Source organism: Leptidea sinapis, chromosome 21 (genome assembly GCF_905404315.1).
Source record: "Leptidea sinapis chromosome 21, ilLepSina1.1, whole genome shotgun sequence".
Lineage (NCBI taxonomy): Eukaryota > Metazoa > Arthropoda > Insecta > Lepidoptera > Pieridae > Leptidea > Leptidea sinapis.
The window spans coordinates 7,822,639-8,085,014 of NC_066285.1; the positions used below are offsets into that span (position 1 = coordinate 7,822,639).

Consider the following 262,376-nt stretch of genomic DNA (forward strand, 5'->3'; position numbering starts at 1 on the left):
CTCCTCTAAACTGGTATAAGTTCACGGGATTATAAGGGCATGTAAACATAGGCACAAGAAACGAGTTGTCATAAACCCTGTTTTATGTAAGAAAAGTAGATCCAATACGTATGTATATGTAGTGTATGTTGTAAGTGATCTACATTTTCCAATTGAGAAAGGTAAGTAATACAGAAAACACTTCTAAATTCTTTCAATTCTGGGACAATGGCGTGCATAGTGGGATCTCCAGACGATTCTGATGTATGAAATACATGTATGGATACTGACAACCAGACTTTTGTAAAGGAATATTTGTACGTCAGTTCCTAAAAACTTAATCAATTAAAATATTAAGTATTTTTATTATTAATATAGATTTTATTAATATTTCAGAGTATTTAATAACTTTATTGAACTACCCAAATCCTACGATAATAATATCATAGCGGCCCTGAAATATTTTTAATAACTTGGAGGGATCCAACTCCATGTGAGACGGATAATCAATTCCCGAGAATCCCGTTGTATTCTGGAGGTGCTCGTTTATTTATTTAACATACAGTATATATTTCTTAACGTAGACATTTACTTCAGATTGAAATAGTGCAACCATTTTTTACCACCATATTTCAGATGGGCTAGACTAGTCTTCATTTCTTTTTGACATAGTATGTATGTAAATCGCAACTTGTATGTGTCATACATAATTTTATACCTCATGTGATCATTAGGATCACAATTCAGTTCGAAGACAGAATAATAGTCGAGCAATATTTTTTTTCCTATATCTAACTAAATTAAATACACAAAATTAAGATTCTAAGTATTGATAGTGTACAAGAGCCTAAAACAATTAACTCACGATGCTCTGACACACGTCTGTCATATTGTGTATATTTTGCGGCGGGTTGTGATACATGCAGTAATCTGTGACCTGAGCGAATAGATTCCAGAGAAATAGATTCTGACTTTTGAGTAGGACTAGGTTTTAGTACCTAAATTATGTACAAAATGGGCTGCTTAATTTGATAAATCATAAAATGTGAATTTTAGGAACAAAAAATAATTTAAATGTCGATGTAGATATTTTATTTAAAATTTATGTGCGAACTACAAGCGAAGACCTACTTATTTGTGCATTTACAGTTATCCGTGGAACACGTATTTTGTGCATAGAGTTCAAGTATTGAATTAGGCCACATAGCGATCTCTCCCTAAAATACCGCTGGTTGTCTGAGTGTCGACGTAGGTAAGAAGTTTAACGTGAGTGTTAGTTTATTTCGAATGTTTATTTGGAAGATATTTCAATATTATAACAATTAATAGTGCGATTGGGAATTAGAATAGGATACGATAGCTACTTAAAGTTTCAAAATAGTTGAACGCAAGTTTAGCTGACGGTGATAAATAGGTCATCTCGCCATCTATATATTAAGAGTTTCCTGTGGTTTTCATGTTTTAAAATGATTATTTTACCTTAATTTTGTACTGTTTCAATCACTAGCTAAATGTGTTTTAGTTGATTGAGGCGGGAGAGTGATGATTACAATTCGGAAAGGCCGTGAACTACTGTGATGTCATCAAAAGGGGAAACAGAGGCTGATTCTGGCACCGTGTCGCCAAACCTGTCGACTGTTAAAAATGAAGTGGTTAGTATAGTTCTAAATTAAAAGTAGACTTAGTTATATTTCTAAATAAACATCCTGTTAAAGTAGGGCACTATTGAATTACTGTGTTAGGTATTATTGTTTTTTGCTTATAAAACATACAGTTATCTGGTTTCAACTACAAATCCTCCTGGTCATTCAAAAGTTACATATTTTAGAAAGTAATACATGTGTAAATAAAATTATTTTGGGTGTGAGATCTAAACATATTGTTTTAACATGTATTTTTTTATAATAGTTCTTAGAGAAACTTATGAAAAAGTTGTTATATAGCTTGTTCTTACAGTTTATAATTGTTATGTATGTTACACCACACATTTTAGGAATAATCTTTACTTAAACTTTTGTTTTAAATTTAAGAAAAAAATATTTGTATGTAGTACTAACTAAATTATGTTGCTGTACATTAATAATATGGTCAATTAGCCTTAGTAAGATTATCATTAAATGATTACCTATTTAATAAATAGTTAAGTGCAAATTAAGCTCAATACATACATTATTAACTAATGCCATTTGTGAAAAATTAAGTAGGAAATTTTTACCTTACATAAAAAAATTACACTGCAATAAAATGTTGAACATATTAAGTTCATACTGTAGCACCTTTTTAACCTTTCAGTGCGGGATACTGATCCCGCGGTATGCCTCAGATCAGTGTGATTTTGGGGCTCACACAGCATGCAGTCAATACATATTATTTTACATGTATTAATTGATCACTTATATGGATAGGATGATTTGAGTGAATGTATCCGAAAGCTATTGAAACAAGCTATAGGACCATGCAAAATAAACCATCTTTTAAACAAAATAAGAGTTAAAACTTGCTGAGGGAATAGTGTGCCGGGCACTCTCGGTTTTTGTGTATCTGAAAAACCTTGTGCCCTGGGGCAATGCCAATTTCTGAAGGTATTTAAGTCAAACCTCTTCAAATTTATAACCTCCCAAAACTCAGTAAATATTGTGTTCCTAAGACTCAAGGCCAAAAACAACTTAATTATTTGAAACAAATTACTTCTATAACATCGCAAGGTTAAGAATATGCTGACAGTGTATCATTGTTACTTAGAAATCAATGTAAAGTAAGGTTTACAATAAACCAATTCTATGAAATGATTAAGGAATTTATGAGTGATATTAGGTGTTAACCTCTACAACTAGAACACTTTCAGACAAAGTCGAAGTCCTCCAAAGTCACAAAGTCTACAAATGGAAGTTTTTGGTGTCTCTTTTCTAGTTTGACCTGCAGCAATTTTATATGTATGATACACATACCTGCTGTCAAAGAACATTGCCTGAAAACCAAAATTTGTAAATAAATTTAACTATTAGAATTTTAACCTTCTTTAAAATAGAAATCAATGGCTTAGTAAAAGTTTTTCATTCAAAAATTTCATGTTGGAATCTTAAATCGTGTTTGTTTATTATTTTCAGGCACCAGCACCAGTTAAAGAAACTCCAAAGCGGGGAAGTGGTACATTACTTAAATGTACTACATGCAACAGTTTTAGCACATTAAGTAGTCGAGCTTTAAATACACATATGGCGCAGTGTTCACCAGATAATAACAATGTAGCAGCAGCACAGAACAATGATGCTCGACCACACCGTAAACTATTTGAGTGTGATGTCTGTAATATGAAATTTTCTAATGGTGCTAATATGCGTAGACATAAAATGCGACACACAGGTGTCAAGCCATATGAATGTCGCGTTTGCCAGAAAAGATTCTTTAGGAAGGATCACCTTGCAGAACACTTTACAACTCACACCAAAAGCTTGCCATATCATTGCCCAATATGCAACAGAGGTTTCCAGCGTCAGATTGCCATGCGTGCACACTTCCAAAATGAACATGTTGGCCAGCATGACCTTGTCAAAACTTGCCCTCTGTGTAGTTACCGTGCACCGACTATGAAGAGTCTCAGGGTTCACTTTTTTAACAGGTAAATATTGTTTTATTTGTTCAATAAACTAGGTACATGAAGAATATTCTTTACTTTTTAAACTAAATTTTAAAATGTAATTTCACTTATTTCAGACATGGAATTGATCTTGACAACCCTGGTCCTGGCAACAGCCCTGTTTCCCTTCTTGCTGCTGGAATTGCAAATGCTGCTTATACTGATGGTACAATGGATGCAACAACTTTAAATGCACTTGGTGCTCTTGGTTCTGGCTTATCAGTTTCTGTTGCAACTACCTATTCAGACAGTGGTGATAGCAATGGAGAGAGATCGTTAGACAATGCAACACCCCCTATGCACTACTTGACACCCCATGTAGAAATATCTATGGCAGATAACAATGAGACCTTTTCACCAGGACAAACCAACCACACTGGCAATGCAGGTACCATTATATTTATTATTATTTGTCTCTTTTTGTACTATAGCAATGAATATATAGTATTACAAGTACAGAAGGCTCACTCCTCAAAATCAATTAATGAAATAGGGACTCTTGCGGTCATACAATAAGGTGCAATTCAGATTGCACAGATCTATGACCTATATTTTTATTCACATAGAAGTTGACTCTTTTTCTATCGCATGACTCTGTTTTATTCTGACCATATTAGGGTTGTCTTCTGTACCTTAAGTAGGTATCTAATAAAACAGCTCAGTTTTTAAAAGTTCAGTTTGTTAAACCTACTAGTATATTTTGCAGATAGTAATATTGTATGTATGTAGTAATAATGTGTGCATGTGGTGTTGCACCAGAATAGCACCACCCCATCTCCTCCCGTGGGTGTCGTAAGAGGCGACTAAGGGATACAAACAACGGAGGATGGGCAGCAGCATCTTTCGTAAGGAACACACTACTTACTGTGATCGCCAACCCGCCTCCCAAGCGTGGCGATTATGGCAAAAAAAAACCCCCCAAAATATGATTGTCGTGGAAATCTTTGGGAGAGGCCTTTGTCCAGCAGTGGACGTCTTCTGGCTGATGATGATGATGAATAATGTATTCGTTGGAAGACCAAGATATAGTCAACATAGTTCATTTTTCCTTCAAAAATTAGGAACTGTTTAAATAGGTAGCTAGCTAGCGAGCTAGACTAACACAATCCAAAAGTCCTCTGATGATGATGGTAACAATAACGAACAACTTTTTTGTTAACAATAAAAAACGGAACGCAACCATTGAACCTACTTAGTTTAAGTTATAAATAGGTATCAATCATGTATGGTAATATTTCAGCATTTATAGGAAGCTTAAAAATTTAAATTTGGATAGCAATTACCTGTTATAAACTTTGCTTTTTCTTAAGTTTCTCCATTTTAAAAAGATCGGTCGGGTCGGTGAAGTAGGTGACTAACAAAACTCGTACCTGCGTGATTATTCGCTCGTGAGTCCCTACTGTATAGCCACGCTGACGTGGCCGCCTTACGATCCCTACATGGGGAGTGAGACAGGCCTGACTATAGTGCTTTTATCTTGTTATTGTAAATGATTCATGATTTTATTTGTTTCAATTTATAGCTTAAAACTCGAGAGCCGTTAGCCCAATTTAAATGAAAGTTTGCACACATCAAGGACAATTTGACCACTCCGACAAACATAGTTATGTTGGAGTTATGTTGGTTGTATGGAGAGGTATCGCTGGTAGCAGTGATTTTTATCTTTTGAAATATAAGTCAAATTGATATGAAATTTTATATATATATATATACGTGGCAGTACGTGGCAGCACTGGAGCAGTAATATAGTTTCATTGGTAAATGCAGAGGAACTCGTGGGTAGCTAGTAATATTATATGTTCATAACTTTTGATTATTTAAATTTTATAGTTTTCCTTCATCTGGTTTTCCTTTTTGGTTATTTATTGGATAGGTATTTTGTATTACTAGAATGGGTGAGAGGAAATGCATTAATAGAAACCAATTATCCTGGGTTCAATGTAATGCAAAATTTAATATACATTTAGCTATCAAATGTCTAGCTATCAAGGATTAACAGATATATATATTTTTATACTAGCTGACCCAGCAAATGTTGTATTGCAATCATAGTATCATCATCAACTGTAGTTAATCTATCAACTATAGGTAGTTTAACTCCTGAGAAAGTTAGACAGATACAAAGATTCTAATTAGTTATTCATTTTAAACTATTATTTCAATTTGATTTCTGAACGATGCGGTACACATCAAAGGAAAAACAAAATTGTGTTTTTTTTTTTAATTCCGAACATTTTCATATTTATTCACCTTTTAAACCTTCTCTGGACTTCCACAAATAATTCAAGACCAAAATTTGCCAAATCGGTCCAGCCGTTCTCGAGTTTTAGCGAGACTAACGAACAGCAATTCATTTTTATATATATAGATAGATAGTAGATAGGTCATAGTGCAACATTGCTCTTTAATTATTATTTCTAAGTTTAATATATTTTTGTTTTGAATAATATTTAAAAAAGTTTAGCAAATCCATGCCTTAAGTGGTCATGTTATACATTTTTTTTTAAATTTTTAAATACAGTAAATTTTTCCACTAATTTATAACCTAATTACTTTAGATTATATTAATACTAAATTTCTGATAATTTGGCATCACACGTCAACAAAACAAGAAGAAAAAAGTTTTGAAAATTCTAAACCGCACAACTCAGAAGATCGTGAGAGAACTAAAAAAAAACTCTCAGAAATTTTTATTACTATTATTAAATCTTTATTTCTCACATTATTACTATTATTAATGTGAGAAATAAAGAAATTATTTTTAACTTCTGACTAAGAAATATGATTGATTATACCAATGAGTTTAAAAAAAATTACAATTTCATTTAAACCTTCTTTCAATTTTATCTTTTGCGATTCAAATAAATTATCGAGAGAAACAATTATAGAGGGCTGTATAGCCAGGGGTCACCAGACACAATTTAGTATAGCATCAGGTGGCTGTAAAAGCTTTATTTAAAAAAAACATAACATATGAAAGGTTCCTCAAACACTGAACATTTCGGCATGTCCCAGCCGAATTAAGATAACAAATGATTATACAAAATGTTATTTTTGGTTAAATATTCAACTGCATTAAGACCTTTTACACTTGAACAAGAAAGCAGGGTATATATTCGCCCAGGGTATGCAGCCATCTTTATTCGATTTATTTGATTGATGTATGCGGAACTTTTGATAATTTATATTAAAATAAAAAAGACTATAACGATTTTGTCTTAAAATTTTATTCTTATTAAGAGTGACCAGGCGGATAGGTTGTGGAAATCAAATTAAAATGAAATTTTGTTTGTCAACCAATTTTCATAATGTGGGCTCCATATAAAATCATTTTTTTTTTATGGAAAACCTGGTGATAATTGATCACCCCCAGCCCACATTCTCTTGCAACACCAGAGGAATCACAGGAGCGTTGCCAGCCTTTAAGGAAGGTGTACGCGCTTTTTTTTGAAGGTACCCATGTCGTATCGTCCCGAAAACACCGCACAATGTCAAGTTCCAACAGATTAAAAGGTTTCCTAGTTAAGTTGGAACATGTTTCCTAACAGTGTACATTATATTTTATTTCAGATTGCTCATAGATACATATCATCTTAACTTTTCAATAACTATTTTGAGTTATTGTACTGAAAGATTTTCTGATATTGCTGAAATAATAAAATAAAATGATGAGTTTTGTAAATTATTATGGAAAAAGCTTATTAAAACCACAGACTAGTAAAAAAGAAGGACACCGCGCCGTGATATTAGCAAGTGAAGCACCTTTATGCTAGTGTGTGTGCGGTTACGGGGTATACCAGTTACACAATTTTTTCTCCCTTAAATAATCAAATATCCACAAATACTTTTATTTTATTGTTTTTACACTTCATCACAAGGCATGACGGCATTTTTATAATATTTTATTGCGACGCAAACTGATCTGTCACAGACGATGGCAAATCTCATAATGGCGGCCGATCGGCTTGTGTTAGTGTAAGTGCGTGCGTGGGGCTATGTATTTACACGTTTACCGGCTTGTTTTGGTGCCTCACTGTTATGTAAGGTGATACGGAGTCCTTATTTTTTTTTACTCGTCCGTGAATCCTGAGTAGGCACTACATTGTAATGGGCAGGGCGTATCAATTTCCATCAGCTGAACGTCATGCTCGTCTCGTCCCTTCTTTCATAAAAAAAATACACGCGGGTAGTCTGAATATTTCTGCCACTGCTTTACTGCTAACCTGTAAGAAATCAAAATTTCTTTATTTGTACACAGTCGTTCAGAATCACATATGAAACTCCCCCGGGTAAATTTAGATAATCTGTGTTTGGGGAGAATCGCTCATTGCTAGTTATGTAAAAAATAATGAAGTTATTGTCATTAGTGACTTGGATTATAAACAAAACCAGTTATCTAGCCGGCCATGTGACTCATTGATTTCAATGTGGATCAAGTTTTTTTTTTATGGAATAGGAGGACAAACGAGCGTACGGGTCACCTGGTGTTAAGTGATCACCGCCGCCCACATTCTCTTGCAACACCAGAGGAATCACAAGAGCGTTGCCGGCCTTTAAGGAAGGTGTACGCGCTTTTTTTTGAAGGTACCCATGTCGTATCGTCCCGAAAATACCGCACAAGGAAGCTCATTCCACAGCAGGAAGAAAGCTCCTTGAAAACCGCACTGTGGAGGACCGCCACACATCCAGATGGTGGGGATGATATCCTAACTTGTGGCGTGTCGTGCGAAGGTGGAAGTTACATAAGCATCATGCTAATGTTGTGAAATAAAAACTCATACTTAACATAACACACATTAAATAACACTTAGGTAATTTAAACGGCTTTAGGCAAGGCATGACAACAGGCCAGGCTTATTATTTTAGTGTGCATGACAGATCTCCTACACTCGCGATACGTCATTCACTTTGTTTTAGTGTGAGTGCGTTTGCTGAATATAGAGGTTAGCAGTTCGCCGCTATTTTTTCGACGTGTTCACAGCTGTCAAATTCTATCTAGACGTATAAATTATAGATATAAGATTATATAAGAAAGTAAACATCTATTTCAAAGCTATTGGAGCACTAGTTATAGGAATTTTGATGCAGAGTTCTTCCTGTCGGTTCTGTGTTTTAATTTGGGTGTTAGTCTGAAAAATATATTTATTGATTTTAAATTTAAAAAAATGCGGGACTCGAACCCGCGACCTCTCGGGCTCGAATCCCGCATCGTTCATAAATTTTGATTACAAATTTAATTTGTTTAAGAGTTAACTTAGTAACTATCGGAGCTTTTAATCTTTGAGCGCCATCTGTTGCTACAGAAGTGGTATTTGTATTAGTGAAAGTATTTTAAGATACAATTTGAATTAAACTGTCATTGAAGAGTTATCGTTTTTCAGAATCACGAATGAATGGCGAAGGACCGAGTTCACCACAGTCTGGTGACAGTGCAATTGCAAGCAGTTCCCTCTCTGCAGGTCTTCCAACGAACCTTACACCATCCATTACTCTGATACCAATCAAACAGGTGACTAATCTATTTGTATTTAGTAATATGCATGTTTCTATGGAATAAATATATATAGTGTGGCGTTACAATTGCGACATTCAATGAACAACATAAAAATTATTTTCATAAAAAAAATGAACACATGGGTAGAGTTAAACTTAAAAAAAAATAAAAATACATAATTCACCTAAACATACCTTTTTTTGTGTTTAATAAAATATGGTCTACATGAATCTATCTGCTGATTTTTTTTTTAATTCTGTTACATAAAATTTCATATCTGTGACGCGTTTTAGTTGGGAAAGACCATAAGTGAAAGAAGACATTTTGCATTTATTTCTGTAGATATGGCTTCCATGTCAAGTGCAAGTCTAAATCAATCTAAGTCAGCTATTCTCAATTTCAAATTTTTCTGTTGTCAATTTCTAATATAATGTTTGGTTTATTATTTAATGTTATTATATGATTAGTTTTAGATTGATTTGTTAGTTGTTTGCATATATTATTCTTGAAAAAAAAAAATTGAAGTAGGCGTTACTTTGCGGAAATCCATAATTATACAAATGATTTAAGTTTTCTTTAGTATTAATTCCGCCAATATTTGTTTTTAAACATTTCGACACGTGTTTCGCCTCTACACGAGGCATGCTCAGGACGTGTTGTCTCGCCAAAATCTGGCACGAGACTGAATCAAATGAGCCGGAAGCCTAAAGGTGTTGATAGATTAGAACATTCACGAGGATTCTAGTGTGCGTTATGGCGAGCATTCCAGTAAATGGCAGTAATTTTGATTCGAGCTTTTTGCCGATGCGAGCAATTTTGTTTTAGATCCTATGATCTCGCCACCTTCTTCTGTCTTTTTTATATATAAGTTTACTAGCTGATGCCCGCGATTTCGTCCGCGAAGATAAAGTATTTTTAAAAATAATAAGCAAGTTTGGAATTGAAGATCATCTCATGTCTTATTCCAGTTCCGGTTCCCAACTTATGATACGAATCTTAACTCGAGGAAGATTACTATGGCAAACTAAACCTTACTATTGGTATAGTTATAGCTCATCAAAGTGAATGTATGTTTTTCGCAAATCCCGCGGGAACTATGGATTTTTCCGGGATAAATGTAGCCTATGGCTTTTTCCAAGCTCTAGTCTATCATTAAAATCGGTTCAGTAGCTCCGGCACGGAAGCGTAACAAACAAACTTACGTTAACATGTATAATATTATATTAGGAATACTTAATTGCTTTACTTGCATTTATTTGCAACTCGCGCGACTGTTGAGCGAGACATCTTCATGAAGAAAGCTATATTTATTAAAGTTAGCTAGAGTTGTCATAACAATGTTTGTAGTAATGTTTTGCTCTGTTCATTGTTCAGTTTGACAATATTAAAATCGGCGAATGCTCGACGTTCTGTTCCAAGTAAATGGTCAATTCTACGCGCACCTTAACAATTATAATAAAAATCTATTATTATCTAGAGTTTGAAATAGTACTAATTATAGTATTTGGCGATGAAATATAATCCGTCTCAGTTTGAAAGTAAACAGTTGCATAAAACGAAGTGGATTTCCCCTATCTACAAGTTTTTGAAAAGATTATAGCCGTCATCTATCAATGACTTCACGTTTGAAACAATCGAGTTAACGGCTTGTTTCTTTTTTCTTTCTTTCTTTTACTTCTTCCACGCCCTGCCGTAGCTCACAGAACTCTAGGTAAATATCACCCACGTAAGGGTGATTAAAATTTTGTTTTCTAAATGTATTGTCTTTTTCTTTTGAAAATTTCATTTTTTTTGGTTTGATTTTTAGAAATATTTTTTTATGATTACGGCTAAGTAGCTCTACCCGTGTGTTTATTTAATGTTGCAATTGTAGCGCGACCTTGTATATGCCACAGGGACTGTAGGTCAAACATATTTGTTCTGCAAAATTTTTCTTCACTTGTATTGTTGTGGTCTATTTTAACATTGTGGACTCAAGTGTAAATACAGGTACGAATGACGTCACTTCTTTATATTTGGGTGACGGGTCCAGTTACGGTCATATGGTATTTTATGATGTGTTACAATTATTCAGATAATATAATCGCTGTAATGGGCCAATTAAATCAAGTGGTTGTACTATGTTAAGTCAATTACTGTCATAAAAAAGTAAGCATCAATAAATCTTTATTTAACCTTAACGTACATGTAAAATTTCACAAAGGCGGATATCTATCAAAGTTAAATGGATATCTTAAATATTATTATAGGTTTCTGAGTAATAAGTATACATTATATATACATTAATGAAGAGAATGTAGTGTCACAGGTACTCCTTACATACAAACAAATGATTTTACCTTTTTATTAGTAACTATAAGAATAGTCTATAAGATTCACACTGAGATGAGACACATCCATGAGGTGTGGCATTGATCAAAAATATATCCCCAACTTCTTTGTGCATTCCGTCTGGATCATATGCGACAGGTCATGTATTTGTATTCTTTTACACAGCTTGTCTTTCAACCAATTGGCCAAACAGGCTTTCTAATAATGATCACTTCGAATAACACCTTGGGCAAAAATGTTTCAATGTAAAGATTTAAATTCTTTTAGATTTTTATTGCAATCGAAAATCTTCTGTTACTTAGGGGCAACTAATATGTTCATTGTCTAGGAACCTAATGCCCAAGAGGAGTCCAACTCAATGGATCGCGAAGGAGAGACAAATGGTGGTGAGAAACGCGACGTGACCTCAAGCCTCAGTTCCATGATAAAGGTGTCGCCACTGAAGAGCTTGTTGCGAGAGGATATTCGGCGAAGAATCTCTGCTAGAGGGCGCACCAGGGCTTCTAATGTGAGTACATCATTGTATTAAGTAATAGTTGTAGACTGGCCATAAAAGAGGTAAAATTTGTTTGTATGTGAGGGGACAATAGTGTGTTTGATCTTGGGAAACAGTTGGTATTTATTATTTTGGGTTAGTTTGATATCACTATAGAATCTTGTATCTTTATTTCTCTCACAACATAGGGCACTATACTTATAAAATCTCATAAGTAGTCGTTATGTTAAGAATTGCTATTACATTTTTCAGGCTTCTCGAGCATCACCGTCAGAAGGTGGTGTTATAACATCAACTCATGGAGATACAGCCCTACTGCCATCGCAATTGGTATGCACATTCTGTTCTATAACATTCCCGGATTCCACGCTATACTTCCTTCACAAGGGCTGTCACTGCGACTCTAACCCGTGGAAGTGCAACATCTGCGGGGAACAATGCTGCAATGTCTACGAGTTCAATTCCCACCTCCTCAGTAAGAGCCATCAATGACTGTTTGCAGGGGGGATGTTACAACACATGCGGTAGGTGTCTACAGTCTGTTTAATTATACAGCGAAGTCTATTGCTGTCTTTATCATTTTTTAAATTTTAAATTCAGACAGCAATATTCTTAATGTATAATAATAAACAAGTATTGTACAAGCCAGCGTGTGTCTATGCTTCATGATGCACTCAAATTAAGCACTTCGAAGGTACTTCACACCACTTCATGCTATTCTATTGTCTGCTAAGACATATATTGTTTTAATGCTGTAATTAGGTTGTTACAAATTGTGTTTGATTACAAATACAAAACTCAATGTTTCTTCTCTTTTCATAATCGATTTCTTCACTATACTTAATACCTAATTATGAAGTTCTTCGAACATGCTACTTATGAACATCCCCCCGAAGCGGTTTAAAGTGCGAGATGAAGATTTAAATTAATGGTCTCCATAGGTGATTGATGATTGATAAGATAGATATTTTAGTACTTAATTATTTGTGGTATCTATAAGGAAATTACGAATAATTTGTGACCTGATTTGGTTAGAAGTGATGTATAAAGTCGAAGGTAACCTTTAGCATTCCAAATTGTAACAATGCATTCCATGAAATGAGATTGACTAACGAAGCCTCAGGTGGGGAATGGTTTTATACTTATATTGTTATCTTGAAAAGATTTTATTTATTACTTAATTAATTTCAAGTACTTAATTGTACAGAGAGAGAGTTATACAAATCAATATTTATAGAATATGTTGGTGCGATAGTAAATTTTACAAATGTTTTAAGAGATGGATATAGATTGTACAAATTAAAATATTTTATACATTACGTTGTTGAAGAGATGTTTATTTAAAAGGCAAAGCCTATTCGCTCTATATTACCGAATAGTGATCTTAACACAGGCAGGAATTAAAAATTCTACATTCCGTTATAAAATTATTTTAATCGCATCTAATGCAAGTCCACGACTAATACTAACTAGATTTTTGTTTTGTTGTTATGTTAATTTATTTATTTTATTTCTAAAATATATTGTGATGTTGTCCACATCATGTACTTAAGCGGAATATTTACATTAATAATTATTATTATAGTGTGATGGTATACTATGTGTACTGCTCAATATATCGATGGCTCAACTTAATGACGCGTTAAACCAGCAATCATATAGTCGCACAAAATAATTCTCTAACATTCCTAACTCTAAATATGACTCATTCTTAAACATACTAAAAACGCGGACTGTGCTCAACCACAAAAATATATTGCATTGCTTATTTTACCGAGGTTTTAAGTGTAAAAATCAATATTTTGACAGCCATCACGATATTTGTTGTACATTAACTTAATTATTTATCAAAAGCGAAGGCGAGGTTATATTAGAATGCAATATTAATTTATTTTGTATAACTAGATAATTGGTGCGGTTATTCATTCCAGTAGACGGTAAGTACTTAATATCGGTTGTGGTCTTGCCTGGTAGGTTAACAAAATCATATTAGACGGAGATTGTTCACCAACGATAATATTATGGTGTTATGGTGCGTATAGACTGGTGAAACGTAACATCAAATGTACCATGCAATGAAAGAATTCGCCGTACAAATCGCTGCGATGTACTAGGATGCCGCAGAACAAAATTAATCAAACAACATTTGGTTAATCGGCTAAATTTTTAAATAAATATAAATAGCGCGTGCTGATTTAGAATAATTTGTAAATCATGTTTATTTTTAATTGTAATCATTGAATCAAGTCGAAATTCAAAATTCTGTCTCGACAATAACTTAGAAAATTTCGAAAGCTTTCTGAGTTCAAAAAATTTTTAAATCGGTCAAAAAATGGCCGAGAAACAAATTAACACGGAAATCAATTGGAGTCACCCGGTGGGACCTCCGCTCAGCTTCGCTCAATCATGAAAGGTAACACTATCTCATAGTTTGGACGTCTTGTGTGCGCAAAACGAGCATTTCATGCGCACAGGCCACGCGGAGCGATCTGTGATATGTCAGTGAGTAAACACAAAGGGGTGCGTTTACGGCTGAACGAATTCGTAGTGAATGTGCGGTATGCGTTCACGGTTGCAGCGAACATGCGATGAAACGTAGAATGACACATTTCATGTTACGTTGCACCAGTCTGTACGCACCTTTAATTGTTATGTTTACAATGTAGAGTCGGAAAGCGCGGTGGTAGTCCGTCCAACCGATGACCTTAGAGAGTTACCTGACGGATCAATAATATATATTTATATAGATTCTATATTGTTTTCATTGTTGAATATATTGTATAGATTTGAAGCCTAGGTGTGTATTGTAATGTGGTCCCTACCGTCGCGCCGCTATTAAGCTCGTAAGTAGGTAATAATGTAATTCGGTAACCCCGTTTGGGCGCCTTCACTTAATCCGTCCATATCTTACGATAGATATTGCCTTTAACTATTTAATAGATATAGTATATTTTATAGCCGTTAGTTAAATTAAGCTGATTTTAATTAGTGAGAATCGGAAAGGTGAAGAGCATAGTTGAGAAATTATAAACTATGTTATGATTTGTATGTCATTTTTATGTATAATAATGCTAAGACAGATAATAATTGCATTGGGATTAACTCGGTACTTTTTTATTTTTTCATCACATTGGAAGCATGGGATATTTGTTTAATTTTAGGGTAAGTGCTAATTTATATCGTGGCGGTAAAAGTGCCCGTTAAAGTTATTGAGAATCTTCAGGTATGTATATCATGGGACTATACACTACTTAATGTCAATTTGATGGTGAACAGAGCAGTATTTAAAGACATACTACGTTATTTTTGTAAAATAAGTATAAGAGATGAGGTCTTTATGTATATAAGATAGAATAGGTATAGATATCACGACATGCTTGACACGGCCCTTTATTTTATGACATTTGGTTCTTGTTTATGGCAACTCTATTACGTTTCTTTATGGATTCCGGATTTTCGTTACAAAATCAAAACTATTTTATTTTTTAAACAGCAAACATTTAAACGGTAAAGCTTTATAACTCGATCTGAAACCTACATATTGTCTTAAATATTGAAAAGGTTAAATGGATTGATTTTTTCTTAAAAACTAAATCGGGTGACAGTACAGCACAGTGGTGCCAACTTAATTTTAGATGTGGCTTAATCTCCATAGCAAATGCGTAGAGTTGCCATCATAAAATAAACATATCCTTACTTCTAATTAATTATCAGTAGTTTTAGCAGTCCTCACCTTAATACCAAAACACATCTTACCAACATTTTAATTATTGTTATAAGTTGTTACTTGTATAACAGTATAGTTTAGGATTAATTAATTGTAAACATAAGGATGGTCGTTCATGTTTTACTGTTTAATCTATTGTTTTATTATTAATGACACTAACATTTTTAAGATCCAGTTGTGGACTAAAACGTGATAAGGAAATATCATTTATATTATATTTATCTAGTATAGCAGATTGTGCCTTAGAATGGTAATAAAGTAAATGTTTTCGAAATTTACACTGATATTTAGAAACGAGTGTTAATATTATTTATCTCACGTTAAAAGATATATTTAGACAAATCAAAAATACTTAAATGTTATTTATTTATAGTAAATATATTGCAATATGGCTGTTTTGCTTGTTATAACGGTAAAGTTTATTTGCAGTTGATATATACATCATCCTGTCATGGTGATCTAGAATTTAAAAAAAAGGTACTTATTACCGAGATAATATATTGTAATATTATTTATTTACTTATAGTGAAATTGGTAAAGGGTCTATTAAAATATTAATAAACTATGAGATAAAAAGTTGTTGTTTCAATGCAATTAATTTACACAGTGATGAAGGTGTCTATATAGTGGATGATTTTTTTATATTATAGGGGGCATACAGGTCTACCTAATGGAAAATAAATAAAACCAACTGCCCATACAATCCTATGTAGTAAACCTTTTATATGTACTCTTGTGTTTCTTCTCCTTAAATCAAATGACACGCCAGCACACATCATCAGCAATACCAGCAGTCAAAAAATGCAATGCTAGTCCTTCAAAGCAAAAAAACACCTTTTCCTGTCATGATCAATCTATGCCTTATATATTATATTCCTTTATCAACCGAATACAATGTATACTTTTAAAATACCTACCCAGATGAAAACCTTAAATAACTATCAAAGAAAATACACGTTTTCTAACAGTCAGATCTACTACAAAAAAATGAAGTTAGTGAACTATTTAACCTATACTTATACACTAGCGGACTCAATAGACGTTGTGCTGTACACGTCTTAAATTCGAAAAATCTTACTTTATCATATGACTTACATACATCCAGATGGGCAGGAGATTTATATATGGACTAAATTGAGAATCTAGACCTTTCTCAAATTCACTGGAACACCCAAAAAATCATCAAAATAAAAATAATAAAACAAAATAAAAAAAGCTGTTTTGGAGGGAGTTCAATTGTGAATCTAAATCATCCTTGAATCCACTTGAACACACACAAATAAATTCATTCAAATCGGTCGAGCCGTTTAGGAGGAGTTCGCTGTCAACACACGTACAGAAGAATAATATATATAAACAAGCAGAGTTCTTAAGTGAAAGTATACCCTTTTCTAGGTGTAAAAATCTTAATTGTGATAAAAGCAGTAGAAGACGGACAATGAAGCAACAAAATACACGAAGGAAACTGTTAAAGGAGTTCTGGAACCCGACGATTCCAGCAGTCTGTAACTTTTTAACCATCACGAAAGAAAGTACAAATAGACATGAAAAAATAACCTCATCCTTAGCATCTAAACGTACCCCTTTGTATCCGATAACTTAGGTGCGTTTAAACAGGCACCCACTACATTTTATATGGTCATGTCTAATGTTGTCTCTTTAATGCGTTGTTTATTTAAACTAATGGTCTTTACACAGGATTCCGGCTAATTGGCTATTTAAAAACGGCGCCTTTAGTTTGCATAATGTATAGCATAGAAGCCGTAGCTAGTAAAATTATTGGCCGAATCAGACTCCGAAATAATCTTTAATAATCATAATGTTAATATCTGGAAAAAACAAAATGGTTATGTAAGACTTCTCGGCTAAGTCGAATAAGTAAGTTGTAAGTCTTTTGTTGGGCGATGAAAGTTAGTACTTAAATGCTTTTATAACATGATCTCAGATAATGTTACTATAAAACAAATCATACAATTTCCCTAAATCGGAATGTAACTGGAATTGGAACCTGAACCGTTAACTTGTGTTACGAATACGAAATTTATTGATTTATTTTTGACCTATGGTCGCCTCGATCTCATTTTGGTACGAGAAAAGGATTACAGGGCGTATATGAACGTATGTAAGTACCCTCAGCTAAACGTTTCAATGTTCTCGTCTATTTCCTTATAAAGTTATGAAGACAATGACAACAATAAGCGTTTTCATGGATTACAAATTGGTACAAAAGTCAAAAATGTGTTTCAATGTTACTGTTTTAATGTCATTTGAAGTACCAAATGACATCAGTGACAGAAATATGCTGACAGTTCACGATAGTTTTGGTTTGGATTTTGGAATTTTGATTTCTAGTACAAAATCAGGAATAAGTTATAGACAAAAGTACCTAAAAATTTTTAAGTTTTTGATAATATTAACCTAGTCTTAAGTGTTGATAAAAGTTAATTAACATCTCGTAAGTGTAATGGGCAAAACAAACGTCGATGGGGACAATAATCCAACATCACCGGAATCCGACCCCGCAAAGTTGTTGGAAGCAGCTTTGCAACAGATGGATGGAATCATAGCAGGTCAGTTTCGTAAAAATATAGACTGCCTTCTGGGTAAAGTAACGAGATATTAATGTTCGGGTTTTGCTACTGATAATACCTTGTTAAACGTTTGTTTATGTTTGTTCTTACCTTGTTTATTTTGCATCAAAATTCAAACCTATTTTAAATCATAGTAGGAGTGACTTAAATTATCAATTTTTAATACTTAAGAGCTAGGTTCTCTTAATTATCTTGCAATAAAAGAATTTAGATTTCTGAACTAAAAACTTTTTTGTCTTATAGTTCTCAGTGATGAGGTATGTATAACTCAGGGTAAGTAAGCTTAATGTAGAGTTTTTAATAGATAGATTGATTGATAGAATCACACACCAATAGCTGTTGTATTGTAATGTATGTTTGTAAGAATACTTGAATTTCAGTTACAAGATTTAAGGAATATTATTGTTCTTACTACACGGACTAGTAAAAAAAGAAGACCGCACCTTGATATTAGCAAGTGCTAGTGTGTGTGCTGTTACGGGGTATACCAGTTACACAATTTTTTCTCCCTTAAGTAATTATATATCCACAAATAGTTTTATAGTATTGTTTTTACACTTCTCCACAATGTACAACGGCATTTTTTAAATATTTTATTGCAACACAATCTGATCTGTCACAGACAATGGCAAATCTCATAATGGCGGTCGAATGGCTTGTATTAGTGTAAGTGTATGTATGGGGCTGCATATTTACATGTTTACCGGCTTGTTTTGGTGCCTCACTGTTATGTAAGGTGGCACAGAGTCCTTATTTTTTTACTCATCCATGCCTTACTCATATAGATAATTTTTTATTCAAATTCTGGTTTTATATTCACCAAAATTTTTAGAAAACCACACTTGCTAAAAGTTGCTTAATTCATTTATAAACATAAATTTTTCAGATTTTGTTACTTTTAATCTTTACTGTAACATATCAACTGCTCTCTTAGTAATGTGAAACATGGTAGATATTATATCATCTACATAGACTTTTGTGCTAAATAGCCTAAGTAAACACACACATGTCATATAGAGATATAAAGCACTTATGAAGCATAAGCCTTACCACTTCTTTTTTACCATTGGAGTTCACTTAGTCTCCATTAGATAAGTGTGGTGATATGCCCATTACTGTTAAGACAGTGTCATAATTTTTTTCTCTATGTACATCTAGTATTCATACTAGCTTAAGGCAGATTTTTATAAGACTGAAACATTCTGTCATGCTATTTTTTCTAAACTTTACTAATAATGCATTGCATGCACTATGCCAATGACATTCTATACATATGCACAAATGACACAAATATAACCTTCGACTGCTATGTCTATACATTTCTGCGTTTACTCCAGTTGTTTAAAATAGTATTGGTCAATAGGCAGCAACATAAACACTTATTCAGTTTCAGCAGCATATTTTGAATTTAGAACCCGATTTGGACAGTGCCATCAGTGGAGTAGCAGTAAGGTATTTTCTTAAGCTCAGACGAAAAAGAGGGTTACTATAATTTTTATGTTCGTGAGTCTGTCCCTATTTTCCAATCAAGATCTGTTCAGTCGGAGGTTTTTAATGTTTTTAATCAAAAATCACTTTCATATCATAAAGGGGAAAGTTTGTAACTTTATTTATTGGCTTGTGTTTATATATGTTACTTCTTTACATTCTAAAGGGATTTGGATTTAATAAGTTCAGGTAACCTTCAATAAGAGAAACTAATACTCAAATATAATATTATTACTCACTTAAAATAATTAGTTAAACTGGTTATTTAAATGTTAGGTTCCTTGAATTAAATAACATTTGTCTTTTAGACTTAGATATATTTTCCAGGGTATTTTTTTGCTATATGTAGCGTAAGCAGACATCAACATATATTTATATGACAGGTTTTGTCAAATTTTAAATGTGGTTAAATCCAAAAAACTTAAATGCCTTATAGTGGTCAAATATAAATATGCTTATGTTTTGTAAATTTCTTCACAACTCTCTCTTGCTACCAACTGGCGCCAATTCTCTATCATTATCTCGTGTACGGGAAAGCTGAAAAATATATGCTACTAGTTGACCTGACAGACATTGTTCTGTTTATAATAAAAAAAATCTTGCGGGTGGAATTTTTTAAAATCCGTTCTTAGCTGACCTCTACTCGGCGAAAGGAATATTCCTATCAAATTTCAAGTCTCTACGCCTTATGTTTCCAGAGATATCGTGATGAGTGACTATATACGTGGAAATCTCTTATATAATATGATTATGATTTATCAATGTACATATAGTTGGTTGTCAATTGTCAAATATTATGTTTGCGTTCAGAAATTTAATTTATGACAAAACTTAAGATTTATCAATCTCCATAAAAATAATCTGATAAATAGTTAAGAACTGTAGTTAATTTACCAACTATAGTTAGCTAAAATTAAGTTTCTTTTTTACCTCCTGAGAAAGTAAGAAAGACAAAAAAAATCTAATTAGTTATTCATTTTAAAATATTCAATTCAATTTCAATTTGATTTCTGAACGACAGGGACACTTCAAAGGAAAAACAAAATTGTTGTTTTTATTTAATTCCGAGCATTTTTTGATTCAAGACCAAAATAAGCCAAATCGGACCAGCCGTTCGCGAGTTTTAGCGAGACTAACGAACAGCAATTCATTTTTATATATATAGATAGATTACATATTTGCGATGTACAATATACAATATTGCTAATCATTGTTCACCAGGCCTTTAAAAAAAATTTAACAAAAAAACAACCGACTTCAAAAACACTTCCAAAACAACAGACATATACATATGCACTAAAAAATATAAAAATAATTGTGTATTTTTTATACAATCTAATTCTAGGAACGATTATTGTTATTTTTGAATTGGTGTTCTCCCGCCGCGGCACCGCTCTCGCCTCACGTCTCCTGTGCGACTCAAGCACATCTCACCTATAACTATGTATGTAGCTACAAACCTACCTTGGCTGACACCGACTCTAAAAATAACAATAATCGTTACTAGAATCATATTAATTAATTAGATTGTATAAAATACGCAATTTCTTTCATACTTGTTAGAGCATATTATTATTATACCTATTGTTTTGGAATGGTGTTTTTGAAATCAGTTTTTTTCTTGTTTTATTTTTTTTTAGATTTTTAGTAAATTTGTCCTACACTAACTAATAATTTGTCTTAATTTGTGTAGATCTACTAAATTTTGCAATGCAGCAATAAACCTAAGCGCATTGTAATATTATTACAGACTGTTAGAAATTCTGCCACAGATTACTGTAAGTCGTTAAGGAAGTTCGATTGACATATTTTACTACGACAATTACTTAACCATAACGACGTTACGGTGGTTCGGTTTGGTTACGGAGGTGACTCAAATATCCGGATAGCATAAAAATGATTCGGCCTAGTATCCTTGATCCTAAGAACTGAAGAGTTCCGTTACTTTTGTCATGGATCCCATTAGCAGAATCTAAAAAACCTTTACTTTTGAAGTATATTCTTTAAACAAAAGAATTATCAAAATCGGTTGGCGCGATATTGAATTATTCGTAAATTTGTTGCGCACATACTTATAGCAAATTTAAGACTTTCACGGTTTTCTCATGGTTGCCATTGTCAGATCTGGACCAAATTGCAACCACACGGAAAGCCCTATCAAAGAATTATCAAAATCGATTCACCCAGTCGAAAATTCTGAGGTAAGAAACATAAAAAAAAACATACCAACGAATTGAGAACCTCCTCCTTTTTGAAGTCAGTTAAAAAGAGCGACTCTATAGTTTTCATTTCTGACTGTGTCCTTTCATCTGTCCCATTCTGACAAGCGAGTCTTGTCTGGGGGCTTGTCAATAATTGTACCATATTTAATTAAAAATATTAGTTTTTATTAAATAACATACGCTTTTTGCATATCAATCTTATATAAATAAAATAAACTTACCGATGATAAGTCACACCATTTTTTTTGAGTCGTTAATGTATTATTTAAGCACTTTTTATAACATACTTAGGCTTGTTGATTGACACACAGTTGACACACGACTAAGGAGAAAAGTGTGCTTACATTGTCTTTAAGCACACTTTTACCGCTCCGTTATCAGACTGCGAATGATATGTCCATATGTATAGAACGTCATTGCACTATGCAGTTAATGTCAAAGAGGATGTAAATACTTTCCCCCTTATTCATAATGGTCCGCTAACTTTAAACAGCCGCTAAGGAGTGTTTTTTCTCATTCGGACTTCAAGGTCAATAGAAGAAGACAGAGTGCGAATTAGCAATGCTTTAAGTTAGCAGACTATTATGAATAAGGGGGTTTGTAATGAGAGGCGGGCCTTTCTAAGTAAAAATTGAAATTTACTTTAGTATGTTTCATGCAGTTATTAAAACATAATTTGTCATAAGTTTGAAATAGTTATAATTACAGTATGTTGATTGACACCAAATTATAATCTGGTTAAGTTTGAAAGCAAAAAGTTGTATAAAACGGTAATGTGGTTCCCAGGACATAGTTAGGTGAGTATACAAAATTCTAAATTTAATTTTTAAACTGGTTGAGTTATTAAAAGGAGAAGACATAATTCATTTGAAATGACATTGAAAATTTTGAGAAACTCATAAATACACAAATTAATAAGCTTTGCTTGGGGCAGAAAGTTAGAAAAACATGTTTTTTCAGAGATGACACTAGCCTAGATCTGTGTTTCGCCTTAAAAACCACTCTTTAGTGAATTTAATGCGAACAGTTAATATTTTTTTATTCAATGTTCGATTGATATAAAAACGTATTAAGATTTTATGTTTTTAATTTACGCTTGTAATCTGATGTTCGCGTGATGCTATGGTGTTCTATGGTTATGAAAAAAATTCTGAATTCTGATTTAATAATAAATTATAAAACAATACTGAACTAATACATGTTGGTATGTGGATAGTTTTTATTTGCATGAACTGATGATATAATATTGCAACTACCACATGTTTTTATTGGAGTCTGAGTAATATGGTTCTGTTTTTAACCTATGGGAACCCTAAAAACAGATCCTTTTAATTTTGAAACTTAAAGTGATAACTCCAAGTTAAGCCAGAAAGTATCCACAGTCACTCCAGGTCTTTCTGATGACTTTAACTTTGTCCGCCGTCAGTTTATACTTTGGACAGGCAGGAATTTGTCTTTCCTTGGTGTTGCCAGTCTAGCTTGCTTTGGTATCCAGCTCCATTGAAGCATTTCATCTGGTCAATTGTGATTAATGGCAGTGTTCAAACATGATTAGATTTGTCAGGGCAGGGGAATGTGCTATATGTGACCTTCCATGTTTCACAACCTTACATTATAATGGTCTTCAAGTTGGTTCCGAATATTTTATATATCACATCCCATGTCAGTTTCCATGATCATCATACAAGTTTAAGCTGGACGAAAATTGTGCTTTGGCGTAGGTTCTGCTGGTCCAAGCTAAATCATTAATTCAATCCTCTCGTAAATCGCACAATTTAAATTGCGTGTGTGGCTTAAGAGGCCAGCGCCGGGTTTAAACTTAATGCCGCCCCTGGGCACCGGAAAAAAATCCGCCCCAATACTGGAATTTTACATAAACTTGTAGCTTATATATTTTATTTTTCAAAACTAAAATAACTAATATATTGCAGAACCTTTATTGTATGTAATATATTCTAAAAACATGAGTAAATAATTGTTTTTTCTAACAATTAAAAATTTGGCACTAGGGCTGATTCATAATTATATTACATCAATTTTTTCACAGGCAAACACGTCTGACTTTTTGAATTGCGAATTGGTCGATTAAACAAAATTAATTAATTATAATGAGCAATCTTGATAAGACAAAAAAAATATTTTCACTTTCAAAATTTTGCCGCCCTGGGCACTTGCCCAGACTGCCCCTAGTGTAAATCCACCGCTGTAAGAGGCACACATCGTCCGCATAATCCAAACACACTGTTATTGTGTGTTGCTTATGTCACACTTTATATGTAAAATTATCAGTAGGTGTTTTAGTAAGGTCCATTCTATTTGTAGTCAGATATGACTATGATATGTCAGTCTTATGAGAAAGCTCATGGTTGCTCAGAGGGCAATGGAGAGGGTTATGCTCGGAGTTTCTCTGCGAGATCGAATCAGAAATGAGGAGATCCGTAGGAGAACCAAAGTTACCAACATAGTCAAAATTATTGCGAAAGTGAAATGCCAGTGGACAGGGCACATAGTTTGAGGGACAGATGCCCGTTGGGGCAGTAAACTCCTCGAATGGCGACCACGTACCGGACGACGCAGTGTTGGTAGGCCCCCCAGGTAACAAGATGGACCGACGATCTGGTCAAGGTCGCCGGAATACGTTGGATGAGGGCAGCGCAGGACGGATCCTCGTGGAAATCTTTGGTGGAGGCCTTTGTCCAACAGTGGAAGTCTTCCGGCTGATGATGATGATGGTTGCGTCATCACTTGATCCATAATAATAAAGGCTGACGAAACACAATAAACCATGATATAATTCTTTTGTACTAACTTTTTGGCCCCGGTTTAAGATTGGCCATTTAGCAAGGGTTCCTTGCTTGTTTGATAAGAATAACATAGAAATACATACATATATATATATAAAATAGAAATAACATTGTATTTTCTTTGATTAACGCGAGTGTTACTCATTCAAATAAAACACTTTTCAGCGGATTAAAATGTGTGCAATTTTAAAAGAGACATTTTTGTTATTATTTTATTTAACCCGACGTTTCGTGAAAAGTATCGTTCTCCTCAGAGAATTTTTATCACTGCGAGGTGTCTTTGCACAGGATATCGGCTAGATTATGGGTACGACAACGGTTTTTCTGCCGTGAAGTAAGTAGTAATGTGTAAGCATTATTGTGTTTCGGTCTGAAGGGCGCCGTAGCTAGTGAAATTACTGGGCAAAGAGGTCTCATTTAATGTTATTAAGTCTAACATACTATGTCTCAAGGTGACGCAATTGTAGTGCGGGTACGAATTCTTAGGTTTTTCAAGAGTCCTGAGCGGCAGTGCATTGTAATGTTCAGGGCGTATCGAGTACTATCAGCTGAACTAGCAGGAGCGAGCAGGAGCTCGTCTCGCCCCTTATTGTTACAAATAGGGGACTGCAGTGTACAGGAGTCGAGATAGTATTTTTGTTTCGTTGTCATTACAAATGAAAACGTGCTCTGAAAAGGTAACGAAACGGCGGGTAAAATAAATTAATAATAAATATGCTACTTTTACGCAAAAACTAATGTAAAAACACTCTTACAATTACACGCGTTTCAATCCGTTGAAGTGTTTATTTGAATGGGAGTATAACATTGCACAGGCACCTATATATTATGCCATGCCTAGTTTAGGGCTAGAGAATCAAATTATTGTGTATTTGTATTAGGTAGTGTAATTTGAACTAAAAAGGGTGGTTCAAGCCTTAAAATGTGAGAAGGGTGAAATCTGAAAATCTGTTGAACAGGCAACAGGGGGTGGCGTGGCGCCAGTCGGCCGCGACGCGTCACCAGGGAACGACTACTTGTGTGATTGTGAATTTTGAAAAAAACGTGCCTTATTTGAGCAACCATTTTTTTTTTACTTAGAACTCCCCTATTTTATTTGTTAAATTTAATAAGAATTTAAATGCGTGGTACTTACTCTTCATAGTGCTACGATTTACCATGTTTGTGGGGTTTACTGTTTATACCTTTTTCATTTTTACGTACATAAAATTCAGATTTAAATAGATATTTGGAAAAGGCTTTTTAGTATAAATATTACTGAAACAAGATTAAATTTTCAAAGGTGTAATATTAACGGTTCGTTGTGTAATTACTATATTATTATAAATTACTTATGTTTGTAATTATCCACTCAGTTCTAAACTCGTTAATATCTCAATATTATTTGTAGCCCTAAAGGGCTATATTAAAAGCATATTGCGTTTCATGCATGTAATAAGCCTGCAAAAATTTTGCACATTCGCATTTGCAACAAGTCCACGTTTTGTCTGCTCTGAACAGCACACCCCATTAGCTCCCTCCCCCCTCCATTGTGAGACTTAGCCAGTAATACCATATAAGCTTCCTTAATCCGCTCGTTTGATGTTTGTCGAGCGACACTCAAACCGGCTGCCGTTACTATAATCTTTGTTTTTTTTTATCTATCTTAAAGATTTAAATTAGAGATATGTGGTTGTGGTGCCTTGGTTGAACAGCTTGTGTCTGTGGTTGTCACCGTGGTTGCGATGCCTGGGTGCTGGCAATGGCCGGACCACGTCACCAAGTGCTGGATTTTCGATGTTTGCGGGACTCAGCTCTTTGCTGAGGATCTCAGCACCGAGTCCCAGATACCAACACGTACGTTGCCTTTTGATTTTATATATATACTAGCTGACCCAGCAAACGTTGTATTGCCGATATTAAAATCGCGATACAAAAGTAACTGTTGATCGTAGATGGGTGAAAATTTGAAGTCGTATGTATTTTTTAATGCTGACTCATAATCAAACAAATTAAAAAAAAAATTGTCAAAAAAACAAAAAAAATAAAAATGGCGTGGACCACCCTTTACATTTAGGGGGATGATAAATAGATGTTGTCCGATTCTCAGACCTACCCAATACGCACACAAAATTCCATGAGAATCGGTTCACCGCGACACGAGAATTTTATATATTTGATGTAGACGATGATATAAAACATTAATTTTGATGTGATGATTTTTGATGCATCCATAGTTTCGAATTCTTCATAATATTTAAAAAATGATTTTTTAAGTATCGCGCTAGAATTTGGCGAGTCAACATCTCCTTATATTCCTCGTGTTAAGCGAAACTCGTGTCGAATTAATTTAAGACAAAATATATTTTCGGAATTTACACTCAAGATAACTTAAAAAAATTTGATGAATTTTTAATGCTTGTTTTTTTGTTTTTATTAAGCATTACCTTTTACTCTCGACTTCGTCTGCGTGGAATAGTTACTTTGGGCAGCATTTTCATTTTTTAGGATACTTTGCAAATAATACACATAAAAACTGCTCTTTCCGCTGCTGGTGGCGCACTTCTATGATACAGCGGATAACCCTTGTCATTTTCGACAGTCTCTTTAATAGTATTTTCCTACGAACTTTAGTATCCTATTTCATCCCCAATGTAATGCTAGAACAATTTTTTATAGATGACTACCTACTTATCAATTGCCTAAATACAAAGTTTATGGTTTTATCTCCGAAAATGACGGATTCCGATACAAACATCCCCATCCATCCCCTATTTGAACCCCTCCATTTATTATTTCTATGTTATTTTCCAAGCTCTAGCCTATCTCTGTATAAAATTTCATCAAAATCCGTTCAGTGGCAAAAACTTACATTGACACATAAATTCAAATTCAAATATTTTTATTCAAAATAGGATGTGAAATCACTTATTGAAAGTCAAAAAACTACCACCCATTCCAAAATGAATGCCTCAGGCCTGAGAAGAATGGGCGCAACTAACTCAGCGGGCTTTTTTTTCCATCAAAAATATGTTTTACAATTAAAGTAACATTAACAAAGTAACATTGTACAATTAAACTTATTATTTAATAGCCAGCGGTCGCTCCATTCCCAATCTGTGGTATCATTAAGAAAGTCATTTATGTTATAGTAACCTTTACCACACAAAAGTTTTTTAAAAATTCTTTTGAATAACGTAATACTTTTGTTTTGAACATTTTCTGGGATCCTGTTATAAAAGCATATACATCGCCCCACAAAAGACTTGTTAACTCGACTTAAACAAACTTACATTGAATAATATAAAGTGGGGATAACATTATTTTAGTCTATGCAACGGCGTCAAAACATTTTATTACAGTGAAAAGCTTCTATTTCGTCTTATATCGTATCTGTGTCGTATTTTATTATCTTTGAGAATCTGGAGAACCAGGCTATCTTAAGATACGAGTTACAGCAATAATATTATTGTCTCGTAATCGGTTCTGGATTCGTGTGCATGTAAGTATCAAGTAAATCGGACTTGAAATGGGTGAATTTCACATTAATAGGTTCCATTACATCCAAATATAGGGTGACGATAGGATATTATCTATATTTTATTATAATGAAATCATATTTTTTAATAAAAATAAGGGACGAGACGAGCAGGACGTTCAGCTGATGGTAATTGATACAAAATTTATTGAATTAGGCGTTACTTTGCGGAAAACCATAATTATACAAATGATTAAAGTTTTCTTTAGTGTTAATTCCGCCAATATTTGTTTTCAAAAAACAATTCGACACGTGTATTCGACTGAAGGCCAGTCTCGTGCCAGATTTTGGCGAGACAACACGCCCTGAGGATGCCTCGTGTAGAGGCGAAACACGTGTCGAATTGTTTTTTAAAAACAAATATTGGCGGAATTAACACCAAAGAAAACTTAAATCATTTGGTAATTGATACGCCCTGCCTATTCCAATGCTGGGCCCTTCAAAATTATTGAAAAACCAAAAAATTCTGAGCGGCACTACAACTGCGCTCGGCAACTTGAGATATAAGATGTCAAGGCTCATTTGCCCAGTAATTTCACTAATCTGAGCAAATCAAACAAATAAACAATACCGAATCAAAAATGTATTTTATAAAAATTTCATCTGTTATTCCCTTTGTATGTATGTTAGGACAATATTTAAAATTTTGCACGAGAAGTAGGGACAGAATATAGGCTACAATATAATGTCATATTAGATACCAATGATATTTAAAAGTTTTAATATTATAATATCATTGCTAGATACAGGCATAGTATTTTTTATTCTTTTTAACGTCCATACTAACGACGTGGCGGCTAGCAACTAGGATATGATGTAGCTGTAAAATAAAGCGTAAATTTCGTAGGTAACATTTATACAATAACTAACGGGTGTGAATACTTCGCACGTTGCATCTTCTTCTGTTCGACTGAACAGTGCAATTGGATTGTTAATTTATTATTTTGGTAAATGTATTCCTACCGTGAAGCAGTAACGTGTAAGCATTATTGTGTTTCGGTCTAACGTAGCTAGGGAAATTACAGGACAAATGAGACTAAACATATTATGTCTCAAGGTGACGAGCGCAACTGTAGTAGCACTGCATTGCAAAGGGCAGGGCGTATTAATTACCATCAGCTGAACGTCCTGCTCGTCTCGTCACTTATTTTTATAAAAAAAAACATGTCTCTTTTTCGTCTATAGCGGTAAACGTTACCTCTAAAATGATGTTTGAGTCATTAAATTTGATGAAGAGTTAATGAATTTTCGGCTTCAATAACCCTGCGAGAAATTATATATATAAATGTGAAAACCGAGAAGAATTTTTATTAAAAAGGAAAGATGGCATTGCAGATGTCTTTTCTTTCGCCTCAAGCTAACTTTTATTGTTTGCGTCGAGGTTGCGATTCGCTTGACTACGTTCGTAGAGTTGCGCGACTTGAATCATTTCAAGACTTATTATAACACTAGAAATAAGGGATTGCTTGTAACTTATTCTAGTAGGCTTCATAACATACATAATAGCTTTAAGGGTAAATGTATACACTTCTATAATAAAGTCCAAGCCACTGTTCAGGCATTATCTATAAATAAATTTAAATGTTTTATAAAAAAATGTCTCTGTCGTAAATCCTATTACTCCACTGCTGAATATCTAAATGATCGGACAGCCTGGGACTAGATTGTGATTATTTTATAGCGATAGAAATGACTGTACAATATTGTATATTTTTATTGAAAAGCGCAAAAAAATAATGCTGGGAGAGTTTCTTGCGCCTTTTCTTCTCTCTCAGAGCGCCATTTGTTTCCGAAGCGGTAGTAGTATAAGAAATGACATCAAAAGGAATTCTAAAGGAATCAATTTTGAGAAAAAAAAATGCCTTTCCATGTTTTATGGAATTATAATTGTATATTACTTGCTGACCCGACAGAAGTTGTTCTGTAGATGATTTAAAAAAAAAAAAATTGTTTTATAGAAATTTTTTCAATAATATTTCTATACATCAAGAATTATTTCGTAAGTAATGCTTCCTGTTGTTATAATGAAATTGTTTCACAGCAGAACTTTCAAACCGTGCGTCAATAAATTCTCTCACAGAAAATATGTCCATACAAAACAAATATTGGAAATAAAAATAATTATGGGCCCCAAATCGAAATAACAAGTATCCTATCTCTCAAGTTGGACCAAACTGCACTTCATGAAGTAATCCCCATTTAAATCTGTTCATTAGTTTAGGAGTCCATCGCGGACAAACAATGTGTCACGTAATTTATGTATATTAGCCCCCTTATTCATAATGGTCCGCTAACTTTAAACAGCCGCTAAGGAGTGTTTTTTCTCATTCTGACTTAGGTCAATAGAAGACAGTTTGAGAATTAGCAATGCTTTAAGTTAGCAGACTATTATGAATAAGGGGGTAGATAGATAATAATTAATGTTGTTATTGTCTTGTGTATCAATATAATCGGAATGGGAACTTCTGCAAGGTGAACTAGGAATAAGTGAAATAGTTATTTATAACTGAGTTTTCGAATAAGATTCTAGAAGAGGAGAATTTCTAATTACAAAATTTCGACTGATAAATTTTGGATAATCGTGGTTTTTCGGCTCGTAAAGAAGGGGATTACAACTTTTTTTGAGTCGTGGGTGTTACTGATTTATCAAGTTCGCCCTTTATAAGTTCTACTTTTTATTAGGGTGGTATGTTCACTCTGTGATCAAAACCTCTATAAATAAATAAAGATTTAAAAAAGAAATACATAGGTATAGACTAAATACATAGACATAGACTCATTACTCAATTCGACCTAATCAGTCGTTGAATTTAATATTGGTATGTACATAATATGGAAAGTTTATATAATTAGTGCGTCAATTAATGTTAATATTATTTTTTAAGTAAGTATTTATATATTACCATCCAACAAGCAATATCTAAACTCGATAGTTCTAATTAACAATGGGCTTGGCACGATAATATAACGCCTGCTCAATTGTCCATGGCAAAATGTATAATACATTCAGCAAAGATTTTGCTAAATGTTTTGATAAGGCGTTTTTCAACTTTTTTAACTATTTTGCCAGTTTCTTGGTTTTGTGGTATCGGCAATACCCACGGCAAAGTGCTTAACACAAATTCTTGCTAAATGTTTTAATAATAATAATATTAACACATTATTTACACAAATTATCTTGCCCCAAGTTAAACATATATAGCCAGTGTTATGGGTTACAAGACAATGATATATTTAATACAATATACTTACTTAAACATACGTAAATTCATATAAACATACATAAATACATTTTTAAACATACATGACTCGGAAACAAACATCCATATTCATCATATAAATGCTTGCACCTACCGGGATTCGAACCCGGGACCTCTAGCTTAGTAGGTAGGATCGCTAACCACTCGGCTATACAGGTCGTCGTTTTGGTAAGGTGTTTTTTTTTTTTTTTTTCTTATGGAATAGGAGGACAAACGAGCGTACGGGTCACCTGGTGTTAAGTGATCACCGCCGCCCACACTCTCCTGCAACACCAGAGGAATCACAAGAGCGTTGCCGGCCTTTAAGGAAGGTGTACGCGCTTTTCTTGAAGGTACCCATGTCGTATCGTCCCGGAAACACCGCACAAGGAAGCTCATTCCACAGCTTCGTGGTACGAGGAAGAAAGCTCCTTGAAAACCGCACTGTGGAGGACCGCCACACATCCAGATGGTGGGGATGATATCGTAACTTGTGGCGTGTCGTGCGAAGGTGAAATTCGGCGGCAGGAATCAGGTTGAACAGCTCTTCGGAACACTCCCCGTGATAAATGCGGTAGAAGACACACAATGAAGCGACGTCTCTACGCAACGCCAAGTGATCCAGCCGTTCACAGAGTACTGGGTCAAATGGATCGAGCTGATACTGGGGTGGGCCAGACCAGAGATGACAGCAATACTCCATGTGAGGCCGGACCTGCGCTTTGTAGAGCGCTAGAATGTGGGCCGGCTTGAAGTATTGCCGTGCTCTATTTATGACGCCCAGTTTCTTTGAAGCCAGTTTGGCTTTGCCCTCCAGATGGCCACGGAATTGGCAATTGCTCGAGATTTCGAGACCCAGTATTCCGATACTAGGCGAGGCTTTAAGGGAAGTGTTCTCGAAGAGCGGTGATACGGCAAATGGGGTTTTTTTAGTGGTAAACGCGCAAACTTGAGTCTTCTGGGGGTTAAATTGGACAAGGTTCAACTTAGCCCATTCCGCGACCTTCTCGAAAGAGGACTCGATAGAAGACACAAGTTTCTCCCGGCACTGGTCGACGTTTTCCCGAGAGAGACCTGCATGGCCCGTGTATACGGCATCACCAGTGTTGTCGTCTGCATAGCAATGCATGTTGGCGGTGTCCAACATATCATTGATATGCAGAAGAAACAGCGTGGGAGATAGCACACAGCCTTGGGGCACTCCAGCGTTCACGGGCTTGGGATTTGAGCAATAACCGTCGATAACGATCTGTATGCTGCGCCGTGTGAGGAAGCTGGAGGTCCACTTGCATAAGCTCTCGGGAAGCCCAAATGATGGAAGTTTTGCGAGGAGCGCCTTGTGCCATACACGATCAAAGGCCTTCGCTATATCCAGACCAACTGCCAGGCCTTCCCCCTTGCTTTCAATAGCCGCCGCCCATCTATGTGTTAGGTATACCAGAAGATCGCCAGTCGACCGACCATGGCGAAAGCCGTACTGCCGGTCTTTGAAGAATTTTACATATTAACTGTAACTATTTTGCCTGGTACATGGTGGTATCGACATAAAAGTGAGCTAATGTGTTATGAGCAGTTATTTTATTTGCCCGCTTCCACAAAACTGACTAAAGCTAGATTTTCATACAAAAATAACCAGTTTTTCAGAAACAAGATTAATATTTAAAGCCGCAAAAACCGTCCGTTTGTCAATCATGCTGAGTAGTGTAGCTTTTTCACTATAATTTTATCAATAAAATTTTTGAATAATGGCAATAAAGAGTATAATATTATTTTCCTATGCCATATCCATGCCATCTATATATTTAATATTTCCATCATTATTTTTATGGAGTAGGAGTACAAAACGAGCGGACGTTGTTAAGTGATCACCGCCGCCCACAATCTCTTGCAACACCAGAGGAATCACAGGAGCGTTATCAATTGCTGTTATAATTTTGATTCCACTGCCTTGGCACTTCGTTTCGAATTGATTATTTCGCAATTAAGTATATAAGTGAACGCTAAAGTAAGTTATCCGTACCATTTTCATTCATTAACGCGAGTGTTAGACATATAAATAAAACACTTTTTAAGGATAAAAACGCTTTTAATTGTAACTGTGTTTTTACATTAGATTTTTGCGTAAAAGTTACATTTTTATTTTATTATTTAAGTTTACACGTAAGTGTTTAGGGTAAAATCACAGTTACAATTACACGCGTTTTAATCTTTCAAAAGTGTTTTATTTTAAAGTTATCCGTATCTGAGGGCAAGGTAGTGCAATTCGTATCTTTCTGGAATCGTTTTGGGGGATATTAATTGTACCTGTATAGAGTCGGTGTGCAAAATGCTAGAAAGTCCAATTCTCAAGATAAAATGATGTAGAGTTTTTGATAAAGTGCCATGTTTCAAATGTACTATATATTATTTATTAATTTATATTATCTCAAAATCGATTCCTTAAGAATTCTTTCTGATGACAGTTCAAACACTACCACCGCTTCGGAAACAAATGGCGCTCTGAGAGGAAAGCAGCGGCGCAGGATATGCCAGCACTTTTTTGCTCTCTTTTTTAAAAAAAACATAAATTATTGTACTGTCCTGACCGCGTGCAACGCAGAGCAGCTCGAATTGTCGGGGAGTGCTCTGCGAACGGCTGGATCACTTGGCGTTGCGTAGAGACGTCGCTTCATTGTGTGTCTTCTACCGCATTTATCACGGGGAGTGTTCCGAAGAGCTGTTTAACCTGATTCCTGCGGCCGAATTCCACCTTCGCACGACACGCCCCAAGTTAGGATATCATCCCCACCATCTGGCTGTGTGGCGGTCCTCCACAGTGCGGTTTGCAAGGAGCTTTCTTCCTCGTACTACGCTGTGGAAGAGAATATGGGCGGCGGTGATCACTTAACACCAGGTGACCCGTACGCTCGTTTGTCCTCCTATTCCATAAAAATAAAAACTGTAATTTTTATGCCTACATGTCGTTCGTTACTTAAGGAGGTACGGGCTCAAAATTAACGCCAAGTTACTTAATAATTTTCTGTTAATAGCCCATAGGTGATAGGAATGTCTAAGTTACTCTTAAACGGCGAACCGTATCTGATAACTTTTGAACATTGTAAGCAATACATAGCGTCGATTTCCTCATACTATGCAGTTATTGGGGTCAAGGATCAACTGTAGATTGTATAGATGGAGCCAAGATTTAATAGGAGGCCATTCCCCTCCGTCCTTCCCCCCCCCCCCCCCCCCAACAAAATTTGAGAGCGGTCCTAAAAAAGAAATTACCCCAGGAGGGTACCGGCTCTTGTAGAGCCGGAGAATCCCTCCCCGAGCATTCGCGCTCGGGCTGCCCCTCGTATTCTGCGGAGGGCACAGTACCGCGTATGTCACAGGACAAACAGGGCAGCAGCACCACGGCACCCCGCTCCACGCTTAATGTGGACTTTTGTAACATCCGGGGAATTCACTCCAACTTAAACGCCGTCCACCACCACCTTGAGACGGCGCAGCCGGCCTTGTGTTTTCTTACGGAGACACAGATATCTCGACCTAGCGATACGTCATATTTAACGTACCCCGGGTACAAAATTGAGCATAATTTCATGCCTCATGCCGGGGTATGTGTGTACGTTAGGGAGGATATCTACTGTCGCCGTCTCGGCAATTTTGAGGGTAGGGGCCTGTCTACTCTCTGGCTCCGCGTAGATTTAGAGGACCGCGTCCGCATCTATGCGTGTGTCTACAGGTCCGATAGTGGTAACGCAGAAACGGATCACCTCATGGGCTGCGTTCAAGCGGCATTTGATGACGTGCTTGCTCAGATCCCCTCCGCTGAAATCGTAGTCTTGGGTGATTTCAACGGGCACAATGCTGAATGGCTTGGATCACGTACCACAGACTACGCAGGGCGATCTGTGCATAATTTTGCATTGGCGTATGGTCTGTCCCAATTGGTTGAGTCGCCGACGCGGTTCCCGGATGTGGATAGCCACATGCCGTCCTTATTAGATCTTCTGCTGACTACACATCCCGATGGTTACCAGGTCTCTGTCGACGCCCCTCTCGGAACGTCCGACCATTGCCTGGTCAGGAGTGTAGTGCCTATCCGACGCCAACGTCGCAGACCACCAGCGACCCGCCGCGTTTGGCACTACAAGTCAGCAGATTGGGATAGGATGCGTTCCTTTTTTGCATCCTACCCTTGGGGCAGGGTTTGTTTCCCTTCGGATGATCCTAGTGCCTGCGCCGTTGCAGTAGCCGATGTGATACTGCAGGGCATGGATATTTTTATACCAAGCTCTGTATTACCGATCGGTGGCAGATCACAGCCCTGGTTCGATGCGTCAGTTAAAGCAGCATCTGACTGCAAAAAACAGGCGTATCGAACTTGGGTCGCGGCGCTGGGCTCAAAGGATCCGAACTGCAAAATTCTGAAGAGGAAATATAACCGTGCCTCCAGATTTTTTAAGCGGCAAATCGCCCGTGCGAAATCGAAGCACGTCGTCAAAATTGGCAAGCAGCTTTCCAGTTACCCGACCGGAACACGCAAGTTCTGGTCGTTGTCGAAAGCTGCTCTTGGTAACTTCAACCAGCCGTCCATGCCGCCGTTGCACATGAGGAATGACACCCTGGCCCATACGGCAAAAGAGAAAGCCGATCTCCTGTGCACTCTTTTTGCTTCCAACTCGACTCTTGACGATAACGGAAAAACACCGCCGACCATCCCGCGGTGTCAGAGCTCTATGCCTGAAGTACAGTTCCGACAGAAAACTGTTAGGCGAGCTCTGTTTTTGTTGGACGTCAGGAAGTCGAGCGGGCCGGATGGCATTTCTCCAATAGTGCTTAGAACGTGTGCCCCTGAGTTGACGCCGGTGCTAACGCGTTTATTCTGGCACTCTTATTCAAAAGGCGTAGTCCCTGATTCATGGAAGTCAGCCCTTGTCCATCCGATCCCAAAAAAAGGAGACAGTTTGGATCCGGCAAACTACAGGCCTATTGCTATTACCTCCCTACTCTCCAAAATCATGGAGAGCATAATTAACCGCCAGCTCTTGGTATACCTTGAGGGTCACCAGTTGATCAACGACCGGCAGTACGGCTTTCGCCATAGTCGGTCGACTGGCGATCTTCTGGTATACCTAACACATAGATGGGCGGCGGCTATTGAAAGCAAGGGGGAAGGCCTGGCAGTTTGTCTGGATATAGCGAAGGCCTTTGATCGTGTATGGCACAAGGCGCTCCTCGCAAAACTTCCATCATTTGGGCTTCCCGAGAGCTTATGCAAGTGGACCTCCAGCTTTCTCACTGGGCGCAGCATACAGGTCGTTATCGACGGTTATTGATCGAATCCCAAGCCCGTGAACGCTGGAGTGCCCCAAGGCTGTGTGCTATCTCCCACGCTGTTTCTTCTGCATATCAATGATATGTTGGACACCGCCAACATGCATTGCTATGCAGACGACAGCACTGGTGATGCCGTATACACGGGCCATGCAGGTCTCTCTCGGGAAAACATCGACCAGTGCCGGGAGAAACCTGTGTCTTCTATCGAGTCCTCTCTCGAGAAGGTCGCGGAATGGGGTAAGTTGAACCTTGTCCAATTTAACCCCCAGAAGACTCAAGTTTGCGCGTTTACCACTAAAAAAACCCCATTTGCCGTATCACCGCTCTTCGAGAACACTTCCCTTAAAGCCTCGCCTAGTATCGGAATACTGGGTCTCGAAATCTCGAGCAATTGCCAATTCCGTGGCCATCTGGAGGGCAAAGCCAAACTGGCTTCAAAGAAACTGGGCGTCATAAATAGAGCACGGCAATACTTCAAGCCGGCCCACATTCTAGCGCTCTACAAAGCGCCGGTCCGGCCTCACATAGAGTATTGCTGTCATCTCTGGTCTGGCGCACCCCAGTATCAGCTCGATCCATTTGACGCAGAGCAGCTCGAATTGTCGGGGACCCAGTACTCTGTGAACGGCTGGATCACTTGGCGTTGCGTAGAGACGTCGCTTCATTGTGTGTCTTCTACCGCATTTATCACGAGAAGTGTTCCGAAGAGCTGTTCAACCTGATTCCTGCCGCCGAATTTCATCTTCGCACGACACGCCACAAGTTACGATATCATCCCCACCATCTGGATGTGTGGCGGTCCTCCACAGTGCGGTTTTCAAGGAGCTTTCTTCCTCGTATCACGAAGCTGTGGAATGAGCTTCCTTGTGCGGTGTTTCCGGGACGATACGACATGGGTACCTTCAAGAAAAGCGCGTACACCCTCCTTAAAGGCCGGCAACGCTCTTGTGATTCCTCTGGTGTTGCAGGAGAGTGTGGGCGGCGGTGATCACTTAACACCAGGTGACCCGTACGCTCGTTTGTCCTCCTATTCCAATAATATAATAAAAAAAAAAATAATAACGATACGTCATAGGCAGGATTTCTTCTTAAAATATTTAATATTAATATTCTAAATATGAAAGAAAGAAAGAAAAAATGTTTATTGACGTCATTATACATTCTGATAATAGTTCTTAAAGTTATACTAATCTAATTATGATCTAATGACGCCAATGGGCCCCCAACTCAGCATAGTTGTGGTTTCGAAAGAATCCACAACGCTGGTCTTCCGTGGAAACCAAGAGAGCGCTACTAACGCACAGTCCTGTCACACGAAGGTGTACAAACTATTAATTCTTTATGAGCACAAAGCACAAAAAATAGTGAAACTCGGATCTAAAATTAAAACTAACGACAAATAAAAACAATTAAACTTGATTTAAACATTCCATTGCCACACAAAACAAACTAATTTTTTAAATATTTTAAATTGATTTTTGGACATTAATAAGATATTCCTTGTATTTTAATTAATAGAAAATAGCCGTAAACTAACGCAGTCCCGTATGGGAGGCGGAATATTATTCCAACACTTCGTGGAAGCATACCGAAAGCTGCTACGAAATGCAGTTGTTTTGGGCAAACCAAACGTGTAGCCATACGCACCTGGCGTCGTGAGAACTCCAATCTGTGGAACAAATAAGGTGGTGTACGAGTACGGAATATCTTGTGAGATTTAAGCTTATACCTATATCGTATATGTGTCGTAGTTAAGGCTAAAGGTAACTACAGGTTGGGTTTTAATTAAAAATACTTGATCAATATTCATCAGTCGCTGGCCGGTCGTATGTTGGAATTCGAGTGCTTTGCAGGGTTCAAGCCGCTTCCTCGACATCGGTGAGTGAATTTTAAAGATAATCACATGCCTGTCTTATAAATAGTCTTCGTAATATCTAGAAAGATAACCAAAAAATGTGTTCTAGACAATTTTATACAATGGGGAAAAACTGGCATGAAACAATTAAAATTCAAATAATTTTATTGAAAATAGGATTTAAACTCACTTATTGAACGTCATAAAACTACCGCCCATTCGAAGTAGTGTGCCTCAGACATGAGAAGAACGGGCGCAAGCAACTCAGCGGGCATAATTTTTTCTTAGTTACAATATCTGTAGTATACCGTACACTAAAATTTATAATAAATAGCCTGAGGGCTTCGCTATATTCTCAGTCTGTGGTCTCATTAAGAAAATAATTTATGTTATAGTAACCTTTACCACACAAACGTTTTTTAACAATTCTTATGAATTTCTTTTATCTATATTTCTGGAATCTTGTTATAAAACATCGCCCAATAAAAGACTTCCTAACTCGACTTAACTGAGTAGTAGGCATAACAAGTTTGTTTGTTCCACGTGTTAACATTATGACTGTCGCAGTTTGTATCAAATTTGTGCTTATTATATTATATATCAAATATATATACAATTAAATTGAAGATTTCTATATCTGTCTGTTTTTTAGTTCCGGCATATCTTCGAAACGGTTAGACGATGAGTGTTGTAGAGATAATATCATAATCTATATATTTTATAGTGTTATCTTCTCTCTAATTCGTTATGACTTTTGAATATTACCTGCTACTGTTTATTGAATTGTAATTAATTAATTTAGTTGACTTAGTTAATTATGGAATCGCTTCATTGTGTTTCTTCTACCGCATTTATCACGGGGAGTGTTCCGAAAAGCTGTTTCACTTGATTCCTGCCGAATTCCACCTTCGCATGACACGCCACAAGTTCACCATCTGGATATGTGCCCTCCACAGTGCGGTTTTCAAGGAGCTTTCTTCCACGTACTACAAAGCTGTGGAATGAACTACCTTGTGCAGTGTTTTCGGGACGATACGACATGGGTACCCTCAAAAAAAGCGCGTACACCTTCCTTAAATTCCGGCAACGCTCCTGTGATTCCTCTGGTGTTGCAAGAGAATGTCGGCGGTGGTGATCACTTAACACCAGGTGACCCGTACGCTCGTTTGTCCTCCTTTTCCATAAAAAAAAGAATACATATTATAAGGAGTAGGTAAATTTACCCTAACATATTATATTATCAATAAATAAGAGTGAAAATAATCTGAAACATCAATTTCATAGTAAATGTAGAACACAATTTTGTCATTGACAACTTTGGTTAAATTACTTGTGACAGTTCTGATTGAAACTTCATTAGCAGCAAGTTTCGTCGCTGTGAGTGAATTAACAATTTATTTACTGAACATTATGTTGTACTAACATTTTCCTGTATTCAAATGTAAAGACGTGTAGTACGTACTGCAACAACCTACATGTCCTGTCACAAATAGAGAGTTAGAAATCACAAAATTTCTTCTAAATTGTAACAATGTCTACAACTGCATTATGTTACATTTATTTATTAACTGGTTGTCTGCAACTAAGTGTGATTTAAGTGTAAATTTAAATAGTAAGTGTACTTAATGAAATGTTTAAGGAGACATCCTTGTGTCCATATTTCTATTTTTACTTTATCTGCTTTCCCCGTTATTCATAATAGTTCGCTAACTTAAAGCATTGCTAGTTCTCACTCTGTCTTCTTCTATTGACCTAATAAATAAATAAATAATAAATGTTGAGCCATGTTTACTTATAAGAAACAAATATATAACAAAAGGACTATACAATAAAACTAGCAAGTTCTAAATATTATAATCTTACAAATTACATAACGAGAAACAGCTACGTGGTAAACTCATATGCAGTGCAGTATTAAGCAAGCGTGGGGCCCGTAACAAATTATTTCAAACAGCCCTTGATCATGGGTGTCGTTATCTCAAACTGATAGTGCTGTCAAAATGTAAATCCAAGATGGCGGCTCCAAAAAGTTATCAACGTTTTCGTCATGGGTGTCGTTTTCATGGTTTTCGAGGTTGCTCAAACTTATAGTGCTGTCAAATGTAAATTCAAGATGGCAGCTGCAAGAGATCATAAATTTTTTCGTCATGGGTATCGTCGTCATGGGTATCGTCGTCATGGTTTTCGAGATTGCTCAAACTGATAGTGCTGTCAAAATGTAAATCCAAGATGGCGGCTCCAAAAAATTATCAACGTTTTCGTCATAGGTGTCGTTTTCATGGTTTTCGAGGTTGCTCAAACTGATAGTGTTGTTATATTTGACAAAAATCCAAGATGCCGGCTGTAAGAGGTCATAAACTTTTTCGTCATGGGTCGTTATCATGGTTTTCGTGGGTGCTGAAGCCGATAGTGCTGTATGGGTGTCGTTTGATGTCTCATAGAGTTAATAAAAGCACCGTCTCAAAAATATATCGTTTGTGAAGAACATTTTAATGCTATGGATATTCTAACGGAAACCCAACGCAAAAAGCTTCAAACTTTTTCATAACCATCTCTTCATCTACCTGATTTACAAAAAAAATATGTACAAACCTTGTGGTCTCGTGGGACACCAGAGACGAACGAAGTTCCTTTTATATAAAAATATTAATATCTAGTTCTATTAATCTATACAATCTAAATGAATTCACTCCCGAAAATGATACATATATTGTTTTGATTGAAAAAGTCTCATCCGCCATCTTGGATCGCAAAATATATGTCTTATTCGCATTCGACACTCCCGAAAACCCCGAAAATGATACCCATATTGATTTTATTGAAAAAGTCACATCCTCCATCTTGGATCTCAAAATAGATGTCATATTCTTAATTAACACGCACTTAAACCTCGAAAATGATATCCATATTTGCTTTCATTGAAAATGTCACATTCGCCATCTTGGATCTCGAAAAGATCCTTTCGAGAGAGTCAAAGAGAAATATAAAAAAATTTGTCCAAAAGAATATTTCCAAGAAAAACATTCAACAAAATGTTGTACTTAAAAAATATTAAAAACAAAGTATTTCCAAAAAACATCCAATAAATGTTATTTCACAATATATTTTATATATATATTACGATTTTTATTACGTTTCGGACGATTTTTGCCGGCAAGGAAATTCGTTCCAAAAATACAGTCGAATTGCCTCTTCCTTTTTTGAAGTCAGTTAAAAATTTTCATGACAAGGGTTGTCATGAAAAATTGCTTCATTGGAGTGTAGGTAAGTATTTTATCAACTAGGCTTAGTTTCCATACTGTTCCTTAAAACACGGTCACATAATTTCGTTGCTTGGCTTACATATACTCATCCGATAGCTACATATAGTCCCATCGACATAATTGATTCATGAGCCTTTCTGCTCTTAATTATTTAAAACAGTTAGGTTTATATTTGCGCGAAAAGATTGTATAACAATTGGTGGACTGTCAGTGTTTAGTAAAATGGTAATAATTCTTTTGGAAATGTATGTTCAAGCTAATTTCGACCTACTTGTTTATTATGGTTGTAGGAAAAGGACATTAAGGTGGGTTAATTTTGTCGATAGTCAGTTGTGCTTGCAGATGCTCTTTAAACAGCGACTTGATAAAAATAGTTTCCATCACAATAACTGGTTATTGCAGACTTGATATAAATTCTGTCAGCTATAGACATCACATCCTGAACAGATGCAGAGCGCCCTACACTAATAGGAGCCATTGTGGGAGAACATGAATTACCATCGAAGTTAAATAATCCTTTAGAAATCCTTAGCCAAATAGAATCGCCGTGTTGACGTATTTTATTTGATGTTTTAAAAAACATTTAAATGCCTAAAAAGCTTCAAGAACCCGTTGGCTTTGAGTTCTGACTGGGTGCAAAACAACGATATATTTAATTAAACATACTTAAATACATATAAACATCCATGACTCGGAAACAATCATTCATATTCATCATATAAGTTATTGCACCTACCGGGATTCGAACCCGGGACCTCTAGCTCAGTAGGCAGGGTCACTAACCACTGGGCTATAGGGATCGTCAATTCTGAATGTATAATATGCCTTTATTTGTATGTGTAGAGGCTGGCGGCACAGTACCTGGACGTGCTGCTCGAGCCCGGGCATTGGAGTTAGCCCAGCAACTGGCGCTGTCCCTCCAGCATGCGGTGCCGCCGCCACCACGACCTGACTTCACCACAGCCAGCGCGATCCTGCGGTGGTTGCAGCAGAACAACAACTCTGTCACACTCGTGAGTACACGCCATTATTGCCTGACACTATATACTGAGCTGACTTCTTTTTCGTTCTTCTCTTGACAGAGCGGTCGTGGTCATTACGAAGTGAAATCTTTTGGGGCAGAGCAAGAGTTCCTATTTCTTTAATTGATTTTGCCGAGTGAGACTTCTGTACGTGTACTATTATATATTCTTTGCCGCTACTATAAAATATATACAGCTCTATAGAGAGTTACTCACCTGTGGGCCTACCATGAACTCTTATTGCGATTCATTTGACGAACTAACATGAACTGCTTTGCTATATCATACCACGACATCATTTAAGCGATCGAATTTAGGTTGACGTCAAATCAAGTAGGAAACTGAATCGCAAATCGATTTAGTTAGTTCATTCATTCGTACCATGGTACCAGGCAATATTTCAACCTAAACTGGATAGCTTATGTGTCAAAGTGAGCGATTCAAAAAAAGTTGCTACTTCCTTAGCGGAAAGTGAATCGTGTAGTTAATAACTTAAAAAAGAGTGAAAACATACAGACAAGGAAAATTTAATTGATGAAAGATGAGACGTAATACTTTATTGGAATTTTTTGTAAAACAAATACCGAAAATGAAAATACTAAAGACTACTACTTACTGCCTCGTAAGGGGCTATAGCCTCTTCGCAAGAACGAATTAAAAAAATGTACTCTGTACTCCTGTCAAATGGAGGTGCGTTCATAACTCGTTATTTTACGAAAACACCGAAGCAATTGTAAATAAATAAAAAAAAAAAACTATTCATGAAATAAATTTTAAAACCGGAACATAGAGTATAAACACAACAATATGCCAGAAATAGATTTGAGGGCAGCTGGATTATTACTGCTGCATAGTAATAATCCAACCTTGATGTGGGCACAGCAATTATAGAAGTGCCGTCATAGTACATTTAAAATCAACAATCAAGACCCTGTCACTGTTCTCAAGCGCAGGAGTTGTACTACTTTTACTATTACATATTCTGTGGTTGTACTACGAGAACTCAATTTCACCGGCGTTATCGCTATAGCACGTGCCATTAAAATGTGCGCCGTTTATTTGAATTGAACACTTATGAGCCATAGCAATGCATCATATCATAATATAGACAGAGCGTGACAGAAGAACATCTCTAAAGGAGATACAGGAAGATAGAAAAGGTAAGCGTATTGTTATTGCTAACGATTTTGATTGACAGGTCGTAAACAATCATCCACGCGTTAGTAATTTTAAATATTAAACCACTAACTAACGCACATAACGATAATAGTATCAGTATGAGTGTTTTAATACTTAATTATCAACAGTTGTATACATGACTTTATCTACACCCATTAAATGAATCCTCTATAAAAGATTCTGAAACAGTAGCTTCCTGCCAACATTAAAAAAGCCATTCCTAGTAACCATAATATCATCCAAAGGAGTGTTATTATGAAAACGGATGATATAATGGTGTACTGAATTTCATTACAATATTTGTTTGGGTGATGTAATAGTTATTACGACATTGGGTGTTTTAATGTTGGCAATAACTTGGTCAAATCAAAATTGGTATCGTACGATCAGGTGATCTAATATATTCTATTCTATCTAAGTCTAGACTCTAGAGTCTAGACTGTGGCCTGGCTTTGTGTTGAGTCAACGCCTTGCGGCGTCATCCTGCACTTCACACTGAAGCCTCGTACACACGAAGGGGAAGATTTACTCTTTATTAGCATTTACACATACTTAAGTATATGCCATGACTGTACCTGAAGTGTAAATTCACACCACACGATATATATAAATATAGCCGATACCCAGCGACGTCGTCCGCGTACGTATTTTTACACCTTGGGTTACATTACTGGACTTTTAGTAGGGATCCCTAATTTTTTGAAAATGTAATATAGCCTATAACACTCGGGGACAATGTAGCTTCCCAACTCGGTTCGGTAGTTGCGGAGCCTATTCAATGCAAACAAACAAACAATCAAATCTTTCCTCTTTATAATATTAGTATAGTCATACTATATTATATAAATAATACATTACATAGGCTGCACTAAAAGTATCGGGAATGGAATATTTCCACTGTACCTGTCATATTAAAATCTATTTAATTGAAAACTCCTTGGTTTTAAAAATCGAATACCATTTATTTATTTAAAAAAAGATTCTCGGTCTTTTCAAACTTGTTTAGTCGTTGAGAAAATGGAATTGACTCGAGAAAATTCTAGAGCGATGATTTATTATGACTTTCGAAGTGGTTTAACACAAAAACAGTGTGTTGACCGGATGATATCTGCATTTGGTGATGAAGCCCCATCCAAAACCACAATTTATCGCTGGTTTGCTGAATTTCGACGTGGACGTGTGAAGCTCAGTGATGATTCCCGTCAAGGTCGTCCAAAAACTGCAGTCAACAAAACGTTGATGCTGTGCGTAAGCTGATTGAGGAAGATCGACATGTGACATACCGCGAAATTCAGGCAACTTTAGACATTGGCATGAGTCAAATACAAATAATCTTGCATGAACAATTAGGTGTAAAAAGTTGTTTTCCTGATGGATACCGCATTTGCTCTGTGAAGAGCAAAAAGCGGCTCGCGTTACTTGGTGCGTCAGAACTCTCGAAAGATTCCACGCAGGATCCTCAAATGCTGTATACAACATCGTATCAGGTGACGAATCCTGGATATACGCGTACGAACCCGATTTTCATCACCTGAAGAAGCTGTGGACGCCTACAAAACGGCCATTTTGGAGACCCCAACTTTCGAATGGAATGGTTGCTTCAATGATTGGTTCCATCGTATGGAAAAATGTGTCATATTTCGCGGAGAATACTTCGAAAAGCAATAAATACATTTTTAAATAGTAATTTTGTGTCACTTCCTTCTGTGATTCCCGAAATTTTCAGTGCCGCCCTCGTACACCTATGTTAATTTAGTTATTTCATCGCCTTTTTGATCAAAAAACCATACACTTTTATAATAAAGTACCAGCCACTGTGCAGACATTATCTATAAATAAATATGAATGTTTTATTAAAAAATGGCTCTGTCGTAAGTCCTACTACTCCACAGCTGAATATCCAAGTGATCCGACTGCCTGGGACTAGATTATGATTATTTTATAGCAATAGCATTGACAGTACGATTTTGTTTATTTGATTAAAAAGAGCGCAAGAAAAATGCTGAGTTTCTTGAGCCGCCTCTTCTCTCTCAGAGCGCTATTTGTTTTCGAAGCGGTAATAGTGTCTAATATATTAGAAATGACATCAAAAATAATTCTAAAGGAATAAATTTTGAGAAAATAAATGCCTTTTATGCCTTTTTAGCGATTTTTATCATAGAATGCTAGAGACTACATACAATATTCGTGTGTTATATTAAAATTTGAACAATGCATACACAAAGCTAAAAGCCTTTGAATTCCGTGTACGGAAGTGTACTAATTGCACTCACTCGTTCTCTCTGCTTGCTCGGTTCTCTGCTGCATAATATTGAAACTATTGCTATTTATTTGCTATTGGATTAGTATTTCCAGCGTTCAATTTTAGTATCATGTTGGTAACTGGGTTAGTATACAAATACAATTTGAAAAACATAATTTTATGAACGATTCGGGTCTCGAACCCGGCACGGAACGCCAAAGGTCGTCTCCGGCGTTCCGTGCCGGTCCTCTAACCACCTGAGCTAACCGTTCGAGTGACGTATCGTCATAAAATCTTGTATGCTTTGTTCAACTCTCAGGTTGCTTGGTTCTACTTTACAGTTGATAACCTGCTCAACCCCAATATATATCTTATAAATATAATAGATAGATAGAACTCTTATAGATTCGTCATTTCTGTACAGACGGACGGACAGACAGCTGTCCGTCCGTTTGTCACAGCCACTTTTTTCCGTAACTATAAGAACTATACTGTTGAAACTTAGTAAGTAGATGTATTCAGTGAACCCCATCCTTACAACTGAAACTCAATTTTTTTTGCATCAAACCCATACGTGTGGGGTATCTATGGAGAAAAAACGTCCGCAACGTAACTCTCTTCATGTACGTCGAAGCGTTGCTACGCGACAATATCTTGCTGATTATTATTTATCTATACTATATATAATATTATAAAGCTGCAGTGTTTGTTTGTTTGTTTGAACGCGCTAATCTCTGGTACTACTGGTCCGATTTGAATGAATCTTTCAGTGTTGGGTAGTCCATTTATCGAGGAAGGCTATAGGCTATGTTTTTTTTTTCAAAATTAGGGATCCGTAATAAAATTGCTATTTTGTAACACTAGGTGTAAAATCGAAAACCTATTTTTGCGCGCGCTGCAAAAACAATTGACAATAGAACAAAATGATGTACAGGCTATAATATATTAGGCAATATTTTATTACTTATAAAACTATCGCGTGAATTATACTTTATATGGCAAAACAACGTTTGCCGGGTCAGCTAGTATATAATATAATTGACAAGTAACAATTATTGACATTTGACACATTTCTGACAAATTACATTGATTGTTTATTTTATTTATTTAGAGCATTTATAACAAGGCCAAATCAAACCAAAATACAATAAACGAATATTTAAATCATATTTAAATAGTTCTATAACTGCAAAATTACATTCACATAAATGCAAAACATAACGACACGTTTACAGTACCTTTTTGATGTTATTGAAGATAAACTTTTTTGACTATTATGTTGCCCGCGCACAACGACATCTACAAAAAAAAACTACGTTTAAAAAAACTGACTTCAAAAACTGAAAAGTGTCAAATAACTAAAAATTTAATTTAATACACCTCTTATGCAAACCTGTACCTTTAATATTAATAAAATACTATTATTTGTATGTGCTACCTATTGATAGGTTTTAAGTCAGCGCCACGCCCTAATCAAAATAAAACTTAATATTATAAACAGCTTACTTACTGTAATTATTTAGGTTGTCTGGCCACGCGGGTCTGTCCGATTGGGTTGTTTTGTTTTAGACTAACCTATCCCGCTCAAAGTCACGCGTGGCGAGTGTAGGTCCCTTTATTACATTTGGCTTGGCACCGACTTCAAAGCTATCAATATGTAGCACATACAAATAATAGTATTTTATTAATATTAAAGGTAAAGGTTTTCATAAGAGGTGTATTAAATACTTTTTTTAGTTATTTCATACTTTTCAGTTTTTGAAGTCGGTTTTTTTAAACGTAGTTTTTTTTTATTTTTTACGTTTTAGTGTCAGTTAATAATAATATATAATCAACCTGAATGAAAATTCCAAAAAAGCCGTACACAGAAAACAATTATGTCATCCAGGTAGACGAAAATTTTCATATTATAAATGTTCATAAAATGAAAACTACTGGGCCAAACTATATAAAAATTTTATGGGACCAAATGGCATGTATTTCACATCAAACAAGAATAATTACGTAAATCGGATCATAAATCTCAGAGTAATCGATGTACATACATAAAAAAAATACCGATCGAATTAATAACCTCCTCCTTTTTGAAGTCGGATAAAAATGAAAAATTTTTCAGAAATTTTGTGACATTTGCGACATTAATTAATTTTTTTGGTTTCTTCGTGCATTGTTAGGACAGGCAAAAGATTCAAGCCAATACAGCCGTATTCGTTAATATTCAATAATTTATTTCACGATTTTTACAATATAGTTCTTTCTTCAAACGTAGAATAGCACGACGAATAAATAATTTTAAGCATTTGTTTTGTTACGCCGAAGTATACACATATACACTTTTTTTTATTTTAAACAGTGGAATTCAGTGGAAACAGCCCATTTTTTTTAGTATATCAGTAAAATTAATATTTTTATAATAAGGAACTTCGTTCCTATCCGGTGTCCCACGACACCACACGGTTTTTGTTTTTCTAAACTGACTAGTTTGCGCGAGAGACAATTTCAAAGTGGTAAAAAGTGGTTATAATTATTGCAGATATTTTTTTTTTCTATTTCATCATGTTGCGAATGGCGACAGACTTTTGAATTACTATTTCCAGAACATGCAAAGGCATTTGTTGAATACATACTGTTACTGTTGGTTTGCTCGATAATTACCTTAAATGTAGATATGGAGAGGGAACGCAGGGCGCTAGGGGTTAAAGCGAATATGACATGCAGATTCGTGCGTTGCTCGACAGCAGTGAAAATAACTATTTTTAAAGCGTACCTACTGCACCTCGCTCTACTCGAGTATAAATCGTACAGCACCTGCGGGTCCAGTATAACAACGCCTTCAGAGCACTGTTGGAGATGCGGAGATTTTGTAGTGGGTCAGCTATGTTTGCCCACTCGGAGGTTAGCTTTAGTACCTACCTATGTAAAAAAGCGGCTTCTCTACTCCGCCGAATAGTAGGCAGCAGTAACTATTATATGAGTGGGGACTCCTTTCGTTGGCCATTTAATAAAAATAAATATGTCTCTTCGAAGTTATAATTACTTTCAAATTCAAATATTTTTATTCAAAATAGGATGTGACATCACTTATTGAAAGTCAAAGACTACCATCCATTCCAAAATGAATGCCTCAGACTTAATTTTTTTCATCGAAAAAATATGTTTACAAAGTAATATTGTACAATTAAAATTATTATTTAATAGCCTGAGGGCCGTCATTCCATTCCCAATCTGTGTTATCATTAAGAAAGTCATTTATGTTATAGTAACCCTTACCACACAAACGTTTTTTAACAATTATTTTGAATAACGTAATACTTTTTAACCGCCTTCAAAAAGGAGGAGGTTATTAATTCTATCGGTATTTTTTTTGTTTTGAACATTTTCTAGGATCTTGTTGTAAAAGCATATACATCGTCCCACAAAAAACTTACTAACTCGACTTAGTCGAGTAGTAGGCATTATTAGATAACTAACACAATTAGATTATAAGTTTACTAACAATTGGCTACAGTTTTCCGAAAATGAACGTTTTTATTTTTTAAATCTAAATCTAAATTCTCATTTTATAACAAACAGGTTTGTTACTTTTATAGATGCGGTGTATTGCTTGCCATCTGTTTATCGATCCATCTATCTTGAGCTTTAACGGTTTTAAACGTGGTAGGTAGGTACTAGGTATCGTTTGATCACAGAATATCCTTTATGCAGCCATGTCTATTGTCATCGCGTACAGTAATACCCGCGAACAATCCGCGGCCTCGTGTTATTGATCCGTCTGTTCGCGGCAGCACTCAGCCGTCGTGCTCGTTGCGAGATGAAACCTATCTCACTTGTTGATTGGCTCATGCCGGTTCACAATAGTAACGAAGGAAATTAATTTTTGCACAGGCTTCTTTTGTTATATCAGATTTTCCTTGCTGATATTATATATATTCATGCCATCACTGGTTTTTTATAAGAGAAGGCAAACGAGCAATAAACTCACATGAATGTGGTGGTGAGGCAACGGCCCAAGGACATTCGCAAAACTTGACGTGTCTCTAAGGTGGAAAAATGCTCTATGCTTCAAGATCCCTGAGTCGTATCGATACAGCGTAACTGCAGCCGGTACTTGATTCCACAAAGTGACTGTGGGAGACAATAAGTTCCTCAGAAAACGTGTAGTTGTGGAATTCCAGAATTCAACACCACGACAGCAAAGACATAATCGCCTGACTATCTGTGTGGTATACTATACTTGCCGACGTAGCCTTTATTCAGGATGAAATTTAAATTTGAATTGACCTTAGGTTACGTCCCCGTTTGGCTTAGAGTGGCGCTGGATAGGAGGGTATGAAGTACATTTAAACTTGTTTCTAGTCGTACTAAAAGTTTTCGTCCGTGGATACAGGGACTTATATCAGCTACAATTCAGTTTAGGTGGAAATAATAGTATCTCTCTTTCATTTTAGTCAACACAATATGAATCATTGAAATCGCCGTTTATAGAACTTATATTAATAGTAAGTCGTAGCACGGCTGTTAAATTATTGATGGAGCTGCATTTCGCAGCCGTCCGGGAAAGTTTAACGGTTTAGCCTCCAAGGCGTCGTTATAAAGTTTGGGGTGCTCATACTATTTCCGACTTTGGGGGTCGTTCCTTTGAGTAATCTCTGAAGATAACTTTTTTTATGTTTGCATACAAAGTTATACTATAATTTTATTTCAAAAGTGTTGTATGTTATACCTATTATTTTTACGCGAATTACTTTTAGGGCTATATTTCACCGAAACACCACGGTGGCCCAACCAGTCCCCGCTACCAACAAAATATATTCAGCGATATATATAACCTGGTGTCCCGACAAGCTTGGGTGCTTCATGGCTCTGGTGTCTGTATGATATATCCCTGATCTTTAGATGTGCTCTTGCTGTGTTTCATTTCTAAAAAACTATATATGTGTGGATTTTTTTTTGAAGTATCAAATCACCAGAATCAAAGATCAATATTTTTGGATGACATAAAGTTCTATTTGTTCAATTGCTAGCCCCCACGTAAGCTTGAGTAATGTGTTATGTCGGACGGATGTCTTTAATTTTTCCCCTAATTCCTAGATGCACTGCTAATGCATCTAAAGCTACCGTTGATAAAAGTGCAACTAATAACAGCGATATTCAAATTCAAATATATTTCTCGGAGATTTATTTAGATTTAAAATCGAGCGTCACGGTGTTGGTATCCACCATGTTGTTTTAAGTCGATCAATCCGCACAACCGGCGCGGGCGCTAGCTTGAAGACGACTGCGACTTCTCAATGAGCGCTCTACTGATGGACAATAATAACTAACTGCAATCACGTCACCGACAGTGACGTACACAGTGACAACTCAAACACACTTTGAAAGATGGCGTTCGCATTATTCAAAAGAGGATTTAAAATCACTTATTATTATTATATTATTTCTTTAAGTTTTTCTCTTAATGATTCTTTGGGACCAAGGTTATAAATAGCACGAATTATAGCCCTCTTCTGCAGCACAAAGATGATATTAATATCAGCCGCACTGCCCCATAACAATATACCATAGGACATAAAACTATGAAAATAACTAAAGTATACTAGTCGCTTCGTACCTATGTCAGTTAACTGTCTAATTTTTTTAACCGCATATGCTGCAGAACTAAGCCTATTCGCCAATCCTTCAATATGGGGGTCTTATTGCAATTAGGAATCAAGAGTAATGCCAAGAACTATAGCAGATTCCACTTGTTTCACCATCTCTCCGTTTAGTAAAATATTCGCATTTACATTTTTGACATTTGGCGCGGTAAATTTAATTTAACCCTACACCAGTCATGTAAAATAATGTTGTAGCATAGCTGCTAGGAAATTATAAATTCTCGTCACTAGGACAGGTCACAGGACCAAGTGACATATTTTAGTTGAATGGCGCTATTTACTCGCAAGGACGGGCGCTCGTGGATTGAATGCAGATCGTTATTATTTATGCATCTATTTTCAGACGATGCCAGCTGAGGTTAGTAACCTTTCCTACGAACGAGTTACCCAGCTGGATTAGGGGTCTTAGTTGGTATAGCATGCTCTTTGCGGCTTGTTGTTAATCTTAGATTGCTATTCTACGTTTCATATGAGATTTCCCCCAGTCTGACTGCTTAAAAGTAAAACCCGACTCAAACATAATTCGGAGTTTTTTTTAATGATAATAAGGGACGAGACGAGCAGGACGTTCAGCTGATGGTAAGTTATGCGCCATGCCCATTACAATGCAGTGCCGCTCAAAAATTATGAGCGGCACTACAACTGCGCTCGTCACCTTGTGACATAGGATGTTAAGTCTCATTTGCCCAGTAATTTCACTAGATTCGGCGCCCTTCAGACCGAAACACAGTAATTCTTACATATTACTGCTTCACGGCAGAAATAGGCGGCGTTGCGGTACCCATAATCTAGCCGGCATCCTGTGCAAAGGAGCCTCCCACTGGTAAAATTATTAACAGTATTGTTATAGGACATAACGTCATGCCACGTCCACTTCCAGCAGACTCAATTGACAGCCAGAATTTTTGTATATCTACTATACCTTGCTATCCATACAATTGTAGTCAATTTTGTGGACTTCATAAAAAAAGCGAAGAAGTGTGAGAAATTATATAAAATTACTAGCTGTCCCAGCAAACGTTGTATTGCCGATAATGAAATCGCGATACAAAAGTAACTGTTGATCGTAGATGGGTGAAATTTTGAAATTGTATGTATTTTCTAATGCTGACTCAAAATCAAACAAATTTAAAAAAAAATGTCAAAAAAATAAAAATTCGTGTGTTGTCCGATTCTCAGACCTACCCAATATGCACTCATAATTTCATGAGAATCGGTCAAGCCGTTTCGGAGGAGTACAATGTTTAACACCATGACACGAGAATTTTATATATTAGATTAAAATGGAAAAGGCGAAAAATCGTTTCTCAAAATCATACAGTGCAAATGAGCTCTCATCATTTATACGTATTAAATAAAACTACTTACTAGATCTCGTTCAAACTAATTTTAAGTTTGCATGATAATGTGCATCATATATTTTTTTAGACACATTTTACCACTTTCGAAATGTCCCTCGCGCAAACTATTCAGCTTAGAAAAAAATTACATTAAAAATCTCAATATCATTTTTGAAGGACTGTCCATAGATATGACTATATACGCGTATATTTACACACACACACTTTTTACACAAATTATCTTGCCCCAAGTTAAGCATATATAGCCTGTGTTATGGGTTACAAGACAATGATATATTTAATACAATATACTTACTTAAACATACATAAATTTATATAAACATACATAAATACATTTAAACATCCATGACTCGGAAACAAACATCCATATTCATCATATAAATGCTTGCGTATGGGTCTGATGAAAACAAAATTTTTGAGTTTCAGTTCTCAGTATGCGAAACGCCCAAAATTTATAGTTTTTTTTCTATGTTTGCGTAAAAATGTTAATGCGTTTCACAGAATACATCTACTTACCAAGTTTAAACAGTAGTTCTTATAGTTTTGGAAAAAAGTGGCTGTGTATGTCGCCTTTCGAGAGACAGACAGACATGACGAATCTATAAGGGTTTTACGGAACTCTAAATATGTTGCAGTAATTTTGCTTAAAATACAAGTCGCAAATTCGCCAGTTTTTGTTATTGAGGTCAGAGGCTGTACTTAGCGTTGAGTATCCATGGTCCTGTTTGATTTTCTAGTGCTAAGTTGTAAAATTAATTAGGGTAGACCGCGCCGTGCCGCCGCAGACCAGGTAGGTGTCAGGTGGTTCAGCTACTCGCACATTCCATTAACGCTAATTAGAACCGCACATTAATGCCTCCCTTTATATTATACTAGCTAATACCCGCGACTTTGTCTGCGTGGAATTGTAACAATTACTATTCAATTGGGCAGCAACTTTTATTTTTTTAAATCACTTTGCAAATAATACAAATATAAACTGCTGTGGCTAATTATAAATTGCTTATTCTAATAGTTACATTTTTATTAACTACTAGCTGACCCGGCAAACTTTGTATTGCCATATAAAGCCTATGATAAGCCCTGCCCATTACAATGCAGTGCCGCTCAGGATTCTTGAAAACCCCCAAAAATTCTGAGCGGCACTACAACTGAGACATAAGATGTTAAGTCCCATTGCCCAGAAATTTCACTAGCTACGGCGCCCTTCAGACCGAAACACAGTAATGCTTACACATTACTTTATACAAGTCATAGTTTGTTTTATATTTTAATTCTACTCACATATTAATAATGCAAAATATAGCGTATTTCTACAGTGAAATGATTTATTATATTATGTTAATAAAGAGTTACAATAATGCCACCATATTGCCAAGTAGGGCAGGCTGTAGAATCGTTCGCCAAACAATAGTTATTAAAGTTTATACGCAGGGAAAATTAGTTCAGTTATATAATCATTCAGAAAAGTTATATGGCAATAGCTATGTGGGTCGTGCAGACGATTTTAGCTCCTTTCGACAATAGTCGTAATACTTGGATGTTTTTAAAATTTAATCATCGCAACCAAAATATCTGCGATAGCTGAACATTTGCTTTAAGCCGGTACCACTGGATCGAGTTCATAACCCACAGGTGATTTCTGCTGAACGCCAATACATCCCACGGCTTGTAAGAATGGCTATCGAAATTAGAAAACATCGTAAGAATTTTATAGGGAGGATGGTTTTAGACTATCGCAAAAATGGTATCCCGTGGTCTCACTCTGCAGTACAAATGCAACAAAAAGATTCGAAAGTATAGATGTCGCTAGTAGTGTGTGTCGTGAATTAGGGAATCAGACCGAAACTAAATACACGCCAAGTGGACAGATTGATGTACTATTAGTGTCAAGTGTCAATGTGTCAAGAGTTTCTTGCCGCCACCGCAGTTCCGCCGCGACCACGGTTCATGCAATTGGATCGGAATATTGGCTACAAATTAATAAAATATATATCTTACATTCATAGTACCCAAAATAATTACTTCGAAAATTAAAGCCAGGGAGGTTATATCATCAATGTGGTTATAATATATTATAATCAATGTTAAATTATTTTTAAAAATCACTGACACTTTATTTACCCACGGACTTGAAAAAAATAGGGACTCCGTATCACCTAACATAACAGTGTACCATCAAAACAAGCCGACTAACGTGTAAATATATAGCCCCACGCACACACTTACACTACTACAGGCCGATAGGCGGCCATTATGAGAATTGTCATCGTCGGTGACAGATCAGTTTGCGTCTCAATAAAATAGTTTAAAATGGCGTAGTGCGTTGTGAAAAAGTGCAAAAACAATAAATTTGTGGATATATGATTATTTAAGGGAGAAAAAATTGTGTAACTGGTATACCCCGTAATCGCACACACACTAGCATAAAGGTGCGTGCGTCACTTGCCAATATCACGCGGAGTCCTTCTTTTTTTACTAGTCCGTGTATTTACCTAACCTCAATGCAGTCTTACTACTTTTACTACATGAAGTATGAACTCCTGAATGAATCGTATTTTAGGCATAAATCACGGTGTACGGTAAAAACTCATATCTGATGAATTATTCTGTATCTTTTGTATTCAAATTACGAAGCAATCAGCAAGTTAGATTTATCTCTTTTTCGCTTTCGATAATTGCATTTACTATCCTTCTTTGATGTGTAATATCTACTATATAAAATTATATTATAAAATCGTAATGTAGTGTGCTATTGTAATGTTAAATAATTCATGTGTGTGTTAGTGTATCATTTACAAACACCGAATGTTGTCTAGGTAACCTATCTATACTTTTAAATATCATCGTGTGTAATTGGGAAAGAAACAAAACAAAAAAACTCCACTCATTCCGAATATTGTATAGGTACGTAGATGATAATGTGTACGTATTAATGAAGTAATATGGATCGTTTGTCAGGCTCGTGTCTCCTTGTTTACAGGCTGCCTCAGCAAATTTACCCACGCGGAGTGAGATTTAAAATTCTGAACGACAACGTCGGGCCTCTCGTTATTGCTATCAGCTGTCCCGGCGTTCATTCACCGATAATGGCTCGTGTCGGAACTCGGAACATCTAGTCGGGCCTTAATGATCTTTCGTTTTTATAAGTTCTAATAAATATAAAATCTTGTTGATAATGACAATCTAAATAGTTCCTCAAGTCAGAGTCAAATAAACTATCACATTATTCAATTAGGATTAAACTAAGGGCCTTTGAATATCCCTATGCTTGTGATGCAAACAGGAAGAAGATACAAAGTTGCTGAACTTTGTATTTTTGTATTATGAACGCGTATAAAATATTATAACAAAGTCTTACATATTATATTAATTAGGGTAAGAGGCTTGTAACGCATGGCGTGTATAGAAAAGTTGTAAATGTTCATCCTTTCGCATACGCGAATGGGAGAAATAATTATTCTATGTAGCGGAAATGCGATCCTCCGTTTCATTCAGGTTTCAATTTTAATTAATATGGAGTCTGGCTGGCTGGTGTGTCCAGACTGGTCTAAACATAGATCCAGCCAATCTAAGGCCATTATTCTATAACGACTCCATATGATCTGTTCAGGAATTGGTAAGATTATTTGATAGTTTGGTAAAAATCTTTGTAAATTGATTTACTTGAGTTGAGATTGTTTAACACTGATTTCACAATACACCCTGGCGTCAATTTATAAACGTGATATTATCCTGTGACATTCAGTAAAAGATTTTGCATTCCTATTTGTTATTGTAAAAACGCGTTTCACATTCGGAAAAATGTGGCTGTGACATACGGACGGACAGACAGACAGACATGACGTATCTATCTATAAGGGTTCCGTTTTCGCCATTTGACTACGGAACCCTAATGACAGGTAAATGAACTATATTCTAGTATAGTATCTAGTATATTAGAAATGACATCAAAAAGAAATTCCAAAGGAATCAATTTTGAGAAAATAAATGCCTGTTATGCGAACAGTCGTAAAAGAAATGCTAGGAAAGAATAAAGTCGATATTCTGATATCAAACGTAACGGCAAAGAGTATGTTCCGATATGTACTGCGACCACTGTTCAAGCCGTTCCTTTATAGCCAGTTATACTGGTTACTATTTAAAACGGAACGCAATCCCGTATACTGTCAGCCGCATTTTTTGACGCAGCATTCAAATGAGTGTATTAAAGTTTTCTAGTTCATTAAAAAAACTGTTGTTGGAGTACTGTCAAATCAAAAATATTTGGGATTAAACTGTAGGTACTGTTTATAAAACGTTAGGCACTCGAGTGGTTTTGACTGATCACGTGATCAAAGTACTGCGAGTACCTTACCTCGAAAACGCCAGTGCTCACAGTAGAATATGGCGGCGATTTATGACGGCATATATTTCCCTAGGGTACTGCGGCAGTATACTGGCAGTCCATTACGGAACGAATTTTTCTACAGTGATAGCACTGTGCAGTGCTCGCAGTGCATTTTTTTTATGGAATAGGATCACAAACGAGCGTACGGGTCACCTGGTGTTAAGTGATCACCGCCGCCCACATTCTCTTACAACACCAGAGGAATCACAAGAGCGTTGCCGGCCTTTAAGGAAGGCGTACGCGCTTTTTTTGAAGGTACCCATGTCGTATCGTCCCGGAAACACCGCACAAGGAAGCTCATTCCACAGCGTTGTAGTACGAGGAAGACAGCTCCTTGAAAACCGCACTGTGGAGGACCGCCACACATCCAGATGTGTCATATATCATATATGTATATATATATATATATATATATATATATATATATATATATCGGACATATCGGAACATACCCAAAGTGTGCTTAAAATGTTGAAAACACGTGCAGTGTCCATACCGTGCTAGTTTTTAGATTCTATTTAAAGATGCCGAATGTATGTGAGATTGATAAATCCCATATAAACTACACGGGATGTTTGTTATGTTAAACGGAATCTATGCCATTACACAATCGGTGTTGCAAGGAGGAAAATAGTTTCACATGCTAAACGAGTTGTAAATTTTGTAGTTGTTGTACGGAATTATTTCAGCTGGCAATAATTACATGGGCCAGACTTATTATTGACGTTAGCACATTATATTTTAGATAGAGTTTCTTTTAAGCTTGCCTGTTGTCGTGGGGATTGGCAACCCCTAGCGGATAATATCCATTATTATAAAGTATACATTAAGCGTTGGGTTGATTTTTTTTTAATTTTATTGAAAATAAGGGACGAGGCAAGCAGGACGTTCAGCTGATTATAATTGATACACCCTACCCATAATAATGCAGTGCCGCTCAGGATTCTTGAAAAACCCAAAAATTCGGAGCGGCACTACAATTGCGGTCGTCACCTTGAGACATAAGATGTTAAGTTTCATTTGCCCAGTAATTTCACCAGCTACGGCGCCCTGCAGTCCGAATCACAGTAATGTAATCTAGCCGGCTTCCTGTGTTTAAAAATTTAAACATAATGTAAATCCTCCACAAAGGCATTCTGTCATCCTGTGATTCCTCTGATATTGCAAGAAAGTGTGGGGCAGGTGTCCAAAACCCATAAAAAAAAGAAAAAAAAAAAACATATTCATAACAGCTTTTCTCTTAAATCATCGCTTTTGCTGTTATTCTAATTAGTATGCTCGAATTATCTCTGCTTAAGAATACATTGCTTTTGATCAAAAATTCTTATATTGGACACTACCTACCGTTTAAGCTTTCCTTTCATCTGTATAATTTATATATACACTTGAAAATACGACTTTTCCAAACTGTATCTCTTGATCTCCCTTTGCTAAAGAATACTTTTTCATTTAATGAGTAAAATCTTTTTCGAAACTACCATTTTTTTCTTATCTGTATCTTTTTCGTTTCTACATAGTATGATGATTCAAAATCAATAACCAGTACTTCGTGAATTCCAAATTGCAATAATAATATAATTATAACTTCTGTGCATAGATTAAAGAGCGTATCTTAAGATATAATAAATAGAAATGCATTATAATAGGTTATATACTCTCTTGTTTATTTATGTTTTAAACAATACATCGCTTCATTGTATAACTGAACGGTCCTCGCATAGATTAAAAATCTCCATTGTTTGTTGGGAAATATACAAATCCGAATGAGAGATGTTTGTTGTGTCACCTTTGTGGTTCCCCTTTAAAAATATTGTGAATAAGTATTATATACACTGGATGATATTTACGGAATTCTTGGTATTTTCATAATTTCACTGCCGGCGAATGCAACCTCTCTAAATTCTTCATACCATTCGCTCTTATAGTATTCATATTAAAGAGGATTTTGGAGTATATAATATATTATGTATGAGTGTTTAACTAGTCTGGCCATAAATACTGTTACATAAAAACTTTTATTTTTTTCAACTTTTTCTTTATTTTGAAATTGAAACACGTATATTATTTTAAAAACTTATTTCGATTTTGCGCCATTTCACATATTTTTTCTTGTTCATTATCAAAAATAGGATTGCAGTGATCGCCGTGAACTTCAAAAAGACACACTTCAAAAGCTTGGTATCAGCCGCATGTTCGTATATCGTACTATCAACAGATACAGCAACACTTCGTCTGTCGAACTCTAGAAAAGATCTAGACGGCCGCGTGTTGTTAGAAATACTGTTAAAGCCAGAATTCGTCGAAACCCCATTAGGAAACAAAAAATCTTATCGCTAGAACTGAAGATTCCCGCTAGGACTCTGTCGCGTCTTATAAAACAAGACCTGAAGCTCGGTGCTTATCGCAAATATACAGGACATGCCCTGAATCAATTTTTACAATTAAACAGAGTGGATCGATCAAAATGCCTTCTGTCGCGATACGCAGGTGAAAGGCACAGAAATATCCTCTTTACCGATGAAGAAATTTTCACGATTGAAGAACACTACAATAAGCAAAATAATAAAGTGTACGCTCACAGTTCTAAAGAAGCTGCTCTAGTTGTCAGAAAGGTGGTCATCATCCTGCGTCAGTGATGGTTTGGTGGGGCGTGTCTTATCAAGGAGTCACAAAACTACATTTTTGGAAAAAGGAGTGAAGACTTTGGCCAAAGTGTATCAAAATAAAGTCTTAGATCATGTGGACTTTCCAGCAGGACTCTGCACCACCTGGCCACAAGGCACGAACTGCTCAAGCCTGACTTGAAACTAATGTTCCGGACTCTATAAGTTGAAGACTGGCCCTCAACTAGCCCAGACCTCAACCCTTTAGACTTCAAATTATGGTCAGTTTTAGAGGACATGGCCTGCTCTTAACGACATTGAGTCTCTTAAAAAATCTTTGGAGCAAGCAGTGGCGAAATTTCCCTTGGAAACAGTGCGTAAATCCATAGATTCGTGGCCAAACAGATTGAAGGCCTGTATAAATGCTTAAGCTGGCCATTTCGAATAGAATATTTTTATATTTTTTTGCTGAGACGTTAATAAATATTACGTTAATAATATTTTTTTTTTCAAACCCATACACGTGTTTTTGGATAGTTCTTCAAAAATGATATAATGATAATAGTTTGCGCGAGAGACGAGAGACCCTGCCAAAGGGGCAGAATGACCCCTGTTACTTCCAAAGAAGAAAAGGATAACTAAAGATATACTAAAAAGATATATGATTTACGGTGGAAGTTTGCATAGTAATATGCAAACTTCCACCGCAAATTGGTTTGAACGAGATCTAGTAAGTAGATTTTACGTCATACATCGTAAACCGCAATTTACCATTCATTCAATCAACTCAAGTATTATTATTATTAAAGAACTTTTTTACTATGTTACTTGCTGCTACGGGTTCCTTCATGGGCGAGTCCGACTCGCACTTGGCTGCTTTTTACTATAGAAAGTTGGCATTTGGAGCCGATTGTCATCGTTGCAAGTGAAGCATTTTTTAAGATTCTCCAAGGTTTGAAATTGTAATTGTAATATTTGTTCAACTTGGGCGTGTTTTGTGATATGGAAGAAACAGGCGGAACTGGAGATATAAATGTATAGAAACTGCATCTGGCTGTTAGCTAAACGTTGTTAAAGCAAGGCAGTCATTCGCTGTCAAGTTCAGGTTAAACTTCCTTGAGCTCTTTGTATAGAAAAATATGTCGGTTTCTCTGCTCACGTAAAGTTTGTAAGCCGTCTCGGCCGTCTGGCTCGTAAGCTGTTTCTTTAGTTCAATCCCGCTATAAGTATTTGTATAAACTACAATATTCTTTGTCGTAGAGCTTTTCTGGTCAGTGCAACTGATTTATTAGCCTTCAAGTAACCAAGTTTTATAATTAATGCCTCCTTAAAAGTGTACTTACATTTCAGGAACTTCCAAGAGCGAACATAAATTTCAAGGGGTTTAGTATTTAATTTGTTCGAGCGAAGTAAATTTCAATTTGTGTTGCTTCGAGCTCAAATTAAATTTGCCAATATATTGATAAAGTACTCGCACTCAAGCAGGCAGCGATCGTCAAAGAAAATTGCTTTATTATTAGATTCGATTTTAGATTGATTACTTTGAATGCACCATTCTAAATTTAGTAATAGAATGTTGTATTATGTATTAACACTTTGATAGATGTGTATGACTTCAAAGTCTTCGTCTTCTTCTTCAAGTGCCTGACCAATCATAAGGGTTGTACTACAGCTTTTTAAATCTTTCGTGTTACCGGGGAGACGAAGCAGTTTTTGCATTGAGTTAATCCCGATTTACTCCCGTTTGTTCCGTAGCCACTAACCAGGGTTTTGTCTTTGCCCAGCGCGTATCTTTCCCTCCGCCTTGTACATCGTAATTAGCTGCTTATGCATATGCAGTACGTTACGCATATGACACTATGGAAGAAAAAAAGCTCAAACTACTACTGGATGTGAAGACAGTAATGTATTTTTTTTTTATGATTTTATCGTTAAGTAGATATATATCAAGTACGAGTTCTAGTCTATTTAAAAACAAATATTTATTTTATAGATCTACCTTTGCCTTTACCTAATTTATATTAACACTAGCTGCCCCGACAGACGTTGTTCTGTGGATAGTAAAAAAACAACTGTTTTATATTTCAAAACATCAAAAATTATTTCGTAAATATGCTCCCTGTTGTTAGAATGAAATTGTTTCACAGCGGAACTGTCAAACCGTGCGTCACTAAATTCTCTCATAGAAAATATGTCCATACAAAACAAATATTGAAAATAAAAATATTTATGGGTCCCAAATCGAAATAAAAACTACCCTATCTCTCAAGTTGGACCAAACTGCACTCCATGAAGTAATCACCATTAAAATCCGTTCATTAGTTTAGGAGTCCATTGAGGACAAACATTGTGACACGAGATTTATATATATTAAGATATCGTTAAGTAGATATATATCAAGTACGAGTTCTAGTCTATTTAAAAACAAATATTTATTTTATAGATCTACCTTTGCCTTTACCTAATTTATATTAACACTAGCTACCCCGACAGACGTTGTTCTGTAGCAGGTAAAAAAACAACTGTTTTATATTTCAAAACATCAAAAATTATTTCGTAAATATGCTCCCTGTTGTTAGAATGAAATTGTTTCACAGCGGAACTGTCAAACCGTGCGTCACTAAATTCTCTCATAGAAAATATGTCCATACAAAACAAATATTGAAAATAAAAATATTAATGGGTCCCAAATCGAAATAAAAACTACCCTATCTCTCAAGTTGGACCAAACTGCACTCCATGAAGTAATCACCATTAAAATCCGTTCATTAGTTTAGGGGTCCATTGAGAACAAACATTGTGACACGAGATTTATATATATTAAGATATACCTACAGAATACATTTGAAAGTAAACAAGTGCTTTTTGCCACGGCTGTTACGAAGTAGACAGCTGTCGTCTATTTCCGACCGAGGGGAGGTTCCGCCCGAAACATTCATGAGACATCCGGAGATATTTACGCGATACGACACTTCGTTAACGATGTGATAATAACACCAAAATACCAACAAGCTATTTCAGTGTTACTTTTTTTTTATTTCACCAAAATTTTATAGTTAATTTGTTGAAATTATCGATTTTACTCAACAGAATTTCCTTGCTGATGATACAAAAATTGTGTTAATGTTGGGTCGATTTTTTTTCACGCACTGTCTATCAATTTGTAAAAAATGCGAAAATGAATTCTTTCATATAATTCAATGCAACCGCCGTAAAATCCCCAGTTTTATTATGAGAGTGTTTAGAGTAATGCTAGTTTTACTTCTTATGGAGGATTGGGGCGAGCGTACCATACATCCGGTGAAGACAATGATGAAATCATGGACTGGGGGCGGAGCTCTGTATACGAAGGCGTTAACTGCTAGACGGTGAGTGCGCAAGTATTGCGACTAGTGTGCATCGAGCTACGCGCAACACGCACTAACGCATTGCTCCGTGTTACCCTTGTGTTTGTTTTATCGTTAATTGGTGTAGTTTACACGTGTATCGTAAACAGTGCACTATTGGTGTAATTGCTATAATAACAAGCTTGTATGTAACTAAAATCGGTCTAATAATCACTAACGGTGTGTTAGTGAGTGCATCAAAACACGTGGCCCGGTCTATTTTGGATCACGGACGCTTACAGTGCGCCACTCATTCCGAAGTAAAACATGCGTGAACTCGGCCGTGGCGGGTCAGTCGTAGCGGCCACCATAGCCGCGCTACATAGTCGCTCCAGCGACGCGAAGCCTACTCTGGTCAATCAACGGTTGCCCACTGTTGACGAGAGTAACGTTTTGCGAACGGACAGGAATAATCACGAGGATAAATCGAGACGAGACTCAGCAGTCAGTGAGCGCCCTTTATCGACGGCTTCAGAGGCGTCGGAACGTGATTCAACCTCCATTCAGTCCAGCGAGGAACCACCCCTGCACGAGAGTACGTAACACGTTTTATACACGACTCATTGACGTAGTATAGTTCTGGAACGAGGCCAAACGCAAAAATAGAGGCAAGTCTGAGACTAGTACCGAGTGCTTGTCGCGCAGTGTCGTTTACGTGTGGCCTAATGTCTGACAGAGAATTTCTTACGGAGCCCTTCGAGGACGATGAAGACGAAGAACGGGCCGCAGTGGGCTTTGTCCATCCTGCGGTCCGTTCTTACATGTACGCCCCGATGGGTTGGTGAAAATTTCTCAATTGTCTGGCATCGTTAAGTATATTCCGGTGATATTTATTGAGCTTATTATAACAGGCGGTGACAGCGACAGCCCCGATGAAACAACAGTGAAGTGTTCCGAATGGACAGAGCGCAGCAATGTACAGGTACAACAGGCTATTTCGTCTGATTCGGATACCAGTACAAGTGACGACGATTCCGAAGGTCAAGATTATGATATACGAAATGCGGATTATCGTACTCTAACTCCGAATAAACGAGCCGATAGCGCGACAAGATGTGATGCTGATTTTAAATGGATGCCAAGCGGTGAAATAATGGAAGATTCGGGGGAGATGCATTCAGTTGGTTCGCGGTGTGATAACTATAACTCTGCTAGTTTGGAAAGAAGGCGACGCACACCAAGCGATCGCTTTGACCGTGATCGCAAGACACGATCCTCACTGACTGCAAAACCACCACAATGTCCTTCGAACCATAGAGTGTCACCAAGACCCCGACGCTCGCGTAATGAGGAAATACCTGAATTGGAGCGACGATGGAACTCTTACGAGCATTTCCGTTGGCCTGAAGGTGGATGGTGGCCACCAATGTGCTGGTGCCATGGTCCTCCACCACCGCCGCCGTGCTACATGCACGATCGTTCTTGGCCATCGCATCCGTCCCTTGCAGCAATGTCTTCTAAATCACTCAAGGTAGTATAGCTATCGTATATCAACATATGGCTAGTGCTCTCGGTGTTTTAACGCAATCTATATAAGATAAATCTTTATCTAACATATTATTACATCGCCTGTTTGCTGTTGTATATATCAATTAAGATTTTAAAGCTATTGTACTTAATACCTTTATTCAAAGATGTTATTGTATATTCTTCTTTAAATACGAACAAGTTTAAAGACATTTACTAATAATAAATTGCAATGTATGTGAACATCATTATCAACAGTCGTATTGTCTTAACTGTATTGGTTATTTTCGTTAGCGTGTGTGCATGTTCCTTGCACGATTCCCTTTATTTATGGATTAACATTCTACAATATATTAGCTGACAACTATTTATTTTCCTTTATTGTATCAATTGGTCCAGTCTCCTATCCTGCAACATCCGTTCAGGCAACGGGTTCCGAGTTTGATCCTTGTTGTATTTTTTCTTCATCAGGGAGTATATAATGGATACGCATACTTTGTTTAGGAATGTTCGTGTAGGGGTCGATTAATCATAGCACATAACATGAAATGATATCAAGTTCGATTTGCACGTTTCGGCATTACCCATTTATAAATTTTCCAAGAACTCGAAGTTAAAATAAAAACTCAATCAGCGACGCATTATTAATGAGCGGGGGTAAAAAAACAAACATAATTCCTGATATCTATACTAATTTAATATTGACTGAAAGAGTGAAAATCTGGTGAATTTGAGTATTTTATAGAGTATATTCTATTGTAATTTTTTAAGGAATATTACTTCTGATGGGTATATAAATTTATTTACATTATTATACACTAGAGGAATATTAAAGGAAATATATGACAAAAGGTCTTGTGACTTCACCCATTTTCTATATATTGCCGCAGTTCTCAACTTTGTTACTAATTATTGATAAAATGAAATTCAAGGTCTTTTGTCTTCATTTATATGGTATTTGTTTTTCAAATGGAGTACTTTTTCAGAATGACGCAGAGGATCGCGTGCGAAGGCTCGAGGTGGATAAGGAGAATCTCCAGTTGCAAGTCCAGGTGCTATCGGAACAGATCGCGGCGCAGAACGAGAAGATGACAGACCTGGAGCGATCGCTGCACGACGCTCGACAACGGCTTGACGACACCGAACAGAGGCTGCAAAAGGTAATCATTACTTACTCATATTTTAGTTGACCCAGTGCTCTGTGAACGGCTGGATCACTTGGCGTTGCGTAGAGACGTCGCTTCATTGTGTGTCTTCTACTGCATTTATTACGGGGAGTGTTCCAAAAAGCCTGATTCCTGCCGACGAATTCCACCTTCGCACGACACGCCACAAATTAGGATATCATCATCCCCACCATCTGGATGTGTGGCAGTCCTCCACAGTGTGGTTTTCAAGGAGCTTTCTTCCACGTACTGCAAAGCTGTGGAATGAGCTTCCTTGTGCGGTCTTTCCGGGACGATACAACATCCTTAAAGGCCGGCAACTCTCCTGTGATTCCTCTGGTGTTGCAAGAGAATGTGGGCGGCGGTGATCACTTAGCACCAGGTGACCCGTACGCTGTTTGTCCTCCTTTTCTATAAAAAAAAAGGTTGACTCTGTTCTCTCTTGGGGCTAAATCTCTTTCGGTACCTTTGTCATATTTTGGATGAGGGTGGGTGAGCACGGTGTTATAGTTTGTTGCGTGGGGTGTGATAGTCGTAATCAGCGAAAGGGATCAGGTAAAGAATTTTCGGAACTCTTCTAGTGAAAATCTGGTAGAAGATACTCAATGAAGCAATATCTCTACGCAACACCAAGTGATCGAGCTGTTCACACATTACTGTGTCCCTGAAAGTAATTTCTGCCGTAGAATAGCTCACTTGATACGTTGTATTCTGTTTTGAATTATGTGGGCTCTGCTGTAATTAAATTGTTACGATCAGATGATGATAGCCCATAATATGGGTCCGCAATCTGTTCATATGAAAACTTATTTCAAATCACCCATTATTTGCACCTAATACCTATAAAGTGTGAATCGTTTAAATCACTCGAGTCGTCTTTGACTAAATGGTAATAATATGAAAAAACTTAGTATGAGATATAGAGAGCGTACTTAGACTTTGCTCAGACTTCACTTACGTATCATGTATTGATTCATATATTGGATGCAGTACCTTACAAACTTATCTGTTTTGTATATTACAGACATTGTAAAATACTCTATAAATTGAATAAAGCCGGTGAGTTTCTTGTATGTTCTTCTCACGAGCTCTACTTTTTCCAAACATATGGTAGATTCAGCAATTGCGTATAGTGTACGATTCAAAAGTGCTTGGTTTAAGGCTAATGGAATAAACTTTATTTGACTTTGAACGAGGGCGATCAACAACAAGTAAGCCACATCAATACGTACATAAAACCCGGAAAGTTATCCAGAAAATTACATAAGACATGTCTCCATTCAACAATGAAATGAATTATTCAATCTAGTGTGAATTTGATCAGAATTTTAAGTGATCTGTTTGTACCATTGACTATCTGTACAAGCGGAGATGGCACTAACCTTATGCAAGGGCTTGCAATGGTCTTCTAGTAAGGTAGGCACTGTGGATCTAACTAGTGGAAGTTGAGCTTTGGAATATGAAAAAATTGCTTATCGTAGGTATTTTGCATCTAGCGTAAGGAGAAATTTTATGAGTGGGTGTTCAATAGAAGTTTCGTTATAAAATAACGGAACCAAATCAAACTAAATTAACTTTGACATTAGTGCAATATTTATTTAGGTTCATAACGAGGTTAGGCACTGACTAATTGTCAAGATGATATGCACGCCCCTGACCTTATGTATCGAGAGCACGGCTTATGCCAGCTATAATAATTTATTATTTTACAAACGCATTAATTTCTGCAAGTTGCACTTTGAGCTCATTTAAATTCAGTTAATTTAATAGATTTTCACGGAATATCATTTATTTCCTCTCTTACATACTACCCGTCATAACCGCAGTATACAGTTGAAATTTTGACAGAGTGTGCAGAGAAAAATATTTATAGATCGAGGTGACGAACGACGGAACCTTTCGTATCGAGTCCAACTTATTATTTATGTATTTCTTTACTAAGAATATAATATACATTTTAATAAATATATATTGTCCTCCAAAGCCGTCCTGAACTTGCAACGGATTCTTGTTTTGAGCTATATGCGCGTGGAGTCTCCTTTTGTTACACACTCCAAGCCTAGTACTGTTAGAACTTAATTTGAATAAACATGATTGTCGTGGGTTTCGTAATTGTAGTGAAACGTGTTGATTTTAAGTACTTAAAATTTGGGGACGTGACTGAAATTTCTGTATATTACGGTCTGGTACATCTAAAGGTCTATTTAGGAATAATATATAGAAGCCACTCCCATAAACGAACTACATTATTGGCAAGTACCTCATCTTTATAATTATTCCTGAAGGTATGAATATGAAGCTTGATTTACCGCCTTAAAATTGCCAACTGTAAACTTTGAAGTATTAAAAAATATTAACATAGAATCTAATGGCAAGTGTTCGGGACGTCCGAATTCCGAATGTAATGCAAAGGACAGTGATTGAAGCCATTCCTGTCTACTGATCAATATTCCGTCCAATAAGGCTGTTGATTTCACTGGGCTTCAGTGGCGACGAGCTGTGAATGTAGGTCGACAAGATTTTTACGGGTTCATTAATTGAAGAGTGTCCGTAAAGGTTGAACTTTTGCCAGGTTTTTAGTAAACGCATTCTACTAATTACTATATTATGATAATTATGGAATTTGTGTGTGCTGATTTACTGTAGAAAAATCTATGTATCTCTGATCTGTGATCAAGGTGTTAGTTTGTAAGGGGATCGATGTATGTAAAGGGTTTGATGGTGCTTAAAAAGGGGTTAATCAAAAACTTTGCACGAGATTAATCTCAATTGAGAGCGATATACCACGTAGTTACGTGAACAAAAAAAAATTCTTTCTTTGATAGACGGCGGGCGTGAAAACCGGATAGAATTAGTTATCCCGAAAAGCCTTAGAGCCATTTCCAAATTACGTGAAAAATAATATTCACAAGAGTTGCTCGTTGAATAGTATGTGTAGGATTATCTCATTGCTGCTTTTTTATATTCGCATTATATAAAAATCCACTAAACTGAGAAAACCTGGTTATTTGCGCGAATACTTAAACAAAATACAAATTACTAGAATCGTAAAACTTTAACAATTACGAACTTTGAATACATAAATTTGTTTTTTTACCTACTGTGCTCAGCTGTGAACGATATTCCGCGTAAAGTATGGTTTACGGGCATTTAGGCCTTGCATTACGTTACGCTGCGACTTAGGTCAGGTTGTTTTGTGATACGCTAAAATCAGTTTCCTTGGTTGATCACGCATCGTAAGCGCACGTAGATATGTATGTACTGAAGTGTAGTGAATTACCAAGAGAACTCAAATTACAATTATCACAGAGTTTTCAAATGTCAAAATACTCACTGTGTGGAATGGGTTGCGAGTTTCATCCTTGAAGCTGATTCTGGGCCAGAGACCGTGGCAAGCCACTCATTTCAATGTGCAGCTAACGACTAGCTACTCGAATTCGCTTAGATCTTTCTGGACTTCGTTAGCCTACTAGTATATTCGATATATGGATTGTACCATTAATATCCTATCTTATCCTGATGGCCAAGCGAAGGTAGTAGCACCGCTTTATATTTGCTTATATTGTTGGAATCTCTAAAATTCGTTTGTTACCTACTCGCTTCTTAAAGTTCTTCATTTCTGTTTCATCTCCAGTTTAGTTCCCTATTTGCCCACAAATTAACTGTTCTTCCTTTGTTTTTGCGGTTATCTAAACATTTTACCTAAGATAGACCAACTTGCCCGCAAAAATGATATCCACAATAATCAAAGTTCTAAAAGTTCAAAGTTCGAACGCGAACATTTGATGCCCCACTTTAATATTCCGATTGCTGGGATAAAAATACAAGATCTATGTTTATAGGTGGGTACATAGTCAGGAGCTCGCGTAAGTAACAGTAACCAAAAGTAATGGTGAGTCAGACAAGTGTAATAGAAGCGTCGGTTTTTTAATTATTGTTGGTATCGATCAGCCCGTCAAACATGGCAACAGGCAACAGCTATGAATATATTTACAGTTTGTAAATAGTTTAAAGGCGGGTTTTCATTGAGACAAAATTCTGAGTATAGAGTATAATATATTATGTAGTTTAATAATAGAGATTATATCATATGGGTGGCCGAGAAGTTGACGTCCAAAGCTAAAATTTGAATTTGGCTCATTTTATTGGTCAATGTTCTGGGAAGTTTTTAAAAATAGTTAGAAGCCATAGGCTCCCCATTTTATTTTATTTTTGATACCTTGAACATTTTCATGAATTTAGCTGGAGCAGTTATCTTGAACTTACGACTCAATTCTAAACTAGTACCGCATTGTCTAAACTATTCATAGTTTCTTATGTGGTGTTAATAATTATCAACAGTAAAATTCACATCATTCCTAAACTACGCAAAATCGTAGAACATACAAAGGGGTGACTCAGATACTCATCACCATGAGGCTTTCAAATTTTAGCGTTGGACGTCAAGTTCTCGGCCAGCCTGTATATAGACTCCTTGTGGTAGACAGGTATTATGTGTCTCCAATTGCCGTAGTCCTGGCTACTGCAATTTTTTTACTTGCATCTTTTCATTCTTTCTTATAATAACTGATGCTGTTGCCCCAATTCCTATTCGACACATTATCGATCTGAGGAGGGACCACTCGACCACTTGATTCTCCCATAAACAGTAGTTCTATAATTTTGTTTAACTTATACAACTTGGTAATTAATCCTAGCATGCTCTTTTGTAAGTGTTCATGTTTTAATTTAAATATCCGGACAACCGAGCCTTGCTCGGATTTTTAAGAATGTACAAACTTGAATTAAAAAAAAAAAACTAATAGGACATCTGGATTCGAACCGGGTCTTCTGCTTTCCGGATCACCCGATGTCCGATCTGAGCTATTATAGTCTTGTATATAGTGGCGAAATTTACCTTTGTATTCTAATGTTATTGTATATATACAAGAATTGCTCGTTTAAAGATATACGATTAAGTTTAATTTTGATTCATTTGTTAAATAAAATACGCTAATTAAACAATGATATTATTTGTTACCTGATACGCAATAATCATTGAATTAAAGTATTTACTTCAAGTATATCATTATACCGATTCGTTAGTTAATTAAGATAGACGTGCTAGACCCCTTCCCTATTTGAAAGTAGTGTATATCATTATTTGAGTCAATCCATATATAGATACAGGGAAATATTTGCAGACAGATATTAACAAGGTAGCTTATATGCCTAATTTAATTCAATCTAATATACCTAAATCAAAAACTGAGCTGAGAGGAAAATTGGAGCTAACCCAATCACTGGCTGTCAAGAAGCTGCACGGTGTCGATATGTTATTTACGGACTCAATATTTACAAAATCACGCACTCGGTTGCGATGTTTGTAAAACACCCTGGTGACGCCACAATAGGATCAGTGTTCATGCACTCAATTCCAAAGCCGTGCTTATAATGACTTAAAAATAGATCTGAAACCCATAACAATAAATTGGAGATTGGAGAAAATTTTTTTAGTGGAAAGAAGCAATCATATTACTAAAAATCATAAAACAAAAGAATCTCGATAAGTGGAAAACCTTTACAACTCATCAGTATGTCGCGTCTGCTCTTTTAGCCTCAGAACCTCTATACTCTACCAGTGGGAAGCTCCTGTGCACAGTATGCCGGCTAGATTATGGATACCACAACGTCTCCTATTTCTGCCGTGAAGCAGTAATGTGTAAGCATTACTGTGTTTCGGTTTGAAGGGCGCCGTAGCTAGTGAAATTACTGGGCAAATGAGACTTAACATCTTATGTCTCAAGGTGTCGAGCGCAATTGTGGTACCGCTCAGAATTTTTGGGTTTTTCAAGAATCCTGAGCGGCCCTGCATTGTAATGGGCAGGGCGTATCAGTTGCCATCAGCTGAATGTCCTACTCGTCTCGTTCCTTATTTTATAAAAAAAAACTCGACATATAAATCTTTCATTAGTAATAAGGCATTCCAAAAAATTTTCCACAACTTAATTTTTTTTATAATACTTCTCTAGTTCTCAGTTTAGTAAAATGAATAGTATCTCACCTTACAAAACCTTTCAAATATAACGGTGACTTAGGCTGTTAGTTCCAACGAAAATGTATTCTGAAGAGTTCTAACGAATTCGTCCGAATAAACAAACACCTGTTTTCCAATGTTTACTGTGGCAGGAGCGAACTCAGCGTCGTCAGATCGTTAAAACGAGTTTTATTTTTTGGTGCGACTTGTCTCTATTTTGTGTTACATTCTCTCCAGTAGGTATTCAAATCTTGCTGGTAACATCCATAAATACGCGAAACTCTTGGTCAATTGGTCCCACAATTCTTGAAATTGCATTTGCTGACAAACTGTCCGTTGTCGTTACTTCTAAAAATAAATGGTTGACTTCCGCGCCTCCACCATTTAACAACAATGACTTCATTAATGGACTTACAAGAAGATAATATTTAGAGAGCTTTTAAATCTTTGCTGTATACAGCTATAGCAGAGACGTACTGACTGAAAGGAATCTTTATCTTACAATTTACCATTAGGTTTACATCATAATTATATGATCATAATTATATGATGTAAACCTAATAAAGGTTTTTATTTTTAATTTTCTCTTACTTATTCTCTAGGTCTTAAGTTATAAATACGTCAAAAATAGCTCTTGTCTGTAGCACCGAATCATATCAATAATTTGCGATAAGACATCATTTTTTTAGGACGTTCTGCTGATGGTAATTTATACGCCCTACCTATTATAATGCAGTGCCGCTCAGGATTCTTGAAAAACCCAAAAATTCTGAGCGGCACTACAACTGCGCTCGTCAGAGACAGTTGCCCGGTAATTTCAGCCTACGGTGCCCTTCAGACCGAAACACAGTGATGCTTACACATTACATCTTCACGGCAGAAATAGGCGCCGTTGTGGTACCCATAATCTAGCCGGCAGTGCAAAGGAGCCTCCCATTGGTCGTCATACCTGAGATGATTTACCTGTCAGTATAACCTTAGCACCTTATACGCTGGGAACGCGTTCGTATGATTCCTTAATGTTGCAAGAGAGTCCATCCTCAGTTTTGACTTCTACTTCTTAAAAAAATACTCAGATGCCAAATTATAATTGGCTACTATTTCAATTATTCTGTAGTCAGTCGTTCTTTTTCTACGAATGTTGCTATAGAACAAATATGTGTTTGAATCATAGTCTCGCATCTCTGCGTCGCTACTTACGCCTACAGGCGTGGTTTTATTAAACGAGATAAAACTAAATGCAGCCATAAACCGTCTGATTGATAAAGTTCCTTCCCGTGGCTGCCTGTTTATGTTCCACTGAATGCTTTGTGTATCGAAATATCCATTAGCTTTATTGCGCCTTCCAGATGGGAGTTTGAATGAGAAATTGAAAACAATTCGCAGTTTTCCTTATCATGTTTTATTAACGAATATATTCTTAAAATAGTAGAAATCTGCCGCCGCTTGTAATTCGTGTGTCACAGAACAATAATAAAATGAATATTTTGACAAATGGAACCTGTGATATTTACAAAGTAAGGCTGGATTTTGCTCAGACTTTACTTACGCATAACTTTGCTGAGTGTGATAGAAATCGTACTTGACTTTTGAATTGGGATGTCTTAGCTCAATATAATTTCGGCTGTCATTTGACTGTCTTATATCTTTAAACGAGCAATTCTTGTATATATATAATCTGAATCTCGGAAACGGCTCCTACGATTTTCATAAAATTTAGTAAACAGGGGATTTCGGTGGCGAGAAATCGATTTAGCTAGTTTCAATTTTAAAAAATGTAGTATTATCCGTGTTTAAATGAGAAACGGCTACAATAACATTAGAATACAAAATTCCGCCACTAAATGGAAGACTATAATAGCACAGATGGAACATTGGGTGATGCGGAAAGCAGAAGACCCCGGTTCGAATCCAGATGTCCTATTAGACTTTTTCTTTGTTCAAGTTTTGTACAGTTTTAAAAATCCGAGAAAGGCTCGGTCGTCCAGATATTAAAAACACAATCAAAGTTTAAGCTAAGCTTACACTCAGCTGAGTTTCACGTAAGTAAAGTCTGAGCAAAGTATAAGTAGGTACGCTCTATAGATCTCAGACTAAGATCAAAACGTACAATCGACCTGTTAAAATGTATTATAAAACAATGGTATACATGATATTGAAATGAAATTCAGCATCATCTTCAACTTTCTTTTATAATAATTCACCAACATGTTCTATCTATTCACAAACTCTCACTTGCGTAATTTAATAATAATACAGTTATTTTTAAGCATAAATTATCAGCCACGAGAGTTTGAGACAGCTCCCCACTAGAAGAAAAACAGGCCAAAATAATACTTGACCTTCGTGAATCTTATATTATCACTATAGAAGACTGGTAACTGTGTAAAACTTAAGAAAACTACTACTTTTTCACCAATTCCATAAGAACCGAAAGAACTTGCAGATTTTGCCTTGAGGACGATGAAATGATGACTTCATCTCCTCTGCAATTACGGCCCACTAATACATAAGCGTATCACCATCCTCGGCGACTATACCCTGCTCACAGATGCTGTTTGCAATACTCAAGTCAAGAAGATACTGCGAATCATAAATGCGGCAGGGCTTGACGACGAGCTATAAGGAGTGGCGAACACAATAGGTCAAATCTGGACGCGGTGTTACTACGACTCATTAGGACTAGCCAAATAGCCAGTCTCCAAATAAAAATAATAATACCTTGAGAATAAGAATGTAATATCTTTATTATATTACAATACAATCTATTCTTAATATTGGTTATACAGAATACTACAAATATAAAGCAGTATCAACATAATAGAATATGTACGAGGGAATTGATGCGTAATGTTATAATAAAGACACACAATTAGACATGCTCCCAGCGGGGATCAATATATCCGACCAATGGGCTTGTGGAAATATAATTGAATATCGTACAAATTTAATTTGTAGCAAATTGGGACGATTTGCAAAGCCGTAACAACCGTTGGGCCCGAATCTCACATCGTTCACAAATTTTGCAACCAAGTCTTTAGTTGAATGTGTCGGTCAACAAAAATTACGCATCGTAAATTAGTACTAGGCATATAAAGCTATAATGAATTAATAATATGGCATCAACGTTGTAGGGTTGCTCTGTGCCAATTTAAAGTGGTTTAAAGATGGTATCATCTTCTGGCAGACAAGAACGTGCAAGAAAAATATCATGAAAATTGAATTGGTTTGGTGAATGTTTAAAATAAGAGAAAATAAAATTACCCGTGTAATTAATGGCAAACGCCAAATGACGAATCATCAAACGTCTATAATTCGGCACAGAGGAAGCCTAAGGGCGAGTACACATTAGGCGCTCGGCGTTGCGTTAGGCGCACGTTGGTAGCGTACATACAGCGCGCTTAGCACGGCGTTTTACTAGCGTTAGTAGGGCGTCCATACTTGGCTCAGTTCGGAAATGGACGTCGGAGTGATTGCTTGTGTGTGGCTTCTATACCGTCGCTACAGAAGACGAAGGCAGAGACAAAGAGAATTCAAGAAAAATTTAAACAATCACATCCCAATTCCTTTTCTTTAATATTTTGTTTTTCTAATCAGGACTTTCCATGTCCCATATAGCTGGACGCTTTTGGATTTCGTCGATAAATAAGTCTGTATCGAAGTGCTCGGTCTACATTTTGGTGAATTGCGTCCACTCTACACGAAAGCGCGAGTTCAAATGTACAACAAAATGGCGGCTCATGTATCTCAAAGCGCGCGGCTGACGCCCTCCCAACGCGCGTCTGAACGAAAATCTCAAAGCGCGCGTTCTACGCGCGCTTGACCAGAAACGCGGGCTTGCGTGTGTACCTAGATAAGAATCTAGAACTTCTGGTTCTTAAAACGCGCGTTACCAAAGCGCGCGCTTCAGAACGCCTAATGTGTACTCGCTCTAAAACTTTGGTGCTATATTAACTATTGTTCGAAATAGCTAGCTAGCTCTTACGTTATAAATTGGTTTGTTTGCCGGCACTTTCAAAAAAGGCACAAGAAAATTTCCTTCGATACAATATTTAATCCCAATACTGAGGAAAATTTTAAATTACATAATGAATAAACAATTGAATTCTTTATTCTTTAACTTCCGTTATATAAGTTTAAGCTTCATTTTTAGGAAATTTTAATGAAGAAAGCGTAATAATTATAAAGTTCAAGAATATAAAGCCGATAAAAATGTATGGATACTAAAAAACTGTAAAGAGAGGATAAATCTTGCTAAGTTTCTAGCCGGTTCTTGTCAGAACAAGGCCTCCTGGTAGTGTCTTTGTGATGGCATCAAAATTGGCTTTCATAAGCGTATAAATTGTATCTAAATGAATAAAGAAATTTCATTTCGTTACACGTAACAATATTGGTCCGAATTCATAATATGTAATGCTGAATGTCTAATTTGCTGTACCTATTTTAGGCTCCGTTTGCGGGATGAAAGCTAAAATCATTTGAACAGAAAAATATGTTGGCATTTTAATACAACGTTATAACAAAGGAAATGAAAAATGGAGTGAAAACGTTTTGAGCGAGGCTTTATAGAGTACGCTAGTGGGGTGCGCAGTGGATTTTTTTAATTGCTTCCGTACATAACTGTGGAGCAGGATCTGACACAGTTCTCATTATATTCGACGTCGAAATTATGAGTTCAGGAGGTCGCTAGGGTTTGGTATTCAACATTGAAGCTATTAATGAAATATTTTATAGTTTGAATTTAACTTTTGATGCGGTGTCAAGTTGGTAGGCAGAAGCTTCAAATTATGTAAATTGCCCCAAATCTTCTATGTTAAAATTACCCCTATCGCTCATTGCTAATTAATTACGAAGACCTAGCTCGACCTCGCTCGATAAAGGAACAAAAAATAGGATAATAATTATACTCCTCAAGTATTCCTCGCCTTTTCAAGATCGTTCAACCAAGACCAATTATGGTGTCTACGTACATCAATATAAAAATGAAACGAAAGGAAACTGAAGAGGTACTTCTGTTACTTTCTAGTTGATTAACGTAGCCTTTTCAGGATACGTTAGGCTTCTTAAATTATCTTGTTGCTCGGCGCAAAATTGTTTTTTTAGTTTTGGTCCAATGAGCTGTTTCATTATACCAGACAGTCCTAACTTTGTTTCAAGCGACAATGAGGTCGAAGATGGAACATGCACAGTAAGCAGATGCCTATTTACTCTGGCCTAAGAGGCTCTATTATGTATTCTAGTAAAATAAACGGTGGGGCATTATTACAATGCTTTCCATGTTTCCGATGCATTGCGACAAAACGATCTTTTCTGACACTGCAGTAAGCTTATTATTTTGTTTTCTCAACTTTGTCTGCCTATTTACATACATTTTCAATATGTTTGCGTTGATTTATTGGGTTCATGTTCCTGTGAGCTTGTTCTCAGTGCATCTTCACCCCGATCGATCCAGAGCATCTCTTTTCATCTCGATCCAGCTTTTGGTTTTGGTTCGCCATCATGGTTCACCGCCAGGCCTGTTTTGGACGGCCCTCGTTTCCCTAAATAGCCTAGGATTTGCCTCGTGTAGAAACTATTCGGAGTGGTTGGCCTATCCAGCTCCACTTGCGGTATTCCATATTTTGGTAGATCGCAACTCTATTGTGTCGATTTCAAAGTAGGACCCGGGATAGAAATTAAATCGGAACAGTAAGATTCCAGAACTTTACGAACGCTTTTTTTCTTACTTGTAAGATTTACTTTGGTTAACAGGAAATGGTTGAACGGTCGTCGCTAGAGACACAGAAGCTCGAGTTGCTATCGAAGCTGAGCGAGGTGCGGCTGAGAGTGGCAGAACGCGGCTTGATGGAGCGTGCGCCCCCAGTGCCTGACACCTCGCCCCTCACCAGACCAGCGCCACCCAGGGTAATTGGTTTATAATTTCTTATGGATAAAGAAACGTAGCGTGATGATTGATAAATTAAATCTAAACTAATACAATAAAGACTTTGTCAGATTCTAATAAGCTCAACAGTATTGAGCCAACATATGATAAATGTATTCAATTCATTCGGCGTTTATCTATGGTTATAATTTAGAAAAAAAAAACATATGGGATTAGGTAAACTGATCGTACGGGTCACCTTTTTGTAATTGAACACCATCGCCCAAGTTCTTTTGCAATTGCAGAAGAGAAATCAACATGCGTATTGTACTAAACGTTATCAATCAGTATTAAATAAGACAACATACTCCTATCACCTGTCGCGTACCGAAGATACCACGTCACTTGTCAATGTAAGATAAAAATTAAACATAAGCATTACCACAGATATATAATTCCAGACGCCGCCCGCCAACTACGGGCGCCAGATCGAGCGAAACACCCACATGTACTCGTCTCTCCCGCGCTCTTCGGTGCTGCCCACGATGACAGAGGCGCGGGTCGCGTTCGGTAAACACAACATGGTGGTGGCCAGGGGACGCGGACACTCCGTACCTAATCTAGGTCTCTGGGGACACCCTAACCCTATCCCACTCTTTCCCATCACCACACTGATCTATTAAACTATTTCTCTTTATTTATGCTCTTATCGATCGCTTTCTTAATGATTCGAAAGAAAAAATGGCATTTCCAATATCGACCCCCGTTACTTAGGTCATACTGTAAGTTTCTGGATTTTTATTAATACGTTTATATTACGTTTATGATATATTTATTGTTTTTCAATCATTTACATATTTTTGCACTCTTTGGAATCATTGTATAGCGTCATATATTAAAGTGCTTCTTGAGGGATATCTTTAATGGTTTCCTAAAACTCATTAGCTGCTTCTTTAGGTCTTCTTAATATGTATTATTCGTAAAAAAAAATCAGAAGTTGTTAAGCCTTGAATACATGGAGTACTTCGTCAGTTTTTCTATATTGAAGGACCTCAACCTCGTATACTACCTTAGTGGAATGTGAGCAGGAGTTGCCGTGATGAAAGACGACTATGCTGCGACGCCATATAGGCGAAAAATTTCAAAAACTCTGGGCAAGCACTTATTTTCATCTTTAATATTATAATCTGCATAGTTGAAGATTAGATTTAAGTGCCTGTCAAAGAAGGCAAATTAAAATCATCTTTCAAATGGCAGGTGTTCTATTAATCTATAATTTTTGTAACATTCAAGAAGCCATCAAATTTATTTCTATCTTAGCAAGAGGTTGTTCTTTCCAAAATCCAAAGTCCAAAATCGAGCTGGATAAGGATTATTATACGAACAAAGATTATTTCAAAGGATTGTTGGAATATATTGATGTAACTATCCTTTTTTTGTAGCGTTACTGTAGTGTCCTGTCTATTCGAAAAAAGAAGCAACTTGCCGATGCTTTGACTTTTCTTCGCGGCAACACTCACACGTAACCGTTTCTGCCCATCCGTTAAATCATGCGGTACAAAGCTAACCAGTGGGAGGCTCCTTTGCACAGGAAGCCGGCTAGATTACGGGTACCACAATGGCGCCTATTTCTGCCGTGAAGCAGTAATGTGTAAGCATTACTGTGTTTCGGTCTGAAGGGCGCCGTAGCTAGTGAAATTACTGGGCAAATGAGGCTTAACATCTTATGTCTCAAGGTGACGAGCGCAACTGTAGTGCCGCTCAGAATTTTTCGGTTTTTTGAGACTCCTGAGCGGCACTGCATTGTAATGGGCATGGCGTTTCAATTACCATCAGCTGAACGTCCTGCTTGTCTCGTCCCTTATTATCATAAAAAAACCGACCCGAACCTTCATCGGCTCTCATACCAATACCTAATACATAATGAATTTGCTGTCATGTAATTGTTTTTATTAGTTTCAATCAGTTCTCGTCTTCTATGGGGTATCTAGTTATGGCAGGCCTGTCTCACTCCCTGTGTAGGTATCGAAATGTTAGGTACGCACGGAAGCCACGCTAGTGTGGCTATCCAGTAGGGACTCACGAGCGAACAGTGAGGCAAGTTGGCTTTGTTCGTCAACTATTTCACCGGTCCGACCGATCTTTTAAAATTTGACAAACAATAAAAAAGTCATTGCGATCCAAATTTTTATTAAGTCTTCTAAAGACGCTGAAACAATCTAATTTGACGTGATTATTATTATAATGAAATTACCATGTATAATAGCTAGCTATTTATTTCCTATACTAAGCAGGTCTGACTATGTCATGTGGTCTTCTAACGCATACATTACTATATACAACTAATGTAGGATTGACAACGAAAGAATATTGATTTAAAATTACGATTAAATACCTATTTATATTATAGGAAAAACTAAGCTATTTTTAAAAGATGTAAACGTAAAGAAGACAACCCTAATGTCGTCAGAAGAGGTAAGAGTCACGCTATAGAAAGAGAGGCAACCACTAGGTGAATAAAAATGTATGAATGTCTTTGGTTATGGCAAAGAATATGTAATAGTAGAAGTAGTTATGGTAACATATGATGGTGTAATTGTGATAACTTTATAGCGATAGAAATGACTGTACAATATTGTATATTTTTATTGAAAAGAGCGCAAAAAAAGAATGCTGGGTGAGTTTCTTGCGCCGCTTCTGCTCTCTCAGAGCGCCATTTGTTTCCGAAGCCTAAGCCAAGAATGACATCAAAAAGAATTCTAAAGGAATCAATTTTGAGAAAATAAAGGCCTTTTATGCCTTTTAACATTAGTCGCCGTACCAGGAATACACAGAGCTACGAGATGGAGTTTTATCACCAAATGCCTCTTGAAGTCTGTGGTAACTTTTTTGTTAGCTTAAACCAAAAAAATCATTGCGTGAATTTATTCTCGAGTTAGATTAATTGTACTACCGCCTCACAGTTTTCGAAACGCACAATCTAGAAACTTTCAGTATGGCCCACGTATTAACAGCTGTGATACAATAGTGATTTGGAAAACTAATACGCTAATATTCAAGATAAAATATATATAATACTTTCAATTCTGATTTAGTTCGATGTCGCAGCCATATATTAAAATCAGTCAGTTTTTCGAATGTCAGTAATTAACGTATAAATAACTAACCTAGTCGTTAAACACAACGTCTAACTTGATAGCTGAACGTTCTCTTTATTCATTTATTTAGTATGAATTTTGTTGAATTTGTAAATTTTGGCAAACAATAATGGCTGATATCATATTACTTTCTTAGCATATATATTAATTTTTCATAATCGCTCTGTTAACCTGAATTTTCACTGCATGTTGTTGTGTGTCGTAAAAGTTTTGTATATTTTTGTTGGTTTGTTTTTATTAAGGTTTCATTTTCACAACCTATCTTGTGATGTGTTCTAAAATTGCCTTGGTTACCTTGCTTGAAGTGATGTGTGATGACGTGGCAGTAAATTATGTAACACAAGATTTCTGGATTTTAAAGTGATGCACACATAGAATACAATTAGTTATAACGATTTTGACGTATCGACGTGTGATGTGTCAACGTCTACGTGATGTCCGCAAACAGTCCTCATATTGCAAACGGTACTTTTCGTTTGAATCATTGTAACGCCACAAATATGTCTGCCGATATGCCGATATAAACCGCATCAGGCAGCCTTAATTTTAACAGAGTTTGTATTACCATTATAAGTAAAGATGGCGAAATAAAAAAACAAAAGAAATGTTTACAAAAGTGTTTAAAAAGTACTTTGTGTTTTATCTAGTTCGATGGTACTGAACCATTTGGAGCCAGTCCGCCTTCCGCTTATCGCTTTTTTATGTAACTGAATTGCTACCGCTTAATACTTAATCACAATCTGTTTGACGCGGCTATGCCACCTATTGTACTTTTTTATGTAGATTTTATGGTCGGCGGTCTTTTAGGTTAAAGTGTACTTTCAGCTTGTAACCGGCTACTAAAGCAAACAGTGTATAAAGTGGCTTGGATAAAGTATAATAGCTCTTTGGTTGACGATACTCAAATTTTACTAACGTAAAACTCAGCTTGGCGCTTTGATTTGGTGTTTATAGTCATATGACAGCTGAGATTATGCTGAGCTTATGCTAAGTCCAATGCAAAAGTCAAGTTCCCATTTTGACACACTCAGCTAAGTTTTACGTAAGTAAAGTCTGAGCAAAGTCTAAGTATCATCTGGTTTCAGCGGAAAAGGAGGAGACGATACCACGTGGCAGCCCGTCTCCGTCGCTGCGAGAAGTACGCGCGCGGGCCGGCGCGGGGGTGAGGCTCGAGGGGGACGACTTCACGAGGAGCTCACTCCGGAACTCCACGCCGCGGCATCGCTCGCAGACCATGGCCTGGTTAGGACACACTGTAATCCTTTGATAATGTCTAGATAGAGTTGCTGTTAGACAACCGATAAGAACATGCCAGGTTTAATACTTATAATAGTGTGCGTGACAAGCTACGTCTTACACTCACGATTTGTGTGACACTTTGCGTTAGTGTGCATGCATTGCTCGTGAAGTCTACATTTTGACTTCGTCATTGATCGATTTATTTCGTCATTTTCTGTGTATCGTCTGCAAATGATGAATTAATATATGAAATATGCAAAATCCAAACTGTGCATTGTTGAAATAGTGTTTTTGTTTGATTATCAATATATTATTGAGAATGTTTTAAAAAATACATGAAATTATTAATTTAATTGTTTTTTAAACATTATGAAATTTGAAATTTTAACACTAAAAGTTCTAAGTTTTTACTTCTGTCGGCAGCGTCTACAACTGCCATTTTTTTTTAATGCAATCGTATTGGAAACGTATGAAACGCGTTTGCATGGGTCATCACTATCGGTTCTCTAATAGTCTTCCCCCTGCGGCTCGCGCGTAAAATACAAACTAGTATGTAATGATCAGCTTATCAGAATAAATCATTGTATTTGTTGGATGATATTACTTATTATGAGAGCAATCACGATGTCATGTTCACGGAGCATCCTTACACAAACAATGAATTCAAGCTCTAAAGGTTGATGCATCCAATATACGATAAGTTATATTTACACAGTTTATTATTTTTATTAAATATTTAATATTATTGGATGCAGCATGATTCATATATTGAATGTAGCACCTTACAAACTAATTTGTTATGTATATTACAGCCATTGTAAGTTACTCTATTTGATTGAAAAGAGTGGCCGTTGTGTTTTTTGTATATTCTTCTCACGAGCTCAACTTTTTCCGAACATATGGTTGATTCAGTAATTTAATAGAAATATTTATAGAAAAGATTGACGAAAAGTGCTTAATTTAAGCCAAATTGAATAAAGATTATATGACTTTGACTTTTGTATCATAATGTACTATTAGGCAGACAACAGATGTGCGGCAGTGGGATTGTGAAACGACTTGCGGTTGGCTGGAGAGTTTAGGTTTTGAAGTTTACGTGAGTCCGGCGCGCGCCTGGCTCAGTAACAGTGACAAGGGAGTGATGGCGGCCGCCTCCTCCAACACCATAGAAAAAGAATTGGGCATTAAACATCCCATGCACAAGAAGAAAATCATGCTGGCGCTTACTGATCTCTTGGTGAGTTTCAACTTTCAATAGCACATCTAGAATACATATTTGTGATGGTTCCGTAACAGGATAATTAATAAAGATACGTCATAGAGTCAAGAGAACTTCGTACGGCGTATAGGGTAAGGACATCTTCTATCGATAATAAGCTTTCTGTAAAGGAAGTTGTAATCGATATACAATAAGATGTTTATTTTAAAATTGTTCTATAATCATTATTGTTAAAATTCTACACTCTAGGTATTTTTATAGGTATAGGTATAATTTCATAAACATTAGGTCAATAAATAACGTGATTTGTAATAATATTCTGAAGGTAATACCGAGAAATCGCACTTTATTGTTTGATGTATTTAGATCGGTATTTTACAGATCAAATCTGTTCAAATCCACTGCAATCCAAAGTCCATAATGGACCATCGTTCTAACCTGTGTTGGGAGCATGCGCTGACAAACTTTCAGCTTTTATAAAATGACGTAGGTCTGGGGTCCACGGGTTCTTAGACATCACATGTTTTACTTATAAACGCAGTGTTTAAAGTTTAAAATTACTCCTCCCTTTCATGTTATTATGTAATAACAGAGGTAAGATAAGGATAAAATGTTTTAAACATGGAATATATTTATTTCGCGTTTATAAGTAAAATACAGAATAAGTTTAACATCGTGTATTGTGTAAATTAGTGGCCATTACGAGAGAGTGAGCACAGATATATATAAATCGCAATAGACATAGATTATAGATACCTGACTGTCACACTTAACACGAATATGATACTTAAAAACGTAAAAAGGCTTTATTTTCTCAAAATTGATTTCTTTAGAATTCTTTTTGATGTCATTTCTAATAGTACTACCGCTTCGGAAACAAATGGCGCTCTGAAAGTGAAGAAGCGGAAGAATTATAAGTAATACTTTGATGTCGCAAAATAAATATAAATTGATGGTTAATTTACTGAAACTTTGGGATTTGTGGGTAGTTCAGTCTAAAATAACTAGTCGTTTAACGTCTGGTAAGTCGTGCAGTTATTTGTCCTGCCAATCAATAACAAATTAATTTTTTTATCTTTGTTTTGAGTCTATCTTTTCGATTGTGCGGTTGGTTTTAAATAAGTGATTTAAATCACCTATTTTGAATGAAAAAAAATATGTTTGTAAAATAAAAAATGTATGCTGTGAACATATTAAATATGGTATGTAGTTAGATAAGTTGCTGTTAGATAACCGATAAAAACAGGCCAGGTGTAATGCTTTAGTGTGCGTGACAAGCTACGTCTTACAATCGCGATTTGTATGCCAGTTTGTGTTAGTGTGCGGGCATTGCTCAAAATAGAGGAATAAATAGTAATGAACTCAATAATTTTCGACAAATAAGATTCAAGTTACTTAGTTGACTTAATGACATAATTGTACAGTGTGTTCATATTTGCTCAAAATGAAAAGTCTACATTTTGACTTCGTCATTGATCGATTTATTTCGTCATTTTTTTTTGTTGTCATGTGTCATAGTCTATCTAGACGTATAAGTAATGCTGTAAGGATATTTATTAAATGCAGGGCGGCCACGGGGACCCTTTGTTGACAGCAGCGGGTAGACTGGACACGGCGTGGACGTTGAGGTGGTTGGAAGATGTGGGGGCGTGTGGGGCGCGGGCGGCGGCGGCTGAGGCTGCCCTGGACGCGAGGATGCTGCACCGACTGACGCACCACGAGCTGCACGTGCATCTGCGGGTCACGCACGCCTTGCACGCACTGTCCATCAAGCGAGGTACTCACACGGTGTCAGAGTAGTAAGCTGTGTGGTAAAGATTACCATCAGCCTAGCGAAACTCTCTAAGATAGATTGACAGGTGACAGCTATTATCTTGTAAAAATAAATAATAGTTTAAAAAAACACTAAAGAACACGCTTTAATTGAATTTTATATAAAGCGTGTTCTTTAGTTTTTTTTTAAACTATTATTTATTTTTCATTTTTTAGTTAATCTTTTTAGATTGAATGAAGGGATTTTAATATTTGCGAATAAAAATATTTTAGTTATATTGAATGATCACTTAATTCAGCTAGCCCGAGATCCCCAAACTAGCTCTTACAATAATTAGCTCAGTTAAATTACGCATTAATAATTTATAATGGAAATATAAATTCACCGCCATCTATTAATTATTAAGTATCTAATTCGTTTAGAAGCCTAAACGAATTAGTTACTTAAAATTTTGTGGAACTGTCTTGACATATCACGCGTTTCCTTTGTAGTTTACAATAAATTACTAGATAGCGCTTATTAGTGATTTATTTATTTAAAAATTACATAAATTAACAAAAATTATATTTTGCAATTGAAAACTTAAATAATTTTATCAAATTAGTGTAATGTCATCGGTCCTCGTTAAATCTACAAAATTTGAACGAAATCTAGCCGTTTAAAGTGGGTAAAAATCGCGCCCAAAGAAGTCGGTTACAAACATACAAATGAAGCTAATATAAAGCGTGTAAATAAAACGGAGAGTGTACGAGTGGAAAATTGCCCTGTCAGCGGTTACGCTGGCGCGTGCCGTGTTTCCACATTTTCCCCCAGTTTACGTTCGAGCATCAATCGGTTCGCAAGTGCTCATAATCATTTACCATTTTAGCCATTTAGACTTTGTTCAATAAACCAATTGTACTTAAGGCTAAACGAGCCTTAAGTACAATTGGTTCATTCATTCATGAACCAAACATAAATTAATCTGTACGGCAACCATAACACCGTACATCGTGGTCCTTCGAGTTAAATGTAACCATTAGTAAGACCAGCGACCCAAACATGGCGTACATTGTGGTCAGACGAAATCTACTATGCTATAAGCAACTGTTCAAACTTAGCCGGATTATACTTCGTTGTCTTGTAATTTCTATTTCAAACTTATGTAAAATCACTCACGTGTAACTAAACTCTCACTGCATGTTTCATACTAAATTAAATTTCAATTTTTACTTTGGCAATCTCGCCTCTGATTACGTAGTATTTACATCCACTTTGATGATTTTGTTAATAATACCACAAACTGGCAATTAAGCGAACGCCTTCAGGCTAGATTATACTACACACATTGTAACTAAGTTAAGACAAAAAAGCTCGCTGAGTTTCTTGCGCACATTCCTCTCAGGTTTGAGGCATATTTCGAATTGGTGGTAGTTTTTGACGTTCAATAAATGATTTTAAATCCTATTTTGAATAACAAAAAGTGTGTGTGTACTTATGTATGCACGCAAAATGTTATATTCTTTGGCCTAACAAAGCAAAAATCCAATAATAATATAAAATATTTAATATTTGAATATTATAATATAAAATATTTGAATTTATATATCAGATTATATATAGCGTCACGATAAAAATATGACGCAAAATTACATTGATAACTATTTACATTTCTTTTTTCTATCTATGGTTTGGTCATGTAGAGAAGGCCAATGTGACGAGATAAAGAATGTAAACACACGGACCGTTACTGAATTACGTTGCGATGGCGAGCGATTATTATATCTGTCCCTATCACTCTTGGCGTCAGTTGGTCGACGACAGCTGTTGTTGCGTATTTCGTGGTACAGGAAAGCAGTCAGTACCTCAGTTATCAACATTTGGTCCGTGGCTTGCGTTCGAAGTAATGCGTATTTTTTCGTTTACGTATTAATTAGTTTTTTGTTATTATTAATCCGTAACTGATAGTTTTCTTGTTGACTTTTTCTATTATTGTAAGTATTTTTTTTATTTTAATTTCGGAATCAGTTTTAGACAAGCTTTGAAATATATCAATTCTTTTTAATATTCATAGATATCGCAGAAAATGTTTAGAGCCCCTGACCCTTTGTTTATATTCTTTATCCCGTCTTGTTGGCTTTACTATATAGAGCTAATGTGGATGGTATGGTCGTGACGTGCAATAGATGCGACTGTAGGGTGCAACTTTATCCAGGTATTCAAGTTCTCCGCGACAACAAGTTCAACCCTGAGACGATGATACGCCGTGCGGCCGAGGGCGAGGTGATGCCCGTGGGAACTGAAGTCGAGAGCGATGGCGGCTTCGGCAACCCTGGGGAGCTGGCACGGTGGTCGTCGCATCGGGTGATGCAGTGGCTTAAGGAGATCGACCTCGCTGAATACGCGCCCAACTTGAGAGGAGCCGGTAAGTGCTCCATACTGTCTAACAGCCTAAATACATGATCGGATTTGGTACGGCCGAACCATCGGACGCAGTCTGGTATAGGACCATTTTCGACGGTATGTCGCTATTTAAAACAAAATTATTATTATTTCCGTCCGGACCATACCGAGTACGACGCTGGGCCAATTGGTGCAAGGCGCCTACCAAACCATCCGATGGTCCGGACGTACCAAATCAAACCATGTGTACAGGCTATAAGTTGGATGCGAATCAAACTATAATTTTTTTGTGGTTGAAACTGTAACTTAGTTTTGAGATATTTAACGCTTATGAAGTTTTTTAATCAACAATAGCAGAGAAAAGTTGCTTGGCATTTATCAGACATTTTAAGCCTTGTTTGGCGTCGTTATATGTCTAGATAGAGCCTGCTAGACAACCGATTAAGACAGGCCAGATTTAGGTATTACTTTGTATTTTTGGTACCATATTACATTCTAACCATATTTGTATAAAATAAAAAAAACATTGCGTGCGTACAAAGTATACATGTCAGAAGTGAAACCTGCATGGTGCATGAACCTCTAAACTGCATATGAATTCCTGGTACGTGTTGCTAGGATGACACATGATTTCAACCGTTATGAAAGACATTCCTACTACCACTAATATATATAATAATAATATGTTCTCATAGTGTCTATATAGTAATACGTCGTGCGCTTGGAGTCAGGATATATTAAGGTATACTCGCGCCATACTTAAGACTCTTCTTTAACTATGATCGCCTGGTACCAAAACATTGTATTATGCTTCCTATCTCATTATCTCCCATTAAATATTATGAATTGATGTGACTGCTCTTTTTACTGTCGCTTTTTCGTTTCATCGACTTTCAAATCACAATGATGATAAAGAAGTTTTCACTTCAATCATCACATTTTTGTATTTGTGTCTCTTACCTGTCCTTTTTTCCGTTGCATCCGGTTTGAAATCAACGATTCTAAAGAAGTTTCACTTCAATAATATTATATAATAGTTAAAAAAAATGAAAAAACATGCTAAAAACACTAAATTCTCTTTGGTATGCGAACATTTCCTAATATTAGAATTTAATATATCGGTTAAAGATAATGGTTAAAATTAAACATCAGTTCCTGCCTTATTGACAATAGTAAAAGAAATATATAAATTAACAAAAGTATTATTTTCTTTTTTGCAAAGCAATGTATTACATCGGTCGTCGATAAATCTACAAAGTTTGAACGAAATCTGGCCGTTTAAAGTGGGTCAAGATCGCGCCCAAATGAGTCGGTTACAAACAAACATACATACAGGTGAAGCTAATAAAAAGCGTGTACAAAGAAGCCCGCTGAGTTTGTTGTGCCCGTTCTTAGGTCTGAGGTATACTTTTACGAATGGGTGGTAGTTTTGACTTTCAATAAGTTATTATTATATTTGTATCAAAATATTTGAATGTGTTATGTCAATTTAATAATATGTCAGGAGTGCATGGCGGTCTGATGCTGCTGGAGACTCGGTTCACGGGCGAGTTACTGGCTGCTCTGCTCAACATCCCGGCCACCAAGAGCCTGCTGCGGAGACATCTCACCCAGAGGTAGACCAACCAGTCATTTACTTACTATCTGGACACGGCACTCGCCAGGAGGAGCTCAAGACTACCACTCTGAATTCACTCTGGGTTCCGACTAGTGATGTTCAAATTTATATCTCTTTTTTATGAAAAAAAAAATTATTGAAGTAGGCGTTACTTTGCGGAAATCCATAATTATCCAAATGATTTGAGTTTTCTTTAGTGTTAATTCCGCTAATATTTGTCTTTAAACAATTCGACACGTGGCAAGTCTCGTGCCAGATTTTGGCGAGACAACACGTCCTGAGGATGCCCCGTGTAGAGGCGAAACACGTGTCGAATTGTTTAAAGACAAATATTGGCGGAATTAACACTAAAGAAAACTCAAATCATTTGGACGCTTTTTTATAGAAAAGGAGGATAAACGAGCGTATGGTTCACCTGGTGTTAAGTGATCACCTCCGCCCATTATCACCCTCAACACACAGCAGCGTTACCGGCCTTTAAGGAAGATGTACACACTTTTTATGAAGGCACATGTTGTAGCGTCCCGGAAACACCGCACAAGGAAGCTCATTCCACAGCTTTCTAGTACGTGGATGTTCATACGGTCATACGTTCGTTCGTACGTGGAAGTGGTAAGTTCCTTGATAACCGCACTGCGGACGACCGCCACACATCCAAGTGGTGGGGATGATATTCTAATTTGTGTTGTGTCATGCGAAAGTAGAATTCGGTGGCAGGAATCAGGTGAAACAGCTCTTCGGAACACTCCCCGTGATAAATGCGGTAGAAGACACACAATGAAGCGACGACGTCTCTACGCAACGCCAGGAGATCCAGCCGTTCACAGAGCTTTATTGGAGCCGTTTATTGGAAGTTCTGAAAATTTTACTTTTATACTATTTAAAACGTAATTAAAAAAAAACGATTTTCAATTTTTCAGTAAAAATCGGCAATTTCATACTTTGACCCCTAATATTAATATTGTGTTGTTGTTATTAAGGTTCAACGACCTCCTGGGCCGTGACGTTATCCAACAGAAGCGAACCGCGGAACAAACGCTGGGCTATCAGCCACTTACAGCTACTACCAAATATAAGGTAACCAACCCCAAACACTCTTGTGTCATAATTTATTTTAGGGTTTTATTTTTATTTTATTTGGGACACAAACAATTACACACTAGATGATTACATTAGAGGAAGAAATAACATAAATAGTACTGAGTGCATAACCAACGACAATGTCCACGGGTTACTATTTAAGTGTTAGGTAACAAGAAAGAAAAGTAGTTATTACAAACAGATGTAGCTTACAATATTATTATGATGTTACATATAAGTCTCCAATGAGAATATTTAATTTAATAACAATGAGATTTAAGTTTAAATTTAATTAAATAACATTAATTAAGTTGATGCTGTTTCAATGTGCTATTAATTGCTGATTTGAATTGTCGTTCCGATATACCTAATATGTCAATATCTGAAAAGATTTCATTGTATGTGCTAAATAGGCGTTGCAGAGGCGCGCGTTTGCCGGAGTTGGTTCGAATTGGGCTAACTGCAAAAAGGGGACGCTTACGTACACTGCGCTGACATACAACTCTTGGGACCTGGAAGTTTAGATTGTGTACTAAATCACTGCAGTCATATTTGTTGTTACATAATCCATATAATGTTTTAGCCCCAAGAAGTTTCCTTCTGGTCTTTAGGGTCTGTAAATTATATTTTTGTAGCAGATCGGGGTATGATGATTTAGATCGGTAACATCTATAATGAGTCGATTTTAGAAATTTACGCTGTAAAGTCTCAATCATATCGGTATATTTACTGTACAGAGGATCCCAGACCTGTACAGCGTATTCAAGTTGAGGACGTATTAGTGATTTGTAAAGTGTTATGTATGTTGTATGTTGTTTAAACTGGCGGGATACGCGCATGACAAATCCAAACATCTTATATGCATTGTTTACAATGTTGTTGATGTGCTGGTCTAAATGTAGTTGAGTCAAGCTGTATGCCAAGATCACGGACACTGCACATCTTAGCTAGATTTGAACTGCAAAGGGAATATTGGGAGGTAATAATATTTCTTTTTTTAGAAAACGTTATAGAGTGGCACTTGGGAATGCTCAGGAACAATTTATTAGCGTTGCAATAGTCGGTGAGTCTATTTAAGTCCTGTTGCAAGAGAATAGTGTCAGAAGGATTTGATATGGTTTTATATATCTTCAGGTCGTCTGCATAAAGTAAGAATTTTGAATTTAGGAAACATGTGTGAATATCATTAATAAATAGAACGAATAAAAAAGGTCCTAGAATAGATCCCTGAGGAACACCGGATGTTACATTAACAGGTCGAGACTCATAACCACTAATGACGATTTTCTGGGTACGTTTAGTAAGATAGGATGCAAACCAACGAAGCAGGTTGCCTTTTATGCCATTGTAGGATATTTTATCCAATAATATTTTGTGGTCAACTTTGTCAAACGCCTTTTGAAAATCTGTGTAAACAGTATCGGTTTGAATATTTTGATCAATGTTATGGAAAAGAGAGGTCGTGAATAAAATTAAATTTGTTGTGGTTGATCTTCCCTTGACAAAGCCATGCTGTTGTTCTAATATACTGTTGTGAAGTAGGGGGTAAATTTTATCATGTACAAGACTCTCAAAGACCTTTGACAAAGATGACATTATTGAGATAGGGCGGTATTTTTCAACATTACTTCTAGGTCCGTTTTTATGAATCGGAACTAAATTTGCATGCTTCCAAACGCTAGGGAATATTCCTTCATTCAGACATTTATTAAATATTATTTGTATTGGATAGGAGATGGTTTCCCATGTATTTTTAAGAAACCTAGCTGGAATTCCGTCAGGTCCCGGACCTTTTGAAGGGTCCAGAGATTTCAGTTTAATTTTTATATCTGATAATGTGACACTCAGATTACTTACATTAGTGTTATTAGTGTTTGTGCATAAAGGGGGGGCCCAGTTATCTAAATTAAGACTTGATGGCTCATAAGAAGATTCAAAAAAAGAAGAAAACATATCGCAAATAGTTTCAGGATTACTAGAGGAGAAGTCCTTGTATGTCATATGATGTGGAATACCAATCTTTTTTTTACTGTTGGCTACATAGTTCCAAAAATATTTAATATTAGAGTGAACACTATCCTCTACAGAATTAATGTACCTTTTGTAACATAATCCGCATTCTTTCTTGAAACGTCTTCTAAACATGGAGAAAGTTTCATAATCCGAGATATTATTATATTTCTTCCACCTACTCCATGCTCGGGATTTATTTTTAAAAATGTGTATCAGAGACGGTGAAAACCAAATGGGAAATTGCATATTTTTAAGATTTGAAAGCGGTATGTTATTTTTAATAGTAGTATTAATGATTTCATAAAACTTTGCTACGGATAGCTCGCAGGATGTATCTTTTAGTAACGAGTCCCAGTCAGTATTGTCAATCTCCTTGTTAATTGATATATAGTCAGCTTTATTAAAATTATACCTCATAACCTTTTTCTTTAGTAGTGGAGTAAATATATCAAAAAATGTTAAAATATATATGGGTGGATGGTGTGCATCAATATTAACTAGAGATTTACTGGGTTGCAATATTTGACAGTTCACACTGCTAATGACTAGGTCAAGTAATTTGTTCAAGTGATTTTTAAATGGGTTGTACTGAAAGCTATTAGTTAATGACATAAACTGTTGCAAATGAATTCTGGGTGTCGTTAGTGGGCATTTATCGGATATATCTATGTGATCCTGACACCTAATCCAGTCAATAGATGGCAGATTGAAGTCACCAACAATAATAAACTTATTAACGGAACTCTTGTTCATTTGGTTTGCTAATGTGTCAAGAAAATTGACATAGATATCGTCAGATACATTTGGCGGGATATAAATAGCTATAATAATGTTAAATACATGGGGGTTAGCACTTGGTAGTTGTAAAGCAACACACTCAATTGGATAAGCACTTACCATAGATGGATGCATTGGAATGGAACGGAGGTGTTCAAGCACTGCTATTAGAACTCCTCCACCATCTTTTTTGTTAGTTATGGAGCGGTCTCTGTCATGTCTGAACACACAGTAACGGGAGTCAATAAATTCAGAATTATTTATATCAGGTATAAGCCATGTCTCTGTAAGTAAGATAATGTCATAGCAGTTAGTCAATATGTTAGTGTAAAGTGTGTGTAACTTTGTACGAATGCCCCTGCAGTTCTGATAATAAATACTAAGTGTGCTTTTATTAGCCATTGGATATTATGAAAATAATAACAGAGGTTTTAACTATAGAATTAATAGACATAATATGTATAGCACATTGAAACATGATTGAGTCAAATCTTTTCATTATCCCTTTCTGAAATATGCAAATTAAAATTGAGAGATTATAATAAAGAGTCATTTGAAAATCTACTGCTAATTTTTTTATAAACACATAACAAGATAATAAGGATATAAAGCATATTCCAAAATTTATTAAATACCACCTACCAATAAGTTCCAAGACCCCAAATATTAAAGTAATCATCCTAGTCATTATGTTGGGACAAACAGGATTTAATTTAAGTTGACAATTCTGATAGAATAGACACAGATAGTATTTATCCATTGTACATCTTTTTGAAATTAATTGTAGTACTAATATATATATATATATTATTGATAATTAATAGACACATCAAAAATACGGTAGTTGCAAGATATTGAATAATATTATAGTAAGAAATATATTTGATGGGCATGTCATAATATGCTTCATCAAATGTAATTATGCCTTGCACACATGGAATCAGAATATGTTTTACAATAGACAGGGTTAATAATAATAATACTAGCGGGACTAGTGGGAGGCTCCTTTGCACAGGATGTTGGCTAGATTATGGGTACCACAAGGGCGCCTATTTCTGCCGTGAAGCAGCAATGTGTAAGCATTACTGTGTTTCGGTCTGAAAGGCGCCGTAGCTAGTGAAATCACTGGGCAAATGAGAATTAACTTCGTATGTCTCAAGGTGACGAGCGCAGTTGTAGTGCTGATCAGATTTTTGGGTTTTCAAGAATCCTGAGCGACACTGCATTGTAATGGGCAGGGCGTATCAATTAACATCAACTGAACGTCCTCATCGTCTCTTCACTTATTTTTATTTTAAAAAATAAGCTACTCCAAAATGGCCACCATATTAAATAAAACAGATGTATTTTACTAAAGTACATAAAAACTAACTTATGTATAATAGTGATGTCCGAGCTAATTGTTTTTTTGCGAATATTCCCATTCACGGATATTCGCATGTATTAAAATGCAAATTTCCTGCCAATGTTTTGCGAATATAGTCTCAGTAAATTTAATATCAGAAAAAAAACAATTTACAAAATCAAAATACATACATTAATTTCTTATGTTTTTAATACAAGAAAAAGTAACTTAACCTCGTAAACTTCAAATTCCTCTTCTAACGCAACCATTTCACTTATTAAATTGTCAACTGCGAATGACTTCAAACAATTACTATCCCAATGTTTAGTTTTATTTACACACACTTGAAGCGTTATCTGTCTCATGTCCAATTTAGTACTTTGATGGGTATAAGATGCATCGTGTTTTCGTTTTTCACATTTTTGTAACTCAGAAAACTCTGTTTTCTGCATTGCCTTCAAATGATTTCACACAGCGTTTGTAGTTCTTACTATTGTAGAATATTATAATAATAATAATGATATTGACTCATTTTTACACAAATTAACTAGCCTAGCACAGCCAGTGGGAGGCTCCTTTGCACAGGATGCCGGCTAGATTATGGGTACCACAACGGCGCCTATTTCTGCCGTGAAGTAGTAATGTGTAAGCATTACTGTGTTTCGGTCTGAAGGGCGCCGTAGCTAGTGAAATTACTGGGCAAATGAGACTTCATATCTTGTCTCAAGGTGACAGGCGCAGTTGTAGTGCCGCTCAGAATTTTTGGGGGTTTCAAGAATCCTAAGCGGCACTGTATTGTAATGGGCAGGGCGTATCAATTACCATCAGCTGAACGTCCTGCTCGTCTTGTCCCTTATTTTCATAAAAAAAAAAACAGTACTATGGGTACAAGACAACGATATATTTAATACGATATACTTACTTAAACATACATAAATACATATAAACATCCACCTATATTCATCACATAAATGTTTGCACCTACCGAATTCGAACTCGGGATATCCATTGTTACACAGCTTGCAATTAGCTCGGACAGAATTAGTTATTAAAAGGGTGGAGCGCTTCGGAATATATACATATTTATTTCTTAATTGTGACAAAGATAAAAATTTACATAATCCCCGGATAGGGGAAATCACTTTAACACAAGACACGTTCAATATTTGTTATATGCTTAGATAATTTATACGTCTAGATAGAGCCTCTTGCTAGACAACCGATGAAAACAGGCCAGTATTATTAGTTAATAATTTAGTGTGCGTGACAAGCTACGTTTTACACTCGCGATTTATATGTCACACTGTGTTCGTGTGCGTGTATCAATTATAAAAGTTAACTGTCAACCTCAACTTTTTTTGACGTTTTAATAGCGATCAAAATCTATCTTTTTTATTTTATTTATTATTTATTTACTAAGAATTTATTATACATTTTGATAAATATACATTGTCCTTCAAAGCCGTCTAGACGGTTTGACAGGGGGATCGAATAGTGTCACTATATTATTTAATAACCATAGGTTATTAAGTAACAAGAAATAAACATTTTAGCAACAATTAATACTTTCCAATAGATATTTTTTAACATATTTTTAAATTTAACTTTGTTAGGCTCGTTTCTAATATCCTCGGGCAAGCAGTTAAGTAAATAGGGATGACGTTTTTTAATAGTTCCATCACCATAATAATTACTGACCCTAGGTACATAATATTCGCCCGTGGATATTATCCTAGTGTTATGGTTGTAACTTACCAGCGATAGACTATGCTCCCGAGTGCCATGATGTTTAGTTAGTAGTAAATATTTATGTTTAAAGGCTACTGGCAAAATTTTAGTTTTTTTATTTTATCAAAAAGTAGTTTTAGGAACCTAATTTGGTATGACTCTTAATTTATCTACATTTGTTTTAAAAGTTAGACCATAACATTCAAGAGCATAGTCTATAATAGACTCCACTAGGGACTTATATAAACATTTCAGCGTGCTTTTATGTACTTTATAGCTTAAATGGTAGAACTTCCCGAATAAAATTCTAACTTTATCACATATATAATCAACATCCGTGGACCAGGAGAAGTTTTTATCTACTTTCATGCCCAGAAACGTGACGTTATTAACATATTCGATAGGTATACAAAGACAGTTTCATTCGTTCTTTAATTAGACCATAAATCTAGACGTTTAAATGATCTAAGGGTACATATAAAAATATCGTTTAAATACGTATCGTATATACACAGGTACCAAAGAAAAGTCAGTTCAGTTTGAAGAGGAAGAAGAGCAAAGAGGAGGCTGAGTTGGGCGACCTCTTGTGTCCGCTACACGACGACACCTCAGGTGATCATCTCGGTACCGCTTCGACAGTAAGTGCACGCACTAACCTACTAACACTATGTTATACCGCCTTACAACACACAGTACAAGTAACAGAACATTACTTTATTAATAACACAGTTACTGCATCTTCTCCCTGTCATGTAATTCTGTAGTGACAAATCTAAGATAAAGACAAAAAGTTTTAAATTTGAAATAACTTTACTTTGCGTTTATTAGTAACACAGTTACTGTCTTATTAATAAACGCAGTGTAAAGCTACTCCAAGTATAATATTACTTCTCCCTGTCATGTAATTCTGAACTGACAAAAATAAGATAAAGCCTAAAAGTTTTTTTAACTCGGAATAACTTTATTTCTCGTTTATTAGTAACACAGTTACTGTCTTATTAATAAACGCAGTGTAAAGCTACTCCAAGTATAATATTACTTCTCCCTGTCATGTAATTCTGAACTGACAAAAATAAGATAAAGCCTAAAAGTTTTTTTAACTCGGAATAACTTTATTTCTCGTTTATTAGTAACACAGTTACTGTCTTATTAATAAACGCAGTGTAAAGCTACTCCAAGTATAATATTACTTCTCCCTGTCATGTAATTCTGAACTGACAAAAATAAGATAAAGCCTAAATGTTTTTTTAACTCGGAATAACTTTATTTCTCGTTTATTAGTAACACAGTTACTGTCTTATTAATAAACGCAGTGTAAAGCTACTCCAAGTATAATATTACTTCTCCCTGTCATGTAATTCTGAACTGACAAAAATAAGATAAAGCCTAAAAGTTTTTTTAACTCGGAATAACTTTATTTCTCGTTTATTAGTAACACAGTTACTGTCTTATTAATAAACGCAGTGTAAAGCTACTCCAAGTATAATATTACTTCTCCCTGTCATGTAATTCTGAACTGACAAAAATAAGATAAAGCCTAAAAGTTTTTTTAACTCGGAATAACTTTATTTCTCGTTTATTAGTAACACAGTTACTGTCTTATTAATAAACGCAGTGTAAAGCTACTCCAAGTATAATATTACTTCTCCCTGTCATGTAATTCTGAACTGACAAAAATAAGATAAAGCCTAAAAGTTTTTTTAACTCGGAATAACTTTATTTCTCGTTTATTAGTAACACAGTTACTGTCTTATTAATAAACGCAGTGTAAAGCTACTCCAAGTATAATATTACTTCTCCCTGTCATGTAATTCTGAACTGACAAAAATAAGATAAAGCCTAAAAGTTTTTTTAACTCGGAATAACTTTATTTCTCGTTTATTAGTAACACAGTTACTGTCTTATTAATAAACGCAGTGTAAAGCTACTCCAAGTATAATATTACTTCTCCCTGTCATGTAATTCTGAACTGACAAAAATAAGATAAAGCCTAAAAGTTTTTTTAACTCGGAATAACTTTATTTCTCGTTTATTAGTAACACAGTTACTGTCTTATTAATAAACGCAGTGTAAAGCTACTCCAAGTATAATATTACTTCTCCCTGTCATGTAATTCTGAACTGACAAAAATAAGATAAAGCCTAAAAGTTTTTTTAACTCGGAATAACTTTATTTCTCGTTTATTAGTAACACAGTTACTGTCTTATTAATAAACGTAGTGTAAAGCTACTCCAAGTATAATATTACTTCTCCCTGTCATGTAATTCTGAACTGACAAAAATAAGATAAAGCCTAAAAGTTTTTTTAACTCGGAATAACTTTATTTCTCGTTTATTAGTAACACAGTTACTGTCTTATTAATAAACGCAGTGTAAAGCTACTCCAAGTATAATATTACTTCTCCCTGTCATGTAATTCTGAACTGACAAAAATAAGATAAAGCCTAAAAGTTTTTTTTAACTCGGAATAACTTTATTTCTCGTTTATTAGTAACACAGTTACTGGCTTATTAATAAACGCAGTGTAAAGCTACTCCAAGTATAATATTACTTCTCCCTGTCATGTAATTCTGAACTGACAAAAATAAGATAAAGCCTAAAAGTTTTTTTAACTCGGAATAACTTTATTTCTCGTTTATTAGTAACACAGTTACTGTCTTATTAATAAACGCAGTGTAAAGCTACTCCAAGTATAATATTACTTCTCCCTGTCATGTAATTCTGAACTGACAAAAATAAGATAAAGCCTAAAAGTTTTTTTAACTCGGAATAACTTTATTTCTCGTTTATTAATAACACAGTTACTGTCTTATTAATAAACGCAGTGTAAAGTTACTCCAAAGCTTAAAATTACTTCTCCCTGTCATGTTTTTCTGTAGTGACAAAGGTAAGTTATGGGAAAAAAGATTTAAACTTGGAATAACTTGGCGTTTATTAATAACACAGTTACTGTCTTATTAATAAACCCAGTGTTAAGGTACTCCAAGTTTAAAATTACTTCTCCCTGTCATGTAATTCTATTTTGACAAAGGTAAGTTATGGGAAAAAAGATTTAAACTTGGTATAACTTGTCGTGTATTAATAACACAGTTACTGTCTTATTAATAAACGCAGTGTAAAGCTTTTCCAAGTTAAAAAATTACTTCTCCCTGTCATGTTATTCTGTATTGCCAAAGGTAAGTAAAGACAAAAAGTTTTAAACTTGGAATAACTTTACTTCGCGTTTATTAATACCACAGTTTAAGAACAAACCCAAGATAAAATTATCTAATAATTGTACACATTAATTACACATTTTTAATGACAATTTTGGTGATGGATTAACAACTTAACTTTTACTTGATTGGATTTGGGGTTAATGTCCTTGATAATTTTTTTCTTAATTCATGTCTGCTTTTTATACATGTGTTGGATATTGGGCTGTGTTTGAAGTTTTGTTATTTGTAAATAATAATTAATTATATTTGTTGCTACACTTGTATTTCGTTGCGTTTTAAAATTTTCCGGTAGAGTTTAATTAACATTTGGAATATTTCACAAGAATAAATATAATGTTTTTTTAATAGGAAAAACTCTTAAAAAAGTGACGTGGAGAAACCTAGATTGGAATATACATTTCTGGATATAAACATTGGAATCCAAATTTCATATTATGAACAATTTGTTATGTTTTGAAAGTGATAACCCTCACTTCTGGGATTTTTATTTGTGTTATTAATCCCAGAAGTGAGGGTTATCACTTTAAAAACATAACAAATTGTTTAGATTACCAAGAGCGACATCTCCAGTCAATTTCCTAATATGCAAATATGCAACTGTAAAACAGATCCTGTAGATGAAGCCACAACCTGAGCGTTGAACAAAGCATACAAGATTTTATCAACGATGCGTCTCTCTAACGGTTGGCTCAGTTAGTAAGAGCGGTCGCACGGAATGCGAGATGTCGCGGGTTCGAATCTCGCATCGTTCATAATTTTTTTTTTTCAGTTTTATTTGCATTATATTATGATCATTTTAAAATACAGAACATTTGATATTTTTTTGGTTGGTATTCACCTTGTATATAGAACTCTTTTTGATAAGAATAAATACAAAATCAATATTTACCGTTAACATAGAATAAAGAACGTAAATTTATTATACTGATGTTGACAAGTTCAGACGTGTCGTAATGAAAGTTGATTTTCAACAAATGATATCAAGCCATAAAACTTAGATCATTATACGTCTAGACAGACGGTGACAGCTGTGTAAACGTCGAAAAAAAATTGAGGTTGATTGTTAACTTCTATTTCGAGCAATTCAGGCACACTTACACAAAGTGACACACAAATCGCGAGTGTAAGATGTAGCTTGTCACGCACATTAAAGTGATAAACCTGGCCTGTTTTCATCGGTTGTCCATGCGTATAAATTATCTAACCCATAAAAGTCAAGGTTTAAGACTTTTGTCCGTTTTTTGTCGTATAGATTTTGTTGAAAGATAAGACGGTTCATATCAAGTATACCCCATGTGACCACGTTATAAAATAAAGAGAATTTATCAATAATACTATATTTATTCACGGACTAGTTGTAAAATAAGGGACTCAGTGTCACCTTAGATAACAGTGTAGCACCAAAACATGCCGATTAACGTGTAAATACTTAGCCCCACGCACACATTTACACTATTACAGGCCGATAGGCGGCCATTATGGCGATTGTCATCGTCTGTGACAGATCAGTTTGCGTCTCAATAAAATATTTTAAAAATGCCGTCGAGCGTTGTGAAAACGTGTAAAAACAATACTACGGAACATCAAAAGTAATCAAAATATGACTAATTAAGGGAGAAAAAACTGCGATGCTGGTATCCCTCGTAACCACACACACACTAGCTTAAAGGTGCGAAGTCCTTCTCTTTTTACTAGTCCGTGTATTTATTAGGTTTTTATTTATTGTTGCAGACGATGAGAGTAAAATCAGCGGCGGTTCCCGGCGGGTCGGCTGTCTGTCCCCCGCGTGACGTCACCCGCGGCCATTAGCACGCCGCGCGAGCGTACAGAGGAATACTTAACACGTACCGACATGTTGTGACGTCATTGTAGGGGAGCGGGGGGCACGTTGTTACAATTTTTAGATAATTATTAATATCACAAAAGCTATCAAATAATGTATACATTTGATTGCTTTTACCATTAGTGTGTCTATTCAGCTAGTAGAATAGCATTGGAAAAATATTAAAGTTTACGTAATTTTTCCCGTAATAGAGAATTAATGAAATAAGTCGATTATAACAACTTACCCCTGACTTGGGGCTAGTTGTTACAGCTTCGGGGCACGATGTTACAGTAGGTAAATAAACAAAATGAACAATAATAAATCATTTATTTTTTATTGTTTCAAAACGTTATGAATAAAAGAGACTATTTTGAACAGTCTTATAACATTTATGAGCAATTATACTATCTATATCGTAATTTTCCAACTTTTTAACAGTAATAATCACATAACTTTGGCAGGAACTTTCTTAAATCTTATATAAAACACATTTTCATTACTGAATTAGAAAATTTCGTCAGTAAATACCAACATGTAATAAATTATTTATACTTTTTTAACTTGGCACTTCAGTTAAACTAAAATCTAACATTTTCAATACACTTATATTGCAATAAAATTTATAGTTACGTATACAATACTGTATAAACAGTCGACAGCATATCACGAGTAACAGTTGCACCAGGCAAGCAATAAAGGCGACCTCAAGGTCAACCTTCACCTTTATTGTAGGTAACAATATCACATATTTATATTACATTAGTCTTCATCAGAATTACAATTAATACAAATGAATAATTGAACGTTTCCTGTTACACATTTGACATGGGCCCACATTTTGCATTCTAAACATTCTACCCAATCTTCTTTTTTAGAAGTACTGTAACTTTCGCTACACACTAAACAAAACCATTCTTCAGTATCAGAATCTGAATCAGAAACCAAAATTTTTTTCTTCACCTTTTCTTTTCCTACTTTACTCGTTTTCGCAGATTTCCCTTTTCCTTTACCTTTTCCTTTATTTTGGTCGCACGCTTTTTTGGTCTTGGCCAGTTTTTCTTCATACTCCTTTTGTAATGAGTCTTTTTCAGGTGTGTCGGTTAATACAGCGGATTTACGTTTACGACGGTTATGGTTGGATTGTTTTCGAGCCTCTGCCTTGGGAAAGGATCTTATCTTTGAAGGCGAAAAATTTTCAAATGTACTTTGTATACCAGATGAACCTGGTATCGCTAATTCAATTTTATTTTTAAAACTTGACGAATCTGCACTCGGTAATGTTGTTAAACATTCTATATCTTGCGAACAAGCTGGATTTGGAGAAGGTGAAACAGTAATATTGTTAATAGTGTCAGGTAATAGATTGGTTGCTGTTTCGATTGCCTGTATGATTTCATTTGTGCTTATGTTCAGTTGAGGCGCAGAATCTAGCAATTCCGGATTTTCCAGGTCCAGTGTCAAATTGGAGGTGTTCTGCGAGGCAGTGGGATGATTCGTTTCTGGATTGGGGCGATCAGTGACATAAGAAGGTGCATAATCACTGTCTTGAAAGATATCAGGATTAAAAGGCCATATCCCGGTTGATCGAAATCCGCTCATGATATTTACAGGATTTAGGGCCAATGGCAGTGAATCTTTCACCACGCCTGGGAGATCATGAATCGTCATTGTTTTTCCTGGATGATTATACATCCAGGCCGTCTGTGCTCGATTAAGGTGGTTTTTAAATGGGCCATAAACGCCTACATCTAATGGTTGTAAATTGTGAGAGCAGTGCGGGGGAAACGACAGCATGATTATGTTGTTTACTTTGGCTTTCTCCACGACGTGAAAATTTACATGTGAGTTGTGGTTATCCAGCAGGAGGAGGACGGGCTGTTCAATGGAAGGTTTGACATGTTGAATGAAATGATCCAAGAATTTTAAAAATTCTACTTCTGTCATCCATCCTGAAGAATTGCCTGCTCCTATCGCTTCTGATGGTCCAGCACGAAGAAATAGATCAGTGTATCTCATTCTGGGAAAAACGAACATCGGCGGGACTGAATTTCCAGCAGCATTTATGGCACATGTGAGCGTTACAAGTACTCCTCTTTCTGCAGATGTGATCGCACCGACCTGTTTTTGACCACGAGCAGCAACTATTTTTTTAGGCTTCTGTACCGTTGTGACACCTGTTTCATCAACGTTCCATATGCGCGAAGCAGTGAATTCATATTTTTGGAATAACAATTGCAGTTTGTCAAAAAAGTCTTTAACGTTGGTTCTGTTGAATGACGTTGCTCTACTCAAAGATGTAGCTTCTGGTGTTCTCAGAGATAGTTGAGGATTTCTGTGCATAAAACTTTTAAACCAGTCCGGCCCAGCCATATTATTTTGGATCCAACTGGGGGGAATATTTTTTAATTCGAGTTTTACTGCACATTGATAAGCTAGTTTTCGGACTTCAGTTGGTAGTAAACCAAAATATATTTCTGAACTTTTGATTAGATAAGAAGCTAATTTATGTTCGGCTTCTTGTGAGAATACCAATTTAGGTTTAACGTAACCCAATGAACAAGATTCGTTGTTTTTGTTTTTTCTGACATACCTGGATAAGGACATCGGACACAAATTAAACATTTTGCTTGCTTTACGAATGCTCGTTTTATTCTGCAGTACTTCTGCCGCAGCAGATTCATAAACTTCTTGACTAGTTGTACCTCTTTCCGTTTTTCTTTTATAGTTTCTCATTCTAAAAAAAAAACAATGAGTATTTAGAATTTAAAAAATAATTGAAAGATGAACCATTGTTTTAAAAAGCAAGAATGCGCCCGTCGGAACGAAAGCTTCAATTTCTTTCCATTTATTCTAATTTTTAAGTACAGCGTAGTAATTTCTAAATGATAGTCAATGAGATGAACGGTAATACAAGGTCTGAGGCAAGTTGTTACATGTAACAACCTACCCCGAAAAATTGTAACAACCTGCCCCATGGTGTGTTTTTTAATTAAAATTAAAGCCGCCATTAATGGATATCAATAGCAGAATAAAACGCTATTACAAATTAAAACTCGATACATTATGAACGTTCGAGGTGAAAAGAATTTAGAGAATAACAAATATAGACGGCAGGAATCAAAAATTTCGTAAAAGATTTTGTTACGTACTTGATGGAAATCGAGACACGTGCACACAACCTAACAGTTTGCCGCTCGGCGGGTCACTGATTGTTTTTTTGCAACGCACGATGTTATAAGGAAACAAATGAGTCCACTTACGTCTACCAAAGAGTTGAAAATCCCGGTAAAAAATGCGTGTAACTTCTTACCCCTGTAACAACGTGCCCCCCGCTCCCCTACACCATATTGTATTATCATGTGTAATATAATTGTATATTATCTACTATCAACCGAGTCCTGTAAGATGTGATTGTGTCGAACATTGGGGTGTTCCCTATCAAGACGCAAATATGCAATCCGGGAACTTTACATTTTTGATGTAATATTTTTTTTTTATTTAATATATCAATGATACTATGTTTTGCTGAACTAGGCGTAGTTGAACCAATTGAACGGTTTTGCTGCAGTTGTAACATATCCTACGGGTAACGATAAATTGTAATATAATTCACAGAGACGCAGCGATGATTTTAAACTGTTTAACGCGTTGCCTGATAGTGATATATAAGTAAAAAATATATATAATCGTTCGAGTTATTAGTATTTAGGTGAGACAATAAAAACGGTTATATTAATATGCCAGACGACCTCTATATGTAAGGTCACATATACAATATTCATAATATCGAAAACGAAGTAAACAAACTAAAACTTCAAAATTGACAGGTGACTTCATAAGATGGCGCGTTATCACGCCGACTTGTTTTATTCCATAACACTTAATGCCTGAATTTGTTCAAATAACTTGTATGATATTTGCATTTATACTTCAAAATGACATTTTAAATGTTATAAAAATAATCGTATGAGGCTGCATTTAGTGGTCGACCGACCGTCAGCGCTGACGTCGGTCGAGCTTAGCAACAACTATGAACACAATATATGAGAGTGTTCAGTCCAGCGCTGATGAATTACTACGTAGGTCGTACGTAGGTCCGCTGACGCGCTATGGCGATAAATATGTGCGTTCAGTGCTACACTGACCGAGCGACCGACCGTACGCGCGTGTGTAAAATCATCATCAAAAATCGTAAAGAAAAATTAATGTTCTAAGAATTTCGAATATATTGTACAAATTTCTCCTTCAATTAGGCGCTCTATAATAATTGAGTCAACGGTAATCGTTTGCGTTAGTAGTACGCACATATTAAAGAGATTAAAAATGGATTAATTTTTGTTTCGCAACTGTACACTCGCAATGAAGGTTGCTGTCAGCTGAGCACAAAACGCAACATTGCATCGCGTACGGTACGCACTACGCTCGACCGACGTGAGCGTTGTCCGTCGGTCGAACGCTAAATGCAGCTTAGACTCGTAAGAAATGTGCCAACAAACAATATTACCAGAGTAAACAGTACAATAATATGTATTTTTGTATTATAGTTAATAACACAAATATTTAAGCATTCGCTATTAACTTAAATCAAATGATTTAAAGTTGGATCGATACGATCTATGGTTGCTACGTACAGTGCTGCTAATGTAATTTTGGACCAATCCTATCAGCCGTTTTTGAATAGTAGCGGCTGCTTTTGTAAATATTTTAAACTATTTTGTCAGTTTTCTTTGATCTTTGGTCATAAAAATATATGTACGGGTTTGTATTGTAAATTTTAGAAAACTTTTTCTATTGTGAATTATTTATGTTAGAGCTGCCTTATTTGAAAATAATACCAAATATCATGTTGAAGATTACATGATTAATGAAATCTATTTTTCAAACAACTTTTTATCGGTAGCATCCATTGACGTTCTATACATATAGACAACGTTGTATAAACTTAGCCGAAATATGGAACAAGCCACAAATTACACCATAATAATCTTTGACTTATATATCTATACATTGCCGCATTTGCTCCAGTTGTTTGAAATATTCTTCGTCAATAAGCAGCAATGTAAAACATTTATTCATTTCATGTTTTATTCTGACAGTGACAGTTGACACATGACTAATGAGAAAATTGTGCTTACGTTATATCTTTGAGCACACTTGCCGTTCCTCTATCAGACTGCGTATGATATTATGTTCACGTTTAGAACATCATTGGTAGAATAATAAAGGCTCTACTTATCCAAACTCCTCAAAGATGATGAGTCATCTCACGCACGCTCGGAGAACACCTGCATAAGGTGTCTGCGCTGGACATAAATATGCTGAATTCCTCACGTGTGGGAGTATGGGTGCTTACCTTTGGTGTCTTCTTTTTCTTGAGATGTTGGAGCGGCAGTGTTAAAGAGAAATAGTTTTACAAGCATTGTGATCAAAGTAAAAATAACAAACTGTCTATGACGAAGCTTAAACTCACAAAACCAAAAATATTGAAGAAAAACTCATACAACAATTTGATGTGAAAGAAAGGCGTACAAACTGATGCTGGCGATGATAAAGTTGTTATTTATAGTTTGTTAGTTTTATTGACATTTTTTTATAAGAAATATCAGTTCAGCTATATAATTTTTTAATTAATTGTCACTTTCGTTATAGTAAAATAAAAGTGCCTCAAAAATAATAAACCACGAGAAACAATAACAAAATGCACTTAAAATGAAATTCAAGCCTAATTCATAAAAAATTTAATGTTTATGAGGTTTTTTTTTTATTTATCAACAGCGCAGAAAAATAAACTAATAATAATCGTATAATACTGAATGTTATCATGTAAAATTCTGGCTCTTGTTTGACATTGTTAAATATAATTAAAAAAAAAAAGATGAATTATTTCAATTTAAATTATTACACTAGACGTTGCACTTTGTCGTTTTAGCCTTATGCACGTCTATTAGTAACTTTCACTATGCCCAATTTGTACACCGAGCCCGATAATTTCATAAACCATGTGTTAATGTTCAATACATTTAATTTTTTACTCGTGTTATATAGAAGTCGAGATTATAACTAAGACTTTATGCTTGGGAGTTTTTTTGAAGCTCTTTTAAGTAATCAGATGCCGACTCCATGAAAAAGTATGCTTTTAAAATAATTTATAACGTTTATAATATGGTATAAAAAAGTTCTACATACTTCATAATCACAAAATATAAAACGTTAACGTTACTGTTCTCGCAAACGAGAATAATCGCAGTGTATTAAGCTCATGAACTATTTAGCTTAGTTCAGTATCATAATATGAAATGACTGAGTGATGAACGACAATACATTTTGTATTCGCAGCTACTTTTGTAATGATAGTTACTTTACTTAGAGGCCTTCGCTCCTGGCATGCGCGGATAAAATATTACTCAACATATTTGAGACTACAATTTAAATTATCGACATTAATGCGGCACATCACTAACATGAGTGCGAGGGAGCGCGCAATATCGGCAATACTGCTCCCTCATTGTTGAACTGCGCGTGGCATGAGCTTTAGCGATAACTATAATTATTAACTTATCACCTTGTTATAATTAGAGTGTTGGTAACCTAAATGTTAAAGTTTTTGAAAAGTTTTAAATTATATACTTAAGTAGGTTAAGACTATTTATTAATTTAAGATTAACTTATTGACGTGTATTTCAATTTTGATCGCACAACACTACGATGCATTTTCGAGGGTTCTGTACAAGTAGATTTGTTTAATATTGTTCGACTAGTAGATTATATAAGTAAATCACCTCAGTAGCCTTATATAACGTGTTTATCAAATGTTAATATAACCTTTCACTTTCCTACCCGAGTAACTGATGACTATGATAATCATTGTTTATAATAATTATATCATACAGTGAGGAATGGCCCAAAGGAATGATGTTTGAGGAACGGCCCCGCCGCTATACCTTCTAGGTTTCGTATTTTGCTGATTTGTTTTTATCTTTGACACAAAAATGAAAGTTTTGGATTGGATTTGTTTTAAAGAGCTAATAAAAATATATTTTTGTCTTTTTAATCAAACGTAATCCATACTACATAAAGGCTAAGCAATACAAGAGCTTTAGATGGCGCGTGAGTTGAATGCAGTCGGGGCCAGAGGTAAAAAAATGGGAGCATCTCTCCCCTCGCCTCCCGCGCCTGCATAGTAGTGTTATGCCGTCCTTGACAGTAACCGTACGCTTACCGTGCTATCACAAAAGTTACGATTCCGTATTGATTCTAATATTGAATGATCCGAGACCAGTTTGAGGTTCCATTCCAAAAAAGAGTTTTTGAGGTTAGGTTATGAAAAATATAGGCGTGTTATGAAAAAATGGTTAGAGTGAAATTTTAAGATGCGCGCGCATCACTTTAACACAAAAGAAACAGGTTGAAGTAGGTTCCCAAAATTCTCTGACGTTTGCGTCATTCGTTATTTTTTTTGGTTTCTTCGTCCATTATTAGGACAGGCAAAGGGTTCAAGCCCATACCGCCATATTCATTATTTAATAATTAAATGTCAAAGCAATCTTCGCAAGATTTTTACAAAATTTTTCTTTCTTAAAAGGTAGAATAGCACGAGGAAAAAATCATTTTAATAATTTTTTGCTTCGTTTGGCCAAAGAAGTATAACTTCCTGCGTGCATACATAAGTGCACACACACACTTTTTATTCATCGCTAACCGCAAGAAATGACGATAAATGTTTTAGTCATGTGTATTGAAGAAAGGCAGACCAAAAATTTGAGATTTAATTATTAGATTAAAATGCTAAACTCAAAGCATTGTTTGAATTTATCGACACCCTAATGATTATCAATTGTAATTAGGTCACATCACTATCGTGTTCTTGAACTCTGCATTCAACTCCCGCATTATCTGTAGAAGGACATTAACACATTCAGTGCCATTGACACGCCTAGCGTGTCCACACTAATTCTTATCTGCATGCCGCCAGCACGCCGGGCGTGCTCACCGTTTTTCATCTATATCTCAAAGATTAGACAATATTATTGTCCGAAAGACTCTGAGCATAAACTTTCTGCCGTAAGCTAAAGTATTCTGAAGTGGTTCCAGGATCTGATATTTTTTTAAGGTTCATCAAAAATAATCTATTATGTAATGCCGCGAACATACCAGGCGTGTTCATCTCCAGCAGTTCTCAATCTTTTATATTATTAGGTCAATTTACTACATTTATAATGCCAATAATAAAATATAGAATATTTTTTATAAGTTATCATTTATTTTATTCCTTGGCACTTAGGTTGAACAAAAAAGATAAAATAAATTGCATAAAATATTTACCTATAATGTACCCCTTTAGGTACCTAATTATAAACGCTTATCAGCTGTTGTGTAACTCGGATCTGTTTCCTTCTCTCTCTTTCACCAATATCTTTTCATTCATCGGAAGAAGACAAAACCCTGCCCAGGATCTATTCCAATGTTATAAAGCTGAAGAGTTTGTTTGTTTGGTTGAACGCGCTAATCTCAGGAATAACTGGGCCCATTTGAAAAAATCTTTCGGTGTTTGATAGCACATTTATTGAGGAAGGCTATAGGCTACTTTTTATCCCTAAAAAGTAAATGGTTCCCGTAAGACTTGGGTAAAACCGCGGGGCACTGCTAATATTAGATACGTTTGGCGATCGTTTATAAATAAAGTCCCTAGTAGGAATACCATTTACTTCAGTTGCTTGCCAATTATTTTTTTGGTAATAAAACAAACCCGAGTGTCATAAAAAGATTAGGTGAGCCGCACATTGGGACGTTACCATGCCTGCCGTAAGGTCTGTAACAGAGAGCGCAACAGGCGGCGTCCTATTCCCACGTTTTATTGCACCACGGGCAGCAAGTCTTTAACATTAGTATAGCTCCTTACATCAGTGTTCGAAGTGTTCGACATCGGATGTTTCCTACGATCTCTTCCTTTCACTGGATTTACGTTTATACTTACGAAGACCCCGGCTTGTGTTATTGGACCCTGTGATTGCTTTTGCAAAGACCCCGGCTAGTGTTATTGGACCTTGTGATTTCTCTTGCATAGACCCCCGCTTGTGTTATTGGACCTTGTGATTACTCTTGCAAAGACCCCGACTAGTGTTACTTTTGTGATTGTTTTTACGACGAGCTCAGCTTGTCCTTGTGAAGAATTTGGTATCCTTACCGGCTTCGCTAATTACTTCGCTTAAAACGGTGGTAAGTTAAATTATACTCTTATTATAAATGTGAAAGATACCTACATAGTTCGTTTCATTAACGTGAAAAATAATAATCTTAACAAATACAGTGTAAACTCCAAATAACGACACTGAAGGGACTGTGCATTTTATGGCGTTATAGAGAGGTGTCGTTAAATGGAGACAAGAAAAATCAGAATTCTAAAAATATTTCAGACTAGTTTTAGTAGTTATGTACACAAAAACAATCTTATTTAATCTTATTGGGTATAGTCTGTTATTTTTGTATGACGTCTTTTGCTTTTACTTCGCCATGTTTACAGTTTGAAAGTTTGTGAGCAACTGAGGTCTGACAAAAATGATACCGTATAGATAATGCATGACATGTATACGACATCAACGCATTGGGTAATAACCTGTAATGTTGGTGTAAGTGTTTATAAATAAATAAATGACGCCTTTTTTGTGAGGGTGGGCTATCTGCTTGCGTCGCATCATCATCATATTCCACTGTTTCTTGCACATATTTTGTTTTCCTTAAAAAATCATAAATAAGTAACCAAAGGTTGAAATTCACTGATAAAATTACGATAAATACTTACCTTGGAATCTACTAACTGCCATAATTTAACTTTCAAAAGCACAAACACTGCTAAAAACAAAATATCTCTTCAGTAACTCGAGAAAGACTGATCAATAAACACGGTTGAAGCCGAAATAACGCTTTCTTTGATTTTACCTCTTAACAGTGCCGGTGAACACGCCTAGCGTGCTACGTAATTCCATCCTGCAGTGCCGCGAGCACTCCTAGCATGTTTGCGTTTTTTATAGGGCGGCATCGCTGGGAAGTATTAGAAAATCGTGGTGGCATTGAATGTGTTAAAACCACGAAATCATCACCATCAGCCGGAAGACGTCCACTGCTGGACAAACGCCACCCCCCAAAGATTTCCACTACAATTTGATCGATCCTGCGCTGCCCTCATCCAACGTATTCCGGCGATCTTGACTGTTCAATTCTATCTGTATAGTCGGTGCGGTGCATCTTGTGGAGGGATTACATGCACTGCGTCTTTCGTTACGTAGTCGCCATTCGAGGAGTTTACTGTCCCAACGGCCATCTGTCCATTGAACTATGTTTGTTACTTTGGTTCTCCTACGGATCTCCTCATTTCTGATTCGATCTCTCAGAGAAACTCCTCTCCATTGCCCATTTCGTTAGTCCAGCACTTACGGGTCATCCTTTTATGTCCTTTCTTACTCATGTTTATCACAACATACTCGCTACGTTTACAACCTTATTGAATCCTTATAAAATTGGTTAAACTCGTAGTCATTCCTTAGGGGCCATAATAATTTATTGGAAAATCTACTCTACCGTTACGAGACTGTAAACATTTTTCTAACTAATTATGTAAAACTCTTGTAGTAGTATATATGTAATATTATGCCCAGTACCTTTAGTGAACCCTTGTCTTCCATAGACTTAATAACTGCTAGTAAAAATAAGTATTGAACTTGTTAATAATTATAACAAACGTCTGTTCATACAATATGTAATGAAATAAATAATTTTTACAATAACTTAGCTTCATAAACGAAATGTAAATGTTAATAAATACTGATTTGACACTGTTTGGTTTATATTTCTTGTTTATTCCTTTTCGTCGAATAAATGCTGTGATTTCCCGAAGTTGGAGTCGGTATTTTTCAATATTTTTAGTCCTTCTGTAAAAGAAAAACAAATTATCTAATATGTTTCTCAGGCCTCTTGTTAACGAGTTTATTATATTATGTCGTGGTAAAAACCATCGGACGAGGCAACAGGCATATTCGGCTCAGTTGCGTTTTTTATGATAATAAGCCGTTTATTTCCTAGATTAATTAATGAAATATAAAAATAATTTGCAAATGCTTGCGTTAAATCATCTGGCACCGTCGACATACTCATAAAGACTGAAATTCTACTGACTAAAATTATGACATGCGCACACGCGTCGAGGCGTATTAACTGTGAAATACCGTGTGGAGAGAAGACGCCTAAGGCCCTTTTCATACGTCTCGGTTGCCGGGTCACCGGCGCCGACTGTCCGGTAACACATTTAGCTTTCACACGACCCGATTTTGTATCCAGTTTGTAGCGTTCTTACCGTCGACGCTAGTACAGTCGCGTAGTAACCATGTATTTATAATTTTATTTTCAATCTTCCTTAAAAATGAAGTCAAGAAATTATTGGGTTCATTCGATTAACTTGAAAAGAGAGCACTGTGGAGTTCTACACCTTATTTCCAGACCTACTAAATGATGAAAACAGGTTTTTCACGTCCTTTAGGATGTCAATATCCCCTTTTAATCAATTACATCACAGTTTGAATAACCATTTATAGCGTCATACGTCTAGATACATCTCCATTTTGCAATTTTCGCATTAATTATGAGAACACAAGGTTGTTAGACAAAACGATGTGATTGTACCAGGGCGACTGACCGCCGGTGCGTATGGAAGCTCGTTACATGTTCACCATGTTGTACCACTGTGTCCGGCCACCGGCTAACGGATACCGAGGCCACCGGGCGCATAGTGGTAGATCCGGCGACCGCTTTCCCGGTAATTTATTCAGGTACGTGTGAAAGCTATCGTACTTGGCCCTACACTTCGCCGTCGGATACCCGGCAACCGGGACGTATGAAAAGGCACTAAGGGTTCCGTATTGTATAAGACATGTTATTTGGTAATACTATAATAAAAAGTCTTACGTTGCGTGGCGGCCATATTGTTTTTGTATTATTTACTATAAGCGACAGTAGTATACACATTTCAAGTCAAACTATACTCAGTACACAAGTCAAACTCAACAAGAGGAAAGGAAGCGACCATCCTCAGTTTCTTAGTGGCTTTTCATACTAGCCATGTAATAAAGAAAGTCACTCCGTTCACCTTTTCCCCTTCCCTTGCGACGCAACTCGGCAAGTCTCTCCACTTCACTTTCTTCTTCGAAGTATCCCATTTCCTTTTTTTGTGACTCTTCAGTCGCCTGTTTCAACAAAGATTCCTCCAGGAATGTTAACTCTATAATCACATATTCACACAGGTTTAAATATCTCTACATTGTCTGTGGTTTATTGATTTGTATAGTCTACTTTTATGACTGACTTTCACAGGTTCAACTATTTTGTTTTTGTCTGGTGGCATGTATCAACAACGGCTTGGCGGTTCTTGATGGAAAATTGTAAATAGTAAGTATTACCGTCTGTAATTTAATGCATTTAACGAATGAGTGAATAATACCTACGATCCGCAAGGCACCGAACCGGTTCTCCGGCTCTTGAGTAGTTCAAGAATCGAATCAACCGGAAACGCACGGCACACTGTCAGATTTATTATGATACATTTAAAGTGCATTATATTCTACTTATGTTCATCTATGGAACAGTAAAAACATGTAGTTCCTAATGTTCCAGAATCAAGGCTACGCGAACGGAACCCGAGAGGTCGCGGGTTCGATTTCTGCATCGTTCATAAATTTTGTTTGTATAATTTATCTTAGAAGTAAGGGACATCATTTTAAAAATAACAATTTGTTAATAATTGTAATATCTACTAATCAGTCTCGGGTCCATAGTAATCCAGGGCGCGGTGAACAGGTTGGCAGCCAGCGGGCGAGCTTTGGGCTCTGGATCCATTAGACTGGTCACTTGTTGCTTACACTCCGAAGATAGCTGGTTCACAACGCCCGTGCGAAAGCGCCACTTACGCGTCACCTACAAATAACTGTATCCGTATTGAATGCTCTCAAATTAAGCAAACACAACGATTGTCTATGTGGCAAATTAGTTTTGTACCTGCCCCAAAGATCAATATGACGATCGGCCCTGCGCTGCCCTCATCCAACCTATTCCGGCGATTTTGACCAGTACGTCGGTCCATCCTGTGGGAGGGCCTACCAACACTCCGTCTTCCGGTACGTGGTCGCCCACTGCCAGTTCAGTTTCGCAACCACATTTCTTTTACATATTTTTCTTTTTTTATATAGTTTCTGAATAAACTTAATATTTGTTTTTATTAATTATACTCGAAAAAGTATTTTTAATAGCCGTGTTTTCAGCCATATTTTAAAAACTCCTCAAATTTTCTCCTAACACCTTCAGGCTCTAAGTTTTTTCGATATTATTGGCAATGCGTGGCGCCGCTGCTGTGTTTGTTTGCGATTGACTAGGGCGGGAAGACCTACGTCTTCGCAGTGTTTAAGTTGTCAGTCGGATTATTGTCATCGTCTAGTGATGAGCAGGGTTCACAAAAGTGGAACCTCGTCTACGCCGGCGAAGGCCGTGAGATGTAGTGTCATGAGTCCACATTAACGGTGATGACGCCTCCTAGGGAGAAGGCTGGGTGAGGATGTAATTAGTCCATCGCTTGCCGAACCAGAACATTGAGATATCCAATTTCCATGGAATACTTTGAATACAAGATAAAATAAACTTTCATCAGCTATCGAGGTCAAATGACTGGGTAACCAACCTTTAAAAAAGCGCGTAGGAACTAATATTACTTACAAGCTTGCTATAGTTTTAATTGTTCTGATGTTGCGTAAGAGTATGCCCTCTCTACTTTACTTACTAATAAAATCAATGAACTGGAGTAGTACCTACCCATTCTCACTCACCTGTTTCTCATATAACTTTTTGACAGAAGTTTCATTGAAAGGTAGAGCCTTGTTGAGCATAGTGTACATTATAATCCCTATCGACCACATGTCTGCTAGCTTGGGCAGGTAAGGGACACCCTTTAGGACTTCGGGCGCCGCATACGAAAGAGAGCCGCAGTATGTTTCGCTCAGCAGATCGCGGTCTCGTTGTCTGACGTTCCGAGCAAAACCAAAGTCTGTTATTTTTACGTTATAGTTTGCAGTAATTAAGATATTTTCACATTTCAAGTCTCTATGCGCTATGTTTAAAGTGTGAATGTAGTTTATTCCCGAAAGTATCTGACGCATCCAAAGCCTGCATTGGCTCTCTGGTATGGCGCCGTTCTGTGTTAGAAAATCCAACAAGTCGCCGTTCTCTGCGAAACGGAGGAAGATAAAGTATTTAGCGCGGCGCTGGAATATGTTCGAAACATGAACTATGTGGGGATGGTTGACGCGTATCAACACGTCCAACTCTCGTGGCAAGAATTTCGTCAAGTAGTCCCGCGGGGCTTGTGCCGTATCTATCACTTTGCAGGCCATCACTGTATGACGTGAATCATCGACCATATGCGTTGCCTTAAATACCTGCAAATTAACACTTAGCTAATTATTATTTTTAATTCAATAGTTAACCACAGCCAATCGTGATATCTAGTCTTGGAGTCAGGGGCGTGCATTGGTTTTCTAGCTAAGTAGGCACTGTAGATCTAACCAGTCGAAGTTGAGCTTTGTAATAAGCATAGATTGCTTACCTTAGGTATTTAGTATCTAGCATAAGGAGAAAAATTTATGAGTGGGTGTTCAATTTGGTAATAAAATAACGGAACCAAATTAAACTAAATTAACTTTAACACAATTGCTATATTTATTTAAATTCATAACGAGGTAGGCAGTGCCTAATTGCCTATATCATTTGCACGCCCCTGCTTGGAGTAGGTACTACTATCAAACAGCGTTTACTTTAGCATACGAGCCTTCACCGATAATCTTTTCCAATATGAAACCTTTTTCTTTCAGTATTGCAATATCAGATTGAGTGATGGACAGTTCTAATTTATCGTTAGCTGGACACATTTATGCGGTTCAATTTAGGATGCATTATTCCATTTTCGCCTTGTTGGTTTTGGAGGTTCAATTGGTGTTCGTTTTTCTACATTTTTATTTATAACTGTTTTATTAAATTGAATTATGCCATTTATCTTAAATTATATAAAAATACAGATAGTAACTGTCACTGTGACATTATAAATGACTTGGGTGTTACAGCAGACATAGAGACATTCAAGGAGGTTACGTAAAATAAGATTTAATTCACCTTTTTTAATGTATTCGATTGTAGGTACATCACGATGACGTAGACCCTGATAAATCATACGTAGATCTTACAATAGATTTGTCTGGATGGCACGTCTCTTTTTCTGCTTTAATTTCTTCTATCACGTCTTTCTTTTGCAAGAGCATAACTTTTTCTTCTCGCGCTTTTTTGTACGCTTGTGTTTCCTGGGGAGTCCATTCTGAAAGCGATGACGCGACACTTAGTATCTGCTTTCGCTATATATTTATATGTTAACTTTACATACCCAAAAGCCTCCCGTCCATTGCGATCCATTCACTGTTGATTATTTCATCAATTTTAATCCTGTTTCTGTAATTTGGGTCCAACATCGAACGCAATAGCCTCTTGCAGTTCTCAGAGATGGAGTCGATGTAGCGGCTCCTAAATCGCCAGTTTTTATTCACTTGCGATTGGTACAATTGCTTAATATGTTTCTCTTCGAAGGGCATTGCCCTATTTAGCATTACGTAAACAACGATGCCTAGAGACCAAATATCGGTTGGTTTAGGATAGTACGGAGATCCTTGTAGAATCTCAGGCGCAGTGTACGACAACGACCCGCAAAATGTTTCGCTGGAAATATCTCTGCAGTCAAGATCTACACACATGCGAGAAAAACCAAAGTCAGACAGTTTGGCGTTCTGATTGGCCGTCAGCAAAACGTTCTCGCACTTGATATCACGATGCGCGATCTCCATTTCGTGCATGTATTGAATAGCAAGCGCCAACTGTCTCGTCCATATCCTGGCTTGATCTTCGGGTACCGCGCCCTTTTGTAAAATATGCTCTAACAAATCTCCGTTCTCCATGTAACGCATGAATATGAAATATTTATATCTTCGTTGAAATATGCTGTGTGTATGAACTAGGTGGGGATGATTCAACTTAATTAACATTTCGATTTCTCTCGGGAGAAACTTTTTTACAAAATCCTTTGGAGCCGTGTTAGTATCGATTACTTTACAAGCTAATATCGTAACCCTGTTCTTTTTATTGGCGTTCTTGTATTCGGCTAGATAAACCTATGAAAAAGTAAGTTCGGAGAATTAAATCAGAAAAACATATCTATGGTTTAAACATTATATTATGTACCTTTGCGTAAGATCCCTCATTTATTTTCTTTATTATTTTATATCCACGAGACGACAAGGTTAGCTGTTCCGATCCAGATAAGTTAATAAAATCTTTGATGCGGCCCTGAATTTAATGAAATACTTTTTAAATATAGATCATTATTAAATAATTAAATAACATAGGCTGTGTTACGAAATTCAACAGACGTTATGTGATAAAGGTTACTATAACAATGATATCTTTCATAGTGATACAGATTCGAGGCATCCCCTCAGGCTATTTATGTTATAAATTTAAGTGTAACGAAATTTCATACAAAAAAAGAAGCCCGCTGAGTTTCTTGCGCCCGTTCTTCTTAGGTCTGGGCATACATTTTCCGAATGGGTGGCAGTTCTTGACGTTCAGTAGTGATTTCAAACCTAGTTTTGAATAAAACTATTTGAATTTGGAAGAGTGAGGTCCCTTCAGACCCAATCCCGCGAAAATTTCATTGCTATATAAGTTATCCGAATAAAAAGTTATATTCATAATTACCTGGGGTCTTGCCTCCATTTAACTTAACTTTACTTCGCTTTATTTTTATTCGTTAGATTAGCGAGAGACTTTATCATTTCGCTAACCTGTTGACAAAATTATCATTGCATTGTTAAGTGTTTCATGTAAAATATTCATCATATCTATTTAGTAGCATTTACCCTATTTGTTGATCCCTTATGTTCTCTTTGTAAAATATCACCGTGTCGCTTTGGCGGGTTTCTATGAGAGTCGGACAACCTACGACGTTCGTCTTGTGCCTTCTGTAAAGCCGATGCTTCAACCGCGTTCAACGCTTAAAGTTTGAATTAAGAAGATATTTATAAAATTGTAGCGTCACTTCGGAATTTCGAAAAAATAAACAATTGAATTTATATTTACTTGTAAGCCGACTGTCCATAGCGATCCAATCGGAGCCAATGACTTGTGCGGCTGTGTGTCGCAAGCCAGGGTCGGGCTCCAGTAAATGCTTCACCACAGCTTTCGATTCCAATGATAGCACATTAGCCACACGCGATCTGAATCTATATTTTTTTCCCATCTGTTGCTCATAAAGTTTTCGCATCCGCGTATCGTCGAAAGGCATGGATTTATTGAGCATTACAAAGAGAACGACGCCGAGAGACCACAAGTCTGTTGGCTTGGGCAGGTACGGTTTTCCGCGCAGTATTTCCGGAGCTGCATACGACATGGATCCGCAATATGTCTCGCTGAGTATGGGATTATCCTCCTCATCGATACAAGATCTCGAGAATCCAAAGTCAGAAAGTTTGACGTTAAAATTAGCCGTCAATAAAACATTTTCACATTTAATATCACGATGAGCAATTTCTAGCTCGTGGAGATACTGCAGACCGAGAGCCAGCTGACGAAACCAGACTCTTGATTGGTTCTCGGAAACACAGCCGTTCTTCAACACGTAACCAAGAAGATCGCCGTTTTCGGTGTACCGCATAAATATATAATACTTTGTTTTGCGCTGAAATATACTGTGCACGTGGATCAGATGTGGATGATTGAGTCTTATCAGTACGTCTATCTCTCGGGGTAGAAACTTTACTACGAAATCTTTCGGTGCTTTCGATGTTTCGATAATTTTACAGGCAAGAGTTAATTTAGCTGTATCGTCTTTGGTTGAGTATTCAGTTAAATAAACCTGCGATAAAGTATGTTAATAATATAAAGGCCAACGTTAAAAAGTAGAGTAATATGAACAATACCTTAGCGTAAGCACCTTCTCCAACAAACTTGACTAGTTTATAACCTTTTCCAGATAATGTATTTTCTTCAGATGTAGTTGTTTTCAAATCGGTCATGATAAAACGGACATGTGTTTAGTATAAATACATGCCTAGCCGCAGTCGCCCATAGATCAATGGAAGGGCGCATCGAGGGAGATGAAAAGGACATTTTTATGTTTTAGATATTAGATATACAATTCTACATTGCTGTAATTTTGATAAACAATCCCTAATGTTCTGTCATCGTTATGGCACAGGCTGCCTACGTAGTTGTCAAACTAATTGCTTTCTGCTTTCGGTCTATGGATTCGTTGAAATAAAGATTTATTGCTTAAATCTATTTTTGTGGACATTGGCCACGGTAATCCAAAAATAACAATAGTTGAAACTAGAATTAGATTAATTAATAAGATTGTATAAAATACGCAATTCTTTTTTATTTTTTACTGCATATTATATCTATTGTTTTGGAATAGTTTTTTTTTAAGTCGGTTGGTTTATTTTTTAATTTTCTACTGTCGATATTCTTGGACTATTTCTATCCTCTATCGCTTATTATATGAAGCGGCGCTTATTATATTTAGCTTATATCTATATCAAACAGTTGCTACCATAAGCTAGACTCCACCAGTCATGGTGATCAACCAGTCCAAGACATTGTTGATCGGCTTACGATTATTAAGATTCACGTTCTCGGGCAAATGTTATGCATGAATGTGGACCACATCTCAATACTTACAGAGCAATATCAAAAATACCTCAAATGTTATAAATACCTAATTTAAGAAGATATGCTAATATAACACCTGATCTTCCCCCAGAAGAATAATTGCTTCATTTCGTAATTTTTTACCAAAGTACCTCAAATAAGAACAAAAAAAAAAATGGGGTCTTTTGTTGATCGCATCGCAGTTAGTTACTGCGAACGAATTTATACTAAAAATATGAAAATAAAATTAGAAAGGAAAATAAATTAACTCTTTATTGGACTACACACATTTCTTACACTTCTAATTGTTTTTTATTAAGAAATTCACCAGCTAGGGATATTCTTTGCAGAAACGAAGGTGCAGGAGTCAACAATAATTGATATTTATCAATATCGGGATGGGCTGGATACCTTTTCTCACTACGTATTCTTTCTAACATACGTTGAGGTTCACATTTTGTTTTATCCTTCCATTCAAAATTTATCAAATCCAGGATAGCTTTGGGTAATATCTTCATGGCTTCTTTAGCTTTAGTCGTGCTCGGTGTTACTAGCCTATCATCGACTTGTTTAAGTTCAGGAACTATAATATCATCAACTTCAACGCTCTGTTTCTTATCTTCAATCTCTACCTTTTCAGGCTTGGACACTTCACTGGACGTTTGATCTGTATTATTGTAGAAACTTTTTATATGGTCCTTCAAGACGTCACTTAAATGTGAGACATTTTTACTTTTCTCTCTTTCAGTTCCATCTATATTAACGTAGCCCGTCCTTGTTTCTGTTTTTATAAACAGATCATCACTTTTTTGATCACTTGAGACTTTTTTCTTGGTATCTTCGAGATCTTCAGTCTTATTTGTTTTAGTCGTAGCATTACTTTTAGTTGTAGAGTCCATCATTGTCATAAAATTTATATTATCTTCTTCTTCTAGTATTTGATAAATTCTGTGTACTTCGGTTATATTTATTCTAAAAGTAAAAAAGCGGATTAATTTACTACTATGTAAGCAATACATTGTACCTTATCTGGATATAAGTTCTGTTAAAATAAAAATAAAATACAAATGTGCGCTGGGACACATAGTAGAAGTGAAACTTCAACGGACAAAGTTTAAAAACAAATATTTCATAGATTCCCGTCCATATATAAGACAATATTTCCAAGAAGTATATTTTAAAAAATATTTCCAAAAAAAAAATTCCATAAAATGTTTAAAAAATATTTAAGAAAATATACTTTAAAGAATAATTTATAAAAATAGTATTCCCAAAAAGAAACATTCAATAAAATGTTGTTTATACATATTAAAAAAAAACCACGAACATAAGAAACACTGTATAATGCTTTCTATCTCATTTTCTCTCACGTTAAATTTTATGGATTTATATGTCTGTCTTTTTTTGCTGTCGCTTTTTCGTATCATCGACTTTCAAATTACAACGATGATAATTAAGTTTTCACTTCAATATGGATTAATATTGATCACGGAATTCATATCTTAATAAAAAAATTAAAAAATTATGTCAGTAGAGAAAATAAATGAAAGAATATTGCAAATTTTTTCAATATCGATAGAAGTATTGGGAAAAAGCGCACGTGCAGCAAAAGAGTGGAACGAACTTAATCCACAATTCCAGGTATATTATGATACCTTCAAAAGCCGGCAAGTCTTGTGATTTCTCTGATGCTGCTAGAATGCAGACCAGCTTTGTTTCTCTATTCCATAATATATTTAGATACACATATAAAAGGATGGAGCGGAGACCAGAAGGCTACCATCAAATTTAAATAAGCGATGCGATTCCGATGCAGTTCAGTTTAGGCACCTAAACTGAATCGCTAAAATTCGTACCATGAAGTGCCTTTTACTGAATAGCGTTTGGATCGCTTAAGAAGAATGAATGAAATGAATTTGTCTGTGGTCAGCGGTGTGTGAAAGAGATGACGCTCTACAGTCGTTGCATAAGTTTTATCTCTCTTACTCGAACCATATGCGTTGCGTTTCGAAACTTAAAATGACATGATTTTAGCTGTTTTTTGCGTAGAAAATACATTTTAAAATTGCGCCTCGTCTTAAGTATTTTCATATTTTGTTTTACAAAAAAGTCCAATCAAGTATTCTCATCACATCTTTCATCAATAAAATGTTCCTTTTCTGTATGTTTTCACTATTAATTGCTATTAACAACACGATTCACTTTCCTCTAAGAAAACTTTTTTCGAATCGCTCACTTTAGCACATAAACTATACAGTTTAGGTTGAAATATTATCTCATAGTACGAATGAATGAACGAACTAAATCAGTTTGAGATTCAATTGACATCATTTTTGCCATTCAATTGACATCATTGCGATTTAATCAGTTGATATGACGTCAACCTAAATTAGATAGATCTTATCACGTCGTGGTACGAAATAGCAAAGCAGTTCATTTTAGGTTGTTAATTGAATCGCAATAAGAGTTCATGGTAGGCCCCCAGAACACTGAAAAAGGCCGACAGAAACCGAATAGACTAGCTAACTAGCCTTTGAAATGTGGCGCTAGAGAAAAAAGCTACAGATTCTATGGGCCGCTTTTCACACCAACGTGTCTATTCTGAGAGAGCTTAATGTCAAAACTAGACTTTCCACTGGGTGCGCCAAAGTTCACCTAAAATTTCAACTCCGATAATTGGAAAACCGAAAATGTTCTTCCTAACATTTTTCATCCTTACAATCACAATTCCTAATTAATTGTCTCTAATGTTAATAATTCCGAAGCATTCAACTTCATAATGTCAGTACCAATATACATCTATCATACTTTTATTTGTTTTCCTATATTTTCTCAACATAACCATCGTTTATACTATTATTCAAAGTCATATTTTTTTTGTTTAGATTTCTTTTTATTCATAACTAGCTGACCCGACAGACGTTGTTCTGTATATAATAAATAAAATAATGCTTTTATATGAATTTGTCAATAATATATCATAACATCAAAAATTACTTCGTAAAATATGCACCCTGCTGTCGTAATGAAATTGTTTCACAGCAGAACTGTCAAACCGTGCGTCAATAAATTCTCTCATAGAAATTATGTATGGAAGAAAAAACAAATTTGTTGTTTTTATTTAATTTAGCAGGATTTTCCTATTTACTCAATTTTCCTTTTAAACCTTCTCTGGACTTCCACAAATAATTCAAGACCATAATTTGCCAAATCGGTCCAGCCGTTCTCGAGTTTTAGCGAGACTAACGAACAGCAATTAATTTTTATATATATATAGATAATCAATATTATATACATTAATTTTGCGTAACTTTGTTTTCACATAACATGTAGGTATAACATATAAGAATAATAGTACCATGGTACAAGTAGTTAAATACATGTTTTCAGATATACATTTACATTAAATAAGTTTAATATTAGCGGCTATAGCTTTCAAATAATCACTTTTACTGGTGTATTTTGCTATACAATTCAATGTATTTTTAATTCTATCATTTTTGTAGTTGTATTTTCTTTTCGCCCCAGTATTTATAGTTATATTTCAGAAAACGGAATCTAGATGAGATTAAAGATTATAGGTATACCAAGCTAAAATAATAATCACTAATATTATAAATATAATCTTCTACCCACATATATTTTTTATTACACTTGGTAAATGTTTCTTTCTGAGTATGAGTGAAAATATTATGGTAAGTTTAGGTATAAAAGCGTTATGATAAAAAACAGTAGGAGTTTAAATATATTTACATTAATAATGTTATTAATTACAATTTTCGGAAACATCAGTGTTATGAGCATAGCCGGTAGCACTACAAATAGTATGAATGAAAACTTTAGGATGAAAATTTTTAGGAAGAATGATCATTCGGATTACAAATAGTTAGGAAGAACAATTTCGGGTAAAGAACTTTAGGTGAGCCAATATGGACCCCTTTCCACTACATGCCTCCGTAGGGTGGTATTGCTCGTAAAGAGGGTCGCAATCTTGAACAGCTAATGGTGACGGGCAAGGTAGATGGGAAACGTCCCAGAGGCCGCAGTCCCACGAGATGGTCGGACCAAATACGATCTTCTCTAAACATCAACTTCCACAATGCCCTTCATGAAGCTAAGGATCGCAGCAGATGTAGGGAAATCGTACGGGAGAAACTGATGCAGCGGGGGAGTCACGACCCTCAGTAATAAGGAAAACGACGCGAGGAGGAGGATAAAAGGACGGTGACCTGGTAATTTGTCGATGTTGATTTTAAAATAAATAACACAAATTAAATAATATAAGAGATAATTTGACATTTATATAATACATACCCCTGGCGTGCTTGGTGGCAGCAGTACAGTAACGTAGGGTCGATGGGATGGGCTTCCGTATTGAATATGTAGCCGCCCATGTCCACGAGACACTCTCCGTTGGGGGTGTTAATGACCGTGCCGTGCACGCCCGGGTTATGGATGAAGTTGTCGGGGTCGAACAGCAAGTACAGATACTTGGTGGTCTCCGCGAGGAAGAACGACTCCATTCGGTCCTCTTTACGATGGTCGCGAACGTCTTTTATCTAAAATAAAAAGATTCTGACGCGTGGTGCAAGATATAACCAAAATCGGTTTCAATTTTCTCTTCACACGCACTGCGAAAAATCCCCATAACGATCAAGTAGTAAATTAATGTTTGTGAATATCGTATGAATGTTTTTTTACTGCCTCCAGACAGCAAGAAAGAATTATTAGGTGAGAACTAGCAATGCGCGCTAGGCTAGATTATCTCTCAAATCAAAGTCAATTTTTTTTATTCATTTACTAATGTTAAAGATGATTTTAGCATTTAAAAATTCACAGCTAATTAACATTTATTTTTTACATATACGAGACAAAATTCACAATCAAAATTGGATGTTCTTTGATAACCGCACTGTGGAGGAACGCCGCAGAGATGAGTGATGTTTTGAAGTTAGGCGACCATACTCACAGTAGCGTAACCGCAGGGTGTCTTAGCGCTGTGCTGTATGCTCCTCAGTATGTCCTCGCCCATCTGCAGCAGGATGGGGTCCCTGGTGTCTCTGTACAGGTACATGATGGACTCGATGAGCTCTGGCCGCAGGGGATAGCTCTCCCTGGCCGACGAAGCCTCCCCGGTCCCAAGGTTGTACACCTCCGGCGTGAATCCGTACTGCTTCCAAACGCTGTGATAGTTGTGAATAATCCGCATTGCTGTGTCACTTTCTCCTAAAAAAATATATAATTCGACATAGCGTTAGTAATGCTCTTAGTTTTTTATTTAAAAAAAACCCACAGAGTTTCGTGCGCCCTTTCTACACAGGGCTCTTCAATAAGTGATTTTGAATCCTATTTTGAAATATTTGAATTTGAAATTCGAATTGAAATTTTTTATCACGAAACGCAGAGGAATAAAATACTGCGTTTAAAACTCCAATAAAGAACCACTTAACGCTTCGCTCGCTTAAATGTTATTATTTGTGGCGTTGTCATGGGTCGGGCCATTTCCTTCCCTAAAGCTCGTGTACTCTCTACTCGTTGTTTATTTTAAAATAAATACTTATTGGCAGCTGTTTTAATAATAGGTATATATATTATGTCAACTCTTTTTTTTATAAGTTGATAAACACCATTTTACTAACTTACTCGTGTAAGTCATGACGGAGTATTTTTGCTGCACCGCTTCACATAAGATTGCATTAAAAATAATTTGTATAAAGGTTAGGCTGTAAGTAAAATAGTGACAATGAATTTCTTACAACTTCTTCTCACTAAAGCTCAACATCTTCCGAAGTGGATCTCAATGATAATATGTATAACTTTTGACATTCAGAATTTAAAATTTTACTTAATTGAATAAAACTGTTTTGATTTGGTGTAATTTTGTAAAATTTTTTATTTATTTTAAAAGTAGTATATGATAACTTACCAATTAAACTGAGCACTCCGGGCCAGTAAGACTCTAGAGATTGGAAGACAGGAAGAGTGACGTGCCCTCGCAACATGGTGGCCCACACGTACCAGTCATCCTTCTTCAGGTAAGTGTCAATCACACTCCGGGCCTCTTTGAACATTGACATCAGCTCGGGCCTTTCCAACAAAATTGATCCTGAAATATACTAAAAACTCATAATAGTAATATTTATACAATCTAAGATCATTTATACATCTAGCTAGACTGTGACAGCGTCGAAAAAATTGAGGTTCACAGTATACCTCAATTCTGAGCAATGCACGCACACTAACATACAAATTGCGAGTGTAAGACGTAGCTTGTCACGCACACTAAACTAATAAACGTGGTCTATTTTGCTGGTTGTCTACCAGAAAGAGGCTCTATCTAAGACGCATAAATTTTCCAAGTTTTAATACTTAAATTTATTAAAATTTAATCGAAGATATTATAATTTAAATCGTAGGATAGATTCAATCACAGAATAAAGAATAATTGTAACAGAAAATTCACTGGGTTACACCTTTTCAAAGAAATAGCTACTTTAAATGTACAGGAATAGGATTAATTTTAAATTGTTCTAAGTTCGTTACATACACGTGGACATTTGTCCACCGCAGTAACGTTAAAGTTTATACAGCAGGTTCAAACATTAATTTGTTTTGCCTACAGCTCGGTTAAGTCGAGTTAGTTTAGTTTTTTAAGATTCTTGATCAACCCAAGAATTCTGAGTAGCACATAACATATTAAAGCTTACAGATTACTGCTTCACGGCAGAAACAGGAGCCGTTGTGGTACCCATAAGATAGCCAGCATCCTGTTGAAAGGAGCCTCCCAGAAATAAGTAATATTTTAAATAAACAAACCTTTGACCAAATACTCAAAGTATGAGTCAACTCCTCCACCAATGCCTGAATCTTGTGCTGTCCAGTGCCCCGTCATTACATCTATGTGGTTACCAACTAACCCTATCGGAGACTTATGATGATATAGTGCTTTTAAAGCATTGTATGCCACCTGCAATAGCAAATCAGGAATTGGGTAAATAATAACATTAAATAATAGAATACAGTTGTTACACATTCTTCACTATGTTTTCTGTTTGTGTGTCTGTCAAGACTCTTTTTCTTAGGAGGTTAACCTTTAGCAGTGGTCTATGTGTACCAATGTAGTAACGCAATCGAATCTCCGCTACTAAGTACATATGGACCAACGACTAAATCTACACTACCTCATTCGATTTCTCGCCTTATTTTGTTATTAGGAATTGCTATTTTCTTTCTATTTAATAAAAGTACGTTGAGTTCTGTACAAATTAGAACAAAGATAATGGGATGTTGGCATACAAAAGTTAACAGAAAAAAACGCCGGGACTTCAATTTTTATCGGCCTTATGTTGTTTTTCGAAGTTTTACCCAATATTTGATATGTTGCTATTTTTATAGTACATCAAGACTTATTTCCAAGACGTTATGACATGACAATTCAACTTGAAATAACATCCATTCAAATTTAATAGGACTTTGAAGTGTCCATTCCTTTATCTGTTTTTTATTGTTTATTTCTTTTGGAATATGTTTTCGTTATTTAAAAAAATATTGTAAAATATACTTCAGTTGTTATTTAGTCCCAATACAGTCCCATTTTTTATCATACACAAGCGATCTCATGCTTCAAAGTCAATCAAAGGATACTTCTTAGTCTTTCTGAATGAATATCTCAAATTATTACTATGAAAGCACGTATATTTTAATTTTGTTATAGAAATAACATAGTATAAAGTTGATTATAAAACCATAAAAACTAATAAATAAAAATAAATTTATTCTAAAATAAGGGTATTTCCACTGTGTCATGTGTAAAATAAAACACAATATGAATAGTTTATGCATAGTCTTATAGCTTGTTTCAATAGCTTTCAGATTCATATATATATATAAGCATTCTTTTGCTACACATAAAATAATACGCTTGGATACAATCGCGCGAAATTACGGGCGCCAAAATCGCTCGAAAATCAATGCAACAGAATATTAGAGGGATTGATTTTTGAAGGTATAAGAAGGAATCAAGAATTTTTCTCTTATATGATGGGATGTGGTATTACCGGCCAAGATGAGTATATACTCAATGCTTGAAGTTCCCTATGTCATATTCATTCTGTTCATTGGAAGGTGTGGTGATGGTAAATCACAGGAAGAAGAAACATTCCATGTTGAGTTAGGGTGTGTAAAGTGATTGTTGCTTAGTGCCCTTGCTGCCATAACAGGCTAGTATTGGTATTAACAGGCATCTTTTTAATATAGGTGTCACAGACAGCCCCCTTTGCAGAGGATGCCTGGGGGCAGAAGAAACAGTCACTCATGTTCTGCTAGAGTGCAGAGAGGTAGCAAACTACAGGGAGAAGCACCTGGGATCACCAGACGCCTTTTGGGAAGTCTTCGGAAATGTTAAGAAGTTGGGTGACTTCTTAGAGGAGCTTGGCTGGTTGGAGTAGCCTCTACCACCCTTGCACGCAAAATAGGAGCATATGACGTAGACTAGTATTCGACTCGGTTACTTTTTACTTGATGATTAACCTACCTCTTCATATAGTGGGTCTCCAGTCAACCGACTTAATGTGCCAAATTCAATGATGAATGTACCAACACCAGCAGTACATGTGATGCTAGTTTCTCCTGGAGGTACTCCTGATCTTAAATTTATTGTACCATATGGCATTCCCGTTGTTGTGTCAAAAGCGGCAATTAGTCTTTGAGCTACATCCTCAGCTAGCCTTAAGAGAGGACCATTGCATGGCCAGCCCGGCTCTAATTCCATGCCAGATCTTAAAACAATTAGAAATGTTTCAGTAATATTACTATACTAATTAATTCTAACAGTTACATATAGATGTATATGTAAGTTATTTATATATATGTTACGCATATTAACCAGGACATTAACGGGGCACTGCAGATTAAACAAACACCTCTCAATCTTAGGTCTCAGAGATTGCAGAGCGTGTAGATTCTGTAATAGTGCAGATGAAACCCCGCTATACATTCTCTCTGAATGTGGTCCATTAATGCGTAAACATAGCATCCTTTGGGAAGTCCAATTCTTCAACCATTTGAGATATGTCAGCTTACTGCAAAAGACATAATAAGATTCATGAAAAGAATCAATGTTAGCAGTGAGCTATAGTTAACAGTAGCTATCACAATAGATCACATTGGTCACAGTGTAACAGGGCTGAACCGAACTGGATCAAAGCCACTTTACAAACCATATGTAAGTTATAGACTAACTGATAGGTACGCAACAATTTCTAGAGTCCCAACTTACAGCGCTTACCATCAAGTGTCTTTATTGTTCCCTAAATAATGTAAGACTAGCTTATGTTTATGATTTAGGTGCTCTTCAAATGCAAACATGAATATATACAGCAGAAAATAGTAGAAATTAAAATGCAGAACCAACTAATATTTTTTTGACCAAAGCTAAGATTAAGAAGAATATTTAATTTAGGTTCACATATTTGAAAGCTTAACAGCTTCCAGGTAACAACAATTTATTTTGTATGATGTTTTTTTTTTATGGAATAGGAGGACAAACTAGTGTACGGGTCACCTGGTGTTAAGTGATCACCGCCGCCCACACTCTTTTGCAACATCAGAGGAATCACAAGAGTGTTGCTGGCCTTTAAGGAAGGTGTACGCTCTTTTTTGTAGGTACCCATATTGTATCGTCCCAGAAACACCACACAAGGAAGCTCATTCCATAGCTTTGTAGTATGTGGAAGAAAGCTCCTTGAAAACCGCACTGTGGAGGACCACCACACATCCAGATGGTGGGGATGATATCCTAACTTGTGGCGTGTCGTGCGAAGGTGGAATTCGGTGGCAGGAATCAGGTTAAACAGTTATGATGATTATTAAATATTTTAATTGAGATGTAAAATATCTTACTTGTATGATAGAAGATGTGCACTTAAAAGACCACCAATTATCCGAATGTTAGTTTCAAATACAGACACATTAATATCTGTATCAAAGTTTTGCTTTTGCAGTACCACATCTACCACTCTGTTGAACTCTGTATAGTTTCCCATAATAATCAGCATATCCAGTGCATCTATCAGTGTGAGGGAGTAACTCCCCCATGTATCCATACCATCACAACTTAATGGTCTCAACTCATCATACGGATAAGCATACTTTAGGTAACTGTCATATGCATGCTGAAACATTTCTCGTACTTCTTCCCTGAAATTGCCATACTTTTTCATATGTGAATAGATTAAATTTCAATTATTAAGAAATGTATAATTTTACCTCAACTTTAAAATATCTTCTTTTTTATAGTCTCTAAGACAACTACATGTTTCCAAATGAAGAACAAATACAAGAAAACCTAGAGCTATTTTTTTCGAAAACATTATAGTCAGTTAATACTAATAGACTTATATTTTATTTTGTTAAAAAAATTGGCCTAGGCTCCTATAATCAATTTTCTATGTTATATTTGGATTGACTTTATTTGGGATGCATAGAAATATTTTTAATTTTATTTTTATAGATACTTTGAAATACATGTATTTTTTTATTATTACCGTAATATCACAATGTTGAATGTTGTGTTGTAATGTTGTTATCAAAATAAATCATGTTGACACTTGACATTTGACAACGTAACTAAAGTGAAAGAGGATATAAATACTACATACAAGTAGCTAGCATGGTGACAATACAACCAGAGAGAGACAGCTGAGAATTTGACATAATTAGAGATGGTACAACTATCAAACGCGGCGCAATTTTATATTGATAGAATAAAGTGAAGATATGCATACAAATAAAACGCTCAGTGTTCAATAATATAAATATATTCTAATTCACAATCGGTCATCAGACAACAAATCTGGTACATGGTATTTATAAACATTTGCGGTGGCGCGGCCAGTGCCGTACATCCCGCTAGTAAGTAGGTGGTTCCTTTTAAGGACGCGTTCTCAAAACAGAGAGGTATCGAATCGCACCACTACACTGACACCGCTCAAACACATACACGTACTTAAAGTTAATAGCGGGAATCAGATGAATTTGATACTTTAGCAAGTTTGAATTTTGTTTTTTTTTTTTAATACATATGTATTTTTGATAATTGGTTGGTGTATTCGTTTAGTAATTAAATATTGAAACTTTAGATGGCAGTTCCGTCGCATAACGTCGTGTACAGTAAACGCAGTTTTTTTTAAATGAAAAATTATGATTTCAGCAATATCCACCCTCGTGGAATTGCAGCCTATCTTATATTTAGCTGATAGTTTATTTTTTTTTATTATGTATTTGTTGTAATTCTGTTGTGTGTACCTATTAAATAAATAAATAAATATGGGTATCGTATCCAAGGTTATCGAGGGTGCAGAGAACGGTTTTGGGATCATTTTTGAAATCCAAGATGGCCGCCGCGCAAAATTATGATTTCAACAAAATGGGTATCGGATCCGAGGTTATCGAGGGTGCAGAGAACGATTTTGGGATCATTTTTAAAATCCAAGATGTCCGCCGTGAAAAATTATGATTTCAGCAATATGTGTATCGTATCCGAGGTTATCGAGGACGCAGATAACGATTTTGGGATCACTTTTGAAATACAAGATGGCCGCCGCGCAAAATTATGATCTCAACAATATGGATATCGTATTCGAGGTTCTCGAGGGTGCAGAGAACGAATTTGGGATCATTTTTGAAGTGAAACTTCTTTGCCCGCATGAGAGTAAAATTTTTACGGATGAAACGGAATAAAGTGTCACGAAAATGAAGGACGTTTTTATCCAAGAAGAGGGGAGGGAGATTGAGTCTGATTGAGATAGAGTGAGAAAATGCGAATGTAGTATGAAGCAGACGTTACCGCTATGAAGTAAAACAAATTCACTACTAGCATTGTATCATGTAGGTTTAGCGCGCGGCCGTGAGTAAGTAGAACATCTTCCCTACTAGCTTTGTATTGTACAGGTTTCATGAGTAATAATAATTAGTAAAACATCTAATAATTTCTAATATTGAGAAAAATAAATTGGTTTAGAGAACAGATTAGGATAATTATTAATATAAACGAGATTTAAAAATTATTTAAAAACCATGAAAATGACACCCATGAAGAGAAGTTGGTAAACTTCATAGGCGCCATCTTGGATTTGGATTTTGACCCGATATTCGTTATTGTTGACCCCGAAAACCATGAAAATGACACCCATGAAGAGAAGTTGGTAAATTTCATAGGCACCATCTTGGATTTCGATTTTAACCCGATGTCGATTTAATATAGACCTTATATTTAGCGATGAACTTAAAAATCACTAATTCTACAAAAAAATAAGAAACATAATTTTTAGAAAATCTGACTGCTTACAAAATATGTAAAGTATCAAAGACAGTATTGTATAGCTTATACAAAATATTCATGTTCGTACAGCGATCTTTTCGAGTACGAGCTGCTGCTTACAACTGACACAGTGTCTACCCACGACGGCGACCGAGCGCGGACTGACGTTGTTTCGATAGATCTTTCTGAGCAATGCGTACGGAGTGACAAAATAAAATAACCCTTAATACCACACTTTAAAGCTCATGCTTTTCAGAAAAATATACGAATTTTAGACGATTCATTTATATTTTTTTCTGAGATTATTTATAACATATTCATTAATTTATTTCCGGTGTTTTTGAAAATATTATATCTGCATTCCTTACGTAATTTTTAAGAGACAAAATTATATAAGTAGTAGCAGAAAACTGATCCTGAATGAAGCCCCATTTCGTCAATTTTGTGTGAAGAGTTAACGGATAATCGTTTTAGGACATAAAATATCAAAATATCAAAGCAAAAATTTCCCGCTAATTGGAGATAAAGAAGTAATCTATTTATGGCAATTTTTAGTTTTGTTAGAATTAGTTTCATTTCATCACAAACTCTACCGAAAATTATCTTATTTTTGTCGGATTCGTAAACGCGTCCTTAAGAGGTTGAACCCTGATGGGTCCAATAACTCTACCATTAACGGGTTCGGGTTTATTAATAGACATGATATCTACATTTTCCTTTAGATCATTCAATTTCTGCTATTGATGACACGTGAAGATACTGATGCACCTCGTCATTCTTTGTAAACCATGGTGCGTTGACTATAGCACTCAGTATATTATTTTCTACACGCTGCAAACACAGTATGATATAAAAATAATATATAAATGTAAGTTAGAATTAAAGCATAATTCTTATTCTAATTCAGACCTATTATTGAAAATTAATAAATTACCTTTTCGACAAGTTATAACAAGTAGATACTCGTTTATTTTTTTATAAAGATGTGCTTAGTTTTCTGTACATTATAGATCTTGAGCTAATATATAATTGAAAATCCTAATTAGTTAACGTGGCCCTGAATGTGTAAACGATTGTTAAATTGCACGAAACAAGTGTTATAAGCATTGTTATTAAAAAATAATTGCTTTTTGATTAATCTAACTTTCTATAGTGCTAACAATGGTTTCTATTATTCAAAAATGGGTCCCTTACTACTCCAGACTATAGCTTCGATTGTCCTTCAACTTGCTTAGTTAATGTAGGTAATTTTTATTAATAACAGACATCATATTGAGTTTTCCTAATTTGAAAACTATTCAACATAAGGGATACAATGATAATACTCATCTCACAAAAAACGTGCAAGACCGACGAACATCTCTAACGGAAATACAGCAAGATCGAAAAGGTAAGCTAATCAGTATAAAAAATTAAGGCCTAGCATAACATCTACACTCATACTGATAATAATATACATGATTTTTCTGTTTCACATTTTGGCAGCAAGTAATCACCAATAAGACTTTATTTTATAATCATAATAATCTAGTTTGTATTTTTATATGTACAAATAATGGCCTTACTACATGCGTGATTTAACAATTATGTATTCTGTAGTGTGCCAGAAACATTTCCACGTTCGTTATTGGTTGAAATTTAAAATAAGAATAGATTAAAGAGGAACGTTATTTGCAACAGCTGAATCCATCAAATTGGTCAAAATCCTGGACAAAACTAAACTCTTTGATTAAAATGTGTCTTTTCTGTTAGCATTATCTATCCTTTTAAGTGGAATTTTGCTTTTTGCAGAAAAAACATTACATCTACATTTTTACATTTACAAAAATGCTTTTATAAACTAAACTTTTACACGAATTTTTGCCATTTGAACATTGTGCCCCGCGTTCCGTAATCCGTTGTTGCGTTGTATCAAACTCAACTGCCTTACTGTTTACGGAAACGGGGAAGCAAATAGCAATGGCATCATTTAGAATTCACGAGGATCAAGAAAATGCTGCTTTGGGATTAAGAAAAGATGCAGATGTGTTTTCAGCTGCAACACAAAGGCGTGCGTTGGGTGATCTCGGCCAGTTTGCATGCAATCAAAATCGCAATGCGAAACATGTAAGTTCTCCCATTGTAGGTATCATCTAAAATATTAGGTCGTTATTAAATTATATTTCTTTTTGATAGGTTGGATTAGGTAACGGACCATGTAAAGTTCAAGATGAAAATAGAAATGTTCGTCAAATAATAAACGAAAAAAATATCGTGCCCCCCGTGGCTCAATTTCGCGCGTTTAGCGTTTATGAAGACAATTCAGAAAATGAGGTGAAGAAAAGAGAACCAACCTACAAGCCCTTTGTTGCCAAAGAAATAAAAAAAGACAACTTTTTCATCAGTGCTGCTGAGAATGTCAAGGCTCTATGTGCTCAAGCAGAAAAGCAAAGTGAAAAGTCCAAGGAAGCCGCTGAAGTAAGGTAAGTGATAGTATCTCATCTGTTTTATTTGATTGTCTTCTTGTCCGCATCTATATTTAAATCTAATTCTTTAGCTTGACAGCCAACCACAGAACAATGAGTTCTTATATGCGGATAAGAACTCCTTGTTACAGTATAATCATCTTGGTAAGTATACTACTTTCTTACAGTCAGATTATTACATTAAGAAATTGTTTTTCCATTTCCAAGAACTGAAAAGAATCATATTTAATTGTTTTATAGCTGCTGTGATCTGTAAATTGTGTGGTTGCCTGCTGATATTCACTGAAAGATACAGGTCTAAGTAGTCAGAGAAGTACCAATGCATTTAACATTTGCACTGTCATAGAGATGGTAGTAGTGGCATATGGCTGGTAGGCTGAGGGTAGACATATACTTCCAGTTGTCACATCCATTGGTAGCATGTATAGACCTTCAAACTTTTTTTACATTTCAACTCCTTTATTTCCTTTATAGCAGTTGTTGTGTTAGATTTATTACTATGGCAAAAAAATCCTGATTCTATTACATAGATTATAAAAATTGTGGATACTGTGAAAAATGTAAGTGAGGATAAAACTTATTGAGTTTCTTGCCGGTTCTTCTCAGAACAAGGCCTCCTGGTAGTCTCTTGAATTGATAGCCATCAAAATTGACTTGTGTACAAATTGTACCTATATGTATAAATAAATTTCATTTCATAGAAGAAGAGGTAGATAAGAAGTCAGCATGTGTAATATTACAGATAGGTAAGTTAATAAGATATATTTTATTATTCATTTCAACCAGACGACGTCCACTGCTGGACAAAGACCTCCTCCAAAGATTGCCATGACAATTGATTGGTCCTGAGCTGCTCTCATCCAACATATTCTGGCAATCTTCAACAGATCATCTCGTAGTTACGGTGGCAATCTAATCAAAAATGTCAAATCATTCGATCACCCTAAGCTTTAGGCATGTGTTAAGTGGGCCATCACATTCTACTGCTAAAAACAATAGTTTGGAAATCTGCTAAAACAAACAGCTATTTCACGCACACCACTGATTGTTGGTAAACATATTTAAATTAGAAAAGTACTCAGTATTTTGGTTTCAATCAATAATCTTGAGTGGGACTGCAATGTTATGGACAGGGTGTATCTCTTATCATTAGGTGAAAGTCTTGCTCAGCTTATCACTTTTAAAATACAAATTTAAAAAAAAACATTCATGAGACCATGAAAGCAAGTGAAAGTGGTTTAGTCTGTGACATGCCTAAATACAAATACCAGGCTGCAATACAGTAAATTAGTCCTGGCAAGAATGTCATGTGTAGGGGGAGCACACCATTTACACTTACACCCCATCTTGTTCCATCTGGAAGTAGAGAGGACTCACTGAATGAAATGTAATTGTTACACTTTAAGTGCTATTATTATATTTATAAAATTTCTACATGTTTTAATGTATTGTGTACTGAAAAATATTGGTCTTCAAAATATTGCTTAAGCATTAGAGGGTGCATAGCTAGTACTTAAGTGTTTTTTAAATCTACCTTCACTCAACTTCTATTATATAAAACTTATTTGAATTTATCTAGATTAAAATGTAGAATTTATCAATAAAAATGCATTGCTTTGCTTCTTACAACCTTTCATTTTATAATTTATAAATATAATAAAACCATTTAAAAATCAATTATCACCTTATTTCAATTTTATCCACATAATATGACAGAATACTAAATAAAAATTTGGTTGTTATGAAGGCTAATGAGAGGTGATTCATAACATATTGTTCTGTACAATTTAATAAAATGATTATAATGTTGTAAATAGCACTGGCACTAGGGCAGATGTCTCCCAAAGGTACCAGTATCTGCCCTCCACATACCAGTGTTTAATGATTTCTTATATTATTATCTTTCATTGTCAATAGGGTATATGCATGTAACTTATATTTAGCTGAAATATTATTTTTTCTAATCTTTATTAGTATCTACTTTATCTTAGTTTTTTTTTTTATTAAATTTGTGCTGAATAATACATTTTAAATATACAAAAGTGCAATTAATATGTGAGAAATATAAAACATCAAAACGCAATGCTATTATTGTCAAAGTCTAGATAAACATAAGCAATGTTATGGTACCTAGATATTATATTTGATGGTTAGCAATCTATTAAATTATATTTTGGTTTTTTGGTAATGTCTGTATAATTATTATTTACAATGACTGAAAGTGGATTTGTTAAAATGCAATCCGATAATCTTCCAAAAATAGATGTGTTTATGATGTTGTTTGATGATGTGTTTTTGTGTTTCGAACCCAGATTTTATTTCATCTGAATTTATAAGAGTGAAAGTTGCAAGGTAATTATGTGGTAATTAATTTAATTTTTAAGTTTTCTCAATTCACATTTTCTCACATTAATTTCTAAAACTAAACATAATATTTAAATGCAGAAAATACAATTTAATTGGAATTTATCCCTCCTGCCTTGTCAACCAACATCAAACACATTGTACAACTTTAAAAGTGCTCCATATTTTTTTAGTAAATTAAATTGATTAAATTGCATAAAGGTCATAAAAGTGATAAAATAACAACTTATAAAACGGTTGAGAAAGTGGGAAAAGAACCTTTTAGTTAACAGGAAGGAAAATAAAGTGAAAATTAGAAAACATCAACTAGTACAACGAACAATTGAAAGTAAAGAAAAAGAAGAAAATAAATGTGTCAAAAATTTTTTGCACCTTTGTCTAAACTAGATTGAAATAAATATTTGGACTGTCATTATTAAGGACACTCACTATATAAAGAAATAAACGAACAAGTTAATTCAACGAGTTAACAAGTGAGAACATACTCACTTCTCAAAGCTCATTCCACAGTTTGGTTGTATGAAAGTTCCGTGAAGAAAGTTCCTTGAAAACCGCACTGTGGAGGATATGCCACAATCAAACAGCTCTTCGGAACTCCCCGTGATAAATGCAGTCGAAAACACAATGAAGTGAGCAATGTCCCTACGCAACGCCAAGTTATCTAGCAGTTCACAGAGCAGTGCGTCCCCCACAATTCGAGCAGCTCTGTGTTGCACTCGGTCAAATGGTTACTGTGTATACCACTTTGCTCAAATAGTTGAGTCTCTTGGAACTCCTGCTTTATCTAGTGCACTTTTAGAAGTATCTTTGGCACCAGAAAATACTTTTAAGTTTTTGCCTTTAGTCAATTATTTTATAAATCACAAATTGTAATTAAATTTAATACATTTCACCAGAATTATTACAATTTTGTTTACACAAGACAAGTGCTGATCCAATATTACCCCGCGCCCGCTCATTGTATGAATTATTACTATATTATGTAATGAAGTGTCATGGACTGAATTAGTTTTATTGCGAATTTATAGGCATTTCTAGGTAAAAAAAAGGTTCTAAATAAGTAATCACCAACATATTATATACTAAATCTTCTCCGTAACACGCAGCATCTATGGTACAAGAATTATTCTGATCGGTTCAGTAGTTTTCGCAGTATTAACCGAAGGCCCCGGCCATACATTTATTAGTACAATATAGATTCTTGGTATACACTTACTTGACTTGACGTCAAAGAAACCCCTCGCAAAATGGCGCGTTTGAATAGCCGAAATATATTGCCAGGAAAGAATATTTATTTTTTAACCGACTTCAAAAAAGGAGGACGTTCTCGTATTTTTTTTTATTTTTGTAACCTCAAAACATTCCACTGGGTGAACCGATTTTGATTATTCTTTTTTATTTGAAAGCTGCTGCTTCCCGTGTGGTCCCATTGTAATTTGGTCCACATCTGACCATCATGCATCCACCAGCATTCATGAGAAAACCATAAGTCTTTAAATTTGCTATACGTATGTATAGCAAAGTGGATGATAAATTTACGCATAACTCAATATCACGCCAACCGATTTCGATGATTCTTTTTTTATTGGAAAGGATATACTTCAAAGATAGATTGGTGAGTGTTTGGTTAGGTTCTGATTACGGAATCCATGACAAAGTAACGGAACTCTTCAATTATTAAGAGCAAATTAAAGATAATCGGCCGAATCTTTTTTATGCTATGGTATAAATAGATTCCAAAAATTACAATAATCGTAACTAGAATTAGATTAATTAATTAGATTGTAGAAAAATACGCAATTTTTTTATACTTTTTAGTGCACATTATAGATATAATTGTTTTGGAATAGTGTTTTTGAAGTCAGTTGTTTTTTTTAATTGAATTAGAATCCAAATGTTTTGAGTTTTCTTTAGTGTTAATTCCGCCAATATTTGTCTTTAAACAATTCGACACGTGTTTCACCTCTACACGACGCATCCTCAAGACATGTTGACTCGCCAAAATCTGGCAGACAGACTCTAAGAAAAAAGACTTCGCATAATTATGGATTTCCGCAAAGTAACGCCTACTTCAATAAATATGAATAAGAATGTTTTTATCTACAATTTGATGTGTGTGATAATTTTTATAATGTAAAAAATAAAATTTAATAATTTAGAAAATTCATGCATATACCCTATTGTCAAGCTTCTATTAAACACCAAAAAATTTAAATGAGGATAATATTTGTAGCTGTAAACAAAAACTTTGTTATTATTTAGGTATGTGGGCTGAAAATACCCACATATTATTATAACTTCTCATGATTTATATGATTTTTTTTTAGAGCACCACTGCAAGAAAAAGTTGAAGAGAAAAAAGAGCATGATGTTGTCGCATCACCAATGTCAGTTGTGGATTCCAGCATCCTATCAATGTCAATATCTAAAAATGAGAGTCAAATGCTGGATGATACATTGGATGCCACAACTGCACAGACCGATAAAGAGATGTTCTTCCATGTCGCTGAATACAGGCAGGACATATATGACTACATGAAGGAAATAGAGGTTACACATTTTATTTGACTTGATTCAAAATTGTTAATCATAATGATGTTTTGTAATTTCCGGGGGCCCAGTGGCTAGTGTGTTGGTTATCAGGGAGGTGCCAATTTGATGCTTGGCTGTCACATGTGTTTGCGATTTCTTATGATATTGTACTTATGGTGAAGGAAACCATTGTTACAAAACCTACACCTACCTCTGAATATATTCAAAGGTTTATTTGTTTAATTCACTAACTTGCATTCAGGCTTTCAAGGGTTTGAACCCAGTGTGTTTTTTCACGCAAAATGAGCGCACCAGGTCCAAAAAATTTCCCGTGAATACATTGGTATTGACCTGTGATGGTTTGGAAGAAGTAGTCTAATATTTAATGATGAGGGTACTTTAAAAAAAAGTGATTTGACATTTATCATAAATGAGCTATTTTGAATGTTGACTTATCTTCTTACTAGCTTGTTCTTGTCCTCTTATATAAAAACAGACAGTAATTAGCAATATGTAGTATTTACATAAAGATTAGAATTAATTATAAAAACCCAATTTTACCACAATGAATTTGACCATGAATTAAACTACAGTTAAACATTAACCTTATTCATACATAAGTCCATCTGCTAACCTAATATTAAACTTATTTAAGCTATCAAAATGCTTTATCAAATATATCATACTAAACAGTTAAGCTAATAATTGAGGTGTCATTTTGAATATAGCAGTAAAATTTACTTAGTAATGTCTTAATAATGATGTCCATGTGTCTCTTGCCCCCTTTGCCCCCTCTTATAAGAGTATAAAAATACTTTTATTATAATTGTAGTATAAAACTTTTTGTTATTTTTAGGTAAAAAATAGAGCAAACCCTCGTTACATGAGGAAACAGCCCGATATAACACCCGCAATGAGATCCATACTTGTTGACTGGTTGGTGGAGGTCTGTGACGAGTACAATCAGCAGAGTGAGACGCTGCACCTAGCTGTCTCGTATGTGGATAGGTTTTTGTCATACATGAGTGTTGTCAGGACTAAGCTCCAGCTTGTTGGGACAGCGGCTACATACATTGCTTCGTAAGTTTTATTTTATAGAAATAACTATTTCTGCCGTGAAGTAGTAATGTGTAAACATTACTGTGTCTCGGTCTGAAGGGCGCCGTAGCTAGTGAAATTACTGGGCAAATGAGACTTAACATCTTATGTCCCAAGGTGACGAGCGCAATTGTGGTGCAGCATAGAATTTTTAAGTTTTTCAAGAACAGGATTCTTGGCTTGAACAGTGACGGCACTGCATTTTAATGGGCAGGGCGTATCAATTACCATCAGCTGAACGTCCTGATCGTCTCGTCCCTAATTTTCATGTATTTTTTTTAAAAATCACAATTACGTGGTCGCATAACACGGCACGAAGTAGATGTCAGTGCCTACGCTACGCTCGGCTACTAGATTTCTTACAGGATGTTCCGAAATGATATTATGGAAAATTGATATATTTAAGGTGAATTATGTATTTTTTTTATTACAGTTAAGTAGTTCTATTCGTGTGTTTATTTATTATCGCCATAGTAGCGCCAAACTTTAAATAATGATATTTGGTTGGCTAACATATCTAAATTAATAATGTTTATAATTTAAATAAAGCCAGTATTTTGGTACACTTCCCCGTAATGATAGTTTGAATTTTATGTTATCATAGTATTGTAAATAATGTTATAAGATTTGTTCTGTTTGAATAAATGTGTAAATAGAGAAGCTAATATTGTATTTAAATCTTGAATTGGAATAATAACATTTTTTAAATGTGATATAAATTACTAGATTCACAATCAATGTAACTGATTTTAAAAATCTAATTCCATAATATTTAACTTTACTTGATATGTCATGCTATATTTATTTCTATAGAAAATATGAAGAAGTCTATCCACCTGAAGTATCGGAGTTTGTCTACATAACAGATGATACCTACACGAAGAAGGAAGTGCTGCGAATGGAGCATCTCATATTAAAAGTTTTGTCCTTTGACCTCTCCACACCGACATCACTGGCTTTCCTCTCAAACTATTGTATTTCCAATGGCCTATCAAAGAAGACCTTTAATTTGGCTGCAGTAAGTAATCATAAGTTATCACTACCAAATCACAAAATACTAAATACTAAAATGGCGAATATCAAACAGGCACAATAGCACTTTGACATCTGCCAGTCCAGTGGTATATAGTAGAGGTCTAACGCTGAAGATAAAAAGAAGTATTTTATACGACAAATATAAGAACTTCTACAGGGAGTGAATTAATTAGGAATCGATTGGTTATTAATATTGCTCAACTACTTAGCGGTTATAGTTATGTGATTGGTAATTGTATATTACAATAATTTGTAAATAATATTTTTGTCACTTTTGAACAAACAAAACCTGACAAAGAAAGGCCATGGATAAGTGCCATTGCATCGATATCACATCAATTAACATACAGTTCTTGCAAAAATATGAAAGTAAAGAATAAACTATTATAAAAGTTTTCTCACGTCAATAGTCTTTTTTTTTAAACGCACACCTAAGTCGTATCGTAGTAATTAACTAACCTCTATTTTGAGCAATTCACGCACACAAAAATTGCGAGTGAGACTATCTAGATTCTAGACGTATGAATTATCTAAGTTAATAATATTAACTAACTAATAAACTTCATTCAATATAATTTCGAGCTTCTTACATAAAGTAACTGTTTTTTTAACTGCATCTCTATTGATTCCTCAATTTCTATTTGTTTTGTCTATAATCACTATAGTAATATGTAGGTACCAATTGTTTATTTTTTATGAATGAAATAGGTACTCATCAGTTTTAATTGTTTCCAGTACATTGTAGAGTTAACTCTGCTGGAAGCCGACCCATACCTGCAGTTCAAGCCGTCAGTGATAGCAGCGGGTGCCCTGGCGACCGCGCGACACTGTCTCCTGTGTGACGCCTCCGACTGCCACCTGCCTCACGACGACCAGTCACCACGCTCACTCTGTGCTGATACCGGTCCGTTGTCATTTGAAATATATGTCTAACTGATATACAATCAGCGGTGGATTTACACTAGGGGCAGTTGGGTCGAGCGCCCAGGGCGGCAAAATTTGGAAAGTGGAATAATTTTTTTTTAGTCTTATCAATGTTGCTCAATATAATTAATTAATTCTGTTAATTAATAATTTCTGGTTTAATTGATAATTCAAGAAATTCAATTTATCCATGCCAAAATTATAATTAACAAATAATTTTGTAAATTATAATTTTGGCATGTTTAGTAAAAAATAAAAACTTATTCCCTTGGAGATTTAAATGAATAATCGATTTTTTTATTTTCTGGAATTACAAAAAAATTAATTAGTATTTGTTTTGATAAAGTTTCTGCAACAAATTAGGTATTTTAGTTTTGAAAAATAAAATATATAAACTATAAGTTTAAGTAAAATTATTAGGGCGGATTTTTTTCCGGTGCCCAGGGGCGGCATTAAGTTTAAATCCCGCCCTGTATATACTGATATAATGGTTTTCTAGCAAGGTAGGCACTGTGAATCTAACGTCGTGAAAGTCGTAGTTTAGCTTTGGAATATGTGAAGATTTACCGTAGGTTATGTTAAGATATTACCGTAGGTATTTAGTATCTCACGTGAGGAGAAATTTTATGAGTGGATGTCCCATAGAAGTTTGGTTAAAAAATAACGCAACCAAATTAAACTAAATTAACTTTAACACTAGTGCTAGGTTCTTAACGAGGTAGGCACTGCCCAATTGCCTATATGATATGCACGCCCCTGTGTAATACCCACATATTGATAGCGCAACCGCCATCTTTATGGCGTCATTGCCGGACAGACGCTTCAAACAATTAGTACTATAGTAGTACTCGGCTCCCTGATCCATCTCTTCCAAAATTATTAATATTAATTTAATAATTATAATAATAAATTCTAAACAACTACAAATAAATTATTATTATTTCAGTAGAAATTTATAGTTATATTTGAATTTTTATTGCTCAATCACGCAAGAAGGCCTATCAGATCCAAATGCTTAGCCAAATAAACAAACATTGATTTTTGTCAGCCAATCTGCAACGGTCGAGTAAGATGGGTTGACTTGACTAGCATTTAATGTGTTTATATTGCAATGCGGAACAATTTTTTTCAACTTCGCATTCAGAAGATACTTTTCATAATTCATTCATAACAATTGTCTTAGATAATTAATAATTCTTAATAATCGGCTTAGTACTTTTTCCCCAATGCACATTAAATTCCACCACAGTAATTATGTCTTAAACTCTCCTCTACAGCTAATGTTACAATTATATAATTGTATTTTTAATATAGATGAAAACATTGATATCTTGTTTTTAAACTTTCTTAATTTTAAAAAACAAATTTATATTGCTTTCCAAAATTGATAGATTTTAGATTTTAAAATATCACATGTATATCGTATAGTAATGTTGTGCCTACCTATAATTTAGTACATCTAAACTATTTTATTATATTTGTTTAATTCTTAGTGCATAAGTTAATAAATTGTATTAAGTTGGTAAGCCTTTATGAATAAATATATAGATAAATAATTTATCCTAGATATAGCCTCTAGCTGCTAGGCAGCCGATGAAAACGTTCTAGGTTCATTACTTTAGTGTGTGTGAAAGGCAACGTTTTACACTCGCGATTTGCTTGTCACTTTATAGTTTGTTTGTAAATAGAGGTTAGCTGTCAACCTCATTTTTTTCGACTTTTTTCATAGTGTATCTAGACGTATAAATAGTATAAGATAATTATATTCATATGTACTGAATAAATCTTACGTCAATTGCTTCTTTGTATGTTCTATAGCATGGCCCGCGTCTTTAGTGGAGAACTCTGGCTACACCCTACGTGAGCTGGAGCCCTGTATGCGGGAGCTCGCCAGGTCACACTCTCACGCCTCCCTTCAGCCATACAAGGCCGTACCTGACAAGTACAGTAACAACAAGTAAGTGTACCAATTACATAATATATTTACAGCTAATCTAGTTCGTCCGCTGTGCGATTTTCAACATTGTTAGTTACACCTATATATACTACACAGCCACATTATCTCTAGACCTCGCTGGAACATGAGGCACCCTCCCGTTCCCCTTACACTCCCTTTTGCAGTTTCATTTGCGTTACATATCGTGATATTTTCCTGCAAATTTGTCTAAAAAAGCGAGACTCATCTCGTCCAACTGCTCGCTTAGCTCCTCACGCAGGAATCTTAAATAATTGCCTGTTCAACGTGTCATTGGCGAGCAATTTCTGCACTTCCTCTTCCAAGCTGTCTGGCAAGTGTGGCTGGCCTACGTCAACGCGCTAGAAAACATTGCACGACGGCAACAAGAGACCGAGCGGGTGCAAATCGTTCCCTGCAGCTGCGGCTTAGTTACAATCATTGCGAATTAGCATGATGAAATACTCTTCATTCGAGTACTTGACACTTTTAAACTATCACTCACATAAATACCGAAAATCACGCAATTGACACGAGCGCAAAATTTGCACGTCTGATCCAGAAGCGAGTAGATGGTTGACTAACGCAATAATTCTAATATCCACCTTCGTTGGCATATTTGGTTCTTGCCCGCCTTATTCGTTAAAGCCGCCACTCAGTCTTTTTTGTAGCGGTCAATCTTAGAGGTTTTTTTTTATTTTTTTGTACTATTTTTATTGCTGTCTCCGCATTACTGTCTGCTGGCACAAAAGGACGAAGCACATTCAGATACGTCATTTCTTTGTACGCGAGTGTGTGACTACAGGAAGCCTTAAGGTCCTTAAAGTAGATGCAGCGAAACAGCTCGCCGACTTCCTAACTAAGCCGCTATTCAAGCCACGGATAAAAGAGCTGAGCACTCTTATAGGCTTAGCCTAGCCAAAAACGAGACGGGATGTTAAGAAGGTAGTAAGCCTTTAGCCTACGCACCTTCTTGGTAAACGAACGTTATAATTGTCAAATGTTTTATGTGTTGACATCTGTCTGAAAGAATTATGTTTCGATTCCGTATTTGTTTCATGTTGTAATTATATTATAAATATATTATACTCCTGTTTACTTCCACATCAGTTCATTATTCGTTAATATGGTAGCAGAGCGTGGTTAGATTGGCATACTTAGTTCTAATAATTTAACAAAGTTGGACCTGTAGTCAAGATGGATAAATCTATTGCAGAGGTTTCCAAGGTTCGAATTGGGGATTTAGATGCCAAGAAATTCAATTCGTGGAAGTTTAGAGTTTTCATGGTACTAAAGGGGCTACCAGGAGCAAGAGATGTGTTGGAAGGAAAGAAACCTAGGCCAACACTACTGCCTAATGCCACACCAGAAGACAAGACGAGGTATGAAAAAGAAGTACAGGAATACGATAAGCTCGATAGCGTAATTTCCGTCCTGTTGAAATGAAATCTGCAAGATGACATACTAGAGAAAATGATGCGCTTCAACTACTCAAAAGATATGTGGGAAGAGTTACACAGTAGATAAAAGCTACGAGTTGTGCCACACTTTCTTCTCATACAAGAGAGACACTAGCAATCATGCTAGGCATGATATGGCAAGTCATATTTCGACGCTCAAGAATTTATGGCATGAACTACACAGAGCTCTGGAACTGGAAAAGGATCTGCAAGATATTCTGTTAATCTACAAAATTCTTGATACGTTACAGCCGGAATACATGATGTTCAAATCAAGCTGGCTCTTGATGACGAAGAAGGAACGCACAGTTGATAACCTGACTGTCCAGTTGTGTTCTCATGAGAAGGTTATTGTAAAAGTATAAGAAAACGATGAATGCAGCAGCAATGCTGACGCATTATGGGTAAAATCAGGAAAGAAGGAAGTCAAAGCTAACAGCAAAGAAGAAAGCAAGGTAGAGACGCGAAAAGATGAGAAAAGGTGCAATTATTGTGGCAAACTCGGTCACTTTGTAAGGAAATGTGAGAAATGGATAAGTGATGGAAGGCCAAAGAAGTCAAAAAATGACAATAAGAATGTCAACATGATTATCTTGTCCATAACTGCTAATGAAACAAAAGATACGATAAATTTTTATGTGGACAATGGAGCAACAGATCACGTAACAAATAGAGACGATCTTTTTGTGGAGTTTAACCATTTCAAGAGCAAGCACACAGTACGAGGCGCTAATGGACAACAAATTCATGCAGTAGGGATTGGTACCATTAGAGCAGAAGCACATGTAGATGGTGAAGTACATCAGATTACCTTAAAGAACTTATGGTACGTACCCACCATACGTCGAAATCTTTTCTCAGTCCTTGCGGCACATGATATTTCGAATAATAGCACATTGGAGTCAACACCAACAACGTGCATATATTTAAGGTGAACGGTGTAAAGCTGTTAATTGGAAAGAGAGAGAACCACGGTGATCTCTATTGCCTAGTAATGAGATGTTTAAAGCCTGCAGAAGTAAACCAGTTATCGACACTGAACCTTATACGCAATCGTGGCAATCTTAGACCTCCAAATCGATACAGAGATTTTATGTGTAATATCTGTCATGCACAGTCCAAACCAGATCGGCCTATAATACAACCGACCACATACAAGCAAGCGATTGAAAGTGCTGAAGCTGACAAATGGCGTAAAGCAATGGAAAGCGAAATCAACTCTCTTAATGAAAATCAAACGTGGGATATGGTAGACTTACCCAAAGATAGGAAAGCGATCCCTTGTAAGTGGGTTTATAAGATCAAGACCAATCCTGATGTCACGGTTGATAAATAATTGATAAAAATGTGAGAGTGATCCATGCCTCTTCGTAAGAAACAAGGATAGCAAGGATAAGAAACTGATCCTGGCGTTGTACATAGACAATGGGTTGATCGCCTCAGCGAACCAGAAAGAGGCTGAGAGTTTTTTATATCAATTGAAACAGTGATTTAAGATAACGACAAAATCTGGCTCATACTTTCTGGGGATAGAAATTGAAAGAAAATATGATGGATCAATTAAAATTGATCAAAAGAGTTATGCGAAGCGTCTCCTAGAGAGGTTTAACATGCAGAACTGTAAAGCTGCTGTGACACCGATAGTCAAAGACGCTACTTTACAAAATAATGAGAAAGAAGCAGCTCCATTCCCTTATAGGGAAGCAGTTGGGGCACTTTCTTATTTAGCTGTCGGGACAAGACCAGACATAGCTTACGCTGTTAGTGTTGTCTCAAGAAAATTAGACAATCCCAATCCCGAAGATGTGGTGAGAGTGAATAGAACCTTTCGCTACATAAAAGGGACCATTGATTATGGTATAACATACCAATATTCCACTGCAACAAATAGATGCATTAAAAGCTATAGTGATCTCTGATACTTCTGGAATGGTCTGTATATATTCAAAAGGAGCAATCGCCTGGCAAAGCAAGCGGCAAACTACAGTTGCGATTTCCTCCACAGAGGCGGAGATAGAGGCAGCCAGCGAAACGGACAGAGAGATCATATGGCTCATGAGTATTCTGAAGTTTATGGTGACTGGGGATGTCTATGCAGAACTTCATCTAGACAATGAGTCTGCGATATGTTTAGCCCATGACCCACCTTATGAAAGGCACCAGAGGCCGAAACCAAAAACGAGACGAGATGTTAAAAAGGTAGTAAGCCTTTAGCCTACGCACCTTCTTGGTAAATGAACGCTATAATTGTCAAATGTTTTATGTGTTGACATCTGTCTGAAAGAATTATGTTTCGATTCCGTATTTGTTTCATATTGTAATTATATTATAAATATATTATACTCGTGTTTAAATCCACATCAGTTCATTATTCGTTAATATTAACTGTATATTCATGTTAAATACAGGGGATTTTTAACACATGTGTGTATATTGCACATAGACGCATAAGCTTGTGTTGTCCACACAAGCTTACCCATTGGTTATGTGACAAGTATGGACGGACATCAGAGTTAATTAGGACTATTGTTGGGTACGAAACGCTGCTATAGGGACTATAGGGCTAAATTTAGGATATTTCGGCTAAATACTTATAAGTCGCACACTAACAAACTTTAATATACCTAAATAAGAATATAAAAAAATGTTGATTTGGAGCCTAATACTTATTCATGCCTGTTTTAAATCTGTAAAAAGGGTAATAGCTATTTTAAAATATGAAAATCCATTATTTTTTCAGGTACGAGAGTGTAGCATCAATCGAGCCAAAGCCAATGTTCCCGGTCCGTAAGTATCAACAGGCCGCGCCCGTTACCAACGCTCGCCCGAGTGAAACCGCGCGCACTACCTAGTATGGCATCCTGTCATTGTGGTTGGTTGGATGAATCAAACATGAAATCGCATTTCGGCCTATCCTAGACAAGTCTTGACTGTACTGCCCTAACGTATGACTGGATTTTTTCTAATCTACACAATATATAATGATAGATTATCACATTCATTCCTTATGCATGGGACAGATAACCAATTTGGAGTAATTTAATAAATGGATCGACTGATAATACTTGGATAGATGGATAATCTTGATAGTATTACTTTTAAGTTCACTGGATTACTAACTTTTATGGAATAATGTTAAACTGCTAGCGACATATTATCGCAGCACTTTTAAATATGACTTTGTTTAGAGTGGACTGTGAATAGTCTTTATAAGATTCTGCTTCTAAACATTAGCGGATTTTTGCGATTAGGTTAATACCTTATCCCTACTTATTTTTTGCATGGAACTATTGACCTGTTTGGAGTGTTATTTTAATTATTAAGAAATCTTGTTTCTAGAACTTTACTAGCTTGTCGATATCAGTTCATTCCATATAAACATTCAAGTAACCTTATTTTGGGGTTATATAGATCAGTTTGACCTATACCTACTGCGTCAAAAAGACTTAAATAATACATTTTGATAGCTTTACTCCAAAAATAATAATTAAGTTCACGTGAAAAGCGGTAATTATAAATTATTCTTAAAATTTGATGCATTATTGGTTTACAATAATTAAATCTTAAACTTGTGCTTTTGTGTTGACGAGTGCAAATTTATTATCTTTTAATTTAGTTCAATTGAAATTTTAACTATTTTTACAGATATAACTTGTTGTATTTCACCATTTCTTGAATGTTAATGATTTGCACAGTATATATTTTATTGTTTTTAATTTATTAATTTATTTTATACACACGAATGTCGTATTCTGGAATGCAAAACTACCTTGATACTCTAAAGCATCCACGTAAGTGACTGTATGCTAAGGTGAAAAGTAATTCTGATTATTAATAAATTAAAAGCTTTATTTCTCGCGGACCAATACACCTAATAATACAATTACAAACCTAGTATTAACTTTAGTGTAGTATTAAATAATAATTTGTCATAAAGTTGATGAAGAAGTGCTATTATTTCTCATGAGCACTAATATAATTCATGTTTGTTAGTAAATTATTAATTTTGAGATATAAGGTACTTTTTTAATGATGTTGATAGGTAGTTTATTATGTAATTTAATATGATGAATCTGAATTTTTTCGTCTGAGCTCTTATTTATAGTGTTAATATAGTATTATTAAAACGATTTGTTGTTTCATTTTTTTCTCTCAAAAAACTTCACTTCCAGCCACCATCTGAAAATTTGCGTTCACTTGGACGTAAGCACTGTTCTTATCCAGTGCAAGTTCCTTCTTTTTGACCGCATACAATGAAAAGCGGTTCGTATCATCGACGATCAAGTCGCTTCTGATCGGCTTGATCATTTGGTGTTTGCATGAAGATGTGTGGTTTCGCAATATATAGACATTCTTTATTCGACATAGTTTAATTTTGCTTAGAATGTCTTCTCTTTCTCTCGAGAGAGGCAAATTAAGAAAATAAATCATGCGCCCGCTCGTATGAATAACTTAGAAATGCGTTTAGTACAGGAAGAATGGAACGAAACCTCTCAAGATTTTATTGATAATTTTATTAGGAGTATGCCAAGGAGATTAGAAACAGTTCCAAGGGTTAGTGGGGTCAGTAATATTAAGTAGTACCTACTGCCCTCGTGGGCAATAAATAGCCAATACATACTTATACTGGTAACTTATAGTCCACAGGAACATTCCGAAACCTTATGGAAAAAAATACAAATAAAATGTTGCATACAAATGTTTTATTTCCTATTAGTTTTATTTTTACCTCAGAGAATTAAAACCTCTAGATAGAGCCTCCTGCTGCTAGACAACCGATGAAAACAGGCCAGGCTCATAATATTAGTGTACGTGACAAATTACGTGTTACTCCCGAGATTTGTGTGTCACTTTGTGTTAGTGTGCGTGCATTGCTCAAAATAGAGTTTAACTGTCAACCTCAACTTTATTCGATGTTTTCACTGCTGTCACTGCCTATTTATCGACTTAGTCTAAGAGTTTTATCTTTTGTTATTTAAATTAAATAAATAGGTAGGTACATAACAACCAAATTAATAAATTTGTTTCTTCCAAGGTCTTATACGCACTTTCATTTGCGTTCCTCAATTTGTCCGTGACTGTATTTAAGTGTGTCCAATCCTCGACATTTCACGGCTTTTATCTGGCACTGAATTTTTGTAGCCTATGTAAAAAAAAATGTTTTCACTATAGGACAGTTGACTCGGTTTGAATTGATCATTAAACAACCTGTAGCTTGTATTTAGTAAAGTCCTGAGCCTTTTTAGTTTATTTTCTAAGCCTAGGTATCATAGAGTTCCGTGTTTGAGATAAAGTGAGTATAATATATGCATTATATTTTCTATAGTTTTAGTTAGTCTAATTTTACTTTTTAACTTGGCACCCCTTTACAGTGTCCAAAATTTTTTGTAAATCTGGCACGAGACATGTCTCGTCATGTGTCGAATTGTTTAAAGACAAATATTGGCGGAATTAACACTAAAGAATACTCAAATAATTTTAATAATTATTATAATCTATAACGATCCATCGATCAAATTCAAATATTTTATTCAAAATAGGATTAAAAATCACTTATTGAACGTCAAAAACTACCACCCATTCAAAAGAGACTGCCTCAGACCTGAGAAGAATGGGCGCAAGAAACTCAACGGGCTTTTTTTTTAAATAAAATATGTATTACAATGTGATATCGTACAATAAACATTTATAATTAAAGAGCCTGAGGGTGTTCGCTTCATTCTCAGTCCGTGGCGTCATTAAGAAAATCGTTTATGCTATAATAACCTTTCCCACACAAACGTTTTTTAACACTTCTTTTAAATTTCGTAACACATTTGTTTTGTACATTTTCTGGGATCATATTGTAGAAGCATATACATCGCCCAACAAAAGACTTACTAACTCGACCCAACCGAGTAGTAGGCATAACAAGTTTATGTTTGTTCCTCGTGTTAACATTATGAATGTCACAGTTTCTAGAGAATTCCTCAATGTGCTTATGAACATACAGAACATTATAAAAAATGTATTGATAAGCAACAGTCAAAATGTTTATTTCTTTAAATTTTTCTCATAATGATTCTCTAGGACCTAGGTTATAAATCGCGCGAATAGCCCTCTTCTGCAGCACAAAGATGGTATTAATATCGGCCGCACTGCCCCATAACAATATACCATACGACATAATACTATGAAAATAACTAAAGTATACTAATCTCGCCGTATCTATGTCAGTTAACCGTCTAATTTTCTTAACCGCATATGCTGTAGAACTACGCCTATTCGCCAATCCTTCAATATGGGGGCCCCACTGCAATTTTGAACCAAGAGTATTGCCAAGAAATACAGCAGATTCCACTGGTTTTACCACCTCTCCATTCAATAAAATATTCGCATCTACATTTTTGACATTTGGCGCGGTGAATTTAATATATTTGGTTTTATGACTATTTAACAATAAGTTGGTATCCGACAGGTGGTAAGAATAACTGGTTTTGTGGTACTTTTCTACCAGGCTTTCATTTTTAAGAGTTAAAACAACAACAACCATACTATTAACTTGTTTATTTCGTTTTACAAAATATGTCTGCTATCAATACGCGCGAGGTTCGCTTGTACTTCATGCTCGGTGGTGTCAGGGCGAGTGTCCTTGCGTGTACACGTTACCCCACCCCTTAGCTCCGGGACCTGAAACCACAAAACATCGATTACATAAAAGTTAGACATAACTAATAGGTATAGGTCATTGTCCTGTATAAATACCACTGGATAGGCTTTTCCATAAGTTTGACAGCAAATTTTTTGTGCCTATTTAAAGCGCCACTCGCGAGCGTCCAGAGAACTATTTTGACGTATAACACAAATGACTGCGAATGAACGTACAATATTCTAAAGAATTTTTGCATTTTGAATTATCTTATATACTTCAAGAATAAAGTACCCAATTTTTTTTTGTAAATAGTTTCCCTCCATCTATCGATGTTTGCTGGGGTTGTCATCACTACTTTTAGTACCGCAGACTCTCGCTACATGGCCAACAGCGCCAAAATGGCGAATAACAAACAGCCACAAAAACACTATGACAGCCGCCCATTACTAGAGTCTCTAGCGCACTACGGAGTGAGATTTTGATTATTATCAGCGTGGTTACCAGAGTGACCAAAACTAAAGTGATTAAAGTTGACAATGTCAAAGTCAAAAATACTTTATTGACATAAAATCAAACAGATTGCTTGTCAACGTCAATCAAAAATAATACTATTTAAATACCTATATGCAGATTTCACAAAAGTTTATACAAGAGACAATCAATCAAATATTTTATCAAGACCTAGTGGACGTAATTATTATACCTATAGGTACTTTATTCCTGTACAATCTTAGAGATTATAATCGTATTATTATTAGAAAATGTCAATGAGCTAGATTAAAGAAGAACTATTTAAACACATAAGTATTTTGTTAATCGGTTCACATGATAACCATTTTGGAATCGAAAATATAATAATAATATTATTATATATATAGATAATAATCGCTCCTTTTAAAAAGTATTAGCACAAATATCTGTCTATTATCGGTTTATAACTTTAGTGTGCGTGGTAGGACTTATACTCGCGACTTGTATGTAATTTTTTTAAAACAATAAGGGACGATACGTCCTGTGAGATTGCGATTGAGACAAATTCACATTGAGATTGACAATTTCGACTCGCGCTGTCGAATTTATGTTTCTTTTTATGATAATAAGACGAGTAGGACATTCAGCTGATGTTTATTTATACGTCCTGCTGGTAGAATGAAGTGCCGCTCAGGATTCTTCTCAAACCCAAAAATTATGAGCGGCACCACAATTACGCTCGTCACCATGAGACATAAGATGTTAAATCTCATTTGCCCATTAATTTCACTACCTACGACGCCCTTCAGACCGTAACACAATAATGCATGCTTACACATTACTGCTTCACGGCAGAAATCGGCGCCGTTGTGTTACCCACAATCTAGCCGGCATCCAGTGCAAAGGAGCCTACAACTATTAAAACTATGTGTAAGTGTGCGTGCATTGCTCAAAATAGAGGTCAACCTTTACTCAATTTTTACGACGTTTTCACAGATGTCACAGTCTATCTAGCCGTATAAATATGACCTAAGTTTCATAGAATACTTAATATGCATTGCAGACTAAATTAACATCACATGTGAATTGCACATTTTGTGACTTGCATAACACATCTCTGGGACTGAATAAATATAAAATTCTTAGTTTCTTACGGAGTCAATGCTAATTGCGGTTTGCAGCGGCCGTATTTGAATTTACGACGTGCCCGCTCGCGAACGGAATTCAAAATAGTTCGCAGCTGCTTGGTGCATCCATTTTATGATACCACTCTCATGTTTTCCAGTTGTTACCGCGTATAATTTATATACGAAACGTGCTTAGTTTTAAATTTTAATATACTATGATACCTAGTACCTACCTACCCATGCATCATATGTGCGTACAGCCTGTGTAGGGTTGCCAATTCACTGTCGGTCAAAAATAGTACCTACTTAGTTCTAAAATAATTACCCGCAAAAATATAGTAGATAACGAAAAGATGAAAAATAATACTAGGTTTCAAAATAGATGCTTAAAAGAATATTTTTTGCTATTTTAATAATTTCATATCTCGTCATTTTGTTAGTTCCTTACAGAAAATATACGCGGATGTATATAGGTGGAAGTTGGCGAAATTGAGAGAAGAAATGATTTAAAATAATAATTTGTGAACTTGTTGAGATTTTTCAACTGTAGTAGTATCACCACTATTAGTATTACCACTGTTTATTCATTTTAGAAATAGAAAATTTAACTTCAACTCTTCAGTAATGGCTTTTGAGTAAAAGACACCTTACAAAATAATTACTAATCTTCTTAATATATATAAATTACGTGACACGTTGTTTGTCCGCGATGGACTCCTAAACTACTAAACGGATTTTAATGGTGATTACTTCATGGAGTGCAGTTTAGTCCAACTTGAGAGATAGGATAGTTTTTATTTCGATTTGGAACCCATAATTATTTTATAATTATATCCAATATTTGTTTAGTATGGACATATTTTCTGTGAGAGAATTTATTGACGTACGGTTTGACAGTTCTGCTGTGAAACACTTTCATAATAACAACAGGGAGCATATTTTACGAAATAATTCTTGATGTTATGAAATATTATAGAAAAATTCATAAAAAACAGTATTTTATTTATTATGTACAGGACAACGTCTGGTGTGTCAGCTAGTAATATTATAAATTAAGTTCATAAGTCCTTCTAAAACAGTTAACAAGGTTAAGTTAGGTTTGTCTCAAGGTGACGAGCGCAGTTGTAGAGCCGCTCAGAAGTTTTGGGTTTTTCAAGAATCCTGAGTGGCACTGCATTGTACCAGCAGGACGTATCACTAACCATTAGCTGAACATCCTACTCGTCTCGCCCCTTATTATCATAAAAAAAAACATAAATTCGACAGCGCGAGTCGAAATTGTCAATCTCAATGTGAATTTGTCTCAATCGAAATCTCACTTTGAATCATTTAATCATTTTTATGTTGAGGTTGATGCCATTGAAATATACTTACCCCCTTATTCGTAATAGTCTGCTAACTTAAAGCATTGCTAATTCTCACTCTGTCTTCTTTTATTGACCTAAGTCGGAATGAGAAAAAACACTCCTTAGCGGCTGTTTAAAGTTAGCGGACCATTATGAATAAGGGGGTAAGTAGTTGGGCCTCTAATACAGTAGGTTACTATATTATATAGTAGGGTTGGCAACTCTAAGCCTGTGGTACAGCTTACTGAGCAACTCAGGTTTATAAAGTGGAAGACCATAATATTACATTTTCTTTATAATTAAAAAAAAAACATTGTTTGTATGTTTATTCCATATGAATTCTGAAACCATTGATCGGATGTGTAATGAATTTTTTAATAGATTTGATAAATCTCAATTATAATATCCCTAGTTACTATTATAAATGTGAATGTAAGTTTGTTTGTTACGCTTTTACGCCGGAGCTACTGAACCGATTTAGATGAAATTTGGTACAGCGATAGACTAGAGCTTGGGAAAGGAACTAAGCAAACGAAGAACATTTTATCCCGGAAAAATCCACGGTTCCCGCAGAATTTGTGAAAAACTGAAATTCACGTCGATGAGCTATAACTATACCAATAGTAGGTTTTCCAACCTACCTAACCTTCCTCGAAATAATATTCATATAATATGTTGGGAATGGGAGCGAAAACGGGTATCGGAACTAGAATAGGACATGAGATAATCTTCAATTCCAAACTTGCTTGTTTTTTTTAAGAACCCTTTATCTAGTTGTATCCCTGTATCTAAGTTGCGGGCATCAGCTAGTACCTATTGTTAAAATAATACACCTTTTTAGTATAACAATATCTATATTAATTTGGAAATACAGAACTTTATTTTATTTTAATTAACCAAGGAAGCCATTCTTATGGATAATAAATAATAATACGCCGACTACCGTACATTACGTATTATGTGACAAGATAAATGACAGTGACAATGACGCATAAAGCCACAGAATAATAACAACATGTCAAATGCATTTTTAACACCTATATTATAAAAATTTACAAAAAGATACAATATGAGTGATCCTATAATCGTAACAGATTTTATCAGTCGGGTGTACGGAATCACGGAAGCTATGTAGGTATATGAATGTGTGGAAAAAAAAATTCAATGTACTAGTTTTAGACCCAATAACATTGGAAACGTCAAACGATATTAATCTTGCTGAAATTCACATTTAAAATATTATATCTAGCAGCGGCCATCTTAGATTTAAAAAAATATTCCAACTTAGAAACGGTATCCATTTTATTGCAATGTTAATTTATTATTGGTCAGGATTTTGCTTGGCAGCTATTTGCGATTTCACAAATAATCTCAAAATTAGTTTTCCGTGAATCCATTCCGAGAATCTTGGATATCATAATATTATTTTATGCTCTTTCCTCCCATTGCTTTCTTTTGTTGCTAATTATGTAGACGCAACCTAAAATCTGTATCTCAGTTGGTAACTCTTACAAGTTTCAGGATAAAAAGTACGGTAGGAATATCCTTTTCTGTACGTTTGAAAACTTGTGTGCAAAATTTCAGAATGATCGGTACAATAGTTTAAGCGCGAAAGTATGAAAAACAAACACATTATCACATTTAATAAAAGTTAAGATAGGAGTGTCTGTTTGTAATGTCAAAATAAAAGCTTTTTACTAAATGCAATTGAATATACCTAGACGGAATTTGTAAAAGAAAACCTTACGTTTTTTTGTTTACCAAACTGTTCGCTAACCTTTGAATCAATTATGACGGGTTTTTACTATCAGAGAGATATAAATGAGAGAGGAAATAAGGCTTATCTTCTACAAAATTTATTAGGATTCCATGCGAAAAAATTAAAACCAAAGAGATTGTACAAAAAACATCCTATTCAAGTCAACAATTTACGCAAGCGAAGTGGTTGACGCCCGCTTGATATAGGTAGGTAGGTAGGTACCTGTTTTAATAATCTGTGCCCATAATAATATAGCTGCTACAATTGAAAGATTACTCGCCATGTGCTTCTGTTTTAAAACGATCTAAGACTGAGGTCAGATGGATGTTTAGTTTAACAACTATTTATATCCAGATAGTTTATAAAATGTTGCATGCGATATGTTTATAAACATCACGATATTGGCAAGCGTGCGGGAACCGGGAACGTGCGAGAAATGCCTATTTCAGTCTTCATTTCCAGGAAGCCCACGTTATTACGAACACTAGACGAACGGCATAACCTTCAAACGTTCGCAAAATACTTCATCGCTTCTTGCGTCTAGCACACGAGACAATATCAAATTATATTGTGGTCGAGCCGTTCTATATTAAATCATTCCTCATTCAAGCCGGCTGGATACGTGATGTATTTATAAAGAGACAGATACTAATTTAATTTCAGACGTTTTATTCCACGCAACTTGTAGTTTTGACATTTAATGGCCGGAACTTTGTCGTTCCTTTAGGAATTGTTATAACTAGGCGTATAATATATTAATATAGGTACCTACTAGCATGTCGATATCTATTAAAGTTTACTACTATTTTTCTTGTTAAGTATGTTCAATTTAATATTTATTACAATAATTTGAGTGTCAAAAACACTGCGTCAAAAACGAAGAACGGAAATTGAACAGTGGGGTCATTTTGTTATATCTACTTCATCACAGAATTTGTGAATTCTCTACCCAACACTGTCAGAGCATGCTATGCAGCCATTGCAACAAATAATTAATTATTTTTGTACATATTTCCTCGTTATAATTTAAATATGTTAATATGATATTATGGATTATTACATTACATAATGTTATCAAATCGAAAATAATTTTCTTAGACCAACCAAGTTTCTTTTCTAGTTATGAATTGTTTTATTCTTCAGTATTATCCCTCTGTCAAGGATAGGTTACATAAGCTTTTTAATGAGAAAATCAATAATTAAAATTTTAAAATATACATTCGAAAATTGTATTGTAAGCTGACACATATTAAGGTGCTCTTCCACTGTCACTTTTTAGAGCTAGTGTGGCGGTAATTAGTGGAACAATTTGCAGCAATTTCAATAAAATGCTGCAATTGTTTTAGCAATGTTGTTTCTAATAAGTTAAACTGTACCTGTTGTTTTTTATTACATACATATTATAGTGGTTAATGATATTGACATAATGGTATTGAAGCACTAGAGGGCCCCAACTTCAGAGAGAAAATTTGATAGACAAAAATATTATATCAACATACCTACCTATGTAGGTACATTACTTTGTCATTGATAGTTTTTGAAGTGAAAACTTCTTTAGCGGCGTTGAGAACTTTTCTTGGGATGGGTATAAAATGTTAAACTCGCGTCAGGACACGTGTCCTGATCGAAAATTCGTAAGACAGTCGTTGAAATTATGGATGAAAGTTGATTTTTCTGAGAGATAAACTTTTTAATGTAAAATAATTGTAATAGTTCTGAAGTTTTAATTTTTTTAAATTATATAAATTATAATTTTTGTGTACGATAGCGCAATAAATGAATATTGTATTTAACCACTTAAATGCTAGTACTTTTATACTGATAAATAAAGCAATTCGTGCGAAATTATTCCCAACCATTCCAAAATATTCAAAAATGCACAACGTTGGATAATGTTCAAGTTTTCATTTCGAGCGCAACTGCGCGCTTATGTGACTTGTATAGGTCAAATTATAAACCGAATTTTGATACTTTGGGTTACATTATAGCGTCGGTAAATAGTTTTAGTGTCGATCCATTAAAAGCTTACACAAATCTTATCAAATCTCACTCATTAAATACTTTCACCTATGTTTATTTAGATGAAATATTCCTTCGTGTATTTTGGTCCGATACCTACCTACTAAACATTTTCTTGTGTTTTATAATAATTTAAAAAAATCTCAAATTGTTCCATGTTACGCAAGACCAAATGCAGTGGATATTAAAGTGAAAAATATCTCTTGCTCTTATTTTATTTTCGGTTTAGCTACGTTTCGCTTCCTTTAAGAGAGTGGGTAATTGCCTACCATACCTTTTGGTAAGTTGCGGTAAACGCCCCGCTCACAAATTGGTTATTCAAAAGTCCTAAGTGCGAAAACTAAAAGCAAATGTTAGGTAATCATTTACATCTTCATGGTAAGCATGTCTTATCATTTACAATCAGGTCTTAATTGTCTTGTTACCTCTCATCACCAAAAAGTATCCATTATAAACAAATTATAAATAAAAAAACTTTAATTTCTTTTTGATACAAAATGCAGCGAACTGGTTACAACATAACGACTTGTTTACGCGGAAAACGTGTAAAGCGGCCTAATTTGTATTCTCCAATTACCTTCATAAACATACCTCGTGGCACGATCTTAGAGAAGGATCAAAAACAATAGAGTGCAGTATAATCTCTATAAGCCTTCAAACACCTTCGTATTATCCAAGTGCACGTGACTGGAGGATTAATCAATTGTTATAATAACGTCATGAACACACGATGCGACTACGATGCAATCGGATACGGTGGACCCACATCGTTGTCAATGCAACCAACTACATTTATGACAGTTGAATGTTATTTCACAACCAGTGATTAAGGATGATTGTTGAGCTGTTTGATTACGTCTTAGAAGGAATCCATTTGCAATTACACGTCATGTGACTATAAATGCGACTAAACAGAATATTTATGTGAAATTTTATGTGTATTTTATCGAGTGAGTATTGAATGGTTTATATTTACAACTAGCTGACCCGACAAACGTTGTTTTGCCATATAAATTATTTTTAGGGTTAAACTGTTTCTTGGACATTGCAACATTACTTTAATTTTCTAAAATAAAAGAATTATTCTAAAATAAACGTTAAGCCTAAGTTACTCCTTATTACATCAGCTACCTGCCAATAAAAGTCCCGTCAAAATCGTTCAGCCATTTCAGAGATTAGCCGGAACAAACAGAAAGACAGACAGACAAAAATTGTAAAAAATGTTATTTTGGTATATGTACCGTATATATATTCATTTACATGTAGTAAAAAACGGTTATTTCAATATTACAAACAGACACTCCAATTTTATTTATGGGCCCTTTAGATAGCGCGGTCATCATATTATCTTCCTTATTATTATTATTGTTTTATGTCGAAAACTTTTATAGAAATTTTATTTTGAGAGTTTTATGAGACGTAGCTGTCACGTTTGCCTTTGCAACAATCGCTCGATTAGAATACCTACTCTTTGTCCATACCTACTCTGTGGTTTTACTAACCTCGCCTTGATTTGTTTGCGGTAGACGTTATACAATAACTGACGATAAAAATAATTCTAAAGAAAACAATAAATGATTTAACGACTTTTACAACACAAGCGTTCCAATAAGAAAGACGTTGAATAAAACCGCACGAATACTTGACCTCTATTTGGCAATATGTTGGTCAAACTGTATCGGCGACAATGATATTCACGTGCCGTCAATACAAATGACTGTTTCATTTCACAGTAAAGTGTTTTTTATCAGATCTCTCTTTGGGGTTCTTTGCCTAAGTAATACCAACGGAACTGTATTATTATGATTCCGCTGCCCACCAGCAAAAAAGTCTCATAAATTATAGTAGAATAATTAATTAATAACCTTAATAATCGCTGCGACTATATCTCTAATCTTTGTAGTTAAATCACATGAAATCTTTCGAAAACGTCTAATACAGCTGCACTAAACTAAACTTAAAAAATAATTATAAAATTGGCAGTTGTAGAGAGAAGTTTGAAATTTCATAATGGCTAAAAAACAATTCAATTTATTTTTAAAACTTATTTTTAATAATATATTAATCAAACAAAAACACAATTTCAACAATGCATATTATATACACATTGAACTTTTAACTAAATTCATTCAATTTCACTTATAAGATATGCGCAGCACTAATGTTGCACAATACGTCAGCTGTATAGCTACAGATATACTGCTTTAAGTATTTCGGTGACGCGAACTTACGAGATTTGACCTACCCAAAAAGTGTCTATCTGTATGTTTATTTTTTTATTCTTGCATGCGCTAGTCATGAGCATGTCGGTGCGCGAACTCCTAAGATTTTCTAAGTTAGCTGAAGATTTTTTTTTTGTTATTATTATTTTTGTTATTTGAAGAATTTTCATTTCAAATATGTACTCGACTCACACTTGGCATATACATTCACCACACCCTATTTCTTAAATGAAAATGCTGCACGTATTACTATTATTTATTAATACTATTTTCTAGTTACGAGTGTCTTCTACGATATTTGAATAATTATTTATAAATTTTTGTAATAATATTTTTATATTTATAGTTTTAAAGAGACACATACCACCAAATTGCTTGTTGCTATAAAAAGCAAAAACGATTTTCTGGTAACCATCCTTTCATCTTATACTTATATAATATATATAATATTATAAATCTGCAGTGTTTGTTTGTTTGAACGCGCTAATCTCTGGTACTACTGGTCCGATTTGAATGATTCTTTCAGTGTTGGGTAGTCCATTTATCGAGGAAGGCTATGTTTTTTTTCAAAATTAGGGATCCGTAATAAAATTGCTATTTTGTAACACAAGGTGTAAAATCGAAAACCTATTTTTGCGTGCGCTGCAAAAACTATTGACAATAGAACAAAATGATGTACAGGCTATAATATAGGCAATATTTTATTACTTATAAAACTATCGCGTGAATTATACTTTATATGGCAAAACAACGTTTGCCGGATCAGCTAGTAACAGAATAAAAGTTAAAGAGAGCACAATATACACATTTACGAAAAAACTAATAAAATAAAAACAAAACGTAAAATATTATCTTACAATTCTGCTCAAGCGATTTACATCAAAATCATCTTTGATACAATTGTACGTGAAAAGGAGTTTCTCCCAAACTTCCGATTTCACCAAAAATATACTGATTTTGGTAATATCAGTATATTTTTGGTGCATATCTCCATCTACATCTACAAAGCGAAAAATTGTTCGGTGGTAAGAAGTTTTCTTTCCTAAATCCCAATGACAATCAACCAATTCTAGATTTGTAGAAGGTGTGTACTGTAGGTAACCTCAGGCTGCAAGTACCCAAAAAAATAGCATGTGTGCAATTCACACGTGGTAGAAGTGAAACCTTCAAAAATGTTGGCTTCAAGATAATGAAACGAATGTAAAATTTCGGGAAGAGGATAATTGTAGGTTTTAGTTATGATCATAGTGATACAAAGTTTGATAATTATTTTACATTTTATTCGTATATATAACATAGATTTATTCATATTTACATTTTCGATAAATGATACAAGACGCTTATGGTAACTAAAGTATGAAGTTAATACTTAGTTTTTAATATGGTCAATATATCTTTGGAATACTGCGTCGATTACTGTGTTTGATACAGTGCCACTGCTGCACGTTTTCAAATTTAATTTGGCGTCTAAAAACTCAATCAAGGGAATTGCCGATGCAAAATTTACATTAAAATCCCCACTTAGATTCATCGGAATTTTATCGTTATCTTTGTCTTTCGAATCACAACAATGCTAAAGTTTTCACTTCAAAATAATGATTTATGATCCCTGGGTCTCAGGGTGACCGGTTAACTATCGCATTACGTAAGCCCTATTGGTACGGTGTACTTAATGTATGTACCTACTAGTTTAGACCAATCTTAGACCAAGTTGTATGCTCTAAGCTGTAAGTTTTCTAGTCGTATCGGTTCTGGAATAAAGCATCCAGTAGTTGAGTCCAAAACGTTGTAAAATTAGGCTGCCATTAATCTAAACAACTCCAGTGAACATTGCCATGTTACAGGCATGCCTCCAACTATTACTTATTATTATTACTAAAAAAGGAGTGTGCTTTAGATCACACGATAGAAGAAAAAATATTAGTTTATAATGTAGTTCAATAACGAAATGAAATAATCAAGAAATTCGTTCTCGTAACGCTAGCGTTCGGTCGCAACGTTCTCGTTACGGATTCACCAGTTTAGGGCTCGGACACATGTCTACGGTGCGGCGCCCTAGACGTGTGTCCGAGCCCATACTCCCCAAGTAAAGAAATCACCGTTCGCGCAACGCTAGCGTTCGTTGGTAACGCTCTCGCCACGCATTCACCTGTGTACTTCCCAAGTCAAACATGTGTGAAGAAGTTTTACTACAAGAATTTACTCGATGTATTATACATATGAGTTACTTATCGCGCGTTGCCAGGCGGGTCAGTTTGTTGACTTATGGAAAGCAAGCTGATTGAATATTATTGATAATAAATCTTCGATAGTGACGTCTCGCATGTTAAACGGGGAGCGATGCACGACGCAACATCCGGAGCCCAAAAAGGAAAGGAAATTCACTCGTGAATTTGCAATTAACTGGTGCCTGCGTAATTTAAATACTATTTCCCTTTCAAAATATTATTTTGTCGTAACTATGAGTTCTTCGACTGTCTCCTATTTAAATTTTTCACCACTTTTACTTGTTTTGGACAAAGTGGGTACTTATACACAAATTAATTTGAAAACAAAATTTGTGAACGATGCGGCACTCGGATTCGCATTACTTGCGAGCGCTCTTCCACTGAGCCAACCGTTCCAGTAACGTAAAGTTCATATATTTTGATATGTCTTTGTTCAACTCTCAGGTTGTGGCTTCATCTACAGAATCTACTTTACAGTTGTTGTAGATTTTTTTAAATAAAAAAATAATAATTTGTTTAGATTTGAAAGAGCCTCATCTGAAGTCAATTTCCTAATATGCAAATATTGGGGATGAACCTGCTCATCAACTGTAAAGTAGATCCTGTAGATCGTATTAGTCTCGTCATAAAAAAATCGTTATATGTCTAATCCCGCCTATCTGATAGATATTCTGCTACTGCAGCACTGACCTCTACTATATACCACTGGACTGGCGGCTGTCAAAGTGCTTTTGTGCCTGTTTGATATACGCCATTTTGGCGCTGTTGGCCATATAGCGAGAGTCTGCGGAACTCAAACTAGTGATGACAATCTCAGCTAAGCAAAGACCAATAGGAATACTATTTACAAAAAAACAATTGTGTAGTTTATTACATTGTTTCTTGCGTTGTTTTAACTGTTCTAACATAACCTAACCTAACCAATTTTAATGAATTGCAGTTGATAGAGCTTTGGGGATTTATTACTTTCACTAATTTATGGCTGTATGAGCTTGAACCCTTTGCCTGTACTTATATTTTACTAAGAAACCAAAATCATTTTATGACAGGTTTTAGCCTCCCGCCGCGATGGCAGCGCTCATCTAGTGTTTATTTACGTGATTTATCTGTTTTAGGTTAGAATTTTTTCGTCATTGATATTCGCCATTTTGGCGCTGTTGGCCATGTAGCGAGAGTCTGCGGAACTAAAACTAGTGATGACAATCTCAGATAAGCAAAGACCGATAGGAATACTATTTATAAAAGACAATTGTGCACTTTATTACGTTGTTTCCTGAAGTATAAGTAACACGGAAAACGAACGCAACTAATTCAAAATGCAACAATACTTCAGAGTATTGTATGTTCCTTAGAAGCCATTTGTATTATAAGTCTAATTTAGTTCTATGGACGCTTCCAAGTGGCGCTTCAAAGAGGCACAAAAAATTTGCTGTCAAACATATGGAACAGCCTGTCCAGTGGTAGATATTTATACATGTCAGTGTACTGCAGGGTAGTAAGATTTGCAACAACATATTATTACTAAGGTTAGACTTGTTTCTAAAAATAAGCATACAAAGGCTCAGTTTTATAGGTTTGCGTCAAATTTGAAAATAATTAATTGATTTGAAAAAAATCTAATATATAAAATTATCGAGTCCCGGTGTTTATACCAAACTCCTCCGAAACGGCTGAAGCGATTTGTATGAAATTTTGTGTGCATATTGGGTAAGTCTGAGAATCGGCCTCGTAATAATAATACACCTAAATACATTTTTTTCATTTTTTTTGACATTTTTTTTATGCATTGAAAAATACATCCAACGTCGAATTTTCGCCCTTCTACGATCTCAAACTATTTTTGTATCGCGATTTTTATATTATTCTGTTCCATCCACATAACCGCTATAGGGTTGCAAGATGGCCATCGAATACAATAATTATTGTAGTATGATATATTTGGTAGGCCTGAGAATCGATCGTCATCTATTTTTTATACCCCAAAAATTGTAATTATTGATTTTTTTTATTACTTTATATGGCAATACAACGTTTGATGGGTCAGCTAGTAACTTATAAAACCAATAAACCAGGCGAAGATATCAAGATATAAGTAAGTACCTATTAGGAAATTACTTCCCATTTTTCCAATCGTAGCTGTACTAATGAGAAAATAGTTATTAGAATCTAATCACAATTAAAATATAGACAAATTAAATTGATAACCTCCTCTTTTTAGTGATAGGCTAAAACAAGTAGACGATTTTAACAGAGTGCTTGCGTTTTTGCGATAGGAATAGATGAATGGTATTTGGATGTTAATTAATTGTTAGTTAACTTCAGTAAACTTTGTATTTATTACTATAATTTTTGTAATATGTTTACCTTTTTATTTATAATTAATTACTTACTTTTATATTGTAATTGTACGTAATTCCAGAAAAACGTTCCAAACCACTCATGTCGAAATTGAGTTAAGAACACAAAACTGGTCAAGTGAGTCATATTAACGGACTGACAAAAACTGGCAGCCCTACTGTCACTCTGACTGTGACATGATGACTTAGTATTCCAACCCACATGTATGGAATACACTAATATTTATTAAACTTCGAATTCCTTAAAACGCGATATTTGTGGCTTTTTTTTAGGAGCTACATCCAATTGGCTCACGCCGTTTTATTAAAGTATAAATAAATAAAGTACATGTCTGACCGCTCTTATATCGTAGACGAAGTGTAGTTTATAGTGTGGTAATAAAGCGAGTAAATCCGATAATCTATTATTGTCTACACAAATATGAAACTCGGCAGGGAAGCTTCGGGATCGTTTCCTGGCGCGGAGAAATGGGGCCGGCTCTGACGCACATTTTTACCTACACATCCGCTCCTCATCTTGAGATGAACATTTTTTATGCGTCTCCCTAATTAGATGTGGCGCGATCTTTCCTATATTTCCGCCGTTATATCCGGTGCCGATACATCAATGTAATTTCTTTGGTACATTTAGAATGACATACATTGCAACATGCAACGCTTATAAAAGGTCTTGAAAATTCAATTTAAATCCCGGCACATATATCCTATGTTCTAAGGCATTCTATTGTCTCTGCCTAACCCGACGGGAACAAGGCATGAGTGTATGAACTGATAAAAAAAACATGAACCTAAGTTAAAATTTAAGATGTTAAATAGTATTTGTATAGCACATAACACAAATTCAAATATATGTTCAATCGACTTATTGAAAGTCAAAAACTAGAACCCATTCAGAAATTTATGCCTCAGTCCTGAGAAGAACGTGCATCTTCTTTTTAAAAAAATATCTATTAATATTATTTCTTCTAATTAAATATTACTTCTCCGTGTCATGTAATTCTGAAATGACAAAGGTAAGATAAAGACAAAAAGCTTTAAAACCCCCGATAGCCCACTGGTTAGTGTCACTGCCTACTGAGGATTCGAATCCCGGTAGTGCAATCAGTTATATGATGAATATGAATGTTTGTTTCCGAGTCATGGATGTTTATTTGTATATATGTATGTTAAAGTAAGTATATTGTATTAAATATATCGTTGTCTTGTACCCATACTACAGGCTAGTAGTTTGGGGCAAGATAATTTGTGTAAAAGTGTATCAATATTTATTATTTATTATGAATCACACACTATTTATTATAAATAACACAGAGAGAGTGGAAAAAAATAAAAATTATTCCAAACAATCAATCGATTGATAAATTAAAGTTCAACGCACCAATAAATATCTCGATAGTTTTATTTACGATGAGTTGTGGTCGAAATCGATCGAAGCAGGAAGTGAGAGGCTTCCCGGCGGGTCGAGTGAAAACCTGGGACCGGAAAGGGCCGCGGTATACGACTGTGGTGTGAACGACTGGCTTGTATTACAAATTACTTCTTAATGTAGCCACGTATGCGACCGATATGGAAGGAGGAACTGTCAAAGAATTCGTTGCTAATAATAATAATAACATGGTCATATTTAAGAAGACTAGAGATAGAGATTAAACAGCTATTGGGGCTGTAAGAGACAAAACAATATAATAACAATGATTTTTGCGAACGAAAATTTACAGACTTTCTTACAAATATCACAAGTGCGGGGCCCGTAGCAAAACCTTCAATAAGCCCTCTATTTATATTGGAACTAGCTTCTACCGGCGACTTCGTCTACGCGGAGAAGTTACTTTATGTAGCATTCTTTATTTTGTAAGTTACTTTGCAAATAATTCACATTAAACTAAATATATTTATTCTTTTTCTTCTTCTTCTTATTCAATATCTTCTTATCAAGTGCATAAGGACAAAGTTTCATGGTGTCATCTTTGATACTAACGAAATTCTATGCCAACTCTCACTCACTATTTCAACAACTCCGAACCTCTTATTCGCGTCCTTAACATGTCCTTTTTCCAAGTTCTATTCTACCTTTGTGCAAAATTTCATCAAAATCGTTTCAGTGGTTTAGGCGTGAAAGCGTAACAAACAAACTTACATTCACATTTATAATATTATTAATAATAGGGGTAATTCGGTGATCGAATGTCTAATGTGGATAGTCTTAATAGTAGGAAACTCAAATTCAATATACTACATTTTAACTTACTCAAAAAAATACGCTCAGGCAGAGATAAATGGGTTTACATATGCGGGGCCCCTTACGCCTGGGGCGTTTAGCAATTGCTAGTCTTGCTGGGAATTAATGTAAAACTGGGAATTAATGTTAAACTAAAATTAAAATTCAAAGGGAATAAAAATAGTACATAATTGAAATAGTTCTGAATTGTAAAATTAAGCAAGTGGTTAATCCGGCACAGAGTTTTAAACTAAGTTAAGTACACATGAAACGACTGCATTAAATAGTTCCTATACGCAGTATATAACTGACTTGTACCACAAGAATTGATCTACGTAAGCTCCTAGAAATCTATATTTAGTTTCTGGAGAAACGAATCAATAACACTTTCGTTAACAAGAACAATGTTATACGTCAATCCACGGAAGCATTACTGAGTTAAATGTACATGTTATAAACTGGAGCGGATAGCACAGTTTCCAAATTAATTAATTTCAGCACAACTTGTATGAATCATGAGTTCGAAATATTATCGACCCAAAAATCATAATTCTTTTAGAATGAGTAAATTTGAAAAAAAATTTCATTTTTTAATTAATGAATTGCGGTGAGTATAACTGTTAGGCAGGTAGTTTCTTGCAAAAAATTTAGATAGTTATTCTTACCGCCGAAGATTTTTTAAAGATGAAAGACTTTATCGTTACTTTTCTGACAAAAAAAAAATTACTTTGCTCAGAAGCTTCATACTTCAAAAGGTGCTGATCCACCTGCTGGTATGTAACAGTAATTAATAAGTATAAAGTAAATAAGTAGTTACTCCCTCAGTATGGTTACTAGTTACTGCTGCTATTTTTTTTCGTATTGATATAGACAATATTAAATCAAAGGAAATTAAGTGACCTATATAACATGACACGTCAAGAATCAAAACGAACTGTTAAAGTTTTTGTTAATCTATAAATATCTAGTTACCAAGTTTTTGTGAGAGATTGAATTTTAGCTTCAACTAACTTCACATGCCGTGTAATCAAAGTTTGTTATAATAATAACATAAAACTTGTGTTCGGATAAGAGTAAAGATCGTAAATTTAGCAGTACTCTGTAAATCTTTTGGAGTCAGTATTTTAAACCGATTTAAATCTAGTTTGCCTGGCCGTATGCCAGAGATATGCCGTCGGCGTGATGTACTGACGTGTGTCCGAGCTTCGAGTTAAGATAACCGGCCTCGAAGCCAATGAAAGTTATTATGGTGACGCGAGTAAACATTCCTTTTTAAGGTTACTTTTATGGCATCTATGTAGACGAAAGCATGGAGAGGTCAATGCGCTTTCTCTTCTGATGTTACGTTGCTTGTAAATTTAGGTATATACCAACGATGTCATTTTTTATTCATTTAAGTCTACTTGATAACATAACTGTTACTATTATTGCGCTATTCAAATTGTTGAAAATCTCATTAAATTAAACATCAAATATAATATCATATTTTAGGCGTTTTTTGTGTATGGAACACAAAAATACGCTGCCTTTTTAAGGCCTGGACCGTCTTCCATAATCGTAATAAACGCAGTTGGCATAAAGCAGCTGTTACATTTTAAATCTGCAACAAGTGGAGAAAGGTCCTTGTGAACCGCTCTTCAGATGAACAGGACACAACCCCATTCTGCGACAGAGATCAGATAAACCGGAAGTGAGGATTGGGAACACGAAATTTAACGACTAGAAGGTATGTACGTGGTTAAATGAAAGGAAATGCTATCGCACTTCCCCTCACTTTCTCCCGATCAAACGGCTCTTTGGAATACACCCTGTGATGAATGCAGTAGAAGACACACAATAAAGTCTATACAACGCCCAGTAATCGCTGGATGATCCAACAATGTCTTTTCGGTGTTCGAATTCATATTTACGTTTATTCCCCGCTTTATAAGGTCGGCAACGGCCTCGTGATTATTCTTGTGTTACACGAGAGAATATAAACCGCGCGTTTGTCCTCCTTTTTCATAAAAAATCCATTAATTATTTTGACTGTGGTTCTATTGTTACTGACCTATTAAGGCATCTTTGGCGAAGTGTATATTGCAGTAGAGATGGTGATCGGTGGACACGATTGGCTCGGCCGGCGCCTCCCCCGACTCCATAAGTCTCAGCTTTGCTGACAACTCTTCTACATCTATAACAAAAAATAATAAAATTTCGCAAAATATTCCACTCAATATACAATATGCTTTGTACTACACCTTATTGCAAAGTGCCCTCGTATGGATACGGAGTAGGTAAACATATTTTAAAACGATAATGAATACGAAAATTTATACCTCAGACCTGAGAAGAAAGGGCGTAATAAACTCAACAGGATTCTTTGATTTATGATAAGATTTAGTTGGACGACATTACAGACCACCATTGCTCTTGGAATAAGAGGGTCACCAGCGAAAATACGATTACTCGCTAAATACGCCATTTTACGCCAGTCCCTGCAACTTAAGACACGTTTTCATACATTTCTTAACGCTGAATACGATTCGTCATCCCGTTTAGTACTCCAACAATAGAAGAACATGAATCCCTGATACTGCAGTTTTCCTGGATATTCTTCCATTGATGACAATGTAGCACCCTATGGAATTAAATCAATTGAAGATCTTATTGAGAATGTGAATAACACACAAAAAGGAGCCCTAAGTGAGAATGATAAAGGCGAAGAGGAGTCAACTCCGATTTTGTCAATCGTCCAGCCATTATTCATATTCGGCTGTTAGTGATTCAGGACGCCTTGCAGCTTCTTTAAATCAAATCGAAGACGCACTGCAAAAGTTTGTAATTGCTAATGCATCAAAATCTTATTAACCACTGCCGTCACACTCACAGAAAACTATAATAAGATTCTTTAAAAAAACACTCATAACCATACTTACAATCCACACACTCACCCAAACACACGCACGTACACATATTCCCATACAATCCCTCCCCCATATAAAACGTACTATTTTCTCTCCTAGCTATAAAATATTATTAGCTTTTACCCGCGACTTCGTCCGCGTTGAATAGTTCGGGCAATCTTTTAGGATACTTTTCAAACAATACACATACAAACTGCTCTTTCCGCTGCTGGCAGCGCTCTTCTATGATACAGCGTATATTCCTTGTCAGTGTGGATAGTATTTTCCTGTGAACTTTAATCTCCTATTTCATCCCCATATAGATCAAAGTTTTAAAAATCGAACAAATATTTATAAATTTTTTCTTATCAAGTGCCTAAATACAAAGTTTCATGGTTTTATCTTCGATAATGATGAATTTACATACAAACTGCCATCCTCTATTTCAACCGCTCCATTTATATAGCAATACTAGGTAGCCTATGTCCTTTTCCAAACTCTAGTCTATCCCAGTACTAAATTATAACAAAATTGTTTCGGTGGTTTCGGCGTGAAAGCGTATCAAACAAACTTACTTAATTCACTATAATATTAGTAGGGATATTATTATGTTTCTATATCAAGTAGGACAAGAATTTAAGAATTTCCTCGAAAGTAAGTATGTATACCTAATATAGAATAAGTGTTAAACAAATAAGTGATGAAATGTGCTATAGATTGTATGAAAAATAAACCTGGTATCCTTTACATTACAAGAAAAGTAAAAATATTCTATCGATAATTGATGTAGTACGCTTCCTCATTAAAGCTTGCATCTAGCAACAATTATAATATAAATTTCAATTCAGCCAAACATTTAGGTCATCATTGTGCTAATTTTGGTATAATGAAATGCGCACAAAAGGCACCGTTAGCTATTGTTATGATGTCGGTTGGCAAGCTGTTCGGCGCAGGTCAGAATTAGTAGCGCACATGTTCAAACAAACCAGCATTGTTTACATCAAGCCGAGCTCGTGTGAGCAACCCCGGTTTCTGCCGACCGCCGGCTCTGTGGAGCCATAGATAACCTGAAGCACGTGTGGTTCTGGCCCACGTTCACTGCACTCATTATAGCTTCGATTTCGTTTTTACCGTCTTCAGATTCAGGCTGAGATTTAGAGCGTACTTGGACTTTACTGAGACTTTACTTACGTTTAACTTAGCTGAGTGTAAGCTTAGCATAATCTTTGATTTCGTTTTTATAGTCATTTGACAGCTAAAATTATTACATTATATACAGCTTTTTTCTCATCAAACCCATACGTGTGGAGTATCTATGGATTGACGTTTCTAATATTTATATTTTTTTTAAACTGAATAGTTTGCATGAGAGACACTTCCAAAGTGGTAAAATGTGCATGATTAAATTAAATAAAATATGCAAACAGAAGTTTCGATAGAAATCGAAAGATGGTTTGTACGAGATCTAGTATGTAGTTACTTTTAATAGGTATAAGTGATGAGAGCTCATTTTCCATTTAAATAGTTTAATATAAATTTCCTTTCTATATAACTTTTATATTCCTTTCTGCTATGGAGCTCTTCATGGGCGAGTCCGACTCGCACTCGGCCGCTTTTTGACTATAATATTACATAATCCGAAATAGAATTTATATAAATTTTCTCGATAGAAAAAAAAAAACAGCAAAGTAGAGCATTGTGCAACGATTAGTACCATTTTTATAGCAGACTTTTATTGAACAAAAGATTTATTAATTATTATCATTAATTCGCTTTTCCCAATATCGCTAACACATGCTATTGGCGTAAGGCAAAGGCAAAGGATATTCATGTTATTAATTATACCCATTATATTTTGATCTCTTTGATTATACTATTAACCACTAAGTTATGTCATGCTTATAACATAACAGTCAAATATTTTTTGGCACCTAATTAATTGGACTTTACATAAAATCTGTCGTGACGGCGACCATCGCTTGCTTCTATATTATATATTGCTTCTACGTTAATTATTTCTAAAATATCCGATTCTAAGCTATATGTATTAATATATTATTAAAGTTTGTTTTAAACAAATATTGATGCGTATGTCAGCCGATCTAACGAAAACAGAAGAAAATCATATTTTTTATTTACCTTAGTGAGATATAGACTAAGGATTAGGTGTGTGGTAGATATCAAAGTGATAGATATCTACATTATTTATATTTACGTTACTATAAACACTAAAATTTAGTAGACTACTATAATTTGAGACACAATTAATGACAAAATATTAAATATTCTTGTTTCAGAGGGATCTTTCCAGGATTTGAGTTAAGAGTTTTGATAATCTTAGAATTACATGCGATTAAATATTTACCATGAAAAAATTGTGAAGGCATACTCATGGAAAAAGCGATGCAATCATTTTGTTGAAAATTAAAGTAGGTATTGAACCTTTTAATTAAACCTAATAAGATTTTTTGAGAAACTAGACAGGAATATTTTCAAAATTAGCACTTAGTAGAACTTAATTTTAGAAAAGATACAGCAGAAAACACACACATATATATATATAATATACTAGCTGACCCGGCAAACGTTGTTTTGCCATATAAAGTATAATTCACGCGATAGTTTTATAAGTAATAAAATATTGCCTTAGCCTGTACATCATTTTGTTCTATAGTCAATAGTTTTTGCAGCGCACGCAAAAATAGGTTTTCGATTTTACACCTTGTGTTACAAAATAGCAATTTTATTAGGAATCCCTAATTTTGAAAAAAAAACATTGCCTATAGCCTTCCTCGATAAATGGACTACCCAACACTGAAAGAATCATTCAAATCGGACCAGTAGTACCAGAGATTAGCGCGTTCAAACAAACAAACAAACACTGCAGCTTTATAATATTATAGTATAGATGAGTAAGTAAATTAGCTATATGATCTACCTATATAAAACCGAGGGTTGTATACATTCGGCCTGAATTTGCTGGATTGTATAACTCTCCACTTCCAAGTACCTATCATTCCTTATTCCTTATCCTTGGCTTATAATTATTTGTAGTATAACGAATACAATTTCTTGTTTTGGTCACAGATTTTTGTCTAGTTACTGTGATAGTAAAATTACAGATGCACGTCAGGTAACAAAAGCGGCAGGACTGTCCACTTCCTTGGCTTTGATTTAGTTTAAATTGTATTATTTAACATAAATAATTTCCAAAAGAAAGAACGGTACAAAACTGAAAATCTATCATTGTTTCAAACAAGACTATGAAGCTGTGGCGTGAGCATAAACTATAACAACAGTTTTGTTTCTATGCTGAGCAATAACAGATTTTGTACCGGTAGATATCCATTACTAAATCTGTATGGCAAGGGCATTGAAGGACGAAATTAAAAATATAATACGGACGTGCGACTCAAAGCTTGTGTGCATGAAGGTTCGGCGATTATCTTTTAATCTTTAAGCTATTTATATTCTGTGGACGTGCGTTTAAAGTTTACACTGTTAGCTCTCGGCTATAAACAGACACTTAAGTTTTTGGTGTCTGCCAATAACAATCATTTAAAAGTTTTTTAGGCATCTTTATGCCTAAATATAAGCAAGCAATACTGAATAAAGATTTAATCTAAAATATCAAGTAAATCCGAGAATAAAAACCTTACATCCAAAGCAGAAGGATAGTAAATTGTGCGTGGAAATTGTTGTACTTCTATGACAAGTCCCTATTTAAATGAAATGACTTACTATCTTTATTTATAAATTGTTATGAAACTAGCGATCATCTCGTAGTCTACAACCATAATAATATAACGAGTAGGTCACAGGATCATCGTGAATCGTCCTAAATAAACAAATTGTATCGACCCCTAATATGAGGACTCCTTGATATGCTACTTTTTATGCCAATGATATTCGTGTTAATATCTGATTGTACTGTTATGTGCTTTGCAGCCCTAGCAGCTTGTTATGTTAGAATCAGTAAAATTTGCAATTTATAACGAAAATAACAGAAATGGACCTAAGACACTTCCTTGAGGTGTCCCAGCTTTCAAATTCCAAACTGAATAATATGTATTTTAAAAAAATATTCTGGTTCACATATCATCATCGCTATATATATATATATATATATATATTTAGGAGTAAGTATGATACCAACGATAATATTATAATGGAACGCAGCCAATTTTATTTTTGCCTCAATTGAGTTATTTCACTTTCAAAATACTAATATTTTACATAAAATTATTTTTGGTCACCGTCTACAAAAAGGACGTTTGATAAAAGGCGACACGAGTTAATTGAGAATTCAAATATACCCAATATCAATAAACCTAACTTTATGGCCTATATACGATAATTTCTAGAGATATTTTATATAGTTGGTTCTAATAATGGTACTTGGGACACACCAAGGCACTTTATATATTTTAGACAGTTGGTGCCGGACTGGTGCCACTTGACAATAGGCCGGGTATCGTACCGCGAACTGACAGCATTGGCTCGACCATAGCAAAATAGATAAAGTTACCATATTATTAACATTTCTATGGACAAGATGCGTAAAACTGCGAGAGCGCCAATCCGGCCGACAAGCGTCCCGAAGTTTCTAAGTCAATCCCATAATATGATATGATGTATAAAATGTTAATTTGTACATGAAAAGTGCGAAATAAATGATTTTGTAAAAAATGATTTTTGATAACCGACTGTAGGTATATTATGTGTGGCGGTCGTCCACAGTGCGGTTTTCAAGGAGCCTTCTGCCACATACTACAAAGCTGTGGAATGAGCTTCCTTGTGCGGTGTTTCCGGGACGATACGACATGGGTACTTTAAATTAAAAGCGCGTACACCTTCCTTAAAGGTCGGCAACGCTCCTGTGATTCCTCTGGTGTTGCAAGAGAATGTGGGCGGCGGTGATCACTTAACACCAGTTGACCCGTACGCTCATTTGTACTCCTTTTCCATAAAAATATTAAATATATCTTTAGAAACGCAATTTTACTGTATTTTCTAATTAAAGTTACGTTAGGTTACGTAATAAGTATTCTCATATACAAGAGCATTTGATGAGTCAAGCTTACGCTGTTAATTTCAAACGCTAAAACACTTTTCTTCTTATAATATACATTATCAAATTAGTATATCTTCCCCACCATCTGAATGTATGGCGTACCACCACAGTGCGGTTTTCAATTAACTTTCTACCACGTACAACCAAGCTGTGGAATAAGATTCCTTGCGTGTTTTCAGGATGATTCAAAAAAAGTGCGTACACTTTTCTCAAAGGCCAGTAACGCTCTAGTATTTTATTTAGTTATTAATGTTAAAAAATATTTAAGTATTTCTATTTCTATTACCATAACATTAAAGGGAATGTATTACTTTTTACATTTTTATTTCTGCAACTCAACTCCAAGTGAATTGGAAGATTTCAAAATAGTTAAAAAAAACTCACGGTTCACTCGCTTTTCATATAGTAAAGAGAAAGTTACAATGGGAAAACCGTAGTAGTTAGTTAAAAATCGAAAACAGAACAGAGGGGAACCGTTGATTCTTATTCACTAAGTAGGTGAATGGTGAATTTTTCTATTAGGTATTCAAATTCAAATATTTTGATACAAAAAAGGAATTATCACTTATTGAAAGTCAAATATTACCACCAAATTGAAAAAGTATGCGTCAGACCTGAGAAGAATGGGCGCAAGAAACTCAGCGGGTTTATTTTTTTTCATAAAATATATAAAGTTAAATATATTAAATTATAAGTTACAATGTAATATCGTTCAATAAAACTTATTATTTAATAGCCTGAGGGCGGTCGCTCCATTGTCAATTCTTTTAAATTTCGTAATGTTTTGAGTATTTTCTGGGATCTTGTTGTAAAAGCATATACATCGCTCCTCAAAAGTCTTACTAACTCGACTTATCCGAGTAGTATGCATTACAACAAGGTACAGTATGATTGCCATAAACTGTGATAGAAGATGCAACAAATATGATAATTGTGGATTAGAGCGACATCTCAAGTGAATTTCCTAATATGCAAATATTGGGGTTGAGCAGGTTATCAACTGTAAAGTAGATCCTGTAGATGAAGCCTCAACCTGAGAGTTGAACAAAGCATACATAATATGACATGATGATGATATGATGTTAAAAGTTTCGTACCTGACTTAAGCGCTTGTTTGAGAAGCCTCCACTGCCTCGCATGGTACAAGGAGAGCGTCACAACGACCACAAAGAACACAACACAACCACTTGCCGCTAACGCTAATGTTGATGCTTGTACACCCCACTCATTAGAACTGTCATTCACTTCACCGCTGTAATCCTTGTACTCATAATAATCGTAATCATCAGATTCACTCGCGCTCGAATCATTGTCTTTGCGAATCGAAGTGTTGAAGGGCCAGATGCGAACCTCATGTAAAGGTTGGCAAATAGTGTCTCTGTGAACTTCGCAGGGGTATTTGACTGCGAGGAGTCTGGGGTCGCATCGAGTGCAAAGAACGCAGTTGCTCAGCTCAGGGTTCCACCAGGTTTTGCCTCGCTCGCAGGCACCGCTACCCAGCACTGGACTGAGCGCCAAAGTACCAATCAGCAAACATATCCCCGTTATTTCTCCTCGCATTACCTGAAACATATTAAACATTACAATTGGGAGGCTCCTTTGCACCGGATGCCGGCTTGATTATGGGTACCGCAACGGCGCCTATTTCTGCCGTGAAGCAGAAATATGTAAACATTACTGTGTTTCGGTTTGGAGGGCGCCGTAGCTAGTGAAATTTCTGTGCAAATGAGACTTGATAACTTATGTCTCAAGGTGACGAACGCAGTTCTAGTGCGGCTCAGAATTTTTGGGTTTTTCAATAATCTTAAGCAGCACTACATTGTAATGGGCAGGGCCTATGAATTACCAACAGCTGAACGTCCTGCTGATCTTGTCCCTTATTTTCATAAAAAAAATTATACACAAATCGTCATTTGTAACACGCACTAGGTAGGAAGTAAGTATAGGAAGCTATTTTATTTTACAACTACAATTGCACAGAATTTCTGCTATATTTAAGAAATAGAACACTTTAATTTTTTTCCAATGAACAAATGATTGCCAATAATATTTATGGTTCGTAAATAAAATCTGGTGATTATTCAATTCATAAAAATTATATCGACCTCTCAAAATAAAATACAGGAATTTCAATAATTCCTTAACTTTAAAGTTGCGTTCATCGTAATTTATTGATCACCAAAAATATTGTATTGTCTTAGGACATGTTTTTAGATTTTAACCTTAAAACTTAACAGGCATTGAACAGATTGAAGACGTCAAGAAGTCAAGCGACTTCGTATCGTAAAATCTGAAGACCGATGTGTTTACGGTTCAATAAAGATTCCCTTCATCGAACATCTGCATGAAAGCATGATTTATGCACTCTAGACATTGATATCTTTTGTGATTTATTACAGTCGTGTGTATGTGCATTGAGTGGCTCAATGTATGAGAAACGAGATTCTTTAATTAAGTGGGTAATGTACTCTCAGTTCAATTATTTGGCAGACCAATTCGCTCCCTGAACGACGTACGTTCAAATATTTTCATGTTTTATCGTCAATCGATGTTCTGGACTGGCGGCTGTCAAAGTGCTTTTGTACCTGTTTGATATTCGCCATTTTGGCGCTGTTGGCCATGTAGCGAGAGTCAGTGGTACTAAAACTAGTGATGACCACCTAGTAGACAACATAGATGATGGGAAACTGTTTAAAAAAAAATGTGTACTTTATAACGTTCATTCATTAAGTATAAATAACACGGAAAACAAACGAAAATATTCAAAAAGTAAAAATACTACTGTCTAAACAGTATTATACGTTCCTTCGCAGCCATTTGTATTATACGTCAAAATTAGTTCTCTGGACGTTTGCGAGTGGCGCTTCAAATATGCACAAAAAATTTCCTGTCAAACATATGGAACAGCCTGTCCAGTGGTATTTATACAGGTCAGTGTTGAAACCATATTTCATTGTTGCCAACCGTATTTTAAAATAAATATAAGCATATTTTTATTTATTTATTTACAGTGTCTGTGGGTTAGTGTGTACTCAAAATAACTCTTCTAATAACATTCTCGTGTAAGGCACCGCGTACCTACGTATTTGACGTTTTAGTATTTAATTGTTGTATCATTTCACATATATTTTAATTAAAATAATTTTTAAAAATATAACAGAAATGTTGAAAAGTATAAGAGTGGCAATGACTTTCTTGTGACTTCATCTCATTTAATCTCAAGGTTTTCCTAAGTGGTGGTAAAATGTAAATTCATTTGATTTGATTTAGAAAACAGTAACAGTAAAACAGTACAGGTAAATGTATACACTTCTGTAATAAAGTTCCAGCCACTGTTCAGGCATTATCTATAAATAAATTTAAATGTTTTATACAAAAAAATGGCTCTGTCGTAAATCCTATTACTCCACTGCTGAATATCTAAATGATCGAACAGCCTGGGACTAGATTGTGATTATTTTATAGCGATAGAAATGACTGTACAATATTGTATATTTTTATTGAAAAGAGCGCAAAAATAGAATGCTGGGAGAGTTTCTTGCGCCACTTCTTGTCTCTCAGAGCGCCATTTGTTTCCGAAGCGGTCTATCTAATAGTTATTAGAAATGACATCAAAAAGAATTCTAAAGGAATCAATTTTGAGAAAATAAACACAATATACAATACAGTATTTCATGAAGGTCTACTTTATAATGGGTAAAACTTAAGAATTCACTTTTAAATAACCTCTTTATATAAACTTACTCTGTGGCACATGCTCGCCATACACATTAAAAAAAGAGAAATTTGGTTATTTAAATAAAACTCTTTTTAAATGATTTTCAGAGGGACTGCGAAACGAGATCTGGAAAGGTCTTGAAACTTTGTGTTTACTAAAATAAAAATGTCAGTAACTTTTACACAAAAATCTAATGTTATGTAACAAAGTTACAATGACACGCGTTTTAATATTTTAAAAAGTTTTTTATTTAAATGTGTAACAGTCGCGTTAATCAAAGAAATAATACATTTGGTTAAGTAAGTAGATACTCAAACTTCGAAGCCATAATGAGATAAACGCACAATTGGTCACGTCTAAATATAATGTAAATGTGACAAACTTTTGAAGAAAAAATAAATATCTGATGATCTTTTTTATATGACTCTTTTATTTACGCTCTCTGAAATGATACATAATAATTACTCTACATAAATTAGCAACTTTTTGATAGTCAAGTGACAGTAGAAGACGCATGGCAACACACTACAAATACAAATAATGTATATATTTTTTTGCATAGAATTATTTTTTTTCGAATGAGCAACATTGTATTTTATTACTTGTTGTAATCAAAAATTAAGCGACTATCTATTTCTGTATATAAAATATAGCCCATTGACAGACACAGGGACGGACAGACGCTTGCGTCTCAGTAAGAAATATCCCGAAATTAATTATGATTTTGATATTATTTTTTCGCAATATACCTAACGCAACAAAAAACAGCTCACCATTTATTAGTATAGAATATTGACGTTTTCTGATGTAAAAACTGTAAAACTGTCTTCAACTGACATTAAAATAAAATTTTAGCGACAATATTTTAACTGTTGTCTCCTATCTAGACTTGTCAAATAAAAAATATTATATCCAATTTAATGCAATTGTATGGTAGATTGATAATATTACACAAAATGATCTATAACAAACTGAAACTTCATGCACTTCTCTATACATATAATGCGCGGTAAAGTTCTTAAAAATGTACTCAAATATTTTTCTTTGATCATATATACTTACATAATACATAGATAAATATTGTATGACATAAGTTACCATGCGGTAAAGCTTAAATTACCTTCGAGCTTAGATTCATTAAGAACGGCTATTCCTTCAAGAAGGTCCACATTTCAAACAATTCTCACTATCACAGAACACATGTCACATCTCGCCTTAAAGCTATAAAATAACATTGAGTGCTTTAATTCCATTTAAAGTTTTTTGTATCCAAGTATTATTAAAATAAACTTTACATTAAAACGAAAAGTGTTTCGTAGCGCGGCGCTCCAACAGACGTTATGCCGAGCCAAGGAATAACTGATTACTATTCGAATTTTGTAGCAAACATACTCACTCGCCACAGCACGGCTTTCTCGTGTCGTGAGTCGTGACTCGTGAGTATAGAATATAGTCTATTCAGGGGTGCTCAAACGGTCGATTGCGAGTTCTTTTAGAATCGATCTCGAGAACAAAATCCGATATAGAACTATTCACAGATTTTGTTTTAGGTAACTAAAATCGGTAATTACGTACCATGTTATGAAAAGTATGCTCAGAACATGCAGTGTCATGCAGATTCAACATCTAAAGTCATTCCTTAGTTAAGTTTAGAACTTTAGACACTAGAACACGTTTGTTTTGTAAGAACCAATAAACTCATAATTTTTAATAATTATGAGTTTTTTCATAGATATTTTAGAGCAGCCTCACACTTACCTTGACTAAAAAAATGCATATTATTGTGCGCAAAACTAATATCTATGTCATAGTGACACTGCATAGACGACAATCCTTCACACACATACTTGATGCCGCTCAGACTCGATCGATCGTAGTCTAACAATATTGAGGTAGATCGCCAGCAGTTCAAACTTGAGCACCCCTGGTCTATTCTCTATAGAATTCTCTACACTCTAAATAGTGATGAGTCGTGACACTTCACTCTACATCCGTGGAAAGTATACCAACCAATTGTTTCATCAAACAAGTACATATCTGTGATCATTCTTTTAAAATTAGCCATTGCGATTTAGCCAGAGTCTGGAAAATATAGCCATAATTCTTTTGTTTTCAATTTAAGAAAATACTAACATTAAAATATTGAGACTTCATAATGACATTACATGAGCCATATCTACCAGTGGACGTTCTATCAAAAACTGTAAGCCGTTTTGAAGATTATAGGTAACAAACGGAAAGACAGACAGACAAACAAAAACGTTATAGATTATTTATTTATTTTCCTGGTATAAATTCCGTCTATATATTTTGTATATAATATATATACCTATACCTATTCATAGTAAAAGCTGTTATTTTAAAATTGCAATTATAAAAACCTCAGACGCAGCAGCTAGAATGGATTTCAAATAAAATGACCTATCAGTCAAGTACGTATTTAAAATCTTTGAAATACGATGTGTTTTTTATTTTAAAATTAAATCATAAATCAAAACTTTGAATTTGATAATTTTAAAATGACAGACCGTTACAAAACAGTAGCGGTAACTGAACAAATAATGGTAAGTACGAAGTAATAAATGCTGATATTCCGTAATACATAACTACAGTAAATACAAATTTAGAAGTATTTTCAATGTCAGCTAAAGCAAATGCACATACAAAATACCTAAATTGCCTCACAGCTGCAATGAATAGTAGGCATCTTACTATTATTTGATATCATGTCACATCTACGTTTTTCATCTGTTTTAAGTCAAAGAGAGTTCAAAAAAACAGCTGATAAAGGTTGCGGGAATCTATTTTTGCGAAAACTTAGCACTTTAAATATTATATTAAAATATAATGCTTATTCATTTCTGAATTGGGATGACCTAAGGAATGTCTGGTTCAAAGCATAGTATAGTGTATACCCATTAAGTTTCACCGTGTAATTACACGTGTTTTATAGTTTAAAAAGTACTGTATTTTAAACATGTCTATAATAAACGAATAATTCTTTATTGTTATATTTGAACTAATGTTTGCCGCTTGTTTGTTTTTAAATTTGGTTTGCACGTAATTATTATTATTATTTATTCAAACCGATGTTTCGTGATCTTTGCAGAATCACGTTTTCAGGGTACCAGGCTCCTCTTATGTCAAATGACTTAAATTTTTACTTAGGCAGTCCCGCCTCTTATTTCGTAGTATTTACATACTCTTTGAGGGGGACTACGATTGACAAAGGTCGAGATAATTATTATGGCCATAGTTAAGCCCTAGCTTTACAGTAAACTACTGTATAGACCACGTGACAGCTGGATAATGCGCGACCAATTTTGATTTGTCATTGTTACCAAAGAGCTAATACCAAGCGTGGGACTTGTGATGTTGGCTGTCATTTGTCAATCTTTCAATCAAATAACATTTGACAAGTTGACACTGACGGTTTACAATAAAAGACTCAGTTGATCTGAATCGTGCCTAAAATCTGATTCAGTATTAAGTATTCACTCAGTGCTTATTTTGAAATATTTTAATTCTTTACGTAAAAATAGCTTTATTCAGCCATCTAATTTATTTTATAATTGTTTTTAATATCGCATGAACCTTGTTAAACTGATTTTACAACTGAACAATATAGATATTACTTTATGATTATTTGTAATAACATAACCATAACAATAAAAAATGAGTAGTAGCAGTTTGTTAGAAAATGATCAAGGTGAAAATTATATTCAAGATCCTTCAATTTCATCAACAGCTACCTGTATAAAACCGAGGGTTGTATACATTCGGCCCGAATTTGCTGGACTGTATAACTCCCCACTTCCAAGTACCTATCTTTCCTTATTCCTTATCCTTTGCTTATAATTATTTATATCATAACGAATACAAGTTGTTGTTTTGGTCACAAATGTTGGGCTAGTTACTATTGTTAATAAAATTACAGATGCACATCAGGTAACAAAAACCGCAGGACTGTCCACATCCAAGGCTTTGATTCTTGTTGGAATTATTTTTCTATCATCACTTATGATATTATCATATCTTTATAAACAGTCCCCAGATTTAGAGGAGTGAGTATTAAATTTTTCTATCCATAAGTGGATGAAATTTCAGAAAAACGTTCCAAACCACAATCATGTTGAAATTGAGTTAAGAACACAAAACTGGTCACATGATTCATTTGACTGACAAAAAATGGCACCCCTACTGTCACTCTCTAGATGACATAATGACTTAGTAGCCCAACCCACATGTATGGAATACACTAATATTTATTAAACTTTAAACATGAATTTCTTAAAATGTTTGTGGCTTGGAACGTTTTACAGAGAGAGTTTTACAAGAACTACATCCAATTGTATATACACTTTAATGTCTCTTGAGAGACACTTTCAACAGTTTGTTTTTCAATAGACTAACTACTCAGTTTTACCCATATATTATTATTTTTTGTCATCAAAATGTTTTTTTATGTATCTCAAGTAGGCATATGGTATATTTTTATGGAAGAGAATGATAACAAAATGTAAGAGCTACTTTATGTGATCACCATATTCTCCGCAACACCAGAGAAATCAAAGGAATACTTAATCCTTAGATCAATATTACTGTGATTTTTTTTATGTATCACTACCTATTCTAGGTGTGTGTAAAGCAATTCTGTAATTTTTTTTTAAATCAATCATATTCAAGAGTAATAATGGAAATTGGACTGGAAATCCAGAGATCAAATTCAAACAATAAAAAAATCTGAAGTCAAAGAATGAACATGGCATATTCACTACAATTTAATATAATTTTTTTTTATGGAGTAGGAGGACGAACTAGCGTATGGGTCACCTGGTGTTAAGTGATCACCGCCATCCACATTCATCACAAGAGTGTTGCCGGCTTTTAAGGAAGGTGTACGCGCTTTTTTTTAAGGTACCCATGTTGTATCGTCCCAGAAACACCGCACAAGGAAGCTCATTCCACAGCTTTGTAGTACGAGGAAGAAAGCTCCTTGAAAACCGCACTGTGGAGGCCACACATCCAGATGGTGGGGATGATATCCTAACTTGTGGTGTGTTGTGCGAAGGTGGAATAATATAAATTAAATTAATAATTTAAATTTAATTTTGGTAATCTGTGTTGCCCACACACACAAACCACAAAATAAACAACTATATACTGTAAGCAAGCACCATAGCATTATATACATTTAAAAAATATAAAAAGAACATTTTAAAAATAATATATATTTAAGTAAATTCCTTTTAAAGGCTTAAAACACTTGTAATTTTAATAAATTTTTGAGACTGTGAATCTCAACAACACCTAAATAATCTCAGCAAATAGTGCAAAACATTAAAAAGTATTTAAGGTCAAGTTTTACATTTTTAATAGTTATTATATTATTATTGTTAGCTAAAAATTCATTATCCAAATTAATATATAAAATTGTTTTAATTTCAGACATGAGAAGAAACATATAAAGTTACCTTGGGACCTAGAAGATGCGAAACAGTTAGGATTAGTATTGGACAGATATAAAGACAAGTATTTTTACCAAGTATTGATAGGAGTATTTTTGGTATATATTTTGTATCCTTTTTCAATGGAAGAAAATCTGATTACTATATCTACTCTACTGATTAAACTCAATTATTGTTTAAAAATTTAATTCATAATTAATAGCAATGAGATACCAATGTATACATATGAATAAAATTGGAGTGTCTGTTTGTAATATTGAAACAACCTGTATCACGGATGAGTAAAAAAGGAGGACTCCGTGTCACCTTACATAACAGTGAAGTACCAAAACAAGCCGGTAAATGTGTAAATATATAGCCCCACACACACACACTTAAACTAATACAAGCCGATCGGCCGCCATTATGAGATATGCCATCGTCTGTGACAGATCAGTTTGTGTTGCAATAAAATATTTTAAAATGATGTCTTGCGCTGTGTGTATTTCCGGATATATAGCCCCACACACACACACTTAAACTAATACAAGCCGATCGGCCGCCATTATGAGATATGCCATCGTCTGTGACAGATCAGTTTGTGTTGCAATAAAATATTTTAAAATGATGTCTTGCGCTGTGGTATGTCCAGTAACTGCACACACACTAGCATAAATGTTATATGTGTGTAGTGCTTCCCTTGTTAATATCACGGCGCGGAGTCCTTTTTTTACTCGTCCGTGTACATGTATATATACAGTACATACACCAAAATAACATTTTTGTCTGTCTGTCGTTTTGTTCCGGCTAATCTCTGAAATGGCTGGACCGATTTTGACTTTTATTGGCAGGTAGCTGATGTAATAAGGAGTAACTTAGGCTACATTTATTTTGGAAAAATAAAGTAATGTTGCAATGTCTAAGAAACAGTTTAACTCTAAAAATAATTTAAATGGCCAAACAACGTTTGCTGGGTCAACTAGTTATAAATATATGCAAATAGTTCCTCAACATACAATACAAAATTTATGATTAGAGTACCTATATAATTAATTGTACCATAAACAAAATAGATTTATGACCCACTTTGCTTCTCCTCACTAATATTATCAATGTGAATGTAAGTTTGCTTGTGTAACTCTAAAGCACTTTTGATGAATTTTAGTACAGAGATAAACTAGAACTTGGAAAAGGACATAGGCTACTTTTTATCTTGAATAAGAGGTTAGGAAGGGTTGAAATAGGGTGTGGAAGTTTGTATGGGAAGTGTGTAATATCAAAGATGCCACATGAAACTATGTATTTAGGTACTCGATAAGAAATAAATAAATATTTGTTCTATCGTTTTTGATATTTCGACCTGTGTAGTTGTGTTTAGTGACCAAATGGTCCGGAAACTATATAAGAGGCACAAAAATTTCAATATTACAATATAAACATAGCGCTGTCCGACTAAAGCGCAACTACGATTAGTTAGATCTACAGTAGAGATGAAACGGATATCCGCTAACTATCCGGTATCCGGCCTATCCGGTGGCCTTTATACTATCCGGCCGAATACTGGATAACTACCTACTATTCGGCCGGATAGGCATCAGGCCGGTTGGTGGTCGGTGGATAAATACTAATTTCTCTGCATTGAGAGGTAGCAAGCGTTTTCGCTTCTCTCAACCGAATCTAACCGAGTCTACTCGATCGTTCGCGCGCCGCCTACGCAAGTCTGTGTTTGTGTGTGCGATACACCAAACGGCTAAGTTCCGCCAGATATTCGGCGGCCGGATATTCGGCTATTCGGCCACGGTTGGCCGAATATCCGGTATCCGGCCAAACTGCTATCCGTTTCATCTCTAATCTACTAGCCCAGTTGCTAGAAAACCAATGCACGCCACTGCTTGTAAGTCTATCTTTAGGACTGACCTCGGCCAACTAAACACCTCAATGGACGTTCTCTAACGGATGATTATTATTGTTCCTTAACTAAAATGATCAGCTTGCAAACATTTGCAATCCCCGGATCTTTATTTTTGAGCATTCTTTCAGGATTTTTGTTTCCATTTTATTTAGCATTACTGCTTGTATGCTGTTGTTCGGCGATTGGTGCAAGTTTGTGCTTCTTTTTGTCACATTTACTTGGAAAGAGACTTGTTAAACGATTTTTTCCTGAAAGGGCAGCGCAGTGGTCCATCACTGTTGAGAAACATAAAAATAATTTGCTCAATTACATGATATTTTTGAGAGTGACACCATTTTTACCAAATTGGTTTATCAATTTGACTGCACCTGTGATTGGGGTACCATTAGTCCCGTTTGCCTTGGGAACATTTATTGGTAAGAAAATATTTAATTTGAATAGTTAAAATAAGCAGTTATCTTATTCATTATTTGCACTTAGTTTCTGTTAACTATTATACATTAAAAATACCGTTATATTGTTGATTTGTAGTAGTAAGAATATTGAAATACGACAAGGCAATGTATATATGTATTTACAAATGTAATGGCTTTGTAGTGTATTGCAAATTTCAGCCATAATTTGTAAGTCTTCTTAGTAATAGAAGTTAAGGGCTTATATTCAAAATAGCTCGCCAGATAGCGGCTAGGTAAAAGAGATAGCGAGTGCGCAAAACCATTGAGGTTTAAATGTTGCTACCGTCATGTCTAGATTAGACGGGATCATCAAATCTAGAGCATACTCTCATATCAAAGGTCGGCAATGAATCTCTTGTCCGCTGGTGTTGCTGCATGGGCAACTGGTTTTTTTTAATCGGGAAGGAGGATGAACGAGCGTACCTGGTGCTAAGTGATCACCGCCGCCCACATTCTCTAGCAACACCAGAAAAAGTACAGGGGCGTTGCCGAGTTCTGTTAAGGAAGGTGAAAGCGCTTTTTTGAAGGTACCCATGTCGTATCGTCCCGGAAACACCGCACAAAGAAGCTCATTCCACAGAAAATCACGCTGTGGAGAAACCCTACACATCCAGATGGTGAAGATGATATCCTTATTTGTGTCTTACGGAGGTGGAATCAAGTGAAACAGCTCTTCGGAGCACTCCCCGTGATAAATGCGGTAGAAGACACACAATGAAGCGCCGTCCCTACGCAACGCCACGTGATCGAGCCCTTCACAGAGCACTGGGTCCCCGATCAGCTATGCGTTAACGTTTGCCCCCTCAAATAAAAAAAAAACAAAAGGTCACACTGGGTCTACGTCATCGAATAAAAAACACATTATAAGTCGAGTGAAAATAGCGCACGAATTTCTTACATACATACAATTGATTTCTTCATTGTTTTAGGTGTGGCACCTCCATCATTCGTCGCTATTCAAGCAGGCCAAACCCTTCATACGCTCACATCGACCAGAGAAGCTTGGTCTTGGACATCTGTTACAATTCTAAGTGCCTTTGCTCTTATCTCATTAGTGCCTGTTCTACTCAAGCAAAGGCTTAGAGAGAAATTCGAATAGTGTAATAGTAAAATTAAATCCATTTGTGATGTAACATTGATGATCAAATGCCAATGGTTAGCGTAATTGTTGTATAAAATGAAATTTATTTATTTTAGAATATATTATATGTAATTTAATTGACATTCCATTTGGAGTTTGGTGTTTTTGTACCTCTACTAGTGTAATAATAATAAAGTATTGGTAGAGTCCGCAAACCGCGTTAATGGAAACGTTTTAATAATAGCGGATTCGGTAAGACAATAATCGAACTTCGAATTATCACCCAAGTGAACATATGCATTTCTAAAGTAAACGGTCGAGTGTACAACAAAGAGAATGTAAATACCACGTATTAACGCGAAGACTAAGCAGAAAACACGCAAACATGGTGTTTTTAGACAAGTTTTGTGGTGAAAGTATAGCATTTCGAGCTATGAACACTACTTAATCCTGTTACACATATCCTTAAGTCTTATTTGTAGGTTGCTAATGCTTGCTGTTGGTTATAGTTAACACTGCCGAGCCTTTTTGAACCACCACATTTTTTTTGAAGTTAAACAAGTTTTTTGGCATGGCGTGACGCATTTTTTTGGTACTTCTCTCAGAAAAGTTATTCTTATAGCTTGTCCTTTTTGTGTAGGTTCATTTATTCAGATTAGTAGTGAATAACGAGGATTGTAAGCATATAAACTGTTTTCCACCCAAGAATTTTGACAATATTGTTATATATATCGCTCAAGGTCGCTGGCATTTAGTGTCGTCTTAAGAAGCGGGACTGCCTTAGTAAAAATTGAAATTTAGTTTAGTGTCAAACGTGCTGTGATTTGACATAGTTAGAAATAGTAATAATAATTGGGCAACTAACCGCTTGTTGCAGAAAGAATCCTTTAAGTTAATGTTTCATTATATGTGCCGGATTAAGCAAACGCGGGGCTCGTAGCAAATTCTTTCAGAGAGCCCTTGGTCTATATTGGAAATAGTCTGTTACCGAGTGTCTGACGTAGATTGTCTTAGTTGTAAAAGTTACACGTTTTTGTGACTTCAAGTAAATTCAATAAACCACATCTTAATAAGTTTCATTCAAAAATTACGCTCAAACAGAGATGAGTTAGAGAGAGATGGTTTAAATATGCGGGGCCCCCTTTCGCGAGGGGCCCGTAGCAATTGCTACTTTTACTACGTGGTTAATCCGGCACTGATATTACATGCTAACTTTTACTGTCAAAATGAAAAAGAAAGTGACGGTATTAAATTTAATGAAATATTAACTTTAAAGATGCTATCTGCAACTAGCGGTAAGTATAATCCGGTTTAGTTTGAAAGCGAACAGTTACTTAAAACGTAGTTGGATTTCGGCTATTTCCGTTTTTTTTACAAGATTATAGCCGTCATCTGTCAATCTATCAATGACTGCACGTTACTTACAATCGAGTGAATCGCTTTTTTCTTACGGCCGTTCCCAATATACTATCTACAGATAGAGATCAATTACTACCTTCAACTGTCAGTAATTAGCTGTCCGTAATCTGAAGCTGTCCCAATATACCCGATAAGTCATTCCTATCGCATTATATTGGGAAGCGTGAATTGCAATTTCCATACAAACTTTATATCGCTGGTAAGCTATACGTCGTCCCATTGACAAACAGCGTGCACGGTTAAGGTGAGTTAGCGTCGATAAGTTTATTGGGACAGAAAAAGTCAACGATATATACGATTTTTATCTCAAGTAAGAGATAGACTGAATATTGGAAACGGCCGTTAGAGTTTCGCTAGGCCGGTGTACAGTTTCGCTTTCTCTAGTGACTTGTCAAATGTTAGATCACAGAGAACAGTTCATATAATCTCCGAGCCTGAAAGTGTGGCGCTGCTAGTTTAGTCGATATAAGAAAAATACCAATTTGATAATCTCAGCGCTGAATCCGCTTTCGAGACTCGAAATGGTCTTACCGATTGCGTCTACCAATAATAATCTGGCAGTATCAGTTTCGAAAAGCCTGTTATAATTGATATGAATTGATGTGTGGTGGAATAATCGGCTAAGTGCGAGCTAGACTTGCAAATGAAGAGTACCTACGCATACTGTAGTTAAATAGCTACTTTTGTTAAAGGAACCTTTTTTTAAATTTATGTTTCGGCCATTTTAGTGATAGATGTGTCGTTTTTTTTTCAAATTTTTTGCCGGAGTGTTGTGTTTTATGAGTTACAGCCTGCTGGCTGGCAACGGCGAAATCTTATTAAATAGGCTCTCTTCGGGTATGGAACCATACGGAAAACCTGTAATTGTTCATAATTAATAACTAATTGAACAATTCTTGTTAGTATATTCTGAGTATCTCCAAAATGGCTGTAGGTAATTAACAGTTTTGATGAAAACCACACGGGGATTTATGGGCGCGAATAACCGATCCTGCCAGTTCTTATCGTCAGAAAAACGTATTGGAATGAGTCAACGTTAGGCGTTTTGCTCTAAATCTCTCTTTGCATGAAGCTTTATTCACAAGGTCAAGATCCAATTTCACCTTTTACATTGAGCCCACTTGAGCGCCAAATAATGCTGGAGCCAGTGTATACAACATCAGAAATCGTAGATTGGTAGTATTGTATAGCTAGCCAAAAATACAAAAATAACACCGTTGATTAACGCGTTTACATATGTTATATTTCCATTACGGCTTTCACATTGCCGTTTGCCGGTGAATGATATTTAATAGATGTTGATGTTTAACGTGCAAATTTATGGAATACATGTTCAACTCCGATTTTGAGCTTAATGTTGCCCTAACAGAACAAATTGCTGAGGCGGCTTATAAAACGTTTCTTTTAGATACGGTTAATACCACTTGCAAAATATATGAAGCATCGTATAGCCCGAAATTACTCAAAATATTAACAGAGAATTTTAAGTAGATAAGTATTAGCTCAAAATATACATTAGACGATGGTTATTAAAAAATGGCTACGAAACAACTGCCTGTTGCAGAAAGAAAATGAATATACTGGGTGGGCCGAGAACTTGACGTCCAAAGCTAAAATTTGAATTTGAATCATTTTATTGGCCAATGTTCTGGAAAGTTTTTAAAAATAGTTAGAAGCCATAATCTCCCCATTTTTTTTGATACCTTGAACATTTTCATGAATTTAGCTGGAGCAGTTAGTTATCTTGAACTTACGACTCAATTCTAAACTAGTTCCGCATTGTCTAAACTATTCATACTTAGTTTCTTATGTGGTTATGGTGGCGTTGGTGGTGCAACTGTAGTTAATAATTATCAGCAATAAAATTAACTATAAGTGTTCAAAAAAATTAGAAAAAAGTCCTAAACCACAATAAGGTGAAAAAAGCGGATAAAAGGAGAAAAATAAAATTGTCTCCTAAACTACGTAAAATCGTAGAACATATATAGGGGTGATTCGGATACTCATCACCATCATTAAAATTTTAGCTTTGGACGTCAACTTCTCGGCCATCCTGTAGATATATGGCAAAGAAAGATTAAAGTTCAGTGTGTGCCTACTGTATATTTGTTATCCTGTGTTGTTTGTATAACTAAGGGCCCGCCAACTATATCTACTTACCATAGATAATAAATGAGTTATTAAATTATTTATAAAGAAGAAATGCTATCTTATTTGATTCCATATATCTTTATACCCAATATGCGAGAGGGCAGTTTCAAACGAAAACTTGTTGAAAATGCCTTTTTTTTAATGAAAATAAGGGACGAGACGGGCAGGACGTCTAGCTGATGGTAATTGATACGCCCTGCCCATTACAATGCAGTGCCGTTCAGGATTCTTGAAAAACCCCAAAATTTTTGGGCGGCACTACAACTGCGCTCGTCACCTTGAGATATAAGATGTTAAGCCCCATTGCCCAGTAATTTCACTAGCTACGGCGCCCTTCAGACCGATACACAGTAATGCTGACACATTACTGCTTCACGGTAGAAATAAGCGCCGTTGTGGTACCCATAATCTAGCCGGCATCATGTGCAAAGGAGCCTCCCACTGCCTATTAGTGTTAGGGTGATGGTAAGAGTCTCCGTGGGCCTCTTTTGTGGAGGCTCCGGTTGCCCTCCCTTAAATCCAGCCCTGAATATCCCTCAGAACTCTATTCAAATGACACGTTACTAAATAATTACTTGAAATTAATGGTCTCAAGAGTATTTGAATCAATGAGGGTGTATGAAGCGACTGATGGAATATTAGGGAACATGGTGGCAGTACCTCGGCTTCGTATCACGAGGTTTACCCTCTAAGGGCATGATGGTGCACTTTTTTTTTTTTTTATGGAATAGGACAAACTAGCGTACGGGTCACCTGGTGTTAAGTGATCACCGCCGCCCACACTCTCCTGCAACACCAGAGGAATCACAAGAGCGTTGCCGGCCTTTAAGGAAGGTGTACGCGCTTTTCTTGAAGGTACCCATGTCGTATCGTCCCGGAAACACCGCACAAGGAAGCTCATTCCACAGCTTCGTGGTACGAGGAAGAAAGCTCCTTGAAAACCGCACTGTGGAGGTCCGCCACACATCCAGATGGTGGGGACGATATCGTAACTTGTGGCGTCTCGTGCGAAGGTGAAATCGGCGGCAGGAATCAGGTTGAACAGCTCTTCGGAACACTCCCCGTGATAAATGCGGTAGAAGACACACAATGAAGCGACGTCTCTACGCAACGCCAAGTGATCCAGCCGTTCACAGAGTACTGGGTCACCGAAAATTCGAGCTGCTCTGCGTTGCACGCGGTCAAATGGATCGAGCTGATACTGGGGTGCGCCAGACCAGAGATGACAGCAATACTCCATGTGAGGCCGGACCTGCGCTTTGTAGAGCGCTAGAATGTGGGCCGGCTTGAAGTATTGCCGTGCTCTATTTATGACGCCCAGTTTCTTTGAAGCCAGTTTGGCTTTGCCCTCCAGATGGCCACGGAATTGGCAATTGCTCGAGATTTCGAGACCCAGTATTCCGATACTAGGCGAGGCTTTAAGGGAAGTGTTCTCGAAGAGCGGTGATACGGCTAATGGGGTTTTTTTAGTGGTAAACGCGCAAACTTGAGTCTTCTGGGGGTTAAATTGGACAAGGTTCAACTTACCCCATTCCGCAACCTTCTCGAGAGAGGACTCGATAGAAGACACAAGTTTCTCCCGGCACTGGTCGACGTTTTCCCGAGAGAGACCTGCATGGCCCGTGTATACGGCATCACCAGTACTGTCGTCTGCATAGCAATGCATGTTGGCGGTGTCCAACATATCATTGATATGCAGAAGAAACATCGTGGGAGATAGCACACAGCCTTGGGGCACTCCAGCGTTCACGGGCTTGGGATTCGAGCAATAACCGTCGATAACGACCTGTATGCTGCGCCCAGTGCGGAAGCTGGAGGTCCACTTGCATAAGCTCTCGGGAAGCACAAATGATGGAAGTTTTGCGAGGAGCGCCTTGTGCCATACACGATCAAAGGCCTTCGCTATATCCAGACCAACTGCCAGGCCTTCCCCCTTGCTTTCAATAGCCGCCGCCCATCTATGTGTTAGGTATACCAGAAGATCGCCAGTCGACCGACCATGGCGAAAGCCGTACTGCCGGTCGTTGATCAACTGGTGACCCTCAAGGTATACCAAGAGCTGGCGGTTGATTATGCTCTCCATGATTTTGGAGAGTAGGGAGGTAATAGCAATAGGCCTGTAGTTTGCCCGATCCGAACTGTCTCCTTTTTTTGGGATCGGATGGACAAGGGCTGACTTCCATGAATCAGGGACTACGCCTTTTGAATAAGAGTGCCGGAATAAACGCGTTAGTACCGGCGTCAACTCAGGGCAATGGTTGTCTGCAGGTGAAAATGAGGTTTGTAATTATTGGTTTATGGTTCATTTTTATTTTACGTCCATCACCGGCGATACATTTATAGAGCTAAAACTATATAATACTCTACTATATTGGCAAATTGTAATCCTACATAATCTATATATTATATATAAAAATGAATTGCTGTTCGTTAGTCTCGCTAAAATTCGAGAACGGCTGGACCGATTTGGCTAATATTGGTCTTGAATTATTTGTGGAAGTCCAGGGAAGGTTTAAAAGGCGAATAAATATGAAAGTGTTCGGAATTAAATATTAACAACAATTTTGCTTTTCCTTTGATGTGTCCCCCGTCGTCCGATATTTGTTTTGTATGGACATATTTTCTATGAGAGAATTTATTGACGCACGGTATGACAGTTCTTCTGTAAAACAATTTCATAACAACAACAGGGAGCATTTTTACGAAATAATTTTTGATGTTATGATAATATATTACTGACAAATTCATAAAAAACATTATTTTATTTATTATATACAGAACAACGTCTGTCGGGTCAACTAGTCTTTAATAATTATGTAGGATAGTGGGACACTGAATCGGAAAAGTTTGCGACTTAAATTCCAATGATAATATCTAATAGTCATCATAATAGATAGTTGGCGAGCACTACATTGAGTGCAATAACAATAAAAAAATCGCGTGCAACACAGAACTGCTACTGCTCGAATTTTCGGGGACCCAGTGCTCTGTGAACGGCTAGATCACTTGGCGTTGCGTAGAGACGTCGCTTCATTGTGTGTCTACAACCGCATATTTATCACGGGGTGTGTTCCAAAGAGCTATTTGACATATGGGTAGCTCCTTTGCACAGGATGCCGGCTAGATTATGGGTACCACAACGGCGCCTATTTCTGCATTACAGTGTTTCGGTCTGAAGGGCGCCGTAGCTAGTGAAATTACTGGGCAAATGAGACTTAACATCTTATGTCTCAAGGTGACGAGCGCAGTTGTAGTGCTGTTCAGAATTTTTGGGGTTTTTCAAGAATCCTGAGCGGCACTGCATTGTAATGAGCAGGGCGCAACAATTACTATCAGCTGACCGTCCTGCTCGTCTCGTCCCTTATTTTCTTAAAAAAAAATAATTTTCGTGCCGCCGAGATCCACCTTCGCAAGAAACGTCTTTTTGCTCCACACAGTGGTTTTCAAGGAACTTTCTTCCAGATACAACCAAGCTGTGGAATGAGCTTCCTTGTGCGGTGTTCTCAGGACAATACGACAATGGCAAAAAAGCGTACACCTTTCTAAAAGGCCGGCAACGATGCTGTGATTCCTCTGGTGTTGCAAGAGAATGGGAGCGGCGGAGATCACTTAACATCAGGTAACCCGTACGTACTTTTGTCCTCTTCAATAAGTCCGCGTGTTCCAATCCATCCCAAATGGATAAGTACATTAAAAGTTACTTTATACATCATGTCGAAAACCGATAGAAATATACCTTTTCCGATTTCTTACTTAAACGACCACAAAATGAAGCGATAAGCTGATAAGACAAAGTAGCCACAGGTACTAACATCGATAACGAATTCAATGCACTCATAGATGCTGTCTATACCGTGCTGGTTCGTGTTTGCTTAATAGTTATGTGTTGTGCCCGCCCTAGTGAAGTGATAAAATGTTTGTAAATAATGTCCAAAGATGGATTTTGATGTTCAAACGCAACGAATAGGCATGCGTTGGACGCTGCTAATATCTGTTGTTTTCTTAAATGCAAGTATAACTTTAGTTTTGTATAATTTCTTTTGTTTATTATGTTCTAATGACAATCACAATTGTCAACGAACGAAATTGTATTAGTATATGACATTGTCACGAATCACTTATTAATCTTACTATTCTTCTAATTGTGAATTCTGTGGAAGGGGTACCTCAATTCAGTTATTCAGCCAATGTCAAGATTAAATAGACCACCAAGCTTTGAGGATTAAAAATGTAATGCCTTATCTGGATGCGATGACATGATGAAACCAGACGATTACAATATCATAACAAGTGTCAATGAGAGAACAGATGTCAGATAGCAAGATTGAAATGAGTTGGCAAACATTGCGATGGGTATTCGCAGAGTGCAAACATAACTTTCCGACTGTCAGTTTGCTTATATCAAAAATAAACATAAGCAGTAGGAACATACAGACGAGTAGAATACATTTTATCTAACACATTATTTGTATTATACTTGTGTACGGTAGCAGTGTTGAATGTTGTGTACATTTCGCCATTTGGCTAAGAAAAATTTGCCTCTTGCACTGATCTTTATTTAGTTATTATATAATTTTTAACAAACCAACAATTTAACAAAGATAAAAGATAGAATAGTTTTTGGTTATATTTCTGAGGAAAATATTTGAACTATTAATTATTACCTAAGTATATAATTTTATTTAAATATTAATAAATATCATATCAAAATGTAATTTACCTACATAACAAGTTTGCAACGCTCAATACAAACAAATACAATATTCGACAATCCGGTAGATAGATGATGACGTTGAAATTCAAGAAATTACTTGACAATATTTATAATTTTTGAGCATTATTAAAAATACTAATAAAGAAATAGCATTATTAATAATTTAGAAGTGGGAGAGTCACGCTGCCGTCTTTTGACGTCGGCACAATCGGGCCAGACTCGTCCGGGTTAACCGTCCACCTTGGGACGGCGCAGCCGGCCTTGTGTTTCCTTACTGAGACGCAGATATCTCGACCTAGCGATACGTCATATTTAACGTACCCCGGGTACAAAATTGAGTACAATTTTTTGCCTCATGCCGGGGTATGTGTGTACGTTAGGGAGGATATGTGCTGTCGCCGTCTCGGCAATTTTGAGGGTAGGGACCTGTCCACTCTCTGGCTCCGCGTAGATTTAGAGGGCCGCGTCCGCATCTATGCGTGTGTCTACAGGTCTCATAGTGGTAACGCAGAAACCGATCATCTCATGGGCTGCGTTCAAGCGGCAATTGACGACGTACTTGCACAGATCCCCTCCGCTGAAATCGTAGTCTTGGGTGATTTCAACGGGCACAATGCCGAATGGCTTGGATCACGTACCACAGGCTACGCAGGGCGATCTGTGCATAATTTTGCATTGGCGTATGGTCTGTCCCAATTGGTTGAGTCGCCAACGCGGCTCCCGGATGTGGATAGCCACATGCCGTCCTTATTGGATCTTCTGCTGACTACACATCCCGATGGTTACCAGGTCTTTGTCGACGCCCCTCTCGGAACGTCCGACCATTGCCTGGTCAGAAGTGTAGTGCCTATCAAACGCCAACGTCGCAGACCACCAGCGACCCGCCGCGTTTGGCACTACAAGTCAGCAGATTGGGATAGGATGCGTTCCTTTTTTGCATCCTACCCTTGGGGCAGGGTTTGTTTCCCTTCGGATGATCCTAGTGCCTGCGCCGTTGCAGTAGCCGATGTGATCCTACAGGGTATGGATATTTTTATACCAAACTCTGTAGTACCCATCGGTGGCAGATCACAGCCCTGGTTCGATGCGTCAGCTAAAGCAGCATCTGACTGCAAAAAACAGGCGTATCGAACTTGGGTTGCGGCGCTGAGCACAAAGGATCCGAACTGCACAGTTCTTAAGAGGAAATACAACCGTGCCTCCAGATTTTTTAAGCGGCAAAACGCTCGTGCAAAGTCAAAACACGTCGTCAAAATCGGCGAGCAGCTTTCCCGTTACCCGACCGAAACACGCAAGTTCTGGTCGTTGTCGAAAGCTGCTCTTGGTAACTTCAACTAGCCGTCCATGCCGCCGTTGCACATGAGGAATGACACCCTGGCCCATACGGCAAAAGAGAAAGCCGATCTCTTGTGCACTCTTTTCGCCTCCAACTCGACTCTTGACGACAACGGAAAAACACCGCCGACCATCCCGCGGTGTCAGAGCTCTATGCCTGAAGTACAGTTCAGACAGAAAACTGTTAGGCGAGCTCTGTTTTCGTTGGACGTCAGGAAGTCGAGCGGGCCGGATGGCATTTCTCCAATCGTGCTTAGGACGTGTGCCCCTGAGTTGACGCCGGTGCTAACGCGTTTATTCCAGCACTCTTATTCTAAAGGCGTAGTCCCTGACTTATGGAAGTCTGCCCTTGTCCATCCGATCCAAAAAAATTAGACAGTTCGGATCCGGCAAACTACAGGCCTATTGCTATTACCTTCCTGCTCTCCAAAATCATGGAGAGCATAATTAGCCGTCAGCTCTTGGTGGTGCTGGTGAGCCTGGTGACCCTCTAGGTATACCTAGAGGGTCACCTTTGATCAACGACCGACAATACGGGTTTCGCCATGGTCGGTCGGCAGGTGATCTTCTGGTATACCTGACACATAGATGGGCTGCGGCTATTGAAAGCAAGGGGGAAGGCCTGGCAGTTAGCCTGGATATAGCGAAGGCCTTTGATCGTGTATGGCACAAGGCGCTCCTCTCCAAACTTCCATCATTGGGCTTCCCGAGAGCTTGTGCAAGTGGACCTCCAGCTTCCTCACTGGTCGTAGCATACAGGTCGTTGTCGACGGATGTTGCTCGAACCCGAAGCCCGTGAATTCTGGAGTGCCCCAAACTGTGTGCTGTCTCCCACGCTGTTTCTTCTGCATATCAATGATATGTTGGACACCTCCAACATTCATTGCTATGCAGACGACAGCACTGGTGATGCCATATACACGGGCCATGCAGGTCTCTCTCAGGAAATCGTCGACCAGTGCCGGGAGAAACTTGTGTCTTCTATCGAGTCCTCTCTTGAGAAGGTCGCGGAATGGGGAAAATTGAACCTTGTCCAATTTAACCCCCAGAAGACTCAAGTTTGCGCGTTTACCACTAAAAAAACCCCATTTGTCGTATCACCGCTCTTCGACAACACTTCCCTCAAAGCCTCGCCTAGTATCGGAATACTGGGTCTCGAAATCTCGAGCGATTGCCAATTTCGTGGTCATCTGGAAGGCATAGCCAAATTGGCTTCAAAGAAACTGGGCGTCATTAATAGAGCACGGCAATACTTTAAGCCGGCCCACATACTAGCGCTCTACAAAGCGCAGGTCCGGCCACACATGGAGTATTGCTGTCATCTCTGGTCTGGCGCACCCCAGTATCAGCTCGATCCATTTGACCGCGTGCAACGCAGAGCAGCTCGAATTGTCGGAGACCCAGTGCTCTGTGAACGGCTGGATCACTTGGCGTTGCGTAGAGACGTCGCTTCATTGTGTCTTCTACCGTATTTATCACGGGGAGTGTTCCGAAGAGCTGTTTAACCTGATTCCTGCAGCCGAATTCCACCTTCGTACGACACGCCACAAGCTAGGATATCATCCTCCCCATCTGGATGTGTGGCGGTCCTCCACAGTGCGGTTTTCAAGGAGCTTTCTTCCACGTACTACAAAGCTGTGGAATGAGCTTCCTTGTGCGGTGTTTCAGGGACGATACGACATGGGTACCTTCAAAAAAAGCGCGTACACCTTCCTTAAAGGCCGACAACGCTCCTGTGATTCCTCTGGTGTTGCAAGAGATTGTGGGCGGCGGTGATCACTTAACAGCAGGTGACCCGTACGCTCGTTTGTCCTCCTATTCCATAAAATAAAAAAAAAACATTTTCGTAGGTATGAAATCTCTTATGTATTTGATAGTTCTGTCTCTACTTAAGCATAAAAGAGATTACGGAAGATTATTGGAAATTTTCACTTGTTTTTAAGTGAGGAAAACCTACTAAACAACCTGTCTCTGGTCAAAGCCCTAAGAAGGGAGCCACAGTTCCGTCCACATTATCTAAACCATCGAGATTGCTGACAATAGAAATTGATACATCACTAATATTAAATTGGTAAAATACTCATAGGAATAAAAATACTCGTAGTCACACGGATGTTAAAACTGGAGTGCCCTTGAGTCGGCAATGTAAATCTTTAATGTCTTTTCACTTTAAATATTTATTGATCAGTTTTGACTTACAAAACATAAATTTGCAAAATCATATTATAATAACATCACGTGCTTAATCTTTTACAAATCAGTGGCTTATCGTTCATTTGTTGTACGAAACGTCTGAATAAGTATGATTTATTTGGTGACGTAGAATATGCTTTATTATTACGCTTGCCTGCAGATAAGACGAATAAAAGATAGGTATGAATCTACCTACGTCACGACGTAAATAGGCATTGTTTTGAATCTCACAACTGTTTTCTGGCAATCTTTACTTTGGCATTTTTTCATTTTGGACGTTCAGCTGATGATAAGCCCGGCCCATTACTATGCAGTACCGCTCAGGATTTTTGAAAAATCCAAAAATTATGAGTGGTACTACAACTGCGCTCGTCTCCTTGAGACATAAGACGTTAGTCAAAATTGAGAAAAAGTGAGAAATTCAATAAACTTTTATTTTCCCTTAGATAATTTATACGTCTAGATAGAACCTCTTGCTGCTAGACAACCGATAAACACAGGCCAGTATTACTTTAGTGTGCGTGACAATCGCAGTTTGAGGCTCCTTTGAGTACTGTGTAAACATTAACGTGTTTCGGTCTGAAGGCCGCCGTAGCTAGTGAAATTACTGCGCAAATGAGACTTGACATCTTATGTCTCAGGGTAGCGAGCGCAATTATTGTAATGCCGCTAAGAGCTTTTTATTTTTTTCAAGAATTCTGAGTGGCACTGCATTGTAATGGGCAGGGTGTATCAATTACCATTAGTTGAACGTCCTGCTACGTTCGAGAAACGTATCCTTCATAAATTTTGTTTATAAAATTTATTTGTGTAAAGTAGATCTACTGATTATTTTTCATATATCATAATAGTCATTAATTTTCGAAAATGGATTCCTTCAGATTTTTATGGTCGTCAATTAATTACCTACCTACCTAGTAAATAGAGCCTGGCAATACTTCAAGCCGGCGCACATTCTAGCGGTGTACAATGCGCAGGTCCGGCCAAATATGGAGTAATGCTGTCATCTCTGGTACCTTGCGCGTACACCTTCCTTAAAGGCCAGCAACGCTCCTGTGATTTCTCTGGTGTTGCAAGAGAATGTGGGCGGCGGTGATCACTTAACACCAGATGACCCGTACGCTCGTTTGTCCTGCTTTTCCAAAAAAAAAAAAACGACGCTCGCTCATGGTTTCATTTTATAAAATAAGTACTCATCTAGTTACCTGCTTCGTCGCTCAGAAAGAAATTAAAAAAGCTTATCTGAATGTACTTATTTTAAAATTATCTAAGATAGGCATAATATATCAGGGGGACCTATTTCGGTGGCTCTCATTTTATATACCTAAATAACCAATATCAAGCAATTGTAAATAACAATTATATTTCTGGGTGGGTAAATATTCCGAGTGGAGTACCTCAAGGTTCTTTACTTGAGCCTTTACTCTTTCTTATATTTATTAATAATATTGAGACCTGTTTTACATTAAGACGAGTAACACTCTCAATATAAATATAGTGAATGATTAAAAACTAGATATTTTTCATACTAGTCATGAGCAAGTATAACGAGCACTATAAAAAAATCTTTGGAAAATAATTTTTATTAATTTTGGTTTTTAAAGTGATAATCCTCACTTCTAGGATTAATACAGTAATATAATAGTATATCCTGTAGATGAAGCCAAAACCTGAGAGTTGAACATAGCATACAAGATTTTATGACGATACGTCACTCGAACGGTTGGCTCAGTTGGATTTTATTTGTGTACTTATTTTTAGTACTTAAGTTTCTAGTTCTTCTTAACCATTGTCTATAAATTTGAGTTGTACGTCTACCTATATTTGATTATTATTGACTTTTAATTTAAGACTGTTGATCCTCTAAAATAAAAAAAAAACATTTTTGAAAGGCATAGGGTATATTAAAGCAAAAAGGGTATTATTAATTGTTTGCTATGATGCACTATTTGTAAATACCTGTTCTAAATGTCGTATTTTATTTTAGATATGTTTGCCGAATCTGTTGCTAGCCTACGGTGTATTATGGGTTCATCTCTCTAGTTTCGACGTGCCTCTATGGCTAGGCCTCTCTACTTCAGCAACTTTTATGTTGACCTATGGTCTAACACGTAAGTTTTTCTATCAGTTTATTTACAATGTAATCCAAGTTGTAAAATTTGCCTATACAAGTCCATTTTTGGGCTTGTGTTGCGCAAAATATTACAGTAGCGAGGCTAAATTGATCTGGACCTAATTAGACATATGGATTCACGATAATCCGGATACCCAACCCGGTAGTATTCCACGAATTCGGATATCCACTGGTATTTGGTAATGGTAAACGGCAGCGTGCTAGATGCAATCTGAGGATTCTATCCTAGGCTATGCCAGGTGCTTCATATGTATGGTTACTTACCCAACTATCACGTTATTTTTCCAGGAGATCTTCTTGAAGCTTCTGACATAGTCAGAATCCATAGATGCCTTCATCACGCTGTCAAACGTTTACCCAATACCGTTTACCTTCGGTAAAATAGGGTCATATTCATATACTTTGAGGATCACTAGAGTCTAGAACCTACTCTATAAAGATGTAATGTACTATCTGCTACCTGTTTTCATGGTTTTGACTTCAGAATGCTGGTTCAGAGAAGCAGCGGATTCTTGGGGGAGGTCGAACGGATACAGAATAATGGCTACAATAGGACTTTTCTTTGTGGTAGCTGGGATATTTCTGTGCGCATTTGTGCCTCTCTATTTGCATACATTTATTTATGGAATTTTCGGTGGTAAGCATTTATTTATTTAGCATAACATTTTCAAGTTCATTCATGTCATTATTGAATTTATGAAGGAAATTGAATAAATTACTTACCCCACAGTATATCGTGAGTTATCATATATTTATTGATATTAAGAGATAGATCATCATCAGCCGGAAGACGTCCACTGCTGGACAAAGGCCTCCCCCAAAGATTTCCACGACGATCGGTCCTACGCTGCCGTCATCCAACCTCCAGATCGTCGATCTATCTTGTGGGGGGCCTACCAACACTGCGTCTTCCGGTACGTGGTCGTGATTCGAGGATTTTACTGCCCCAACGGCCATCTGTCCGTCGAACTATGTGGCCCACTGCCACTTCAGTTTCGCAATCATTTGGACTATGTCGGTACCTTTGGTTCTCCTACGGATCTCCTCATTTCTGATTCGGTCTCGCAAGGAAACTCCGAGCATAGCCCTCTGAGCGGCCATGAGCTTTCTAATAAGGCCCACGTAGTTGCTAACTATGGGCCTTAAGAGATAATTAGATATTATGATAAAATTTATAATTATATGTGTTTTATTTGCAAGTGAATGCAATTTGCAATTTGATCACTTAACACCAGGTGACCCGTACGCTCGTTTGTCCTCCTATTCCATAAAAAAACGCATTTTTTATTATTTTTGTATGTGGTTGTTAATTCTTTTCCTTTTTACATGGCGATGTCTCGACCATACGTACTTTAATTTACTATGATGTGCCATAACGCTAAAAGTTCATAAGAATTCCAAAATACATGACTACTTTATGCCTCACAGAAACCCGGATGACATACTTTAACTTTGTTTATAAACAAAAATAATATTTTACTATGTATCCAATGTACCAACCATATTATAATTACTTAGCTAGCCTATTCACTCTGTTGTCAAATTGTTGTACTAGTCAGTGAAGTCACAATATTCAGAGAAACGTTTACGGTCACCTGATAAGTTGCAAAAAGAAATAAATTTATCTAAGGCTTTCTTAAACTTTACCATTTTCTGAATCAATATTAAATTGATCAAAGTCAATAAAAAATTCAATTAACATGGCAAGAGAATAATCTTATAAATAAGCTTAATCAGAAGAATGGCCTTAAATTATTATTTTTAATATTTTCGTTTTTTTAATTTCAGGCCTGGGCTCATCTCTTATTTCAGCACAAGTCGACGCTGTTATATTTGAATCCTATGATTCAAGATTAGTTCTGATACGTGGTATGTGTTTTACTGGACAAGCAGTAGGCCAAACGATATTTCCACATATATTGACAACATTAGTTGAGGCATATGGATATAGCTTTGCCTACATTGTGCTAGCTGGTATTATTCTACAGACACTTCCAGTAATTCTATTCTTGAAAGTAGACGAAACCGTTAGAAGGCCTGTTTCTTTCTCGAGATACAAAGACGTTTCTCGTGAGTATGTAGCCTATAAAAATGAGGCGTTGGATAATTTCTACGGCAATGAGGTGCAATTACATAATTTGAATAAGAAATGTTGGAAAAACCCTTCGGATGACCACTTACACAGGGAAGAAGATGATAACACAGAAAAAAATATTGCCGAAACCATAACACCACCACCAAGTCCAGAAGAGAAAAGAAGAAATATATTTGGTGTTGATATCTTACCAGACATACCAGAAGAGAGTGAAGAGAGTGACAGTGATGAATTTCATGTCTCCGATAATATGACAAATAATAAAGCACGGTTAAGTATAGCAATTAAAAGACTGAGCATTTTAGGTGAGAACATAGATGGATGTATAGTTAATCAAGTAAGGAGAGACTCTCAGCCGGAAGGCGAACAAAATAATGACAAAGAATTTACAGAAGTAGAAGTAAGGTACGAAACTATACCAACACCGATGACTGATATCCACACAGAAAAGATTTTTAACTCCTTTAGCTTCCGATGCCAATCAGCTTACATGAATATGAAAAGAAATGTAATGATTCCCTCCTATCGAATGTATAGGATAAAAAGGAGATTTACTTTTGTAATGTATAGCATCAACGATACTTTCTTCAAACCTTTAAAAAGATCTTTGTCGTGTGCACGTTTTTACCCAGCTTTATTGCTGTGTTTCGCTAGAGCGGGGTTATCGACAATCTCAATTGTTTTATTGCCAATGATAGCTTTGGAAGTCCGTCCAAAAATTGCAATCTTAGAGATGGATTTCTTGATGTCATTACACGGCTTCACGTGGATATGCTTTTTGTTGTGCACACCATGGCTTGCACAAACGCCTAAAAGAAATTATAAATATTTTCTTGTAATTGGACTTATAATATCAACAACATCTACGTTTGGTACGTAATTTATCAGAATGTTATCCTTTCACACACACAAAAACACTAAAGAATCCTCACTATCAATTAACGAATCCTTCTCTTCAGTTTTAGCAGCAGACAATAACCACGACTCGTATTCAATTGGATGCGTAATAGCTGGTTTTGGTTATGGTGCAGTCACATCTTGTTGGGAAACGACTGTTCAAGATTTCGTTGGAGCTCGGAAATGGCCTAAAATTCATAGCACATTAGAAACATTATCATCAACATTACTTGCAGTATTTGTAGTAGCGCTTTCATTTCTAGTTGAAAAGGAAGGTGGCTTACAGTTCGTGATGTTTTTAATCGGCATCATATTAACATTAATATCTGTCGTATGGTTAATAATAGCGCTTGTATCGATTTATTTTACTAAAGTCAAGTCGATGAGCTTAAACATGAAATCTTTTATTTGAGCAGTAAATACAATTCATTCATACTTTGAGATACTGTTGGAAGATTTGTACATAATGTTAATAGCTTCTATTATTTTATACAAATAATTATCTATAGAATACATGGTTTTATTTACACTAGACTGCATTTTCTTATGTAAAATTTTTATCTTGTCATAACATGTACCATTAGAGGTTTCTTTGCACAGGATGCAGTACCTTTGCAGGCCTTAGCGTGGCATTTTCCTGCCGTCAAGTAGTGTGCCAGCATTATTGTTTTTCGGTTTGAAAGGCGCCTCTTAGCCAGTGAAATTTGTCAGAATAGGTACCTTACTTTGTATTAAATATTGCAATGAGTAGGGCGTAACTTACCGTCAGATGAAAATTTTGTCTCACTTTTTCTCATCAAAAAAACATAAAGCGCACAGAATTTTGGACAAGAACGCACATCGATTTACTATCCAAGAATTAATGCCCACATAGTTTTCCGAATTTGAAGTATTTTCCTATGCCTATAGATTATACTAATAAGATTTAACACGTATAGAATATTGACGGAGTTATTTCCAAGTAATGAAATGAGATAAAGTCGCAAAAATTAAATTTGAAAACAAAATTTATGAACGATGCGTTCCGTGAGCACTCTTCCACTGAGCCAACTATTCGAGTACTCAGGTTGTAGCTTAATCTACAGGATCCTACTCTACAGTTGATTACCTGCTAAATCCCAATATTTGCATATTCGGAAATTTACTTGAGATGTCGCTTTTTCAAAGAGATCAGTCGGATAATTACTCATAATTTAAACATTGTAAACGTACTACCAGATATCATCTATAAAATGAAGTGCCGTAAACATTTACCTAATGAATTTATCTATTATTGCGGTAAAAGCCACGATTAGCATAAATAGTAAACAAATGTCTTCATCAATAAACAACAAGGCAAAGGAAATGAGATAAAAGATAAAAATTAAGTCGATATGTTTTGCAAAATATTGTTGTCTGAGACTTAACACCTTGTCTAAGACGTAAAACCATTTTCAGTGTTACTTTCTTTCGCGTATTAAATTATAATTAAAATAAATTAAAAAAAATATGATATTTTTAAATGTATATTAGATCTTACTAAAGAAAAAGTCAATATAGTGTGACAGTGTATTCCCGGTCTTAGTGACCTTTCATGTAACTAGAAGGTAGATAGTTTAGCCAAGGAAGCTTGTGATGATGGCATAACCTTTTCATGTATACTTTTTCATACTGAAATGTTAAAGAACATTCGAGACCAATATAATAAAATATGGAATGAGTACTTTGATGAAAGATCACAAATCAAAGCTTTTTGGTTTAAAACAATACAACCAAGTATTGCTACGCATATTTGGTTCGAAAAGGTTAATATGACTAGGTATGACATTTTTACAGCTTTGAGGCTTCTATGCATATTCCTTTCAATAACTTTGCGTATCTTATGGGTAAAGTAACCTCACCTTTATGTGAAGCATGCGGTAGAATTGAGGATGCATACCATATTATGGTCGAAAGTGTCCGAATCGAGGCTGAAAGACTAAAATTTTCTCTGAAATTCCAAATGATCTTATATGAAAGAAGAGCATGTACTCTTATATTGGCTTTCCCCCTTTCGGAGGAAGCTAAGCTAAGCTACATAAGTTGGTTAAGTTAGGTTTAGATAGGAGATACTATAAAATGTGTTTTTTTTTGTTATTTGATACAATAGGAGGGTGGCATGTTGACTCTGTGATCAAACCATCTATAAATAAATAATGATCAAAATAAATAAAAAAGGTTGGTACTTACAAAAAATGATTTTGGTAGGTATACAATGTTAGGCAAAAAGATAAAACATAAAACAACCCAACTATGTTATTGAAACGTTTCATAATTATTGAGTATATGCCTTTGCAGACTCGCCTTAATCAATGTTTTGGCGTTTCTTATTTCTGAGGGTAGATTGTTATATATCGGAGCTCCCTCAAAGGTTATTGTCTGTTTTCCAGAAATACTTCTAATTATTGGCAGCTCAATATGACTAGCTCTTCGTGTAACAATTCTGGTTAAATCCTACTTATTTAAATAAGGGTGTGTACATTTTAAAGAGTACTAAAAGTCTTGTAGTATGAGAAATATAAGTACTAAAATAAATATAACATGCCCACAATATGTTAGTACTGTAAGAATGAGATCACTTAGGAAATTATGTGTCAAGATTATTTGTACAGTATCATTTATAATCTATGTGTGACAGTAATTAAACGAGCCGTGTTTGTGCTAAGTGGGAACATCGCGAGACCATTCATATTATCTCATAACGTTAGAGAGCACACATTTTAGACGACGTAACAAATTATTATCTACAGTCAAATGATAATCAACAACTCAGTTTATATTTTTATCTTGAACTTTAATTACATTGTGTAAAATGTGGCCATGGTTTTCAAGGAAAAAGAAATTAAAAATATTTTTTTGTTGCATTTGGTAAGTTGGACTATATTGGACTATGTATTTAAAATTTCCATAAGTGAATTCTAGAACTTATAATATTGCTTTTAAAGCATAATTTAATTTGATATGATTTTTGGTATGTTAGCTCTTTGTATATTTTTTGTAATTAGGCGCTATTTTGCAGAAGTACATAATAATTGTAATTTTATGAATCAATATATAATAATAATAATATAAAATATATAATCTATATTTGTGTTAATTCAGCTAAGTTTTGTTAGTCTAAATACTGGATACATGCAAATCCCGTCAGCAAACAAAACTTAGCAAAATTAACATTTAATGTACGTATTAATTCATCTCATTTAAAAATCATTTTTAACTTGCTTCTGTTTGTGTTTTCAGGCAGCAATCATCGTCATAAGTATGACTCTGGTTGATGCAACGAATTTCGATTGTAAAGGCAAAGGCTTTTATTGTTTAAATTCAACGCATTTTATGATATGCGTGGATTTGGGTTATGGCGTTTCGACGACGGTTGATGATTTCGTTATACCATGCCCTCCTCCATCTCTATGCATTGAAACCAACGAATTTGAATGTGAGTATCACTATATTACAACTACAGTAAAACCAATGCTACCCTCCGAACCAAACAGTAATGTTGAAATAACAACCAGCTCATTCATAGAAGACATTGACTACACGACATTTTACCCCCCTTGGTATGTGAATGAAATACAAAAATCAGAAAAATATTTAGTCAATGTCCCAACGACAGAAAGAAATATAAATACTAGAACTTTAGTAATAGAGACTACAACAAGGTTAATTTCTGCTACGCCGATGGATAAGGAAATAATCGATTCCCAGACGAAAAACGGTGAATCTCCACAAACCGTTAATGATTTTACAGAAGTGATAACACCTTATGAAATAGCCAGTACAGTGGTGTATAACGATTTAACGACAAATATTGTTGGACCATTAAATTTATCAGAATATAATTTTGGTCAAGTATCTGGCAATCAAGAACACGATATTAATACATCTACAAGCCGATACGACGATGAAATAACATTACCACCTAAATTAAACTCAATAAATGTGACAGCGGAGACTAACCCAGCTTATATGTATAATTCGTATGAAACAAATCGTACATTTATAAATGGAAATCTCCTAACAGAAACGCTTGAGCAATATGAAAGTACTACATACGTCCATGATTTCGATACCACTGCAACAACTTCACTATCGGTAAATGAGCCTGAAAGTTTTAATAAACAAAAATATTTGACAAATGCAATACCACAAATTAACAACACTATTTTAGCCATGCCAAAATATGATGAAGAAAAGAAGTTATCAACCGACGAACATTCGACAGATTCTACCGGATCATCTTTTATCGGTTTTGGCAATAAATCTAGTACAAATAAATCAATTAATTTACTAAACAGAGAAGGTGTTACGATTTCAAATCAAAATCAAGTTGAGTCAACTGTAAAGGCCGCAATGCACGAAACTGAAAATTTAATGGATCTTCAATTTAGGGCGACAACAAATCAAAATCTTGACTCCGTTGCTAATACGAATTATTACGCGACTACTCACCAGGAGTTCAAAAACACAACTGAAATAATAGCTCCATCAGATATTGAGGCCCGCCTTGTTTTTGAGACGACGACGAGTCAATTACCGAAGCAAAACTATACGACTCCCTCAGAACAAAATAATTATGACCTTATTGGAACTATGACTGTAACAAAGAATGAGTCAGAGTTTTTATCAGATAAAAATAATATTGTAACAGAAAATAACCACGAGTTACTTCCAGATGATTCGGATAAAGTCAAAACATCTCCCAATCACCAATACTTAGACGCTACTACGACTACTGAAATAGGACTTGAACCAGTATCAAAAGGAGAATATGAAGTAAATGAAGAATATGTCACTTTTCCTAGCCAGATACATAGTGATATAGATAAATTATTGCCATTACTGGAAACTGACTATATAATGAGACCCCAAGCTCATAAAACAACGACTGAAATAGAATCAAAGACACCCTTAGAACAAAATAATTATGACCTTATTGGAACTATGACTGTAACAAAGAATGAGTCAGAGTTTTTATCAGATAAAAATAATGTTGTAACAGAAAATAACCACGAGTTACTTCCAGATGATTCGGATAAAGTCAAAACATCTCCCAATCACCAATACTTAGACGCTACTACGACTACTGAAATAGGACTTGAACCAGTAAATCAAGAATATGTCACTTTTCCTAGCCAGATACATAGTGATATAGATAAATTATCGCCATTACTGGAAACTGACTATATAATGAGACCCCAAGCTCAAAAAACAACACATGAGTCAGATTTTTTACCAGATAAAAATAATTTTGTTACGGAAAATAACCACGAGTTACTCCCAGATGATTCGGATAAAGGCAAAACATCTCCCCATCACCAAACCTTAAACGTTGCTACGACTACTGAAATACGACTTGAACCAGTATCAAAAGGAGAATATGAAGTAAATCAAGAATATGTCACTTTTCCTAGCCAGATACATAGTGATATAGATAAATTATCGCCATTACTGGAAACTGACTATATAATGAGACCCCAAGCTCAAAAAACGACGACTGAAAAAGAATCAAACTCTGATATAAATAGAATTTATAAGACGACAAATCACCAAGAGTATTATAATAAATTTAGTACGGACGCATTGACAGAAAATGATTTCTCTTCAGACAGTCTTTTCACAGATATGTCAAGTACTTTGTCGTATCCCGAAGATCAAACAAAGCAATATAATTACTACAACAGTATTGAAACAACTACATCAACACAAAATAACTATGATTTTTTAACAGATAAAACAGATTTTGTCCCAGAAAATAACAACTCGACCTATAATAATTCAGATTCTTACGCAACAACAATAGTAAGGTTAGAACAAGTATTAAACAAACAAAAGTCGGTAGATGAATTACTGAAACCGAAATATACAAAGACTTTCGACAGCACAAATCTGAAATCTAACTTGAAAACTGTATTACCGGTTCAAAATTTAACGAACCTCCACACAGAAACATTTTCTTATCAACCAAAATCATACACGGATATGAATGCATCTGACGAGAGGACAATAAAGAAAAATATAGCAAATGAAACCGAAATCAAATTTCTTATGATAGAAATGCTTAGTAAATTACCAGAACATAATACAATAAAACAGGACAATAATGATGACCTTATAGTTTCTACAACAGAAAATGGGTCTGTTTTTCCATCAGTTAAAACTGGTTTTGTTACAGAGAGTGATCAACATGTGGATGAAGTTCAAGAACGTTTGAATACAGTCGAAACATCTATTTATGACCGAAATTCACTTACCGCTACAAAAAGTTATGAATCTACAACGATTACTAGCCAAACAGAATTTAGTCAAAATTTTAATTATTCTTTAGGAGAATCAGCTGATCATAACAATTTTAACTCATTTGCAACAACTAAAGCGCCAGAAAACAGTGATCATATTGTTCAGGAAACTTTGAATAGATTGCCCTTACAAGAAGATGAAATATTATTTCAAACGAAAAAATTTTATACAATTCAAACAACGAGCAAACCGCAAAATGTTTTATCAGACAAAATAAATTTTGTTACAGGAAATAATAATCAAGTGAACACATCATCATCAATACTTTCACATCAAGGAGAAATATATCCTTACGACCAAAATTTGAATATGGATACAACAACAGTGTTGGAGTTTGCACCGGTATCTAAAAGCCGTGAATCATTAAATTTGGAAAAACATATACCATCATCAAACCCACAAAACTATTATACTCCTGGAACAACCACCATTACTGAGAGTATATCTGATTCTAAAATCGATCAATATTTCGAAAAATTACCAAACCAAGAATATCAATCGGTTCCTGATCAAACAACATTAAAACGGACAGAAACAGAAACGGCGAGTTCACTTAAAAGTGTACCAGGATATGGAACGTCAAAAAATCTGGCAGGAAGTATGGTAAATAAAGGTACCGAAGTGGTTACTCTACAAAAACAATTTTACACTCCAGTACCATCTCAAAATATATATTATATTCCACAATTTTTAAATAAACTTTCAAAACAAGAATATCTTTCAACAACTTCTACACAACAAAATAACACCACCACAACTCCAACGAATACATCATCATATAATGCGTTCCATGCTGTAACAGATAAAAGCCAATTTAATCCAGAAAGTGAAACTGGTACCGATCAACATAAGAAATCTTTCAGTATTACGAAAAAAATTGTCCCCGAAATGCATACTACTACTTTTCAACAATATATCGGTCCTACTACTAAAACACCTGGATTATTTACATCTGAGGTGAATATTTCATTAGATAAATCGCTGGATCAGCCATACCTCGACGAAAATGAAAATGTTACCGTGAAAATAAGAGACCATGAGGTAATGGATACTTTACACAGAATGCCCTCTGAAGATAGACCAGATAATCAGAAAAAAATAAATGTTAATATATCAAAATCTAGACCACGAAATGAAACTTCACCAGATAATTATATAATCGCTACAGAATCTTCAAACCCACAGAATGGTTTTTCACGTAGTGACTATGAAAATATCTTAGCTGCTACAAGTACCTCAACAACTGAACCGATTAATAAGTTGAATACCGAAATGAAATTTGAAGAACATAACAATGAGGAGAAACAAGTAAATGTACTGTTAAAACCATTATTTAAATTAATTGCACCAACAACAGACCATTTGGTTGATACTATATCAGAGACTCTAATATTAACAAATAACGATACCATACAAGATTCTAGTACATTAAATACGACTTACTCAAATAATTTAATTACTCCTGAATACTACACTGAACAAACCCAGCAAGACTTATCAAAAATAGTAATAAAATCTCCAGATAAATATTTTGACATAGGCGAAGCGTCACAACATATCGGTGAAACATTAACAACAGGCACCGCAACGCCTACCCATGAAACTAAAAGTAGCGGAAAAGCCTTGACTAAAACTAAAAATGGTCTTGATACTCAACACAAAACGAAACTATACGTCATTTTCAATGGTACATTTTCAACTATTCCGATTAAACCTTTGATAAATAAAAATTTCGAAGTTACTAATAAAACTAAAAAATTTGAAAAGAATACTTCACAAAATGTCTCTAATTTTGATACTTTCAAGAAAATACAATGGTATAGTACCCCAAGCTCAAACCGCACATTAAAAACATCTAGTAAACTTCACTATACACAAGAACCCACTAAAAATTATAACAACGACACAAGATCTATTCGAAGCACATTGCCTCCATTGCTAATCAATTCATCAATTTTCAAAGATAACCAAGTCTTAAACAGCACAATAAACCGTTCGTTTAAAGCTCCAACCACAGCTATGGTTTACGAAAGTAACATCACAAATCCTTTAATTACCAAGATGATAACGCAAACAGAAAAAGTAAAACTGTTTACAGCAAGTACACAAGCAAATACTACTACATCTAATAAATATTATACTCTCCAAACAGCTAAAATTAACGGTGCCAATATAAACAAAACATCCAAACCATCGACACATAATGTAACCAATTTTATGAATATAAGTAATAGTAGAGCAAGCATCCGAAATAATGTAACGATTACTAGACATAATTCAACATTTAGTTGCTTGAATCGTCTACGTGGAAAATATTCTGATGCAAATAGCTGTGGCAAATTCTACATATGCATCGGAAGAGTGAACCCTATTGTTGGGAATTGTCCTGGAAATACAATTTTTAGCGATATTTTGAAGCAGTGCACAAGAAATTTGTCACATTGCATCAGAAACAATCGGTTTAAATGTGTTTCATCAGGAAGATATAGTGATGTTTGGAAGCCTGATACTTATTACATTTGTGTTAAAAGTAAAAATAAGTATGTGCGATTTACACTGAAATGTCAAAACGGGTATCATTTAGATAAACAGTCTATTACCTGTGTAGAGTTTAGCGTTTCTACTCCTATTACACCAGTGTCACAAAAAGTCGATTCTAATTCTAAACTGAGCGTAAGTAGTTCGGATTCCATATCTACTAGTAGAAGGCAAAGCGGTAGAAATGATTTTAGTTGCACTAAAGAAGGCAAATACGCGGATCCCTATGATTGCAGAAAGTATTATGTATGCAGTAAGAACTCAAAATCAGAATTTCGGCGAAGGAATAGAAAATGCGACTCAGATGAGGTTTTCCACAGAAAGAAGAAAAAGTGCGTGGATGCCGATAGTTATGAATGCAACTAATTAAAAAACAAATAGTTTTAATATCTGTTAAAAAATGTTTTAATTTATTCCATTATTATAAAGTCACAATTGGCTAAATATTTAATAACTGTTAAAATAAAATAACAACATAATATTAAATATATTTTATTAAAATAAAATTATGTTAAATTATTTTTGGTCTCACTGTTATGGTTATTGGGGGTTTTTATAAATATTAAAACTGTTCCGCACTGTTTTACCATGAATTGAATTAAATTTACATAATTTATTTAATTTCCACTGTATAAAATATAAGGCCTCAGTCTTTAAATTTAAAGGTAAAATATATTATTATATTTAGTTTTTCCGTGGTCTTCTGAATGGGGAACCAAAACCTAGTAGAAATTGATCTCCATCATCTCTCTCCAGCGCTAAACAGAACTTGTTCGAAAAAACTGTACATCGTACTGTCGTTTCTCCTCGGACTGGTCTTTGAGGGCAGAAGTAAGCAGCACGAACCGGCCCTTGATCATCTGTCAATGAAAACTTATAATTTTCACATTCAATTGGTCTACGCACGCCACTAGATAAGCCTTGTCCAACAATTCGATTTGAATTCAATTTACGATTTTCATCAGCGTATAATTTCGTTTCTGTTTTAGTTGTGTTTCCAAGGGGGCATTTATATCTGTCGGGCGAAGTGCATGCCCTGGTGTATCCATTAAATATTGTGTTACCAGAACATTTAAATCGGATCCCTTGAAATCTTTTTTTGTTCGGAATGCACATGATATATCCCTTGCAGCCTGGCACATTGGGGTCAGCAATTCTTTCGTTATGATAGCAACGAACATTTCTGCTTACTGTTGGGTCTATGTAATTTATGGCGTCTTCACAAACAGCACTAGAATCTTCATTGCAAATTGTATTCGTTGGGCAAAGAAAGGCAGGGCCTAAGGCGTTTCCTTCCTCACAAAGTCTTAACCTCGAGACGCCATCGCAAACAAATCCGTATGGACCACATTCGATTTTACCACTAAAATATTTTGATGCGATGGTATTATAACAGGGCACCTGGGAAAATTAAATTTTTATTATATTTTATTAAAATTAAAAGTTTAATAAAATTACTACTTTTTTTAATGAAAATAAGGGACGAGACGAGCAGGACGTACATCTGATGGTAATTGACACGCCTTGCCCATTACAATTCAGTGCCGCTCAGGATTCTTGAAAAACCCTGAAAATTCTGAGCGGCACTACATTTGCGCTCGTCACCTTGAGACATAAGATGTTAAGTCTCATTTGCCCAGTAATTTCACTAGCTACGACGCCCTTCAGACCGAAACACAGTAATGTTTACACATTACTTTTCACGGCTTAAATAGGCGCCGTTGTGGTACCCATAAACTAGCCGGCATCCTGTGCAAAGGAGCCTCCCTCTGGTGAAATCTACTTTGTCTATTTTTCTTAAATATATTTTAAAAGTACTTACCAAAAACAAAATAAGTCCGATATAAAAAATAAACATTGTTTCTGCGGTTAAATTAAAATGGATAGGCTTCTTTGACTGTTGAACTTCAACTAAACGAGAGACTACTTTCTTCGGAGCTGAACCTTCATCGGTCAATTATCATGTTTCACACCTCGCCTGTGTAAAAATGGTTTGGTGTCACTAGATCAATGTGTCACATTCTTGTCTAGTAAGTCTTGTTCATAATTTAAATATTTGTTTTGCTTCGACACAGAACAAAGCAAGCTAAATAGTGACACTCTAACGGTACGCCGTTGTGTTATTGTTTGGTTTGAGTCAACCTGCAATCTTCAAGTCCATGTGTTATAATTTCTCTATTTACCTTTTTATTTTATTTTATTTATTTATAGCTTTATTTCCTTGCATCTATACATTTAGATATTTACTTATAAATTGTATTTGTTAGTATGTGATAGTATTTCACTATTTTTAAATAAAAATACCTATATTGTTAGTTATTATTTTTGACATAAGGACCGCCTTTAGCGGTAAAAGCCTCCTCCATTGATTATTTACCTTAGGTTTGTATAAAATATTGTAAATTTTCAGCGCAATTTTATTTCAAAATTTCGAAAATAATTTACCATTTACGTTTTTTTATATGAAAATAAGGGACGAGACGAGCCGGAAGTTCAGCTGATAGTAATTGATACGCCCTGTCCATGCAATGCAGTGCCGGTTAGGATTCTTGTAAAACCCAAAAATTCTGAGCGGCAGTACAATTGCGCTCGTCACTTTGAGACGTAAGATATTAAGTTTCATTTCCCCAGTAATTTCACATCAGTACAGTAATGTTTACACATTACAATGGCGCCGTTAAGGTACAAATAATCTAGCCGACATCCTGTGCAAAGGAGCCTTCCACTGGTAAACGTACGTTTTGCAATGTTCTTATAAGTAATTAAAATAATATTGTTTGACACTATTGTATGTGTAATTATTACAAGCGGCCAGTAAGAGCTATAAAGTTCCATCGGCTTTATGTAATGTAATCCTGTTATTGTCGATTTACTGAAATTTCGCCATCATTGAAAAATAAATATATATAATATATATTTTTTATGGAAAAGGGGGAGGAAGAATAAATCCTTTTAAAGATTTTTGATTTGTTTCGCCAAAGAAGTATAACTTCTTGCGTGCATACATAAAATATACACACACACGGAAAATGAGGACAAACGAGCGTACAGGTCACCTGCTGTTAAGTGATCACCGCCGCTCACATTCTCTTGCAACACCAGAGGAATCGCAGGAGCGTTGCCGGCCTTTAAGGAAGGTGTACGCGCTTTTTTTGAAGGTAGGTAACCCATGTCGTATCGTCCCGGAAACACCGCAAAAGGAAGCTCATTCTACAGCTTTTTAGTACGAGGAAGAAAGCTCCTTGAAAACCGCACTGTGGAGGACTATAGCTATACGTGGGTAACACTGAAAATGTTTAGAACTGGTCAGTTAGAATCATTGCTAATTTTTTTTTTTATAATTTCAATTTTAGAACTCTTTGGTAACCTAATGTAGTATATTGCATTCATTTGTCATTTGTTTTTGTGAATTGGCGGCAAATCCAAAACTCTTGTTACACCGTGTAACAAGAGTTTGAGATTTACCGCCAATTCACGTGTAACTTACACGTGAAAATGAACCTAACGCGAGAAAATTTTTGGTCAATGATTTATTGAATGGTCAATGACTTTCGTTGTAGGCTTACTCAACAACAAAGATATGATAGGCTGCGATAATCATTTCTTAATGAAGCTCCATCTCGTGCCACTATTTAAAATTGGTTAACGAGTTTAAGCGTGGACATAGCAGTCTCAATGATGATCCGCGTGAGGGACGTCCTTTAACAGCGACTACCGAAGATAACATCAGTGCTGTGCGACGCATTACAGAGGATATGAGCCAAGTTCAAAAAATATTACATGAACATTTAGGCGTCAGGAAGCTTTGTACCAGAAGGATTCCCCATACTTTAACCGACGACCAGAAACACCTTCGCATGGACTGGTGAACGCAACGGCGGTGACTCAAATGCTGTATTTGACATCGTGATGTGAGCTGGATATATTGCTTTCGAGGATCGGCCAACTAACGTAAAGAAAGGAAGAAGTCAAGGAAAAAAGATGATTGCCTCGTTCTTTGGTCGGAAAGGTCATTTCGCGACAGTTGTGCTAGAAGATGGAAGGACAGTTACTGCAGACTGGTTTGTCAATCACTGTTTGCCTGTTGTCTTGGAAAAAATTCGACAGCAGCGCCCTCGAAGCAGGATCCTCCTTCACCACGACAATGCTTCAGCGAACTCCGCAAATCGGACTGTTGAATATTTAACTATGGCGGGTGTCGAGATAATGAGTCATCCGTCATACAGTCCTGACATGGCGCCCTGTGACTTTTATTTATTCCCAAGAACTAAAAATAAAATTCGAGGTATTCGCTTTACAAGCCCTGAAGATGCGGTGAAAGCATATGAAAATGCCATAGAAGAATGGGCCCACTGCTTTTCTCAGTAGTTCCATCGAATGCGACAATGTGTAGAGAGGAACGGAGATTATTTCGAAAAACAATAAATGTATGGGCAACTTTCTACATTAAGCCGTTTTTAATTTTCTTAACATTTTCAGTGTTACCTGGGTATATTGCACCGAATTGTTATTGACAGAGGTAAGAAATTTAATTTTATTTGGTAGAAACAATTGTTTGTTTTTAATTATTAGCGTGGCGTAAATATAAACCATTTACTATAAGTAGTATGTAATGTATTCAATGAAATTTCGTATGTTGTTACCATTACAGTTACAGATTGGTAGATTATTGTCAAGAAAAACACTTATATATGATGTGATCATATATTTAAACTAATATTTAACGGTAATACTAACAAAACTATTCATCATCCGAGGATTCACTGTCGCTATCCGAAGAACTGGACGTATCTGCTTGTAGCGGCGCACCGGTCTTTGCTCTACAATATAAAATTTTAAAAGTTTATATATGTTAATGTTAATTTATTTATTTATTTATTAAAGTACATCACATCATATACAATACGATTTCCTAAATCTTATGTTACAATTTGTTGTTCTAAAGTGCAGCACAATATAAATTATTAAAACTTTCGTGAGTCATTATCAAATTATCTATTAATTCGGGCTTTACTCACGTTTTTGTCGGTGTCGGTACCGAGAGAGGTGGGACGTTATCGCGAACCAACCACACTCTCCCTGATGAAGGACCATTCTTCCACGTACTACAAAGCTGTGGAATGAACTTCCTTGTGCGGTGTTTCCGGGACGATACGACATGGGTACCTTCAAAAAAAGCGCGTACACCTTCCTTAAAGGCCGGCAAAGCTCCTGTAATTCCTCTAGTGTTGTAAGAGATTGTGGGCGCCGCTGATCACATAACAACAGGTGACCCGTACGCTCGTTTGTCCTCCTATTCCATAAAAAAAAGGACCTCCGAATGGTCCGAAACTAGTCGGTACCGACACCGACAAAAACGTGAGTAAAGCCGTTTTAATAGATAATATAAATTAAGGTGAACATAATATTAGAGTTAGTAAGTATTTTATTGGGCGATGTTCTACGATATGATCCCAGAAAATGTACAAAAAAAATGTGTTACGAAATTTAAAAAAAAATGTTAAAAAACGTTTGTGTTGGAAAGGTTACTATAGCATAAACGATTCTCTTAATGATACCACAGACTGGGAATGAAGCGAACACCCTCAGGATCTTTAATTATAAATGTTTATTGTACGATATTACATTGTAATACATTTTTTTTTTAAAAATCAGGTATGAGGCAGTCTATTTAGTATGGCGTATTTTGAATGGGTGGTACATTTTTGACGTTCAATAAGTGATTTTGAATCCCATTTTTAATAAAAATATTTGAATTTGAATAAAAAATACAAAAAATAAATAATTACTTTTGAAAAATAAAACTTACTATGGCTACACTAAAAAAAAGAAAAAAAAAAATAGTACAAATTATAAATTTACCCTTTTAACTGAAATGCATATTTCAGATTGAGTACCAGCTAAGTGCTTAACAGCACTTTCTTTAAACCTGTCCAGCCAACTACCGAATATATCAAGCTCTGAATTGGTATCGTTTAACTTATTTTAATCGCGAATATATCGAATATTTACTTACAACAATACTAGGGTGATGGTACTAGTCAATACTTGTGGATTTGTTATTGTTTTGAAGTTATACTTCTTCAGGAGCGTTTGAAAAAATGAGAGTATAAGATGCGCGCGCATCACTGTAACACAAAAAAATCGGTTGAAGTTGGTTCCTAAAATTTTCTGACGTTTGCGTCATTCGTTTTTTTTTTTGGTTTCTTCGTCCATTATTAGGACAGGCAAAGGCTTCAAGCCCAAACAGCCGTATTCATTATTTTATAATTACTTGTCAAAGACATCGTTGCAAGATTTTTACAAAATTGTTCTTTCTAAAAACGTAGAATAGCACGAGAAATAAATCATTTTAATGATTTTTACTTCGTTAGGCCAAAGAAGTATAACTTCTTGCGTGAATCCATAAGTAGACACACACTTTTTTTTTAATTTTGACAGTGATCAAGAGATTATCATGACACCGTTTGCGAGTATTAATGATGCGTCTTTATAAAAACAGTAAATTTAAGTTCATAAAGTTTAATATACTGCGCCCGTATTTATACCTGGAGGTACATGGTATATTTAATGTAGTGTATTCGAATTTAAAATTTTAATAAGGGTTTATACTTTATTTATTGAAAATTTTATTTTGTGTCCCGTGCCAGAATTTGTCGAGTCAACATCTCCTGATTATGCCTCGTGTAGAGGCGAAACAAGTGTCGGATTGATTAAAGCCAAATCTTAGCGGAATTTACACTTAATAAAGCTCACAACATTTGGATATATTTAAAAAAAATAATGTCATGAGTTTTTATATTAAAATGCGAAGAAACGTTTTTGCCGAACCTATTGCATTCAAGATTTATTTTGCCATAACTTGTCTTTCATTTCACTCTCTGTTTAATTAATTTGTAAATACTCACAAATGGTAAGCCTCAGCGACCAACATTGCTGCGGGATGCAAGGAATCCTGGAGATGAGACGCAGGCTCCTTGAGTAACGTCTCAATATCGTGGGCCGGACGGTTCAGCATCACGCCCAGAGTTTCCACGCAGGCCTGACTGGCGTTCTCGAGGCCGATCTCCGCTAGGTAGCTCACAGCAATCTGGGGTGCAAGAGAAATATATTCTAGAATATCCCGAAAATCTAAAATAATGAAAACATTAGGCAAAGTCCAGTCAACGTCGATTGGCAATTTATTGTTAAAAGATCGCAAGGCGTTACAACTTTTTTTTCTGGAGTATATGAGATATATATTATCTCTAATATGTATATAAAATTCTCGTGTCATGGTGTTAAACATTGAACTCCTCCGAAACAGCTTGACCGATTCTCATGAAATTTTGAGTGCATATTGGGTAGGTCTGAGAATCGGACAACATCTATTTTTCATCCCCCTAAATGTTAAGGGTGGTCCACACGAAATTGTTTTTTTAATTTTTTTGACATTTTTTTAAAAATTTGTTTGATTATAAGTCAGCATTAAAAAATACATACAACTTCAAATTTTCACCCATCTACGATCAACAGTTACTTTTGTATCGCGATTTTAATATCGGCAATACAACGTTTGCTGGGTCAGCTAGTATATATATATGAGAGATGAGATACATATTCTATGAATACAATGTTTATCTATCTCAATTTTTGTAATTAATCTCTGGTTAACGGTGCTGTTGACACATTTCCTTATAATGTATTTTAGTTAGTAAGATCCAATGTTTCACTGTTTGTTTACCCCAATAAATAAAATAAAAACAAAATATATAAAATTTACAATACATTGGTGGAAGAAAATTTGAGGTGGCGGTACTGCCCCGGGAGAATATTGACATAATATGAGGTCTAGTAGGTTACGGCTGCGGCTGCTCAATGGCGGACATCAACGCGGTGCGGAAAAATATAAAAGTGGTTAGTAATTACCGCAGCCAGCCCCGGTCTCCCCACAGCGGCGGCCCGTCTGGCAACATCTGACAGCACGTCGGGCTTGTCGGGAACTCCACAGGCTTCATCAGCTCGCAGCCGCTGCAGGGCTTCTTCCACCACGTCCCAATTGGGATCCGATTTGTCTTTCACGTCGCCGCACAGCTGGATTATGTTTGTGAGGGCCACGGCGGACAATCTGTGCAATTCAATATTTGTGTAGGCGTTGGTGATATGCCAATGTGACAGGATAGAAACGCGCATCATTCGTAAATTTTGGGATGTAATATTCCCAGAAGCGAGGGAAATCACAATGAAATATAGTTTAACATTGATTGACTTGAGGTTGAATTTTTACATATTTTGTTCTGACTGATATCCAGATATAAACAATACATTTACTCTGATATTTCTAAATATTTTCCATAGGAAGAATTTAATTTATTTTAATTTAAATTTAATTTCTCATAGTTTTAATTAATTTAAAATTTTGAAATACAATTTTTTTTTTAAATATAATTTGCTTATTCATTTTGCTAAAACTCTGTTTGTGTTCGTTTGTAAATTGTTCTCGATTTGCACCTATAATTGGGGTGTCACTTAAATAGTTATATCTGTGTTAGTTATTAAGGAGTCGTATTGGTGTTCACCCTGTTGGAGCAATAAATAAATAAATAAAAACACAACTCATTATTTACATCGATACAAACAATAATAAGTGACGACCAAAAATAAATATACCACGTCATTAGCACAAGCATCGGTGACACTTGGAGTACCTACGCTGGAAATATCCAATAAAAACCAGCTCGAACCACTTCACCGCATGCAACGCTGCTCGAATTATCGGGGATACAATGCTCTGTGAACGGCTGGATCACTTGGCGTTGCGTAGAGACGTCGCTTCATTGTGTGCCTGCTATTGCATTTATCACGGGGAGTGTTCCGAAGAGCTGTTTCACCATATTCCTGCCGCCATATTCCACATTCGGACACATATTAGGATATCATCGTGGCGTTCATCTACAGTGCGGTTTTCAAGGAACAGTATCCCACGTATCACAAAGCTGTGGAGCTTCCTTGTGCGGTGTTTCCGGGACCATACGACATGGGTGCATTCTAAAAAAGCGCGGCATTAAGCGCCGAAATCGCTCCTATGATTCCTCTGGAGTTGTAAGTTGCAAGAATTGCAAGCAAGGGCGGCAGTCTTCCATAAAAAAGGATAGTTTAACCGCTTCTGTTCCCAAAGATGAAACGATAACCCTATTACTAGAGCTTTGCTGTCCGTCAGCGGCCTGTATCACATAAAGTGCAATAGTCAGATATGATAAAATCCAAGATGGCGAATTCCAAAATGAATGCCAATCAAATTAAAATGATTTTTTTTACAAAATAATTCAACAGTTACATTTTGTATGACTGTACGAAAACATTCGTGAGTGTTCAGACGAAATTACTGGCAAACCTTAGCTTTAATTATTGTAATAAATCATACTTCTGTGTATTCGGGGTCCGCTGGTCTCTGGTGTCCATTGGCTCCTCGTTTTGACCAAATTTGATCATATCTGCTGCGGCCGCTCGCATTTTCTCTTTTGTTTCTTCATCTAAACACAATCGAAATTATAAAGAAAAAATCAATGAATTAAAGAATGGTGTGGCTTCACTACAAACAGAAGGAGAACAGAGAAAGAAAGAGAGAGAAGTAAGAGAGGTAGGCAGAGATAACGACTCTTTATTCACCATGGTCATGACATACTTGCCATGCTTTCCACTAGCATCAAACCTTTATACAAGCTCTTTTGGTCTATCCACTATTCAATTTATCCACAATCTTACCTAGAGGTCTCATCAAGAACATCAAATAGGATCTCACCGTGGAAGGCGCTGTTTCCATAAGCGCCTAAGATTCGTGGCGAGGCCTTTATGTTCCTTAAGTAAATTGAAATTATCTGTCTACACTAATGGGAGGCTCACTACAACGGCGCCTATTTCTGCCGTGAAGCAACTATGTGTAAGCATTACAGTGTCTCGGTCTGAAGGGCGCGTTGCTAGTGAAATTACTGAGCAAACGAGACTTGACATCTTATATCTCAAGGTGACGAGTGCAGTTGTAGTGCCGCTCAGAATTTTTGGGTTTTTCAATAATCCTGAGCACTGCATTGTAATGGACAGGGCGTGTGAATTACCATCAGCTGGACGTCCTGCTCGTCTCGTCGTTTATTTTCATAAAAAAAAATGGACAGCCGGTTTTTTCCTTGGGTTATACTGCGAAAACTACTGAACGGAATAATACTACTACCATAGGATGAAACGTGTTTCGGAGGTTTTAATATATTTTGGTAACTTAATTAAGTACCTGTTTTGTTTAACCTGATTCCGGCCGGTGAATTCCACCTTCGCACGACACGCCACAAGTTAGGATATCATCCCCGCCATCTGGATGTGTGGCGGTCCTCCACAGGGCGGTTTTTAAGGAGCTTTCTTCCACGTACTACAAAGCTGTGGAATGAGCTTCCTTGTGCGGTATTTCCGCGACAATACGACATGGGTACCTTCAAGGTTCGCATACTCCTTCTTTAAAGGCCGGCAACGCTCCTGTGATTCCTCTGGTGTTGCAAGAGAATGTGGGCGGCGGTGATCACTTAACACCAGGTGACCCGTACGCTCGTTTGTCCTCCTATTCCATAAAAAAAGTACTTATGGAGCGGGGTACTTAATTTATATTCCAAAACAACGTTTGCCGCATGTAGCTGTAGTCATTAATTCATATGTGTTAAATTATAGTCATTTGAAAAGCACTGTGTTAAAAATCACCGTATGTATTAGGCTAGGCTAGGCGCGTTTTTTATTTCGCTATATATCGATATAATAATCGGTTATTAGCCTTTAAGTCTGTTGTGGGGCGATGTATATGCTTTTACACCAAGATCCCAGGAAATGTTCAAAACAAAAGTATTACGTTAATCAAAAGATATGTTAAAAAACGTTTGTGTGGTAAAGGTTACTATAACATAAATGACTCTTTAATAATACCACAGATTGGGAATGGAGCGACCGCCCTCAGGCTATTATATAATATGTTTAATTGTACATATTTTTTTTTGATGAAAAAAAATAAAGCCCGCTGAGTTTGTTGCGCCCGTTCTTCTCAGGCCTGAGGCATTCATTTTGGAATGTAGTTGGTAGTTTTTTTTGACTTTCAAAATATTTATCGACAAACCAACGGTTTCTTCAAGCAATGATAGTAACTATGATTTGTCAAAACTTATACATTTTTAATAGCCGTCTTAAATCATTGGTACAACGACAATCAAAAAAAAAAATCATAAGTAATAGCTAAAGACAACCATTGGGTTCGCGTTTCGATTTAAATTTGGGTACAATTCCAGTTCTCAAAGTCATATAAAAAAGTGTGTGTGTACATGCATGCACGCAAGAAGTTATACTTCTCTGGCCTAACAAAGCAAAAATCCTTAAAATTATTTATTCTACGTTTGTAGAAAGAACATTATTGTAAAAATCTTGCAACGATGGCCTTGACAATTAAATTTTTAAATAACGAATACGGCTGTACGGGCTTGGACCCTTTGCCTGTAATGGACGAAGAAACCAAAAAAAAAATGAATGTCGCAAACGTCAGAAAATTTCAGGAACCAACATCACCCAGTTACTTTTATGGTACAGTGGTGCGCGGGCATCTTAAAATTTCACTCTCATTATTTATTATAACGCGCCTAAAGAAGTATAACTTGAAAAAAGCCTGGAGTAAAAACACGATATACCTTGATAAGAGTACGTGTTACACAGAGCAGCCAACAGATTCTCCACAAGTCTCAATCTCTTGGCATGCCCGTACACTATGAGCTCTGACCACACTGCGGCCAATCTGTCGCCCGCGCCTGCCACTTCCAGTGTCTTTATTATCTGTAACAATAACTGATATATAACAAAAACTACTACTACCAGGCTACTACTGCTACTTATAGGCGCCGTTGTGGTACCCATTATCTAGCGGGCATTATGGGCAATGGAGCCTCCCACTTCCAGCAATGAGCAAAACTTTTGTCTGCTTGCGCTGGGATTTAATTTTACTTAATAATAATAAAAGTCTTTATATACAATCCTTATTTATGTACAATGTCTCCATCTAATGCAATCTAAGTATATTTCAATTCTATTTATATTTATTTTCATTTGTAGATAATTACTATTTACACCGGCCTCCCCCAAACTTTTCCATAGTGAGCGGTTTCTCGCTTTTCTCGACCAGGTTGCACCTGCTACTTTTTTTATGTCATCTTCCCACCTAAGACGTGGTCTGCCTTTTTTTACACGCTTTATATTAGCTTCACTTGTATGTTTGTAACCGACTTCTTTGGCCGCGATTTTGACCCACTTTAAACGGCTAGATTTCGTTCAAACTTTGTAGATTTATCGAGGACCGATGACATTACACTAATTTGATAAAATTATTCAATTTTTCAATTTGCAAAATATGATTTTTGTTAATTTATATAATTTTTTAAATAAATAAATCACTAATAAGCGCTATCTAGCGCTTTTTTTTATAATGAAATATATAATATTTTTTTACACTATTTTCAATTTATATTTATTTTCTATTTTTAGTTTAATTTTATATAAAGCGTGCTCTTTAGTATTTTTTTAACTATTATTTATTTCCTTTTATGTTGTCTAGAATACCATTCTGTAATATTTTTCGACCATTTGTCTTTTTTGTTCCTGATCATGTGGCCTGTCCATTTCCATTTGAGGTTTTTAATATAATATTTCACATCAATTATTTTTGTTTGGTAGACCAGACCAGACCAACAATTATCTTATAGGACGTAACATGTAACTAACACCTTAACTAACATTATAATATTTCAGGTATAGAGAATGGCCCAATAAAAGGCTTTACCTATATTACTGAAAAGCAAGAGATAAATGATTATATATATATATATATATATATATATATATATATATATATACACAATACATACATACCGAATTTAAAAATTAAAGCATGTATTTGAATGCCGCATCTAAAAATATATATGATTTACCTCTTCCATGACTGACGGTTCCGGAACATACACATTCGGAATCAGGGTGTCTAACAGCTGAGTTGTCCTCTCGAATGGGGCATGTCTGTATTTAAATCGATCGATTAATTTATTTGTATAATTAAAAAGGATATAAGATATTTGATAGTATTTTCCCATACATCTAGGTATTCTTTTTTAATGAAAATAAAGGACGAGACGAGCAGGACTGATGGTAATTGATACGCCCTGCCCATTACAATGCAGTGCCGCTCAGGATTCTTAAAAAGCCGAAACTCTATTATTATTAAAACTTTCGTAGGTCACTATACATTTTATAGATAACTAGTTGACCCAGCAAACGTTGTATTGCCGATATTAAAATAGCGATACAAAAGTAACTGCTGAATGTAGATGGGTGAAGTTGGATGTATTTTTTAATGCTGACTCATAATCAAACAAATAAAAAAAAAATGTCAAGAATATTAAAATTTTTTTTTTTTTTCGTGTGGACCTCCCTTAACATTTAGGAGGATGAAAAGTAGATGTTGTCCGATTCTCAGACCTACCCATTATGCACTCAAAATTTCATGAGAATTGGTCAATCCGTTTCGGTGTAGTTCAAAGTTTAACACCATGACACGAGAATTTTATATATTAGATTTAAAAGTATACTATCTTCTTTTATTGTACTATGCGAAACGGTAGCCGGCAGCCGCCATGATATTACGTCATCAGACTGGCGGTTTCATTGCATTTTATTAAATTAGGTTTCACTGGTAGGGTTAGGATGGGTAACAAAATGGAACTCACCTGCAGGCAACGGTGACGAAATGCCTGTAGTAGATACTTTCTTTATAAGCATCACCGACTAATTTGTAGTTGTCACCTTTCATTAGCAGAGCGTGCAGTCGTTCGGCTAGATTTATATCCTACAAAATTTACTTCATAAGTTATCATATCAAATAGACGCTGCATAAAGATATGAAAGACACAAATTTAATTAGTACCAAAATTCATGGACGATACGGCATTCAAACCCGCGCCTCTCGGCTTCCGTCCGAGCGCTCTTAACAACTGAGCCAATCGACCGTGTGACGCATACATAGTAAATCTTGGTATGTCTTGTTCAGGTTTAATTAAATTTGTATATTTAATCCCAGAAGTGAGAGATATCACTTAAAAATAACAAACTGTTTAGATAATAAATATGTTTTAAATAGCCAAGATTTATATGTAAATTTTATGAATTTAAGAAAATATGACATACAATGACCAACCAGTTATCAATCACTTATCTATGGGTAAGCTTCGCAAAGGCATTGTTTTTTCTATGGGAAAGCTGGTTTTCTTAGGGGTACATCCTTAAGACGAAATTTGTTCATATGCCATATAATCTCCAAAAAGAGCATTCATATTGCAAGCTCTTTCTGTTTTTTGTTGCTTTTTTATGGAAAAAGAGGATTTAAGAGCCCACGGGTCACCTGATGTTCAATGAACACCACTAACTACATTATCCTGAAACACCAGAGGAAACACAGGATCGTTGCCGGCCTTATAAGAAGGTGTACGCGCATATGAGTTTCAGACAATAGTGTATTTCATATATTCTATGGTTATAGACAATTCGCATTACGTAACAGCTTACCAGAACAACAAACAACATTGTTTAGAAATATCACATTATAATGCACTCTATAAATTAAGTAAATAATCTCAATGAGTTAATAATGTGTATCTGAACATACTGTTTCGTGCCAGTACTTCTTAACTACAGTCTACACTCTATGCACGGACGAGTAACAAAAGAAGGTCTCCGCGCCGTGATATTAGCAAGTGAAGCACCGTTATGCTAGTGTGTGTGAGGTTACGGGGGATACTAGTTACACAATTTTTTTCTCCCTTAAATAATCATATTTGGCCACAAATACTTAAATAGTATCGTTTTTACACTTTTTCACAACGCACGACGGCATTTTTAAAATATTTTATTGAGACTGACAAACTGATCTGTCACAGACGATGACAATTCTCATAATGGCTGCCTATCGGCCTGTAGTAGTGTAAGTGTGTGCGTGGGGCTATGTATTTACACGTTAATCGGCTTGTTTTGGTGTTACACTGTTATGTAAGGTGACACGGAGTGCTTATTTTTTTACTAGTCCGTGACTCTATGCTTATTAATAGTAGAAGTATATTCAAGTTTAATTCTTTTTACCTGTAAATGGTCACTGCAGACACCCATTGCAGTTATGAAGAAGTTTGTATCTGTGACTTCTGTTGGTTCTAAATTGTCTCTGGATTCCAGATCTGTTAGGATTCCTGTTAAAATGTCTATCCGAGGACCTCCTGTAGACAACAAATGCATTCAAAATATACATTGCATAACTAGTTTGGCCACAATTTCATCTTAAATATTAACGTAACATGTTAGTTTTGTTAGAAACTTCGATCATATTTTTTTCGAGGTTAATATTAAACCACACTAACGTTATGGGGTGTTAAAGAAAACAGAATTGCAGTGATTTCCTTGCACAAAGTGCTTACGGTGCCTTTCGGTCATATTCAACACTCTTCAAAAGGTATCAGTCGTATGCTCGTCTATCACCCTCTGGCTGCGTTTTGTAAGAACTAAAATGGCTGTTTTTGCTGTTAAAGCCAGAGTTGGCTGAAATCATATAAGGAAACAAAAAAAAATATGGCAAGAAAAAATGTTTCCCCTCTAGGCTTTTTTCGAGTATCATTAAACAAAGCCTGAGTCGCGATACGCGCGGGTAAAAAGTACAGAAATTCTTCGATCAAATGCTTGCCGCCCGATACACGCGGGTAAAAAGTACAGAAATTCCTCGATCATAATGCTTACTGCCCGATACGCGCGGGTAAATTGTTAAGAAATTCCTCGATCATAATGCTTGCTGTCGCTATACACGCGGGTAAAAAGTACATATATTTCTCGATCATTATGCTTGCGGCCCGATACACGCGGGTAAAAAGTATAGAAATTCGTCGATCATAATGCTTGCTGCCCGATACACGCGGGTAAAAAGTACAGAAATTCCTCGATCATAATGATTGCTGCCCGATACACGCGGGTAAAAAGTACAGAAATTCCTCGATCATAATGATTGCTGCCCGATACACGCGGGTAAAAGGTACAGAAATTCGTCGATCATAATGCTTGCTGCCAGATACACGCGGGTAAAAAGTACAGAAATTCCTCGATCATAATGATTGCTGCCCGATACACGCGGGTAAAAAGTACAGAAATTACTCAATCATAATGCTTGCTGTCGCGATACGCGTGGGTAAATTGTTAAGAAATTCCTCGATCATAATGCTTGCTGCCCGATACACGCGGGTAAAAAGTACAGAAATTACTCAATCATAATACTTGCTGTCGCGATACGCGCGGGTAAATTGTTAAGAAATTCCTCGATCATAATGCTTGCTGCCCGATACACGCGGGTAAAAAGTACAGAAATTACTCAATCATAATGCTTGCTGTCGCGATACGCGCGGGTAAATTGTTAAGAAATTCCTCGATCATAATGCTTGCTGCCCGATACACGCGGGTAAAAAGTACAGAAATTACTCAATCATAATGCTTGCTGCCCGATACACGCGGGTAAAACGTACAGAAATTCGTCGATCATAATGCTTGCTGCCCGATACACGCGGGTAAAAAGTACAGAAATTCCTCGATCATAATGATTGCTGCCCGATACACGCGGGTAAAAAGTACAGAAATTACTCAATCATAATGCTTGCTGTCGCGATACGCGCGGGTAAATTGTTAAGAAATTCCTCGATCATAATGCTTGCTGCCCGCTACACGCGGGTAAAAAGTACAGAAATTACTCAATCATAATGCTTGCTGTCGCGATACGCGCGGGTAAATTGTTAAGAAATTCCTCGATCATAATGCTTGCTGCCCGATACACGCGGGTAAAAAGTTCAGAAATTCCCCAATCATAATGCTTGCTGTCGCTATACACGCTGGTAAAAAGTACAGAAATTCCTAAATCATAATGCTTGCTGTCGCGATACGCGCGGGTAAATTGTTAAGAAATTCCTGGATCATAATGCTTGCTGCCCGATACACGCGGGTAAAAAGTACAGAAATTACTCAATCATAATGCTTGCTGCCCGATACACGCGGGTAAAAGGTACAGAAATTCGTCGATCATAATGCTTGCTGCCAGATACACGCGGGTAAAAAGTACAGAAATTCCTCGATCATAATGATTGCTGCCCGATACACGCGGGTAAAAAGTACAGAAATTACTCAATCATAATGCTTGCTGTCGCGATACGCGCGGGTAAATTGTTAAGAAATTCCTCGATCATAATGCTTGCTGCCCGATACACGCGGGTAAAAAGTACAGAAATTACTCAATCATAATGCTTGCTGCCCGATACACGCGGGTAAAACGTACAGAAATTCGTCGATCATAATGCTTGCTGCCCGATACACGCGGGTAAAAAGTACAGAAATTCCTCGATCATAATGATTGCTGCCCGATACACGCGGGTAAAAAGTACAGAAATTCCTCAATCATAATGCTTGCTGTCGCGATACGCGCGGGTAAATTGTTAAGAAATTCCTCGATCATAATGCTTGCTGCCCGATACACGCGGGTAAAAAGTTCAGAAATTCCTCAATCATAATGCTTGCTGTCGCGATACGCGCGGGTAAATTGTTAAAAAATTCCTAAATCATAATGCTTGCTGCCCGATACACGCGGGTAAAAAGTACAGAAATTACTCAATCATAATGCTTGCTGCCCGATACACGCGGGTAAAACGTACAGAAATTCGTCGATCATAATGCTTGCTGCCCGATACACGCGGGTAAAAAGTACAGAAATTCCTCGATCATAATGATTGCTGCCCGATACACGCGGGTAAAAAGTACAGAAATTACTCAATCATAATTCTTGCTGTCGCGATACGCGCGGCTAAATTGTTAAGAAATTCCTCGATCATAATGCTTGCTGCCCGATACACGCGGGTAAAAAGTTCAGAAATTCCTCAATCATAATGCTTGCTGCCCGATACACGCGGGTAAAATGTACAGAAATTCCTAAATCATAATGCTTGCTGCCCGATACACGCGGGTAAAAGTACAGAAATTCCTCAATTATAATGCTTGCTGCCCGATACACGAAGGTAAAAGGACGGAAATTCGTCGATCATTATTCTTGCTGTCGCGATATGAGTGGGTTAAAAGGATAGAATTTCCACCATCACAATGCTTGCTGCCCAATACGCGCGGGCAAAAAGTACAGAAATTCTTTAACACTTATGAAAATTTTCACAATTGAAGAGTACTACAACAAGCAAAAATTACAAAATGTACGCCCATAACTACAAGGAAGCTCCAAAAGTGGGCAAAATATTGAAGACTTGGGTATCAATCAATCTATTGGCTTGGTAAAATAGCACGAGGAATACTTTTTTTAAGAATTTTTGGTTTATTACACCAAAGAAGAATAATTTCTTGCGTGCGTACATAAGTACAGATACTCTTTTTTCATATTATGTAATATACACGAGACTAAGTCGGTGAGTCTCGTGCCAGTTTTTGGCGAGACAACACGTCCTGAGGATGCCTCGTGTAGAGGCGAAACACTCGCGAATTGTTAAAAGACAAATATTGGCGGAATTAACACTAAAGAAAACTGAAATCATTTGTATCTATAATTATGGATTTCCGCAAAGTAACGCCTACATCAATATATTTTTTTTTAATGTGTAATAATAAAGGTTATTAATATAAAATATAATATTGCATAGAAAATCAATAGCACTTACTCTCTTTGCAGTACAAACACAATAAATAATAATAAGCTGAGAGTCCTGGCTGGATGTTCAAGCTTTTGAATTCAGCGACAATTTGTGAAGCGAACGTCTGTAAATTATTTCCACCTCCCCAAGCTGAGATTGATTTTAAACATGCTGTCAATGTCTCTTGATTAGGTGATAAGCCCTGTAAAAATACGATAACAATTTTAAGTCATAACCCTTTTGTAAAATAAACTCTGCTTTGATTATTTTATCATTAATGAATGTGACTGAGCTGTGCCATGGGGTGTTGGTGTTGTAACATTTTTTTGAGCAAAATTATCATCAGCCGGTAGACGTCCACTGCTTAACAAAGGCCTCTCCCAAAGATCTCCACGACGATCGGTCCTGCGCTGCCCTCATCCAACGTATTCCGGCGATCTTGACCAGATCGTCGGTCCATCTAATGGGGGGCCTAACCAACACTGCGTCTTCCAGTACGTGGTCGCCATTCGAGGACTTTACTGCCCCACCGGCCATCCGTCCGTCGAACTATGTGCTCTGCCTACTGCCTCTTAAGTTTCGTAATCGTTTGGGCTATGCCGGTTCTCCTACAGATCTCCTCATTTATGATTCGAGACTCCGAGCATAGCCTTCTCTCTATTGACCTCTGAGAGATCACGAGATTTCTCATCAGTTTCAACTAAGGTAGTGGAGGGAGGATCAATCAATCAATAGCAGGCGTTGGCGGTGAGTTTACGTTGCGAGACATAGCAAAGGCCTTCGATCGGGTGTAGCACAAAGCGCTTATAGCGAAACTGCTCCTATAGGCTTCCCGAGAGGTGCTGAATATTGGTCTCTAGCTTATTGGCTGATCGCAGCATTAAGATTGTTATCAACGGTGCATGATCCGACTTAAAACCCATAAACGCTGGTGTCCCGCAAGGCTGCGTGCTATCCCCTACACTGTTTCTTCTACATATCAATGATATGCTGCAAATTAGCGGTATTGGTTGCTATGTAGACATCAGCTCAGTCTTACACCAGCTGTGCCAACATCTCAGCTTAAAATAAACCAATTCAAATATTTTTATTCAAAATAGAATATGAAGACATGGGTGCCTTCAAAGATTTGAATAACTACCTACTTTGAAGAGTTGGGATGTGAAGATTTGCCGCCAACCACAAGCCGAAAGGGTTAGCTGGCTTAGAAAAAGTTAAATTTACCTGTTGAGACATTTCCACCAATAATGTTTTCAGAGCCTCAATCCTCAAGATAGTGCCTTCCTTTAAAAATCCTACACAAGATATTAAAGAGTTGTAAACACTTGTAGATAACTGTAATCCATTCTCTATTGCTTGATGTGCCAAGACATGTGCTCTTTCAGCCTGAAGGTACAGAAAAATATATTTTTACCATTTTAACATTACGGTTAAGCAAAATATATCTAAGGCAAGTCTTACCTGATAAAATCTTGCCATCCCTTGTATGATGGCACAATATGCTTCAGAAGTCTTTGGCTCCATAGACTGGAATATTTTATCAGCCAGCCCCCCCATTCTAAATGCAAAAAAGTAGATGAAACTCACTGAATTGTTTAATTTGAATAATAACAGTGAATTTGTAATAGAGTTTAACAGCAGTAATAACCAAAACTGTCTGAACGAACTACAAAACTTAGTCAATGGTGATATAATGAACTTATCGTTTTAAACAAAATAAGAAAATACAACGTATTCCGGTGATCTTGGCCAGATCATCGTCCATCTGTTGGGGGGCCTACCAACACTGTGTCTTCCGGTATGTGGTCGCTGGTCAAGATTGGCGAAATACGTTGGATGAGAGCAGAGTAGGACCTATAGTTGTGGAGATCTTTGGGGAAGGCCTTTGTCCACAGCAGTGGATGTCTTCCGGCTGATGATGATGTTGAAGTAACAACATCAGAATCAAATAGTATGATATATGGTTCATCATGATAAAAGCTTGCCAGTCTTAGTATGAAGGCATGCATCCGTCCATTTACCTCCACTTCAACCTCCTTTACAGCATATTTTAGTTAGATACAAGTTGAAAGAGTTCCCCTTTAAGTTTATGATAATTTGTGTTAGGGAATAATTAATATCCCAATTTTCTCAATTTTATGTTTTTTCTCTAATCAGTTAGTGAATTATGACTCTCACATGTCAATAATCTCTTTACCTCCATGTTGTTGCATGTCTTTCTCTTGTTGAAGCGGAAAACCATCTTTCTTCAAGCCATTCAGCAGGGACAGAATCTTTTTCATTATAAAAACAGAGTAACTGCAAAAAGTCCAATTTTAACTCTGAACTAAGAGACTCCGCACCTCCCAAGAGTTGGCAGACTTTAATAGCATCATCAACAAGAGCGTTATTAATAGTATATCTTAGGTCATCTTCAGTAACCTGTGGAAGGATATTATTTATTTTGAGACAAAAATATAAATAAAAGATTATAAGATAATTATAATTGTTCCCTTGGAACGTTTCACAGAGAACATAGATGTTGAAGATAAAAGCGGCAACTCAAGTGCATGTATTGTAAACTACAATAAAAGTTAATTGCAGCAAAGGTAAATAATACTTGGTTAAAGTAAGCTATATCATTGAAATTTTTAACTATAAGTACTACATGGTGTGGTATGGTGTGGTATAATTGGGCTAATTTCCACAACTCGACAACTGTGTGCATATATTTTTATTCCTGCCACCCCAATTCCTCCAGAAACATTAGCAACCTCCCCTCTCTTCCTAAAGACTTCTGGGAATGTGTTTGGGGTACCAAGATGTTGAGACCGGTAAGATGCTACACCTGGGCAATGCAGAAGTACATGCACAGCAGTTTCCTCTGCCACCATGGGACGGATGGATGCAGCCCTGCACAGGGGACTGTCAGTTATAAGAATAAGTTCTACATACTAAACATTCTTGGCCCATTTTTTCTATCCCAGCACACTATTTGTTTCAAACACAGTGAAAGTGCTTGACATCAAAAATCAGTTTTAAATAGTCATTCGTACTGAATAACTATTTGTCAGTAATTTCTCTTCGGGATTAAATATAATAAAATAATTCTCTTCTAATATACAAAAAAGGATCTTGAAGGGATAATCTACAGAGATGTGGATTCAAATCTTGCACAAATCTACAGATGTTGTTAAAAATAAAAATTTATATACATATTGGTAGTATATCAATAAAAATGAGTTCAAAATATAAATAAATACAATACACTATTGAAATAATTACCTTGCTCTCATCATTATATATAGGTTTAGGTGCAAAAGCATCTATCCGAGGATCAGCATTAAAATATGGAGTTGTCATTTTTATGGGTGGATCCCATTGTCTAGTAGTAAATAAGGATGAGTGTTCATCTCTTATCCAAGCTGCAGCCTTACGGCCAGCCTCTGCTGATAATGCATAAGCACGTTTTCGGTAATTTGACTGAGGTATTAAAAATGGGTCATCATGATACCTGTAAATTTCCTGATTATTTAATTAATTATTTACGTTGTAAAAATATTAAGCACAGTTTTTGAAGCTCCTAAGCTAGTAATTACTGAAATAATACTATAAAATATAATATATCTGGGCAGAAAAGTTGTATGAAAATTATTCACCAACATGGTTTAGCTCAGATGTTCTTCACTGCAATTATTAAGGTTGGGCAAATATTAAACTCTGTAAAGTTACAAATTCTAATATTTTTCTTCAAAATAGGATGTGACATCACTTATTGAAGCTCAAAATTACTGCCCATTCCAAAAAGAATGCCTCAAATCTGAGAAGAATGAGTGCATATTTTTACAAAGTAATATAGTACAATTAGACTTATTATTTAATAGCCTAAGGGTGATCACTACATTCCCAATCTGTGGTATCATTAAGAAAGTCATTTATGTTATAGTAACCCTTAACACACAAACATTTTTAACAATTCTTTTGAATAACAAAATACTTTTTAACCGACTTCAAAAAGGAGGAGGTTATCAATTCGATCTTTACCTTTACCTTACAAACATTTTATAATGATTCTTTGGAATATTTTTAGCAATTTCTGGGATCTTGTAGTAAAAGCACATACATTGCGCCACAAAAGACTTAACTAACTCAACTTAGCCTAGTAGTAGGCATTATAAGTTAATAAACTAAGCATGTAAGCACCTAAGCTAATAATTACTGAAATAATGCTATAAAATATAATACCTATCTCAGCAGATAAGTTGTATGAAATAAATAAATCTATAAACAACATGGATTAGCTTTGATGTTCTTCACTTATTTTATTTTATTTGGATATAGTGTTGTGTACCTCTTCTTAAAAAGGCTGTCAAAGACTTCAAATAGCCCTGTGTTAGCTTTGTGAAACTGATACTTGCTAATGTTTAAAGTACTATGTATGGCTCAGGCTAAAGTAAGATTCAACTAACTGGGTTATTGGCCAGTTAGTTGAATCTCCATATTGAAGCCCTCAACTTGTCTTGTGCCAACTAATTGTACCTTTATAGGTCTCTTTACATTTCCCCTCTTGTGAAAATGTTATTATTTTTCTTACAGTAGATTTATATTTAAATAAATTGCATATATTGTTAAAAAAGCAGAACAACTAAATTATATTAGATCAAGTATCCATTATTATTTATTCTGTTGAGAAAGTGTAAGTTATTATAAAATATTACTTGTAATGTGAGGCAGTAGGATCTACGCCGACAGTAGCAGCTAGTGCTTGCAAGATATCAGTGGGTCCTCGCCGAATTCTGGGCGGCGGAGCTATACCATCCACTGATGTCGAATTTGTCGGTAATTTTTGACCTTCCAACGAAGATAGGGAGCGACATATTAGTTTAGCCCATCGCCTGAACGTTAAAAAAATTCAATTATAAAAATATAATAACAAGAGACCAAACTTGCAATAATAATCTTAGATTTTATGTAATAACCTTTGCAATGTTTTTGAATACATTTTTGTAAAATCAAATTACTAGCACAATTCAAATAAATAAAGTGGTCTATCATTTATCAATAAATTTCTTATATCTTATTTCTGTAAATAGAAATGTAAATAAACGTCTATTTGATTATAACCTAAGAAGTGTTTTTTTTTATTAATAAATGGCCAGGGGTGGGACAGTCGCCTTATAAAGACGTTTTCAGAAAACTGTAGTGCCATCTGATAGTTGGCCCCAAAATTAAAGCTTTGTCAGCTGTCACTCGCTTTGAAACCTGCCCACTGGTCATAAAATGGCGGCTACTTCTAGCGTTTGCAGTTTGCACATTTATGTAGCTCTCGTGTTCCATTTTGCATATTTTTGGTATTGAAATCGAAGTGTAAGTGCGTCGAGTCGAGCCTTGTGCTCCTCCGCCTTGCTGTTGCGAATTCACTCCAAAAATCTCCTTATTCTGTGTATTTCTACTTTTTGTGATAGAGACACTTTTGTTTGTGGAATTTATGAACTTTGGTGTAATGCCGAGACGTTGTGCTTTCGGTTGTGCGCTCCGTGGTAAGTAAATTATTCTCTTAAATCTTAATAGTATAGTTTATTGACTAATCTTGTGATAAATAAAGTATCATATAAGGTTTGTTCTACTCTCAGGTTCTACTACCGGTCCGTAGATTGAATTTGCAATCATGATAAAACTATTATAAACATACCGGTTTTCTGTATCTTGCCCAAAAGGTTAAACTCCAATCCCTCAAATCCCCTTATGTCAGACTTCAGACTCCCCCTGACTTATATGGTTTAATAATAATTGACAGCTGTGCTGGCTTCTGACACCATTTTTATCAAGAGAAAAGTCAATATATGAGTCCAAAATCTAATACTAGCCCAATGGTCATAACACTAGGTTATCACAATTTGTCTGATGGCTTTAATAGTCACTCAATTTATTTAATAATGTTATTTATTATTTTCAGAGATTCCAATGCATAGTTTCCCAGATGCTGTCAATTTCTTGAGCAGCTTAAAACTTGGGTCAGTCTTGTTGGTGGAAACCCTTAAACATCCGATCTTGAATGTTATAAGAAGAAGAGAATTTGTGATATACACGTTTCTGACAGACACAGAAATCATAATCAATGGCTAAGCACATTGGCAGTTCCAATGCTTCATCTGCTTGGTAAGTCCCCTAATTTAACACAATATATTGAGTTAATATTCCATTCTATTCCTAACTCTGTCAGATTTAGTCACACCACTAAGAATCTTTGTTGAGTTGATGGTTTTTTTGAAGGTATATTGTATCATTCTGGAAACACCTGATTTTCTTACACAGTTGTCATTACAAAATTCAATGGTTGCATTTCCAGCTGAAACTGGTTCATTATCTATGATAATCATTAAATAATGAAACATAATCTTTACATATTCACATTAATTTTCAGGACAACTACAGAGTCAAGTAATCTTAGGACAAGCTTCATCCACACAACATTTACTGCCTACAATAATACAGCAAGACTGTTCAGGTAAATAATTTTTAAAACTTATTTTACAATGTCATAAAGGTTACTATAACATAAGTGACATTCTTAATGATACCACAGAAATGGCATGGAGCGGCCACCCTCAGGGTATTAAATAATAAATTTTATTGTATGATTTAACATTGTCACCATATTTTTATGTAAAAAAAAGAAGCCCGCTGAGTATCTTATGCCCTTACTTCTCAGGTCTGAGGTATACTTTTTCCAGTAGGTAGTACTGACTTTCTGTAAGTGATATTACATCCTATTTCAAATAAAATATTCAGAAAGAATAAAAAGTCAAACTCAGTCAAAGGGCATTGACAATTTGATTTTGTTCTGCTTTTAATCCCATGTCTTTTATGTATCTTCTTAAAATTATTGATATTTATGGACATACATATACAAAATTTTGATGTATATCTTGGTTGTAATTTTAAACACTTGGGCCCATAAAATGTTATTGATTGAAAATCCCACATTTGATCTTGATCTTTATGTCATGTTTTCATATAATATAGTCTTCATAATTTCATTTCAGTTACATAAGATTTTACAAATCACAATAAAAGTTCTCCGGTTCTCTGTGGCATACAAATAATAAATAATAATTAATCTATTATTTACAGAGCTTATGTGAGCAACTTTATTTTAGAAAAAGCATCAACTTCAACAACATTCCAACCTGTGGCTGCAGGTGAAATTCACATATTTTTTTCAATTTGTTGGCTATTATTAAATATAATAAATGTATAAATTAATGATTATATTTTGTTTTGAACACATACCAAAATATTATATAATATAATATATTTCTATCTATTATACACAACTAAACCATAAATAAAAACAAAATTTTATAATTTTAAATTTTGTGAGTAGTGTCGGTATGTCTTTTTTTCTATAATGGTTTTGTTTGACAGCTTATTTCAACTTGTGATTTAATTTGAGCTCTAGACTCTTAAGAAATGTTGCCCTGGTTCTACATTTGATGAGTGCTACTTCATTATGATTTGAGTTTGGTTTTATTTTTATTTTTCTCCGTTATCGTCTGATTGAAATTGACAATTGAAATGATTTGAAAAGTATAGTTAAAATTCACTCTGACAAAGTGGGCAACAAACTACATAAGTATTTTTTCCAATTTCAGATGCATCTCAAGGTGCTTGATGCTGGAACATAATTATAGTTTTATTAGCAAGCCTAAAAGAACATCTGGAAAAGGTATTAATATTATTATACTAATATTATAAATGGGAGAGATTCTGATTTCTTTTGAAAATATTGTTTTTATACTTTTTTATCCAAAAAGTGCTGAATAAATTTGTATGAAATTTGACATAGTTTATGTATGATCTTTTGTCTAGGTGGGCAAAGTAGTTCCCCCATAGTCCCGGAGCTGGGGACAAAAATCAGCAAGATCTTTATTTAACAAACATTAACCATAAATGTGACCGTAATTTTATAACAGCAGATTAATGCATGACATGACAATACTATTGAGCCAAATGTCTTTTTTGATGAAGGCTGCATTGGTACCTGATAGGATTGAGAACAGCTAATGTCCGTGTGGGAATGAAATTTTGAATATATTTTTATTCATTACTAGCTGACCCGACAGACGTGCTGTACATATTAAATTCTTCTTCTTATCAAAACCTTTACTGGACTTCCACAAAAAATTCAAGACCGAAATTAGCCAAATCGATCCAGCCATTCTCAAGTTTTAGCAAGACTAACGAACAGCAATTCATTTTTATATATATAGACTTTAAGACTGAATCCCTTTTCATATTGTCCATTTATTTAATACCATATAATACATATATTATACTATACAATTTGTGAATTAAACATTCTTTCACAGATCTAATGGCTCCACAGCGCACAAAGATCAAGCATCTTCAAGCAGAAATATCGCGCTTGCGAAAAAAAGGACAATCTTTCAAAGCAAGGTTAAAAGGTGGTGCAGATCGATCAATCGAATTTTGTCAGGAAAATTAACATATGTGGGTGAAGGCGAAACAAAAACAGCTGCCCAACAATATTATGATAAACATAAACATTATAAAAATAAAAAATAATATGCAAACATTGCTTTTTATTTCTCCCACCCAATCAATTCAATTACTCATACCAACACTACTAAATCCTATCCTTTATGTTCTATGTTGTGGCAAAATTAAATAACTAACTCTACGCGCAATTTCAACATGGTAAAAAATTGCAATACCTACATTAAAAAGTAGTTAGTTATTTAATTGCGTCACAACATTAAAAATGAATTAAATAATTTCGAGCTAATAAATATATTATAGTTATTTTCGGGGCTAATATTCAGATGGCGCTAGTATTCAAATAGACAGCTCTTAATACGTAGAGAGGGCTTCTTTTCCCTATATATTATTATACTCTTTGTAAATGGCTGTGGCTCCCGGTTCCGTCGACTGAAATCTGTAGGTATGTCGACAATTCTGTCAAATTGACAATAACGTCAGGGTTAAGTTTTAAATTATGGAATGTAACTATGGCCGGTTACCATAGCTTTGGTTTCATTATTTAGTTTTGTTTCATTAGCATAGCTTTAATTAGAAAGTGCTGACTTCGCTCATTTTGAAATCAAAAAGGATATCTTGTATTTAGCTGATATTTTTTTTTGTTTATTATGTATTTGATGTAATTCTGTTGTGTGTACCTATTAAATAAATAAATATAGGAAAAGAAAGGGCTTGTTTTGCACAATATAATTTCAAATAAAGTGGATATTCCTGTATTTATATAATAATTTTGATTTTATGCGAAAAATAAGATGTGATAGTAAAACTTAAAAATTTAGAGAAACTACTTGCTAGTGTTATTTTTTATATGAAAACTATAAAAAAAAACAGTGCCGTCTAAAGACGCCCGAAAGAAAAGTGATTCGTTTTGTACACTTTCGGTTTTCGTGTGCCGGCTACCGAGTAGATAGGTATTGAACGATGATTATTTTTACAGTATTAAGTATTTTTACAATTTTACCTAATTAAGACATTAATATTATATAAACAAATTGAATGTTAGAAAATCTAATCTCCAATATTTATTATTATCCTTTATAGTGCTGTAAGTGTCATTTTTACGTCATTCTATAACTTATTGTGTAGTCTTAGGGTGACGGGCGCAGTATGGTGTTATCGAGGTCATATCAGGATATTATACCTTAGGTCGTTTTGTATTCTTACGACACTGTTATAGATGCTTTCTTTTTTTTTACCTTTACCAAACAACCGCATTTTAACAATTCTTTTGAATCTCGTAATACATTTGTTTTGAACATTTTCTGGGATCTTGTTGTAAAAGCATACGTAGCAACGCCTCACGAAATACTTAGTAACTAGCCGAGTAGTAGGCAATATACGTTTATTCCTAGTGTTAACATTATGGTTATGTGAGTTTCTAGCAAAATCACTTATGTGCCTATGTACATACATAACATTATAAATATATTGAGAGGCAACAGTCAAGATGTTTAATTATTTAAATTTTGCTCTTAATTATTCTTTAACACTAAGATAATAAATAGCGCAAATAGCCTTCTTCTGTAGCACACAGATGGTACCTATTGATATCGGCAGCATTGCCCCATAGCAATATACCATTATAATACTATGAAAATATCTAAAGAAAACTAGTCCCGCCGTATCTATGTCAGTTAATTGTCTAATTTTTTTAAGCGCGTATGCTGCAGAACTAAGTCTATTAGCCAATCCTTTAATAAGGGGGCACCATTGTAATTTTGAATCCAGAGTGATGGCAAGAAACATAGCAAATTCCACCGAAATTATGACTGAAAAACTGTCTAAATCATTAATAAAATATTGTAACTGACATGACGTGTTTTATCATATTGCTAAATAGGTACCTAATTATTATTGCTAAAATAAAAATATGTTATGCCTCGTGTTCGCGTCCGTCTCTTTCGCACCATAATCAAACTCCAAATGAAATTGAAATAAGGTGTTAATTTGAATGAATGTTTTTATATTATCTGTGTAAGTTAATGTATATTATGTATATACAACGCCGTTCGGACATTTATTGACGACCTTTTAATAGGCGAATGGGAGTCTAGGTATTTATTGTTATATTTTATTACTATTTCACTTCAAGTGCTTGATAAAGTAGGTATTATATATTCGCAGTTGTCCTTGGACTAGTTTAAAAGACGACATTCTGATCTTTACACAATAACACAAACACAGGAAATGTCGCATGAAAATAATTACATACAGCATTGTTAGTGTGAAATCTTTATTCGTACAAAATATAATACAGGTGTCAGAAGTACAAAAGCACGTACAGATTTTATAGAGGCGCCATTAAATGTTATATTGCCTTCAAAATGACTAACAGAAACATGTACTAAGGGCTTTTCGGTGCTTAATGAGCATATAGCTAAATTGTCTTCCACACAAGTTGTCCCATTAAATATGGTATTAGAAGGGCAGTCAACGAGTCTTGCAGAAATAATGCCATTTAAATCTTTTATGCAAGAAACGTATGACGAGCAGTCTTTGTTTGAAGTTTCATAGATATCTCCTTCCTGTGAGCAGTAGAATTGTGGCAAGCAGTGATAGTTGGTTACGTTTGTGCATTGCTTTTCAATGTGGCTGAAGATAAAGTCTCCAGGGCAAGTGAGATTGTATTGCATGAAGCCGGCAGCACCTTTCAAGCACATTGTGAAACCACGACATCCTGGTTCTAGATTATTCGGGAATCTTCCTGTCTCCGTACATCCGTCGCACATGGCCTACAATTTATAAATTGTCATTATAACGATTAATTTTATACTTTAACCCCCTTGTTCATAATGGTCCGCTAACTTAAAACAGCCGCTAAGGAGTGTTTTTTCTCATTCTGACTTAGGTCAATAGAAGAATGAGAAAAAACGCTCCTCCCTCCTCCTCCCGAATGAGAATTAGCAATGCTTTATGTTAGCAGACTTTTATGAATAAGGGGGTAATTCTAGAAGTACGTATATATTTGATGACAACAAATTAATTCTCATCTTGAATCTAGTGGTAGGCCTTATCTAAAAATCTTATAAAAAATTATTTAAAATAATATAGGTAAATTGGTATAATATGATAATAATTATATTGATGACGCGTGCCAATACGGGATGATTTGTATGGGCTTAATATTTGATATAAAAAAATACATAAAAATGTATTATTTTCTTCAAATCTTTTTTCTTTCGAATTCATGACGTCAAGAAATCATTACCAGCTCTTGGAAACAAATGAAGCTGTGAAGAAGAAACGGCGCTAGGAACTGTCACAGTATTTTAATTGGATTTAAAAAAAAAATACTGATTATGTAGTAGGTACAAATCATGTTAATAGACATATAATAACTAACAAAGTCCCTACTTGTTCACAGATTTACAAAAGCGATTTTTTTAATTAAATCTTTAAATTTATTCATAATTAACGTCTTTACAATTCAACGCACATGCATATGAATAAATTATCTAATATAAGTAAAATATTAATAATTGAATATATAAACAAAATATTTACATAACACAAATGCATTCCAATTAAACACACATAATTTAAAACACATCACCAAACTTCTCTATGAATTTATAGAAATTAAGTTTACTCGCTAAATACATTATTAATATTAAACTACTCACCAGGAAAGAAATTATTATATAAATTATCATGTTCGCTTCTTGTCTCACTTAATAGTATTAGCAGTACAAACTCATCTTATTATGATATAAATAAGGCTTTGACGTTAATCATGTGTGATTCATTAACTATTAATTTAATTTCATATCTCCGCGGATGTAATTCAAAATGTAACTGTTTTAAAACTGCGGGATCTTCTTCAAGGAAAAAGATAGCGAGCATAGTGTTGGGTGATAATAGCCGATATCGATACTAACACCAAGTAACATTACATTGCGTGTGCAATATAAAACTGATAGCCGTCATTGGTTCTTAATATAATTAAAATTATCAAGTAAACTTTATTTAGCTTTAATAGGTTTAAAAAATTAACGACACTCTTTGATTCATTCTCTTTTACGACCACTGTTGTTTCTGAAACAGCAAACTGTAAATCCTTTCGCAGGTTTTGATGGAAATGCAGGGGCGTAGCTACCGTCGTATCAATTATACGGGGCGCCCGACGTGCGTAAGCAAAAATTGATAAAAAATTTAGCTGCTTGCCGAAAAAAAGGCAAAAAGGCAAGAGTGTATATTTAATTTGAAGTGTTTGTAAAAATGTTGGTAAAAATTACAGATATAATAAATATTTCTTTTAATATTATGCAAACTTTTTTTTCTTTTCTGAGAAATCTTTACCCTTCATAAGGCCCCCCAAGCAAATTTTTATACGAGGCCCCGCCAAGGCACGCTGTACCACAGTGAAAATGTTAATTTATTAAATAATATATATTATAATATACAATTTGTAATGCATGATTAATTTTCCAGTAATCTGCTTACATATCAAATCAATTGCATTTCACGGCTCAGAATTATTTATGATAGGTTGGACCACTCCTTAGGGTATAACGGTAAGTTTCCATGATAATGTAATTTTTCACATAACATGTAAATAAAAATAAATGTTATTTATCGACAAATAACGAGTATGATAACAACACTATCTACAGTGTAGACATTAGATAAAAGGCTGTGTAGTTTAAACAGTTAAACGAGTTTGTCTATAGATCACAGCAGCCATCAACATGAGTTTTCCTACTCTGTAGTACTCATAATACTATAAAGAATGTTTTGTACTTCAATTTCACAGGTTGCAAGTAGGGAAAGATACCTTATTTACTCGAATATCTCGTTTATTTTATTATTTTTTTATATTTTATTTGAGAAACTAACAGCTAACCTATGAAATAATTAAAATTATTGATGGCTACCTAATTGTTTCCACACATATATAAATCTATTGTTAGGATGTACTCCACTTTGAAACTAACTTAAATACAATTATTTAATCTTGAAGAACTTATTAGCTAACGTTCTTTTTAGTTTGGTGCTAGGTGTTGAAAATATATCTAGATACCTATACTTTATTATTAACAAGTCGTTGTAATTTCTGCAAGATCTAGTTATGTAGCTATTTGTACGATAGTTACTCCTCGCCATGGGAGTATGCAAAAGGCTAGAGTTCCGTATGGAAAGGCATGAGCCAGTCGATCTTACTATTCGATATATTGCACAAATACGCTAAATCTGCTGTACGACGCCTCTACTGAAGCGGCAGCAGATGTAACCATAATCCCTCCTATATTTATTTATTTATTAGACAACCAGTAGTTCTAAATTTCTTTTCTTTCTTAAAGCTTCATTCTAAAACGCTTAAATATATTGAAGATTAACAAAATATGAGTTGAATGGACAACAAATGCAGGTGTCACAAGGTGCACAGTCCATACTTTCGTGACAAAAACAAAAATTACAGTATCGAGATACATGCGAATTTCAAAATATGTCAGAAGAACATTATATGTCATTTGGTGCCTAACACTCGTAACATTTTATTAAACGGGGGTAAGTAACGAAATTTTATAAATATCTACCTCACCACAGATGGAGTTATAAGGTCTTAATAGACGTGGTATAGGAGAAGATTGCTTGAGGTTAGTTTTAGCAAATGGCTGATGGAACAGGCTAGCACTGACTTGGCACGCCTTTGTACTCGGCGGGGAACTCGTACGCTGATGGAGTGCACGAGTGATGGACAGTTGAGCTGATTTAAATATAGCAATTGTCGTCGAATATATGGAATTTTCATTTAAAAGTGTCTCAACTCATCACAGTATGATGCCAATTGCTTATGTACCCCACAAGAAAAAGCAATAATTTATACATATATATGTTATACTCGAAATACGAAATCGATATGAGCGAAAAAAATCTCCCAACGGGATGTCTTGCTCTACAATACACACATCACAATACGAATACGAGTGGGAAGCTCTTTTGCACAGGATGCTGGCTAGATTGTGGGTACCACAACGACGCCTATTTCTGCCGTGAAGCAGAAATGTGTACCTACGCATTACTGTGTTTCGGTCTGAAGGGCACTGTAGCGATTGAAATTACTGGGCAAATAAGACTTAACATCTTATGTCTCAAGGTGACGAGCGCAATTGTAGTGCCGCTCAGAATTATTTGAGTTTTCAAGAATCCTGAGCGGCACTACATTGTAATGGGCCGGCTTTATAATTTACCATCAGCTGAACGTCCTGCTCGTCTCGTCCCTATCATAAAAAAAAACGAATTCGTGGTGTGGGCGAGTGAGTTTGGACCATGAGTCATGACAATGCCCATTACCTATGGGTCTATTGTTCTTACCTGTGTTTAGAGAAATGCGCTGACAAACTATCAGCTTTTACAAAATAACGTAGGTCTGGGGTCCACGGGTCTTAGACCATGTGGTAATCACAGAAAGAACTTTGTGTCAGATGTGCTTAACTTGCCTTACGGTCACTCCTCGTTTTTTTAGAGCCATTAAATTCTTTTCGTAGATAAAACAAGCTACAGCTCTTTTTATGTTGCGAGCTCGCGAAATCAAGCATCGTGTTAGTGATTGATTATCGATAATAATTTGTCATAAATATGTATGAAATCAATAACAGTTATTTTTCATGCTGCCTTCTATTCAGTGACTGTGAAGGTATTCGGACCGGTGAAGTAGGTGACGAACAAAACTCGCGCGTGAGTCATTCCTCGCTCGTGAGTCCTAACTGTGAGCCTCTTTGTAGAGGCCGCCGCGTCTACTTACGAATTCGATACTATACGGGGAGTGAGACAGGCCTGGCGTTACGTAGAAGGCCAAAACAAGAAGATTTTTTTTATTTTACATTAAACTACTACTATTAACTAATTCATACATTTATGCAAATTTATTTGAAAATGTACATTATTATGTTGGTATATATTATATGTATTGTATTGAAGAAAATAAAATTAAGCATGGCCATGCCCTTGTACGTAAAAGCGATATTTATATATAGTGTAAAAAAGCTTCAGTTAGAATTATTGTACTAGTTTAAGTTATCTTAAGTTGACTATCGATCATGTAATTAATGATCCCAAGAATGTCAATCAACATAATTTTAATTCCAATCCTGATTTTATGACTTTAATTAATTTATTTTCTCTTTAGGTGTAGGTGTAGTTATTAGAATTTACACACACGTCTGCTGCTTCATCATCATCATCAGCCGGAAGACGTCCACTGCTGGACAAAGGCCTCGCCCAAAGATTTCCACGACGATCGGTGTTGCGCTGCCCTCATTCAACGTATTCCGGTGATCTTGACTAGATCGGTCGGTCCATCTTGAGGGGGGGCTTACCAACACTGCGTCTTCCGGTACGTGGTCGCCACTCGAGGACTTTTCTGCCCTAACGGCCATCTGTTCGTCGAACTATGTGACCTGCCATTGCCACTTCAGTTTCGCAATCATTTGGACTATTTTGGTAACTTTGGTTCTGTTTTGCTCTTTGTAACTTCACGTCTGCTTAATCAATGATATTTCAAAGATAATTTGACTCAAAAAGCCAAAAGTACCAATACAGATAAAATACAATCTGCAAGTGAATGTTTGCAGATAATATTGTTGATGAACTAGTATTAACGTTTGATAACGTACAGAGAAATTAATCCTAATTGCTTATTGAGGCCGTAAAGACTTATTGTTCCTTAGGTATAAAAGGTGATGCAGGTTGAATATATCTAGGTATTGAGTTGTATCAATTCAAAATGATAGGTAAATGGGGCACGGTTTTTATTTTGGTAAGTTTTTAATTTAATTTATTTTTGTAGGCATAAAAGAGGGAAGAATATGATGACAAGAGTACCTAAACATTGATCATTTGGTGCCTTAAAAACTGAATTATTAATCTATACCGTACAATGACTCAGTAGGGATGAATTATGATATACTGTACTGAGCGCATGCGGAGTCCCAAACGGAGCACGGTTTCAAAACTTTACGAATATTTTATATTACGTTTGAGTAAATATTCTTCGTATTTTACTTGAAACCTCAATCATTTTTTTTCAAAGTGTGTTTACATTTAAGAATGTAAATATTATGTGCCATTTTGTTTGATTACGTTTTGCGCCATCTTGTAGTGACATGATCCCGTTGCTGTAGAAATTTTGGAACTTTAGCTCAAAATTACGCAGCAAGTAGTGTTTACAGTCATCTCTTGAATGATATTGAAACCTGAAACACCTACAGAATTCTGAAGAGACCGAATCTGAAAAGAGACCGAAGACGAAATCTGAAGGTGCAAGATATGGGAGATGCCTTACCACAACCTAGACAAATCCTCTTAATTTTTACTGAGTGGCTAAAGATGTATGTGGTCTAGCGTTATCATGATGAAAGAACGCACCCTTTCTATTAATCATTACCTCATGAAATACCCAAATTTGTGTACCTACCTTGTTTCAAATGGGTCCAAACTCTTTTGTGGTTAATTTCCAGTTCTTCAGCAATGTCGTAACTACTTTTAATATTGACACACTTTTACACAAATTATCTTGCCCAAAATTAGGCATAGACTACGCTTTCGGTTGCAAAACAACGATATATTTAATACGATATACTTACTTAAACATACGAAAATGTAATAAACATCCATGACTCGGAAACAAACATCCATATTCATCATATAAATGTTTGCACCTACCGCGATTCGAACCCGGGACCTCTAGCTTAGTAGGTAGGGTCGCTAACTACTGATATGCCTTCTTCAAAAATGACGTCCGTTCTATCCGTAACAGGATAATCAGAGCGAGATGCAACTTTGGCATCAAAATTTACTAAGTTACATCTTAAACCAACTTTGTGCTTACTCTTACTGACAACGTCATACATTTTTTTCGCGGCATTCGTCGCATTTGTAATTATTTTTGTTATATACTTTTAAAATGTATCGCATTTCTTCATTAGATTCACTCATTTCGATAGAACGAAAATCTCTACCGCGCTCTCTTTTGATTGACTTTCAAACTTTCTCACCTCCTCCCTTTACCCTTGTGGTGGGTCTCGATGCTACATTAATATGACTAGTCCATTTTCAAAGGGAACTCAAAGAATATGTTGCAGTATTATCTCGCTACGACCTACCTCAACTAACATTGGTGAAATTGTGGTGCGCTTTCAGCAAAAGCTACAATAGAGCAGAATCATCGTATCACAAACAAATTGAGACTTTTGTACATTGAGTGTCTTATGAGCCCTTAATTATAATAAATATTTTTTTTTATTCAATGATAACATAGTGATAATAATAATAATAAGTAATAACCTATTGTTAAGAAATACAATAGTCAACAATTTCATTTTTTCTCTATTCCTCTAAATCTGTTTCCAGGTTAAATCGGTTTGGTCTACCTATGTTCCTATTTTCGTCACAAAGTGACGAGCGCCATAATTATTATGCCACAAGGAAATTTGGGTTCAATCAAGAATCTAGCAGCACTGCATTGTAATGGGCAAGGCGTATCACTTGCCATCAGTTGAAAATCTTGCTGGTCATGTCACGTATTCTCTTAAAATACCTTCTCTCTTATGTATTGTACTCTTATCATTTTCGTAACAAAATTCGATTCAACGGTCATACTTAAATGAAATCGGCTAAGCCTTTGCTTTACGTTAGTTTGTGCTCTGAAATATTTAATATGTGGTGCGAACAAAACTGTGTTTATATTCCCTATGGACTCCAAAACAGTTGCACAGATTGATAAAATTTTCGGGAAATATCCACAGTAGTCTGGCGAGTGATCCTGTAGTTTAGTAGCGATTTCAGCACCTGTTTTTGGTTTCAGCTAGGTTGCTATTACAATATCATTTATGTTCACCAAATTGAGTATGAAGTGAAGCGTGTCCAGGCAACTAAGTACAAATAAATATATTATTAGGTGCCAGCGTGTGCTACCTTTTCAGAGTGTGCTAATTATTCTAGGTAAAAGTAATTGGTTTATATATTTTTTTCCAGATTGCATGTCTTGCGTGGCAGTCGCAAGCTGCTGTTAATTGCACATCGTCTGGGCGATTCGCTGATACTGATGACACGACGTGCCAAGCCTATGTCCTCTGTGTATACTCGTCAACAACCAGCTCATACCTATCGTACAACTACACCTGTCCATCTACGTCATTGTTTAATCCAACAACCAGCTTGTGTACTACGAACTATACCTGTACCACTACGAATACAACAACCACGAACACAAGCGTTTGCACCGCGGATGGTTACATTGCCGATCCATCTTCGACTGACTGTAGCACGTATATTGAGTGCGTGGAAGTCAATAGTACTTTTATAGAGACGACGCTGACTTGTCCGAATGGTACGTTGTTCAACCCAAATACAACATTATGCGATTCGTCATACAATTGTACTACTACAACAACGTTCACATGTACAAGTGCTGGACGATTTGCTGATTCATCAGATACGACATGTCAGACCTACTATCTGTGTGTCGTTCTTTCAGATGGAACCATAACACAATACACCTATACATGCCCTTCAACTTCCGTTTTTAATCCAAATACAAGTGTCTGTACTGCAAGCTATACATGTACAACATAAGTTTTAAACAGATTCATTTATTCTACCACAATATTGAGCTTTGTATCAGGATTATTTATTGTAACATTAAAATATTCTAGCAATGTAAGCGTCTCTTTTTATGTCATTTGTATCGTTTTTCGAAACAGTTTCAGTGCGAACTGGTGGCAGTTATGCCTCACTCATACAGCAATTTCTTCCTCCGTCAAGAACTATAAGTACTATTGCTAACTGTTCTATTCTGAAAATTCAGAGTATCTTCTTTGTCATAACAAAGAAGAATTATCTAGGGACAACAATTTTGCTATCAATAAAACAGGATATTTCCAATCGAATTTTAATCATTTATTTAAATATGTTAGTAATTTTACTTTGCTTATACTTCTTATCATTCTTAACGTTAGTATCATATGGTATAAATGCACCATCTTGTATCTCAGCTGTTATAATATGCGATGCAATATTTCTTGCCCTTTCAAGATTTTTTTCAATTCCAAAAGATTTGTTGGAAGTTTTTTCATTTACATTTGTGAAATCAGTCATAATATTGTTATCTACTTGATTCGTTTTATTAGTATTATAATATGTACGAAAATAACTTTCTCGTATTTTATTGATCACTTCCATTGGCATTGTTGATTTCTTCGTTGCTCCATCTACAGTCACTGTTGTATGTTTGTATGTATAAGATCTCTTATTATACATAGTTACAATGTCTTTATCAATATCATGTATAATATTCTCAAGTGCTGGAACGTGTTTTATCAAATATGTGGTTTCGTTGATGCGTTGGATATTATAACTTTGACCAAAAAGTGTTATTTGAAGAGTTGACCACAAGAGAGAATGAAGAAATAAAATGTGACACTGGGTGAATAGATTCATAAATTTTTTCACTCATTTAATTGGTACAATTCTATTTTATTCAAGAATATGAAAAATTTAACTTGTGTATGTAAAATATATTCAAAATATAGAAATGTGATTATAATTATTACTTATTATCACAGTTATAGTACTAAATACCAAAAGCTATTTGACGGACTATCAAAAAACCATAGCGGAATTTGACACAGTATTTATGATTGACACAATTTTTGAATACATTTCACAGCATTTCACCTACTTTACTAGTTTAGAGACAGTCTATGGTAAAAAGTTCAATAATTATAATCGCTATTTCTTAATTGATATTGTCTTTTTCAATATTTACTAGATTAACGTCTATTAAATTATTACTAATAGAAGAATAACAGAATGTAGGTCATACGCATAATCAAAACTACAGCTACATGCATGGCAATAATAACCCAAGTGTTCATTTAGTTAAAGTCTGTTATTGCTAAGCATAGAGAGCTGAGAACTCTTGGGGAAATGTGTATGAGATTGTCCCCGATGTTATTGTCTTTAGTATCTTAACAACATGCCTTTTAATTGGTATTTCCGTTTAAAGACACAAATCTACAGAGTCGAAAAATAATAATTTTTGGGTGTTTAGTCAAATTATATTAATGTAAGTACTTCATTTATTTGTATATTTTCATACAATGTATAATGAAAAGCATAATTTGATATAATAAGAGGTCTTGTTGTCGAATTATGAATGCATAACACTTACCTAACTACTTTATCATATATAATAATACGTATGTTGTATTAATATTCAGAATCTGTTTAATATTTTTAGGGAAATACGCTTTTACAGTAAAGCATAGGTAAGCAACCCTACTTAAATTAAAATATTTTATTAATAAATTGTTTCGTTTCTTGCTGATACTTCTCAACATAGGCAGTTTTGAGAATCGGCGGTGTATGAAATTTAATAGACACTTAAAAAGTGCTTTTATAAACCTACTTGTAAAGAGAATATTTGATATTTATTTTGATTTTATTACTAATAACGTAGTAATAAGTTACCACTTAAAAATTCATGAACTAATTAATCTGTTCGGCGTGTATAAATATAAATCCTACGAACAATTCCCAGATAAACATGGTAAAACACTTTTGGTAATGCATAGAAGAAAACACCAGGACTTACCAGTGGGAGGCTCCTTTGCACAGGATGCCGGCTAGATTATGGGTATCACAACGGCGCATATTTCTACCGTGAAACAGTTATGTGTAAGCATTACAGTATTTTGGTCTGAAGGGCGCCGTGGCTAGTAAATTTACTGGGCAAATGAGACTTAACATCTTGTCTCAAAGTGACGAGCAAAGTTGTAGTGCCCAGAATTATTGGGTTTTTCAAGAATCCTGAGCGGCACTGCATTATAATGGGCAGGTATCAGCTGAACGTCCTGCTCGTCTCGTCCGTTATTGTCATAAAAAAATAAACAAAACATGATTTATACGAAAAAAGTCAAATAAAATTTCTGTCTACAATAAAAAATTATAATAATACATAAATTACATACCAATGTCTAACTGTATTTTTCTTAGACAAATTAAGTTTGTCAATATAATTTAAAAAGATGAAATTTAATAGCTTAGTTCTATTTTTAGTTATAATCGTTCACGTCTTATGATAGAAATGTGTATTTGTTTTTTTTTATAATGAACTGTTGAATTTCTAGTTTCTATTTTGAACTACGGAAATTAAAATTATATGAATGGTTTAAATAAACTAACTCATTTGAAACGCAAATTTTCTTCATGGTTAGTGTATGTTTCTTATCACCCATACTTGTATGGTACGTAAGTGATTATTTAAACAAAATGCTAATAACTATATTAGTATTCATTTCTATTATTCAAATATTGATGTAACTATATATAATGCTTTATAATAAAACCATATAATTTAGTAATGCATAAACTTTTTTTAATGCGTCATATAAAACGTCTCTATTCATTTTGTTGTTTCATTACTAATCCATCATCGTGTGAGCCTGTTAAAGTATATTAATATGATTTCACTCGTAAACTTTAAGGTGCTGATTGAAAAGTAACATTTGTTTTTATATACTGTGGTGATTGCTATAAAAAATGTGGCGCTTATTGTGTTATGAGACAGGTAGACATTTATAAATTAAGTAACTCCTTTATGAATAAGTAAATTGTTAATCATTCGTTTACTTGTATAATATATAAACCATTCTAATTAAGTAGTAACAAAGGTAATTAATATAGATATTAGGTATGTTAATAACTGTTAAATATAGTCTTAAATGTTATCTGTTTTATAAATAAATAATAACTTTACAAGTAATATAATAAGAGATCCTTTAATTTTACAGGAATTTGTTATGAGACGAAAAAAAGAATATGGAATGGTACAAGTAGAGGCTATTTAGTATCTAGGTATATATAGGTACCTAGGTGTAACATTCAATCACAAAAGCGTTACTATGTTTAACCCCCTTTTTTAAGGATTTGATTTTTTTTAGCTTGATATACAACGTGTTACAAAATACCCCGTAAAAATATAAATAATTATCAAAGCCAAAAATTTTGTACACTCTAACAAGCTGTCATGTCAGGGAACCAGATTATTAAACTGAAAGGCCTACGTACCTGTTTTACCTAATAATTGTCTACTGTAATAGTTCTTCTATTTTACATTCATAAATTTTTGCTACCTCAGTATAAGGATGTCTTTATACTGTCGGTGCCAAGTCAAATGTAATGACAGGTACCTACACTTGCCACGCGTGACTTTGAGCGGGATAGTTTCGTCTAGAACCAAACAACCTGAGCGGGCAAGCACCGACTTAAACCTTATCAATAGGTAGCACATACAAATAATAGTAGTTTATTAATATTAAAGGTATAAGATTTGCATAAGAGGTGAATTAAATTAAATCTCTATTAAGTTATTGTATAATTTTGAGTTTTCGAAGTCGGTTTTTTTAAAGTAGTTTTTTTTCTAACCAGTATTTTTGGGATAAGCGGTTTTAAATGATTGATACCCGGCAGTGCAAATTCATGTAATAAATTAACAATTACACGCGTTTTAATCCTTTACAAAGTGTTTTATGTAAATGTGTAGGTAACACTCGCGTTAATCAAAGAAATTACTATCCTTTGTTTTGAGACTACGAAAATAGATAAATAATTAACTACCTTTTAGTTTTTTTTTATAAAAAGAGAGATGAGTGACCAAATTGAAATCTGCCCTTTACTTATTCTAACTCTTGTTAAACATTGTTGTGTTTACTCTGATAAAACTGATACTAAGTTTTTACTTCATGTTCGGCGATATTCTTAGTATTGACATGTTCTTTGCGTTCTTGTTATGAACATAACAAATTGTACAAATGATTTAAGTTTTCTTTAGTGTTAATTCCGCCAATATTTGTTTTTAAAACAATTCGACACGTGTTTCGCCTCTACACGAGGCATCCTCAGGACGTGTTGTCACGCCAAAATCTGGCACGAGACTCTCGTGCGGAAATATTGGCGGAATTAACACTAAAGAAAACTTAAATCATTTGTATAATTATAGATTTCCGCAAAGTAACGCCTAATTCAATAAATTCTCATAACAAATTGTTTAGATTTGCAAGAGCGACATCTTAAGTAAATTTCCTAATATGCAAATATTGGGGTTGAGCAGGTTATCAACAGCTGTAACATAGACTGAAGACTAACATGAAGCCATAACCTGACAGTTGAACAAAGCATACAAGATTTAACCAACGATACGTCACTCTAACGGTTGACTCAGTTGGAAAGACCGCTAGTACGGAACGCGAGGGGTCGCGGGTTCAAGTACCGCATCGTTCACAAAATTTTGTTTTCAGTTTTATTTGTGTAATCAATCCCACAAGTGAGGCACTTTAAAAAACATAATAAATTGAAGAGATCAAAAGTTTTTGCACCAGGTGGGTCTTATTTAATATATCAAATATCAAAGATCGAGCGACTAGTGACTGTCGAATGCAATAAAACTTCATTAAGTACTTCACTATCAATACTTCATAAGTGAACCACTTCACAAGCTTTTAGTTTTATATATCGTCTAAAACGTTAAAATGCATTCGTAAGACGTGACGAGGCAGGCTTGGTGTACACTATTACCACATTATAATATTATTATACAAACTTGTATTTCTCTCAAAATTTATGGATTATTCAGAATCAGGCGTGTGTGTCCTAAGGCACAAAAATAATATCTTCGGGCGCGCGGAAACCTCAACAAAGGTAATGTAGAGATAAAAGTATAAAATTTGGAAAAAAAATTTCTTCGCGTTTATTGATAACACAGAATGAGTGGAGCCGCAACAATCCAAAAGTTTTATTTATGTTGTTGGGGGAAAATATGACATAAATAATGAATCTTAGTAATAATTTTTTATGTATCTAAGTGCACAAATTATAAAACTTATAATTTTTTTTATTACATAATAATAAAATAGATTAAATAAATACTTAAGTGTGACCTACCGTTCATCATTAACTATGGTTCCCTACTATATCCTTTTTTTTTTATAGAAAAGGAGCGTACGGGTAGAACAATTCGAGCTGCACTGCGTTGCACGCAGTCAAATGGATTTAGGTGATACTGTTGGGCGCCAGACCAGAGATAACAGCAATTCTCCAAATGTGGCCGGTCCTGCACTTTGTAGAGCGCTATAATGTGGGCCGGCTTGAAGTATTGCTGTGCTCTATTTATGATGCCCGGCTTATTCGAAGCCAACTTGGCTCGTCCCTCTAGATGACCGCGGAATTGGCAATCAGTCGAGATTTAGAGACCCAGTATTCCGACACTAGGCGAGGCTTAAAGGCAGGTGTTGTCGAAGAACAGTGATACGACAAATGGAGTTTTTTTAGTGGTACACGCGCAAACTTGTCTAGGCTTCCGGGGGTCAAATTGGACAATGTTTAATTTACCCCATTCCGCGACCTTCTCAAGAGAGGACTCGATAGAAGACACAAGTTTCTCCCGGCACTGGTTGACGATTTCCCGAGAGAGAACTTCATGGCCCGTGTATACAGCATCGCCAGTGCTGTCGCTGCATAGCAATGTATGTTGGAGGTGCCCAACATATCATTGATATGCAGAAGAAACAGCGTAGGAGATAGCACACAGCCTTGGGGCATTCCAGCGTTCACGGGCTTCGGGTTCGAGCAATAACCGTCGACAACGACCTAAATGTATATCTATATATCTGTGTAATAATTACATGTTTATCCTTTGAAAATAATAAAATTCTTCATTTATAAAACAATAAATAAATGCGTTCGTTAGTTCTCTACGTATAAAGATATTATTAAAGCTTTGTTTATGTAATTAATACTCTATGAATGGTAATCAGATTATAAATAATAGCAATGCTATATATATATGTAATTGATAAAGTATACCTACAGAGAGTATGTATAGGTTTTTAATAGTTAGAAGAATGTTCCTAATTCGCGCGCTTTACAATCACGCTGCTACGTTTTCAGCCCGATTACGTTTTACTTTCAGTACAAACCTGCTGGCCTCTTCAGAACATAAGTATACATAGTAGAAAGATTATTTTATATTCATCCCATAATAGATGAAATTGTTTACTCCATGTTTGTACATTAGTATCCCTTTTGTGTAGACTAGTATTTTTAATAAATTTATAAGACTTTGAAAACACTGCCTTATCAAGTTTTGCGGCTTAAAAACTAAGCTATGGGTCCGGAGTCACATTGTTAAATAATGCGCGTTTGAGTGTTAATGTGTGTCGAGCCTAAAAGGACTTGAAGGTTCATGACTCTTAGCTGTAATCAACGCTATTCCGACCTCAGTTGTTACGTTAGGTGACGTACATACGAAGGTATTCAGAATAATAAGGGAACACACATATACTTACAATTCTAGTGTAAAATCGGTTACAGTCAGCATAGATTTCCTTACCTTTTCTATCTTGTTGTATCTCTGTTAGAGATGTTCTTTTGTCTCGCATTCTTTGTCTATAGGCTAGTAGTCTAAAGTCTATAGAAATACTTTTACTGATGACTTCCTTGCCAGTGGAAGGCTCCTTTGCATAGGATGCTGGCAAGATGTGTAAGCAATACTGTGTTTCGGTCTGAAGGGCGCCGTAGCTAGTCAAATTACTGGGCAAATGAGACTTAACATCTTGTGTCTCAAGGTGACATGCGCAGTTGTAGTGTCGCTCACTTTTAGAGTTTTTCAAGAATCCTGAGTGGCACTGCATTGAATGGGCAGGGCGTATCAATTACCATCAGCTGAACGGCCTGCTCGTCTCGTCCCTGATTTTCATAAAAAAAACTCTCATTTCTCCATCCGTGTGTCAGCATCCTGTATCTCATAAATCGCTATTGACAGCTGTAATTTTGATAGTGTGTGTTGCCGCTTTTGTAACAAATAATTAAATTGAAGAGATTTTTTGTCCAAAATTATTTCAAAAGTAATAAGGTTTTATTATTTTTTGCGGTGAAACGGAACGAACGTACTCATAGTATTCAATAATATTATGAGTTCGTCCGAATCATTACACCAGAAGTAGAATTTTTTTTAATGATAATCAGGGATGAGACGAGCAGAACGTTCAACTGATGGTAATTGATACGGGCGTATTACAATGCAGTGCCGCTCAGGATTATTGAAAAACCCAAAAACCCAACCCAGATTCAGTAGATGAAGCCACAACCTTGAACAAGGCATACAAGATTTTATGGCGATACGTCACTCGAACGGTTAGAACACCGACACGGAACGCCGGAGGTCGTGGGTTCGAGTCCCGCATCGTTCATAATATTTTATTTTTCAAATTTTATTTGTGTATTAATCCTAGAAGTGAGGGTTATCACTTTAAAAAACATAACAAATAAGATGTCAAGTCTCATTTGCCAAGAAATATCACTAGCTACGGCGCCCTTCAGACCGAAACACATTAATGCTTACACAATACTGCTTCACGGCAGAAATAGGCGCCGTTGTGGTACCCGTAATCTAGCCGGCATCCGGTGCAAAGGAGCCACTGGTAAAATACAGATGGTAGAATACAGAGATAGGCACAATACAGTAATAGAACATTACTTTATCTTAATACTGATTGCTCGAATCGACTCACGCACACATGCACACGATTACACGGCCGCTAAGCTATGTTGGGAAGACAAAACTATAAAATGCCACGCCCTACGCCGCCGAGACTGGTCGACGTCCACGTCGTCAATCATTTTGTATGTACCAACCCTAACGCTTCGCCCAGATGTACGTATAAATTTCAAGAAGACCGCTGCGTTACGCTACTGTTCTATAACTGTATTGTGCCTTAAGGCTGGTAACGCATCTCTTGATCCTGGTGTTGCGAATGTCAATGGGCGGTTGTCTCACCAATTGTCATTACGTTAGCCTCTCCAGTATGCCTCTCTTGTATGAAAAATAGCTGAGCGCAAAATTTTCCTGAGTTATTTTGAGGGAAAAAGAACATCAATTGTATTTCATATTAAGAATATCTAATACTAGCGACAGACGTTGTTCTAAACATAATAGATAAAAACTGTTTTTTGTGAATTAATCAATAATATTTCATAACATCAAGAATTATTTCGTAAAATATGCCTCCTGTTGCTTTAATGAAATTGTTTCATAGCAGAACTGTTAAACCGTGCGCCACAAAATTCTCTCATAGAAAATATTATGTCCATACAAAACAAATATTGAAAATAGAAATAATAATGGTTCTAAAATCGAAATAAAAACTATCCTATCTCTCAAGTTGGACCAAACTGCACTCCATGAAGTAATCCCTATTTAAATCCGTTCATTAGTTTAGGAGTCCATCGCGGACAAACAACGTGTCATGTAATTTATATATATTAAGACTAGCTGACTCGACAGAGGTTGTTTTGTACATAATAAATAAAATACTGTTTTTATGAATTGTCAATAATATTTCAGGACATCAAGAATTATTTCGTAAAATATGCTTCCTGTTGCTTTAATGAAATTGTTTCACAGCAGAACTGTCAAACCGTGCGTCACGAAATTCGCTCATAGAAAATATGTCCATACAAAATAAATATTGAAAATAATTATGGGTCCCAAATCGAAATAAAAACTATCCTATCTCTCAATTTGGACAAAACTGCACTGCATGGAGTAATCTCCATTAAAATCCGTTCATTAGTTTAGGAGTCCATCGCGGACAAACAACGTGTCACGTGATTTATATATATTAAGATTTATAGATTATATATTATATATTTTTATATATA

The 262,376-nt window shown here is 35.6% G+C and overlaps 12 protein-coding genes and 1 long non-coding RNA gene across 30 annotated transcripts; 8 read left to right on the forward strand and 5 right to left on the reverse strand.

The window, feature by feature from the left end:
• The first annotated feature begins 905 nt into the window (after positions 1–905).
• LOC126970458 (zinc finger protein sdz-12) lies at positions 906–16,240 on the forward strand. 3 transcript variants are annotated; one of them, XM_050816360.1, is made up of 7 exons: positions 908–1,245; positions 1,502–1,631; positions 3,087–3,598; positions 3,694–4,004; positions 8,998–9,125; positions 11,770–11,949; positions 12,190–16,240. In XM_050816360.1, the coding sequence occupies exons 2-7, from the start codon at positions 1,557–1,559 to the stop codon at positions 12,427–12,429; spliced, it is 1,446 nt and encodes a 481-aa protein (XP_050672317.1). In that variant the 5' UTR covers positions 908–1,245; positions 1,502–1,556; the 3' UTR covers positions 12,430–16,240. The 3 variants fall into 3 exon arrangements, with proteins under 3 accessions (XP_050672318.1, XP_050672317.1, XP_050672316.1); XM_050816359.1 differs by having other exon boundaries at positions 908–1,231; XM_050816361.1 differs by lacking the exon at positions 11,770–11,949 and having other exon boundaries at positions 906–1,231.
• A 1,751-nt stretch (positions 16,241–17,991) lies between these two features.
• Positions 17,992–109,491, forward strand: LOC126970445 (liprin-beta-1). Of its 7 annotated transcripts, XM_050816338.1 has the most exons (15): positions 18,095–18,234; positions 18,499–18,512; positions 42,812–42,981; positions 66,262–66,435; positions 78,209–78,361; positions 78,782–78,944; positions 82,564–82,720; positions 83,738–83,954; positions 85,503–85,713; positions 87,905–88,114; positions 89,597–89,708; positions 90,691–90,787; positions 97,169–97,291; positions 101,602–101,739; positions 105,034–109,491. In XM_050816338.1, exons 4-14 carry the CDS (start codon positions 66,364–66,366, stop codon positions 101,677–101,679), a joined length of 1,593 nt encoding a protein of 530 aa, XP_050672295.1. In that variant the 5' UTR covers positions 18,095–18,234; positions 18,499–18,512; positions 42,812–42,981; positions 66,262–66,363; the 3' UTR covers positions 101,680–101,739; positions 105,034–109,491. The 7 variants fall into 7 exon arrangements, with proteins under 7 accessions (XP_050672294.1, XP_050672295.1, XP_050672292.1 ...); XM_050816337.1 differs by lacking the exon at positions 18,499–18,512 and having other exon boundaries at positions 17,992–18,234; XM_050816335.1 differs by lacking the exons at positions 18,095–18,234; positions 18,499–18,512; positions 42,812–42,981 and adding exons at positions 63,834–64,343; positions 64,660–65,279 and having other exon boundaries at positions 78,782–78,890.
• Positions 109,492–112,434: 2,943 nt separating this feature from the next.
• On the reverse strand, positions 112,435–120,008 carry LOC126970463 (testis-specific serine/threonine-protein kinase 6-like). 4 transcript variants are annotated; one of them, XM_050816369.1, is made up of 6 exons: positions 118,687–118,820; positions 118,526–118,611; positions 118,010–118,114; positions 117,162–117,939; positions 116,897–117,095; positions 116,020–116,166 (listed from the first exon to the last, which is right to left on the reverse strand). In XM_050816369.1, the coding sequence occupies exons 2-5, from the start codon at positions 118,541–118,543 to the stop codon at positions 116,926–116,928; spliced, it is 1,071 nt and encodes a 356-aa protein (XP_050672326.1). In that variant the 5' UTR covers positions 118,544–118,611; positions 118,687–118,820; the 3' UTR covers positions 116,020–116,166; positions 116,897–116,925. The 4 variants fall into 4 exon arrangements, with proteins under 4 accessions (XP_050672325.1, XP_050672328.1, XP_050672326.1 ...); XM_050816368.1 differs by lacking the exons at positions 116,897–117,095; positions 117,162–117,939; positions 118,010–118,114; positions 118,526–118,611; positions 118,687–118,820 and adding exons at positions 112,435–112,620; positions 113,832–113,963; positions 114,496–114,655; positions 116,542–116,814 and having other exon boundaries at positions 115,558–116,166; XM_050816371.1 differs by lacking the exons at positions 116,897–117,095; positions 117,162–117,939; positions 118,010–118,114; positions 118,526–118,611; positions 118,687–118,820 and adding exons at positions 112,435–112,620; positions 113,832–113,963; positions 114,496–114,655; positions 116,556–116,811 and having other exon boundaries at positions 115,558–116,166.
• Positions 120,009–120,730: 722 nt separating this feature from the next.
• On the reverse strand, positions 120,731–131,088 carry LOC126970448 (ER degradation-enhancing alpha-mannosidase-like protein 2). 2 transcript variants are annotated; one of them, XM_050816345.1, is made up of 8 exons: positions 131,020–131,088; positions 130,376–130,672; positions 129,009–129,252; positions 127,292–127,442; positions 126,402–126,581; positions 125,445–125,701; positions 124,790–125,034; positions 120,731–121,447 (listed from the first exon to the last, which is right to left on the reverse strand). In XM_050816345.1, the coding sequence occupies exons 2-8, from the start codon at positions 130,654–130,656 to the stop codon at positions 120,769–120,771; spliced, it is 2,037 nt and encodes a 678-aa protein (XP_050672302.1). In that variant the 5' UTR covers positions 130,657–130,672; positions 131,020–131,088; the 3' UTR covers positions 120,731–120,768. The 2 variants fall into 2 exon arrangements, with proteins under 2 accessions (XP_050672302.1, XP_050672301.1); XM_050816344.1 differs by lacking the exon at positions 131,020–131,088 and adding an exon at positions 130,742–131,013.
• Positions 131,089–134,481: 3,393 nt separating this feature from the next.
• LOC126970456 (cyclin-A2) lies at positions 134,482–150,756 on the forward strand. Its single transcript, XM_050816356.1, has 8 exons — positions 134,482–134,900; positions 134,970–135,256; positions 139,951–140,173; positions 141,012–141,235; positions 142,067–142,271; positions 143,024–143,192; positions 145,031–145,169; positions 149,367–150,756. The coding sequence occupies exons 1-8, from the start codon at positions 134,754–134,756 to the stop codon at positions 149,476–149,478; spliced, it is 1,506 nt and encodes a 501-aa protein (XP_050672313.1). The 5' UTR covers positions 134,482–134,753; the 3' UTR covers positions 149,479–150,756.
• A 2,401-nt stretch (positions 150,757–153,157) lies between these two features.
• On the reverse strand, positions 153,158–182,102 carry LOC126970476 (tumor necrosis factor receptor superfamily member wengen). 2 transcript variants are annotated; one of them, XM_050816410.1, is made up of 4 exons: positions 181,977–182,102; positions 178,061–178,526; positions 171,055–171,177; positions 153,158–153,295 (listed from the first exon to the last, which is right to left on the reverse strand). In XM_050816410.1, the coding sequence occupies exons 2-4, from the start codon at positions 178,521–178,523 to the stop codon at positions 153,243–153,245; spliced, it is 639 nt and encodes a 212-aa protein (XP_050672367.1). In that variant the 5' UTR covers positions 178,524–178,526; positions 181,977–182,102; the 3' UTR covers positions 153,158–153,242. The 2 variants fall into 2 exon arrangements, with proteins under 2 accessions (XP_050672367.1, XP_050672366.1); XM_050816409.1 differs by having other exon boundaries at positions 181,802–182,099.
• Positions 182,103–184,144: 2,042 nt separating this feature from the next.
• Positions 184,145–189,730, forward strand: LOC126970467 (transmembrane protein 41 homolog). Of its 2 annotated transcripts, none has more exons than XM_050816379.1 (5): positions 184,145–184,501; positions 184,619–184,745; positions 186,130–186,258; positions 188,119–188,456; positions 189,425–189,730. In XM_050816379.1, the coding sequence occupies exons 1-5, from the start codon at positions 184,357–184,359 to the stop codon at positions 189,592–189,594; spliced, it is 909 nt and encodes a 302-aa protein (XP_050672336.1). In that variant the 5' UTR covers positions 184,145–184,356; the 3' UTR covers positions 189,595–189,730. The 2 variants fall into 2 exon arrangements, with proteins under 2 accessions (XP_050672336.1, XP_050672337.1); XM_050816380.1 differs by having other exon boundaries at positions 184,147–184,390.
• A 7,262-nt stretch (positions 189,731–196,992) lies between these two features.
• Positions 196,993–206,982, forward strand: LOC126970450 (uncharacterized). Its single transcript, XM_050816347.1, has 5 exons — positions 196,993–197,154; positions 203,376–203,499; positions 204,007–204,159; positions 205,311–206,489; positions 206,577–206,982. The coding sequence occupies exons 1-5, from the start codon at positions 197,083–197,085 to the stop codon at positions 206,924–206,926; spliced, it is 1,878 nt and encodes a 625-aa protein (XP_050672304.1). The 5' UTR covers positions 196,993–197,082; the 3' UTR covers positions 206,927–206,982.
• Positions 206,983–209,211: 2,229 nt separating this feature from the next.
• Positions 209,212–216,772, forward strand: LOC126970441 (uncharacterized). 4 transcript variants are annotated; one of them, XM_050816323.1, is made up of 3 exons: positions 209,212–209,400; positions 209,773–211,492; positions 211,751–216,772. In XM_050816323.1, exons 1-3 carry the CDS (start codon positions 209,353–209,355, stop codon positions 215,734–215,736), a joined length of 5,754 nt encoding a protein of 1,917 aa, XP_050672280.1. In that variant the 5' UTR covers positions 209,212–209,352; the 3' UTR covers positions 215,737–216,772. The 4 variants fall into 4 exon arrangements, with proteins under 4 accessions (XP_050672280.1, XP_050672281.1, XP_050672283.1 ...); XM_050816324.1 differs by having other exon boundaries at positions 209,773–211,141; XM_050816326.1 differs by having other exon boundaries at positions 209,773–209,968; positions 213,062–216,772.
• On the reverse strand, positions 215,847–217,792 carry LOC126970473 (uncharacterized). The gene is made up of 2 exons (XM_050816405.1): positions 217,193–217,792; positions 215,847–216,771 (listed from the first exon to the last, which is right to left on the reverse strand). Exons 1-2 carry the CDS (start codon positions 217,226–217,228, stop codon positions 216,055–216,057), a joined length of 753 nt encoding a protein of 250 aa, XP_050672362.1. The 5' UTR covers positions 217,229–217,792; the 3' UTR covers positions 215,847–216,054.
• Positions 217,793–220,055: 2,263 nt separating this feature from the next.
• On the reverse strand, positions 220,056–239,243 carry LOC126970449 (protein PTCD3 homolog, mitochondrial). The gene is made up of 15 exons (XM_050816346.1): positions 239,075–239,243; positions 238,814–238,990; positions 237,381–237,609; positions 236,314–236,537; positions 235,578–235,674; positions 235,341–235,502; positions 234,144–234,318; positions 230,548–230,678; positions 229,143–229,261; positions 228,351–228,435; positions 227,061–227,202; positions 224,774–224,882; positions 223,279–223,477; positions 222,279–222,460; positions 220,056–220,190 (listed from the first exon to the last, which is right to left on the reverse strand). Exons 1-15 carry the CDS (start codon positions 239,095–239,097, stop codon positions 220,112–220,114), a joined length of 2,133 nt encoding a protein of 710 aa, XP_050672303.1. The 5' UTR covers positions 239,098–239,243; the 3' UTR covers positions 220,056–220,111.
• Positions 239,244–239,325: 82 nt separating this feature from the next.
• LOC126970483 (uncharacterized) lies at positions 239,326–242,692 on the forward strand. Its single transcript, XR_007730647.1, has 6 exons — positions 239,326–239,635; positions 240,052–240,254; positions 240,520–240,603; positions 241,230–241,297; positions 241,751–241,824; positions 242,468–242,692. It is a non-coding gene; the product is annotated as an uncharacterized LOC126970483 (long non-coding RNA).
• Positions 242,693–250,340: 7,648 nt separating this feature from the next.
• LOC126970478 (probable endochitinase) lies at positions 250,341–253,809 on the forward strand. The gene is made up of 2 exons (XM_050816412.1): positions 250,341–250,416; positions 252,633–253,809. Exons 1-2 carry the CDS (start codon positions 250,384–250,386, stop codon positions 253,230–253,232), a joined length of 633 nt encoding a protein of 210 aa, XP_050672369.1. The 5' UTR covers positions 250,341–250,383; the 3' UTR covers positions 253,233–253,809.
• Positions 253,810–262,376: the final 8,567 nt, after the last annotated feature.

Coding starts and splice junctions, on each gene's coding strand:
- LOC126970445 (XM_050816332.1), top strand. CDS start 64,076: ATGCGTGAACTCGGCCGTGGCGGGTCAGTCGTAGCGGCCACCATAGCC. Junction 64,344..64,659: donor GGAACCACCCCTGCACGAGA/GTACGTAACACG, acceptor TTATTATAACAG/GCGGTGACAGCGACAGCCCC. Junction 82,721..83,737: donor CGCTCGCAGACCATGGCCTG/GTTAGGACACAC, acceptor ATGTACTATTAG/GCAGACAACAGATGTGCGGC.
- LOC126970476 (XM_050816409.1), bottom strand. Junction 171,178..178,060: donor CAAACAAGCGCTTAAGTCAG/GTACGAAACTTT, acceptor TTTTTGTTATAG/ATGTAGAAGAGTTGTCAGCA. Junction 153,296..171,054: donor CGCCAAAGATGCCTTAATAG/GTCAGTAACAAT, acceptor TTGTGGTTTCAG/GTCCCGGAGCTAAGGGGTGG.
- LOC126970458 (XM_050816360.1), top strand. CDS start 1,557: ATGTCATCAAAAGGGGAAACAGAGGCTGATTCTGGCACCGTGTCGCCA. Junction 3,599..3,693: donor AGGGTTCACTTTTTTAACAG/GTAAATATTGTT, acceptor CACTTATTTCAG/ACATGGAATTGATCTTGACA. Junction 11,950..12,189: donor GGCGCACCAGGGCTTCTAAT/GTGAGTACATCA, acceptor TACATTTTTCAG/GCTTCTCGAGCATCACCGTC.
- LOC126970441 (XM_050816322.1), top strand. CDS start 209,353: ATGGTTTTCAAGGAAAAAGAAATTAAAAATATTTTTTTGTTGCATTTG. Junction 209,401..209,772: donor ATATTTTTTTGTTGCATTTG/GTAAGTTGGACT, acceptor TTGTGTTTTCAG/GCAGCAATCATCGTCATAAG.
- LOC126970467 (XM_050816379.1), top strand. CDS start 184,357: ATGAGTAGTAGCAGTTTGTTAGAAAATGATCAAGGTGAAAATTATATT. Junction 184,746..186,129: donor CAGTCCCCAGATTTAGAGGA/GTGAGTATTAAA, acceptor TTTTAATTTCAG/ACATGAGAAGAAACATATAA. Junction 188,457..189,424: donor TGCCTTGGGAACATTTATTG/GTAAGAAAATAT, acceptor TCATTGTTTTAG/GTGTGGCACCTCCATCATTC.
- LOC126970463 (XM_050816368.1), bottom strand. CDS start 116,655: ATGTGTCCAGCTAACGATAAATTAGAACTGTCCATCACTCAATCTGAT. Junction 116,167..116,541: donor GTGAAGGCTCGTATGCTAAA/GTAAACGCTGTT, acceptor GTTAATTTGCAG/GTATTTAAGGCAACGCATAT. Junction 112,621..113,831: donor TCGCAAGGGAAGGGGAAAAG/GTGAACGGAGTG, acceptor TTTCTTTTACAG/AAGGACTAAAAATATTGAAA.
- LOC126970456 (XM_050816356.1), top strand. CDS start 134,754: ATGGCATCATTTAGAATTCACGAGGATCAAGAAAATGCTGCTTTGGGA. Junction 135,257..139,950: donor AAGGAAGCCGCTGAAGTAAG/GTAAGTGATAGT, acceptor ATTTTTTTTTAG/AGCACCACTGCAAGAAAAAG. Junction 141,236..142,066: donor GCGGCTACATACATTGCTTC/GTAAGTTTTATT, acceptor TTATTTCTATAG/AAAATATGAAGAAGTCTATC.
- LOC126970450 (XM_050816347.1), top strand. CDS start 197,083: ATGGATTTTGATGTTCAAACGCAACGAATAGGCATGCGTTGGACGCTG. Junction 197,155..203,375: donor TATCTGTTGTTTTCTTAAAT/GCAAGTATAACT, acceptor ATTTTATTTTAG/ATATGTTTGCCGAATCTGTT. Junction 206,490..206,576: donor ATCAACAACATCTACGTTTG/GTACGTAATTTA, acceptor CCTTCTCTTCAG/TTTTAGCAGCAGACAATAAC.
- LOC126970478 (XM_050816412.1), top strand. CDS start 250,384: ATGATAGGTAAATGGGGCACGGTTTTTATTTTG. Junction 250,417..252,632: donor GGGGCACGGTTTTTATTTTG/GTAAGTTTTTAA, acceptor ATTTTTTTCCAG/ATTGCATGTCTTGCGTGGCA.
- LOC126970448 (XM_050816344.1), bottom strand. CDS start 130,845: ATGTTTTCGAAAAAAATAGCTCTAGGTTTTCTTGTATTTGTTCTTCAT. Junction 130,673..130,741: donor GAAGATATTTTAAAGTTGAG/GTAAAATTATAC, acceptor TGGCAATTTCAG/GGAAGAAGTACGAGAAATGT. Junction 121,448..124,789: donor TGCCACCAAGCACGCCAGGG/GTATGTATTATA, acceptor TTTTACTTTTAG/AATAAATATAACCGAAGTAC.
- LOC126970473 (XM_050816405.1), bottom strand. CDS start 217,228: ATGTTTATTTTTTATATCGGACTTATTTTGTTTTTG. Junction 216,772..217,192: donor TCGGACTTATTTTGTTTTTG/GTAAGTACTTTT, acceptor TAATTTTCCCAG/GTGCCCTGTTATAATACCAT.
- LOC126970449 (XM_050816346.1), bottom strand. CDS start 239,097: ATGTATTCAAAAACATTGCAAAG. Junction 234,319..235,340: donor TGGTGGAAATGTCTCAACAG/GTAAATTTAACT, acceptor GTATTTTTACAG/GGCTTATCACCTAATCAAGA. Junction 224,883..227,060: donor TAACACGTACTCTTATCAAG/GTATATCGTGTT, acceptor GATTGTGTTTAG/ATGAAGAAACAAAAGAGAAA.